The sequence below is a fragment of the Trematomus bernacchii genome, unplaced genomic scaffold, assembly GCF_902827165.1.
Source record: "Trematomus bernacchii unplaced genomic scaffold, fTreBer1.1, whole genome shotgun sequence".
NCBI classification, from domain to species: domain Eukaryota; kingdom Metazoa; phylum Chordata; class Actinopteri; order Perciformes; family Nototheniidae; genus Trematomus; species Trematomus bernacchii.
In genome coordinates, this window is record NW_022988007.1 from 866,486 (window position 1) to 1,154,843 (window position 288,358).

The window sequence follows — 288,358 nt, forward strand, 5'->3', positions numbered from 1 at the left end:
TATTTATAATGCTACTAATGTTAGTGGTAAATGTACTGCAATTAAATAGCATGTTTCCATTCTTTGCAACCTTTCAAAGCCCTTTTACTTTTACATTTACATTTTAGTCAGCATTCACCCGTTAACATACATTCATACAGAGGCCAAACAAGGGGCCACCTCAGGGAGACTGACATTCACAAACATTCCCACACCGTCGGCCATCGGGAGCAGTTTGGGGTCAAGTATTTTGCCTGAGAAGAAATTGACATGTTGACGGCAGGGGATGAGATCAAAACACCGACTTCAGATTGCTAATGTTCTCATTATCATTCTTTTTGTTGTGTTGCGTCTTTTTGACAAATGCAATACTGCTAGAAGTTTCTTATTGTGTTCCTATTGAATGCCTTACAAAACATTTTGCACAGCCCTAAATATTGTTGCAGAGATGTTGCAATTGTTGCACTGAACGTGACTTCAGTGTGGGCAGCTGTGGGTTCAGTTGTGAAAAGTTCAAACTACCAGGTAAGTCCCGAGGCTTCTGACAGGCTGCCAGCTGGCATGGCACAGAAACTCACCCCACCAGGACTGCTGAAGGTGGACAGAAAAATGATGTACAGCTGCTGGCAAATGGCTAAAGAGTAGGTCAAGAGTTATATAGTGGTGCGGGAATGAGTCCTAAAAAACACAACTGAGTTAGCATTTCAGCACTTCTGGTTAACTCAAAATGTTCCGCGACATAAAATATGTCAGTAAATACCCAACCAGTATTTAGCTAACTTTCTGCACAGCGAGAAAGAAAATAGTTCTTTCATGAAACTGCTCATGACAATTGTCATTGATTTAATGAATCAGTGTTTATTTGCTGGATCAACTCATACTGAAATTCGACAAACAGAAGTGATTCTGACTCAAACTGGGGTAGTATCAATTTAACACCACAATACGTTCCCAGGTCGCTGACCTTGCCCGCTATAAGCTTATCAAATTCAATATTAAACCCAGTGTTTACTGAGGAAATATTTGCACTTTATATCAAATAAGGTTCATCCCAAAAAGTTGAACTGATAGCACATGTCCAGTGGGATCAGGCCCAAGAATCTGATTTTGGCTGAAATGATTCATACAGTCCTTGACATGAGATAAAAGTTGAGGAATGAACCATCCATTTGAACTTCTGTTACATAATCATGCATTTACAGTCCTCTAATATCCCTTGTGCTTTATTTTCAGTTCGGTCTGGTTCTAATTGCTATATTGACATTGATTGTTCTTATAAAGTCCATTATGGTCCAGATGTCATGAATCAAAGTGTTCCATTCAAGTCTATTTTAGTTTAGTTTAGTCTAGACACAAACATTATTTTTGTATTATGCAATACCTCAATAATTTCACCTGTTTACCATGTTTTTCAGTGTTCCATGTTGTTATATAATTCCTGCTGTGTATTGCATTCTGTATCTAAAGAAAAGATACCAAATTATCTATACGACTTTATTACCATGCAAGACTCCTTCCTCATATCACGCTACAGTTGTAAATATGGTACATATGGATATTCTCAGGCAGTCAGTGTTTTGTTTTCCTTGAAGAAAAAGCCAAGATAAGATGTGACCCACAGGAACCTATATTGTTTTGTACCTTGAACACTGTCTTCAAAGAAGGTCGATAATGTTGTGAATGTGACCTAACACACTCCACTCCAAGAGGAATCTGAGACCAAACAATGTTCAACTGTGAAGCCGTTTTGTCTGAGAAGACCCCAATGTGACACATGAATACTTTAGTGTCATTACTATTACACAGAGCATGCAGCATTCATCACTGGCCATTTCTCAATGTCGAGTAAACCTGCTGCAGAGCCACTATTTCAAGTATATTACGTAATCGAGTGGCACCGAAGGACTGTTTAAATGCATGTTAAATGCCCAGCATTCGGCGCCACTCGATGATGTAGTATACTTGAAATAGTGGCTCTGCAGCAGGTATACTCGACATTGAGAAACGGCCACTGTGTTGTCTATGTTTTCCTGTCATTATGTCCTCTACTATGATTTGTATGTCACTGTGTTTAACATTGTTTGTTGTGACGTTATGATTACAGCTCTGCAGGATATGAGCTGTTGGGATATATGAAACAAATAGGTCTCTTCTGATAACGATTGTCAATAGAGGATCAGCTTTTGATACAGTTGGTATCAAAGACAGGAATATTACAATAAATTACATTTCATTTAGCTGATGATTTATCCAAAGCTACTTACAATAAGTGCAGTCAACTATGAAGGTACAAAGTCAAAACAGCAATCTGCAGTTACATTAGCTTTTAATTAGCCAGACCATTGAGAGTGCTTCTGAAAATGCTACATACCTAAGTGAGAAGGTTTTTATTTGTATTTTATTGACCAATGTCTAGTGGGAACTGATGGGTTTTATGGTTTAACCAGGTCATGGATGTAGGGAAGGCCTGATCCAATCACAGCACTTTAGGCCGAAACCTGTCTTGAATCAGAAAGTGTGTTTACTCCATTAAAGGTGGGGTAGGTACGTTTGAGAAACCGGCCCGAGATACACTTTTTGTTATATTCCATGGAATGCTCTTAACATCCCGATAGCAATGAATATCTTAAGTGCTTTGACAAAAAATCCATAAAGAAATATCATCTGTGGAAGCTGTAGTACTGTAAAAAGCACGACCAATCATTTTAGCCGGCCCGGCTAAAATAACTGGATGGCCGACCTGCCTGTCAGCCTTCCATCTGTGCACAAACTTATCTCGTGCCCTCATTGGTCATGTGCACGTTCGTGTGTGTTGGAGGCGGGGCTCTATAAGGAAGTGGCAGATTTTCTCCGGTCGTGTATTTTCAAATTCTAGCGATCTCGAGCTGGTTTCTCCAAAATTACCTACCCCACCTTTAAATGTTTTTTTGTTCCATTACACTACAGGTTGGCCAGTCTTGTCCTAACACACCACCACACACTTACTGCATCATCCTTTTACTGCTGTTTTTCCTTCCTAAAAATGCCCCGAAGTTTCCAATTATTCGTCTCTCTTGCATCACAGTAAGTATTTTTCTTTTAGTCAGCATTTTAATCAGCTCAACACACACACACTCACACTAACCTTGTCCAGACTGAGTTGAAAGCATCAGGGCATTGTCCAATCTGTCCTTTCATTTGGAAATATTAGAACCCTGCCATCTGAGATAAAACGTGTCGACCAAATGTCACAGACAGTCTTATCATTTGGGAACATGATCCAAAACCGGGCACTCAACTTTTAATGTGGAATTTAGAACTAATAAAACAATAAATGAGACACGTATTCATGATCTTTGAGCATGTTGGATAACTTCAGTCTAGTTTGTGCACAGCTCAATTTGCATCATGTTTGATAGGAATGCACATCTTAGCCGGTCATAACCATATTTTAATTTAAAAACAGGAAATAAATTAGGTACTAAAATAGGAATAGGAATGGCTCAACATTTTGGAAAATATGCATACAGAAGGTTGAGGCAGAAGATGGGTATACCTAGCTTACCTTTACCTTTTTTTACCAGCTACTACTAACCTTGAGGCGCAGCTCCCTCACATCTTCAGAAACACACACGGCAAGCGTGAAGTCCAAGGTTTGAAGAGATTATTGAAATGTATACTCACACATATACACGCACACACACACAGAGACATCTGTCATTAAAGGCATGATGATAGGTTTAATTTGTATTTGGCCACAAACTGTTATTGAATAAAACAATCAGTGAAATGTCTCTTGATGGAACTGCTTACAACCCAAAGACATGTTTCATGTTTCAAAGGACCACAGCTGTTTTCGGTCCAAAGATATTGGGAATCTCAGGTTTATTTTCAAAAACCTTTCTAATTTTAAATCAAAATCTGAAACGTAACTAGTAACTTTAGCTCAAACATAAATGTAGTGCATTAGAAAGTACAATATTTGGCCAAACATAAGGACACAGAAATAAAAATGCTCAAGTACAAAAATTGGTCTTGTGTAAATGCACTAAATTACTTTACAACACTCTAATGTTAAATGATTTCTTAAATGTTTCAAGGGCATAATGTGTAAAACAAAAATATATAACGAAATTCAGTTTAGTGGTGTTTCCCTGTTTATAGCACTTGGATAGATACAAAATCCCCAAATGATTAATGACTGTTTCTTTAAAAAATGTTGCAACCCAAATTCACATTATGACCCTGTATTAGAAAGTCTTCCACCAAATCTAGAACCCAGACAGAAGCCCCCACTGGGAGGTGGTGAGGAAAACTTGTGTCACCCAACCCTTTCCCACACTGCCCTGAAATCATCTGAATGAACAGCCAGGTCTCAGTTATGAAGACATAAGCATTTCTATTTCACTTTTCCATTTTGATAGGGTTGTTGAGTCCTCCCTCATATTAACGAATACAGCAGTATGTCTTCTTGGAGAACCAACAAAAGCTGATTTATCTTTCATTTACAGGCCAATTGAGAGTAAAGTCATGTCTACCTCATCTTTACAAATACATATACATTTAAATTCACTCCAATATCAGTCCAGTTCAGACAAAATGCAGGTGTGTGTCCTTGTCCACGCCGTAGTTTTCTTTGTGCTCGTCAAACAGCTTGCTGAGTTCGTCCATGTAGAGCTGGTGGAGGGCATCCAGTTCCTCGGTAGCTGGCTTCTCGTTCCTTTGAACCTGAATGGGCCTTCCAACTGGAGACAAAACAGAGTCAGTGTACTTTACAAAAAAGCAGTGTGGTCAGTTTGGTGCTACTGGAGGACTTAGTATTAACCATGTTAGCTCCAAATGTATTTCCCAACCCAGCAACATGAGGATTCTGCCAAAATCAAGTAGCGAATGGATTTCTTCCTGCCAGGTAAAGCCACATTCAATACAGGCTTTAATTACAGGTTAACCTTGACCCTCTTTTCAATGGTCTTGTGTTTAAGTGACTTATTGGGACCATGTTTTGTACAGATTTGGTAAGTATTGAGGCAATTCTGCACCGTCAACGTACGTCCACTAAAATTGTTTGATTTTGGTTATTTTTGATTTGTGACAAATGTGACCTTATCAAGAGAAAGTGGCAAAGTCTGTCAGTGGGAAAGAAAGTGGTTGGAGATTGACAGCGTGCTATTGCCTGTTTTGGGTCTCTCACCTTCAGCATTCATACTCAAAATGTGGCAAAACAAAGTCGATGTTGGAAAAAACACATGACACAGACTCCATAGACTACTGTAGTGCAAAGGGAAGCCAACTGGGTCCTGGATCCTGCTGTGTGTACTGCACCAATCTGCAAAGTATACTCACCCACTGTATGGATGGGTCTCCTGTAGGGCATGAGACCAAAGGAGTACTGGAATATGCCACGTGCATGGAAGAGAGGCAGGGAGATACCCATGATGCTTTGCAGCCGCTCCTGTATCCATCGAAGCCAGGTTCCTCTTTTGTTTTCCACTTGATCAAACAGTTCATTTTCTCCAAAAGAGAAGACTGGCACCAGATGAGCACTGAAAAAAAAGAATGATATACTGGTCAAATAATTTCACTAATTGTATTACTTTTTACTTCTGTTTATCGTTCAATAACTGAATTGATTTCATAACAGTCTATGTGCTTTCCCAGGAAATTCCATGTGAGGAGCTTGAATAAGCCTCTGTTTCAAGAGGCCACGCCCGTTATGCAACAAACCTCAAAGGAGTAGATGGACAAATCCTCTCACAGGCCATACAACCATTCGGAGAATCAGCTCTATTAACAGAAAAGGTTCCTCTTGGCCCAGGGCTCTCTGCTCTTACCCGTGTACCATCGCCATTTTGATGAAGCCTTTCTTTTGAGCCAAGAGTACATTGTAGGTCCCAGGGTGGGCATCGAGGGCCTCTGGGGCCCCACCCACTGCTGTTACCACAGCATTGCCTCCTCCTCGTTTGCGGAGCGGATAGCTGGCACTCTCTTTGTCAGAAGGAATCAGACCTGCAGTGAAGTAAGAGACAACGAGAAGTGATCAAAATAAATCAGATCAAACCAAGAATGTCATAAAAAAACTGTTAGCATGTCAAGTACTAACACTGTTTGAATACAGTAATCAATTACATTTAAAGAGGACATATTATGCTCATTTTAATATAAAGTCAGATACACGTCTGTACTTAGTGTCTCTACTGGGACATGTCTCCATGCTTTAATGTTCAAAAAGCTCTTTATTCTTCTCATACTGTCTGTGCTGCAGCACCTCTTTTCACCCTCTGTCTGAAACCAGAGCCCAGTCTGCTCGGATTGGTTAGCTGGCCGGCTTTGTTATGATTGGTCAACAGCTTAGAGATGTCCCGCCCCTTAGCCTATCACGACGATGTGTCGGAACACTAGCCAATAGAAGTGCAAGTGTTACATAGTGATGTCATTATGTTACAGAAGTAAACAAAGGAGTCCAATGGAGGTGCTTCAGGCAGACGGGGTGGTGGGGGGGGGGGGGGGAGTGTGTGGGAGAGAGAGGGATTCTAGCCTTTGCAGACCATTTACATGCACTGAAACCTCTAGAACACTACAGGGAAGGGAACACCCCTTCGGTTTGATTGAGAACCAACGTCTCTGGCCCTCACCTGCACACATGATGTAGTTCCTGAAGAACGGGGCCCTGAACCAAAGGGGCAACATGAGCAGGTAGCTGGTGAGGCCTGGAAACAGCTCTCTGAAGCCCGTGGCGTAGGTGCAGAAGTTGGTGAAGGCCCCCGCCACCAGCACGCCGTGGGGGTGGAAGCCCAGGACGTAGTTGTGCCTCGGATCCAGATCAGCTGTCTTCACCAACTTGGTGAGGAACAGAGAAAAAATGTTGCAGGTTAGCCATGTAGAATATGTTATTTCCTATGATCTGATTCTTCCTTAAAGAGTTGACTACACTGTCAGCTCTTTGAGGAAGACCATTTCCCCAGTGTCCAGCTTTTCTGTCTGTGTGCAAAGTATTTAGAAACAGCCTGCTGTCAGACACACTTCCCCTCATACACACACTGTACCTTCAGGTGTGGAAAGTAACTTTAATTCAAGTAATGTATTTTATATATAATTTTGAGGAACAGACATTTTCTTGTGTATTTTCTTTTAAACCTACTTTAGTTCCAGACAGAGGAAGATATTAGGAGTATAATCTGCAGCAATGGATCAATACACCATGGGTTCATTCACCTGTCCCGCAGAAACACACATCACTAAAGATTCAGAGGACTGTCTAGCCTGCTGTGAGGTTCTGTTGTTCCTGCTCTGTTTGTGAATACTGGATATACAGTGACATTATTTGCAATAGTAAACAATATTCACATAGCTTAACTCCACTTACACAAACATTCAAAAACAATAAACTACAGTACTGATTTAGCGCTGAAATACTTACTATGGTGAGATCACTATCTACAATTGTTTTTTTGTGTCAAAATCAGGGCATTAGAATCAAAGATATCATCTTTCTTGTTGTATGCATTCATCTTACTTGTCAACACATGGTGCCTGCTTTACCCACAATGCAACTGCAGCAGCCAACAGATCAATGTTTGCACTCAACACAGAAGATGTTTTGAATGCTTTACTGACGTTATCAGTCCTTGAAATGATGTCATATTTCCATGATTTGTCAGAAATATTGTTCTATATCTTCAACTGTAAAAGATAAGATATCTATGTGTAAGATATATCTGTAGAGGGTGTGTGTGCCTACAGGTCCAGAGAGCGGATGGGGGGGATAGTGGGGGTCACTGTCAGAGTCAAGAGGCGTGTGCTGTCGTTTGTTTTGAAGCAAGTATTATGCACACAAAAAAACAACAACAATGTGCTCTCTCCACTGTTTGTATCTGAATGTGACGCCTCACTGTTCACTGAAGAAAATAAACAATGACTTTCATTAAATGTATTATGTACATATGCCAGGCCTGTAGGTGGTGCTGTTCTCACAGAATCTGCCCTTGCAAAAACAGAGCTACAAAAGTGCAAATTGAGCGAAATGAGGCATGGCTAAAATGCATGATCTGTTTGGTATTTTGAAAAAAAAAAAGTATAAATATGCCTTATATAGGTATGGTCCTACACTATATTATTATAATATAGCATGATAGGTCCACTTTAAGTTTAAATACAAAATATTTGGTTCAACTTAATATTATTGCTTTCATACAGTTATGTTAAATCCGTTGACGTAATACATTTCATGAATTACTTACTTACTATTATTACTATTTTCTTTCTTATGCTTCAATTGAATTATTAAAAGAAAGAATCAAAATGGACTCCAGTGGTCTTGTATCACTCAAACAAGTTGTTGTAGATCTGAATCAGACTATAGGCTGCTGTTGTTGTGGCTCTGTTTGTATTGTGGCCCCTGCTCCCGGGGGGCCCTGGATCACAGAGTCACTTGTTAGCTGAGTTCCTAATGATGAGGACCCTCAGTGCTGATAAACAGAAAACTGTCCATTCCAATCACAGAGCAGCAACAAGGAGATTTTAATACACCACAGGATTTTAGTAATATACATATATTTATTGTTGTTACATATGGTACAATGTGCACATTTTAATATTTGTATTGTACATTATTTTAACTTCTTATGACTGAATACATATTTGTATTCTATTTTATTTAACCTTTTATCTGCACCATTTTACTTCAACTTTTTCTGTTTTTAGAAATATTATTATTCTATTTTTATTCTATTTCATTGCACATTTTTACTTAATGTATTATGTGTATTTAGATATTTATATTCAATTTGATTGTATAACATTTTTGTACACATTTTGACTTTGACTTGAAACAGAAAAGCCTCATTGGCCTCTTGCAGAGCGTCAGATGTGAACCCTGATAGCTCTCCCTGCATGCAGACATGTTTGTCCTTTAGTTGTGAAGTGAGCGCACGTCAGCTGGTGATCTGCCTGAGCTGATGATGCTGCTATTAGAAACGGTGGGCGAAGACACACCATCGAAACGAATGAAAGGACACTGCCTCCCTTCACCCTGACATTGAGTCCTTGTTTCAGCCCTAATGCTGCATACAGTCAGATGATACATCGTTTAGGTCTGGGTTAGTCAGAATGAGGGCAAACCCTGGAACTTCTCATTCTTGGTAATAACTTTATTTTTGTTTATTTTTACAGAGAGAACAAATTCAAAGTGATATTTCGACTGATAAACATTCACACGAGATCTTTAATACCTCTCACCATGTTATTGGCTTTATTTACGGCGTGGTAAATCATGTGAAAAGATGTCATGATGTCTTCCCCATTCTATCTCTTCTGGAACTGTTACATATTCTGTTCTCCTGTGTATTAGCTCCTTATAGTTGTTATAAAACACCTTCAAATACTCATACTGTATTTTCATGTTGCACCGGTCAATTTAGAGATAGCTATTTTGCCTCCTATAACATGTCTTCTTTCAGATGATTTACTATTGACATCTGTATATTTCTTCTAAATGTACCGAAAGAAAACCAACATTTGCATAATAAAGCCTTTTTGAAAACATGTAATCTAAAAAAAATAATTCTAAATGATAATTTGGGGAAAGTTTCTTAATGATATACAAGGTAAGAATGTACGTGATGTAAAGAGATGTCCAGAATTCCCTTTGTACAAATCGTTTGTACAAAACGAAAATGTTGTACCTGGCTTCATCCAACGTTCAGATTAATACCAAATGTATTTACACATTTCATAATAAAATGCCTTTTTTCTTTATACTTGCCTTAGTTTGACTTATTTCCATTGGAATTTCCATCATTATATATGTTTATATAATTACTATTTTCCACCTATTATCTTGTATCCTTTTAAGACTGAATGATAATATTCATTTCACTAAATGTATGTCCCTGTGATTGTAGTATCACTTCTGTATCGGTGTTCTCCTGACTGGTATTCTTATATGGAGCAGTGTTTATGGTGCTCACGGTGTGACTGCCTTATCAAACCTCGTCCTGGCTCTTATTATTTTGCTGTTTTTGTTGTTTAATTGTTTTACAATTGTTCCTGATCTAGAAATTGCCTATATTATTATATGTTTTAAATGTATATAAGATAAAGCAGCCTTTAAAAAAAAACATATGCTGTATGCAGGATCTGATTAGCTCAGTGTGTCCAACCAAACAATATGGATTACTGTGTTATCATTTATGGCTGTAAAGATTCATTTGCAAAAACAAGGAAATTACCCACTTTATTTTAGAGACACAAACAACTCGGAAATCTTGTGAAAAATGTTCCTTTTAAAATTCTTAAATAAGTTTATTTTCAAAAGCAAATTATGGACTTTGTCCCTTTCTGATTCCAAAAAATAAATAGTGTTAAACTAATGTAGTTGTTGTTGCACTCTTATCAGCACGGTCCAAAGTGTAAGGCCTGCTAGAGGCACGCTGCGCTAGATGTTCTTACCTTCAGTTCTGTCTGATTCTACAGTTATTATTCATCATTCAAAATGCACACACCCAACATCACACTACTGTCGATTTTTAGATAAAATCCTGTGATGAAATGTGCTTCAAATCATCATCATTCAAACATTTCCCAAATTGGGATCAATAAAGTACATCTTATATGTATGCACTTCTCATCAATGACCACTAGAGGGCACAGTCAGTCAGGTGTGTTGGTCAGAGCTATATGAGGGTGTTCGTAATGTCCCATTGAAAGCACTGTTCTGAAAGCATGCCAACTTAACTCTCCTTGTATAGAAAATGCATTTGTTTTGTACGGAAGAGAGTTCGCAGTTTATAGACACAAATGTATGAAACTGATCATCCATTTGCAGCCTTCAGTATTGTAACTATTCTACTACCTAATACCTCTGTACTCTAGTTTTCAGCAGCATCTGGCAAGCAGCCAGAGTACATCTGTAAAAATAACTGCTGGAAGTACACTGTTCTGCAACTAGATGTAAGGAAAGGTTTGACATTTTAGAAAATGCACTGCTTTCTACTGAACAATGTATGACATTACTCCTATGTCTGTCTGTCAAATATGAAGCAGGAGCAATGTCATGTTTACCATAGTTTAGCATAAAGTCCAGAGACAGGTGGAAACAGCTAACCTGGCTCTGTCCAAAGGTGACAAAAGTACCGACAAGTGCTTTCAACCTTCCAAATTATTTTTTGTTAAAAAACTGAAGTGACAAAACACAACACGTTGTGGTATATAGAGTGGCGAAGTCCCTCCCACTTACTTCCGGGGTATGGGACCTTATTTCGGAAAAATTATGCATTGAAGTCAATGGGGAGAGAAAACTTATCTTTCGATCCCGTTTGAATTGTGCCATGAATTACACATATGATGTTTGTCAATCTTAAAAAATCATTTCCATGTCAAAAAAGTCACAGTTTGTCTTAAAACTGTTGAAATATAAGACTTTGAAAAATACGAAACTAGAAAGACTACAAATCCCAGAGTCGCGTAAGTGATGTCACAATTGAGACACTACGATACACGTATAATACCGTATATATACGATCAGCGCCATATAGATAGAATCTATCTATATGGCGCTGGCTAAGATAAGATAACTTTGTGCCTGTGTGCTTAGTACCAGGTTGTTATTATACCAGCAATGGGTCTTGCTCGTTCTTTCGCTTCCCGTCTGATGAAAGAGGAGTGTGTGGATCAAGTTAGCTACCTAGCTAGTAGCTAGCACGTTAGTTAGCATTACAGCCTTGTCATTTTTATTAGCCTTAAAATGAAGTAACATTAAGTAACCCAAAATGTTAAACAGTAAGAGTAGTAGTCATATTTCGTGAACCCTTTGAATAGTACTGTCACCGGTGTGATCATTCTATAATACACAATTTAAGCCCGGGGGAGAAATGCTAACGCTAACGCTAGCGATCTTCTCTACTTCATGCTATCTGCACAAATGGTTGACATTAAACATTAAAACGACCAGGCAGTTCAGAGAGAATCAAAGGAAGGAAGGCAGGCAGCTTTGCATGACATTCTTCAGGACGTGTTTCATTGTAGTGATAGTGAGGGTAGTCTCTTGTGTTGACAAGACAGTAGTGACGGCCATCTTGGTGACGTGTGTTGTTGACCAGAGATCAGATGTAGTTCTTTGAGCGTTTCACACAAACAAATGTGTTACTTCACAGTTTTACGACACATTTTTTTTTTTTTGACTTGCAAAATTATCTTTTAAATTGACAAACAACATATGTGTAATTCATGGCACAATTCAAACGGGATCGAAAGATAATCTTTCTCTCTCCATTGACTTCAATACATAATTTTTCCGAAATAAGGTCCCATGGAGGTCCACCGGAAGGGGAGGGACTTCGCCACTCTATTACAGTATTTCTTTCACCCTTAAGTTAAAAGGCAATTCTTGATTATTGCATGTCAAAAACCCAGTCCTGCACACAACCCCATAAAACTGTAATAACCGAAACACAATAGCTGCTAACACCTGCTTCCAGACATCATGCTAAGCTAAGCTAAACCAGATATTGGAGTGGTGTCAATCTGCTACTGACAGCAAGACAGTGAATAAAGTCTCATACTATTCTTTCAAATGATCAGCAGAGTATATAACTGTTTAATACAGTATATGATAATAATCCCAATGAACATCATCTGGCTGTGCATCTCGTGCAGTATGCAGCACAGTCCTGTCCTGCAGTAGCCTACAGTATCTCAGAGTCCATTAGTCTATTGACAGAGTCTCTGACAAACACTAGTCAAATACACGTAGACAGCACTGTGTTTAATCTGACAACTATAATGTGTACCTGTTCTGGGGGGGCTATGTGGAGCTGGGGCCTCCTACATGTGCTGCCAAGGACAGAGATAAGGGGCTGCTGCTCACATGTAGGTGGAGATCAAAGATAAGATAAACTGGCAGAGTGAGAGGTCCTTATTCTCTGACCTGCAGAGGTGAAGCCCTCACAATTAACAGAACTAAAGGGCTGCTTAAAGGCAGGTATGTGCATACACAGCATAAGCAGTGATTGACATGTAGGCCTTGTGAAAGGGATTTCTTCAGGTTGTCTCTCACCTTGACGGGGAAATAATCTCGCATGTAGTCCCACATTTTGAGGCCACACAAGAAGGGCACCCTCTGGCCCCCACGTGCTGGGGTGTCATAGTCATAGAACCACCAGACGGCGTACAGCACGCTGATCAGCCAGAAGCGAGTGAACAGCAGGTAGAGGAAGATGAAGATGCAGAGGGGAGCTGAGGAGAGAGGAGGGGCGTGAGCAGCATTATCTCACAGTGAGTGCAAAACACTCTGTATAGATTGTTGAGATCATATTAGCTGGAATAAGCATGTTATGAATAGCTGGTGTCAATAGTGTTCAGTTCTGCTTGAGAGGACATCAGTGGTTTTTGTGGTTACTGTCCTGTGGTATTAGGTTCTTATATTTTTTGATGATGTAAAGTTTTTCATTGATAGCTGTGGTTTATCTGGATGCACACAGTCTATGTAGAGTTGCCAAACCCCCTTGTATCTATCTATACCTTTAAATGATCATGATCAGGTAATTTTCTGGATGCCAGTGATGAGATTATCTGCATGTATTAAAATAGAAAAGTGTTGGGTGGAGCTGTGCATCCCCTTATTTTGCCCATAAAAGTCACCGTAACACCAGAAAAACACCTGCTGTATCACCATGGCTTGTGAAAAAATATTGTATGTACAATCAATTCCAAATAAAAACATCTGGAACATGGTAGATATACAACATAATGCTCTGGAGAAGAAGACAAAAAGAGACCACTGCAAATGTTTCTAAAATCTCAATCTCTACATGTCTACAGCCATTCCATTCCAGTGTCTGGTGAATTCCAACACAGAGAAATGTTGTCAGTAGTTTGTAGAACAGTGCATATACTCAAACACATACCTATCCATATTAAAACCAGAGAAACTGATAATACTGCAGTGGACTCTTAACTTTTTCCAGAACTGTATATCTTTCAGATCTGTGTGGAGATATTAGATGCGTACACATGAAATAGAGTTCTGCAGGAATGATTCCTAAAACCGGAAATTAGTTAGCATTTTAGCAATTCTGGGTTCCCTTGACTTGCAGTCAATGGTTATTTGAATCAGTTTTTCGTTAAATTCATTAAATAAGGTCTGTGTTTAAAGGTGGGGTAGGTAATTTTGGAGAAACCAGCTCGAGTGAGCTAGAATTTGAAAATACACAACCGGAAAAAATCTGCCACTTCCTTACAGAGCCCCTCCTCCAACACACATGAACGTGCACATGACCAATGAGGGCACGAGATAAGTTTGTGCACAGATGGAAGGCTGACAGGCAGGTAGGCCATCCAGTTATTTTAGCCGGGCGGGCTAAAATGATTGGTCGTGCTTTTTACAGTACTACAGCTTCCACAGATGACATTTTTTTATGGATTTTTTGTCAAAGCACTTAAGATATTCATTGTTATCGGGATTTGAAGAGCATTCCATGGAATATAACAAAAAGTGTATCTCGAGCCGGATTCTCAAACTTACCTACCCCACCTTTAACACAAGCTTATAGAATGTTTTTGTTTTTGTTCTACGAGAAACAATACGTCAGTAAATACCCCACTGGTGTTTTTAAAATGGCTGTTGCTAACAAGTATCTAGAGGAGACCCTAAAAATCATTACGCCCAACATTATCCACCTTTAGCTTAGCGGTTGTGATGTCATGTCATGCAACTGTGATTAGTTTGTACGATTGAGCTAGCCTACTTCTTGCGATTTGCATTTACGCTTTAATTCAAAAAGGTGGTGTAGGTTAGGGTTAGTAAAATGAACGTTGCCACAGATATTTTTTCCGGCAATATCCTAAAATCCTATTAAAAAATCCCAATGCTTTTTGTTGAGGTAACCCTTGTGATGCTAACTTCCGTGTCAGCCTACAGATACAGATGATCACAGCACCACTATAGCAACTGGTTTTAGAACGAACTCAAACTAGCTCCCTCTTCTGGCCATCCAGCAGTTCATGCAAATGTGACAACAGTTCTCTAACGCTCACATTAACTAACACTGTACAAGAAACAACATGTTTTAACACTTACTGTAAAGAAACAAAATGGAGTTGTTTATTAGATTAGCAGTCCGTTACTATCAGTATCATATCCATATGTTAGGCACACATTTAAACATGCACACTCACCCAGGCCAATGAAGGAGAAGACCCACTGCGCCACGGCAGCCGTCTGCAGTCTCCTCTGCAGGGGGATTTCCAGGGGGGCAAAATCAACCTTCATGTTGTTCATGAGAGAAGAGAAATAAAAACCGAGGCTGCAGCCGGTGGAGAAGAAGCCGAAGAAGTGAAGTGGGTCCAAAGTCTGTCCTCCTCACCTCTCCACCATCACCTCATATTGACTGCCTTATCTCACACTCAAAATAGGGTTTGATTTGTCAATCCATATCTGTATCTGACTTTTGAGCTGCTGGAAACATGACCTTAAGAATAACTCAGAGGAAGAGGACTGCCACAGCTCAGTGGAAGAGAGAAGAGTTAAAGGACTTTTTTATCTTGCTCTTACTGATTTTTTTTAACTCCCTGTATTTCACGTATGCAGTCAGCTGCTAGCATGACAGTGTTGTATTGATCTATGTAAATTTCTGAAGGCAGCCCCAGCATGGTTGAGCAATAATGTCCCTGCACCTCATGCTAACAGATAGCCAGAAAGATACGACAGTACCGCTCACATAACCTCATTGTGAATTATTTCAAATGTGTTTTAGTTAGTGTTCTTGTAGATTTGGAAAGCTCCTAAACCAGGCCTGTACGTGGTGTGTGCATGACACTGTGGGTGAAAGGTTATGCTTGACCTTTGACCCCGAATCCATACTTAGAAATACCCAGATGCAGCTGTTGGAATCTGGTCACTGCGACTATTCCTACTCCATGATGATGAAAAGGAAAAAGCTCAGGAGATGTGGAGGTGTTTATTGGGGCAATGAGCGTAAAGAAGATTCATCATAATCCATTGCTTTGCCTTTTGGTGGCATCTTTATGAATTTAGATATATTCAGGGATTATGTGCCTGTACCTGTTATTCTTGTCCTTTGACTCGAGACCATACTGAGAAATACCCAGATGCAACTGTTGCAATCTGTCCAGTGCTATACTATTCCTATTCTGTGATGAACAGGAATAAGGAAAAAGCTCACAGGAGATGTGGAGGTGTTTATTGGGGCAATAAACAGATTTATGTTAATCCTTTACGAGTTGCCCTTTGATTGCATCCTAATACATGTATATGTATTTGCAGATTATCTACCTTAATAACCCCCCAAACACTTGATCTCTGCAGTGTGTGATTCAAACAGTCCAGAACATCATTGGTTCTCATCTACTGAGACGACATGCACCCCAGCAGCAGCAGCCTGCTCCCCCTGCTGCCCTCTGACCAGACACAGACGTGTTCACTGTCACAGCACCGCAGGCTGATAATGAGACAATGGGTCCTTGGAGCAGACATGCAAAAGGCCCCAGCATCTATAAGAACCGGACACACACACTTGAGCTGTGTGAATTATTTTATTTTTTATCTTCTCAGAACTACTTTGTGTTTGGTCTCTTTGTTCTCACGCAGTCATATCATGGTCATTTTGTGTCTCTTTGTAGCCATTATATGTCTCTGCTGAATTTATTTTACCCGATTTGTATTTATTATTTTGGGTGTCTTAGTGTTATATTTGTCCCTTTTGTTGCTTTGTGTCTGTTTGTGGTCATTTTGTTTTATTTGATGTCTTTGTGGGCGTGTCTGTCTTGTTGAATTCTTATTGTTTTTCTTTGCTTATTTTTCTACTTCTTTTTACTAATTTGATGTATTTATCCTTTTGGCCATTTGGTGTTATGTCTCTTTACTATCATGTTTTTTCTTTTAGTATTCATTTCATTTTTTGTAAATAATTTTGTGTTTCTTTGTGTTCTTTTTCTCGTATTTTTGTGTCTTATTTTGTTAATTTGTGGTAATTTAGTTTCATTTTGGAGTCTTTTTGTGTGTCTCTTCAGTCATGTTGTGTGTCTCTTTTTGTGTTAATTATGGTCTCCTTCTGCTCACTTTTTCTCTTTGTTGTCATTTTGTATCTCTTTGCGGCTGTTTTCCCCCTTTCAAGCTATTGTGTCTAGCAGTTGCTTTGCATCTCTTTGTAGTTGCGCTGTGATTTTTGGTGCTATTTTTGTGTTTCTTCCTGGTTTGGTACATCATATATGTCCTAGTAGGCCTGTTCAGTAATCCATCTGTACGTCCCACCAGACAGCAGAGCAGCTTCTCTCAGGCTGTAAGTCTGTTCAGATCATCCTCCATGTTGTTCTTCTTGTGTAGCGTAAAGAGGATGCACCTCACATATTTTGTGCACAGCTGTGTTGCAGAATGATAATAAATGAACCTTATAACCTTATCAGTCAGTGAGTTAATGTTTCACCCGCACTAATGGAACACATTAAACTTTAATAAAACATGTGTAAGATCATTATTGTTTCAAAAGAATCAGCTATCAGACTTCATTATGAAGCCCTCTATAGATGATGTGCTTGTCTGTCAGATGTCGTAGAAATACAGTCCCCGTCAGGGTGTGTAATGAGTCGGCATTATTCATGTGTTCTACTTGCTGCCCCAGTCTGCAAGCAATGTCTTTGTCACAAAGGCAATTTTGCATGAGTAAGTAGATAACATTTAACAGTGTGGCCCTTTTTATGGCTTTTATTATCTTAATACACATGATGGAAATATGAGTACTATACTTTATACTTCCATGTATACTTAAAAACAATTTTGCAAAGTTTTCCTTATTACTACAGATTCATCTAATATGTATTTTTTCTTGGTGTTGTTTTATATTTCCTCCTGAGCTATACATCTATTTATTTTCATGATATTTATTTGATCAGGCAGATATTCTCCTCATTTCTGACCACTGATTTTCTAATTCTAGTTGTATCTAATGTTATACATATCCACACGTTCAGAGAAACAGTAGAAAAGTGATGGCGAAACGATACGCAGTGAGCGAAGAAAAAAACACCTAATTTACGTCAAGCTCACCATGTTCAGCAGCATTATACCAGAAATGAATGGTCCAATTTCAAAATAAAAGCACACGTCTTTGATTGATTGATTGAAAAGTTTATTAACAGCTTGTATATTGGGTACAGTACAGTACAGCTCAAAACATACAATTGTTAAGGGGATGCAGACCAGAGAAAGACTTTCGTCTTGTTTACATCAGGGGTCCCCCATTTCCAATTCATCATATCATTTAAGACATATAAGACATATTTGACATACAGATGGCTTATTTACAATTTACATACAGGTGGTTTTTTACATACAGATGGCTTATTTACAATTTTCATTTTAGATTTCGTTCTAATACATCCTAACCGGACATTTAAGACATACCAAGTCTACAGATATACAGTTAGTAACAGAGTCTAAAATGCGAGTATATACATAGATGGGGGGGGGAAGCTGTCCATTGTACGACAGGTTGAGATTTGTACCATTACCGGGGCCAGTTTTGCAATGCTTTCCCCCGAAGGTGCTCTTTAAGAGAGGTTTTGAAGGTAAGTATAGTTTTACTTTCCTTTACAGTTGTGGGAAGAGCGTTCCACCTTGATGTGGCATAATTGCGAAACGTGTATTCCCCTTTTTTTGTGCCAAATCTGGGTTTTACATGATTTGTGGAGCTCCCTCTGGTGTTATGATCATGGTATTCCTTGACCTTTGGGAAGAATTTTGACATGTACATGGGTACCATAGAGGTGTAGTGGATCTTGTAGACCAGGCCCATTGCAAGTAGCTGTACTCTGTCGTCTACTCTAAGCCATCCTAGGTTGTCAAAGTGGGCAGAGGTGAGGTGGGTTCTAGATGAAAGGTCAAGCAGTAGTCTGACCAGTTTATTTTGCGATGTTTGAAGTTTTATTTTTAGCGCCTTGGAGGTGCTATGGTACCATGACGTGCAAGCATAGTCATAGTACCCTTGAATGAGTGCTCCTGCCAGAGTTTTCAGGGTGTTTTTGTTTACCAGAGAGGAGATCCGGTATAGGAATCTAGTTCTTTGATTGACTTTTTTTATTACATTGGATGCCATTTTGTCACAGGAGAGGTTTGCCTCAAGAATAGATCCTAGGTATGTAATTTCCTTCTTACTTGTGACAATAATGTCACCCACTGCAACTGAGAAGTCGTCGGATTTGCTGAGATTATGTTTCGAACCGAAGAGAATGGACTCTGTTTTACCCAGGTGTAATGATAATTTATTATCGGCGAGCCAGGTGCAGATTCTGCCGAGCTCGGAGCTGAGGGTTTTTTCAACCTGCAATCTGCTCCTGTCAGAGACCAGCAGGGCTGAGTCGTCCGCGAACAGGAACAAGTTGCAGTCACATGCTGATGACATGTCATTTGCATAAATTAGGAACAGTAACGGACCTAATATGCTTCCTTGTGGAACACCACAGCTCACTGGGAGGGGGGGGGACAGAGTACCGTTTACCTCCACCATCTGTTCTCTCCCCTCCAGGTAGGATTGCATCCAGCTCACCGATAGTTTATCAAAACCAATTGCTTTTAGCTTGTCAATCAGAATGGGGTGATTGACAGTGTCGAAAGCCTTTTGTAGGTCCAGCATCACCATGCCGCAGTATTTACCCTCGTCCACCTCTTGTTTGTCAATGCCTTCAGATATGCGACGTGAAGAGAATGTGCATAGAATATAATAACATATAGCCAATATATATTATAATGCTATCTTGTTGTGTGCTATTTATAATAAGACCATTTAAAAAGAGCGTTATTAAAGCGTTTACAATGGGGGTTAAACCGGAAGTTCTTTGTTATTCTCGCTGATGGACTAATTTTCCTCCTCGGCGGATCCTCCTGTGTCTGTGGATGCTGAGCAGGAGGGCGGGGCTGTTTTCCGTTGCAGTCCTGCCAGGGAGTGATGTAGCAGACAGAGAGGGACCGACAGCAGCGGAGAACACGGCAGCAGGCAACGGTTGTTTTTGTAGTAAAATAAATCTGTCTAGTTTAGATGCAAAATGGATTTACTGATTAACCTCATCTAACGTCAAAAGGTGTCGGTGGCCTCCTTGCAGCTTGACGCAGGGACATCTCGTTTCTCTCAGCTCAGGAGACATATTTTCTTCTGTTTGGCCCCTGCACAGTGCATTGTAGTGGAGCTCCGTACAGCCCACCATGGCGTGGCCCTGTATCAGCAGGGCGTGCTGCATGGCCCGCTTCTGGAACCAGCTGGATAAGGCTGACATTGCGGTGCCTCTGGTGTTCACCAAGTACACGGACGCATCGGAACTGCAGCACATCCAGCTGCAGCCGCCGCTGCACGCGCACCAGGCCCGGGTCACCATAGATACGCAGCCGTCTCGCACAACACCTCGCACCAAGCCAGCCGCGCGCGCCCCGCGGAGGTGCGTGTCCGAGGAGCGCGTGTGCAGCTCGGTGATGCGCGAGGACTTTAAGCACTGGAACGTGCGACCCGAACCGAGCTGTAAACCCAAGAACGAGTACCACGAGCCGGAAACACCGTTCAACAGCGTGACCCAGTACCAGAAGGACTACAAAGCCTGGCCTATCCCCAAAAAGTCCGACCACCCCTGGATACCTAAGCCCGCCGCCGGGGAGCGCGCTCCGGATAGGCCCCGGCACTCCAAACACCAGGTGGAGGCGGACAGCGGGGTGGAGAAGAGCGCTATCGCCGACCAGGTGCAGGAGAAGGACTCTTGGTCTCTGCTGGAGACCAAGAAGAAGGCCAGCAAACCGGAGGGGCAGAAGAAAACGGAGGGGCAGAAGAAACCGGAGGGGCAGAAGAAACCGGAGGGGCAGAAGAAACCCGAGGGGCAGAAGACTGTGGTCCTGAAGGGGGATGGGGAGGGCCGGGGGAGGCCGGCGGATGCTGTGAACAGGCAGATCCGAGAGGAGATCACCGGGGACAGCTCCTACACGTGAGTCACCCTGTCAGTCTGTCCATGGAGGGTCACAGGGTCAACATGTGTTATACTGTATACATCCAGAGGTGGAAGAGATACTTAGCAAAACTAAATAGTAAAAAAACTCCAAGTAAAAGTCCTGCAATCAAAATCTTACTTATGCTGCGTTCACACCGGAGCAAATTCGCGTCTGTCCGCATGTAATCGCGCCGCCCCCAAACATCGCATCGCGTCCGGTGTGAACGCAGCATTAGGTGAAAGTACAAAAGTATTGGCATCTAAATATCAGTACCTAAAAGTAAAAGTACTATACGAATGACACCATTTCGGAATCATATATAATAACTGGATTGTGATTATTGATGCATTGTTGTGTCTAACACAGCCTGTAAAGTTGTGGATAATTTAAATGACTTAGTATGTTGCTGCTTGATGCCTTATATTATAATATATAATTCATATTGTATTCATATTTTGTAGTAGCTAAATAATCTGTAAAGTAACTATAAAGCTGTCAGATAATGTAGTGGAGTAAAAAGTACAAGATTGGCTTCCAACATGTGGAGTAGAAGTATAAAGTAGGGAAAAATAGAAATACTGTAAATAATTACAAATAATACACACTCGAATGCCATTACTCTCCACCGGTGTATAAATACTTTTCACTTGTTCTCCTAATCATCCGAACAGGTCGTTATCATTTTGCATGATATAAATGCCTCTCTACATCAATCCTTCTGCTGTCAGGTGAGAATGTTCACAACACATTATTTCAAACCCTCTTTAGTGCTAGTAATATTTGATGTGGACCCACTCCATGAGTAAGAGAAAAACTGCAACACCCTCCACAATTTTTTAATTCATTAACACCTTGAAATGTATAATTAATAATTGTAATGTACTGCTGCAACACCTTTCTATGACGCCCTTATATATGATGCATTTGAAACACACTTGCAGTGCATTCAAAAAGTAAAGCACTCTTTAATTATGGTTACACGTCTCTCAGAAAAAGTTATTTAGCAATAATTATTAATCGTAAAGTATTTTATCATTACTTAAAGTGGACCTATCATGCTATATTTAAATGATATATTGTAGGGCCATACCTATATAAGGTATATTTATAAGTTTCTGTTTTCAAAATACCAAACAGATCATGCATTTTAGCCATGCCTCATTTCGCTCTATTTGCTGTTCTCTAGCACTGTTTTTGCAGGGGGCTGATTCTGTGAGCTGCAGCTGACCACGCCCCCCTGCAGGAGAGGGGAGCGTGCTCTCTGATCAAGTCAGAAGAGGGGGAGAAAAATAGATCTCCGTCCTCCGTGTTTTATTATATTATTATATAGAGTCGTTATTCATTTGTTTTAAAGCTCAATAAATAACAAAGAAGACCTTTGACCGGCACTTTGTCCGGAAGATTTAAACTTTAACGGACACCTTGACCGGCGAAAGACTCTGCCGCACGGTCCCCTCGTTCCTTGGAAGAGGCGGAGAGGTGGGTGTTTGTCATCTGCTGGTGGACTAACCGGAGAGAATTACAGATCAAATCTGGATCAGTTTTTATCAGATCCGTTGCAGCCCCTTTTTTAGAGATTTGGGTATGGAGGAAAATAGAGAGGGTTGTGTTTTTTGACACTTGGTGAGTTCCCTGGAACACCGGGGACACATATTCATGTATAAAAGACGTACAAAAGTGCATTTTGCATGATAGGTCCCCTTTAAGGTAATGCATGAATCATACTATAATTCCCATAGTTACATTATAATATATTCTGATTATAAGTAACTGAACTTGAAATTGAACTTGAAAATTGGCAGATATAATGCACTACAAACTGGTTATACAGTAAATCCCTCAAAGTGCAGATTGTTTGCCTGAAACAAAGCAAAAACTGCCCAAAGATCTAAGATTTTAGTGCATGACCCAATTTACCTGAATCATTTTCAGACTGTCCCTTCATTTGGGTGTTCTCATTTATCACTTAATCTTAGGAAAACAGTTGTTACAAACAAATTGAATGCTTCCTCTTGAAACCTGCACACAGGAAGTGACAGATCATTACCATAGACTGTATGATCATTACAGAAGGTAATTCAATTAAATGGAGAGGTCAGGGTGGATTAATGTTCAGGTCCTCGAGGTTAATCTCTGTGCTGTTATGCAATGTTCAGAGGATGATGGCGACTGGTGGATGGATGAAGATCCAGTCATGCATGTCACTGTCACTGAACACATGTTTCCTGAGGCTGTGATTGGTTGCATTATTGTTCAGGGAAGCCTGTTGGTTTGTGTGAGATGATGATACTGTATGTGATCCATGTCACACTTAAAGGTGGGGTAGGTAATTTTGGAGAAACCAGCTCGAGTGCGCTAGAATTTGAAAATTCGCAACCGGAAAAAATCTGCCACTTCCTTACAGAGCCCCTCCTCCAACACACACGAACACGCACATGACCAATGAGGGGCTGGCTAAAATGATTGGTCGTGCTTTTTACAGTACCACGGCTTCCACGGAGGAAGTTTTTTTATGGATTTATTGTCAAAGCACTTAAGATATTCATTGCTATCGGGATGTTAAGAGCATTCCACGGAATATAACAAAAAGTGTATCTCGAGCCGGTTTCTCAAACTTACCTACCCCACCTTTAACACTGTTTTTTTTTTTTTATATTTTAGCTGTGATCTAGATTCAGTGCATTGCAAGGGGTTTCAGAGCACTGAATGTTAATTTGTCTTTCCACAACTTAGTCCTAATCTCACTATTTACATTTCTCTCTACATACATAAACACACAATACTACTATTGTGTCACAGAGAGCCGATTTAGGTTGAGACAGAAACCTTAGCGAGCCTGGGGAGTCTTACAGCTGTTTGGTGCTGATGCTGTCGTGCCTGTATTGTTGAGCAGACAGCAGGGTATAGCCAAAGGCAACCCCCCCCCCCCACACACACACACACATGGCATGAAATAGCTGCACCATGACAAGCAGAAGCCAGTCAGCTCGCCGGCTTACTGCCAGCGGACACTGAAAACAGGTCAGCTGTGGGTTAATATTGTGTATATATATATATATATATATATATATATATATATAGTATGCACCCACACACACACACCTTGTCTGCCTTTTTTTTATATCATTTTTATTATTATTTAGTCATTATTACGCATAATCACACAAGACCATCACTGCAGTTTAAAAAAACAAAGGCAGAGACCTTCTTTTGATCTGGTCGATTTTGTTTGAATCAATAATTATATATAATATCTAATTATATGAATAAAATATTTAGGGAGTTGATGCATATTTGAAGTCTACTGTGTTCCACTGTCACACAAAACATCTGACAAAAGTGTTTATTGTTGTTAGTTTTTAACTACAATTTGCTTTAAATCTCTCAACACAATACAAAAAAACACAGTACAACACAATATAGATGAGAAAAATTACAATTGGTTTAATTTGTTCTCAGTGTATAATGGTTCATGCATAAACACAACACGTTGAATGAAGTTTAAAAAAAAGAAATATTTAAAAAAAAATTTAATAAAAGTTCTTAACAACTTTGAAGAAAAACCTTTATATAATTAAGTATCATAAAAAGAAATCTAATTTTACCAAAAAATAAGTACTATATAAATATGACAAAAAACTCTGAGAATCAAAAAATGTGCTTTCTAATTATAGGTAGCTATTTAATACATTTCTTATATATATGTACTAAATACGTGTCATATCTTGTCTGATTTGGGCTGTTTGTACAGTAGTTATGTGTAGGTTTTATTTAGCCAGTGTATACTGTATACAGACTCTGTAGCAGGAAGTGACTTTCATCAGGGAGCCATGTTCTCTGTCTATTCAAAGCCAGCTTCATTGTGCTGGTTTGCAGCGGGCCAGTTACTGAGTCCTGTTCCCTCAGCCCTTTTCCTTTGCTTTATCCACAGAGAGCACAAAGACTCTTCCTCTCACTGAAGGAAACGCTAAAGGCAACTATAGTTCTTTTCTGCCAACCGCTGTTAACGGTTTCTTTTCTAGCCTGAATTGGTGCAGCATTCTAATCACAAGTCCTGGCCTTCATCTTGCCACCAACTCACTGCAGTATGCTTAAAGGCCACTTTTTGCATTAGAGAAAGTCACGAGCTTCAGACTGCAGCTGAGGTCTTTGTTTATGTTTCCTTTCTGCTACCAGCACTGCTGTAAAGACAAAGGCTATTCTTCATCTTGTCAGCAGTATTTCTTTACCATTATGTGACGCCTCTAATAAAACACAAACAAAGAACAGATTACGTAAAGAATTATCAAGAGAATTACAGAGGATGATGAATAACAGTGAAGTTATACAGGTGCATTGGGTTCAGGAAGGTAGTAAGAGAAATTGAGGCATGTTTTTTTTTCACAGCTCGACATTATCCACAGCAGCGGATTCTCAGGAGCTTCTTATTTTGAGTTTATTCTCTCATGTTCTATACCCTTGGCACAAGGAATCTTCCAGAAAAGGCTGCGTCTTCAACTCAAATGAGTTTATCTGTTTCGCTAATTTAAAGAACCTATATAGAACTCTTGGTAGCAGACAGTCCACTGTAAAGAGGCCAATGGATTTTGATGGATTAAAAAAATGATCCTCTTATAGAGCCAGTAAAGCCTCATGTTTCCACTGACAAGCAGAGAATGCAGAAACCCGTTCTGAAAAACACAGCGGGTTGCTGTCTCACATGATCCAAACCAACTCTCTGGCAGAGAAACTGTGCTGGGATTTTCTGCTCCCTGAAAATAAACCAGTTCATTTTAGTTGTGTGACATGAAATGCTGTAAGAGTGAAGGGTCAGCTGGCGTCCAGTATTCATGTGTTGCATCAATTGAGAGCTCTGCCAGGTCCAGCTATTCCTCTTATGTAACCAATGTAATCTGATTTATCATATCTGGTTACAGTTAATTTACAGGAAATGTCTTCAGATTTGATTCTGGATATTAATGAATTATATAAAATACTTTAACCCAGTTAAAACTGCAGTTCTTACTAAACTCTGACCAGCATAGACACAATTTATGCTGAGGACAAATCACCAATAGCCAATGTTGTCCCTGGTATAATTTGTTAAAAATGTTCCGAAAAACTGTGTGCACAAAGAAATTCAATAAATAAGAACACCTTGAGAATTATTTGCAAAGGAACAAGAGAAAATAAACAATCTCTGAACAGTTCATCCGCTCACACTTGGTATGTGGGACCCTAGAGGTGCAACATGTGACACAATTATTATCAGTAAACTTATAGAAAATAGAAAAGCAAACCATCTCCCTCTGTGCAGCAGCGGGGCGGGGTGAACAGCCCTGTGCTATAGACGGACACAGGAAGTGCACTAGTAGTCAGAAAAAGTATTGTGAGCTTAAAAGCATAATGGTTCTAAAATGACCCTGACCTTGCAAGCCGCAAAACTAAATTGTTGTTGTTAACGATGCTTAAAGTGGACCTATCATGCTATATTTGAATAATATATTGTAGGGCCATACCTAGATAAAACATGTCTGTGAAGTTCTTTTTTCAAAATACCAAACAGATCATGCATTTTAGCCATGCCTCATTTCGCTCTATTTGCTCTTTTCCAGCCCTGTTTTTGCAAGGGCTGATTCTGTGAGAAGTCTTCTTCGCTGCTTTTGTGGCAGACTACAGCGCCACTTACAGGCCTGGCATATGTACTACAGCGTCTCCAGCGCTTTCAAGCGGCAATGGCTGTGGCCGTGGCCCAACCCCCCATTCCCCTGATAGGTGGAGAGTTGCCCATATAGGCGGAGCTCCCTGTTTCTGGTCAGAACAATTTCAAATCTGTATCAGCTCCGTTGCAGCCCCGTTTTTAGAGATTTGGGTATGAAGGAAAAGAGAGAGGGTTGTGTTTTCTGACACTTGGTGAGTTCCCTGACACACCGGGGACACATATTCATGTATAAAAGACGTACAAAAGTGCATTTTGCATGATAGGTCCCCTTTAAATAGAAACTAAAATGACAGTAATAACTGACAATAGAATCCTTGGAACCCTGGGAGCCGCCCTTTGTGACCCAATGAGAATGCTGTAATACTATAATGTGCTGTTCCAACTCTCTGAGAAGCTGCGGAGAGGCTGTGAGTTAGAGATGAGGCCAGCTGGTCCCGGAGGAAGGAGGGAGTGTTGACCAGCAGCCAGGCCGACACACTGAGAGAATCTGCTTGGAGGAGAAGCTGCAGCACTGAGCGGGGGCATTGATTCTCTGGAATAATGAGAGAGAGGCCAGCCCGTTGTCAGCTCTGTGAGGGATCAGAGCCACTGGCACCATAACTGCATTTTGTCTCAGCAGCTATTGCACACATTTATGTATGACTAACACAATTTGAAAGCCAAATTCGACCTTTCTCTGTAAAAATTGTTTAAAGATACATATTTATCTTACTCAGTGGCGAGCTGTGACTTTTATACCTAAGCCCTCTGACCCCTTCGATTCTATTGGCTCTAACGGTCAGAAAGAGGTGTCAACCATCAAAATCGAGCAAGGGGGGCCAGAGATATGGAAAATCCACCCAAATGACCCCAGAAGTGGTTTCTTTTTGCTAAATCTCTCTAAAAAGGTCAAATGTCACTTGTTTTGCATCAATCTTGATACAGGGTACTTATTATATGTTGTACTTTGGATTCCTAAAGCTTTTAGTCTACTAACCCATCATCCAAGGGTGGTTTTCACTATAAGTAAAAAAGAATTTTTGGACGGACACTATAATTTACAGTTTTTTACTATGTAAAATCTGAATTTTCTTTAAAATAAAAAACATCTATATTGATTCTGACTTTTCTACATCCAACTCACAGGTTTATCATTACTTTGAGAAAAAAGATTATTAATTTAACCCTTTTAGAAGGGAAAATATGGTCATTTGTTCTGGGGATGTCATTTTCGAGCCTGAGACCTGAAAAACAGGCTCAGGGCTTAACATGCTTTTATTTTGAAGGCGAGTTTACGCTGTTGACAGGAAGTTGTTGTTGCTATGGAAACAAGAAAAGTTTCACAGTGGGCGGAACTTGTCATAAAGTCCGCGATATTAAAAACCCACCCATTTAGAGGGAAGATATGATTGGTCAATTGTACTGTCATTTGACATTACTCTCTCGTTCAGTTACTATAGCGGGTCCTCTGTGAATTCATAGCTGGACAACCAATCAGCTCCTGTCTTCACAGCAGAGTCCTGCACGGGTCTGATTTTCAAGACCCGCACCCGCGACGTGCAATACCGAACCCGCCCCGCTACCGGCACATATTGCCAATTAGTTCCGCAACCCGACCCGTCGGCACAAGATCCGCAACCCGACCCGAACCCGCATATATATGAGCAGTGAAAACGTGCAATTATTAACACACGCATATTTGTCTCAAAAAGCGTGGGATGTTGGTTATTTTCTCCATCTAGGATGACACCAAAAGCCTCCCAGACGTTAGATTTCGCTCTTGAGGAAGTGTTATTGATAATGCTGTATTCTCCGAGCTTCGCCTTCCATTTCGAATGTGGCGCGCTCAGCAGCAGATTGATGCGCTGCAGAGGTTATGATTATGCGCGGCCCCGCGGGGGAGAGGTCTGAGGAGTTAAACATTACACTACATTTTTTTGCGGGTACCCGACCCGATGCAGGACTCTGCTTCACAGTAACTCGCAGAGACGGCTCAGAGAGGGCCTATAGGGCCCTGACGGCTCGCCACTGATCTTACTGATTATAATTAGTTTTTTTAAACTGTCCAAATTACAAACATTACGTACAGAGCATAGACTGTATAAATGGACGTAGTGTCCGTGACGTCACCCATAGGATTCTGCAGAGTTGCAGAGAAGCCTAAAGTAGGCGGTGTCGGCCACTAACGGCTCGACAGTGACGTCAGAGTCTAACTCCCGCCTGCTCCAGCCTGATCCAAATAAGGGTAAAGAGGCGGAGGCGGGACCTGCTGCCACCGAGCTGGAAGCTCCAGAGCTAGCTGAGGCTAACAAGCTAAGCTAACATGCTCAGCAGTGCTGCTCTGTGATGCTAGACGGCTAACCTACGTCTGTTGCTCCCGCTCTGCACATTTTACGTTGCTTAAGGTAAGTGAACATGAAACTATTCAGCAAAACTTTCAATAATAATCTAAGGTATTGAGTTTTGGGATAATACTTGTATACAAATCTTAAAATGCCTTCAGGTTTCTAAAATATATAATATGTGGTAAATTCAACAGTGGACCCAGCAAAGATTCACATTATTGCATGATTCTTTTGTTATTGATTTTTTGCTGTTACTTAAAGTGGACCTATCATGCTATATTTGAATAATATATTGTAGGGCCATACCTATATAAAACATGTCTGTGAAGTTTTTTTTTCAAAATACCAAACAGATCATGCATTTTAGCCATGCCTCATTTCGCTCTATTTGCTCTTTTCCAGCCCTGTTTTTGCAAGGGCTGATTCTGTGGCAAATGAGCTGCAGTTGACCACGCCCCCCTGCAAAGGAGGGGGGTGAGGCACGAGCGTCATGTTACCATGCTGTTACCATGCTGTTACCATGCCACGGCAACCTCTCAAAGAGAGAGGGTTGTGTTTTCTGACACTTGGTGAGTTCCCTGGCACACCGGGGACACATATTCATGTATAAAAGACGTACAAAAGTGCATTTTGCATGATAGGTCCCCTTTAATTATACTTTTAATGAAATGACGGAAAAATCTGAAAGCAGTCCGTCATTTTGACAGATTAGAACAAACTCGGAAATGATACCGTTTCCAAACCTAACTTTGCCTTACAAATCATTGAAATGTCCGTCAGTTTTGGCTTTACGCTGTGCGCGCTCCCGCGAGGTGCAGTGGGCATGCATAACACGGCGCTAGCAGAGGGACAGAAAGCTAGAAGCACCGGTCACTGCAGAGACCTGCCACTCAAGGTGACCACGCCCTAATGTATGCAAAAGCTTTAAAACTTAATATAACTAAAAGGGGTGTGTTATAAAAAAATTCATGTCATGAAGGTGGAATCTAACTATATCCATAATAAGTTTTATTGCATCCAGGGGTAGAAACATGTTTATTTCTGCTGTAATGTTGGGCATTTTAACATGGGGGTCTATGGAAATGGCTCCTTTCTGCAGCCATCCCCTATCGGCCAATAGATGAACTGCAGTTTGTGGCACTTCCTTATGGGCTCTGCCCCAGAGTTTGCCGCTTGGTACAGAGTTAGGATCTGTGTTGTTTGTGGTTTGTGTGGATAGATATATGTGTCTGGTGCAGTTTATTTACTGTAAAGAGCAAATACCTCAATACTACTGCAGTCAACTTAGTGAAGATGTTCATATTTTCCAGAGGATGAACCATACTAATTTGTTGTTCCTCTTACTTTTCTAGCACCTCCAGCAGGTTGACTGTTTTAACCTTTTAGTGACTAGTAGTGACTAACAAATATTAGACTAATTAACTACTAGTTAGATTGCCATGAAATGTGGGACATATATTCATGTCCGCATTAGTTCAACGACTGTGGTGATCTCTTTTCTTTTCATATAGTAAAATCATTTGGTCAGAATTATAATTTGTCTACGACTTTGTTTATGTTAAACTCCTTGAATAGGTCATTGCTGTGTACATTTGGATGCCCTCCTTAGTTCACTTCCATGCACTGTGAACTCTTGCGACGGGTAGCATTCTCTCAAATCACACACAGCTGCTGTGCAATCAAATGGAGTGACAATCGCCACTGTTAGCAGTAGCAAATCATTACTTTCCACTCAATTCAATCCAATAAAGTTGAAAGTGGCATCTTTTACTAAAACTAGTAAAGGGGTATGTGCAGCGGCGCCGGATTCATTTCAGAAGTGGGGGGGCCAAAAAGTTCGTGTGTATGTTACATACTTGCCAACCCTCCCGATTTTCGCGGGACACTCCCGATTTCATTGCCCTCCCAGTTTCCTCACGGGGTCATATTTATCCCGCATTTCTCCCGATTTCTGACTAAATCTGATTTGTGAGTCACGACCTGGCTGTTTCATTCTAACATAACGCTCCAAATGTTACTGTTTCCACTCGGACTTCAATACAGTTACACCATTGTTTGGTTTCCATGGTAACGCGTCTCTTTAGTAGCGCGCAACTGAAAGTCTGAGAGGGTGTTCAGCATGGGGAGGAAGATAGTCACAGAAAACAGAACAAGAATGGACAACTCTACCTTCTGCTCACTCCTTTCCTGTAAATTAAACTATACAGGTCCAGCCCCCACATATGACAGCGCAGTTGCTCCATCATTCCATCTCTTCTTTTTTCCTGCTCAATACGCTCTTGTTTGACAAGCTGAATGTTGACTGGTGTATGACTGAAATAAGCGCACTTTTTTGAACACACTCTATGTGAAAAGTTCCAGTTATTAACTCCGGTATTTACAAAGCTGAGAAAAAGGCCTTCAAAGTTTCCTCTTCTCTGGAATCCATCGATCTGATTGATTATCACCGGCTGTTGTTATGCCTGCTGTGATGTTAAGTTACTCCGTTCTCTGCTTGTAATTATGCCGTTACAAGCTTCAAAGTTGTATTTATCATCTGAATTTTTCGAAACAAGTTTAATATTCTGAAAGCCAAGACTTTGTTTATTTGAAATCAGATTAAAACAAACTGTAACGGACCCTGCCGTGTTATCTATGATTACTATACGCCTTACATTCATAATTTCAGCGGAGGGAGGGGAAGCGGCGCTGTGGAACAGCAGAGTGGCGAGTGAGAGCTGTCATCTTCCCTTTACAAGCTTAAAAAATGCCTGTAGCTAATGAGATTTAATATAACAATCAAAAATAACAAAATATACACAGCTAGATCAGATTTGTAGATGCGACTTTAGAGTAGAGGGGAATTATTGAAACGGGATGTCTACAGTGTTCCGCGGCATCCGCCGCAGCGAACATTTGGGTCAGGGCTGTAAAGTGGGGGGGGCAATGGCCCCCTGGCCCCCCTGCTTCTGGCGCCCTTGGGTATGTGTGTTAAATATAGAAATAAAATCGTGTACAACTTTAATTTGTATAGTGCTGTGATGGCCGGAATGTGGCTAGTCCTGCCATTTCTGTTTAGTTCAATGTTTAGTGGGGAAAACGTACAGTGCTCCACATTCAAGTTTTTGAACATTATAAGTGCACCATCTGGGTATTATAAAAAAGAATGCACTACGCCATGTTTTGGAGCTTTGGGACGCTATTAAGTACTCAAACATAGCACCTCTATATAAGTTAAGAAGTATGCAAATTGAAACACAGCACAAGACATTCTCTCTGCATGGTGTTCGGTGCTAATTAACAAATGTTAGGATCTTAATGGAGTAAATTATATGTGACTGTTGTACTCTGGCTGGCCGGTGTTCTGTAGTTCACAGTTTGACCCCACAGGGCAGTGATTTGGTGCCAGTGGTTTGTATTCTCCCTTGGTAAGTGGTCCAGCTTGTGCCATGTTAGCAGCTCAGGGGGGCTGTACCCTGGCGTGGACCCTCATTGTTAAATCTGATCAGTTAATTGGTTACTGTTTTACAAATCAATTGAATAATTTAACTTTTTTTAAACAAACTATGGCAGCTTTTCAAACCTTTTTTTTTAAGTGTAAATGTAATATTACTGAACATCATTGAAACAATCTAATAAATTGTCTACAGTAAAACACGACTTATTCACCAAATGTTTCCAGCTGCTTTGCAGGGTGATCTCTGAGGTTGTTCCTCTTTTTATTCTGTTAAATTGAGTGATTCATGTGTGATGGTTAACCAAGGACTTGTTAAATGTTGAACCGGCTAGGAGCAAAATATATTTTGTAAAAAAATATTTAAAAGCTTACTATATTATGTATCCATGGTGATGAAGGATTAATGGACAGTACTGTAAGGAAACCTGCAGACACCCTGATGAGGTTTTATAATAACTAAGATAACCTATCTACAACATTGTTTTACAATGTGAGACAAACATTTTTTTTAAATGTTTGCATACAGAGAGATCGCAAAATCCCGGCCAATGGAAAGGAACGCTCTTTACCTCTCTGTGTGTGTGTGCTTAAGTGAACTTTCACTGTTGCACAGTAATGTGACTGTATGTGTGTTACAGTAGCTGTGACATGATATCCATTCAGAACACTCACTTTTAAATGCTGTAAGTACCAAGTACACACTGGCCTCGGAGACACAGGCGTTATTGTTTCAGTCGTACTGTATGTCCATGAATAACAGCAATGTTACAGTACAGGCCGGTGTGTCACACTGTGAACCTGACTGCCTCACAATCTGCCTCTTTCTCTCTCTCTCTCACACACACACACACACACACACACACACACACACACACACACACACACACCCCCGTTGTGTCATGTGAGTTCTTTAGACACTTGGCCTTGGACATTGTTGTGTAACCTGTCTTCACATTGTGCCTCTTGGCCCAGCAGAGCATTAAATGGACTTCAGTCCAGTTATGTCATCACTCTGTGTGATTTCCACCTCCGCTCTGTCCCCAGCAGACATGTCACTGTCACCAGCAGCTTGCTTTATATATTATGGTAAAATTACATTTTACGCCTCAGTTTCATTTAATAAATGAACAGCTTAAATGTTAACGCCTGAAAGTGCAGAAAGTTTCGATTGATGGGAACCAATTATATAGTTAAATGAAAATAAATCTTGATTGAACGTCTTTTATAGTTTGTAAATGTCAGCTGTCTTTATTGATATACTGTTGAAACTTTAGATGAAAAAATGTGAAATGTATACAACATGAAATTCATATGTTTCAGGTTGGCATTTTCATTTGTGCAATGCTTTGGTTTATGACCAAACACCTGCCAAAGTAATGTCATTTGCATCAACGCTGTAGTTCTGTGTTAAGTGCTAATCAGCATCATGTTATCATGCTAGTTAACAGGTTGTCTGAAAGGCAGAATCAATATAGCCTTTCAGAGACGCTAGCATGCTACAGACTCAATTAGTTTGGATACTATAGATAGTTAGTATTTTAAAAGTGATATTACCAGTGGCTCAACAGTGAATGAAAAGGTATGACTAAGGACCAGAACCACACAAAAAACCTCTTGTCCAACAATAAAAAGGACAACCCTAAATCCTAAAGCATAAATGTGCATGAATCCTGTTGTTTATCATTTCACTCCCACATTAGGTGAGAGCCCAGCTTTCACACTGTGAGGCATACATCAGATGCTAGCCCCTCTTCTCACACATAGATACACCTGTCCCTGAACATGCATTACACAGGAACACACATGTTCTCCAAGGCTGTTATTGATGCCATCCCTTCATTGTTGTTGTTGTTGTGAGGCTCTCGTAGGTTGTTGTGAGGCCTGTGCTCTGCTGATGTTGCTGCAGGGACACTTCTCGTTGAACCTTGGCTACGGCGGCTTGGCGCTGGATTGTGCAACGTTAGGGGAATTGATGTGTGTGTGTTGCACCCTGAGTCACAGGGGAGACCTGAGAGGTGTCACCTGACCCAGCTGAGACACAGAGCGCTCTGTTTCCCTGTATAACAGCACCACTCATCACACTGCAGGAGAAGATGTTTGATTTAGGGCACTAGAGCCAAAGTTGACTTGTGTACAGATTGTGAACATTTGCTATGCTTTAACATTAATTCAAATGTAACCAATTACCATTACACTAAGCAAAGTTATGGCGCGTTTCCACTACACGGCCTCGCTCGGCCTTGCTCGGTATGGCTAGGCCTCGTTAGGACTGGCTCACTTTATGGCGCATTTCCATTACAGTTTAGGAACTGGGGTAGTATCTATAGTAACGCAGTGTAGGCGGAGCCGTGACGTCATCTTCAATGAGAACCCCAGAAAAACAACACAGCCGTTAGCTGTTAGCACTCAGAGCTCACAGCTCCTCATATATGTTCAGAAACTAGACAAAAGTGAAACAAGTACAAACCACAGACTGCCTGTGTCATGGTGAATACAGTCGCTGCTTTATTTATGTCTGTATAGGCCGTTGTTGTGAGTGTGGACGGTCGGAGCATATACTGCGTTAGCTTAGCCAATCTCCATTTAGAAAACACGCATTTTAAAAGGTTTTTCGCCTGCCGTCTGTCTGCAGACTTGTCAAAGCATTAATTCATGGTTTTTACTAACCGGTATCAGTATGTTGTTACTTCGGCATCATTTTGAAACGTGTATTACAATTAAATCACGGTCAAATATGTCCATCTTGTTGTAGTTGTAGCCCCCTTGCTAGCGATGCTCTCTCTAGTTTAGCATACTCAGCCCGACTCAGCCTCGTTGTCTCTGGCCCTAGACCCACGATTTTATGAGGCCAGAAAAACTGTGAATTAGGACCCGCCGGCCGGTATTAGGCCAAGTGGAAACGCAACCAAAGACGGGCCGCTGACGTCACAGCCCTCTTAAACCGTGCTCCGCGCTGTAGTGGAAACGCGCCATTATTGGTAATACACATGTTCCATTTCTTTCATGTAAAACATGACATTGGGGCAAAAACAAATCCACCATGAGAGCATATGTATTTGATATGTTAGGTTCATACAAGTGTTAGTTACAGTTAGATCAGAACTTCTCTCTTTAATATTAGGGTGTGTAGATTTTTGTTTTCAGAAGCATCACCTGATTACCTTTTTATAAAGTTCAACAAGCCTTACAAGCAGTAACATTTAAAGAAAAACAGCTTGGTCTGTTCTCCACAACTGTAATGAATGTTCTTCACAAAAGCTTTCTATTGTGAAAGGCATTTTTACTTTCTTTTACATTTCTGTGTAAAAAACAATCAAGAAAATAATCAGAGTTATTAATGAAAGTAATTGTGAGTTGCAGCCCTCACACAATGGAAACTCTGCAGATGAATGTCGTTTCTGCAGCTGTTCAAACATTTGGCCTGAATGGAAGATGTAGGAATACCGTACACTGAAAAATGTAATGTAATAAATAAAAATGTAGGTAAGGAAGAGAGAATGATGCAAATGTAAATAGCTTTAATACACCTGGCACTAAGCTGCTGGTGTCCTCTGTGCTGCAGTTGTCCATATGTCCCTGCTTGTCTCCACACTGATACAGAGCTTTATATGTTCAGTCTATTTATAGAAGACGTGCTGCAGGCAGCGCTCTGTGTTGGCATTCTGCTGACCTTCCTCAGAAGTGCTGTGTGAGGTTTACAGAATATCACCGCATCAGACGGTGGTGCACTCCCCCCCCCCCCCTACTGCTACAGTAGGAATGCACCAGTTCACATCTTCTCTACAGTCAGGGATTACAAAATGAGTGAATTTCTGTCTGCAATCAAATCTATTATTAGAACATTTCTTTAGTCACCAACAAAAATACAGCAACATACACACCAGAGGAAGTGACGAGACCCCAAATAATCACTCATTTGCATAGGGATAATTGTACCAGGGATATCAGTCACAAAACGAGTACAAAATACAATATGTTTAAAATATATGATGAGCCAGCAAATCTTAATAATGTTATATATATTGTAAATATTGGTTTTAAAATAAACATAATCATATTTATTGGTGTTAATAATTAGACACTTGAGAAATGTTGGTCTGAAACTATTTAAATGAACGGTCTTAAACATGTTTTCTGGAGCATTTACAGAAATGTTTGAAGCAGTCTAATCTGAGCCTTCTTTACAATTCTGAATGACACCTGACTTCCTTCTGCACACAGGTCTGAGTACAAGGCTTACAGAGATGTGAAGCCGACAAAGATGATCCGGGCCCGGTCCCAGTACCTCCCCCCCGACGAGAAGTCCAGCCTGGAGACGAGCTACAGCGCCACCTACAAGGGCCAGGCCCCGCTGCGGCTGGACAACAAGGACCACAAGGCCCTGGACCGGAGGAGGATACGCAGCCTGTACAGCGAGCCCTACATGGACCCCATCACACAGGTGAGGACACAGCTTTAATTTAAACACAACTTTAATCAAAGTAATTCAGGAGAGGACATCTTTACATGCTGCTATGTGGACTACATGTGGAAGAACAACTCAACTTCAGGCATCATCTAAGTCACATGCACACTAAACTCTAAAAAACAACAGGTATTCTGTATGGAACCTCTTATCTTAACCGCTTCTCTGAAAGATGGGGAAACAAGTGCATACTAAATCTACAGTATAAACATTCTGTGGATTGGTAAATAAGACCATGCAACAATTCATATACTAACATGTGTTGACATAGTTGAGCTGAAGACAGAGCTGGTGATGCACAAACCCTGTCCTCCTAAAACACTCAGACAAGTCAGCGAGGACCCAACGAGGAAACAAATACTTTGTGTAGATGCCTTACAGGACAAGTGTCAAGTCTCACAGTTGATCAATAACTGTTGGTGATAAAACGTAGATAAACCTTCATAACTCAAGTATTACTTCTCATCAACAACTCAAATTAAAGTTTAGGAATATTTTACGAGCAGATTACCCACACTTATGTTAATGTAAGTTAACAATATATATATAAAATAAAAAAAGTAGGCTTTTAAAGCTTTGGTTTTATCTTTAAAAATGATTTTAAATGATGTTATGTTGGATATTAGTGTAATTGTTTTCTTTCCTTAAAATGTAGCACTGCGTTGTTTTGGCCCCTGTGGGTGACTGTAGGATTCCTAAAGACTTGTTATTGTTTTTGTATGTTTTGGAGCCTGTTATCATGAAATGTAGTTCTTTCAGCGTGATATTTGAGGTCCTTGACCAGGCGCCATGTGATTTGATAACTCAAAGGAGGGCTTTCTGCCCTCCCGCTTCAACTAACCTTGTGTCCTTGTACCTCGTCAGTATTAATTGTCCATATTATCATTGATTAGTTGAACAAAACCATAAAAAATGTATTTAAAATGTTCACCACTCTCATCTCATTGCACCACATTCTCAGAAATGACCAGCCATAACTTACAGCTCAGGAATCTCATTTCGCCCATCCTCAGGTTGACAGGTACAGTGCTCTCCGCACTAAACCCAAAAGGCCTGGAGGCGCCCTGGGCAAGCCAGGGAAGAAAGCCAAAGATAAGCAGAGCGCCGCGCTGAGGGGCTCCAAGAAGACCACCTCGGAGAGCCTGCCCGAGAGCCGGCCCGCCGCGGGGGACAAGGAGAAAAGTAAAGAGATGAACAACAAACTGGCTGAGGCAAAAGAGTAAAAATCCTTTAGCATACTTCTCCTTTTATCTCTTATTTTTTGGGGAAACAAACACAGAGGCTGCAAAAAATGTCATTTATTCTCCACTTTCCCTCTGTTTCCCTCCCTTTCTTTCCTCTCTTCTTTGATCGATCTGTCACTCATTCTTCTTCTCTGTCCTCTTTCACGACCTCTTGGCTAATTTCTATAAGAATAATAAGATGTCGGGGTTCAGACATGACATGCCATCTCTCCTCCCACCTCATGCTATGTCACATCGCTATAGTAACGAGTGGGCGGGAGCATCCTCTTCCTCCTCCATTTGATGCCACCCCCACTCTGCTCGCCTCCATCTCCAGGTTGCCATGGCTACTGGCTGCCAGGCAAGGCAATGGATGGCTGTAGTTGCATGGGCTGGCTTTGATCGGCTCAGCAGATGCTCTGTCGAGTTTATCAAGGATTTTTGAGAAAAGATAATTGGCACTTTGGATTCAGTCTGCTCAATGAACAACACATCTGAAAAATCTTTGATAAATGTCCCGCTTGGTTAGTCATGAGTGTGTGATTCAGGCTCGGTGTGTACCTGCTCTATCATCTCTGCTTCTGTTCTCTGTTCATGGTACAGCTCAAATATCACAACGCTCTGTTCAATGTGATCAATGTCTCATTTTGACCTGTTGTATGAACACTAAATTGTTTTTAGTTTATCTAAAAATGCTGTGCTATCCTATTCAGCTTTTGCTCTTTCATGTGCAGTCCATCAACACAGTTATATTTCACTCAAGGCTATTTTGTAATAACCACTGTGCTGCCAACAACCATCTGGGTCATACTATACTGATTATGCATTAAACACCAGTAATTTGCCTAGATCTTATTAAACTAAATACTGTGGTGCAGTCATAGTGACATTTAGCATTCGTTAAAGTGTGACAACATGTCTCAGCAGCATTAGAGAGGGATGAGTTCAGGGGAATTGGAAGAGGTTGAGGGTTTCAGGTTGTATCCTATCAGCCTAGCACATAGAGCTGTCAGTCAAAAGCCATAACATTGTTCTGTTAATTAACAAGACTGATCCCTCTGCAGAGCTTTGCAGCAGTTATGCAATCGCATAACAAACACACGCCTGCTTTTGGCTTCTTCATGGGACGACAGCAGACAGATTATACTAATGGTTCATTTCCATAACCTTTAAAGACGGAGATGTATGGATGAAGCACAGATTGACGTTTTTAATAAATCATGAACAAATCACTGCCATTTGTTACAATTTTTGTACAAGTATAAGACGTTTTATCGCATTTCTTTTATAGTAATTTGTTATAATAAGGGCGAAGTGATGATGATAAGTGTAACTGATTTATTTTTGGCCTCCAATGTGCATCACTCTTTGTTTCTGAATCAATGTTAATCCACTTGTTTTGTCCAAAGAATGAGTGTATGCTGGTTTGGTTTATTTAAAAGGAATATTGATTCTGGATTTACTTTTGCTTTGTCGGGTAACATTAAGGTGCTGTCTTTGTGCGAAGACGTATTTAGTCAAACATACCAAAATAAACTGTAAAGCCTCCATTTATAAATTCTGGTTTATTCCTAATGACCTTTTTAGGATGCGTTAAACACAATGGGAACAGGAAGTAACTTGTACCCTCACTAAAATGAGTTGAAACTAACTATAACCTCTCTTGTGTTTAAATATATTTATATATAGACGATATAGGGCTAGGTGTTGGAGTCTACACAAAGCATTGTTTGCTTTCACTAAGTCGTAGCACTGAGAGAAAGATTGTTTTCTTTGTTTTGGATTCGAAGAGCACTGTTAGTCCTATCATTATGCCCCCCATCACACCTCACTGTTCTCATTAGCTCTGCTTCTCAGCATCCTTCCCTTCATTCTGAGCGGACGAATGCACCATCTCATCTCCTGTGGCGTTGGAGACCACCACCTCCATCAGAGCCTGGGCCCCATCAGGGAGGATGGCCGGACTCATTAGCATTTTGCAGCCTTTGGTTGGGGGACGTTTGTCATGTAACACAAGGGAAGGGGCTCGTAGGGGCAGTACATGTAAAGAGTTGTTAGCACAACACACACCCTGTGCTAGCTTTGTGATTATTAGGAAAATAAGGATAGAAAGTATGGTGAAGAAAGTTATGTCTTGGGCAAAAAAAAAATTGACTGTGACGTGCTTGTGTTTCTATCTGCTTGCTCGTATTTAATGAAACATTACAAATAAATGCAAAAAGCAGAAATAGCAGTGTCTTCTCGCTTCTTTTTTTGTGTTAATGGTGAAGGTTAGTGGTTGCAGGTTTCTGTCTTCCTCCTGTCTTTGTCTTTGTGACAGACAACATTGAATAAATCCACATGGAAGAGAATTTTTGCTCTCACAACTTCTTTCTATGCTTATCCAAAAGTTGCGTCACATTCTGGCATGAGCTCTGACATCCTCCCCTGCCCTGCATGGTGCCTCATGTGAGAACTAACGAATATATTATTCCTGCATCACCTCTCTGATATATTCTCATCCTATTTATAGAGCAACATGCATGTCAAAGGATGTTCAGAACCTTATTCCAGAATCAAATGTCATGTGTCTTATCCTCAATGTACAAATGATGCTCTTTTATGCAAACCGCCCCACAAATGTGTGTTATTACATGACTGAGATCATTTTGTTCTTTCTCATACTTACGCTGTTTGTGGTGTGCTAATGAGTGACATTCTGATTCATTTGAAGGGTTGTGCTAAAACAGTACCACTACGTACAACTCTGCCAGCCAATCCGAGACATTGGCTGGGTGCAGACCCTAAAGCAACACCTGTGGGGCTGTGCCCTCCCCGACCCAAGGTAATCAATCGAGACAACAGCCAAAGGAAATAGACCCCGAGCCACAAATGCCACTCATTCCCATTCATACATGCTCATGGAGTTGTGATTTACTTTTGTTTTCTATTGCAGTGGCACAGTTTTTTTTCATCTCTGGTCTGAATAGCACTGTATATTTCTCTTCCATATGGACCCCAGAATAGGGGCGGGGGGGGCTGTCTGCCGTCACATCGTACATGTAAGGTCCCTTAGGCTGGTGCCCCACGAGGACGAAAACGAGTTGTATCCACATATTTCTCTTGCGTATAGCCCTTTAAGCCACACGAGGCCGTAACTAAACGATAGAAACGGACCCCGCAAACGACAACGGGTCCAAAGGTGGATAGATCTGGGAACGGAGCGCTCTGGGGGGTCCAACGGCTCCGTGTGATCGCCTCTATACGATCATTTTGTGATAATGACGCAATAGCCCCGCCTCCCCCCACCTCTGCTGCTCACCCCCGCAAAAGTAAACTGCACACTGAATTCAGATTATTTATCTTTATCTCGATATGGACATAAACGCGAGTGAAGTCTAATCTGACAGGACGGAGACACGCAGCTCCTCCCGCTGTGATGCAGCGGGAGCAAAACACACACTTCAAGTCAGACCGTCACCCTTAGCTATTTTAATTAGCCTACCTCTCAAACTACCTAAACTAGTTATAAATATGTTTATTTTTTACTGTCGGCCGGGTCACTCATTACTGGATCAGCTGCTGCATGAGACAGACACTGACGCTGTCAGAAGAGAGGAAAAAGAGAGGACAGGCGTTATTCATTTGTTTTAAAGCTTAATAAATAACAAAGAAGACCTTTGACCGGCACTTTTATAATTTTGTCCGGAAGATTTAAACTTTTACACACGTTGACCGGCAAAAAACTCTGCCCGGTTCCCTCGGCCCCCACCACGGTGAATAAACAGAAGGGCAACCATGCTTCTTCGCTGCTTTTTCTGGAGGAAGTTACAGCCCCACGTACAGGCTCGGCATATGTACTGCAGCTTTTTCCAGTGGTTGGAGCTAAACGGAGCTGTCTCGTGTGAACAGACAGAGGGTGTTTCTCAATCGCGAGTACGCTTGCTTGGTAGCACATGTCTGCCGAGCATCTTGCTTCAGAAGCGAGGCAAGAATACTTCCTGGCATTCGGAAAACAAAGAGTGGAACAGGCTAGCAAGTGTGCAGGTGTGCGTCATATGAGAGGCCCCGCCTTACATTTTCCGTCACAGATTTGGGGAAATTGGTCCGTGCGCAAAGCATTGTGGGGATTTTAAGACCGCGGAGTCTACTCATGTGCAGCCTCGAAATTTCTCCAAACGGAGTACGCCGGGCTCGGTAGATTTCCAAGTATGCTGGAGATTGGAACAGTACTTCGGCGGCACTCGATGACGTAGTATGCTTGAAATAGTGGCTCTGCAGCAGCTTTACTCGCGATTGAGAAACACCCACGATCCGGTGTATATTGCGTGTGGACGGAAGCTTTTTTGCCATTGCGATTGCGTTAATCCTATGCGTTTTGCCGTATGCGTTCCGTGGGGCACCAGCCTTAAGCTGCCTATTCTTAAGGAGGCCCCAGGTTTTTAGTCCAGACATCTCCAACCATTTTTAAACCTGTCAGCTGCTGTAATGCATTCACTCTTCACAGTTCAACTAAATGCATGGCTGTTGCACTCAGGAACACTGAAACAACTGAACCGCTGACTTTAATTACATGTATTATTTCAACAAGTTTCACATACCAGTATTATAATATAAGTTGAACCTAATAATTTGATTTAAATGGTATATTCTTGCTTTCAACTAACCTAATACAGTTATGTGAAATCTGTTGTCATAAGACATTTAATTAAAGTTACATTTTCAGATTTTTTAGTGAAGGAGGTCAATATTCCATTCAATTATAAGTAGGGCTGTACTGTAGTGACCAGCTTGGACATTTCAACTCCAAAATTGACTTTCAAATGTATGACTAGCTTCTTTTTCTAGTGCAATTCTTTTATATTTAAAAGATTTGGCTTCCTTGATATTGTAGCATAATACCATTTGCAGAATTCAAAATGCTCAGCTGATATTATGAAATATGAAGACAGAAATGTGAAGCTTATTTCATAGACCTTATTAGAAGCTTCAAATGTAAAAAAAAAAAAACATTTGTACAGCCCTGTTTATGAGGCAGGTCCCCTGCAGTTACATGCACTGAGATGTAGCACTTTGCATTCTGCTTGTTGTCACTGGGTCAAAGTTTCATACTATGTTTTGTAGTATAATGATTTTAATTTCTTTAATCTGAAGCATGCTGCCACTGTTTTCTGTTGGACCTGCAATCTAATGTTGTCTTTAATAATTGGAGGTGTTAGCTTGAATGTTAGATGCAGGGTAAGTATGAATGGAATGAGGGAAGCGGCTCTGCTTTGGAAACAAAGGAACTTGTAAGTGCATGTTAAAGATTTTCACTCTGACTTGTACCGATAATCTATACTATTGAAATGTGGTTTGTTACTTTGCATAGTGTACTATCTCTTGTAGCTACTATTTCACAGAACACCCCGAGACCCTCATTGCTCTAATGGCATCCTGTAGTTCATAAATATAGATTAAAACCAATGGCTTGTATTGATCTAAAGATGCATCATTTGAAATAGAACAAACATAATTTCCACGTGAACTTTCCACTTTTATAGTCAAGTTTTCCAAGTTATATAACTTGAAAGTCACTCTGTATCAAGATTGCCTTGGAGCATTTGTATGTAATGTTAGTGATAAGTAAACCCAGAGTGATGCTGAAGCTGATCTCCTCTGGAATGAGCGGTCACAGGGTGCTCAGCACACTGACTTGTGTTATTCCGCCTGAGAGAAATGCTTCATCCCGTGTCTCTTTCTGTCTCCTTCTTCCCTGGTGTCTAAACCATGTGCTGCCTCCTAGAGATGCTAAGGACGAGGTACTCGGACCCAGTCATCATCATTCCCAGGGTGCTGCTGGAGGAGAACCACCCCCTCCGCTGGAGAGACCCGAGCCCCGCAGGAGCAGTGGAGTGGTACGCTTCGACCTAGATGTGAAGCAGCCGGAGTAGATCTGCCCGTCAGGGTGGAGGCAGACACCATACAGACTGAAGCTCTGTACTGTACATATATAGTATATGAAGTTGGATTAGGAAGAGTTAAAACCACCAAAACTATCCATACTTTTAAAACACGCATGTTTGAGTCGCTATTGCCTCTAAGATCACCGCTGTTTGACACATGGCATTATTGCAAAGGTGCTACATCATGTTCATGCAATTTATTTTCAATGATTATGTCAATATCATTAGAAAATACCCCACCATAAAGTGCTTATACAACAACTACACATTCAACTGTGCTGTAAATGGATCAGTTTTAGTGTAAATAAATAATCACGAGAGATTACCAAACTGTTCTGTAGTTTTTATTGGATGGTTGGTCTTTTTCAAATGGGTGTGAGGTGATGTTAAAAGTCCCATGTCATGGCGATTTCCACTGATCATAATTCCATTGTTGAGGTATACTAAAATAGATTTATACTGTGCAATTTTCCAAACTCACATTGGTTTCGCATACAGCATCTCTGTAAAGTATGTGTATTCACCGGTATTCACTCTCTGTCCTAAACGGCTCGTTGGAGCTCTTGCCCCCCCCTCCCTGTGAGCCCAGTGTGCTCCGATTGGTCAGCTCGGCCACTCTGTTCTGATTAGTCACCCACCAGAGAGGCTCCGCCCATGTCTAACTGCTTTTTTCGTCTCGCTCTGAGCGGAACATCAGTACAATGGCGTCGGTACAGCCGTATATTTTATACGCTAACTAACCGAACTGTACCTACAACTGTTGTTATAGAAGAGTAAGTTATTTTTACCTGTAATAAACTACTACTGTTTGATGAAAAATCAAATCATGGTTTGCTATATATATGAATGATATGTTATAGGAGCAAATAATTCAGGGAAGAAAGGCTACTAAGTATTTCCATCAAACTTTATTTTTAGAAATGTACAAAATGAACATGTGTAAATATACATATATACACTGTATATCATCCATTCCTCCCCTTATAGGCGTTTTCGGCATCTTGCCTATCGCAGCTTTGTAAGCGGCTGCCGGGGCTTTTTAGGACGAGGCATCAGAGTGGTCATCCCGTGTGTGTGTTGTCCGCCAGATACGCCAGGAGTTTCCTGATCTGGCTGGACGAAATCAAATGCAAATCACAAAATATTAGAGAAACTTTGTTGTTTTAGATTCGTTAGTAGTAGTTGTGGTAGAAGTGTGTATCTATCTAATCTATCTATCTAATCAACACAGTTAGCTTGCCAGCTAATATGCTAACCTACGTTTGCTAGTTGTTCAGTGTAATATGCCAATCTACTATGAACAACAGCTAGTCTAGGCTAGCAAGAACATGTTTACAATTGCAATCTTATACGGGTAGTCTGCTACGTTCGGTCATTCATTGTAGCTGGCATGAAAACAATGTTTTCCCTAGCATGTCTAGCTCTAGGTAGCCTTCTTGTTTAGCTATGTAGCATACACGCTATGAACGGTAGCTCGGTAGCATACACGCCAGGAACGCCAACTATAATGTACTGACCGTACGGTAAATCACCCGGAGTGATTTCGTGTGTGATTGCAGACATTCTCCAGCTATGAGATACATGTAATCTGCTAACATTGGAGTTCATATATGGAAACGCTAGCAACTTAGTTAGCCCAGTTAGCACTGCTCGCACACACACACACACTGCTGGAGGAGCAGACAGGCTTGGCGATACAGCTAGAACAAGCTAAACTCATCCTGAGCACACACAAACACTCACAGCCGAAGTAAAAACAATAAGTGTGGCTTGATATTGAGTAAGAAAAATGTTTATAACGCTGTGAGCATGGGTCTGTGGAGAGCATTTCAACGTAGTAGTCCGAAAAACGTTTACCCATTTAAACAGTCGTGGTAGATACCTTGTTTGTTTTAAACATCATAAATACACAAACAACAATGAATACTTACAGGTTGTGTACCCGAACTCCCGCTGGTCCAAACAAAGTAGGAACAGCATCGTTCTTCAGTGCCCTACGCTGTACATATCCGGCATGAATCCTGAAAGGTTTTGGGAAGCTTTGTTATGTGAAAGGCTGGCAGAGGGTGCGGCCATATAATAGCTCTGGGCGTGGCTACTGGGTATCACTACGTAGCGATACCCAGGAAGTAAACAATGGAAAATGAGAAATCTCCAATGAGGCGTTTTGGGGAGGTATTTTCTGTGTTAGAGTTTTACTCGCTACAGGGTGTATTTTGAGGGTTTTTGACTCTGCAGACCGTTTACATGCATAAAACCTTCATAACACACAAGGGGACGGGTAATAACCGGAAAAGCATGACATGGGACCTTTAAGTTATTAAACAGTTATTGTCGTGGCTTCCTTCCTTGTCTTTCTATCAAGCCATTAGACGCCTTAAACAGACACTTATAACTCGTTTTCTTTCCTTTAAATGACTTTGAAGAGTTGCTTGGCCTCCGATGGTTTAGATCAGGGGTCGGCAACCCCTGGCACGCGTGCCAGCATTGGCACGCGGCACCGTAACCAGTGGCACACTAGGATTAAGTGGAATAAGTGTGCAAAATATTTAAATTGTATTTTCGGATCCTGAACGAGACCGCCGCCAGAGCGCGTCTCCCCGTTACCTGCAGAAGGAAGCCATGCACGCAGCGCAGCCCCGCTGTTTAACTCCAGGTGACTTTCTGCCGCTTTCCTCCGTGGTGCAGGGCTGTACCAATTGCAGTACCCATAAGGAGCTTTACAAATGCCGCAGTTTTTGCGTGGCTGTGTCTTTAGTTGAAAGCCCAGTGGCGATCTGCTCATCTCTCATTGAAATAATATGCTACAAAGGGGCGGACTGGCCATCTGTGTGTTGAACTTTCCTGTCGGCTCCCAGACCGTAGTCGAGGAGGGCAGAAGCAACAAGCTTCAGGTTCAATAACCCACTTTAGCTTAAATGACTGGAGAGAGGCGAGCTCTTCTGGGGAGGCCGTTGCATTTATTTAGCTGTTCTTCTGTTTCACAAAATACATCACAGACCTCTGTTTTTCTGCTGCCTCGTTTCACTTCCAGAAACATACACACACACGCTCCCTCACTGTCGCTCTACCATCCACACACACACATGCACACGCCACACCCCTCTCTCTCTCTCTCTCTTAAAGGGACAGCGATCTCATCTCACTCTGCCTGACCCTAATATCATAACATGTGTGTTCTGGAGAATCACAGAACGGACGATCGTCCTTATTATTATGCCGTTTAAACCAATTTAATTAAATGTGTTTGTTAAATTCGGCATCATGTAAGTTGTGCTGACAGGTACACACACACACTGCTTCCCCGCAGCGAGGCTCCCCCCGCCCTCCTGTTGATAGTTCACCAGCGTCAAGCTCCTCAAACCCACCCCCCCCCCCCCCCCCCCCCCCCCCCTCCGTTGATAATTCTCGATCGTTGGCACGCTGATAACAATTTTTTTTTTTAATGGCACTTCATATCAAAAAGGTTGCCGACCCCTGGTTTAGATGATGTTGCGATGTGTTTGCTCAAAATAAAATAACAAACTTTTGCACATTCAACAAAGAAAAGAGGCCTTTACAATTTTCAAAAGAAATAAGCATAACTCAAATGAAATAATAAACAACTTAGGTATTCTTTCTTTCTTAATAATGCTTATATAACTTCATAATGGGTAATTGTACGATTTGTAGGTGTACGTGTACGGTAAAAAACTGTTCCTCTGCGGCGTCTCTCAAACAGGTTGCCCATCACTGTGGCTTTAGCGCAGGCGCTGTGGGAATTGTAGTCCTTTATAGTGTGTTGACTACAGACGTCACAATTTGGTGGCCTTTCTTATAAATCAAAAATACTGGCTCTAACAGTTATGTTAAAGTGCAGAGGTGAAACCTTCGGGATAAATGCATCAAAAAGGGATGGTTAAATAATGATGAAATGTGGAATTGGCCTTAATACCACTATTACCCACTATTGTGGTATATTTCCATCATACTTAATGTATTTATTTAACATGATTTTCTACATGAAAAAATTAATAAATGTGCTTACTATTAATACACTTCAGTCCGCCATTTGCATTGCCTATACACTCAGAGGCCGTTTCTCAATGTCGAGTATACCTGCTGCAGAGCCACTATTTCAAGTATACTACGTCATCGAGTGGCGCCGAATGCTGGGCATTTAACATGCATTTAAACAGTCCTTCGGCGCCACTCGATTACGTAGTATACTTGAAATAGTGGCTCTGCAGCAGGTTTACTCGACATTGAGAAACGGCCACAATCTACCTTTTGTAGGCTTCCTATAGCTACAGATCTGAAACTAGCATAAGAGACAAATGTCTCTGTATGAAATGTCAGTATCGTGTAGCATTGTGGGTAATAGGTTTCAGCAAGGAAGAAGAACGCATAGAGTAAAAAAGAGAATACTTGTGGTTCTGTATGATGATTTAGATCCTTCTGGTCCCAACTGACCATCACGACAGTGTAGTATCTTTAACTTTTCCGGGGCTCTTTAAATGTTGTTTAAACACAAGCAGCCGCACACAAACTGGAATAAAAGGTCAATAACTCAAAATATCTGATCAATGAATACGCAAAAGATTCAGTGCCATCTTTCAGGACTTGACACTTTTGGATACTGTGTTTTTCCGCACCAAAACCTTATGCGGTTATATACTTAACCCTAAAGTAATCCATTAACAACACTGAGGCAAGAATGGAACTCCAGAGCTCCTCCATTGTAAAACCAATCTGCTTGTTCCTCCATATGTATCCCTGCTGCAGAAAAACCAGGACAGAACTGTTGAAACAACTTCAAACATTCAACTGCTACTCAGTAGTATGTATCTAATACCTAAAATATATATATCATTCCAATAACTTGTATATAGACTCATACTGCACTATTCCACATCATAACTTTATTTCATTTTTATAACTATTATTATTTTTGTATTGCTCATGCTCTTATTGTTATTATGTTATGTTATTATGTTGCATTGTTGGAGAAGCCTGTGACATAAGATTTTCAACTGCATAATTACTCTGTAGCTATGTCAGATTGACAATAAAGAACCTTGAACCTTGAACCATGCACTCCTCTCTGCACTCCAAGTCAACAACAAAAAGGACAGAGTGATGGATTACCTACTTCCCTTAAAAAAGCACATGCAGTATTTTTGGAAGTGATTTTGGCAAGCTTTTTGGGTGCGTCATTAAAACAAGCGGGACTCATATTTCATTTATGGCTTGCAGTCCAGCACATAAGGGGAAATGGAGATTAAGACACAATACAGGAAACAAGGCCAGGGAGCTGGTTTCACATTCAGCTTCCTTGTCACTTTTAATGTAACTCCTCATTAGCCTATGGCTTTCATTCATTACTGCTGTTAGCCTCAGAGGAAATGTAAATGACAAATGATATGATTGCACTAACATCTCCTCACAAGCACAGTCAGCACCCACTGTGCACAAACAGCGTTGAGCTCACTGTTTCAGCTTGCATTGGTGCTGAAGCATTTCTGGGATTAGTTCAATTGTTCATGGAGAGACTGTCATCTTTATAAAAGCACTGCAGGAGAGGAAGTCAGCAAGTCAGCCAATTTGATGGTATAAATGGAAATTGGTGAGCAAAATATGACTGCCCTGAGAGAGAGAACTGTTGTGTAACACTGTTTGCACTTGTTGGTGGAAAGAGAAAGCCCAGAGAAAGGTCTATTCTAACATTTGTAACATTAATGTGCTTTTACTGCAGCTTTAACATGCAGAAGACCACTCATCCTAAATTGTAAGCAATCCTCAGATCTACGTCTAAAGCCCTGGACACACCAAGCCGATTTTGGCCGTCGATGGATGTCAGGCCGACGATGAGCGTCCTGTCGCCCTACTCAGATTGGTGTGTCCCGCACCGTCGAGTCTTTTCAGCCGTGCCGACACCTTTTTGGCCGAAAACCTACCGATTCTACATGTCGAATCGGTAGGCAATCGGCCAAAGACTGTCGGTCAAATAAATCACTCTGATTGGCTGTTCAGCTAGCGAATCAATGCATGAGAAGCAAAACGGAAGTGAGGGACCCAAACAAACTATTAAGAAGGCAAATCTGAGATTTCATTTAACTCCAGCTCTCGACACAGGTTCGGGAAAGCCCCATGAGGTTTTCGTTGCAGAGTGAAAATGGAACGCACACGCTATTTGTTGTTTGTTTATATCACGCAGTCTGTTCTTCTTCTCTCTGTGTATCACGCAGTCTGTCTTCCGGTTGTTGCCTCTTTTGAATGACGAATACACACTATCGACGCCTGCTGGTAAGGAGAGTTATTGCCACTCACGCATGCGCAGTTCGTACGTGCTACTTGGCCGTCGGCTGAAGTCTTTGCGGTGTGTTCCAGTGCGACACATGGCCAAGACGCAGGAGACGCGAGGCGACACAACAGCTTGGTGTGTCCCTACCGTTAAGGTCCTTACACTCCAAACTGACACCAAAGAACACCAAAGAGCACCAAAGAACATGTCCGGACAGAACGTCGCCTCACGTCGCCTTGCGTCGCCTCACGTCGCCTCGCGTCGCTTCACGTCGCCTCACGTCTCCTGCATCTTGGCCATGTGTCGCACTGGAACACACCGCAAAGACTTCAGCCGACGGCCAAGTTGCACGTACGAACTGCACATGCGTGAGTGGCAATAACTCTCCTTACCAGCAGGCGGCGATAGTGTGTATTCGTCATTCAAAAGAGGCAACAACCGGAAGACAGACTGCGTGATACACCGAGAGAAGAAGAACAGACTGCGTGATATAAACAAACAACAAATAGCGTGTGCGTTCCATTTTCACTCTACAGCGAGAAGCTCATGGGGCTTTCCCGAACCTGTGTCGAGAGCTGGAGTTAAATGAAATCTCAGATTTGCCTTCTTAATAGTTTGTTTGGGTCCCTCACTTCCGTTTCGCTTCTCATGCACTGATTTGCTAAGCTGAACAGCCAATCCGAGTGATTTCTTTCCGACGGCCTTTGGCCGACAGCCTACCGATTCAACATGTCGAATCGGCGGCGGAAGGTGTCGGCACGGCCGAAAAGACACGACGGTACAGTACACACCAAGACACACCAATCTGAGTAGGGCGACACGACGCTCATCGACGGCCCGACATCTATCAACATCTATCGACGCCGAAAATCGGCTTGGTGTGTAAGGACCTTAAGGGGTAAATTGATCCGACTCAAGGGGTAAATTGAGCCATCTGGGAGTAACCACTACCTGTTTCGGTGTCTGCACACTGTATTGACACCTCGGCAACAATATAAATCACGTTTGGAGGGAATTAATGCCTGTAAAACCAACATGAAAGAGCCAGATCAGAATCCCCCCAAATAGATATCCTTGTAAATGTAGCTGGTAGGTAAACACATGTACCAGTCTGTTGTAAATGTACTGTACAGATTGTTATAGTCTAGTCATTGATAGTTATTCATGTTATCAAATGTGGTTAGTCTCTTATCTGTCTATCACTTTATTGTCAAAAAAACTCCTCCCCATAGTTTTATTATAGGCTGTAGCCCTTCCTAAAGATGTTACTTCAGGCGTACGGCAGGAAAGATGCTGGCGTTCCTTAAAATGATTGAACCGATCTAGACCTAAAATAATAGAATTCCTTCTATCAAGATTCTGTATTTAGCTACACAAGACCAGTCACCCTTAGCTGACCTTCTGGATCATGTGACCTCTCACACCTTACCTGCTGAACCCTTCTCTCTCCGGCTGTTTGGGACAGGAATGTTGTTCTTTCTACAATGTTTGAAACATAAAATACAAATCAGTTGTGTAAAATACTCGGAAATCCCATTTTATACTACTGAGATTTAAAGTGGACTTATCATGCTATATTTAAATGATATATTGTAGGGCCATACCTATATAAGATATATTTATACGTTTCTGTTTTCAAAATACCAAACAGATCATGCATTTTAGCCATGCCTCATTTCGCTCTATTTGCTGTTCTCCAGCCCTGTTTTTGCAGGGGGCTGATTCTGTGAGCTGCAGCTGACCACGCCCCCCTGCAGGAGAGGGGAGCGTGCTCTCTGATCAAGTCAGAAGAGGGGGAGAAAAATAGATCTCCGTCCTCCGTGTTTTATTATAGCCTATTATTATATAGAGTCGTTATTCATTTGTTTTAAAGCTCAATAAATAACAAAGAAGACCTTTGACCGGCACTTTTCTAATTTTGTCCGGAATATTTCAACTTTAACGGACATCTTGACCGGAGAAAGAAAACCTAACTGAAACTCTGCCGCACGGTCCCCTCGTTCCTTGGAAGAGGCGGAGAGGTGGGTGTTTGTCATCTGCTGGTGGACTAACCGGAGAGAATTACAGTGGCTGCATCTCAGGTCGATTAAATGGAATCCTTGCGTCCCTCACTTGCGTCGTTTCCCTGCGACTAGTCCCTCCCACCAGGGAAGCATGGAGAGACGCAAGGAAACCACGAGAAGCAGGGAAATTAGTTTTAAGAGCAATGGGACGTCCTTTCCTCCGGAGCGTCACATGAAGCGACGTCCGTTTGTGATGACGCCGCACAGCTGTTCGTCTGACAGCAGCCAGCTCTGTCCCCGTTATTTTCACAAACACCCCCGCCTCTGTTAGTACACATTTACTGACACAAACATTTGTATCATCTGTTGTAGACCCAAATACATAAAATAAAATAAGAACTCATTCTCAAAAAAGATAAACGCCATTCTTAAAATGTATAAACGAACAATAGTTGGATTAATATTGATTAGAGTGCACAATAGAAATAAAATAATTGAGAGAAGAAAAAGAGATATATTATCTATCAAAACCCAGTTAGATTAACATTCATTGGATTGCACACTTTGTTTGTGTGGATATGTAGCAAATTAACATGTTAAATAGCACTTAATGACTGACTGAATGGAAATGACAATAAATGAAAATGTAAAACGAAAAAGCGATCATGAAAATGTTTTTTGAATAAAATAATTTTTGACCACTTTGTTGTTCAGATATATCACATATTTGTAACTGAATGATGCCTTAATTGAAACAAAACACAGTATACACTGAGGAGTGACTCCCGTGAGTTTCATGTGTTTTCTTCACTCCGCTGGGAAACTGCTCTCATGTCAAGAAGCATCAAATCAGTGCATGCGCTGCATCGTCCAATCAGTGAGCGATACACAGTAAGGGGGCGGAGCGAGTATCTGAGGATTTCACCGGAGGATGGTCTGGTGGTTCCTCGGTTATCGCTCCTCCATTATCGCTCCTCGCTCCTCGATCCTCGCTCCTCCGGCAGAAATAAGAGCCATGGGACGCTACTCAAGATGGCGCAGACAAATCAACTTCCAGTGATACCGAGGACCGAGGACCGAGGAAATGAAAATAGTCGACCTGAGACGCAGCCAGTGCTTGCCTCGATGGGGAGGGATTGCATTGAATTAAAGCAGGAGGAGCAAACGCTTGCCTCGGGGAGGGAGAAAAAAAGCCACAGCGGAGAATAAACAGAAGGGTAACCATGGTAACCATGCGCGGGAAGACTTCTTCGCTGCTTTTGTGGCAGACTACAGCGCCACTTACAGGCCTGGCATATGTACTACAGCGTCTCCAGCGCTTTTGTGCGGCAATGGCCGGCCGTGGCCCAACCCCACATTCCCCTGATAGGTGGAGAGTTGGCCCAATAGCCGTAGCGCCACCGTCCTGACGTCAGTAACGTGTTCAAATCTGGATCAGTTTTTATCAGATCCGTTGCAGCCCCTTTTTTAGAGATTTGGGTATGGAGGAAAATAGAGAGGGTTGTGTTTTCTGACACTTGGTGAGTTCCCTGGAACACCGGGGACACATATTCATGTATAAAAGACGTACAAAAGTGCATTTTGCATGATAGGTCCCCTTTAACTTAACTTCAGTGCCTCTTGGGGGGTTAAGTTGAACCATTGACTCAGTTTACCCCCAGCATGTGGCTCACTTTGCCCGACAGCCACTTATATGTGTTTGGAAATAATCTGTCTAGCTGAGTCATTCATGCTAATCTTTAGCTAAATGATTCACATGGTTTTACTCCTTGCTAAATAATCAAAATGTATGATACATATTTTCAGACCTGGATAATTTAGCTTTGACATAACAGTAATTATGTACTTTGACAAGCCAAACATGGTTTATTGTGAAAAAAACACATTTACCAGTTGACCATGTGCTTCTCTCCATCACAGCCAAATAGAAATGATGGGTGCTTCCTGAATTTATGGTTACATGTGCACAGTTCCCTAGATAAAGGGGGTGGGTCAACTTCCACACTGGCACAACTTACCCCACTCTCTCCTATCTTATTTGGTAACTCTTTGTTTAAAGCTCTGGTAACTTCTTGTAAAAATAAAATGGATCCGATCATAAGGAAAATGAACACAATAATTACATGAACTGCTTGTGTAACCTCGATAGTCTTGTAGTCATTTATCCAGATTTTAGAAAAACTTCTGCAAATTAACATGTCTCTATATTAACAACACAACATAAACACCATTTTTACTACACAATCACCATTGCCAAAATAAATCTAGATAACTGTATAATCATAAAAAATATAGAGAATCTGAAAAAAACAATTAATGATGAGTCAGTAACCAATGAATCTAAGAAATCTAGATTATTTACACACTGCTATCATAGGTTTATTATTTGCATTACATCAATATTATAATTTTTTTAAATCACAGTTATCATATAAACAATATATCACAAAAGCATTATTTGAATATATAACAATTAATTACATTCTCATCAAATATTTTGTTTGCTAAATCTTTGTTGAGTAACTATAACAATCAAATACATTGTGTGTAGTAAAACGTATAACTGAAGTAGAGAGGAAGGACAAAGTGCCTATAAATAGAAATACTAAAGTACCTCAGATTTGTTAAGTACTTATTTTAGCGCTGAAATGCATTAATTATTTGATTCAAAAACAGAAGGGGGGTGCAGGTGACTGAGATTTCACTACAATCCACTACAAAGGTGGTGGAGGAAGGGCCTGGACCGCTATTTAAAACACAATAAGGGTGTTTAATTAGTAATGACCTGAGTAAGAGAAGCCACACAGACACACACACACACACACACACACACACACACACACACACACACACACACACACACACACACACACACACCACACACACACACACACACACACACACACACACACACACACACACACACACACACACACACACACACACACACACACACACACACACACGATGAATGAGAGTCTCAGAGCGCTCTGACCTGGATGAGACGGATGTGAGGAGAGGGAGGACAGAGGAGACGGTGGAGACACAGATCAGGTTGCAGTCATTACCGAGGATGTGGCTCTGCTGCTTTCCGGAATAAAGACGGACAGAGTGGAAAAACATTTCTCCTCAAGAGCAACCCCCCCCGCCCCCAGTCCCCAACGGCTCATCTATGAATATGGAATCTCTCTTTGTGTCGTGTATTTAACAATTGTTTCCAGTAAGGATCGAATGGGGAAATATATGTATATGTTTTGCAGCATGTGTAGACATTTTAAATTCACTCTGAAATAGACATCTCCACATGGCCCTTGAAGAGAACCTTACAGTTTCATTCCTAATCTGTATTCTTAATGTTTTTAGAGGGGCGTGTGCACATATATCATTCAAAGCTTTGTTTATTCTGTTCGTTAAATAATTAGGGGAAATATTTGTTATGCAGACAGAGTGATATTAAGATATATTTATTAAAGTCCCTCAGTATCTTTGACTTTATCATGTCAACAAAACAAGAATTGGGAACTTGGCAAATGTTCAGATTGGTGTTCTGTTGCCAATTAGAATACATTTACTAAGTTACTGCCTAAGTTGCATATTTAAACTGAACATTTAAGGAAACGTGTAAAACATTAATGTGGAAATTGTGTAAAAGGGAGAGCATTTAGGGGTGATTTATATTAGTTAAAATATGTCCTCTTTCACCTGTAGTGTCTTCTCTACAGAACGATGCATCATCATCTGAATCCAGTCACTGAATTAGAGGTACGCATCTCATTCCATGCTTTTAAACTGAAATGATTCCCACTCTTTGATCGCTTGTCCCCGCTCGCTCCATCCCTGCACTGGTCTGTTGCCATGGAGACGTGTTGCCAGGTCTCAGACAGTGAGGCTGAATGGGTTAATGAGGAGGCGGGGCTTCTGCACCCTCCAGATGGTTCAGGCCTCCTTCAGCAGGTCTCCAGGGACTCCTCTCAGAGAGAAAGCCTCTCCTGTTTAACATTCAGACCCTCACTGCTGATCCAGGAGCTGTCACTGACCCTGCAGTCAACAATGTGGGATTATGGGATATGTGGGGGAAAGCTGGATCCTCCTCTTCAGATCTGTTCAACTGCGAAAGGCTTACTTAAGATCTTTTTTCTAAAGCCCTGATCTGATTAAGAGAGGAAAAGGACACATTCCGTCCCGCCGTCCTGTCAGAAAAGATGATAAATGTTGGCTATGACAGCAACTTTTTAATGTCATTTCATATCAACACTGTAAACAGTGTGTACATGTTATCTTTGTGCATGCAGGAAGCCATCTTAGCCTGTTTTTCTCGAGCTGAAGAACTGTGACACAGCACCCCCAAGAGCTCACATTCATACAGGACATGTTTATTGTTGCACCACAAGAGGAGAGTTTTTATAAGTGAGATAAAATAAATATTTCATTCACAAAACTTACAAATACAAAAACTGTAAGTGTAGAATAATAAATATTCTCTAAATAAATAAAATAAAGTGATAACTGTGCTTCACAATTATTGCAGATGATATATTTTAAGTACATTTGAATACACTTAAACAAAGATTTGTGATACCATCTACAAAGTTCTCACATTACAAATGTGCATGTCAACCATACAGTGAAATGTGTATTCCCAGAATTATAAATATCTTCTGGGAACATATTTGTCTCAGCTGAAGGCGAAATGCAGCTTAAATCTTTCAAGACTTCACTTTTACCATTCAAGATGTGCAACCTATTTATTCTATAATGTTAAATATACATACAATATTTATAGTCTCTATATTTGACATTCAATCCCATGCAACTAGTATCACTTAAATATTTAAAATATATATAGACTGGGGTGGAAATATATATAAAACTCATTTGTGCTTAATTTATTGTTTAATGTGCAAAGATTTGCAATGTTTGGTGAGAACTAATGTGGTGCAACAGTGCCCCCCGGTGGCCGCTGCGCTCTAAAGCCTTACCAAATGTGTCTGCTGCTGCAAGAGTTTATGTTTTCTAATGCAGGGGTGTTCAGCTGTTGGTGCTGATGCACATCTAGGTGTTAAAGACAAGGTAGGTGAAGTTCTCCTGCTTGGGTTTGGCGCTGAAGTTGTAGTGTCCGATGCGGTTCCTCTGGTAGTAGAACAGGCAGACGAAACCCATGATGAAGAAGAGCGACACGCCGATCCCCAGGCAGGAGAGCCCAACTAGATGAAGAGTGTCAGATTCCTCCTCCAAGGACTCTGGAAGAAAATGTGTTGGAGCATTAGAAATCATTAAACATACAGTGGAATGGAGAAACAAGTTGGAAAAAAAACGTTACTCTAAACATCAAATTGGTAAAGAGATGATTAGAAATAATGGGACTTTCATACGGCTCTTATAACAGCACAATCCCAAATAGCGGATAATAATGAAGAAATGTGTGTTTTCCATCCCGCTACCTTCGCCTGCCACTGCCATAACTGAACAGCTAGATTTTCACATTTGAAAAATGAGAAGAGAGACCGTTTATAATGGATTTTGCAGACAGACTAGAAGCTGTAGTGTTTTACTTGCTGGATGGAATTAAATCCCATTTGATCTAAAATGTATCAACAAAAATGTGTATTTTCTAACAGAACCACAATTGGTTTTTCTGTGTTAGAATACTGACCTTCATCTGACCTCAGCAGAGGCCCGAAGGAACCGAATGCTGTTCCAATTGTGTTTGAAGACTGAGCGGTTCTTTGTTGACAGTCCTGCAAGAAAACAGGAGCAGCAAGGGCACTGTGTTATTCTAGAATCATCCACTCTGTAGAAGCTGCAAGGCCGTATCTGAGTTTGAATAGCATGAACCCACAGGCACACAGGAACCAGACCCAGTCTCCACACAGATCTGGACCTGGCAGTGCAAGTAGATCACGTCCAGGTCGATGAAGGAGAATATCTGCACGGACACTCGGGATGTGCTGGAGTTCCCATTCATCAACACCGTGGTGTATGTGTTCAGGGAGCAGCTGTGGAGACAGGGACAAGGAACTCAAGCAATTATTTTTCTGCTTTTTTTTGTCTGCGTCTGAATTGCAATACAAGATTATTAAATGACAATCCCAAACAATATACAGCTCAACTAAAACTGAATTATCTTTTAAAGCTAAAAATACAGGAGACTTTCTCACTAAGCTGCTGTGACGTGTCATTGTCATTGTCATTGTCATTGTCATTGTCATTGTTGTCACTATAAAATATAGTTTTTACTTCAGGGTCTTTCAGAAAGATAGTGGCACCGCTTCAGTGTCATTTTCTTATTGTAAAGATTTGTCTGAAACCTGCAGGTTTGACTGCTGTTGTTCGTTTGCTTTAGTTGTTTTGTGTTGTTTTCTTTTAAACTGCACCGACCAGAAGTAGCACAAATTAATTCACTGTGTTCTTTACAATGACCATAACGTATTTATATTCTTTTTTTTCTTTTTCTTGAAATGTTGCAATTGAATTAAGTTTAATTAGAATTTGGGGGGAACAGAAATGTGTCTCCTTATCATCACATCATCACATGCTGAGTTTCTGTGAGCACAAATGTATCTGTTGGTTCAAACTGATTGGGTATAACTACACGTAACCATAGTGAACATGAAGAGAAGATCTCATGTATGTTATGGAACATGGAGCTGCAGCCAGAAGGGGTTAGCTTAGCTTAGTTTAGCTTAGCTTAGCTTAGCTTAGCTTAGCTTAAAGGGTGGAAACAGTCTCTCTCTGCTGAACATTTTGTATCTTGTTTAAGGAGAAAAGCCGATGTATAATAACGGCATGATGGTTTGACAGGGGTTACATGTTGGACTATTTCACTCCTGGAAACCTCACACTAATCACAAGACTGATTCAAATGTAAATTGAGATGTAATATTAAGATGTAGATTCAAGATTTAAATGTGTTGCTTAGATTCAGTGTTTAGATTTAAAATTTCAATTTCATGTTTAGATTTCACTTTAGATTTAGTTTTAAGATTATATTTACCAATTAGATTTCATATTTAAATGTAACTGTTACACTAAAGACAATATTGTTTAACATTAATATTTAGAACATTAGATTGAACTTGAACCCAAAACATTTACGTATTTTAAAACAAAAATCTATAAATACAGTAAATGTTAGAAATCTGTCAGCTCCCCTTATGCTCATAATCTAACCTCATGTGAGACCTGACCCTAAGAGTCTCTGAAGTAGTGGTGATACCAATGATGAGCAGTTACAATATTAGTAATAAAATGTATTAGATTCAATAAAAGGGAGAGAATAGCTATCTGAAATACTGATAGAAACAGAATAGGATAGTGCAGTGGGAGGAGCAGACCTGTTCTCCAGGAAGATGTGGCTGGAGATGTCCACAGGGTGTAGGGTGGGGGTGGCCCAGCATTTGTTGATGACTACTTTAATCTGCTGTGAGGAGGTGTTGAGGCTGACCTCCACCACCACCGCCTCCTCAGAGGACAGGCTGTAGTTGTGGGGCAGAGGCATGGTGCCGTTCATCAGCTGCACCGTCACCTGGAACTCCCCCGAGCCCGTGATGGTGATATCTTTGATCATGTCATACCTGGAAAAGGGTAAGAAATAAAATATAGGTCTACAGCCATAAATAAACAGGGCACAATTCAAAATCGTTTTAAAGAAGAGCTTTTTCTTAAATACATAAATGAAACTGCACTTAAAAAACCGAAACGTTGAATTAAATCTATTAAGTCAACGAATTTCACACTGTATTAGGTTAGTTGAAAGCAATGCTTTTAAGTTTAAATAACTAAACTAATAGTTATGTGAAATTTGTTGACATAATATATTGAATTAAAAGTCATGGTTTCAGTTTTTTCAGTTTTACCAAAACCTCTAAAGCTCACTAATTAACATGCAATTTTGTTTTTTTAAATTCACAAAACGTGTAGACATTTGCATTTGCTGTTAGGGCTCCAGGATGTCACTAATGAGCACTGGTTACTTTAAGAGCTTTAGAGGTGCTGAGAGGCTACATTTGTTTGATGGTTTATCAAGAGTCAGGCGAGCTACAGTATTATCCCCTGTTCCCAGTCTGTATGCTAAGCTAAGCTAACCATCTGCTGGCTCCAATTACATAATACTGTCAGTTCCTTCATCAAGACTGGTATTCATCTTCTCATCCAACTCTCAGGTGGTAACAAAAGGGCCAACTGCTTCAGCTGCTTTGGTACAATAAGTAATAAAGAATGACAGCAAGTGAAGCGTACCCCATAGAGCCGAAGTCAGCAGAGATGAGCATGCTCTTCATGTAGGAGCACACGATGGGAACCTCCAGCCGTATCTTGGGATTCTCCACTGTCCCACTGTCTGATGTGTACATGTCCATGGTGTTGAACAGGGTTACAGATGCCGTGTAGTACGTTTCATTCTGAAGAACCAGATGTTGCAAGCAGTGTGGGTTATTTTCAGAGTCAATCTCTTCAGTTTTACAAAATAAGGAGCATAGGAAAATGCAAAAGCTTCTTAAATTCAGAGGTGAAGGAAGTACTCAGGTCTTGTACTTAAGTAAAAGTAGAAATACCACAGTGTAGTCATTTACAAGTAAAAGTCCTGCATTCAAAATGTTACTCAAGTAAAAGTACAAAAGTATTAGCATCAAAATGTAATTGAAGTACCAAAAGTAAAAGTGCTCATTCTGCAGATTGGCCATTTTCAGAATTAATATATATGATATGTTTTGATTATAATTATTGATTCATTAATGTGTTATCAAATATGGTAAATGTTAATGTACTTTTAATTACTTATATACTGCAGGTGAATTTACTCCAGGTGTAACTACTCCTTTTTTAAGTGTTGTTTATAATTGACATTATTAATCAAAATCTGCAAAGTAACTAAAGGTTTTAAATAAATGTAGTGGAGCAAAAGTACATGATTTACCCCTGAATTGTAGTGGGGTAGAAGTACAAAGTAGCAACAAATTGAAATACTCAAGTAAAATACAAGTATCTCAAAGTTGTACTTAAGTACAGTACTTGAGTAGATCTACTTTGTTACTTTACACCACTGATTACATGCAACACTTAAAAAAACTCACATGCACAAGCCTGGTGCCACACTCATTCCAAGCCACGGTCAGCTGGGCGTGCAGGGCATTGCCTCCGTTGACGCCACATTCAGGCAGGCCCAGGTACAGGCTGCTCTCCCTGATCTTGTTGCTCAGGAGAAAAGCCCTGGAAACTGTCACCGTTATTGCAGCAACCCTGCACTGGACTGAGATTTCCCCCAGAGGAGAGGCACTGGGGGCAGTTCTCAGGGTCGTAGTAGTGGATGGAGGAGCTGTAATGGTGGAAGTGGGGTTGGTAACACCGGTTGAAGGGGTAGATGTCATGGATATCTTTGCAGAAGTGGTGATTACAGGGGCAGTCATGATGGTTGTTAGGGCATTAGGGGTGGTTGTAGCAGCAGTAAGTGTTGTTGTACGGGCAGTTGTTGGGGCAGTAGTGGGGATTGCAGTAGCACTAGGGGTGATTACAGGGGCAGTAGTAGGGGTTGTTATGGTAATGGTTGTTGGTGCTGTAGTGGTGGTTGCAGAAGAAGACATGGTGGATATTGGGGCAGTATTGGTGATTGCAGCGGCAGTAATGGTGGTTGTATGAGCAGCAGTGGTGGTTATATTAGCAGTAGTAGTGGTTGTAGGAGCAGTAATGGTTGTTGCAGGGGCAAAAGTTGTGATTGTGGGAGTAGTAATGGTGGGCGTTGGAGCAGCAGTGGTGTATATATTAGCAGTAGTAGTGGTTGTTAGGGCAGTGATGGCGGGTGTTGGAGCAGTAATGGTTGTTGGAGCAGTGGTAGTTGGAATGGTGGTTGTGGGAGTAGTAATGGTGGCCGTTGGAGGATTAATGGTTGTTGGAGGGGCGGTAGCAGTGGTTGTTGTTGAAGTAGGGGTGGTAGTAGGGGCAGTAGTGGTTGTGATTGCTGCACAAAAAAAAAAAACCTGGTTACACAAAGGTTACAAATTGCAAAGATATTCTGTCGGTACTAAATATATATTATAATCGTTGCAAAATGAATCTTTCCCACTACCACACTATGGGAGCGTACCGTGACAGGCTCGGCCAGGCCTCTCTGGGTTGTTGTCTAATCCATCCAAGCAGACACATGTGTAGGAGGCCCAGGTGTTTGTACATGTAGCCAACAGGGAACAGTCATTTTCTCCCATGGTACACTCATTAAAATCTATAAAAAAGACATGCATTACAATTAGTTTGTACTTGTACTTTACTTGAGTATTTCCATGTAATGCGACTTTAAACTTCTACTCCATTACATTTAAAAGGGAAATAATGTAACTTTATTTCACTACATTTATTTATTTATCAGTACATTTATTAAACAGTTTTAGCTCATTTTGACAAAATGCATTTCTAAAAATGTAACTAGTGGACTAACTCTTTAAGTCACAAAAGAGTCAAATTATTTAAATATTTTAAAAATAGACAATGAGAAATGTGCTTGTCTCCAACAGTAAAATTCTACTTGATGCAGAAAGATTATGTAGTAACAATAATAATATAATAATAATAATAATAATAATAATAATAATAATAATAATAATAATAATAATAATAATAATAATAATAATAATAATAATAATAATAATAATATTTAATAATGATAATAATATTAATCATAATAATACTTTTGTACTTTTACTTGGGTGCAATTTTGAAATCAGGACTTTTACTTGTTTTTTTACAATATTGTATGGTTACTCTTAATCAAGTAAAGCATCTGAATACTTCTTCCACCTCTGTTGTTTTTTGATACGACATAGGTTGTCTATAAGGCCCTGGTATGGGGTAGGATCCAAAAGTGTTGAATCCTACAATTTCCACAAAAGAACTCCATTTTGGTATTCCGTCAATTTTCAAGTCAATGCCTTTGTCTTTCAGAAAGAGTTAATAAGAGATTATAAAGATGACATACCATTTGTGCTTGTGTTGTTTTTATCCACTGTATATTTGGTGCTATTCATCAGGGAGTGCTGCAGAGCTGTGGACACATTAGCGATGTCTTGGCTTTCACTGGGGGCGAGGGTGATTGTAAAGTGGACGACCACACTCCCCTGGGAAAAGCTTGTGATCTCGATTCTCATCTGGCCTGAATCCACCATGGCCTTCATCTCTGGAGACAGAGACTGGTAGATCTGTAGGAGATAAAGTCATCAGCCCCACAGGAAGAGAGGATGAAACAATACAAATTGTTAATTGAACTATGGAAATTCATGGTAATGTTCATGTTTCCAGTGTATTCAAAGATTACAAGCTGTCCCTGGATAATACTCGTAACACACCTACCTCCTGTGTGATACTCTCAGTGAGGTTTTGGTAGGCCTGGCTGCTGCCGTTCTGCAGGTCAGCAGAGAACTCGATGTTGGTAAGTCGTGTTGTGGCTTCGAGTTTCTGAGCATCTACAAAGAAAGAAAGGACTTACTTGGTACACACATTACTGTCAGCACTTTCACCAGCCCTAGGCCTAATGCTTCAAAACTTATTTTCTTTTGTTATCCACACATTAGTCATTACAGGGAAATGTTATCGCATTAGTACTGCATTGGACCTGATTTTGGTTGTTGTATTATCTGTTTGCTGTTTTATTATGACACTCTCCTAGTGTCTTGTCTAGTTTCACTTCCTCTCTTTCTGTTTCCCGCCTTTTTGTGATTGTTTCCCCCTGATTCTATTCACCTGTGTCTAATCATTCTGCTGCCCTTGTGTTTTGCCTGCCCCCCAGCCGTATTGTATCGTTATGATTAGTTTCTGTGTGTATATCCCCAAGTCTTATGGTTCGTTGTCGATGTTTTGCGTCGTGTTGTTTTGCCTGTGTTCCAACTGCCGTCCGATTTGTTCCCTGTATTGTTTTGCTGCTTTTCATATTGCGTTGCCTGCCCCCTTAGTTTTGTGTTTATCTGTTGTCAGCTTTACTTCTTCATTGCAGATTGTCTTTGGTTATTTACACCCTTCAGTTTCTACATTTAAGTCCACCTGCTTGCCGTTCCCTGTGACAGTATTACGGCCCCTACACACGGCTGCGTGCGTTGAAGCTTCAACGCTTCTGCCCATTCACTTTGAATGGGGTGACGTCACGCTTTGCCGAACTGCATTGTGGGAGCAAAGCTTTGCTTTGCTCGCGTTGCTCGCTTCAAAAGTAGAGCAATGTTCTACTTTTGAAGCTTCGACGGAAGCGTCAGCCAATCAAATCATATGCCAGTAGCTCTAGCCAATCAAACCGCATGCTTGTGTGTCCGGGGCGGGAGATTCATGTGATTGGTTGTTGGTCGAGCTTCAGACACGCCCGCCGGCAAGCTTCAACGCACGCCGCCGTGTGTAGGGGCCGTTATGCCCAGTTAGTAACCAGTGGTTGCGTCTAAGTTGTGAACTCCCACCACACAGCTATTTTATGCCCTAACTGCAGCTTTATGACATTACTGTAAATGATTAAAAAAAAAGATCCAAAAGTCAAAGCTACTGGAACAGTCTATTTCTTTTTGGTGCACAGTTCTTACCAGTCTTGACTGATATATCTAAGGTGATTCCTTGTTGGCAGGAGCTGGGTGTGACAGCCACTGTGTAGAGAACCCCAGGCTGCAGATCCCTCACCTCCATCATGGTCTGACTGGTGACTCCTGAATGAATGACCTCTGACCTTTTGCTTAGGACCACCTGGTACGTCTGGTTTGTCTGAAACTGGCTGGACCAGTGGACACGAAAGGAGGTTCCAGTGACATCAGCTGCCCATACGCTGGTGATATTGGCAGGATCTGGAAGGTGGAGGTGGAGAGGGGGGGGGGGGGGATATGTATCGTTACATTCAGTCATTGTGGTTAAAGGAATAATTTGACATTTATTGTGAAATACAATTATTTCCTCTTGGCCGAGAGTTACATTGTGTTACTTCTTATTTTACTCTGAGAAGAAAGCGAATAAGCCTATTCTCCAAAATATCAAACAAAATGTTTCCTACAGCTAAAGGATCAATTTGAACAACAGATGTAATTAATGACATGCAACACATAAAACTGGATGTCTTATCAATGCATTTGAAGTTAAATGTTTTTGACTTAATCAAGTAAATCGAGTTTTGATGTTAACACAACTCGAGATAAAAAACCTTTCTTACAGCATGTGGTTGTTGGCAGCGGGGACTCTACAGTTGATCTCAGGCTGCTATAAGGTGCAGAACTTGTCCACTGCGGGGCGTTTGATGAATTAAAAGCGACGGTGCTTGTATTACTCGGAGCTGTAGGCATGCTGGTCCCTGTGGAGCTGAAGGAACCCTCAGTGATGTTCCTCACACGCTCCTGGGTGCTGTTGGAAGCTGAGATTGTGGTTGTGTTCATGGGTGGAACAGAGGTAAGACAGGGCTCTGGAGTGGTCTCCACCCTGACAGCTGGGGAGAAAAGAGACAAGTTGATCTAAGCTTCTGATGGTGGACTTGAATGCATCAGTGGTGATGACAGAATGTTCCCACATTAAATGTAACATGAATTCCCTTGTTCAGCAGTTTCCAGTGGCTTGAGGAAGTACTTTGGCACATGTTGTGTCCTCCTATTGTGTATCTACCACATTTGAAAAATGACCTGCGTATTATGATTCTACCCTAGCACAGGATTTCTGTATTTGATGACACATTTCTTGATAGTGTTTTTTTCCTGGATGTGCCTTCTTTCCTGTGTCACACCTTTCAGCAAGAGAATCTAAGGACCTTTCCACATGATGTGACCCTGATCAGAATATAAAGCTAGAGCCTAGAAAACATAAGCCCACAAAAATACAAGAATCGTACTCAAAATCACCAACGAAAAAACTTAGCTCTAGCTAATCATTAATTATCAAATCGTTAACAAACATCCTTAGCCATTGCACAGGCACAGAATAAATATCTTACTCAATTAGCTATATGAATACATTAGCAAAGAATATGGAAAATAATCACACTGTAAATCTCCACTGGGGATGGGGGGGTGTATCTGAGGCAGGGGTGCCACCAGGGATTTTGGGCCCCATGAAAAGATATCACATTGGTTACTTTTTTTCTTAATGTTCTAAAATTGTTTGGGCCCCTGTCAGTCACGGGCCCTTAGAATCGTCCTAACTTTTCACCCCCTTACGGCGCCCCTGATCTGAGGCTGAAGTTGTGTGTGCTTCACAGGCAGATTTCGCCTCAGGCCACAGAAGCTCACCCACCCTCTTGGTGGAGGTTGTTGGATTTTTCTCTAACTCCTTTGAATTTGAGGTAAAACATAATAATTAAGCTGATTTATTTACTGATTATCCCTAACACATTAAAACTGGCCAACAATCAAAGATAACTGAGTAAAATAAAATGCTTGTTGTAGTAAAGACAGAAATAAACTACTTTTCTTTTTACTTTATTTTGGAAATGTCTGAATGATTTAAGTACCATAACAACATTTATATCAGGATTTGCGCATTATAATGCAGCAGTTTATGTGGCTTTTTGTAACATTATATGGAATGCTTGATACTCAATTTAAGCATAATTATTTAATTATTTAACATCATAATGTATTACTTTTTTGATTCAATATTTTTGGGGATTTATCTCTATATATTATCTGTACAATTTGTAGGTTATATTAGGAGTTTTTCTCTCAAAAGTATTATTATACATTTGAAATACAACAAAGAATAAACCAACAAATAATAATGTACCAACATCTGTATTTGCAATACTAAGGATGTAACCATAATGTCTGGCTTTGGAGTTAAAATCACTTTACAAAACATAGTAACTGGTATCAAAGTAATGGGACATGTATGATATAAGGGGAGGGTTTTGTGGGATAAAAAAGTAACAAGTGAATGCTGTTGGGGTGTTATGAATCTTATCAATGGATTGCTGTAGATAAGTAGATATATATGTGTATTGTATGCAACACACACACAGTCTAACCTGTGCAATGGGCTCCAGGGTTACTGGGGTCCACATCTACATATCCTTGGTGGCAGGAACAGAGGTAGGAGCCCACTGTGTTGTTACAGTCGGAGTGGGGGGAGCACCCACGCAGAGCAGACAGTGCACACTCATCCACATCTGCATTACAAACACACACAAACATGTTACACTGCATTTTAAATAAGAGTCTTAAGAGGAACTACATTTAAACTGTGCAATATGAACACATACAGTATATTGTTTTAGAAAATCTATTGTAAAGGTTTCATTTAAGAATACTGCTTCACAACGTTGACTTTAATTACATGTATTATGTCAACAAATTTCACATAACTGATTTAGGTTAGTTGAAAGAAATAATATTAAGTTGTACCTAATATTTTGTATTTAAACTTATACAGTTATGTGAAATCTTGGCATAATACATTTTATTCAAGTCAACATTTCAGTTTTGTCAATGTACTTGAATTGATTCCCTTGTCCTCTCATATGTTTGATGTTATGACAAGCTTGCTGTTGTGTCTTTTGTGCAAATGTATCAAGCATGAAAAGTGTGCGTGGGGTTGTGTGTGTGTGTGTGTGTGTGTGTGTGTGTGTGTGTGTGTGTGTGTGTGCGTGTGTGTGTGTGTGTGTGTGTGTGTGTGTGTGTGTGTGTGTGTGTGTGTGTGTGTGTGTGTGTGTGTGTGTGCACTCGCTCTAGTGTTATTTTCCGCTGTAGCAGGAAAGATGACTGTCACTCAAATGGAAGTGGTGGGAGAAGCAAACTGTGGTGCGACTGAGTCATTCTTTCCTGAACACCGTGTTCTCTGCAACATGAATCACTCTCACAACTCAACAAGAATGTAATTTCTCTGAAGCAAAGGAAAAAAAGCCTGGAGTATCGTCACTGAGATTTGCTGCTGCTGCGCCCTCACCTTCCACAGTTACAGATGACACTTCCTGTATGTGTTTGAGGAGAAGATGCAGCTCCGACGTGACAGTGTGCAGTGAAAGAGTCAAGTTGCAGGCAATCAGTATAGAGGTGGCCGTTCTGAAGGGATGCACAGGCTGTGAGCTGAGGTAATAAACTGTAACGTCAGACTGCAGTGCTCCAGTCACCTGTTAGTGGTAGAGATACAAAATATAATCTGGGTAACATTATTTATTTTGTAAAGAAAAATGACTCAAAACTAAGGGGTACACTGAAAGAACTGAAACGTTGACTTTAATTAAATGTATTATTTCAAAAGATTTCACACAACTCTATTAGGTTTGTTGAAAGCAATAATATTAAGTTGAACCTTATATTTTTCATTTAAACTTAATATTATTGCTTTCAACTTCAAATCAGTTGACATAATACATTTAATTAAAGTCAACGTTTCAGTTTTTCAGTGTAGACGCCTTTATATATATTTGAGTCTTTGTCGTGTTCTAATAATCAGAATTGGTAGAACAAGTATTAGTATCTGGCTGGCGTTCTTGGCAGCAGATAAGCAGCAGCAGAACCAACAGCTGCAGTTAAAGCAGTGTTATTAGCAGCGGTATTACCATCGCCTGGAGCAATCGTGTGTGATCCAGAAGTCCTCTGTCAGTGGACATCAGAGGCTGGTAATCTGTCTTCACTGTCACTGTTGCATTAAACCGATAGCCTCCATTATCAGAATAATATGTTGAGTCTGTAAGTTAAGTTCAAAAGGTCAGTTCACTCAAATCATTAAGAAAACATATGTTCTCAATTAGGATCTACAATAGTGGAATGTAAGAAAATTATTAATTACTGTAGGAATTTTGTATGTATCACTTTAAAAAAAAAAAAAAGACTTCCACAACTTTGTAATAAACCTCAATTTACTGACACCATGTAGGCCAAACAAAGAAGAGTGCACAACAGTTTGTTCATATGTCAGTGCCTAAAGGATCCAAGTGCAGTCAAAAGCTGGATAAGACATTTCAAAAAGACTCTGCTCTGTAAATAATATCAGACTTCCTTTTCTCCAGCAAAAAGAAAATGAACAAAACCCTTTATCATGTTTGTAACGTCCCTATATGAAGTAATGTTTGCATTCTGCCCTGGTTTTAAGATAGAAGTTTGGGGGGAAATACAAACAAATGTTGGGTCACAGAGAAGTTTCTTTTCAATTATTAATCATACACCCTACAGGGCTATTTCTTTGGTATAGGGGGGTCAGGGGTTTATCCCCTGATAATTGGGACATATACCTAAAAATACTTGTTTTATAAAGTGCAACAGTTTTTTTCTAATTTATCATTCAAACTCAAATCTGTGAAAAAAAAAAAAAACCCTAAAGCATTCTTGAAAAACGAATAATGAAAAATATCAACTAACTTGCAGGATCACTGCAGACGTAACGACTCTGACAGCATTTTTGCCAGCCCGGGCAGTCAATGTCCCACTCACAGCCCTCAGATCTGTTATACACTCCATCTGCAGTTGGACAGGATCCTGGCTTGGCAGTGAACTCATCACTCCTGTTTACAGCTTCATTCAGAGGAAATAACATGTTACAGGCCATATATTAGCAGCCCGATATTTGGAGCACTGCAATTTCTGTGCCTCCATCTGGCGTCTTGCACACAGCACCACGCGCTGAAAGGTCATCACTTGTCTATCTAGAGAGTGTGATGCTATATTATCACATTTTATTAAATGAAGATACTTGGAATTTAACAACGTTTTTTGCTCTTTTGTAATCTGATGACAGTACTCACACAGGGCACAGTATCGACCCACTTGTACGTGGCCGGGGCAGCATCGGGTCACCTGCTGCTTCACTGTCCTGGTCTCAGTCTCATGGGTCATCCTGTAAAGTGTGACTGTACATGTCTTCCAGTGGAGCCAGCCCCCACAAGGCTTCGTCACAGTATAGGGGACCGCGTGCATCACCAGTAAACTCACATTCCTTGTCTCATTATAAGTACAAAGACGATAGCCAGATGCAGACAGGCTATTTCCTAGAATAAAAAAAACATGTAAATCTTACTGCTGAGTTTCCTTGTAAGTCTGCATAATAACGTCAGATTTTGCGTTTTTAATTGCAAGGATTTAGAGTTGCTCTTTAAGAATAACACAAGCCTAAATCTGTGACATTAAACATCTTAAAAACAAATGAAAGCAGGCAAAACAATTAGCGTTAATTTCCCATAGATGCTATGTTCTGTACAACAAATGCATGTTAATCTGCGTATAGAGGCCTACCTTCATGCTCAGTGTGTTGTCCCCTACAGAGAGCCAGCAGGGCCGTCGCCACGCAGATGGAGAGCATCCAACTCATTTTTCACAGATCAAAATCTCGACCATGTATTTAAGGACCACATTGTACGTGCATGTTTTTCTTTGAGATGATGCTAACTCACTGTTCAGGGCGTTCTCAAACACTCAATCCTCTGTAGCTGTGTTTCTCCTCCCCTCGGTGCACCATCAGTCCCTAATGGACTACAGAATCATGACAGCCAGCAGGTTAGTATTACATGTATGAGAATATCTGGAGTATCATTAGTCAGTGCAGTTAAATGACATTAAGCTTTGCAAGAAAATCTAAATGGTTAGATAATTTGACACCTTTCATTGCTTCGACATATGCCGTGAATGAGCCAGTGTATTACAAAATGAAAAGCCTTTGGTTTACACGATTTTCACAAAGGAAACTCAGGCTTCAGTTTTAGTTTTGTAGAATAAATAAGTCGTTTTTTTATGGGGGTGTCAGTAAACATGTTTATGATGGCAGGGACAGAGACATGTGATGGGAGGAGACAAAGTCCCTAATGACTTGGTTTCCACACAGGTAGCCATGGCAGTGCTCTCTACTGCTGCTAACGGCCAGTACCAGCCATTAATGTCAGGAGAGGAGGAGTGACAACTTCCTTCCATTTCCTCTCATGTGTTCTCTCTCATTATATGATGGAGCAGCAGCATGCTTTGGCTGTCAAATGTTCTTAAAAAAGACTATGTCAGGATTAGGATTCTGTCATGACTTTCATTTTATATGAATATACATTTGCATCTGATGAAATACTACAGTCCTCAGTATTATTTTTAATATTTTCATGTATAATTTTGCAAATGAAGTCCTTAATTTAATGCTGATCCTTTTATAGAAATGAGGTGTGAAAATGTGCTTGATTAAACCTCCTTCAGTCATTAGGTGATAATGAATGGGTACATGTTGATGCGATGGAGCATGTAGGGAGGTTCAGGGCTACAAGCTGAGTCAACAAATGTGTCCACAAATTAAATACAGTTACACCACAAAATAATCTTCAGCTCATTAGAACATGGTTTTATGTCGATTTCCTGCTTTTCTTCAGCAATGTCCCACCTGGTTGGGTGTAGCTGTCAATGCTTTTCAGGAACCAACGTGTTGGACATAAACATAGCAACAGGTCCCTCCTGGATGCCAGTAATGACACACACTTACTGCTACGCTAAGATGACTTCCATTTAATCACAGGCCTAATTGGTTTCATTGGGGTTTAGAGAAAGTGCAGTTGCACATATTATATCTGCACGTTGTTGGATACAGAAAAATAGGTAACCCAAAAAAAAGACTGTGACCTAAGATTTTCATCGTCATAACTGTAGCTATGTAGTAGTAGTATGACTAATAAAAAAGACTTCAAATGTATATTTAGATTTGCTAAAAATCTAAAGATGGACTTTGGTTATTTGAAATGCATAAAAATATGTGCTTTAACTGTACATTACTTTTTTTGATCAAGTCCCCACTTGCTCCTCCCTTGCACTGTTTACTGTAAGACATGTGACTTCAAACTTCCTATACTTAGTTTCAACAATGCTTATAATTAATAATTACAACGCAGTGCTCTAGTAAAACAGTGTCAATTACAATTTTCAGTGTAGCTTAAGTTTGCAAACCTTTGCTCATGATAAAACAAAACATAGAAAGGAACACAGACGATGACAGCTAATGTGAAAAATACCACCTATCTCTTTAAATTAGCTTCAGTGACAAGTCTTCAGTTGGTCCCGCCTCCTGGTCATTTTACCACCCAATCAGAGCGCAGTGCACGTGACGAGCGTTCATTGCGATGACCTCATCCATGGTGTGGGATGACGTCAAATTCAAGATGGATGGAATCACGACCAGCGCGCAGAAATCTACACAACAACACTGAATAAAGTCCCGGCTGTGCGGAGGAAAGACCTAATTGACGACGGGCAGGGTAAGTGTAGATAGACTACATAACTTACCTTTAAACAGAATTAGTAGGCATGTTATAGCATAGTTGGTAGAGTGCTGTTAAGGAGAAGCATTTTCCTTTTCCTCCCTGACGTAACTCGAAAGGGGGCTTGTGCTGCTGAGACCTGAACACATATTCTGCAGCCAACAACTACGCCATGTCACGCAGGGTTGAAGCGTTAACAATAAAAAACACCACTTCCACCGGGGCTTGAATACACTCCCCTTAAACTCAACAGCTTTTCTGTCTGCACCGACTGTATTTTCATTCCGGGATTACCGCGGAGGAGTCCATTGAAACGTGTTCAACTTCCCCCCCCACCTGATGAGATAGGAGATAGAGCGGCGGAACCGTTTTATGGTCATTCACCCACACACAATGAGAAACTCGTGACTGTTTTCTGAACTGAAAGTGGGATTTCGGTTGAAGAAGTTATGTGTCATGAGAAATAGAGCCACGTCTCATGTATGATATAATTATGAAAGCCTCACTCCAAGACTTCCTCATAGAATACTGACAGAAGTGAAATTAGCTGTTCTTTTAACGTTTAAATTGTGCTGAATAGACAGTCGAACGTGTGCTAGTTTTGATGAATGAATGAAGCTTCTGCCCACAGCCTATTTTTAGTAAGTGTCAACATAAGTAGCGCGCCTTCCGGTCAGCACTTTCAAAATAAACTTCTTAAGAAGTGTCGTATCTTTAGATAATTAGCACCAGATGCTCCTGCTAGAGGCGTTGCACACAATGCCTTGAGGTATTTGGTGTTGCACAATCATTGCAATTGATGTCTTATTACTGGATAATGAATCACTTTAATTTGCCAGATTATAAGTGTTGGTCACCTACCTATTTCAAACTGCTCTCTAACAACAGCCCTCTTCCAGTGGGAAAGACATTTCTCCATGGTTTACTTGAGTGGAAGTACGAATACACAGTGGTTTAAAGTAACCAGTAGCACAATTACTCAACTACTGTACTTAACTACAATTTTTGAGGGACTTGTACTTTAATTGAGTATTTTAATGTTTTGCTACTTTGTACTTAACTATCCCACTACAATTCAGAGGTAAATAGGGATGGGTATCGTTAAGATGTTAACGGTACTACTACTCTACTATACTGCTGATCGATCTGGTACAATAAAGATATTTTTTAAGGGAAAAACTAAACAATTGGAAACACAATTAACATTGCTTTTTTTTATGTATAGTGTGAGATTCTAGAATGCTAGCACACATAACATACTGTACCTGCAGTGGTGGTATGTAACTACGTAGATTACTGTACTTAAGTACAATTGTGAGATACTTGTCCCGTCCGTTACTTAAGTATTTCAAGTTTTGCTACATTGTACTTCTACTCCACTACAATTCAGAGGTAAATTATGTCCTTTAACTCCACTACATGTATTTAATACCTTTAGTTACTTTACAGATCTGGATGAATGATGTGAAATATAATCAAGTCTTAAATCCGACTTTAGTTCTACCTGGAGTAAATTCACAAGCTACCCTGCAGTATACAAAGCAGGGGTAGAAGCAGGGGTAGAAGCAGGGGTAGAAGTGGTAAAAGTGGTAAAAGTACCAGGTGTGAAAGCGCCTATAAGGGTAAAATTCCACATTTTCAATATCACTGGCCCAACCATTGTAACCACTGGCCCAGGAGCATTCGTCAAAAGAAATCGACTCTAATAATGAAGAACATTTACACATTTGTTGCAATAGTAATTTATTCACAAAGTACATTACTACTCGTCACATTACTCCCTGTCACTCTCCTTTAACTCCTCCGGTGACTTTCTTCTATTTGAAGATATATTTCTTCCCCGACGTTTGGCCTGTTACCGGTGGTTTTAGGCAAGGCAAGTTTATTTATATAGCACCTTTCAACACAAGGCAATTCAAAGTGCTTTACAAAAATGAAAGACATTAAGAAAATGGCATTTAAAAACAGTCATTAAAAAGCAAAGATAATAAAATAAACATTAAAGGAAAAAATACATGAATAAAAGTTACAGTGCAGTTTAAGATATGAATAGTTCAATTAAAAGCAGCGGCAAAAAGAAAAGTCTTGAGTCTGGATTTAAAAGTAGTAAGAGTTGCAGCGGACCTGCAACATTTTAGAAACATTTTGGCGAATGGTTAGGTCCCGCGAAAAGTCAGCAGCAAACAGCTCTCTGCCTTTCATCCAATTACGACATCCGCCTCACCAATCGCTATGTTGTAGCTCTAATTAAAGAAACAATTTTACAAAACTGCTTTTCAAAATACCAATACCACAGGACAATGTGAATTTATGTCTTACTGTTTTGTTTTCTTTAAGCAATATTTGTAGTGGCCCGACAAGTGGTCAGCCGGCCCGAAGTGTTTCATTTCATTTAACATTTATAATGTTGAGCCCTGCAAAGTCATTCAAACTAGCTTTACCAGCTTTGAGAACACTTTAATGCATCAATAATTATAATCAAAACATATCATATATATTATTCTGAAATGGACCAAATCTGCGGAGTGAGTACTTTTACATTTGGTACTTTTAGTACAATTGTGATGCTAATACTTTTGAACGCATTACTTTTACTTGTTACAGAGTGTTGTTCCTACACTCTGGTACTTCTACTTTTACTTGAGTACAAGATCTGAGTACTTCTCCCACCTCTGCAACTGCATGAATGTCAATATTCTCGATTAAGTACAAATTAGTATAGCATTATCAGAAACATGTACTGTAACAATGTCTCATTTCTCAGCCGATGCAGATGTTTAGAGTCACAATTTTGTGACGATGCTGATGTTTTTATGAACAGTTTTTTAGCCCTTTTAAACACTTTCTTTGAATGTGCACACAATCCTAAAAATAGTTTTTACAAAGACACAAGTTTTACAAGTTTACTCATTGAGGAAACTTGAAGTTCCAACAGTCAGTGGTTGCTTCCTCACAGAGAGGAGAGGAGACTCCCTCTGAAGGATTTTAAAGTTATGGCAGACCCTCAGTGTTCTAATCCTTCAAAAATGATGCACAATGTTTATCTGAGAAGTAAACGACTTCAAAATAAGCAGAGCAGCATTTTCATACTGCTACAGTATCATGATATGCCTATAAACTAGCTGTGTACAGTATAGCCCAGGTGACCATCAACAAGTCAAAACAAACATTTCCAAAGCCTTCAACTTACAGAAAAACAATATACAATCGCTTGTTAGACTACAAACAGACCAAACAAAGTTATCGCAAAGTGTCAAATTACACATTGCAAAAATGTAATAATAATAATAATCTAAAATAAAAGGCTAAATCATACACTTGGAGAATATGATGTAAATAAAGATAGACAGCAATGGTGTTTTGCCAGGACAAAATACAAGACCAATAGACACAGGCGTACATCATGTGCCTGTCTCATGCTAAATGATGCCCTTTTGTGTGGACATTCCTGTGTTTAAAGCTAATCCTCTTGTCTTGTCTTTCAGCCATGGAGAGCCTCGTGCATTACAGCAATCCCTCCCATGCCCTCTCAGTGTTAGGGGTCCTGAATGAGCAGCGTCTGCGGGGCCAGATGTGTGACATAGTCCTGGTTGTGGCAGACCAGAGGTACCAGGCCCATAAGAGTGTTCTGGCTGCCACCAGTGAGTATTTCCAGTCCCTGTTCACACGGATGGACGCAGTGTCGCTGAAAGTTGTAAACCTGGACTTCTGTGAGCCTGACGCCTTCGAGATAGTTCTGAATTACATTTACTCCTCCTCACTTTTTGTGGACAAAGGCAGCTTGGCAGCCATTCAAGAGCTAGGCTACAGTCTTGGAATCCCTTTCCTCACCAACATTGTGTCAACAAGGCCACATGCATCCTACTGTGTGTCTAGAAAAAGGCTTTCCTTCACAGAAGGGGATGAGAATGATGTCCAGACAAGGAGTGTCATTGTGCGTCGGGTCCGGAATGACACAATCGATCCCTCTCGCTCAAATAATGAGAGAAATACAGCCGAGAGATCATCTTCTGCAAATTCTACTCGAGACTCAGCCCATCCTCCATCAGTACACAACCTGTATGAATCAGTCAGAAAATCTGAATCCATCAGCGGGAAATCATGTGAACAGAGTGAAGCTGCTGAAAGGAAGTCAACGTACCCATACACCTCCATTTTAAAAGGGAATCCATCACACGTCACATCTGTTCGTCCCCAGCTGACATCATCAGTGTCCTTCAGTGATGCTGAGCACATCAGGCTGCAGTCGGTCACTGACCCGGACACTAAAGAGGAGAATGAGGAGCTGGAGCCCCACTATCACACCAAAGTGCCCTTTCAGGGTCAGGCTTCTGAGCCAAGCCAGACCATAGACAGGAGTGGGCCGCTGATAAAAAGCCTACTTCGTAGATCATTATCCATGGACAGCCCTGTTCCAGTCTTCTCACCAACACTGGAGCTCAAGGAGCTGCAGAAGCGTGAACAATCAGTTGTTAAAATGGCGTCAAAAGCATCTGGGCTAGAGACATCTGCTTACAATGGTAATTCAAAACGAACATCTCCCCTGGTTCTCAGGTCAAAGTTCCCCAGCAGGTATGAAGAAAAATCTCAGGTAGAACGAGAGGTCAGTGTGAAAGCTGAGCCCAGCAGCCCCCTCCCTGACCTCATGGACATTGTCCGAATCACAGTTGGAGATGCTTTGCAAGGTAATCTCAAAGACTTGCAAACAAATGACGATCAAGGCTCCCGGCCAGACTTCAATCCTTTTGGGAAAAGAAAGGACAGGCCAGATAACAGAAGGTACCCATTTAAGAAGGGCAAAATATTTAAAGAACATACCCTTTCACTGGATGAGAACATGTCAGAAACAGTACCTCAGAGTGCCAGCGGTGACTCTAATGAAAACCTTGGAGAGCCGCCTGAGAACAAGATTTTTAAATGCTGGAATTGTTTAAAGGTTTTCAGGTCGAGTGCTGGACTACATCGTCATGTTAATATGTATCACAACCCCGAAAAGCCGTATGCTTGCGAAATCTGCCACAAACGCTTCCATACAAACTTCAAAGTGTGGACTCACTGCCAAACTCAGCATGGCATAGTTCAAAACCCGGCCTCCTCCTCCAGCTCCTCTGTGCTAGATGAGAAATTTCAAAAGAAGTTAATAGATATTGTGCGAGAAAGGGAAATAAAGAAAGCCTTGCTTTGGAAATTAAAGAGGAATAAGCAGGGTTTGCAATCTTCTGCACTCACCAAAAAGAGATCAAGACCCAACTTCATATGTCCTTACTGCGGGAAAGTATTCATGTTCCAGTCTCAGTACAGACAGCATTTAAGGACACATCCTGCTGAAAAAGCTGACCAGGAAACGGCAAACGAGAGCCTCCTCTACCAGGAACAGGAGGAGAACATCGAGCAGCAGGACACAGATGCTGGTGGTTACTCCTGTAGACTCTGTAATATGAAGCTGTCTTCTCTCTTTGAGCAGGGCGACCATGAGAGGGGCTGCCGACATGCGACTGTATGCCCCTACTGCGGCCTCCGATTCTCAAGTCCAACGGTCAAGAAGGACCACGAGGCACATTGTAAGTACAAGAAACTGACGTGCCTGGAATGCATGCGGACTTTCAAGTCCTCCTTCAGCATATGGCGCCACCAGGTGGAGGTTCACAACCACAACATGATGACAGTCCAAGAGCAGCTTCAGCTGAAGCAGCAAGGGAACAATGAAGGGGCGTCTGAAATGCTCAGAGAGGAGCACTACAGTGACGAGCCTCTAGCACCCGGGAGCTCCAGAGAGATCATCACGTACAGCGACTCCTCAGGTCCACCCATGTACGATTCAGATTCCTCCTCCTATGTGCCTGAGGACCTGAGCATGGGCCATCATGGCAAGCTGGTGGTGAAAGAAGAGCCCTTAGAGGAGGCTGTGAGTGAAATGGAAAACTCAGAATCTGCCAAAGGTGGGCTGGAGGAACCCGGTGTGTGGCCATGCGAGAAATGCGGAAGTCTGTTTAGCTCTCGCAAAGACCTGGAACGCCACCAGGAGCTGCTATGCCACATCAAACCGTTCATCTGTCACATCTGCAACAAAGCCTTCAGGACCAACTTCCGCCTTTGGAGCCACTTCCAGTCCCACATGTCGACTTCTAACGAACCCGAGGCCAAAGAGATGGACAGAGACCCCTCACCTCTGTCTCCATCACCTCCCACCACCCCTCAGAACTCTGAACACCCCTCCCCACTGGCCTCCGTGCTCACATCCAGCCAGACGGCGCCAGTGGCTGCAGTAATGGCCGAGGAGTCCAGCAGCCCGGAGCCCTGTAGCTTGTCAGTAAACAAGACGAAGAGGCCTGAACTCGAGCGGCAAGCCAGCAGCCACAGCCCCGCTCTGTCCAGGTCCAACAGCATGGAGAATCCCAGTGGCCCTCAGGAATCAGACACACTCTTTTACCATGCTCCATCCCTCTCCGCCCTGACGTTTAAAAGGCAGTACATGTGTAAACTCTGTCACAGGACCTTCAAGACAGCCTTCAGTCTCTGGAGCCACGAGCAGAGTCATAGCCACGTGTAAGCCTCACACAGGTTACAGTAGTGCATTTCTCTAGAGACACAATACTTGGAATATTAACACACCTCAGCCTACAAAAGGAAGACTTTGAATGTATAGCGTATTTGCTTGCCTCCTATATCATATATATAACAGTGGCCATGTTCATTAGAGGTGTAAACGTGAATGTGCAATCAAGTGCTAGATTCTTCTTGGAGATGAGATTATTAACTTGTTTATTTTCCTTTTCAAAATAAGCATTTATCTATTTGAAACCTGTTTTAGTTGTCTATTTGTATTTATCTATCTAGGTGTTTTGAGAAAACAAGGTACAGCGTTGCACCCCCACAATCCTTGTACCACTTTTGACTCAAAGGTACAGTGACAACTAAATACATTGTTTTCTCCGAGTGTGGAAAAAGTGCTTTAAAGTTTTGGAGGCTGCAGTGATTTAAATAGTAATGCTTATTGCTTTGTATCAGATATATCTCTTGGTGTGAGTGATACCCCTTAAGATAATATTGGTGGCCTCAATAATGTTTTTAATATGCACTTTGTCAAACAGTTTGATTCTGTAAAAGGGGGATGTAGTCCAAAATGTTTGCTTGGGTCGTTTCACTGACAGAGGTTCAAGTTTGCAAACGTATACACATGATAAATAGACCCAATAACTCTCTTTTTCATACTTAGCATTCCTTTGCATTAGTTCTCTCATATTTCAGTTTCACAATGCCTTTGCGTCATGTTGTGTTCTAGGCAGATTGAATAGGAACTTTGGTATAACAAAAAGGTCTATTACAAACTATATATCAAACACACCTCTGATAGCTGATGTCAGTACGCAGATAAAGTTTCATGCAGTACTCATTTCTCTTCCTAGCCTGATGAATTATATTTGTGTATACAAATAAATGAGAGAGTGCAATCATCCGCCACAAAGATTTTAGAAAGTGTTTTTTAGGTGAATGACTGTAAAGCACTTTAAATTTGAACTCAATCTGAAATATTTATAGCAGGCACACTTTTCAAATAACGGCACACTGCACTATAGTAATGCAAATAATGTTGAACTCAAATAATTAGGTAAACTATTTAAATGAGTTATTTATTAGACATTGTCACAATTAGTGAATCAAGAAGTTCACCACCACCCTGCACCAACAGGGTGATCATTAAGAAGCTTTACAATGCTTTGATGGCCTTATGCAACTTGAACAATATGTGTTCCATATTATTTGACATGAAAGCACAATAGAGTTTCAAATGATGACTTTTCAAAATGAGGGAAGCATGAGAAAGCAAATGTTTTATTCTATGAATGGTGAAAAAGTGTTCCTGCTTCATATAGATTATTATTAAAGGTAGTGTTGATTGTATTATTGTACAAGTATATAGTTCTGCTTTGGCTTGATGGATTAGACCTTTGTCATAAATTATTATGATTGCTACATTTTGGGAGATGTGGCATTCAAAGAGTGCTCGACACACTGGGAATGAGTTTCCCTCTGAATGAGCAACACCAGCTGCATTGTGATGTTACGTTCTTTTGAAGAAGTTCTGTATTGATAATAGTGCTCTTGTTTTCTTGTGATAAAACTTTCTGAAAGTTTCACAGAAATGATTAGAATTGTGTACATGGAAGTGTTTATATTCTCGATTTTGTACCAATTTTGTTAGTAAACAGAAGTGTAATCTTTTTAGTATTCCTGTGCTCTCACTGCAATAATGAATATTTGTATCAACATTGGTTGCATTATTGTTGCTTTTGAAAACTTGCATCTGTTTTGTGTTTAGGTTTTTCTACAGTTTTTGTGCTTTAAATCTGTAATAAAGAGTAACAATGGAGTATATATACAACCATTTGTGGTATTTAAATAATTCAGTCAACTACACTGCGACTCACTCACAACTTATTTAAAGCCCTATCACACATTCACAGGACTTTTTCTATCCATCAATGAGCTTCTTTCATGCCACTTAAAGGTGGGGTATGTAATTTATTTCAGAAACACTTTTTGTCATATTCCATGGAATGCTCTTAACATCCCGATAGCAATGAATATATTAAATGCTTTGACAATAAATACATAAAAAATGTAATCTGTGGAAGCCGTAGTACTGTAAAAAGCACGACCATAGCCGGCCCGGCTAAAATAACTGGATGGCCTACCTGCCTGTCAGCCTTCCATCTGTGCACAAACTTATCTCGTGCCCTCATTGGTCATGTGCGCGTTCGTGTGTGTTGGAGGAGGGGCTCTGTAAGGAAGTGGCAGATTTTTTCCGGTTGTGTATTTTCAAATTCTAGCGCACTCGAGCTGGTTTCTCCAAAATTACATACCCCACCTTTAACTTTGTCCTATTTGAAATGGACACATTGGAGCTTGATGTACCTTTTACCCTGATACACCATTCACTTTCTGGATTGACTGCATGGTCTTAGTACTTCAAAGCAGATACAGGGCCCCATGTGCAGTATTGATATGATCATAAATGTAAAGGGCCTTGGATATAGTGATACACACAAATACATTATTTGTAATATATTCCTACATTTATATAAAAAATACCTTCTATAATTAGGCAATTCGTTTTGCTTTTATTAAATATAATATGTATGATTATTGCATCATTTTATATATTTAACATATAAATATCTATTCATATTTAAGTCAGTTCTCAGTTTCTTCAATGTGACTTTGAGGGGAAAACCCCTTGCTGTATCCACTGTCATTTTAAAAACGGACACACACGGTATCCTGTTGGCAGGAGAGCCTGAGCTCTGGGATGTTTTTAAAGCTGAGGGCCACAGTGACCATTTGTGGGAGTGAACCTAGAAGGTGATTGCTTTTATTTGGAAAAATGGCAAACTGGAAATCCTGTCCTATCCATGTGTCAGGTCACACTCTCAATGAAACTGTGTGCAAACAGGAAGTGTTCACATGGATGAGGAAATCTGCTGAACAAGTCTGCCATACATTCTGCAGAAAGCAAAAAAGTCAGATTTGATCTTATAATTTAATTTTGTGACTTTCTCTTTGCCAGCAGTTGTTTTCATCTCACAGGTTGGGATAGGGTTACATCCTTATTTAGTTTGAATGAGTTATGATTGTTGACCATAATAACCATCAGCTACAATGAACAACATTTATTTTGAAAGATTAACAATAATTTACAGATTGGCATCAACAACACAACTCGAAGAAAATAAGAATTCAATTGATAGTTAGACTCATTTGCTACTGTGTTAAAGTTGCTTTTATAGATGTTGTCAGGTACTTTGGAAAGCTTTCAAAAATCCAAATATGTTTTTCAAATCGACAATACATAATCAAAATGCCTAAAAAGGTATAAGCTATACTGAAACCACAGCAGAGACATCAGAAGGTATAAGATTAGCAGGTTACACTGACACTACTTTATTGTAGCAGCAGTAGAGCTTTTAAATCGTGTTTTTGGTCATAAAAAGAGTTGCAGGCATAACTGTATATACAGTTCTGGATAGAATCATCCAGATGTTTCTTCTCTGTGTCTTGGAGCCTCCTCACAGTGACAGGGTGTCTTTGAGAAGCCTTCTCACTGTAGTGCTGACGGAGGTGCCCAGACAGTCTGTGATCTGGTAGGTGATTTTATAAAGATACGGCTGGACATCTTTGAGACTGGTGTCGAAAACATTGTCCACTTCAGACTGGGTGGGCATCTTTGGCAGGTATTCATGTCGGTTTATGACCTCGACAACATTGATCACCTTCTCGCCAAGCTTCTCTCCCACTTTCTCCCTGCAGATCTGCCTCTCCTGTTCATTGGCCAGGTTGACAACGTTGACCTTGATGCTCCACACTTCCCAGGGAATACATTCGTCAGAAAAAGGCCAGCGAGACTTCTTCTTCTGGTAAAACTCCAGGGAGATTTGCCCCATGCCATCGCTGCCAGTGTTGCTCAAAGCGTCCTGTAACAAAAGCATGTGATACAATCGTCAAAATAACAGGCCTGCCCAAGCATTACAGTCAACAATCAGACATTTGAACCACCAATTACCTTAAACTCAGACACAGCTTTACTGATCACTCTGTCCAGCTCTTCGGAGGACACTCTGACGAAGGTGAAGTCGATGAAGTCGCAGTCGATGTCAAGTGTGCCCACGGTACCTATGGAGTAGGTGCCCTCCTTTTTGTAGTGAAACTTCCCGGAGCTGCGATGCAGTAAAATGGTGTGCAGCAAAGCCAGCATAGCTTCTTCCACCTGCCTCGCCTCCACTGTTACTTCAAGAACCTCTGAGCGGCAATTCATAGCTAATTAATAAGTATTTCCATTTACTGACGACGACAGATGATGGCTGCTGTGTCCGAGCTTGATTATGCTCGGTGAATGACGAAGATACACTTTGTTTACCTCTACAGATGGGCGGCGCCTATCCCTCACGCTGAATTACACTGCATTAAAACACAAAATATTAGTTTTCATAACGGCTCAGCTGACTACAAATGCCACGTGTGCGAACGGTCGACTGGGACATTGTAATAAAAGCTAGCTAACTAGCTAGCTAGTTGTTTGCTAACAAATGGGACAGCAAGATGTGGTAATGATGACAGTGGGACAATCTACGGCAAGTCACGAGGTTCAGAATACTGAAGTAGTAACTGAATCGTTTTTTGATTCTTAACGGCCTCTTTTAAGTGAGATTTATTGTTGGGTTATACAGCTCAAATAGGCGTTTTTAGTTGGAATAAACGTTACCACGAGGTGTCTGCAGTTGGAAAATAGGCTTATTTTCGCACAACGACCGGACAACAACAAACTCTCTCGCAAACTGTCGCATTGCATTCTGGGACTTACAGTTTGTGCCACATATCCGTTTAGAAACGGCAACTTTGTACAGTCACACCGAGCCGCAAAGCGAGTCCAGCGGCAACAACTGCACTGCTCCGCTTTCAGGATGTTTACCCGGGACTCTGGTTCTATATCTGGATATCGTGCGGCGGAGTTTAACTTGAGACTTCGGAAATAGTTCCTGTTTAAAAACTTTGGTGACTCCATAGCTAATGAAGAATAGCTAGTTAAACGAAGCGTAGCGAAGATTAGCTAACTAAGCTAACAACCACATTGAATGGGAGAAGAAGAGTGTGCTGTTCTCTACGTTTATTTTGAACCGAAACTGTGTTCTAGGTATAGGACAATGATATAAGTATTTTAAACACCGTGCACAGACTTGGGACATATATACGGCTTTTTAAAGCTATTATGGGGCACTGCAACATGAATCACAATATGCATAGTTCGCTGTGGGGGCTGAGATCCGTAGTGATATCAGCTGTGGGAGATCTCTTTCACTGATTCCCCGACCGAAACCATACTATGAGGTTGCCAGGATATTTCTCAGAGGAGGTGTGTTAAGCTGCGATCATCGCTTTCATTTGCAAAGAATGTCCGACTCCGAAAGTTCCGGTTCATTTTTCGGTTTGGAGGATCCGCAGTGGTTATGCATGGTCACACTTTTCTTCGCATCCCTCGTTACTTTGATACTGTATTTCGTACAGTATTTCCAGCGTCAGGGTGTAGGGAAAAGGCAGACAGCAGCAGGGGACAATGCGGCGAAGGAGGAAGCCGGGGCTCTGCTGGGATGGGCGCTGTCACAGACGAGCTGGAAGAGTCAGTGGAGAGGAGCGTGGTGCAGGGCATTGAATGACCAATCGAAGAAGAGTGGGGTAAGTCTCATGATCAGCCAGCCACCACTCTCTCTGTGGCAGGCAGGTGAAAGTTAGCTGCGTTAGCATAGGATGTGACTGTGATCTCATGTATCCTCTCACATGGATAGTTGAGGACCCAGCAATATAATCTCCCCCATCCTTTGATTCAAGATTCAAAGGTTTACATATACACATCGACTAGACTGTGGACGATATTTGACATCTGTTTCAAAGTGGACGTCATCAATCTCCCATTATCCTGGCTTCTTTTTAATGACAGCATTGTAACATTTGCACCATCCTGCTTTTTTCCTGTTCCTAGGTATTATCATGTGGGAACATATGCATTGCCAATGTGATGCATCACAGCCCAGATCATTGCTCATTTGATTGCAACAACTTCCCCTGTGCTGTTGTTTGAATGTTTCTGTCCTCTTCCTCATCAGGGTCCTGTTCGGTTAACATTCGAAGATGATGACCTTGAGGCGTCAGAACTAATGGTCAGCCAAGTATCCAGCTTTCAAAAGTCTGCAGGAAAAAAGGTAAACTGACCCTTAAGTGTTTTAGTAATACATAAGGGCTTTTTCTGGGAGATAACTGCATTAATTATTATATTGTTGAGTGTTGCGTCCCCTCCAAACCACCGAACACATTGGATTCTGTTTTTATGGCAACTTCAGCATTCATCTGGGTTAAAGAAGCAGACACTTACGTATTTTTTATTTCCTTGTTTGTATACTTAAATACAAAAATAATTCTTCAAGTCAATATCCCCTTATCAAATTGAGTGGAAAAGCACCACCAGTGCTGCATTTAAACTAACATAGACAAGCACCAACTCAAACACTTCCCTCATTAACTTGCTAATTAATCGGCATAGCCTTTTTTCCTGTGTCCACATGCTCACTAAAAAATCCAGCGAGACTATAAATGAATACCCCTGCTTAAAAAAGATTTGAAGAACTTGTATGATGCTTCAGTCATTCAGATGATGTTCCAACCTGCTACAGACTGTGTGCAAAACAAGCTGCCAGTGGAGGGCTTTTATTTTTTGACGGTTCAGATAGGGACTTGCTGTGTTGCTGGCCTGATTGGCTTTGCAGGAATCCCAATGCAAACTCAGCCATTTCTTTCTTTGTGACCATCATGTTATGGAGCGAAATACCAGGTGCTCTGTTGGGGAATGCAGGGAGTTTAATGAGCAGAGGCTTAGGCGCCGTTTACACGAGGAGAAAACTGCTTGTATCTGCATAGTTTCGCGTGCGTATAGCCCTATTATTTACACGAGGCCGATAGAAACTGACCCCACAAACGATAACGGGTCCCAAGGTGGATAGATTTGCAAACGAAACGCTCTGGGGGGTCAACCGAGTCCGTGTAATCACCTCTATACGAATATTTCCTGAAAAAAATAAATAAATAGCACCTCTCCTGCTCACTGCTGTAGCAACTATCAAAAATAGCTGTGTTAATTAAACGCACAAGGGGTTCTTGAATGAAATAATATTATAAAAGGCAAACCAGAATAGTTAACGCCCAATATACTCCTTAAACAAAATAAACAGAGTCAGATTTCATGCATTGATCCATTATATTGACAAAGGAGGATCTCACCCGGTGTTTGTAGAGAATATCTCTCTTTTCTGAGCGGGTCCTCTCCACGGAGACGTCGGTCGATGCAATATCCACAGATTCGGTTTCTTTCAGTTAACTTCCCCGTAGCATTTATCCATATGCTGAGGAAATTACTATATCCCGCTGAATACCAGCAATCACCACACACACTTCCTCCTGTCAGTAGCTACTGCTAGTGCTACTGCTACTGACCATGCTACAGATATTAGTGCAAAAATATACAGCTCCTCTACCACAACCATCAGCAACAAGTGGACATGGAGAATTACATGAACTACATGTTGCTAAATACACGGCGGGGCATGAACAGAAGGGTAGCCATGGCAACATTGCGGCGGGGGCTGCTGGGGTTGCTCTTCTTCGCTGCTTTTGGTGTATTTTGGCGGAAGTTACAGCGCCACTTACAGTCCCGGCATATGTACTACAGCGTTTCCAGCGGCCTCGTTTGAACAGACACGTTAAATGAAACAAATGCATGTGAACGGAAGACTTTTTTGGTGTGTGTGTGTGTGTGTGTGTGTGTGTGTGTGTGTGTGTGTGTGTGGTGTGTGTGTGTGTGTGTGTGTGTGTGTGTGTGTGTGTGTGTGTGTGTGTGTGGTGTGTGTGTGTGTGTGTGTGTGTGTGTGGTGTGTGTGTGTGTGTGTGTGTGTGTGTGTGTGTGTGTGTGGTGTGTGTGTGTGTGTGTGTGTGTGTGTGTGTGTGTGTGTGTGGTGTGTGTGTGTGTGTGTGTGTGTGTGTGTGTGTGTGTGTGTGTGTGTGTGTGTGTGTGTGTGTGTGTGTGTGTGTGTGTGTGTGTGTGTGTGTGTGTGTGTGTGTGTGTGTGTGTGTGTGTGTGTGTGTGTGCAGGCGCAGCACTGAGGAGGAGCAGCAGACAGGAATGCAGCAGCACCTTTGTTTATGCTTAGGTTTCCCCTCACAATGATGTAATACCCAACTGTTCACAAACACACCCATCTTACACTCAAAGCAGAATGAATGCACTTAGAGGACACTTTAAAGCTGTTTTATTATTAACTCTATTACAGACAAATTCCTTTGCAGTGAAAATGATTTATTGAATGTTCTGATCATGCCGTTGAAAGCAAGTACAGATGTTCTCCCTTTTCCACAGTTCTGTGTGAACTTCATCTAAGGCAGATGCTTTGCTTCTGCACCAGTTTAGCAGAAGTCTGTTTTGTAAGACTGGTTTTGTTGCAGTCTATATGATGCTATGTGTTTCTTGCATAAGACTATATACACACGGAACACCTGTATTACAGGGCTGTACCCAGTGTCCTTCTTAAAACATTTTTGAAGCTTTTATTTTTTTTAATGAAGCCGTTTCCATGTTATAACAGCATCTCGTTAAAGGAGAGGTGTCATGCTTTTCCGGTTATTACCCGTCCCCTTGTGTGTTATGAAGGTTTTTATGCATGTAAACGGTCTGCAGAGTCAAAAACCCTAAAAGTACACCCTGTAGGGAGTAAAACTCTAACACAGAAAATACCTCCCCAAAACGCCTCGTTGGAGATTTCTCATGTTCTTCCTGGGCATCGTGACGTCTGGATACCCAGTAGCCACGCCCAGAGCTATGACGCGATGCGGTACCCGGAACCAAATGGACCAATCCGTGGAGCCGTTACGTTAAGCCCCCGCTGATTGGTCCAAATGGACCAATCAGCTCTTCTCTACTTCATGCTATCTGCACAAATGGTTAACATTAAACATTAAAACGACCAGGCAGTTCAGAGAGAATCAAAGGAAGGCAGGCAGGCAGCTTTGCATGACATTCTTCAGGACGTGTTTCATTGTGGTGATAGTGAGGGTAGTCAATCGTTTTGTTGACAAGACAGTAGTGACGGCCATCTTGGTGACGTGTGTTGTTGACCAGAGATGTAGTTCATTGAGCGTTTCACACAAACAAATGTGTTACTTCACAGTTTTACGACACATTTTTTTTTTTTTGACTTGCAAAATTATCTTTTAAATTGACAAACATCATATGTGTAATTCGTGGCACAATTCAAACGGGATCGAAAGATAATCTTTCTCTCTCCATTGACTTTTCCGAAATAAGGTCCCTTGGAGGTCCACCGGAAGGGGAGGGACTTCACCACTCTATCGGAGCTACAACGAGCCGTTAAAGGCAGAGAGTGAAATTCAGTGAATACACGTAGTTTAGAGAGATGCTGTATGAGAAACCAATGTGAGTTTGGAAAATTGCACAATATAAATCTATTTTAGTATACCTCAACAATGGAATAATGATCAGTGGAAATGGCCATGACACCTCTCCTTTAAATCTATATGGGAAACAATAATTGTTTTTTTGTGGTTGTTTAAATGTCATTTATGGTGCTGTTAGAGTGCTTATAGACTGACCCGTTAATACAGATGCCCCCCCTTTGTGTGCGGTGAGCTGGAGAGAAGGCAGTCTATTTACTGTGGTGAAAATGTTGTTTAAAAAAAACCCTAACATATGGATTGAATCAGAATATTGTGTTGGACCAAAACATATTGTACATTTTGAGAATCTATTACAATACATTTTGAGCTTTGGACATTTTGAAAAGTTATTGAAAATGTTTGGATCAAACGAGCCAGAAACAACCTTAAGCAGCCACCACTGGAATATTATTGCAGTAATATTATAATACTAGTAGCCTTATATTAGTGTAGCCTAATATTGATCGACAAATATTTAGAAATAAATCTGGTTCTGCCTGCCTGCCTCATCGCACTCTGCCCTGCTGCATTACCATGTACAGTATTTACATTCATAATGATCATTTTGTGTTGCAGAGCTTCAGAGGCTTTAAGAGACGAACTGTCAATAATGCCAACTTGGCGACCTACAAACTAGATATAGCAATCTTGGAGCTATTGCGGCTAGCTACTTTCATTGGAAAGAGTCTCTAGTTTTTTGTATGTATATATTTCATATATCCATCCCAAACTTGAATGAATTCACACATTCAAGTAAATAGAAAGACAGCACAGCATTCAAGTGTTTATTGAGAATTTGAACTTCAATGTTAATGGAAAAAGCTCCAAACGTTTCTCTACAGCCCTTATTATCAATAAATCCTTCTAGTTCCTTTTACATGTGGATAGGAAAACAGCACTTTTACAATAGCTTATTACAAATTCTGGTTTACCTCGCCGTTGGATATGTTTTCTTGTTACATGGAATAACTACATGCGAGTCTACAACGCTGTCCCTGCTTTAGCTCCAGCATTCTCTCTGTATTTATTTAACACTCATGCCTCACTTTGTCTTCCCAACAGGCCGCTTGCTGCAGTGTGATCGGGGAGAAGCTTCAGTTCTCTGTCAGTGCAGCCTCCACAGCCATGCCTTCAGCAGAGCCCTGTAAATACACAGTGTGTATCGCTCCACTGGAGCTGCAGGTAAATACTCTTTAGTTCCTTCTGAGGCATGTGTTTAAGTTTCATGAAAGTAAACAATACTTAGTTGTATCTACTCGTAAATATCCACTTAGCTCTGAGGCATTTGAAAGCAGACACTCTTTGGATGTCAATATGGTTTAGTTTATTGGGAGGTTTTATTGAACATCAAGTGCTGCCCTGTGCTGGCTCACTGCGGGCCTGGCAGGAGTCTTGGATTAAATGGTGGGGTGTCTTTCTGTGCTTGGCAAATGTCAAGAAGACCTAAAATAAAAATCACTGTCAGACCCACCTCCAAAGTTAGCCCTCTTTGTCTACATTGACATTCATCAAGGGCCTGTAGAGAACCATTGATACACTGAAGTTATGACACAAATGACTAAAGATGACCTTGTCTTCATCTGAACATTGCAGCAATTCATTTTATTTATCATCCCAAAAGGTGAATCATGGTCTTTCCAAACCCTCTTTATGCGTCCGACTCGGATGCGGTATTTAAGTGAAGTGAGTGAAAGGTTGTGTGATGGGATATGTAACAGCTTGTGTGCATTAAGCTGTGGTAAGCTTTCCTCCTGTTCTTACTTTCAGTGTTAAATCTGCACCAAAGTATGTATTCAAGCAGCTATACAAGCTAACCCAATTGTGTTAAGGCTATTTTTAAAGAGATAAGTTGCTTGTCGTCACCCACCCTGATCTCATTGTGCCATAAATACAACTTGAGTGAGAGACTCAGGAGCTAAAGTCAGGATTAGAGCCAGGGTGCTTTTGTTTTGGTTGGGATCAGTTGTTGCGGCGGGAACATAAAGGAAGCCTCTTTTCACTATAATTGTTTCAGCTTAGTCAGAGAGGCCTTTCAAATGTCTCCAACCATCCACTGGAACATTTGTTAGCTTTTCACTCTGATCCATGCTAGAATAGTCCTGGCCCGTCATGTTAGGGGTGCTGGGATATGCGGACCAGAGGCCTCTGGTATTTACAGTGCAGGGACACAGCAACGCACCCGGTGAACTGTGGTGGGCCGCTCAGTGTACTTTGTCTTTAACACACGGCTGCATCACATGGTCTGCTGCATGTGCTGAAGGACACACATGTGACATGCATCATCCCAAAGGAGTAGCACCACTTTAAAGGTCCCATGTCATGCTTTTCCCGTTATTACCCGTCCCCTTGTGTGTTATGTAGCTTTTTCTGCATGTAAACGGTCTGCAAAGTCACAAACCCTCAACGTACACCCTGTAGCGAGTAAAACTCTAAAGGCCCTGACACACCAGGCAGTCACCAGAGAACTCGCCGACACCGACAGTTGCATCGGCGAGTTCTCCTGCGTCTTGGCCATGTGTCGCACTGGAACACACCGCAAAGACTTCAGCCGAGCACGTACGAACTGCGCATGCGTGAGTGGCAATAACTCTCCTTACCAGCAGGCGGCGGTAGTGTGTATTTGTCATTCAAAATAGGCAACAACCGGAAGACAGAGAAGAAGAACAGACTGATATAAACAAACAAATAGCGTGTGCGTTCCATTTTCACTCTCGTCCATCGAAAACATGTTTTAGAATATAAAAATACATGAATGATGAAATGAGCACATAAAGTGCAGACATACTATAAAATCACAGTTAATAGACCTGCATCTGATGATCGCAGTGTTCTGGCGGGTGTGTAGTTTATTGAGTCAGCAATGTAGTAATGTATGTAATGTAATAATGGCCACTTCTTGTTAAATTTACATTTCCATGTGATGCTTTTATCCGAGGCGACTCACAATAGGTAAATGAACAGCAGTAGACAGTATCTCATGTACTTAGACACTGTACTTAAGGACAATGTTGAGGTACTTGAGACTAATCCTGCAACTTTATACTGACAAATAAACCGATGAGATGAAAAACCGGACTTGACCAAACAAATCACGGAGCTCTCAGCAGAGGACAGCCGGGGACGCTCCCGCCGATATCAGAGATGTCCCTGCTATGTGTGGGAGGTAAGAGAGGACATTTAAGGGCTATGTTTGATGTCTTTAAGTATCACCTGCTGGGGTTTAGCTGCTGTCCTGTGCCTTCTTAAATCGTTTGTTTACGTCCCTCACTTCCGTTTCGCTTCTCATTTGCTAGCTGAACAGCTGATCAGAGTGGTTTCTTGGCCCGATAGCTTGTGTTTGACACACGTCGACCGTGAAAGGCCAAATAAGGCGTGTCACGGCCGAGGGTTCGGGACACACCAAATTGACTTTGGGCGACAGGGCACGCTTCGTCGCCAGACAACGGAAGACGGCCGATGTCGGCCTGGTGTGTCTGGGCCTTTACACAGAAAAGACCTGTCTATGCTGCCCCAGAACGCCTCGTTGGAGATTTCTCTTTTTCCATTTTTTCTTCCTGAGTATGGTGACGTGACCATACCCAGGTCCAAATGGACCAATCTGTGGAGCTCCTCACACACACACACACTCACTCAGCCTTATCTGTTCTCAGCCGCGCTACTCCGCGGAGTTTCGCCGGCACACACCTTATCTTTTCTCAGCCTCGGCTCCGTGGATCTCCACTCACAGTTCGCCACACACTCACGTGTGTGTGCTCAGGCTGAGTCTCGCTGTCTCGCAGACCCCACGCAGCAGCCAGGAAACGACACCAGTAATCCAGCTCACACTGTCCGCTCCTCGCAGCAGCGAGCCCCGCAACGTCCCGCCAACACGGCCCCCAGACCCCACGCAGCATTCTCATCTGTTTGTCATTGCTGGTGTCCTTTTCTGGTTGCTAACAAACGCCATTGTAACACATAATCACACATCAGAGCACAGTGGGCTCATAGGGGGGGGGGGGGGAGCTCCAACAAGGCGTTTAGGACAGAGAGTGAATACACATACTATACAGAGATGCTGTATGAGAAACCAATGTGATTTTGGAAAATTGCACAATATAAATCTATTCTAGTAGACCTCAACAATGGAATTATGATCAGTAGAAATGGCCATGACATGGGACCTTTAAAGGAATACTACACCCTTAAATGACATTACATTACATGCTACTTGTTAGACGCTTTTATCCAAAGTGACTTACATACTCAATACTGTGGGCAATCCCCACAGGAGCAATTCAATTACCATTTATATATAAATGACTCACCACTCTTGAACTCCTGAGGAAAAGGTTTCAGTCACATGCCTCCACAGTGAGAGAAGAGCCAAAACACAGAGGAAAGTCTTGATGATTTTAAATAAATTAGGATTTAATAACTGCAAACTATAGAAAAAACAAGTCAACTCTTTCCTTTAAAGGAGACACTTAACGAGGAAGCCGCGTTTCTGTTGAAACTGCAAAATGTCCATGTCTTGGGCAAATTGGAGACATTCAATGTACATGGGGGTTAATGCATCTTCCCTCGCTCGTCTGCTGATGGTGCAGAATGCACGGCTGTTAACTGGCATATGCAAACATGAGCACATTAACCCAATTTTAGCTTCACTGGAGGTTTTAAAGTGCTTTATATAAGTTGGATTGGATTTGATTCCGGTTAAATATTATGTGTTTATTATCATCATCAAGGCATTTATATTTATATTTCATTGAAAAGTAGGCTTTTTCATTAAAACAGTTCCCCTCAATAGATTTGTGCACAAAAGAAAATTGGTATAAAGAAACGTGAACACATGTAGGCCTTTCTGGCTCATAGCATTTGATTTAAGGTGTGCTTAGATACAGTGCAGATTAAAGGAGAAGGAGTAGACTTACGTATGAAATAGAAGGCAGTGAGTGAGACACATAGAAAAAAGACACAAATAGGTACAAGATGGTAGAAAAAACGAGTTGCAGTATTTTAAAAATGGAAGTGAATATAAAGTATTGAAGGAGCTGGTAATGTTAACTAATTGTATATAAATTGGAAAATGCTTAAGTATATGAAAGTGGGTAAGATTTAACATTGCCCTCATCTCCTTTAATTCACTCAAACTTTGTTTTGATTGTTCGTCCACTGTGGAGTTAGCGAGAATAATACACGCATTCAAAGGTACTTGATATATGAATGTTGATTTTATGGTTGAAGTTATCTTTTTAACATGTATTCTGTATGATTTCACAACAGGAATTTATCATGGTTAGTTAGATCAGGGGTTCCCAACCTTTATTGTGCCAAGGACCGGCAGATACATTAAAAAAAAATCGCGGACCGGTTGTCAATTTTAACTGATTTTAATATTTACTCACCACCAGCAGGTAGCAACAGAGGCTAATTGTATGTAACAGCCTGAACAAATACTAGAACAATATGCATCCAAAACATATTAACGTTTAAAAAAAGAACCGGTGTCGTTTTTTGGTTTTTCGGAAAACCAAAAAACCGACGTTATTCCGTTTTAAACCAAAACGTGTGTGTGTGTGTGTGTGTTGTTTTCAGAAGATATTATGATAGTGTCGTTCGTTCCGGTGCACTCCGACAGCATTTAGCACTACATCTAGATTAAAATGCCGGTGTCGGACAGACACAAGCACACCGAACACACAGAGCTGAGCAGAGCACATACACACACACACACACACACACACACATCATGCGCCTTGGTGACTGACTGGACATCTCCTTCATAAAACTAATAAAAGGGGGAGTAATCGGGCAGTTCGATGTGTGTAGATGTGTGTGTGGTTAACACGTAGCAGCCTGCAGTCACTCTTAAGCTGTTCTGATGAAGTTAAACACAGCGAAGGCGGTGCGTAAAAAGGCACAGCTCTTTACCCGCTTGTGCTGCACTTCTCAGAGGCGGAGTATACGTGCCGCTGCCTCCTGATGCTGCAGCCATTTCATTTCATGAAGGAGGTTTCCCTTCTATAAAACAGCCGCGGGCAGCAGATCGTGAGAGTCCCGGACATTAATTCATAGATCAAGGCAGACTGGTTTACTCTCCTGTTTTGCCAATCCGGTGCTTAAACAAATAGCTCTACACCCCTGGCCGACATGTCCTTAAAATGAAGTCCGAGTTTGAAATATATCTCAAATAATGTATGCACTGCCATTTCCCCACATAAACATAACAGTCTGCAATCAAACGGTTGTCTCCTGTGCGCTCCTCTTCCTACTTGGCGCACCGGTAACATGCTCGTGCGCACAAGAGGCTGAGACCTTATAGGCTGAGCCGCCGAATCCCTCGGAACATCATAAAAGCCATTTTCAACGGTTTTCTGGTGAAAGATTAACTGGCTACTGGATGAAATAATATGACTGGTGGCATAGGTGCGAAAATTAAACACTTTTTGAAAAAGATATTATGATAAAATATTTTTATATATTTATAATTCTGCAAATATTACGATAAACTCACAGCTATTTCGCGGCCCGGCAGTAACACCTCTGCGGCCCGGTACCGGTCCGCGGACCGGGGGTTGGGAACCCCTGAGTTAGATGATCGGAGCTATTTGGATGGTTACAGCTTTTCAATAAGCATCATTGTTTCTCTTTTCACTCCATGTGGATTGAGTTTTATAATGATGGTAGCCTCCCACATAACACTGTTTGTATGAAGTGATCCGGGTGGGATCAAAGCAGCCTGTGATATTGTTCTTCTGGATCCATCTAAGCATTCTCCTGCTCTCTGATGAAGCTTTGTTTGGCAGCACAGAGGCCGTTGTTCAGCCTCACGCTGGAATCCAGGCATGCTGGGACATGAAGGCCCAGGCAGGTTTCTGTCTATTTCCATTATTCTTCATTCCATTGCTCTCTCAGATAGATGATGTACACCTTGCTGACCTTTTCTAATGAGCGTTTCTTGTTTGTCAGTCTGGAGTTTGCATACGATAAGTAGAGTTTACAGAGTTGACCAGAGCGTTAGTGTTTTATTTGAGATGAAAACTGGAGATATGTCATCTTCAGGGTTTTAATAAACTGATTTAGAATGCAGCGCATGCTTTTAGGAGAAACACCATTTCGAAAATGTTCCTGTAACTAATGGTATGCAAGATTCAATTCAAACAATCACACAAAATGTAATCTAAAGAATAATTACACTTTGTCACATCAAAGCGCACACATGAATCCCAGTGGAGAAGAGGTTGAGAGAGTCATGTGCTGAGAATAGGTTTGATTCAGTCAGATTGAGTGTTGCCGTTTAGGTTAGTCATCAAATGAATGCATGATATTTACTGTTATGAAAACTGTTGCTGTGGTGACAATTTAAGGCTTGCTTATATTTGAACATTTGAGTCATTAAACAATACAACTAGACTGATGTATTTTCAAATGAGAGGCCAAAAGCCCACAGGAACATATTTATTAAAGAAGTAGGTCATTATGTTCCACATCATATTTAGATAACCAATATAGACATTATAAATGGCAGTTTTATTACTAAATATGTGATAGATGTTAGAATAAGTCAAGCTGATGAGCACTGAAGGCTTTCTGAGAACCCTGGCATCATAAGGCATTTTGGTTTTCTCCTCTGTGTCCCTCAGCTGGACCTTCAGATGCAGGAGGCTAAAGACGAGGTGAAGGTGATCTGGGGGGTGACGCACCTGGATACGGGGGTGCTACAGGTCACCCCCACCCTGACCCAGGTAAATGGAAGTCCTCTGAACATGTACAATTGTTGAAAGTGTACCCTATTTTTGGTAGTTTTTGACCTGTTTAGAGAAAGTTATCTTTCGGTGAAAGACAGTCAATATTATGGCTGAACAACAATAAGAACTAATTGCAATCATTTCAATGACAATGCAGTTGCAATATGACTCCCAATACTAGACGGAATGATCCATACAAAAACAAATATCATTGAAATGTTAAATGAAAATGATGATGTGATTGTTATTTTTGATGGTCCGTACCAACAACATGTTAATGCAGTTCCGCAATACTTCATTCAGATTGATATTTAAAATATTAAGCCTTTAATTCATATTGAGCTTACTGTGATTTGGATATTGCACTAGTCCGTATTACAATTTCAATAAGATTTCCATGAATTGTGCAGTCCTAGTCAATCTGCTCCAGTCCTGTGGGACATGTCTGACTCTCTGACCTCTCTCTGTCAGGACCATGCCTCCTCCTGCCGTGCAGCGGCCCTGCAGCAGCAGCTGAGGGGGCTGCTGTGTGCGGTGCGCCCCTCTGTGCTGCTCAGCTGCAGGCCTGCTCAGGCCTCACAGCTCACGGTGAGTTCAGGATGCTGATGCATGACATCTGAACAGCTGCCAACGCACAACAAAGCAATGCAGACAAGTGTGTGCACGTCTGTCATCCCAGGTCTTTGATTGCTGTATCGTGTAATTTGACAGAAAGACTTAGGATCTGCAATCAATATTTTTGTCATAGTAATGTTGTAAAATGACAATGTGAAGGTATTGTTGAACCTAATCCTAATTGATCAGCTGAAACGGCAACACCCCCTGGGTTTACAGAAGATTTTATAATGAGTTTACCTATATAAAGTTTCACTTTAAGGTGCGTTTTAATACCCATAACTTCACTGTTTTGGTCTCACTGTTCTCATTGTGTTGCAACAAACAAAGTTTAGTTTAGAATAAAACAAAACTCAAAAAGCTGCTATACACTTCCTGTGCTGCAGCAGATAGCAGTTAGAGACCAGCTGGTAAACATAGTGTTATCGTTAGAAGCTAAAGAGACAGATATTTTGTGTGTTTGCGACTTGTTTCCACACCGGAGTAAGTTATTAAAATGTTCTAATATTTACTTTTATATCCGAGTGTCATGAGGAAACTAATTAGAACTGGTATCACATTCCTTTTGATGGCAATACAGATACTGGAGTTATGTCAAATCTCCGAAGCTACTGTGTATCTACTAAAGCATAAACGTTTGTGATCTCGTTCTGCACATGCCCTATTAAAGCAGCCACTAATGTTTAGATTTTATTATGCTTACATTCATTTACAAAAAGGTGTAATTGATGTGCCCGACCATGACATTACCTAATGTCACGTGATGCTGATTTGATCAAGCCTCGAAATTAACACTGTTCAAATGTTTAGAATTTTCACTGAAAAACAGCCAAATTGTCTTTTTGAGAATAATGAACCAGGACACGTTGGAAAATATATCAGATACACTCATGTTCTTTGGCTTTTTAAGTGTGTGTGTAGAAAACACCTGAATGAATATTTGGCTAAACGGTTAAAACCCTGGCTACTACTGATGCAAATTCTCCATGGTCATAAAGAAAATCCTATGCAAATCCTTGGTAAGATTTCAGTGTGTCAGCACAGGTGATTTACATACAGTACTCCCGTCTATATTGTCTTTCTCAAACAGCATGGTACAAATACACAGCACATTACAATGCTTGGGAGGCTTAAACAAGCTAGTTGAAGTTGTATTCCCCTAAAAAGTTGTATTTTTATAATATAATAATCTTTGATTTATGTATTTTTTTTATAGAACTTTGTTGCTTATATTTCAAAAAGCTGGGAAATTCTACTTTACTTACATTGTTGCCAATAATATTTCGCACTGTAGATTTTGAGTTATTTACTTTATTATAATTTCTCCAATAGGGTGCACGCAACAATGTGGTTTCACCCCCAAAACCCCCCCGCGCCCACGACTGGAAGCTGCTGGTGAAGAACATCCGGGTGACCCTGAATCAGGAGGAGGATGCTGCAGGTGGGTCTCACAGCTCCTGTCTTCATTTTGTCCACTCATGAACTGACCTCGGTCCCTTCTGTAACGCACATCTGCATCTTAACTCTGGTTTATTGTCAACTACTAGAAATCCAAACATTTGATATGTGTTTCATATCCGTCAAAAGTTCACTGCTACACTGAAACCAAAATACATTTAGTCTGTGAAGCAGAAATAAACGGGCCTCTGATTTGATGGTGGTGTCGTTCAGCATAGAGTGGTGCATGAATTAGTCCTTAAACCCAGAAATGAGTAAGCAATTTACCACGTTTGGTTAGTTTTTTCTTTAGAGTTTAGTTTTACAAAATAAAATATGTCAGTAAACACCCCACTCATGAATGTCTGTAGCCTCTGTGTCAAAAAGTCAGCGGTCGATAACGAGTGACTTAATGAGACAACTAAACATCACTGCACCGAACATTAGCCACCTTTAGCTTAGCGGTGGTGATACAGCCATGTGACTGTGATGTTGTTCCTTTATTGCCATTAGCTTTTTACTTCTTGCGATTGCATTTACGCTTAAGAAATCCTAAAAGTGGTGTTAATATGGGAGGATTATCCTGCTGAACAAATCGTGTAAATATCTTAAAGGTTTGTTTGATACAAAGCTTATCTCTGCTATATTCTAAAATCCAAAGAACAAATCCTATTGCTCTTTTTTGAGGGAGCCCTTGCGATGCTAACGTCCGGGGCGTCCTTCAAAAACACGTCATCACTGTATATTGACAAGCCTCCACAATAGTACTGGCTGGTGTACAATGGTTTTGCTGATAATATGGAGCTGATGAATAATAATCTGCATTAGTTATCTGTTTACCGACCATATTAACTCCATCCATCAGCCTTCTTTAACAAATCATATTTACCTTACACATGGTCCAGTGTACTTTACAAATAAACACACTCCTACATTGTAAACATAGCATTTTTTAAATCATTCATTTAACCACTTCCATTTCCTTGTGCTCACGAAACAAATATATATTATGAGACTTACCACGACACTATAAGCAGCCAGGATAGACTTTGAGAACTTTAAGCCTTTTACTCAACATGTCAAACTTTTTCTTTCATATTATTGTCAGCTCAGTTTATAAAGAAGGGTTTGACAGAACTGAACAAAAGAGGCTGGTTGGTAAATCAGCTTCACAACCTAAAGGTTCGGTTTGAGTTTGAAACTGTTGTGCTGCAGAGGAGTTTCATTCATTCTGTAGTTGTATTACTGGACTTCCTTCAAAATATCAAGTTAAGTTTATCCTATTTTTCTTATGTTATAAGTATTACTACTTTAGAGGCTGTCACTGCCTGACCTTGGTTTAGTTTTTTTGCCAACATTCTGTAGTCTAGAGGCTCTTTAGATAACGAGGCAGAGATTTGTTTCCCAGTTGGCTGTCGTAAGTGGTAATCTCCTGGTTAATGCTGAACAATGTTGCCGCTATATAAATAAGAACATGTAGGTCACTGCACAAAAGTTCTGAGAGTGAAAACCAAGCTGATGATGGCCATGGAACTAGACTAGGACAGGATGTTCTGAGAGGCTGTGAAACCATGGTCCGGTGTTACAACTGAACATCATCCACAACACATTTGTTTTTCAAGTGTCTGTGTTGAGTCATTCACCAATTGTGAGTCAGCGCTTTTCAGTTCTCTAGACATCCTATTAGATATTCAGGCCAACACTTGATGTTGTACAGCAGAGACATGACACAGCTTTTGACACTTCATTATCTGTGTTCTGCCCTTTCAGTGAACGTGGTTATACTTAGCTTAGCTCCACTCATGAGGCTTCCTGTGGAAGAAGCCAAAAGCAGGGCTGCTGCAGTGGGTGTCTTTAAGGATCTTGCTGATGCTGTGTTCATTAAGAAACAGCTTTCACAGTATGTGAGCCTTTGGCTTTTGGCTAATAAAGTTAAGTTGAAGTGATCCATGTAATATAATTCACCATATGTGCTGAGGAAGAGCTCAGTACTTGAGTCTCCTCTAACCTTCGCATAATTAATCTTTACAATATACGCTGACCTCCCTTCTGTGAAATAGAGGAAGTGACTAAGGCAAAATGATATATTGCATTGTATGTGATAAGCTGTCAAAAGATCCCCTGAAACATTTAGTGTTAGATCTTGGAACCCACATTGTGGTTTTATGCCGCCGTGCTGAGGCAGCATTATGTTTATGTTTTGTCCTTCTGATTCTCCTGAAACACGATATCTGCAGAAAGCCTGAAGGGAAATTCATCAAATGTTACGTCCATTTGGATTCAAATATCAGCTTTTGGCCCCTGAAGGTCAAGTTAAAAAAACAAACATGTTTTTGGTCATAACTCAAGAATTGATATGCTAGGGTTAGGGTTATAATTGTTGAGGTGATAACATTTTGAACATGTGGATATAAACTACATCTTGACTGGTTGGCAGGGGCATACAATGGGGTACATGTGGTGTTCCTGTGATGCTGACTGTTTCCTGCTGTGTCTGCAGGCAGCATGAATCCCCTGTGTGTGATGCAGTTAGACGATCCTCCACAGAGGTTTAACACCTCCGTGCTGAAGAACACAGCCAGTCCATCCTGGGACCAGCCCTTTATCTTGTAAGTTTTACCAAGCACTGCAAACTATCACTGTTTACAAATATTATTATCGATATTATCTTGAACTTGTCTTTTATTTTGTTTCTTTCCAGTGAATTGAATGGACGATCAAAAGAGCTCATCATTCAGTTAAGGAATGATGGACAACCTCAAGAGAGTAATGACCCAACTGCCTTTCATGTTTGTGTTGTATTCGTTGTGATTAAGAGTTATTTGATTCATGTGTGTTTTCATTTTGTTAGATTCATTACTTGGTCAGGTGTCGGTGCCGTTTGATCTCGTAAAGAAGCAGCCCAAAGGACAGCAAACATTTGCACTCATGACCAAAGACGTAGTGACTGGATCACTTACTACTGATGTAAGAGCATCATCCCCGTTATAATAGATTCATTTGAATGATCTTCTTCTTTCTGAGGGTTTCATCTGCACAATAGAACATTAACTGGTGATTTACCCCTTCAGTTTACCTACCTGGAGCCCAGTGAGGTGAGGTCCTGGCTGCCTCCCACCCCCGCCTCCAATAAGAGGGTGGAGATGGACCGTACTGTAATGCCCTGTGGCACGGTGGTCACCACCATCACTGCGGTGAAGAGCAAGCCAGGGCGACCCCTCCCACTTGGACTCAACACAGGTACAGCAACACAAACTGTTCAACAGCAAAGATCTGATAAGGATAACCTAATTCAGAGAAGACATGTCTCATCATTATGGAAGCCTTGAGGGCAAGTGAAAAACATCTGGTGATCTGTTATAAGTCTGATGTTTTTGTTTTCTCTCCTGTGTTTTAAAAGTAAATATGTAAATACATTTTTCCAAGATAATTCTATAGAAAAAGGGCCCTGTGAAACCAATCCGTACTTCAGGAAGCTTTCCATGCACTCTAAACACAAGGTGCATATTTTGATCATTCCTAGCTAGAAGAAACGACATGGCAGTAATGTTAACTTGCTAACACACATTATTTAGCTTGTGTTTAGAGTGCATGGAGAAATCTAAGCTTACCTTTTAAGAAAACCTCAATTCTTAAATGACTATTTAGAAGATGTGTTAGTGGTGCACTTCAGCCTTTTGTGGCTGGAATACGTTTCCCTACAACAGCAACAAACTATTTCAATACAATTCTGACAACAAAGAAATCACCTGCCAAAAGTGTTTCCTACCTGTTTAAGGTACACACGGAATCCCCCAAAATGGAAACAGTAATAAAAGGTTTATGTTTGATATATCTAAAACTTGATTATACTTTATAAATAATGTAATGAAGAGGTATAGATGAAAACATTTAGATTCAAACATGCAATGCAAAGATTGTCCCCAACTATATGTTTTGTGTGTCGATAATCTCAATTAGAATCAGACCATTTCATGAACATGACCCGACATCTACACAACAATAGGTGCAGCAATTAGTAAGTGTGATGAAAAAAGTTTCATTTTGAAAAGTATAAACAATAGTGATGGCCTGTTGGTTAGCAGACATGGTTATGCCTCAGTAGGAGATGTTTGGGAGGTGAAGCTAACCTTGTGCTCCCTCAGATGCTGCTCAGAGGTCAGCGACCATCAGGCCCAAGCTGTCGGAGCGGCGTGTGTCCGAGCACGCCACCATGCTGGGGGGCCCCGTCAGCAAGGCCCTGTCCTCCTCTGACACGGAGCTGCTCATGCTGAACGGCACGGACCCCGTGGCCGAGGCCGCCATCAGACAGCTGCACCAGTCCGCCAAGCAGAAGCTCAAGTCCCCGGTGAAGAAGAGCACCATCATCATCTCTGGCATCGCCAAAGTAAGGAACAGTTCCAGCAGAGGAACTCACTGGTTATTTTTACACTTCACATCAGTAGAACAGTTCCACTAACTAAACATATATCATAATCAGAATACTTTTATTTATATACGGGAAAATTGGATTTGAGTTTTGGGTGATATTGGGAAAATCGGGTGACAGTAATTTGTGAATTATATAAAGTAAACATAAAAAATATGAATACATAATATAAATCTATATATTTGTTTACATTTATGAAATAAGAAGTCAAAGTAAGAATGTGCAGTAACACAAATAAAATAGAATAAAGATCTTTATATAAACATAAGAGGTTAAAGTAAGACGTCCAATAAACGATCAAATAAAAAAATGGAATAAGAAAAATGATACGAACATAATATGTGACCTGCTCTATCGAAATCAGTCGCATTGACCCGAAGACACATTTTGAGTTGTATACCCTGTTGGAAAGAGGAGATTCCTAGCTTTCTAATGATATCAGGATTGTTTTTGTACTCCAAATATTAAGCAAAATATGTCACATTATATAATGACTGTCACCGAGTCATCATTTTGAGAAAAAGGCCTTTAAAGTTTCCTCTTCTCTGGAATCCATCGATCTGATTGATTATTAGCGGAGCAAATGATCAAAATAGTCTGGAGGGAAAATATTTCCGTTTGGATTACTGGTCTGGGGGAAGCTCGCGAGTTTGTGTGTGTGTGTGTATACGTGTGTGTGTGTGTGTGTGTGTGTGTTTGTGTATTTTTGCGTTTGTGTGTATTGTGTTTGTTTCCCGGGGAAAACACTCACGAGAAACACCGGCTGTTGTTATAACTGCTGTGACGTTAAGTTACTCCGTTCTCCGCTTGTAAATATGCCGTTACAAGCTTCATAGTTGTATTTATCATCTAAATTTGCCGAAACAAGTTTAATATTCTGAAAGCCAAGACTTTGTTTAATTGAAAACAGATGAAAACAAACTGTAACGGACCCTGCCGTGTTATCTATGATTACTTATGCCTTACATTCATAATTTCAGCCGGAGGGAGGGGGGGCTGCGCTACGGAAGAGCAGATTGCGAGCGAGAGGTGCCTGTCATCTTCCCTTCACAAGCTTCACAAATGTATTTATCGTGTGATTTTGGAAATAAAAGTTTCATATTCTGAAAGCCAAGACTTTGTTTATTTAAAATCAAACAAAACACCCGAACCCCGAAAAAATAGTTTTTTACGCAAATCCACGTTTATTTTGAAATGAGCCGTTGCGACTTCCGACTGATTTCGATAGAGCGGGTCACATATATGGTAGTATACAGCCAGGGCTGGCCAGTCTCTAGTGTTTAGGTCAGGGGTGGGGAACCTCCGGCCTCCGGGCCCGCGAGACCATTTGGTACGGCCCTCGAGGTCATTTATAAACACACGCAAAAAAGAAAAAAATTAAAGAAATCTAGACCGCAAAAAAATTAAACAAGCGAGTGCCTGTTTTTCCTGGCCACGGTCAGGGTCCTTGAACACAACACGAGCCTAACGTGTCATCACGTGGTATATGTCTCGTCTGACAGGGGTGCAGTTCTGCAGGAGAGCACCAGAACGCCGCTCCGGCACTTCAGAAACTGCAGTACCCATAAGGAGGCGTACACATGCCGCAGTTTTTGCGTGGCTGTGTCTTTAGTTGTAAGCCCAGTGGCGATCTGCTCATCTGTCATACCAGGGTTGCCAACTTTGGGTACCTGGCTGGAGTGAGATTTTGATATCATGGGTTTAATTCGGTTTAATTACACATATGCGCACGAAATGACTGCTATCGTGTCAGCAGCGGGACCTTAGCATATAGGATATATATACAATATATACAAATACACAATAATGGACACAGACTATAATGGGCACACAGTTTCATTCACTAATGAAAGTCAAACATGTTTGTTTCCACTGTTTTATTGTGTGCCTGTCGCGATAAGCAATTAATTGACTTATCGCACGATAAATAAAAAATGAACTCGATAACTTTTCTGACCTCGATAAATTGCCATTTACATGAGGATGTGACTAGCAGTTTGAAAGGATGTACTTGAATTATTATTATATATTATCATTATGTCAGTGGTCTAAAATGGTCATATGATACAACGGTGCCGACAATATTATCGTTTAACGCAATAATTTCCGGGAAAATGTATCCAACAAAATGAATTATCGTGAGAGGCCTATACATGAAACACACACACACAAACAAATCTACAGACTTCCTCCAAACTGCCAAATATATGAATTAACACACTCTCACTCTCATATACTCTTTGACTCTATTTTGGCCTAGTAGAACAATAAGCAGCAGACTTTTACTTTTTTATCATTTCTACTGGATCTTAGATCTGCGCATGCGCAATACGGGTCGGCAGTTGCGGCTCCAGAGTATTTTTGTTGGGTAATCTATGGTAGGGCTAACCCATACAGTGGTGGGGCTCAAGTCAGTATTTGCAATGTAATTACATACACGCTCCCCCCGACAGTGAAACGCCACGCGTGAGGTTTAGATTATTTCCCTGTCTCAATCCAAATTGAACTGTATGAAATAAAAAGGCACATTTGTCTTGTAGTAAATAAAAAGGGCGACCTGGAGCCAATCCTGCAATTTCCCCACAGGTGAAAGAGTTGACATGCTGAAAACCCAACCCCTGCAGGGGGGTCTGGGGGGATTCTCCCCCAGGAGATTTTTTGAAATACTAACATCAAATACACATTCTGGTACTCTCTTGAGAAGAAAAATAAATAAATCTATTACTACACATTTAAAAAAATTAATGCCATATTTTAGTTTTTTGTTACTTTGTTCTGAAAGCTGAACCTGCTGCTCCTCACAGAGAGAAGAGGGAAGAGGCTGTGTGAATTACTTTACATTGTGGATAAGGGTGGATAGCCCCCATTGTTCTGTGTGTCAAAATGAAAGACAGCCCACACACCTATCAATCATCAAACCGTGGGGTCTTATTTCATTACGTGTTGATTTCTATCAACACGTAATGTTGTATCGATGTATAGAGATGTACTACCGCAAAAGTATTCTCCGTCGGGACTTCCTGCAACAACACCACTCCGTTATCGTGATTCTGATTGGCCAGAAGACATTAGCAAAGATGTTCTATTGAGAAGACGATCACTACGTGACAAAAGTTTTCAAAACCGTTTCTAGTCTTCGTATTCTTGTTTTTGGCGTGAAAATAGTTTGGGCAGCGTGAGATTGAGAGTGAAAGCGTGTGTCACACGCCAGATGCGTGAGAGTTGGCAACCCTGGTCATACTGATCATACAGTCAATAACTTTGTTGTTATTAGCATCTGGTTAGCTAGCTATGCTAACGAATATAAGAAGCTTTTTCTACAACCAGTGAGGTAAAGGCACATCTTTATATGATCATTATAGTTATCAAAAAATAAGAGAATAAAGTAAACAGGTATAAAATGCTATATGACAGTAAACAAAAGTTGTTATTAATAAACAAGAATACAGTTTAAAAGGGGAGTGATTTGTAAAATATCCATAAAGAAAAAGAAAATCTGTTTACAGTTCTGTTTCATATGGGTGTTGAGAGATGTATCCATAGATCTCTTCATGTTGCTCTCAAAGTGCACCAGATTAATGCTTTTAACTTCAACATTTTAAAGAAAAATCTTCCCGGGGGAGCATGTCCCCCGGACCCCCCTAGAGGAGGTTAGGCCCCCCCCCCCCCCTCTTAAATCATGTTCACATGGATAGGAAACTAAATACATTTGCACACATCTTGTGTCCATATCTTTCTGTGTTGGTGGTCATGCCACACCGTGCACGTGAATGCATGCACGAGTCATGGTGAGATATCTGGATTAAGACGTTGCTTTTTCTTTGCACACATGAAAGAAAGGCAAAATGAATGGGCTGTGATTTTAGTATTTTTAAGCAGAGGTCAATCATTTGTACGACCCTCGGAGGATGTTGAAAAAATGGAAATGGCCCTTGAGAGGAAAAAGGTTCCCCACCCCTGGTTTAGGTCAACTCTTTTGTAGCGGTTGTGTTCCCTAACCTGTTGATCATGACAGAGGAAAGAAACAAGAGTCTCTTCATGTTCCCATGATGGAATGATGATTGAAAATAGGCTTTTAAGTGGAAAACAGTTTGGCTCCTGCCAGTCATAATGACATTAAAGGACAGGTGGACACAGGTCATTATATCTGCTAATGCAAATAGTTGGGTCATTCATGATTCCAGAGGAAGTATTTGCATCATAGGCAAATGTTAAACAAAGGAAATCCTGCTAAACTAGCAACTGATTTTGATAATGGGGTTGTGCTTTATTACCCAGACGCCCTTGTCTCAGGATGATGAGCTGGCTCTGATGGCGGGCTACGCTGCAGCGATGGACGCCTCCATGTCCGAAGCCAGCTCCACTCAGGATGTGACGGCTGCCATGGCCTCAGGACCCAGCAGCCCTCCAGACAGCTCCGAGCCCCAGGGGGGCCCCAGTGGGATGGGCAGGCCCCCGGAGGACTGGGAGAGCCAAACAGGAGAGGAGCTGGAACACACCTCGCTGTCCATGTGTGTGTCTGAGGCCAGCTGCAAGAAGAGACGAGGTGAGAGCTCTCAGAGCACACTGTCAGGATAGTAGTAAGAGGACAGTTATCATAAATATAATGCATACAACTTTTAAAATGCTGCTTAAATATCCTGGAATCACTTAACACACATCTCTTTCTAGCGTATGTCTATTTTATTTTGTTTTTAAGATGATCCCGTTTCATTTACTCGTAAGGATTCTATTATATTCTCATTATATAATAATGAGAATTCACCATGATCAACTTATTGCGTGTGCTTTTGATCAAAATGGATAAATCCCAATGTATCCCTACCACTGACTACCTGAGGCCACTTGTAAATGTGGACATGGTGACATATCTTTATAGCCGATTATTTTATAAATGATTATAATTTAAATCTCCAAAATCATATTTCTTGCTCCTCGATGATGCAGTTTGTTTTTGTGTTCTTTTCTCTCTTCCCTTCTTACGGTTTGATCCTTTCCTTTTAAACTGCCGTCTCAGAGGAGAGCAGTGCTAAGCTCACATTATGTCCTGATGAGTAAGTTCCTTCACCAGTTACTTGTAGTATCCTTGGTACTCTAGTATGTGTAGTAGTATCCTTGGTACTCTAGTATGTGGAGTAGATTAAGTAGTTATTCTAGAATGTCAAGATTATTTTAAGTTTATGTCAAGTAATTTAGATAATACTAAATCATGTAGTTGATAGATTTTAGAACTTTAGAATACCTGTTGTGGGGTTGCACAGTATTAACATGTATTTTGAGATATTCACTAACAATATGATTTATTGTATCAAAGGTAAGGTATTGTAGCCTCGGACTTCCAGAAGATCACTCTCACGATTTTAGTCTCTAATATCAGATTAAGTGGTTGGATTACAAATCTAATGGCGCATTTCCACTGCAGGGCCTAGCACGGCTTAGAACGGTATAAAAACACAAAAAACACAAAACCAACATCAGCCGTTAGCACTCAGAGCTCACAGCTCAGAAACTGGACAAAAGTTAAACAAGTACACACCACAGACTGTCTGTGTCATGGTGAATACAGTCGCTGGTTTATTTATGTCTGTATAGGCCGTTGTTGTGAGTGTGGACGGTCGGAACATATACTGCGTTAGCTTAGCCGATCTCCATTCAGAAAACACGCAGGTTTTTTGCCTGCCGTCTGTCTGCAGACTTGTCAAAGCATTAATTCATGGTTTTTACTAACCGGTATCAGTATGTTGTTACTTCGGCATCATTTTGAAACGTGTATTACAATTAAATCACGGTCAAATATGTTCATTTTGTTGTAGTTGTAGCCCCCTTGCCAGCGATTCTCTCTCTAGTTTAGCAAACTCAGCCCTGTTGTTGGCCCGGAAAGAACCTCGATTTTGGAGAGCCAGAAAACTGTGAAAAAGTACCCGCTAGCCGGAACTACGCCTAGTGGAAACGCAACAAAAAACGGGCCGGGCACGGCACAGCACGCTTAAACCGCGCTCCGCGCTGTAGTGGAAATGCACCATTACACTAGATCAAACATTTCCTCATAACCTTACTAATAAACATGTTTGTTGTTTAGTATATTGTTCAGCCTTCTCCTATATGGAGAATAATGATGTAACCAATGTGTCATTAATTTGTTCTCAATTTAATTATTAGAGCTGTACCAAATAGTTGTAAGCTTCAAAGCTTTATTTTTTATTAAAGAGATCAGTGATCTCAATGGGATACACCTGGATAAATAAAGGTTTGAAATGAAATGAAATGATTTATAATCTTGCCAGCTTTTATATCTTTTCATTCTGTGAAAACGTAGTATATAAGTATTTGTGTGCAGTTTCAGATTATTAGCATTATAATATTTGTACTGTTAGGTTCTTGTGGTGGCTGCGTAAGATTGTTTCTGATAGTTTGTTTTAAAGGTCACCTTTTATGCAAAATCCACTTGTTCATGTCTCTTCTACATCAACATGTGTCCCCTCTGTGGAAAGAGACTCTGAAAGTGTCAGGAAAAAAAGATTCTCTCTTTTTGTCCTGATCCATTTATATAAAACCTGTCTGAAAATTAGCTGATCAGATTTTGGCCACTTTATGATGTCATAATGATTTTTTGGCTTGTGTAACCATTAGCCAATCACCAACCAAGGTAAACCTTGGCAGCACTAAGTACGGCAAAGTACTTGGTGTGAACGCGCCTATTGTGTTCTTTTTAACCAAATCTCTCTCAGAGGGGCGTGGGGAGGGGCTCCTTATTTTCATCTAAAGTAACTGACAGAGAATCAGCACTTTTGAAACGGGGCTGAAACAGAGGGGATTATGGGATGCTGCAATGATCTGTTTGGTGTTTCAGACAAACACTTCAGAGACATGTTTTTTATATATCTGAGAACTATAATATATTGATGAAAAACAGTATAATAGGGGACCTTTAAAAAAAACAAATGTAATGACTCTACAGCACTTATGAAATGTATTTCTTTAGACAACAGCCATTTAAAGCTCTATTCAAACACGTAAATATAAATGTTGAATGTAAAACTAAAATGACATACGGTACAACCGTTTTTAGTGTTTTTTTTTTTATCAACCTCATCGTGTCCACAGATGGGAGCAAAGCCCAGAAACTCCTTATGTGCTGAAAAGAAGGAGTAATGCTCGCTGTAAGGTTGGACACTGTGGCTGCTCTGTTGGTTCGTTGTGTGTTAGCTGGTGAAGACAGTGATAAAGGTTTTTCCAAGTTTGATTTTCACTATCCAAATCTGGACGGACCTTTTACAGACGAAAGACTTGTAGTCAAAGAGAAATAGAATACATTTTCTCCAACCCGTCCCACACACGCAAGATTTTATCACCATCAATAATCCACAATCTCCAACTAACATAAAGTCATTGCTGCTTTAGCTGTCTTCAAATCTCTGCTTCCTCCGATGCTGACTATTGTTCATGCCCAAAGCTTGATTCAGCCTTGAGTGGTGTCGTCTTGACACAGTCCTTGTCTCATGATATCACATTGTATGTTTCCTGTCCTTTATCCCCCTCTACAGGCAGCTTCCTCCAGAAGAGTGCCAAGCTGTTCTTCCGCCGCCGTCACCAGCGCAAGGACCCGGGGATGAGCCAGTCTCACAATGACCTGGTGTACCTGGAGTCTCCGGCCGCCGTGGAGCGGGCCAGCCGCACCGCCACGCTCAGCCGCATGCTCACCCGCAAGAGCAGGAAGAGCAAAGCCAACGGCTCTACCTCTACGGGGGAGCCACTTGTGTGACCCTGCTCTCCTCAGTCCCTCCTACAACAACTACCATCACCTCCACCTCAAACTTGCACTGGCTAACTCCCTGGCTAATTTACCCCCCCAATGTATACTGGGACTCCTGCATTGTAAATGGGAAAGCTGTGCAAATGGAAAACTCTTTTTACTGTCGTTTCCTGCTTCCTGTGAGAGACAGATATTCCACCAAAAGCAAGTGTGTGCATGTGTGAATGAAGGTCTCCTGTCTGGGATTAATGGTATTTCAGAGGATTTTGCATGTTTCCTTTATCTGATTTTATGCAACATTTTGAAGTCTTTTAAGTGCTTTTGTGGCCTTGTTACTGACAGAAGGGACTGGCTGTCACTCTTTACCTCACAGACACTGAGGGGGAAGAGTAAACTCTCCCTGCTGCAATCCGTACATTTCCTACGGAGGACCAACGGGACCAAAGATGAACTATAGAGTGGTATTTGTATGATTTGCACAGTTTTGGAATCTTTATTTAAAGTGCAATGACAGGATCTGCTCTGGTGACAGAGATTCATTTTGAAAACATTAACAAAGGGAGACCATCTTTTAAATGTGGGAGATAGTAATACGACTACTTTTTGACACTAAAACTATGAAATATGGTATTTAAATCAGTTAATTTGAAATCCTTGTAATGGTATTCCACTTATAACAAGATCAGAACTACAGCTATATCTACCGTGCATATAAAAGCTGTACAACGAAGCTATCCGCATAATGTCAGCCTTATGTCTAACATAGAAGTATAAGTCATGGATGATTGGCATGCACAGGGAACATGTTATCATGCATCATAAGTTATTACCCTTCCAATAGGAAAAAAAAGAACATGAAACTCGGCTAAATGTGTTTTTTTAAATGATATGCAACTTTCTCCTTTGTCTTCCTAAAAGATTCTTCCTGTTCACTGCTGTTATCATCAGGGTTGTTAATGTGTCAAAAGGGAATGAATGAACCTCTATGCAGGGACTGTGCAGACACTCAGCCATAACCATCGCATTGGAACGCAGTCTACGCTCATTTTATCTGAAAATGAAATCCTTTATTGGATATCTTATTGTTTTTATAAGATGTAGCTATGAACGAACACATGAGTGTGAACAGACTTTTTTTTTTTTTTTAATCCAGCTAATGATTGTATTTTCTTTTTGTGAGCAGCTTCTTGAAGACATTTCTGTCCAACATGTTAACTACTGTTTCTTTAATAAGCGAGTGTACTCAGAGAATGATGCAGCACTAACGGATTGCCTGACAGTTTTTTCTGAGGATGATGTCACAGGTGGACTTTTGATTCTTGAGGCTGCATCTAACACCACATCAGAGGACTGAAGGACTGTAGGAAAATGTTAAAATGAGACACGGGTACACCCATGTTCCTGCAACATCAGCAGCATCTATAATCAAGAAGCCTATGCACATAACATATCTGTTAACTGAGTGTTTACATTGTTAGACTATCTGAGAATTAAAAAGCCTCACTCGCTGTTCATGATACTGTCCTGCAGATACACTGTGGGTTGTCATTTGTCTTTTACCATTGTTGACTAATGTCTGTTTTAAAGCATTTTAAGGCCCAGATTGGGGATGAAGAAAATGTGATTACCTTTGCACTCTGAGTTAGAGATGAGGAAAAGAGTTGTTTTAATCATGTTCAGCTTCAGAGCCTTTGCTAATGGCAGCCTGCAGGCATTATCTACTGGTGTACATTCAGTAAGCAGTCGTGCTGTGTGTTTAAGAAACTACTTCCTGATGTTTTTTTATTGGCATATGCTCTGTGCACAGAAACGGACCGACTTAGCTGTTGTTGCAGTCATTTCCCTGCAGGGATTGTAACTAATATAAACATTGAGGTAATTCCTTTTCAGCAATAAATATTGATTAAATTACTGAGTATGTGGTAGTGAGTTCTCCCCATTGATCCTGTGTCTTTAAAACTACATTTTGATTTGCTGTTCCACTTCTGGTACTTAAATTAGGTTCTCTTTCAATATCTATTAAATGTTTTTTTATCAGGCTATAGCAAATGATGTGCTTTTGAGTGAAATCATATCTCACACTTAAAAATGCATAAAGTGAAATTAATTTTGAAGAGGTATATCTTCTAAAAACGAAAGTTTCAACAATTGCAAGTGTACTAAGATTTGCTAATTTAGAAAATCGAGAATTGTTTTTATGTGTTTTTTTTTTGTTATTCTAGTGCTGCAAAATGCATGTTTTCTTGTCATGATAAAAACATTTATTTGGTACTTTATTTGAAGAGCAAAATTATAAATATATTTAAATGAAAAATGGCAGACATTTCCACTTTAACAAAATTATGTATTTTAGGACTATGACAGAGCAAAATGGCTGTCCTAGAGTACCATTTTATTATTATCAGCTGTGCCAGCTACAACAAAAATATAGGAAATAATAATCCCTTAAAATATATAATTATATATATATATATATATTATTGTAAGGGTTCATTCAGCATAAGGACTATTTTAAAATATGTTACTTTGAGCACATTTGACTGAAAAGACTTCTGTAATTGTACTTGTAATGCAGTACTTTTATAGCAAACAAGTACAAGTGGTATTTTTTTCTAAATTATTTTACAAGGTTTTGTGGAACTTAATACATGACACAATTAAGAGGTATGTTCTTTTAAATATAGTTTTTGCTTAGTAAACTTCAATACAACCTCTAATTTCCTAGTCAAAGCTTAATTGAGTTGAGCGCCTACATTGCCCACAATGCACTCTGCTCTGTTCATTTCCGGTCCTGCGCCGTTTCTGGAGCGGATTGGAACCCGGAGTCAGGATTCGCTAAATGAAGGGTCTTCTGCAGGAAAGGTAACGTGTTTCTCTCTAAATGTACATCAGTATTTTACAAAATGGCGCCGCAGTGTTATAGTCCAGGTGCAGCCGCGGTGTCCGGGTCGCTCCGAGCTCTTTCCCGCCTCTCCATCTGCTCTCTGCCGGCCTCTGAACAGCAGCGACTCCGGTTTGCTGGTTTGCGTCTCCGGTCCATCCGCCATGCCGACTGTTCTTTGTTACATTTCAGTGAAAAGGAGCCGCTCAGATCGGAGTTAAAACCCGGCTACAGTTTGGGAGCGACTCAAATCCTGGATCCATGTCCTGCCCTGGACTGCAAACGTTAACATGCATCTTCCAGCTGTAGCTATACTGAAAAACAGCTCATGTTTTTCAGGATGCCTTCAGCCTGGAGGTCTGAGGCACTGCAGCTCCGTGTCTCGGGTTATGTGTATGCACTCCACACATAACCCGGGTTATGTGTATGCACTCCATACACATAACCCGGGTTATGTGTATGCAGGGGGGGGGGGGGGGGGGGGTTCTACTACTACTACTACTACTACTACTACTACTACTACATTCTGACACTCTTAAAGTAGTTCCTTGATATAAAGACACATATTTCAGAGACGATCTGGAGGAAATACATGCTAGTTGTCAGACCCTAATAATGACATGACATTTCATTATGTTTTTCTTCCTTTTGTAGTTTGGCATAATGGCTGAGCAGACGCCAGATGAGTTCATCTGTGAGTATGAGTCCAGCTGCTGCATTCACTGACAGTGACAGTGGTGTGTGTGTGGGGTACAATTTACAAACGTATTCACAAAGACAGGTACCAGGAGTATCAAATATAAATTCCTCAAGCTGTGCTTTAAAATGATGCAGGGGAACCAACATGCTCATTTTTTGTGTGTGTGTGTGTGTGTGTGTGTGTGTGTGTGTGTGTGTGTGTGTGTGTGTGTGTGTGTGTGTGTGTGTGTGTGTGTGTGTGTGTGTGTGTGTGTGTGTGTGTGTGTGTGTGTGTGTGTGTGTGTGTGTGTGTGTGTGTGTGTGTGTGTGTGTGTGTGTGTGTGTGTGTGTGTGTGTGTGTGTGTGTGTGTGTGGTGTGTGTGTGTGTGTGTGTGTGTGTGTGTGTGTGTGTGTGTGTGTGTGTGTGTGTGTGTGTGTGTGTGTGTGTGTGTGTGTGTGTGTGTGTGTGTGTGTGTGTGTGTGTGTGTGTGTGTGTGTGTGTGTGTGTGTGTGTGTGTGTTGCAGGGTGTGAGGACTGTGGCCAGTACCATGACTCTGAGTGTCCCGAGCTGGGGCCCCTGGTCACTGTCCAGGACTCCTACGTCCTCAGCAGGGCCCGGTGAGTGACAGCTCTGACTGCCGTGGTTCCATCCATTTCACTTCACAGTGTTCAATTCACAGTGTGATTCCTGCAAGCTGCAGACATGTAATCTGCTCATAAAGCCCCCCTTTATGAGCAGCCTGTGTATGTGTTATGATGTTTCAGACCTTGAGAAGAGATAGTGTGTGTACAGAGCGCAGTGCAGATTCTTTACTTTCTGGCAAACAGGCAAATCCACATTTTATTTTGCATAAATGCCTTAAAATATAATCGACTAACTGTATATTTAAAAACATTAGATTAAATACTAAGGAAATATAATGGATCTTACTTGAGTATATTTAGGTTTCTACGGAGCCCCTAAAGGTTCATGGAGAAGAAAAAAAAGTATCTCGTGCGCACGATATACTTTCTCGTTCGCACAAAATACTATCGTGTGCACGAGATAGTATTTTGTGCGAACGAGAAAGTATTTAGTTCGTTTCTCGTTCGCACGAGAAAGTTACCGGTGCGCCAAGTAGGAAGTGGAGCACAGAGGAGACGACCGTTTCATTGCAGACTGTTATGTTTATGTGGAGAAATGGCAGTGCATACATTATTTGAGATATATTTCAAACTCGGACTTCATTTAGGGACATTTTGGCCAGGGGTTTAGAGCTATTTGTTTAAGCACCGGATTCGTAAAACGGAAGAGTCTGTAAACCAGTCTGCTTTGATCTATGAATTCCTGTCCGGGACTCTCACAGTATCTGCTGCCCACAGCTGTTTTATAGAAGGAAAACCTCCTTCACTTCATGAAATCTCTGCGGCACCAGTGGCCTGTACTACGAAGCAGGATTTGCTATTTACTATTCATTCATGAAGTATGACGCACGCTTCTCCATGTTTGTGATTGGTCAAATGTTGCTAACCCCGTCCCTTTCACATGAACGCGCTCTCAGCCGGACAGAGAAACCCTGGTTGATTTACTGAGTTGATAACCAGCTTCGTTGGACCGCTTAGCGAGATCGCGTTTGTTAGGGTTAGTTAAGCCGGGTAACTCAAACATATCCAGGGTCTGTTGAACTGGCTTCGTCGTACAGGGCACTGGAGGCAGTAACGTGTAACTCAGCAGAATCTGAGAAGAGCAGCACCAGCTGCAAAGAGCTGTGCCTTTTACTGTTTACTTCACTGTGTTTCCCTTCATTAGAACAGCTGAATAGAGATCGAGGCTGCTACGTTTAACCACACACACTTCTACACACATCGAACTACCAGAGTATTCCCCCTATTACTCAGGAGCCAGAGCCCTGCCCTTTTGTTTTAAACAGGGCAGATGTGTGTAAATCCTTTAAAAGGGTTAACCCACACAAGGCTCCTGGACCTGATGGCATCCCTGGCCGTGTTCTCAGGGTGTGTGCAGTTCAGCTGGCAGAGGTGTTCACAGACATCTTCAACAGGTCCCTGCTGCAGTCTGTAGTCCCCACATGTCTTAAACACTCCACTATCGTTCCTGTCCCGAAAAAGACAATCATCACCTGCCCCAACGACTACCGCCCAGTAGCACTCACCTCCATCATCATGAAGTGCTTTGAGCGGTTAGTGAAATCATTCATCACCTCCTCCCTCCCTGACTCTCTGGACCCCCTGCAGTTTGCCTACAGAGCAAACAGGTCCACAGATGACGCCATAGCCCTCACCTTCCACACTGCCCTCTCACACCTGGACCCGAAGAACAGGAACACATATGTGAGAATGCTGTTCATTGACTACAGTTCAGCATTCAATACCATTGTGCCCTCCAAGCTGGCCATCAAGCTCAGAGACCTCGGTCTCAACAGCTCCCTCTGTGACTGGATCCTGAACTTCCTGACGGGCAGACCCCAGGCAGTGTGGGTGGGAAACATCACATCCTCCACCCTGATTCTCAACACCGGTGCCCCTCAAGGCTGCGTGCTCAGCCCTCTCCTCTACTCCCTGTTCACCCACGACTGCGTGGCCACACACAGCTCCAACACCATCGTGAAGTTTGCTGATGACACGACCGTCATCGGCCAGATCACAGACGACGACGAGACGGCGTACAGAGAGGAGGTCGAAAACCTGACATCTTGGTGCCAGGATAACAACCTCCATCTCAACATCAGCAAAACAAAGGAGCTGATTGTGGACTACAGGAAGCAGCAGGGAGAGGGACACGCCCCCATCGCCATCAATGGGACTACGGTGGAGAGAGTCAGCAGCTTCAGGTTCCTTGGGGTCCACATCACTGAGGACCTGACATGGTCTCTTCACACCACCACCATCACCAAGAAAGCTCGACAGCGGCTCTTCTTCCTCCGCAGGCTGAGGAGGTTCAAAATGGACTCCAGGATACTCTGCAACTTCTACAGGTGCACCATAGAGAGTATCCTGACTGGCTGCATCACGGCCTGGTACGGCAGCTGCACCGCCCTCAATCGTAAGGCTTTACAGAGGGTGGTGAAAACTGCACAGAACATCACCAGGACGGAGCTGCCATCCATGGAGGACCTTTACTCCCAGCGGCTCAGGAAGAAATCCCTACGGATTATCAAAGACCCCCATCACCCCAGCCACAAACTGTTCTTTCTGTTGCCGTCTGGCAGACGTTACCGCAGCATCTGGACAAAAACAAAAAGATTCTGAGACAGTTTCTTCCCGCGGGCAGTGAGACTGTTAAACAATTGAACTGCTGAAACAATTTCAAAACATTAATCTTCTACTTAGTAATATATATCTACTATCTAATATATATCATTCCAATAACTTGTATATAGACTCGTACTGCACTATTCCACATACTCACTTTATTTTAGAACTATTTTTCTTTTTGTATTACTTTTAATATCTGTATTATTATGTTGCATTGTTGGAGAAGCCTGTGACATAAGATTTTCAACGACATAATTACTCTGTAGCTATGTTTGACAATAAAGAACCTTGAACCTTGAACCTTGAACCTTGAGATGTCCGGTCATCATGTGTGTGTGTTTGTGCTCAGCTCCGCTCTGTGTGTGTTTGTGTGTGTCCGACACCGGCATTTGTTTTCAAATTACCATGAACAGTAATTTACACACATCTGGTTCTCCATAGTTATATGTGTATTCCCAAGTGAAAGAAATTAGTTTAATCTTAATCTCAATGTAGTGCTATAGTCCTGCCGGAGTGCACCGGAACGAACGACACTATCATAAACAAATGCCCACACACACACACACACGCCCTGGCAACCGGACATATTCTTCATAAAACTAATATGGCGTAATAATCGGGCAGTTAAATGTGTTTTACCATAAAAAAAGTATCTTGTGCGAACTAAAAAGTATCTTGTGCGCACAAATTAATAAAACGTGGCCTCGTTTTATTTATTTTTCTCTCTATGAACCCTCCAGGGCTCCGTAGGTTTCTTTCTTCTCTCTTTTTTTTTAATTTAAAATAGTTTTCATAGTTTGCTCCTTTTTTCAAAAACAATGAAATGTACTGTGTATTCATCGCTTTACACCAAAGCTAATTCCTTTAACCTGATTCAGATTTTGTGTTTTTGCCGTTTTAACAAGAATACTCTTCTTGTCCTGGATCAGGTCGTCTTTACCGAGCAGCCTGGAGATCAGACCGGGGTCCGACGGACAGGAGGGGGTGTTTGTGCTGCGCCGCCTTGTCAAGAGGACCCGCTTTGGGCCCTTTGAGGCTAAGAGGGTCCCCCATCCGGAGCAGGAAGGAGCATTCCCTCTGAAGGTGCAGCCTGAGAAGCCCTGAACAGTTTGTGTATCTACTGGTTTTAATTGAATTTATTAGAAATCTCTTTACCCGGGTCAGTCTTGTCCTGTAAAGAAATGTCGGTTAGTTGTAGGATTCATCTACAGCCTTTTTCCTGGTCAAAACCAATTATTTTTCCCAATGTCCTGATTTTTTTTCTGCCTCAAATATATAAATATTTAAAAAATATGACAGTTTCCATGATATGGTTTAGATCAGGGGTGTCCAAACTTTTTTCACTGAGGGCCTCATGCAGAACATTTACAAAGGGCTGGCCCCTCACTAGATGTGAGGTATACTGCCTTAGGTTAAAATATAGGTTAGCAAAATCAATCGAATGTAGGTAAATTATGCTTGATACTAGAACATGCTTTAAGAAAATAATCAGAACAGCTCTCCATAGGGTTTCATTTATTTAGTTACAAAAAAAACTGGCAGCTTCAAGGATTTATTAGAATAAGGGGAAATAGGAAGGGCATATTTCAAGCTTACTATGTAAATAAGTTATTGTTTTTTTTTATCATCTAAGATTTGTTAGAAAATGATTTCAACTTGAATTGACTGAATTTATTTGAAAAGTAGGCTTATTAACACATGAATACTGTGTAATATATTTTACATATATATTAAGAAGTATAATCAAAGTGCATTCTAAATTAAATTTCCTGATTGAATTATAACCATTTTTAAGTTGCACAGTCATCCAACTTAGTAAGAAACACTTGCTGCTCTGAAATGAAATGAATGTGTGCTAACCGGCCGTCCTCCAATGCTCAGATCTTCCAGAAGGACTCCGTGGTGGTGTGTTTGGACTCCAGCAGTGAAGAAGACTGCAACTGGATGATGCTGGTGCGCCCGGCCTCTGAGCACACACACCAGAACCTGACGGCCTACCAGCTGGATGGGGACGTGTACTTCAACACCTCGCAGGTGTGTGTCCATCCTGAACTTGAGCCTTTCAGAATCGTGCTGTGGGTCCAGATTTAGGGATTCATCGGCTCATTTATTTTCTCACACAGGATTGGTGTGAAGTAACTTTTGCTGTTTGATTCCCAGGATGTGCTGCCAGGAGCAGAGCTGAGGGTGTGGTACGGAGCTTTCTACGCCAAGAAGATGGAGAAGCATATGCTTAAGCCTCCACTCCAACCAGCACCTCCACCAGGTAGGTGACATCACAACACAGCAGAGCAGAGGTGGGAGAAGTACTCAGATCTTGTACTTGAGTACAAGTAGAAGTACCAGAGTGTAGGAATACTCTGTTACAAGTAAAAGTCCTGCAATCAAAATTAAACTCAGGTAAAAGTACACTAGTATAAGCATCCAAATATACTTAAAGGGGACCTATCATGCAAAATGCACTTTTGTACGTCTTTTCTACATGAATATGTGTCCCCGGTGTTCCAGGGAACTCACCAAGTGTCAGAAAACACAACCCTCTCTATTTTCCTCCATACCCAAATCTCTAAAAAAGGGGCTGCAACGGATCTGATAAAAACTGATCCAGATTTGAACACTGTCCTGACGTCAGGACGGTGGCGCTACGGCTATTGGGCCAACTCTCCACCTATCAGGGGAATGTTGGGTTGGGCCACGGCCGGCCATTGCCGCTCGAAAGCGCTGGAGACACTGTAGTACATATGCCAGGCCTGTAAGTGGCGCTGTAGTCTGCCACAAAAGCAGCGAAGAAGACTTCCCGCCCATAGTTACCATGGTTACCCTTCTGTTTATTCTCCGCTCTGGCTTTTTTTCTCCCTCCCCGAGGCAAGCGGTTGCTCCCGCTGCTTTAATTCAATGCAATCCCTCCCCGTCGAGGCAAGCACTGTAATTCTCTCCGGTTAGTCCACCAGCAGATGACAAACACCCACCTCTCCGCCTCTTCCAAGGAACGAGGGGACCGTGCGGCAGAGTTTCAGTTTCAGTTACTTTCGCCGGTCAAGATGTCCGTTAAAGTTTAAATCTTCCGGACAAAATTAGAAAAGTGCTGGTCAAAGGTCTTCTTTGTTATTTATTGAGCTTTAAAACAAATGAATAACGACTCTATATAATATAACACGGAGGACGGAGATCTCTTTTTCTCCCCCTCTTCTGACAGCCCAGCAGCTGATCAGAGCACGGCTCACCTCTCCTGCAGGGGTCAGCAGAATCAGACCCGTAGACAGCAAACAGCACATAGAGCGAAATGAGGCATGGCTAAAATGCATGATCTGTTTGGTATTTTGAAAACAGAAACGTATAAATATACCTTATATAGGTATGGCCCTACAATATATCATTTAAATATAGCATGATAGGTCCACTTTAAAGTAGCGACAGTAAAAGTAGTCATTGTGCAGATTGATCCATTTCAGAATAATATATATGATATGTTTTATAATGATTGATCATGAAAGTGTTCTCAAAGCTGGTAAAGGTGCAGCTAGTTTGAATGACTTTGTATACTGCAGGGTAGCTTGTGAATTTACTCCAGGTGGAACTAAAGTCTGATTTAACACTTGATTATATTTCACATCATTCATCCACATCTGTAAAGTAACTAAAGGTATCAAATAAGTGGAGTAAAAGTACACCATTTACCTCTGAATTGTAGTGGAGTAGAAGTACAAAGTAGCAAACAATTGAAATACTCAAGTATTGTACTTAAGTACAGTACTCTAGTAAATGTACTTAGTTACTTCACACCACTGCAGCACTGATGCGTTTCATGGCCACAGTGTGAGTTGCGTCTTATGGATTTTCTCTTTTTTAATTCAGAAGTGACAGAGACCTCTGAGGAAACTGCAGCCTATGTGCCCCCAGTGGCGGAAAATAATCTTGCAGGTGAGTTCATTAAAAACATCGAGCACCTCCATCAGTCCATATTAGAAATGTCCTTTTCTGTGAGTCACAGAGAAGCTAAGTTAAGGGTTGTTAGCTTTACATTGCAGTACATGGAAGTTTCCATCGTTTTCTATCCACATGGTGTCCAGCATGGTGATTTCTGACTGTTAACCCCCCTCTGGCCGGCAGAGAACTCACTGCTCCAAAGTTGTAGTTTCTCCCTCTCCATCACCATGAACATTTTGCACGGCAGCTACTTTACACGACTGTAATCTATATACAATCATATGTATATATGTTTCTGCTACTGTAATATATATATTAGGTATTCTTTCTGGTTCAGGTCCTTTCTGCTGTAGATATGTATATAAACTTGCTGTTTATTGTTTTTATTTTATTTTATTATGTTTATAATTCCAGCTTTTAATTATTTTAATGTCTGCTGTAACAGCATCATTTCCCAGTTTGCGATGAATAAATTATCTATCTATCTTAAAAACATCTTTAAGCTGAGGAAGTGCTGCGTCATGGTAACATGCTCTGATTCCCCTACAGGCAATCTGCTGAGTCATCTTGATGAGGTGAGGACAGCAGCGGTGCTTCCTGTCGACCCGCTCCTGCCCCAAGAGGAGATCCTGGTGGACCCCGAGGAGCAGGAGGGCGGCCCCCCCGCAGCCCAGCCGGCCCCAAAGAGAGCGCAGGGCCGGGGCAGGAGAGCTAAGGGACGCCGGCCTGGAGCCGCTGCTACTGCAAGCAGACACAGAGGTGAGGGTAACAGTCAGACACAGAGGTGAGGGTAACAGTCAGACACAGAGGTGAGGGTAACAGTCAGACACAGAGGTGAGGGTAACAGTCAGACACAGAGGTGAGGGTAACAGTCAGACACAGAGGTGAGGGTAACAGTCAGACACAGAGGTGAGGGTAACAGTCAGACACAGAGGTGAGGGTAACAGTCAGACACAGAGGTGAGGGTAACAGTCAGACACAGAGGTGAGGGTAACAGTCAGACACAAAGGATGAGTGGGTAACCAGGTGCAGACACCGAGGTGAGGGTAACAGTCAGACACAGAGGTGAGGGTAACAGTCAGACACAGAGGTGAGGGTAACAGGCAGACACAGAGGTGAGGGTAACAGTCAGACACAGAGGTGAGGGTAACAGGCAGACACAGAGGTGAGGGTAACAGTCAGACACAGAGGTGAGGGTAACAGTCAGACACAGAGGTGAGGGTAACAGTCAGACACAGAGGTGAGGGTAACAGTCAGACACAGAGGTGAGAGTAACAGTCAGACACAGAGGTGAGAGTAACAGTCAGACACAGAGGTGAGGGTAACAGACAGACACAGAGGTGAGGGTAACAGTCAGACACAGAGGTGAGGGTAACAGTCAGACACAGAGGTGAGAGTAACAGTCAGACACAGAGGTGAGAGTAACAGTCAGACACAGAGGTGAGGGTAACAGGCAGACACAGAGGTGAGGGTAACAGTCAGACACAGAGGTGAGAGTAACAGTCAGACACAGAGGTGAGGGTAACAGTCAGACACAGAGGTGAGGAGAACAGTCAGACACAGAGGTGAGGGTAACAGTCAGACACAGAGGTGAGGGTAACAGTCAGACACAGAGGTGAGGAGTACACAGTAGACACAGAGGTGAGGGTAACAGGCAGACACAGAGGTGAGGGTAACAGTCAGACACAGAGGTGAGGAGAACAGTCAGACACAGAGGTGAGGGTAACAGTCAGACACAGAGGTGAGGAGAACAGTCAGACACAGAGGTGAGGGTAACAGTCAGACACAGAGGTGAGGGTAACAGTCAGACACAGAGGTGAGAGTAACAGTCAGACACAGAGGTGAGGGTAACAGTCAGACACAGAGGTGAGAGTAACAGTCAGACACAGAGGTGAGAGTAACAGTCAGACACAGAGGTGAGGGTAACAGTCAGACACAGAGGTGAGGGTAACAGTCAGACACAAGGTGAGGGTTACCCAGAGGTGAAGTACAGTCAGACACAGAGGTGAGGGTAACAGTCAGACACAGAGGTGAGGGTAACAGTCAGACACAGAGGTGAGGGTAACAGTCAGACACAGAGGTGAGGGTAACAGTCAAGACACAGAGGTGGAGAAACAGTCAGACACAGAGGTGAGGGTAACAGTCAGACACAGAGGGTGAGGAGAACAGTCAGACACAGAGGTGAGGGTAACAGTCAGACACAGAGGTGAGAGTAACAGTCAGACACAGAGGTGAGGGTAACAGTCAGACACAGAGGTGAGAGTAACAGTCAGACACAGAGGTGAGAGTAACAGTCAGACACAGAGGTGAGGGTAACAGTCAGACACAGAGGTGAGAGTAACAGTCAGACACAGAGGTGAGGGTAACAGTCAGACACAGAGGTGAGGGTAACAGTCAGACACAGAGGTGAGAGTAACAGTCAGACACAGAGGTGAGGGTAACAGTCAGACACAGAGGTGAGGGTAACAGTCAGACACAGAGGTGAGAGAACAGTCAGACACAGAGGTGAGGGTAACAGTCAGACACAGAGGTGAGGGTAACAGTCAGACACAGAGGTGAGGGTAACAGTCAGACACAGAGGTGAGAGTAACAGTCAGACACAGAGGTGAGGGTAACAGTCAGACACAGAGGTGAGAGTAACAGTCAGACACAGAGGTAAGGGTAACAGTCAGACACAGAGGTGAGAGTAACAGTCAGACACAGAGGTGAGGGTAACAGTCAGACACAGAGGTGAGGGTAACAGTCAGACACAGAGGTGAGGGTAACAGTCAGACACAGAGGTGAGAGGTAACAGTCAGACACAGAGGTGAGGGTAACAGTCAGACACAGAGGTGAGGGGTAACAATCAGACACAGAGGTGAGGGTAACAGTCAGACACAGAGGTGAGGGTAACAGTCAGACACAGAGGTGAGAGTAACAGTCAGACACAGAGGTGAGGGTAACAGTCAGACACAGAGGTGAGAGTAACAGTCAGACACAGAGGTGAGGGTAACAGTCAGACACAGAGGTGAGGGTAACAGTCAGACACAGAGGTGAGGGTAACAGTCAGACACAGAGGTGAGGGTAACAGTCAGACACAGAGGTGAGAGTAACAGTCAGACACAGAGGTAAGGGTAACAGTCAGACACAGAGGTGAGAGTAACAGTCAGACACAGAGGTGAGGGTAACAGTCAGACACAGAGGTGAGAGTAACAGTCAGACACAGAGGTGAGGGTAACAGTCAGACACAGAGGTGAGAGTAACAGTCAGACACAGAGGTGAGGGTAACAGTCAGACACAGAGGTGAGAGTAACAGTCAGACACAGAGGTAAGGGTAACAGTCAGACACAGAGGTGAGAGTAACAGTCAGACACAGAGGTGAGGGTAACAGGCAGACACAGAGGTGAGGGTAACATAGAGTCAGGCAGGCAGGAGCAGGGACATGTGACAGCACCACGTTTTATTACAGTAGTATTCTGGTTAAATAATCAAGATTCACTTTATTATCTATAATCATGTAAATATGCCTTAAACTCTAAGCAATTCAAAGTCTTTGAATCACTAAACACTTTGTTGAGGAACAATATTTTCAAACCTTTTTAAAAAACAGGTCATCTTATATCAGAAGGTAGAAAGAAAGAAAATAAATAAGTCTGTAACGCTGAGTCCAACAGCTTTTCATATATACTCATGAAGATATCCACGATAATCCTAATAAAGTCAATTCACCACAATTTAATAAATAGTTTTTGAATGTGATCCACAATCAAATCTATATTGTTTCATCCCTCCCTTATTTTTACATTACAAGTGACGGGAAGCGGTTCTTTGAGATGTACTTTTGAACATTTGTTGAACAAAACTTTAATTAAAAATTTGAAATTTTACCAATTTTACCACGGACCACTAGGGGGCACTCGCGGACCACCAGTGGTGCTGAGGAGCACTGTTCTAATATATCAATTTCATCTAAAACATTTTTTTTCTTTTGGTCAGGATCTGTAGTAAAGAAAGATGTGTCTTCATAAGTCTGCAGATATGTACAATAGTGTGTATATACAGTATATATTACTGATTAGAAACCAACCAGAACTATCATGTGTATATGTTCAACATCTATCAATTATTTGAATTATTTCCTTTTTATGTAATTTCAATCAAATCTAGTGAGTTATATTTTCCATATTTTTCCCATGAATAATTGTTTATGTTTATTCTATCTTTATTTATCTAATAATAAATAACTGTGCGCTGCATTTCTTTTCTAAAAAGTGCTGCATAACCAACGTTTATTTTTCTGATACTGCTATTATTATTGATGACTTTGTATTATTATTTGACATTGTGATCCTGATGTGTGCAGATGTGAAGCTGCAGCGCTCGGGGCCCTCAGAGGCAGACGGCAGCCTGCTGAGCTCTGCAGGCAGCGGGGGGGGTCCTGAAGAGACACAAAGCGCGAGAGCACAAGAGGGTGTACCGCTGCTCCCTCTGCAGCAAGGTCTTCCAGAACAGCAGCAACCTCAACAGACACGTGCGCTCTCATGGTGCGTGCATGGAGTTCTGAGTAAGGGGATATATCAATGATTCATGTGTGGAGATCACCTTTTGAGGATTCCCTTCCTGTATGTTCTCACAGGGGATAAGCTGTTCAAATGTGATGAATGTGACAAATTGTTCAGCCGCAAGGAGAGTCTGAAGCAGCACATCTCCTACAAGCACAGCAAGAACATGGTGAGTTCACTGCTCAAGAGGCCCTGACCTGCTTTATGGGCTTTCCTCTCCTGTTGTGGTCTATAGGTGTTAGTGCATGTAAACGGTCTGCAAAGACTAAATCCATGTGTTCCCTCCAGAGGGACTTTCTCTCCCACCGGTCCCTCCCCGTGGAGTGACATCACTAATTAACACTTGCGCTCCTATTTGCTAACACTCCAAACCCATTGTTTATGATAAACTGAGCGGTGGGATATCTCTAAGCGGTTGACCAATCACAACAGAGCCGGTCAGCTAACCAATCAGAGCAGACTGGGCTCTGGTTTCAGACAGAGGGTGAAAAGAGGTGCTGCAGACACAACATACTGATATACACCTGAACATCAGCAGGAGAGGACTCTTTAAAGTAGAGACACTACATACTGATATACACCTGAACATCAGCAGGAGAGGACTCTTTAAAGTAGAGACACTAATACTGATATACACCTGAACATCAGCAGGAGAGGACTCTTTAAAGTAGAGACAATACATACTGATATACACCTGAACATCAGCAGGAGAGGACTCTTTAAAGTAGAGACACTACATACTGATATACACCTGAACATCAGCAGGAGAGGACTCTTTAAAGTAGAGACAATACATACTGATATACACCTGAACATCAGCAGGAGAGGACTCTTTAAAGTAGAGACACTACATACTGATATACAAATACACCCTGAACATCAGGCAGGAGAGGACTCTTTAAAGTACTATACCTGATATCACCTGAACATCAGCAGGAGAGGACTCTTTAAATGCTAAACATCAGCAGGAGAGGACTCTTTAAAGTAGAGACACTACATACTGATATACTCCTGAACATCAGCAGGAGAGGACTCTTTAAAGTAGAGACACTACATACTGATATACACCTGACATCAGCAGGAAGGACTCTTTAAAGTAGAGACACTACCTACTGATATACACCTGAACATCAGCAGGAGAGGACCTTTAAAGTAGAGACACTACATACTGATATACACCTGAACATCAGCAGGAGAGGACTCTTTAAAGTAGAGACACTACATACTGATATACACCTGAACATCAGCAGGAGAGGACTCTTTAAAGTAGAGACACTACATACTGATATACACCTGAACATCAGCAGGAGAGGACTCTTTAAAGTAGAGACACTACATACTGATATACACCTGAACATCAGCAGGAGAGGACTCTTTAAAGTAGAGACACTACATACTGATATACACCTGAACATCAGCAGGAGAGGACTCTTTAAAGTAGAGACACTACATACTGATATACACCTGAACATCAGCAGGAGAGGACTCTTTAAAAGTAGAGACACTACATACTGATATACACCTGAACATCAGCAGGAGAGGACTCTTTAAAGTAGAGACACTACATACTGATATACACCTGAACATCAGCAGGAGAGGACTCTTTAAAGTAGAGACACTACATACTGATATACACCTGAACATCAGCAGGAGAGGACTCTTTAAAGTAGAGACACTACATACTGATATACACCTGAACATCAGCAGGAGAGGACTCTTTAAAGTAGAGACACTACATACTGATATACACCTGAACATCAGCAGGAGAGGACTCTTTAAAGTAGAGACACTACATACTGATATACACCTGAACATCAGCAGGAGAGGACTCTTTAAAGTAGAGACACTACATACTGATATACACCTGAACATCAGCAGGAGAGGACTCTTTAAAGTAGAGACACTACATACTGATATACACCTGAACATCAGCAGGAGAGGACTCTTTAAAGTAGAGACACTACATACTGATATACACCTGAACATCAGCAGGAGAGGACTCTTTAAAGTAGAGACACTACATACTGATATACACCTGAACATCAGCAGGAGAGGACTCTTTAAAGTAGAGACACTACATACTGATATACACCTGAACATCAGCAGGAGAGGACTCTTTAAAGTAGAGACACTACATACTGATATACACCTGAACATCAGCAGGAGAGGACTCTTTAAAGTAGAGACACTACATACTGATATACACCTGAACATCAGCAGGAGAGGACTCTTTAAAGTAGAGACACTACATACTGATATACACCTGAACATCAGCAGGAGAGGACTCTTTAAAGTAGAGACACTACATACTGATATACACCTGAACATCAGCAGGAGAGGACTCTTTAAAGTAGAGACACTACATACTGATATACACCTGAACATCAGCAGGAGAGGACTCTTTAAAGGTCGAGACACTACATACTGATATACACCTTGGACATCAGCAGGAGAGGACCTTTAAAGTAGAGACACTACATACTGATATACACCTGAACATCAGCAGGAGAGGACTCTTTAAAGTAGAGACACTACATACTGATATACACCTGAACATCAGCAGGAGAGGACTCTTTAAAGTAGAGACACTACATACTGATATACACCGAAAAAGATAGACTCTTAAAAGACATACACTGATCACCTGCATCCAGAGAGGACTCTTTAAAGTAAGACACTACATACTGATATACACCTGAACATCAGCAGGAGAGGACTCTTTAAAGTAGAGACACTACATACTGATATACACCTGAACATCAGCAGGAGAGGACTCTTTAAAGTAGAGACACTACATACTGATATACACCTGAACATCAGCAGAGAGGACTCTTTAAAGTAGAGACACTACATACTGATATACACCTGAACATCAGCAGGAGAGGACTCTTTAAAGTAGAGACACTACATCTGATATACACCTGAACATCAGCAGGAGAGGACTCTTTAAAGTAGAGACACTACATACTGATATACACCTGAACATCAGCAGGAGAGGACTCTTTAAAGTATAGACACTACATACTGATATACACCTGAATCACAGCAGGAGAGGACTCTTTAAAGTAGAGACACTACATACTGATATACACCTGAACATCAGCAGAGAGGACTCTTTAAAGTAGAGACACTACATACTGATATACACCTGAACATCAGCAGGAGAGGACTCTTTAAAGTAGAGACACTACATACTGATATACACCTGAACATCAGCAGGAGAGGACTCTTTAAAGTAGAGACACTACATACTGATATACACCTGAACATCAGCAGGAGAGGACTCTTTAAAATAGAGACACTACATACTGATATACACCTGAACATCAGCAGGAGAGGACTCTTTAAAGTAGAGACACTACATACTGATATACACCTGAACATCAGCAGGAGAGGACTCTTTAAAGTAGAGACACTACATACTGATATACACCTGAACATCAGCAGGAGAGGACTCTTTAAAGTAGAGACACTACATACTGATATACACCTGATCATCAGCAGGAGAGGACTCTTTAAAGTAGAGACACTACATACTGATATACACCTGAACATCAGCAGGAGAGGACTCTTTAAGTAGAAACACTACATACTGATATACACCTGAACATCAGCAGGAGAGGACTCTTTAAAGTAGAGACACTACATACTGATATACACCTGAACATCAGCAGGAGAGGACTCTTTAAAGTAGAGACACTACATACTGATATACACCTGAACATCAGCAGGAGAGGACTCTTTAAAGTAGAGACACTACATACTGATATACACCTGAACATCAGCAGGAGAGGACTCTTTAAAGTAGAGACACTACATACTGTTCTACACCTGAACATCAGCCTAATAGAGCCCCTTTAAAAAGTCTCCTGCTAGGTTACGTGTTTATGTGACTTATTTTCATGTTTTCCTGACAGCCTGACCACGATTACAAATATAAATGCAACACGTGTGAGAAATCCTTTCGCCTGGAAAATGCCTTAAAGTTCCACAACTGTCGCACAGGTCAGACAAGCTTCTTTTTTTTGTGGTTTAATTTAAGGTTATCTTGTCTGGTTTCTTTTTGCAAATTGTGATTGCATCCCTGCCAGGCCTTATCTTCTCCTCCTCTCTCCAGACGACAAGACGTTCCAGTGCGATATCTGCTCGCGGTTCTTCTCCACCAACAGTAACCTTTCCAAGCACAAGAAGAAGCACGGAGAGAAGCTCTACTCCTGTGAAATCTGCAACAAGATGTTCTACCGCAAAGACGTGATGCAGGAGCACCACAGGAGGCACGGTGTGGGTGAGAGAGAGAGAGAGAGAGGATCCATTCAGTTCTGTTCATGTTGGTCATGCTCTGTTTTCAGAATGGGAAATGTAGGAGAAATACATAACCGAATGTGGAATACTAAGTTTGTGTTAAGACAAAAGCTAGACAGGTTTTTCTGAGCGCTGCACGTTTTTTTGTGTGTCCACTCCGAGCGATGCTAGATGTCACCCTATTCTTCCTGTGGGATTTGAAGCTCTTTGCTTAACTAATACCATAATGCATCTGGACAGGACCAAAGCACATGAAGAGAGAGGAGCTGGAGGCTAACGGAGAGGAGGGGACCAGGTACAGGAAGGAGCCGTCCCCCTGTCCCATCTGCGGCAAGGTGAGCACTGCACACTGCACAGGAACCCTGAGGGAATAACAAAGTACTTCCTCTGTGACGTGTGTGTGTGTGTGCACAGGTGTTCTCCTGCAGGAGCAACATGAACAAGCATCTGTTGACTCACGGCGATAAGAAGTACACCTGTGAGATCTGCGCACGCAAGTTCTTCCGCGTGGACGTGCTCCGAGATCACATCCACGTTCACTTCAAGGTGAGGCAGAGGGCAACAAACTCCACACACACATTTGTGTATGTACGTTACACAGCTGTAGATTATCTTCTTGCTGACGTAGCTTAGCTATCATCCAGATATAAGGCACAGGCATGAGACCACAGAGAACTCTACTTATATTCCAGGGGTTGTGAATCCATGCCTCTTCTCCAAAACATGTACAAAACCTGAGCCCTTTTTATTATAAAATAGAGCCGGAGCAGCTTTAAGCACATACAGTATTTGTGCTCTATTATTGTGCTAAGATTATATTTCACTTCACTCCACTACCATTTTTAGAGGGAAATAATCTTCTTTCAATGCACTATTTATATTTAATACAGTTTAATTTCTTTCTTGATTCAGATTAATAATACAAAATAAAATCAACAAATGAACAGATATGTATTATTATTGAAGCAAGCCACGTATATTAGAGTATATACAGTTATTCAAATGAACTCCTTCTTTACCAGCTGCAACATTAACGTAATGCATCAATATTTATAATACACACACACACACACACACACACACACACACACACACACACACACACACACACACACACACACACCACAAAAACCCAAACAAACAAAAAAACTCCTCAGAATAGCAATCAAGAATGGAAGAGAACCCAAAATGATCTCTTGCACCCTCATTAAGTGAACCAAGAATTTCAGAATCCAATAATTCCTCAATACGTAGTAACACACTTCTACTATAATAAAATGAATACCAATGCATGACAACACAAGTACTTGTCTGTAAAGCCCTAAGATGGTGTATTTATCTGTATGTTGACATGTTGAGTCTGTCAGTAGCCGATCCTTCAGGTTGTAACCATCAGCCAAATATATCTTGTGGACTCTTATGACTATATTCTCCAGGATCTCTTGTTCCAATTTTTGAAAAGACCTTTTATTGACCGTTTTCTACCGTCACTATGGATTTGAAATAGTTCTTTGGATCCTACATTTGTAGTAAACTTGGTTTGGCCCCCTCTCTGGATGTTATGTGTGAGCTGAATGATTTCATAGAGTGGTGTTTGTTGCAGGATATAGCTTTGATGGACGAGCAGGAGAGGGAATGCTTCATCAAGAAGATCGGCATCTCAGCGTGCGACAGCGACGACACGGACGATGAAGAGGAGGAGGATGATCCCGAGCACCACAAGTACAACTGCAAGAAATGCCAGGTGAGTCTGCACACTTCCAAACACACTTCTTTATCTTATCATATCCAGCTGATTCAGAGGGTAGAAGCATGTTCTTGAATATAAATGTTTTGTCTTTCCCCAGTTATCTAGAGCAGAGTTTTCATCAACATGCCCAAGGCTGTCTGATTAAACAGTGAGGAGCAGAGATTAACAAAGACAATTGTTCTACTGTGTCTCTAGCTGTCATTTGCAAAGGGCAGAGAGTACCTGAAGCACATCCTGGATCAGCACAAGGAGCGAGGCTACGGCTGCGGGATCTGTAACCGCCGCTTCGCCCTGAAGGCCACCTACAACGCTCACCTGGTGATCCACAGAGAGCAGCTGCCGGACCCTGCCGTGCAGAAGTAAACACAAACATCTTCCAACTCTCACTTTTAGTTGTTGTCTATATGTTTGTTTAGCCTTGTCCAGGCAAGCTGAGTGTTTGGATAAGCATGGAGACAGGAGGTCTGCTGTCTGCTGATGATATAGAACAATATTACTTACACTACTTTCAAGTTGCTGATGAAGAGTCCATGTGAAAACTATTTTCATGTCCTCAAATATACTTATCACAAACTGGGAGAGGAAGATCAAGAGAAGCAGACGGGTTAGAGAATGGATTTGAATGGAACTATATATTTAACAAATATGTTGCTAATCAATGTAAACCTAGTGTTATCACTGTTTAGAAGGTACAGGACGGACTATTGTTGAACTATAAAATGAACAATCTGCAGTATAGTTTTTGTAATAATTAGTAATCTGCTCATGTGTCCTAAAGGTACATCCATCCGTGTGAAATTTGTGGCAGAATCTTCAACAGCATCGGTAACCTGGAAAGGCACAAGATCATCCACACTGGTGAGCAGCACAGACCCGGGACAATATGTTCCAATGCATGTGAACTTTCCTCAACTCATGCTCCTATTGGCTAGCGCTACAGCACATTGCACGTGATAAGCTAAGGGGCGGGACATCTCTAAGCGGTTGACCAATCACAACAGAGCCGGCCAGCTAACCAATCAGAGCAGACTGGGCTCTGGTTTCAGACAGAGGGTGAAAAGAGATGCTGAAGCACAGGCAGTATGAGAGAGATAAAGAGCTTTTTGAACATTAAAGCATGAAGACATGTCCCAGTAGAGGAACAAACTGCAGAGGGGCTGTGATCATGAACCATGAATATTGATTTAACCATCTGATGGGGGGTCTCTTTAAGTCTTGGGATGATAGTTGCATGTTTTAATCAAGAGTGTACTTCACAAAGTTCCAACGATCTAAACAAATATATATATATGTGCTTGGATTGACCCATTCTGATAATGCTCTGCGGGATGTAAGCATAAAGTATAATGTTGCCATGGGGATTGTGAGTAAGCTGTGAGCTACACCTTAGCTTGTCTCTTTTTTTATTTTTAGTGCATTTAAATGGACGTTAATGAAATAGTTAATTGGGTTGCCTCTCACATCTATGGGTTGTTTTTGATGGAAATAGAAGCAGTGATTATACACATGTGCCATGTTATTCTTCCAGGGGTGAAGAGCCACGGCTGTGATAAGTGTGACAAGTCATTCGCAAGGAAGGACATGCTGAAGGAGCACCTTAGGGTGCACGACGACATCCGGGACTTCCTGTGTGCAGAGTGTGGGAAAGGTGAGCTCCATCCCCGTGTTACCTTCTCTCCCTGTGCAGAAACACAGCACTGTTGGGATCATCATAAAGAGGGTCTTTTCTGCTGCAGGCATGAAGACTAAGCACGCTTTGAGGCACCACATGAAGCTCCACAAGGGCATCAAGGAGTACGAGTGCAAGGAGTGCAGCCGCAAGTTCGCCCAGAAGGTCAACATGCTGAAACACTACAAGAGACACACAGGTCAGTCCGATGTGTGGTACTGGTTCACAAAGAAAGTATAAACAAGGGCATTTGATACACGTAGAACCTACACTAGAACTGCCACAAATGTTTACCTCATAATGCAATTCACAACTGTAATCGCACACAGGTCATTTCTAGAAGTATTGTGAACAAGTAGGTTTGATTTGACACATTTTTAAAGCTCTACCTATTTTACAATTGTTATTTTTCAAATTACAGACAGAATCATTCATTATACGAACTAGTGCAGTGCCCGTTTAAAACATGTCTGAAGGCTCGGCCTGTGCTCCGCTGGCAGCTTTCTCTTTGAGACAATTTCACACCTGGAACGGTAGGCTACTGCCGGGGCCCCAAACAGCTATATTTATTAGAAAGTGTAGATACGGAAAATATTGAATTATGTTTCTATTCCAACTAAATGTTCCCCGAAGTAACTAACATGAAGCTCCCAAAGCACTTCAACTATGAAACTCATCTGTAGACTAACTAGCAGTGTACTTCTACTACAGTAACTTGACAGAGGGATGTTACTGGTTACATCACAGATTCAGATTTCTCACAAAATAAAACCATTCAAATATAATCCATTATTATTCTGAACAATTGAAATATCAATTCTCCCCACCTTTTCCAAAGAGTGAGATGTTGAAGAAGGACATAAGCTTTTGAGCTTTTGCCTGGAGTTTGAATCCCATTGTGCCCGTGGCTGTGCTGGTGTCATAGACCGAGAGACGGGTTGCTTTATGTGACTGTTTGACATTCTGCCTGCAGGTATAAAGGACTTCATGTGTGAGCTGTGTGGAAAGACGTTCAGTGAGAGGACGACTCTGGAGACGCACAAACTCATCCACACAGGCAAGTCCTCACACCCTGCTGCTCCACTCTACACTGTTCTCTACATGGGACCACATGGAGGGGTTAGGGTTGGACAAGAACTAGTGAATGCAGCCAGAAAAAAAACGTTTTAATGTGAGACAGTTGAAGGCTGGAATAAGGATTGGTTGGGAACAGACGGTATGACCTACATGCTATGTTATTATCTCCATGCTATATTATTATCTCCATGCTATATTATTATCTCCATGCTTGTGAAGTTTGAGGCCCAGAAACTATATAGGATAGTACATTAATTATTCTGATCAAAATTATTTGTATTACGTTTCGACAATGCATAAGTAATGTTTGTCATTTAGAAGTGGAAAGCAAAATATATGCATACAAATGAGACAATGGTTCTGATTGCATTTACAAAGATAACAAATAATTACAAAGAACACCATCAAACAATAACAACTAAAGTCATCTCCTACATTCACTGCCAGTGAGCCTCATACACACGATTATTCACCAGTCATATATCTGTATGTAATGCATATACATACATAATCATACATACACACATACACACATATGCTGCAGATAAGCTATACCAATAGCAGATCGTCTTACAGAGTGTGGAATGCATTTCAAACAAAAGGTTCCCAGGCTTCCTGAAATGTCCTGTTTGAGTATAGAAGTGAATATCTGATCTTTTCAAGTTTCATGCAGGACATAACGTCTGCCAGCCACTGTGAGTGAGTGGGCGGGACACTGTCCCTCCACTTAAGCAGGATGGCTCAACGAGCTAGGAGGAGAGCAAAGGACAGATCGCCGGCGTTCTGCAGTTAAATGCATCTCCTTTCCAAATACATAGTACATGAATTATTAACAATATCATTCAAGTATAGTACAGAAGTCAAAACACAGGTATAGAAATATTGAGCCGCTTTCTATTTCAGTTAAATTAATGAACTATCTAAACAGTATTGTTTTATCTATTCATAAATAATTCATATTTTGCAAGTTTGGGGAATAGGTCTTAAGGTTATTATTATGATTTGATGTTATATTTGTATTTATAAATGACAAAGGAATAGATAAATTGTGTGTGTGTGTGTGTGTGTGTGTGTGTGTGTGTGTGTGTGTGTGTGTGTGTGTGTGTGTGTGTGTGTGTGTGTGTGTGTGTGTGTGTGTGTGTGTGTGTGTGTGTGTGTGTGTGTGTGTGTGTGTGTGTGTGTGTGTGTGTGTGTGTGTGTGTGTGTGTGTGTGTGTGTGTGTGTGTGTGTGTGTGTTCAATACAACTGGTGCTCTTTGACCTGCAACCATTCTCTCTGGGTAGATAACCCTCCCCAACATGTATTAGATATGTCTTTAGTCACAAAGCAAATGTTCATCTCTCCATTACAAAATGAAATGCATCACATTAAGTGTAAAGGTCATTTTAGGGTCAGAACAGTAAATGAGATGAACAGCAGACTGACCCCCCCCCCCTCTCTGCAGTGGGGAAGACGTGGACGTGTGCGACCTGTGATAAGAAGTACCTGACGGAGTACATGCTGCAGAAGCACGTCCACCTGACCCACGAGAAGGTGGAGGCCCAGTCGTGTCACCTCTGTGGGACCAAGGTCTCCACCCGCGCCTCCATGAACCGACACCTGCGGCGCAAACACCCCGAGGTGAGTCACAGCGGGAGGTGAGTCACCCCCCCCCCCCCCAGGCCATCTGCTGGTATTCCCTCCTGAATGTGCTTGTTCTCCTGGTGCTGCAGGTGGTGTCTGTGAGGATGGATGAGTTCGATGATCTCCAGGAGCCCTCCACCATCAGCGACTCCATCAGCCTCGTGCAGGTCAGATCTCATCAGCTTGATAATACTCAAGTGACAATGTGTTTGATTTCAAATTCTTTGTTTTCTAACTTGTTTTTGATCTAAACATCTCAAAAACAAACATACAAAGTTTCCATATGTTCATACTTTTGGGTCTTCTGCTGCACCGATAATGAAACACTTCTAGTGCGTGTGCACATCTTAAATACCAATACAGAAACAATTGACAACATAGAGTATAAATGCAGCAGACAAAGTCAAAAGAAAACCCTGCATAGTCTTGTATATTAACGACTAAGGGGAGAGGACACCATATCAATACATGAATCAATATAACAAGGTACGATGGTATAGGACCTGGCCTTGATTATATTTAGTTAAGTATATACTAAACACTACATTACCGTAGAAGCAGAGGCCTTACAGGCAGGCATCTCTTTAGAATTGTGTAGGGTTCTAAAATATATTTGTATAACTTTCCAGTTCTAAACTCCCTCCAGATATTAAGATTGATTTAAAGCTACTTTTGCATAGTTTACAGATCTGAATCTGAAGCTAAAAGGATGTTGAGGTCTTGTACATCGCTGGCTTCCAACCGAGGGGTCGAGCAGGCTCTGGAGCAGCTACAGTATGTGTGAGGGGAAGTGAATAGAACAGTGCTGTTGTTTGAAATGAAAGCCTCTCATGATAAGGGCGCTGTAAGCACCTGAACATAAACGTCTATAGTCACAGAAGTTAAGCAATGAAAATAATATCAAAGATGTCACTTAGTCAGGGGTCGTCACTTTAAGCAATGATAGAAAAAGGCCCTCTTGTTTCTTTTAGCTTAGCATCCTTGCAGGGTAGTACCAAACAGTTTGGGCGATGTACACTTTTCCAATAACTCCAGACCATCCAAGAAGTCCAAATCCATTTAGAAATATAGATGTAATTAATACAGACTTTCAAAATCAACCAATGAACCTCACTCAAACAAACGGTCTGCTCTCCCTCTGGCCGCACACTGAAGAATGTTCTTCAAAGAAAGCTGATTTAATACTCACTTTCCAAATCCCATGAATACATTCAAATAAAGGATTCTGTTCAAGGGATGATGTCATCCTTAGCTTCATTAAAGGTCAATACAAGTTTTGAATAAAACAAATGTATATACTGTATACCTGCACAGCCTTAACTCCTGGTGGTGCAAGGAAGTATGCTTATTGGTCACTAAATATGTAACCATCAGAGTATGAGCAGTGAGTCAGCGTTACCATGACTACCTCTGCGCTTGGTGTTACTCTCCTCCTGTGTGACATGTCTGCAGTAAGATCTAGAATCTGTTCTCATGATGTTTCCTTCCTCCTCAGGCCTCAGACGGGCTGCCTCAGGAGAGGACCGGCCGGGCCCCCCGGAGGAGGCACAGAGTCCCCGCTGAGCCGGAGCTCTCCGAGTCTGACGAGTACGTGGACTACAATGAGACAAGGCACGAGCCGATCGAGTTCAGCGCCGTCATCGTGGGAGACGAGACGGAGACCAGCTCTGCTGTGCAGAGCATCCAGCAGGTACAGGACATGATCACTAACGTTTGTTCTATTGTCACAATAACATGTTGGATATCTATTTATCAAAAGCCACAACAAATGAGCTTGTGCCAGGATACAGCAGCTGCTCACTTCCTGTTTACAGCAGCCATGATTTATGCTCTGTGTTACTGCGAGCTTCACTTTATATTTGTTGATTGTGGTCAAAGAAAAGATGCACATTTGATTTCACAAGTAACTAACTTGTAATAAAATGTCCCTCTAAAAGGTTATTAATGAAATAAAACCTGTGAGGGTTCAATGTAAAAGAAACAGGACATTTGACATATAATGTCCAAACATCACACTAACATATTAACCATATTAACCATAGGAAATAAGTCCTAAAATGCATGTTGTAATATCTACATAGAGTAATGTCATTTTAATTTTTTCAAATAAATGAAAGACCGATGTAGCATCCAGTAACAAGTCATAATGGACAGTTGGATGTAATGTTGCTATTGCTTACCGTATATTTCTCTGATTCCTGGAGGTTGTTGATCCATCACATCATCCAAAATATATAATAACTGTAACAAATGTGGTACAATGCTCTTAGTAGTCTTTAGAAAAACTGCAGAATTGTTTAAATATAAGATAAATATCATAAGTATATACATATATTTACGTCTTTTGGATGAATTGTGTAAAGTTCCTCTCGCGTTGGGACTGAGCAGAATGTCTGACCTCTCTGAACCTGTCTCTGACGTGCTGCTGTTCCAGGTGGTGGTCCTGGCGGACCCCGGTGCTCCGTCAGCCTCCCCCAGCAGCTCGGGGGGGCTGACCAACATCACGGTGACCCCCATCAGCAGCCACCCCCCCACCCAGTTCACCAGCCTGCAGCCGGTTGCCGTGGGTCACCTGACGGCCGGCGAGCGGCCCCTCAGCCTGGACAGCTCCATCCTCACCGTCACCTTCGACACGGTCAGCGGCTCCGCCCTGCTCCACAACCGCCCCCCCGAGCTGGTCCCGGAGACGGTGGGGCCCGGGGGGGGCTCGCAGTCCGTGGCCCACTTCATCAACGTGACCACGCTGGTCAACCCCCTGGGCCAGCTGGAGGCCTGGAGGCCGGTGCCTGAAGGACAGGTCACCCACATGGGGGAGGGGGCTCAGGGGGGGAGTCAGGAGGCCCAGGGTCAGGGAGAGGGGGGCCGCCCCGTGCAGAGCCACCCCCCCCCCCATCAGAGCGGCTCCACACAGATGTTCAGCTACTAACAGTGAGGTGCTGGCCGCCTCACTGGGAGCAGCAGATTTGATCAGACTGTACAGAGACCCTCACCCAATGCCTCTCCGCCTGAATGACACATGGTTTCCCTTTTTATACTGACAGTGGCTGATAATAATGAACATTATAATAAAAAAGAGAAATGGTACATTCAGCCAAAATCACTGACACGCTGATTTACGTTTCAAACCAAAGCAACATGTGGAACATTGAAATGCCTTACCAGCTTTCTTAAAACGTGCATGTTTTCAAGATACATTTGCTGCTGGAAAAATGAAATATGAAAATATACTAACACTTATTCCTAAAGTGTCCCATCTAAATGTTATTTTTGAATGCTGTCAACTGTAATTATTGTGGAACCGCTGGAAAGAATACTGGAGTTTTTGAACTGTTATTTTTTAAACAAAATTCCTCTTTAAATGTTTATTTGATTTGTCTTCATTTCATTTGAGATTGTGTGGAGCAGTTCTAACTGCTGCTTACAAGCGGCATGGCACAAGGCACCTGAATCCTGAGCAGGTGTTAATGGAACGAATGCATCAGAAACGAAGAATGAACAAACAGCTGAATCTCTAAAAAGTGATTTCTGAAGACGTACCCTCCAGAGAGATGAATCAGAACAGATCACAGCATCCACAGCAGAATGACAAAGCATTCCAATCCATAGTAGGAAAAGAAACCGGGCCTAATGGAAGAAATGATTAGATTTTCACACTAAGACTAATGTTTACTAAATAAAAATTCTCTTGTTTTTTATGTGGTACACATTTTTATACTTTATTCTCAAATTTATTTTCTTCACCATTTTCTATTTTAAGAGGAAATGCACAAAACTCTGAAGTTGTCTTTATTTTGTAAACTCTGTATTGGGGTGTCATATTTAGGTATGGACTCTATTGGTTTTCTTTTCTATCAGATTCTTGTCACGTGCATCATGATGATCAGAAACCGTTTGATTTCTAAATCAACGCGGCTGACCTGGGTGTTGTCCTCCTGTAAGCAGAGGTTGCTGAAGCATGAAGGAATGTTCAACAGACAGATATAAAAGCCTTTCTGTGCCAGTCTCATCATGAGATCAGATAATGGCACAGGAAGCTTTCCAAATAAAAGCAGTGGAAGTGAAGAGATGGTGTGGAAGTGAGATCCAGAGACAAACTGTATGCTGACTGGAGTCAAATATCTAATATAAAACAAAACTGGTATACTTTTGGTATGTTCACATTTAGAAATGTCAAAAACTGGCAACAACACGATGGATAACCTTTAACAGTTTAATATTTAGTACTCCACATTCAGTCCCTACATACTTTTCATATGTAATGTTTAAACAGCTGGTTTTAGAGCAGGGAGAAATGTTTCATCTAGCATGTACCTCCACTGAAAAAAAGGATAAAGTAACAATAGTAATATTGTGGCTTTGTTTTTATGAATATATTTTCATAAATATATGTAGTTGCAGGTTCAGCACTCTCATCATTCTTATCACAGAACTGAATGCTCTACTATGAAATGTCCAGTAGATGGTGCTAAAGACATTGTAACAGTAATAATAGTTTAAAGGGGACCTATCATGCAAAATGCACTTTTGTACGTCTTTTAAACATGAATATGTGTCCCCGGTGTTCCAGGGAACTCACCAAGTGTCAGAAAACACAACCCTCTCTCTTTTCCTCCATACCCAAATCTCTAAAAAAGGGGCTGCAACGGATCTGATAAAAACTGATCCAGATTTGAACACTGTCCTGACGTCAGGACGGTGGCACTACGGCTATTGGGCCAACTCCACCAATCAGGAGGAGACAACCACGGCCATTGCCGTTCGAAAGCGCTGGAGACGCTGTAGTACATATGCCAGGCCTCTAGATGGTGCTGTTGCTCACAGAATCAACCCTTGCAAAAACAGAGCTAACATTTTTCAAATTGAGCAAAATGAGGCATGGCTAAAATGCATGATCTGTTTGGTATTTTGAAAAGAAAAAAGTATAAATATGCCTTATATAGGTATGGTCCTACACTATATTATTCAAATATAGCATGATAGGTCCACATATTCACCATTACTTGAGTAAAATACTTCCAATAGAACTCTTAAACAGTGAAGAAAAACCCAAAATAAAATGTTTTTTATATTTTCCAGCACATCGGTGAATCAGCAGCTCAGTATGAAATGTAATGGAGATTATTAAAGAGCCATTTCCCGAACATCAGCAGCTGATTTCTTGAGGTCCTTTGTTTGGCCACACACACGCTCAAAGAAGAAACTCAATAAATGGTGCGATAAAGCAAACACTTTTGGAAATGCTGCACAACAAATAAGACGCCAGCACATACCTGAGCTGCATGCTGCCACACGCTCAGATTCACTGTGTGGCGTTCAAATCAACTCTGAGGTTTGTTTATCTGACGATCATTGACAGAAAGAGAAAGTATTCAAAACATTTAAGTACAAGTATCTCAAAATGATACTTAAGTAAAAGTACCAAAAAGATACTTATTACAAGGAAATGTTAGGCATGAGAAAAAGTGCAGAAGTATCAGCAACAACCTTGAAACAACATCTTAAAGTATATATTCAAAGTGAAAGTACTCATGATGCAGAATGGCTACTATTACTACTATATAACCATATATAAGGGCCATTATAATGAAGGATGTGAGCAGTCATTTTGTCATTGGTCAACGTGGAGCTGAATTTAACAGCTTCATATACTTTTAATCTCTAATAATATATCATATATTTTGTGTGTAAATACTTAATTTAAAAAGTGAATGGTAACAGAAGCTATCAAATAGATAAAGCAAAATAAAAAGTTCGATTTTTTCTCTGAAATGGAAATACTCAAGTTAAATACAAGTACTCACAATTGTAATAATGAGGATCCAAAAAAAGGTAACTGTATTCACTTACAGTTACATAAGAGATGTAATCAGATTACTGTTACATTAAAAAAAAAAAAAAAGGATTACTATCCAGATTACAGTGTTAGTAAAACCTAAAAAGAGCATATAGTGTTTGTTGTAAAGGATCAGATGTTCTCTCTTCTCTGTAAACTGTACTGTTCTGTAGGATAATACTTTACGTGTGAATCTATACGATACTGCCTGAATCTGCTTTATGGTTTTCACTTTCTTTGCTTCATTTGTTCTGCTTTTAATTCAGCAGGTGAACCTATATGTTCATTAAATAGTGTGTGTGAGCTTAACTGTGTGTGTTAAACTAAAATGGAGCATTTCCTGTCAGCTCAGATTTTATTTCTGCTTTTTCAAACCGTAGTATGTGCTCATGTGTTTCATGTGCTCATAGGCTGCTGCCTGAATTAATGAAAGGCAGCTTTTCCTATAAATGAAATCATTTCTGATCCTAAATATCTTGGTTTCTTCTTTTCTAAGGTCACAATGTTCTGTTGTCTTACATAATACACTTAATTAAAAAACATCTTGTTTTTATTTATTTTTCTCTTGTATTTATTTGCATTGCATTTTATATTTAAGTAATCCAAAAGTAACTGCAAGTAATCAGGTTACATTACTTTTATATTTTCATATTTAGATTAGGTTACTGATTTCTTCCTGAATTTTGACAGGTAACTAGAAATTGTAGCAAAATGCAGGTACAGTACCAGAGTAAATGTACTTAGTTACTTTCCACTATGGCTGTTTTTATAATCCATCATTGAGTTTATAAAATGATTTATCATGAATGAATCCCTGAATCTGTCCCTCATGCCGACTGATGCTTCAGACCTGTAGAGCTCCAACAGAAGGAGTGAGGTGAGGAGTGGACGCTCCTGATTTATTCTAAAACGTGCTCTGATCAAAGCTCCATTCTCATGGATCAGCAGGTGTGATGCTGCCCCTCAGAACATTTACACTTCACATGAGGGGGGGGGGTCTCGTTCACACCGCCCGGCACTTTCACCTGCTATCTGCTGTTCATGGTAATGTCTGTGTGTCTGCAGAGTGTGTGTGTGTGTGTGTGTGTGTGTGTGTGTGTGTGTGTGTGTGTGTGTGTGTGTGTGTGTGTGTGTGTGTGTGTGTGTGTGTGTGTCTGCAGAGTGTGTGTGTGTAGTGTACAGAGTGTGTGTCTGCAGAGCCTCAGGGGACACTGATCTGAGTGCAGTGACAAGATCCAGCAGCCTGTTCCTTATCGACCAATCAGATCTGCTTATTCTCTCAACTGATGACATATTTACTTGAATAGCTCGTCCTTCCAGTTTGCTATTTAAATCTGCGGGGGGGCTATGATGAGATAATGTGTTATGCCGGAGGTGAATAGAGAGGAAGGCTTTTAGTGGCTGATCACCACAAAGCCAACATTACAGAATAAATACCTGTGTTTGTGAAGAGGCAGTAACGTGTGTGTATCCTCTTGTATGGTTCACACCAGAGATGGAATGTAACAAAGTACATTTACTCAATAATTATACACATTTAAGGTCCTTGTAGTTTACTTGAGTATTTTCTTTTCATGACAATTTATACTTCAGCTCCACTTGGAACATATATAATAACGTTTTACCGTACTTCATTCATTTTACAGCTTTAGTTACTAGTTACTTTCTGGATACAAATTCTTGCAAGAGTTTATAAAAATATAATATTTGATTATAAACTAAACTAGACAGCAGTCTGTACAAGAACAGATTGGTCGTATAATCAACTATCCAAATGAAAGATAATGAATAAGCCTCCATGAACAGGACTATGATGTCATTTTCTATTTTAATTGAAATTGTTTTGATTTCATTTAGATGTTTCTGTCTTTGGAAGTTTTACATTAAATACTTTTACTACATTTCGGATTTTACTTACTGACTTTTATTAAAGAAATAATTTCCAATGCAGGACTTTGACTTCTAACAGAGTCTTTTTACAGTGTGGTGTTAGTACGTTTACCTTAAGAGCTTTACAGTCATTTACATGTAGATCATCTCGTCAATCAAAAACATTTGACATGCACATTGAAGAAAATGCAAACAGACACCCAGGCCGAGAAACAAGCAGTGGAAACATCTGGAAAGGTCATCACATAACTTTAAAGAGATGCTCGAGAAAATAAGGAGGGTGGGGTCAGAGAGGGTCTGAATATTTCAGAAGAGCAAAGTGTATCTATTCACTTTTTCTGATCACGAGTCTCTACACCGAGCCAGGTGATTGGATGGACAGTCAAACCTCTGATCCTACATCATCATCAAAGTCATATCTGATGAAGGGGCCAGGGTGCTCTGGTCCCTCAGAGGGTCCTCGTCAATCATTATGTATCTTTAATAACTGCCTAGAATATTTACCATTGTGTACCACTTTCCTTTTTTATTTAAACATTATATTTTCTAACATTTGGACTGTCGATTTTGTAAATGTATTATCTTTTCTAATAATACAACCTCCCCCCGAGGTCTATTCAGTTTTTCCCCATTAACTGTTGGGTGACTTTATTCTTTGAGATGGTAGGGTTTTGCACTCTGGGGGGGGGGTTCAAAAAAGAAATGCAGTCAGGCGTTAGTTTTAATTAAAGAAATGATCGATACCCCCCTCCCTGCCAAAACAACTGTTCCATACGTTTAACCATCATGTCTTTGGAGCCCCATGCTGCCTCAGTGATAATGAAGCAGGTGTTCCATACACTTTGTAAGACATTAGGGCCTAAAGACATCTGATGTCTCACTATCAGGGAAGATTTGTTTGTGTACGCTGTGATTCCTTATATTTATGTAATCTTATCAAACAGAACAATCTGAGATACGGCTGCTTTAACCTCCATTACATTCTTGTTTAAAGAGAAGTGAAAAATTAATAATTGACAGTCTCACCAGAGGACGCAGCTCCATGGCTGCTCTCCTTCCTTTGACACTCCTCTGAAATGATATGCTGTGAGAGAGGCTCTGCTGAGAAGAGTCCACACAATCCCAAAAGCATGAGGTCAATATCACATAATAACCCACCTATTGCTCAGATGTACTCCCTGCTCCTACCTCAGGGGGCTTTAGGAGGGTAATGGTGTGCAGCGAGACAAATGGAATGATACATTCCTGGGTTCATGGACTCCGGCTTAATGCAGAGACTGTTATCTTCTTTTCATGGCAGAGATCTGAGATATCTGGGGACTGTAGGGCATCTGAAAACAACCCCTTTGGCAGCCAGCATGGTGCCTTGTCTTGTTCAAGTTTTCAAACTCTTCTGTTTGAGAACCAGGAAGTGGTGTCAGGAAACAGCTCCATGCAGGCCCAACCCCTTTTTTCACCTGAGAAGAGGGAGGGGCCCCACTGAGGGGAAAACAAGGAAGAGCTCACAAGCAGGCAGCAGTTCAGTGTTCAGTGTTCACTTGCCCAGATTGTGTCTTGGAGACGGATAAAAGAGGAGTTTGCCCTGCTGGTGGGTCTCTCGACACGGATATGGACGCCCAGGATTCTCCACATGGGAATATGGGGCTGTTAAGGACCTTTGACTCCTCCATGTTTGACAGCTGGGAGAAAATAGGCTCAGGTGGATTTGGACAAGTATACAAAGTCAGGCACGTACAGTGGAAAACATGGCTGGCTATCAAGTGCCCTCCCTGCCTTCATATGGATGACAAGTGAGTTATGGCTGTTGTGCCACATGGATTCTCTTTAAACTGATAAACTGATGAACCACATGTTCAAACTGTCTTCTCCCGGCTCTGTTCTGTTCCCTTCATGAGGGGCCACACAGGAGGCAGACAGAGGCTTATATTGTGACTGTGTTGTTGGTGAGAAGTCATTCAGTGAGTGCCTGTGAGTCCTTGAGAGGTGAATACCAGGGAATGTGTGACTCACCTGCTGCTAGTCCGGGCACACAGTGCGGCTGTACAGGGGCCAAAGCAGAAAGCAGGGGCCATGTTTAGCTTTCTAGACACTGTGAGGTTGTGTTTGAGGGACCACTGACATGTTGATTTCTCCCCCGGGCCAAAGTAAGCCACATTGCTCCGGGCCATAGCTGTTTACTTATTCTAACAAGACCCAGACATGAAAGGTTCACTGCTGGTTTCCCCAATCAACAGACAGGGTTTCTCTATGGAATACTGCGAGGTGATTTAAATTCATGTAAATGTCAGAAAGGTGGTCTTTTCCCCCAGGCAATGTTCGGGTTGCTCAACCCTCTTGGATTTTGCATAACCATGACTCATGATTTTGCTCTGCACAGATCCCTAAAAAAAAGGTGATTTTATGATTCTATATTTTGGAAGTGTTTGTGTGAGATGACAATCTATGGAACTTTCCATTCTTTTTGGCTTTGTGTGCACACATTGTTCATCTGTGGGCTTCACATCTATTATCAATATTATATCACTAAAACCTTCCGTGTTTAATCCTCTCGGAACCTGTGGTGCAACTTAAAGCCTCGCTGAACCTGAACCACAGATGTTATCATCCCCAAACATCTGCAAAGTACATAAGCAGTGGTTTGACTGCAGCCTTCATTGACCCGCGCATATCACCAGCAGCAGGGACTCAAAGCCACCTTTGTCTCCTGCTGCTGTGTGGCACACACAATTCAAGAAGCCGTAAAACAGGTCTTACCGGGCCTGTCTGTTAAAACAGGGACATTGTTTGGTTCTGAGGGTGCTGCTGAGGAGCACTTTGGATTAGATGAAGAATTTAGCAAACAAGTGCTTGCCCATTCTCCCATGTCATGTTTGATTATTCCTGCCTGGCAGACCTGGGGGATTTGCCTCCTTCACTTGTACTGCGTATAAAGGACAATTATAGGCAGGCTCCCTTCTATAGACCATGTTAGTAACCTGATGCATGTCGCCACTAATAGACCCCTAGGCATCTAATTTCATTTTATTCATGGTGGACACATAGAGTTCTCACCTGGGTGACCTGGCTCACCTAATTCTGCCTGTGAAGAACATTCCTTTAGTACAACCATGAGTGATATATCTTCCTCTCATCTACTTCATTAAGGGTTTGCATTTTTAAAGCAACCTTTGCTGGAGGTTTGTTTGCTGAGGTCATGAATGACCTGCACGGTTGTGTGTGAGGTATGCCGGCAGGGCCAGTGCACTGATAAAGAGAGCTGTGCAAAGGTTGAGCAACAGAAAAAGAGCTCTGTTAGGCCGGCCGGCTGCCTGATGCATTCCAGGCCGGCCACAATGTCCTGGAGGCCTCAGAAGAGCCAAGAGCACAATCCACAATCTTGATCTGAGCAGTGGTAAATCAATAACAGACGTCTGGGGGGTCACACTCTGACACAGCTCTGAGGGGAATGCCAGTAAACATTCTGCTGTGAATTCAGCAAGCATTACATGGTGTGCTGGAATTTGTGTTAGGACAAAGGTATTGCCAAATATTACAGCTCGATGACCTCACACTATACCAGATTACCGTTTTACGAGAAGGTTGATAAGTACCTGTGTGAAAATGTATGTGGTTAAAAACAAGCTAACCTACATACCATAAAACAATGTTTCAGTTTTGTTTTTAAAATGACCAAGTCCCTCCAGCAGAAGAGCATGATTCAATGGTGCCACTCACATTTAACTTTGTGTATTCTTTTTTAAAACCCAGGGACCGTTCAGAGCTACTGGAGGAGGCTAAGAAGATGGAGGCAGCCAAGTTCCGCTACATCCTGCCTGTGTACGGGATCTGTGCGGACCCCCAGGGCCTGGTCATGGAGTACATGGAGACGGGCTCCCTGGAGACCCTGCTGGCCACCGAGCCGCTGCCCTGGGAGCTGCGCTTCCGCATCATCCACGAGACGGCGGTGGGTATGAACTTCCTGCACTGCATGAACCCCCCCCTGCTCCACCTGGACCTGAAGCCGGCCAACATCCTGCTGGACGCTCACTATCACGTCAAGGTACGGAGATTATCACTGAGTGGTGCCTCTGAAGTGCTTTTCTGTTGCCTGCATTGAGTTCATTATGAAATTAGTGACAGAAAAGGTTATTATCATATTCTGCTGGTACTGTGAACATATCTGAAATATGTATATTATGACAATGTTAAGTTTTTTGTTTTGTTTTGCACACAGAAGATTGCATAAAATGGAGTTAATGAAAACATTATAAATGTTAACTACCCTCAACTTAAAAGAAAAAAAACTAAAAGAATAACCAAAAAAGGAAAGAAAAGAAAGCTAACTCACCAATCTGTTAACATTACTAATTTAATCAAAATCATGAATTATTATAATTGTTTTCATGTTTTGAATCATAGTTTAAGGATGTAATGTTTGGTGGTTGAGGATTGCCATGAAGTTATATCACAGTCTTCTTTGTTATAAAGCTGGTTGGATGTCAGTTTAAAGGAATTTCAGCCATGAGGAGGTTTGTGTCTATCAGCCTCTGTCCAACCTCAGAGCAGCTCAACTGTACTGAGAGCGATGGGTGGGAACTGTCATTTCTGGAGTTTAATATGTGGATGTAAACACCTCACCGGGCTTGTCCCAACAGGATTAATTCAGCTCCTATTAAAGCTCCCTCTGTCAGTGTGTGCCTGAAAGAGTGTGGGCGTGCACTCTGAAACGTGAAGGGCCTCTCCTCTCTGCAGGCTGGGACACGGCTGCCCTCATCATACACTGAGTGCTCATAATGGAGCTCAGTGGGCAGACTTAGTCATCAGTGTCACACTGCTTCCTGAGAAAAAGCTGCTGGGTGCTCTGTTTGAGGGTCTTATCTGATCTCTCTCTGTCTCAGATATCTGATTTTGGCCTGGCCCGCTGGAACGGCCTGTCTCGGGCTGATGACATCAGCAGAGACGGCTTCTGCGGCACCATTGCCTATCTGCCGCCTGAGAGCATCATTGAGAAGGACAGAGCGTCGGACACCAAGCATGATGTATACAGGTTTGTTTTTCAGCACTCTTTCTGTGTCAATGCAGGTTTTTCCTGACTGTCGGCCTTTTCCCTTTAATGAATCACTGTTATTAATCACATCAAGGAGATGGAGTAGCCAATTAGTTATACCATGTTTAACATTACTGAAGACAGATGCATTTTATTTTATTACAAAGTTTCAGTTAAAGGGGATCATATATTTATAACCACATTTACATTAAATTATGTTGACAAACTGACAGCACTGGTTTAAACAGGGAGCATAAGCTACAGTATTTCAGCTTCATATTGAAAATGTGTTTGGCAGCATTATGTCTGAGCTTTTCTTTGTACTGACATCTCTTCATTTTTTTTTGCCTCTATTCCAGTTTCTCCATAGTCATCTGGGGGATTCTCACACAGAAGAAACCCTACCAAGGTGAGACTTGCATGAAAACAATAAGGATTTCCTTAGAGGCCAACAGAAACAAAACAAAAAGTATAAATAATGATAGTAACTGAACATATTGATAGACTTCTTGATAAGCTCTGGTTCATTTTTTATTTTGTAATGAATGATTTATGGCAACACATCAACAAGACAAAAGTCTACAGTGATGCTAGCCGCTATGGAGCTGAACTCAGGCACAGTGGTGCTTCAAAGATTAATGCTAACACTAGCATGCTAACATGCTCACAATGACAATGTTGACATGCTGAAAAGAGGTATGATATTAACCATGGTCGCAATCTTAGATTAATATGTTAGTATGCTAACATTTGGAACTTAACAATTACACAAAGTGCAGGTAAGGATGATGGGAATGTTATTAGTTTTGTTTGATACATATTTCACACCATAAATATCCATCTCATGGTTACGCTAGAGCTTGACCACACCAAGTCAGAGGATCACCAAAGTCAGCAGAATCGTCTTCTGGGGGAAATGAATGTCTGTACACAATATCGCACAACCCAGAGACATTTCAGTATACATCGACAGAGTTATACTGCTGCCACAGCTAAAATTGCTATTGTCACATTGTAGGGACTACAGGTGGCTGTAAATCATTACAATGACCTTTTTAAGGTAAACAATTGTGTACGGGTGCTTATTTGTTTACTCTTTGAATTCCAAAGCAGGCAGTTGGGCAGGGTATATTTTCTCCCAGGCGTATCAGGTAGCAGTTCTCTACAAGGTATTTGGCTCCTTTAAAGCCCAGCAAAGGATCCCAGGTTGGCACTGGCACCGCCTATGTTGATCCAGACATAATTAAAAAGTAAAAAAGTGGCCTGGTTACCATCCTATTCCTTCTTCCTCCTCCACCTGCAAAGGGTACTATGGTTACAAAAGGAGGTGAAGTACCAGTGATTAAGGCCTCTACCTGTTTGTTCTGAATCATTGACATGGCTTATCCCACAGTCAGATAGAAAAAGGCCAGGGCAGGAACTCTTGAGAGCTTTTAACGTGGGAAACAACAGTGGTCACACACTGCCTTATCTGAGCATGTGGGAAGGTGGGGATAAAGGTTACCATCTATATCTGCACCGGCTCCTACCAGCGCCTTATTATGTCATCATATATTACATTTTTCTTTAAATATAACCTGAAATATAAGTGACGAAACTGAAGTATCTTATTTTCTTTTGCTAGGTGAGAACAATATCCTTCAGATCATGGTGAAGGTGGTGAAGGGGGTGCGTCCGGACCTGGCTGCTGTGCCGCGCTGCCGGCCCTCGGCCTGCACTGGGTTCCTGAGCCTCATGCAGCGCTGCTGGACCACAAACCCGGACGCCAGACCCAGCTTCCAGGGTGAGTTGTGCCTCTTTATTCACAATAAACTGTGGGTGTTATTGTCTTTATTTTTTATTTGTTACAATAGTCTTTACATTTGTTTTTGTAATAGTAATATTTTTTGCTCTTTATATTTAAAATAAATGGTGTATTTTTCTTTCTGTGTCTTTTGTATGCACCATTGACACCAGAGCAAATTCCTCATGTGTGTAAACGCACTGTTCTGATTAAAAATGGTTCCAGTTGCAATATATTAGTATTGGTTTTAACCATTATATTAAAAAGAAAAGGAAATATTTATATCACGTTAATGATGCACAGTTGATTAAATGGTGTATATCTTAAATAATTAGGTTATAGTTTCTATAAGGCTCTTTTCACATGACTTCACAAGACATTAATTTGCACAATAAACAAAGTAAAAGAGGAAGTGACTGATAGTATTATTTTTTTCTTTCTGTGTTGCTCAATAGATACAGCAATAATATAGGTGTGTGAATTATTTTGGCAACACTAATTAGGTATTAAAAATCACATATTGTATCAGCCTCTAGCAAATGAAGAACATCAATCTCAAACACAGTGATCCTGTTCCTTTAGCTAAACACAAAATTAGCATATATAATTACACAGGCCAGTTTAATATATGATATTCTTTCTCCTAACTTAAGCTTTCCATTCCTCTTGTATACCCTAATCTATCCCTGCTATCACTGAAACATGACACAGAGCTGTTGTCCTTCCAGAAATCACATCTGAAGCTGAGGATCTCTGCTCTAAACCTCAAGAGGAGACCAGGACACCAACCCCGTCAACGTCAGAGCCGGAGCCCAAGACCCCCAACGCTCTCACCAGTGACCAGGTAACACATGACCAAAGCCCCCAAGGATGGAAGACGTAGTGTGTGTTATTGTCCGCTTTGTTCAAGCATAGTAGATCATGTAAAGCTCCGTTTCCAATGGGGATAAACAACTGAAGTGATTATCCACTTCATATTTTGTTGTTTTACTTCTCCCTTGTTCTTCTTAAAGCTTTTAAACAGACTGATTGCTTTCTCATTTAATGTGTTACTAAACACTCAGACACTGAGCGGCTTATCTCTTTATTGCTCCAGACATGACTATGACTTTTTGTTGTGTAAATGTTTGATCCTAAACAGTAGTTGCCTCACAAATCAGGAATGTTGACTGATGGGATTGTTTGGCCTCCTTGCTGTTTTTCCATTTCCTTTGAACTTGCTGTGTACGTGACTAGAGGTGAACTGCCTGTCAGGGACAGGCGACAGCTGTTCATCAATAATATCCGGACAGAAAACAGGCTGTTGTGAACTTCCGTATGTGTTGACTTTAAAGGACTTTATGAAACTCAAGTTCAACAAAAAAAATCACAATGTCAACATTCAACAGCTACTGTACTGAGAGCAGCTGTGTACTGAGAGCAGCTGTGTACTGAGAGCAGCTGTGTACTGAGAGCAGCTGTGTACTGAGAGCAGCTGTGTACTGAGAGCAGCTGTGTACAAGAGCGGCAGCTTCAGAACTGGGAGTAAACGTAATGGTACAACCCAATATGCTCATCTGGCTTTTTGTTTTACAGGTTAAAGACAACAAGATGGTGCGTCCACAGTCAGCCATGTTGCCGGAAAAAGATTACAGCCTGTCGGAGCTGCTGAGCCAGGTGGATTCTGGGATCTCGAGGAGCTTTGATCGACTAAAGGAGGAAGGTTGCCACAGCAAGGAGAACACATGCAAGAGGCTGTCTGGCATCTCGTCAGCTGATTCAGCCTTCTCCTCCCAAGACTCCATCACGCTGTCTTTTGAGAAAGAAAGCACATGTGGTAAGAGCTAATTATAAACTATGAAGTGGAACTTTTAGGGAGAGTCATTCATGCAGAAATGCAAGAGAGCCTGCTGATGCGATATTATTGCTAAATGTGGGCATGGCCAAATTTGGTCAGACGCACATCTTTGCTATTTGTTTGTCGCCAATCAAACATCCTTACACTTGCATAGAATTGAAGTGATGTGATAAATAATCGCTTAAGTTCATTTTACGCATGTGTGACCGTGCCATTATTCGTGTAAACTTAAAGTACTACAGAAACCTTATTACTAGATTTTTTTTGTCTCAATCCTTTTCCTTCATACCACTTAGATTCTGCTGAGGTCCAGAGGCGTAAGCTGTGTGAGGCCATCAGGACCAAAGACACTGCCAAGCTGATGAAGATCCTCCAGCCTCAGGATGTGGATCTTACCCTAGAGGGAGGAGGCAGTCTGCTCCACCACGCCGTCACTCTGGGCAATGAGGAGGCCGTCAAGTTCCTCCTCCTGAACAATGCCAATCCCAACTTTGCAAATGCTCGTGGCTCCACCCCCCTGCACCTGGCCACAGAGAAGCACCTGAAGTCCCTGGCAGAACTTCTGCTTGGTCGGCGCAGTACCAACATTAATGCCAAGGATGAGGACCAGTACACAGCGCTGCACTGGGCTGCCCAGATTGGGGACGAGGCCATCACACGGCTGCTGCTGGACCGGGGGGGCGGCCATCAACGAGACCGATGGCCAGGGACGCACGCCGGCTCATGTGGCATGCCAGCACGGCCAGGAGAACGTCATCCGGGTGCTGCTGAGCAGGGGGGTTGATGTACGGATCAGGGGTAAGGACAACTGGACGGCACTCCACTTTGCTTCCTGGCAAGGACATCTTGGCATCGTCAAGCTGCTGGTCAAGCAGGCCGGCAGCGACGTGAACGGGCAGACCACAGACGGCCGCACTCCGCTGCATCTGGCTTCCTACAGGGGGCATTACCGGGTAGCACGGATCCTTATTGAACTAGAAGCGGACATCCATATGACGTCCGCTGGGTTAAATGCTCCCCTGCACGTGGCGGCAGAGACAGGTCACACCAGCACCTCCCGCCTCCTGATCAAACACAAGGCAGATATTCTCGCACACAACGCCCACGGACTCACTCCTCTCCACCTCGCCTCACAGCGAGGACATCTGGCCACAGTCAAGATGTTGATAGAAGAGGGGGCGGACCCCGAGAGTTCCAACCAGGCCCTACGCACCCCCTGTCACCTGGCAGCCGAGAACGGACACTGTGAAGTCCTGAAAGAGCTGCTCCTCCACTGTCCAGATGGTGGCGCTGTGCTGGACGAGCAGGGCCTCAGTCCGTTACACCTGGCAGTGCAGGGGGGGTACTCAAACATCATCACAATGCTGCTGCCCCAGGACAGCCAGGACCTGGTTGCTACGAGCTCAGTGCAGGCAGCAGCTGATCCGCCCGCTCCTCTGGAGGTGAAGCTGCCTCAGAGGAAGGTCGTCATCCTCAAACTGACGGAGCACAAAGACTGCCCACAGCCCAGCAGCTCACAGTGTGCCTCTGCTCCCTGCTAACAAGAGCAGAGGCCCTGCCTGTACAGAACTCTCTTCCATATCATTTTTATACTTTTTAAGAAAGTTTTTGGGACTTTAAAGCCTTTTCAGCACTGTAGGTTATTCTTATGGCCAGAAAAGCTTGAATGTAAATATGTACACTGTGAATAGAAAGCATAAAAAACATTGTGTGTTTGGATTTTAACTTTTTTACTTAACAAGCTAATTTTTTTTACTTTACCAGCATCAGCATCAGAGTTATGATTAGGAAGCCCATGAGCTTGATAGAGGGTTTCACTGAACCGCACTGCAGCTGGTATGCCTGTAAGTTTTATTTAAGAGATCACAAACATGGCTCACAAGCTTTACTAGGGGTATGCTGTAGATCATCAGAGCCATTGCATTAATGAAAAACATCATTTCAGTGTTCTTAACCTGTTACATATCAGTGCCGGATCATCCATTAAAACATTGGAAACCTTCATTTTGTTTGACCTTTTTTCATATTGGTAACTTTCAAAAATGTTTCTGTTTTCAAGGCGCAGGTGTGTCAGTTTTAAAACCACAATAATGAAATGCTATTCAAGGCGCAAATATGCAAGATACTGTATGTGCAATAATACGTAAAAACAGATGTCGAACACCTAAGAGGGCAAAACAAAAACTAATTATATTTAGTTGGTGTCTGAAAATGGGGACAAACATTTTGATATAACCAAGATTTACCAATGTTAAAGGGGCCTATTCTGCAAAGGTTCAGCTTCATATCAGTATGTAGTGTCTCAACTGGTACGTGTCTCCATGATTTAATGTTCAAAAAGCTCTTTATTTTTCTCATACTGCCTGTGCTGCAGCACCTCTTTTCACCCTCTGTCTGAAACCAGAGCCCAGTCTGCTCTGATTGGTTAGCTGGTAGTGTGTTGGAGAGAAACACCCTCTGGAGGGAACACAGGGATTTTAGCCTTTGCAGACCATTTACATGCACTAAAACCTATAGTATACACTGCAGGAAAGGGAAAACTATAAAAAGCACAATAGGGCCCCTTTAATGTCACGCTGAGAATGAAAAGACTCTCCCACTCCACAAAATACTCTATTTTCTTGTCACTATTTAAAGTCATACTGGTTCTCCAAATAAGTAAAAGTATATATCGAGAACTTTCTCTCAACATGTCCTGTCCGTGCAGGCTTGGTGGAGACAGATCTGGTTTCAGAGTCTGTCAGTGAGTCTCAGAGTTTGTTCTGCCCCTGCTCCACCTGCATGAGAGTTGGAATTATCCGCCTTGATGTCAGGCGGAGTTGGCATGTCTGCATCTGCAGCCTTACCTGTAGTATTATTATTATTATGTCTCCAGACCCCACAGAGCACGCTCAGGTTGGCACAGAGCATGGGAACTGCCCCCGAGGGGGATCACAGGCTGCAAGATGATGGATGAGTGATAAGGGGCGCTGCTGTTCTACCTGCAACTCCAGCCTGTTGGCTAATTCTTTAGACCACTTCAGCTTTTCATCACTCACTCAAACCAACATGCCATGCCGTCTCTGACGCCTCAAGGGCTCGTTTTTTTGTATTCTGAGAAATTGAGTACGGGTGCTTTAATTGTCTTGTTTTTATAGCTCGTGTTTGTGGAGTGCCAGAAAAGAGCTGGTGAGATGTGTATAATCTGAGGGTGCCTGTGTTGTGTGCACAGCAGTTTGTCCTGCCTGTTGCCTGGTGACCTGCCTCAGACAATAGCCATGCTGTTGACTAATCTCAGCTTCCATCTCCTGTCAAGACTGCTGTTGTCTTTAATGGACTGGTAGGTTAGGTTTGTGTCATACAGTAAATTACAGTGGTGTTTTTTTCCTTCTGGGCTACAGAATGACTGACTGCAATAAACTAAGTGAAAGGTCATTTAAACCACCAGTTTTCAACTACCATAACATGTCAAATGTAACACCAACAGATCATTGGAAACTCTGATATTACAAAGAAATAAACTGAATTACAGCACAAATAAAAAATAAGATAAGTATTTTTTGTTGATTCCATGTTTTGCAATTATGTAGTTTTAAAAGAGACAGAAATTGAAATCTATTTAGATATTTTTTAAATGACGTAACAATTACGCCAAACAAAAACCTTCAGTAATGCAATTTAGCAGAAGCAACAGACTATTTTCCCATAATTCGGGAGAGTATATTTAGAATCAGAACCAGACTAAGGTTTATTGTCAAATAGGTATTCATTTACAATGAATTTGCCTTGATGCTTGGTGATATATAAAATGTAATAAACCATTACGATTCAAACAAAGGACAACAAAAACAGTGCTGACATATTTACTTCAAACAAGCAATATAACTATAAGTGCAGCTGCATCAATACAACTTTTAAGTGCATTTTTTTTTTGTATTCACTAAGCTAGAAGGGAAACAGGTGGGTCTTCAGTTTACGACGGAAGATGTGTAGACTCTTCACTGTCCTGATATCATTGAGAAGCTTAATCCACCATTTGGGAGCTAGGATAGCAACAAGGCGTGTCTTTGTTGGGGTGTACCAGTGGTTCCACTTCGCTGTGAGGGAGTAGCAAGCTGATTGGCAGATGCAGAGCGAAGAACACATGCTGGAGTGTATGGTTTGACCATTTCTTGGATATAGAATGAACCAGAGTCTCTTGAAGCGTATTCTAGCAGCCACTGGCAGCCAGTGGAGGAAGTGAAGGAGAGGTGTATCGTGGGAGAACTTGGGGAGGCTGAAGACCAGTCTGACTGCAGCATTCTGAATTAGCTGTAGTGGTCGGATGGTGTTTGCAGGTAGACCAGCCAGGAGGGAGGTGCAGTAGTCCAGACGAGAGATGACCAGAGCCTGGACCAGGACCTACGCTGCCTCCTGGGACAGTAGGGGGTGTATCCTACGAGAACGTATCTGCAGGAGCGGGTTATAGCAGCGATGTTAGCAGTGAAGGACAGGTGGTCCGGTATCATACCCAGGTTCCTCGCAGTCTGAGTAACAGCAGTGGTGTCTATGTTAATAGAAAGGTCATGGATAGGAGGAGAGTCCTTAGCAGTCCAGTCTTGTTTAGATTGAGTTTCAGGTGGGGTGCAGACATCCACTGAGAGATGTCAGCCATATTAAAAGAACAGAAAAATAGAGGACATGTACAAAGTCGGGATCATTGATATAGAATTGAAAGTATTTAAAGTTAAGAAAATTGCTAAGTGCAGAAGTTCACAGTAGAGAACATGTGCAATAGAGTTGACCTTATACATACATGAGTCATTTCCTTTTCTTTCTGTTAATTTCTCTTCAGTTCAGAGTTCAGTCTGCTCATCACACCCCGCTGAATGATGGATGAAGTCAGTCCCTACCATCTCATTACTCATGAAGGATGAAGGAAGCGGCCAGGGGCCCAATCTCCGTTATGCTGAGGAGTCCAACAGGTGCCTCCTTCAGCCTCAGAAATAAAGCTCTGGGCTTTCTGTCTTTTAACTCGTAGGATGTGACGTAATCCAAACAGTTTGTCAGGTGTGCGGACAGTCTGCTGCCCAAGGGTTTGTGGCTACAACAGTTTGTGGAAACGTTGTGGTATAAGAGTTGAGCAAGAGGAGTTTTTTTTTTAACAGTAACAGAAATCATAAGCTGGAAGGCAGACAAATTCAGAGGTACCCAGTTCTGTCTGAGAAAATATGACAGGTGACAGAGTGCTGCATCATTAGATATTAATAGTTTCCCTGGGAAATCAAATGCACTACAGAAATTCTGGTGTGTTCGTTTTTTGTTTTTTTTAAGTTAATTTGTCTCTGGGATAAAACGTTTTTTTTTTTTTATTTGATTTATTTTGATTCATGATGGGTGAATGAATGAGATTATCTTTATCTGAAAAGAGTCAGCAGTGAATTCATGTTGCACAGTTTACATTTATTGTTATGGGTGCAGTTATCTTGACAAGCAAGGTTTTTGTGATCAGTCTGCCTCTCTGAAGATTGCAAGACTTCCTTCTTGTAAGGTTGCTCCCTCTTTTGTTTGACTATGATGGAGACTGAGTCATGCCTTATGGCTCAGTCAGACCAATAACAAACCCCATGAACATGCAGAGGTGATGCAAGGCCCTTATCAAGATATAGGAAATAACAAGGTGGTTTAATGGCTGTTTCTGTAAAGGAAATCAAAGTAAAACCTTTAGAAAAGTATTGATTTATTATATTTTCCCCACCACTCACACCTCTTTCCTTACATTTCGGTTAAAGTTAATCTGAAAATAAAAGCAGGAGCCAATGAAATCAACATATCTTCTGCACACGGGCAGAATAGCGCTCAGAGTGCTTTGGGCTGTTTTTCTCCACACTCTTTCTTTCTGGCCTCTCCCCTTACTTTAACCTCACAGAACTGGCTGAACCAGATCTGAGGCTGAGTCTCTTAGACTGCGAGGCAAGCTGCAACATGTGGATGCAGCGTCAGGGTGAAAACATGGATGTGGGCGCACTCAGCATGATGAATTATAGGATTTATGGCTAACTAAGGAAAAGGTGAATACACCATTCAAATGTCAAGGACAGTCAATCATTAAAAACACATCACTCATTTAAGTTGATTAAGAAGAGGAAACATATTGATATATAATAATAACTGTTGCTGAACAATCACTCAAATGTGTAATTTGGCTTCTGACGTTGTGCACTTAACTCATTGTCTAATGACATTGCATCAGAAGGGGAGAGTAGATTCCTGTAAAGTCTGAGAACATAATATGGTGAGGTCCAAGTCCACACTGAGGGGGGGGGGGATTGGGGGTGGGTATAGGTTGTACTGCTACTGTGTCAACATGTGTCCCTCCTGTGAGTTAATGTGCAGCTCTGGGACATGTCCCGATCTGTCCACATGACATCAGTCTTGGCACACTTGATCCTGGCTTTGCAACAAATTGCGTGATCATAAATGGAAATACATCTGTAATGTAGAAGTAGTATTATGTCATATGATCTTATCTGCCTATTTGGATGGCAGTTGCACGTTAACTTTATAAGGACTGATTGCAAATGATTTGATATCAGTTTAATTTGGCAGCCTGCATACACAAAGCCTGTGTGTGATTGTGTGATTTGGATACACAATGAAGGTGTCTGCACAGCAGAGGCTGCCATATGGGCCACACAAACTTAAGCCTGACCTAACTGACACAGCACATAGTGAACATGCAGCCTGCCTATTGGCTGTTTCTGCGCTGTACTCCAGGACATAGGGGGCAGATGTGGTGTAGAACATTGACATTACTAGTGTGTAACTTGTGTGATACAGCTATATTGTGCAACCATTTATCTTCATAGTATTACAATACGAAACACTTTATTGTCCTCGTAAGGAAATTCGTTTTGGACTCAGTCCTGCAGTTCTAAAGAAGATAAACAATCCTAAATACTCCATAGTACAAGATAAAATAAAACAGCATATTCACACATGACTTACATGTACACGGTTTGCACATACAACTTTACGCAGACAACATACTGACAGTGACGCCCTATTGCACAAATCCCATGGCCGACATTTAAACTACACATTACTTTTGTTGTATTAGATGGTATCATGTACCAAGATCATGAGAGACAGGGAGCATAACATTTTGGGCAAGCTTTTTTTTTTAACAACCTTGTTTCTTGTAGGTCTAGGATAATTGTAAGGTGTTACCTGTCATGCATCTTTGACAAAGGGAAGAGGGAAGCTATGGCAGTGGCAGTTGTACTGCTGCTGTTTGGCCAGGAGATGGCACATACTCTTTGAAAGAGTGATGCTAATCACTGAGTCACATTCCAGAACACTCCAGAGCATTATAATGACCTCCTTCAACGCACTTTTGTTTAGCTGTTCCCTATGATAACTTGCTACTTTTTTTTTGCTTTTGTTAATCAACAACAACAGTTTACCAAGAGCAGTTTTCATGGTGAAAATATTTATTTAATGAGGTAAAAATTATTCAGAGAAGCTCTTTTATGCCAAAGGAGCGGTGATGATTGCATAATGCATGCAATCATACATTGAGATGAAGATTGGCCTTATTTGACACTGCCATCTGCTAGATCCTGCTACAATACGACAACTCATAACAAACAGGATCAACTGAACCGACAATCTGCAATCTGAATGAAATTCACATGCATAATGTAGCCATTAGTAGCATGCCACCACAGAGGCCATAGCTGAACAATGCAGATGACAGTTCCCCCTGGGCACTGCAGAACTTGCACAGTTTTTTAAATAAATGCAGGGCCTTTCCATAAGATACTGACTGATGACCTGAATGGAGTATATCTGATATTAGCGCACTCCATGACAATTTCACAGGCCATTCCTTTCTAATTGTATTCACAACCTAACAAGATTGCTCCCTCACTCAATATAAGAAAAAAGGGAATTTTGTCAAAAATGAACAGTGAGTTTAAAACAATTGGATAATACAAATTCAGATAATTGTTTCTCAAGTGGTGTCATGCAGGCCTAGCAGCAAAGTCAGAACAAATGATAAGTGGATGGATGACAACCTCTGAAAAGGTTGAATATACTGCAAATTGAAGTCTTACTGACATTTACTCATCTTAAAATCACATTGGAATTTGGATGGCCAGTATTAGACATCCAAGAAAAGTGTTGGGCTGCTATACAGTCAGACCTACATCCTTACAAGGGATGGTAGTGTTGTTAAATTCACATTTTCAACAATACCAAGGGATAATCCAAATATGCATATACATACTTGTATACCATGTAAAGTGATATCAGTAAATGGGTCTTTAGTTTTTGGGATATGACTTTACACTACCCAAATAAATGTAAAAATATAATTGTTTCTGGTGAGTGAAATATTTAAGGATTTGTGGTTTGCAATTATTAAAGTACTATAAAAACCTACGCAGATGCAGCATTTCAAGGCCTTTAATATTCACGGTTGGTTATACTAATATAATTTGCATGCTACCCAGTAGTAAATAAAATAGTTCAGATTAGTACCACCTTTACCAGCTTTGATAAGCACATGAATGCATCAATAATTATAATACAAAATGTGGCCAATCTGCATAACGAGTACTTTTACTTTTGGTACTTTAAAACCTCTTAAGCCCCACGGACCCGCCGAAGGGGCCGAAATCACAACATCTGCAAGCAAAAGTGTCTGAGGGCTTCTTAAGATTTAATAAACTATGAATGTTTCATATCTATGTAACGGGAAGAAACTCAGCTAACTGATCTTTTATTTTTTTTAAAAACCTCAAAGCTAACCCTAAGCCTCTGAATTAGCCACGGGCAAAAAAATATTAAGGCCGTTAGCACAGAACTCTAGCTATACTGATCGATATACTTATTGGATCTGCACAAACAAGCTTAGATAACATCCTGAGATTCCACAGATTATAGAAATATAAGGATCATCACTGAGCGATCTGAACTCGTGACAGGGGAAGCAAATACAGACAACACACGAGTAGCTTTAGGTAGCAAAACACGGAGATATGCTCATTTAGCTGTTATTCTGATCAAAAGTCGTGTTCAATGGCATTAAAACGAGAAAAAACGCGGCTGAAGGTTAATCCATAGGTTATAGCGATGTGTCTGTCACTTTGAAACAATTATTGATAGTCCATAATTCCATTTTATGCAAAAATCGGAGAAGAAAAATTAGCTGCTAATGGTAGCCACCAGAGGCTAGCGCAGCTTCCGTTTTTTCTACGCGTCACTATCACTCCTTATTTGGTAACCTGTGTGTGTATGGGGAACTTTCCCTCGATTTCATTGGCTCTGACGGTTAGAAAGAGATGTCAATCATCAAAATCGACCGAGGGGGGCCAGATATATGGAAAATCCACCCAAATGACCCCAGAAGTGTTTTTTTTTTGCTAAATCTCTCTATAAAAGGTCAAATGTCACTTGTTTTGCATCAATCTTGATACAGGGTACTTACTATATGTTGTACTTTGGATTCCTAAAGCTTTTAGTCTACTAGCCCATCATCCAAGGGTAGTTTTCACTATAAGTAAAAAAGAATTTTTGGACGGACACTATCATTTACAGTTTTTTACTATGTTCAATCTGAATTTTCTTTAAAATAAAAAACATCTATATTGATTCTGACTCTTCTACATCCAACGCACAGGTCTATCATTACTTTGAGAAAAAAGATTATTAATTTTCCCCTTTTAGAAGTGTAGTTAAGGTCATTTGTTCTGGAAATGTCATTTTCGAGCCTGAGACCTGAAAAACAGGCTTGGGGCCTAGATGCCAATACTGTTTTACTTTTACTTGAGTAACATTTTTAATACAGTACTTTTACTTTTACAGAATATTCGTACACTTTGGTATTTCTACTTTTACTTTCTCTAAGTACAAGATCCGAGTAATTCTTTCCTCACTGCCCCCCACCTCAACAAATAGCACTCACTTCTGGTAAAAGTAAGAGGAACATAAACCTACAGTTAGCCAATCAACTGTCTGCTGCGAGGAATAACGTTTTGATTGCAGTGGATTGATGAGAAAACCAACTGTTAAAGGCTGACAGAGAATGCTGTCGGAACTAGATCCTGAGGCCTGTACTATGAAGCAGGATTTTCGCTGAGCGGGCTAACTTCAGGGAAAACTCTGGGTTTCCGGTCCTACGACGCTGGTTCTCTTTTTAGCGGGCTAGATCTCCATGGTAACTTATGCTGAGCGGCTAACCTGGGGCCTGTACTACGAAGCCGGATTTTCACTTAGCGAGCTAACTTCCTGGATTTCCGGTCCTACGACGCTGGTTCACTTCTTAGTGGGCTAGATAACTTATGCTGAACGGCTAGCCTGCTCCGGAGCAGGATAGGTTCCAGGATAAGAGATCAACTGTGCAGAGTTTTTCTTCTTCTTTGCTTTAATGGTGAATCGCTTCCACTTGGAGCATATATCGCCACCTACTGTTGATTTATTTAATGTCCATGTTAAATCCTTGTCCTCAGACCGTTTCAATAAGGATACATCTATTACAGGTTGAGGTAGCAACCATGGTGGAACAGCTGATAACAACAGTGTGTAGAGTTTAAAGCGATCAAGTCATATTACAGGATAAAGGAAATACAGTTTACACTGCCGTTGCAGGAAAGACGGCCGGCCAAAATCACCGACTGTGTGAACGTGAAAATGAATAGAATATCACCTCCCATCTTCAGAGCAATCTGACAATTATAACATTAGCGTTAAGAAAGCTTACTTAAATATCTGCCACAACATAAGTAACCGGATCAAAGTAACATTACGTAGCCTACAGTCCGCGGCACTGTGAGTGCAGACGTCGATGTGTCCCATTATCATTCATATCATATCACATCATAATGTATCATATATTTCCTTATCTGAGTCAGCTTCTTGAGCCGTATCTGGCCGTGCAACACTTACAGTGTCACATACTATATGCAGAAGTATTATTTTAAGCAACACATTAAGTTGACGAAACACTCGAGTCAAATGTAATTAAAGTCAGATCCACTCGTGTCTTAGATGGGGCAGTGATATTGTAAGCATTGGGTTGAGAGGTCATGTGTTGTGAGCATGCGCAGTCTGTCCTGGAGTGGTAAAGGGGAGTGTGGTGTGACTCGACAAGAATAAACGGAGGCGCTATCTGTGACGCTCCAAAAAGTACTAAGTTCCTGAGTTCTTGACACAGAAGTATCTTTGAAGCCTTAACACCTCGGACGTTACATTGGTGGCAGCGGTATCGGAGTGTGTTTTATCTGCTCTTGGATTATTATTTTCTGTGGACAATTACTGGACTTTCTGGTCGGCTCTGCTGGCTAGCTGTGCTAACGGTGCTAACGGTGCTAGCGTCGAAGCGTCATGTTCGGAGGAATGAAGAGTGACGGCGATATGGAAGACGATTATAACGGATGTACTGCTTCTTGGACTGGTTCTGTGAGTTCTGTGATATTAAAGTGGAGCTGCCGCCGATGTTTAGGGGCGACGGCCAGAGGCAGTTTGCTACGTGGATAAGACAGTTTGAAGCCGCTGTTCGTGCTCAGACGAGGGGTGCTAGGGGCACGAGCTACGCAGCTACCTTGCTGAACATTCTACCTACCAGACTGGACGGTGCAGCTTTCCTGCTGTGGGACAGCTTGCCGGCAGATGTGCAGTGTGATTACGAACGTGTGAAGGAGAAGCTGGCGGAGGCTTTTGGCCAGAGAACGAGTGTTTGGAGGTGTATGCGGCGGACATTTCCAGACTCGTGGCTGAGGCTTTTCCCGATTATGACCCCGCTGCAGTAAATGGTGAGAAATTCAGACGTTTTTTGGCTGGCCTTGATCCTGCACTTCAAGCAAAATGCCATGAACAGGGGGCGACTGATATGGAGGAGGTGTTGATAATTGCTGGGCGTTGTGAGCGGGCCAGGCAGGCAATGAGGTTGAACACGCCTGGTTTGCCCTACTGTCCTCTGCATCCTGCTGTTGTTGCAGCGCTAAATTCACCATCGGCTGGTGTTTTCGACTGTAATGCTAATACCACGGATAAGCTCATAAATGTGGTTGAACGCCTCACCTTGAAGGTGGACAACTTACAGACTGAGGTGAAAGACTTGAGAGCACATAGCCGTGGAGCTGAGAATGGCAGAGGGAGCTCCGCCTTGACCTGGGATCGTCAGCAGGACCAAGTGGGGCAGAGGGTGCACCGGCGTGCCTGCCACTGTGACTGTGCCGGGGATTCCCACAGGGACGACCGCAGCAGGGGCCGTTCTCCTCAGCGCAGACCGCAGGATGGTTTTGGTGCCAGGGAATGGTCTCCACGTGAGACACCTCTGCGGACTTCTCACCGCGACGACCAGGCAGCGATGTCCCGCAAGGACCACACAGTGCTGGGGAACGTCAGTCAAGGCGTGGAGTGAGGTTTTTGTCTCCCTCTCGGCGGTCACCATCTCCATCCTCGCACGGACGGCTGCAGGGAAACTTCCAGTGACTGGCGTCAAGACCCAGATGCCGGTTTCACCACTATAGGGTCAAATGGACTATTCTGCTGGGAAAGCTCCTGCTCGTGCATTGGACTCTTGTTCTGTGGGTGAGTCTAAGCCCACAGCCTATGTTAGAGGACTTGTTGAGGGTGTTGATGTTACTGTTTTGATTGACTCTGGGTCCAATGTTTCACTTATTTCTGAGGACTTCAGAATGTCCATGTCTGCCTTACGTAAACGTGTGCTAAATATCCAGTACACTTTTTCACGCACAGTAAATGGTCAATTGTTGGACACTCTGGGTACTGTGACTCTTCCCATACAGTTGGGGGGCAAACATTGGGAGCAGGCTGTACATGTAGTGCGAGGGGCAACACAAGCTATTCTGCTGGGGTTTGATTTCATGTTACAGGCTCGAGCTGTTATGGATGTTGGTCGTGGTCTGCTTCACCTGGGGGATGTTGATATTCCTCTCATGCATGCCACAGATTTCATACCAGAATGTTGTAACATCTCTATGTCTATTGATGCTATTATTCCCCCTTTCAGTGAAATGATTGTCCCAGTTAATGTGGATATTCCCCGTACTGCTGGTCTGCCCATTGACTCTTTCTTAGGCTACCTGGAGCCTGAGGTGCGTGATAACGTGGGACTTGTGATTGCACGTACAGTTGCACCTGTGAAGAATGGATGCACTGTGGCAAGGCTGCTCAACCCGACAGAGAAGGAGTTGAAGCTGCACCCCGGCTCCCATTTAGGTGTGTTCCACCATGTTAAGGACTGTGAGCTACTCACCCCCTCTGAGGTTTTCCCCTCTCAGCAGGGGGCTACCCCTCTGCCGGATGTGGCTGGCTTCCCGTTGTCTGCTGAACAGAGACTGCAGCTGCAGGCCTTGATGGGGAAACACCAAGGGGTGTTCGGCTCTGGGAAGGGCAGAACAGGAAACACCGGTCTGATCAAACACCGCATACAGACAGGTGATCATTCCCCGGTCAAGCGTCGGGCCTACCGTACTTCGCCAGAGAAACGGAAGGAGATAGGCAGACAGGTTCAGCGCCTGTTGGAGGATGACAAAATTGAAGAGAGTTGTAGCCCGTGGTCCGCCCCAGTGGTCCTCGTCAGGAAATAGAACAACACATGACGATTCTGCGTGGATTACAGGGGACTCAACTCTGTGACAATAAAGGATTCTCATCCACTGCCACGGGTGGATGACACATTGGACGCATTGGCGGGGGCCTCCTGGTTCAGCACCTTGGATTTTTCTGACGGTTACTGGCAGGTGGAAGTGGCTGAGGAGGACCGTGAAAAGACAGCATTCACCACTGGCCAGGGCCTATACCAGTTCAAATCCATGCCTATGGGTCTAACCAGCGCCATATAGAGAGAGAGTTACGACAGCGGAAGTCCAAAATGCTTGATCGTCACGTGGTTCAGGGAGAGTCAATAGTTCCCCGGAAGTTTGTGGCGGGACATATGAATGCATGATTACCGGAGATAGAACTACGATTTTTGGTAATAAGTAGTGAATAAAGGTCTTGATTTGCAATATTTATACAACATACCGATATGTGCATGTATTTACATCAATATGTTTTAAAAATAAAATAGAATCTGCTAATATTTATGGATAATATTAGGAATAGTGTGAACAGCTAGTTTACTTGTTAACATATACATGTTAGGCTGTTGCCTTGGTTAAAGAGCCTGTTGCTGTTGTGTATTGCTTTGAATTATTTAAAACAAATATTATCTTCTTAAACAGGTATGGTAGTCAGGAGCATCACTTCCTAATGTGTATTGATATATTTAGAGGGAGGGGATGGTAAGGAATGCTTCAACATTTAGATTAGATTCATTTCTACCATTTTTTTAATTCATGGTGGTTTCAGTAATCCCATGGTACTTGAGGACATAAGTAATCTAAATGACTAATGTACTCTTTATGACTTTCAGAAAGGACAGGAGACCAACAGGTGACTATCAATGGACTAGCAGCAACATGATTATGACGTTAAAAGTGTTGTTTTAGGAACATCCATTGTAAATACATGGAATTCAATAAACATTGAATAGCATGTCATGCAGTTTGTCTGTGCCTTTTCCTCCGTGTTGTCCTGGCATATCGTCTCCACCATGGTTTGCTGTGCTGCCTGGGGATGCTCCAATCGCTCAGGGAAAGGAGTAAGAATCAGAATGTACGGCTTCCCCACTGACACAGAGAGGAGGAAAGAATGGCTAGCTCAAGTCAGCAGGAGCAATTTAACAATCAAAACAGACAACCGCAACAAAATATGTGAGGTAATCATATTCAAACACTGCATTTGCACTTTTTCACAAAACGAAGACCACACCATTGGGAAGCTTAATGTTTGGTTTAATACAAATAACAGGGAAAGGCTTGAAGAACTCTGAGAGTTGAGACTCAGGGTGCAGGGTGAGGGTCTCAGTGCAGGTATTCAGGCTCTATTGAATCCCCCTCTGGTTCGTGTGCTGAAAGAGGGAGAAACAGACAGGAGAAAGGGTTATACACACCTATATAGCACATCTATTGGATGGGAAATTGCCTTGGGGAGATAAGGTGTGGTCTTTGTTTCCAACTGAAGTTATGGAACTTTATTATTTGTGAGTTTAACAAAGTATGACAAATGGCATCAGTAATGGATGTGATATGAATTTGTATAAAGTTGTCTCACATTCTTGGTCGTATTTTACGTACAGTATGTAATGAGTGTATACATGTCCAGTAAGTCCTCCACCTGTAACATCACTGCCCCTTACTAATATACACTAACAAGATTACTTATATAATACAGTGATAGAATACATGTTTAGTATGCTTACTTATATACAACAGTAGTATTAAATGTACCTTGTGTTTTCACTCTCACTTTGCCATCATTTCAAAATCAGCTGAGCTGCAACATAATACAGACAGGTAATAATCAACAGAATACACTAAAAACACTCACCCATAAATTACGTTTTTGTTTACTGTTTGGAAGTCTCAAATATGCACTCTAAATTAATATCAAATAGCTCTCTTCCTTATTATTGTGTAACGTTAACTTTATTATACTAGCTTGTAGGCCTACTCCAAAATGGAGATCGTAATTTCTCCACTTCCACTCATTACAATCACACGTGCCCCAATGTTATATTTAACTAATATTATATTCCTCCACCCCACAATAAAAATAACGTTTAGAAGCCCTTTTTCTCTAATTCCACAACGTTGGATGAAATAACATTAGGAGAACGGATTAATAGCTGTTCATGGTTAACGTGTGTTGCTAACTTTATCCGGTATCCTAGCCTAATCTGTTATCTGTAAACGTTCCCTAAATCTACTGATTTAGGGATAATCCACTAACATCCTTTAATACACATGTTCATTTGACTCAGATGTGCTGATAATATCCGCAATATAAATCTTTAAACGTCTTCTTACCTTTAAAAGTCCATCACGAACGCTGCAACTCTACTGCGCTGCCAGCCACAGATCGTGGAGCCTCTCGAGTCAATAGTCCCCCGGAAGTCAGCGGCAAGCTAACTTCCGGGGAACTATTGACGGCTCCACGATCCGCCATTGCTGTAAAAAAACTGGTCCATTGGAGTGAACGGAGATGTCGTAACTCTTCTATTATACGGCTCTGGGTCTAACCAATGCACCCGCTACCTTCCAGAGGGTTATGGAGCTGGTGTTAAGGGGGCTGCCATGGCACATCTGCATGGTGTATCTTGACGATATACTAATTTTCAGTAGTTCGTTTGAGGCCCACATGTCTGCTTTGGAGGAGGTCTTCATTCGGATTGGGGCAGCTGGGCTTAGATTGAACGCCAGGAAGTGCCATCTTGCCCGTGATCACATGGTATTCCTTGGTCACGTCATCTCCGCCGGGGGGCTTCGTCCTGACCCCCGTAACACAGATAAGGTGAAGACTTGGCCAATTCCACGGTCCGCTACAGAGGTGCGTGCTTTTCTGGGTCTCTGCTCTTATTATAGGAGGTTTGTGAGGAGTTTTGCCCAGCGTGCTGCCCCCCTCAACCATCTGACGGGAAAGGATGTCCCTTTTCAGTGGACGGCGGATTGCCAGGGGGCATTTGAGTTTTTGCGGGATGGTCTTTGTGCCGAACCTATCATGTGTCACCCGGACTTCACCAAGAGTTTCGTGCTGTGTGCAGATGCTTCGCAGATTGCTGTGGGGGCTGTGCTGTCACAAGAAGTGGATGGCCTGGAGAGAGTGGTGGCCTACACTAGTCGCTCCCTCACAGCAGCTGAACGGCGTTGGTCTACCTACGACAGGGAGCTGTGGGCGATAGTGTGGGCAGTGCGTCATTTCAGGCATTACTTGGGTCTTCTCCCCTTCACAATTATCACAGATCACCAACCTTTGTTGGGTCTGCGACGACTTCAGGTTGACAATGACAGGACGGGGCGTCGTAGCCGTTGGGCTCTGGAGCTGGACCCATACGACTGGGTGATTGTGCACAAGAGTGGGGCCAAACACACAAATGCAGATGCCCTTTCACGCAGGCCTGACACCCCTGAAGCTTTGGAGAACTCAGGCAGTCTCGATGCCACATCCGCTCCCTTGAGTACAATTCTCCCTGGCGCTGGGGACAGTGGTCCTAGTGATGTGTGTGCTGTGGGGACTCCTGCCACGGCCCAAGCCCAGGGACCGATTTCAGGCCCTCCTTCTCCTGACTCAGGGTCTTCAGTGGACCAGACCCTAATCTTCACTCTTCACCCTTATTTTCTGTATTAGGGAGCTCCAGCAAAAGGATGCAGACATCGGACAAGTTTTGGCCTGGCTGGAGCATGGCCAACGGCCCCCTAGATGGAGGTTAAAAGATGTTAGTCGGGGTGTGAAGAGACTTTGGCATGAGTTTCCCCGGCTGACTTTTGTGGAGGGACTTTTATGTAGAGTTGTTTGGCTGTCTGAGGCAGGGCAGTCTACTCAGGTTGTTGTTCCTGCTGTCTTAGTTCCAGAGGTCCTGGGACACTTGCATGGTGCTCCACTGACTGCTCACCTGGCATATGAACTCGTTTTGGCACGCGCAAGAAGTGTGTGCTATTGGCCCTCCATGCACAGTAACATTCGATCATGGTGTGACCAATGTTATGCCTGTCAGAGAAGGAAGTCCCCGGTGCCTAAACACCATGCCCCCATGAGAACTTCGAATGCAGTTAGACCTTTCCAGCGTGTGACGGCTGACATACTGGAGTTGCCGGTCACATCAAAAGGCAACCGGTATGTGTTGGTTGTTGAGGACTATTTCACAAAATTTGTAAATCTGTATGCCATCCCCGATCAAAAAGCCCCCACGGTCGCGGAGTGTCTCTTCCAGAACTACATCTTGGAGCATGGGGTAATGGAAACTCTGCACACTGATATGGGCAGACAGTTCGAATCAGATGTTGTGAGGCATTTGTGCGGCGTGTTACAATCCGAAGTCTGATGGCATGGTAGAGAGGTTTAATAGGACACTTATCGATCAGTTGGCGAAATCTCTTCTATCATGTGAGGGGGAGTGGGACTCTTTTCTGTCACAGGTCGCGTTTGCGTACAATACCAGTGTACATTCCAGCACAGGCTTCACGCCGTATTTTCTCACGCATGGCAGGGAGGCCAGGACTCCTGTGGATGTTTTACTGGGTCCAAAGCGGGATGATCTGGTGCAGTGTCCCCGGGAAGACTTTGCTGGTTCCCTTCTCAGACGCTTGGACGCGGCGTTTGATCAGACAAGGGATAACAATTTTGCTGCAAGCAGCAAACATAAGTCGTACTATGACGCCAGAGTGAGGCACGACCCGTATGAAGTCGGGGATTTGGTGTGGTTAAATGATCCCACTGAGAGCCGCCGTAAGCTGGCTCCCCACTGGAAGGGGCCTTATCTGGTGCAGAGGCAAATGGATAGGGGTGATGAAGTGGGGGTCACGTACCAACTAAGTAGCCCGTTTGGGGATGAAGCCTCTCTCCAAACTGTCCATTATGACAGGCTACGGCGATACAAGCTGCCGGTAACCTTTCCCTTGGAGGGACCATCAAGGTCTCTCTTAAACCTTTCTCAGCCTCTTCCGTTGCAAGATGCAGTCTCCCCACAGAGCTCTGGACGCTTGAGGTTTTCCGATGGGGAAAGTGACTGTGATCTTGGGCCGGGTTCTGGGGCTGGTGATTCCCCTGAGCTCGAACAAGCCGCACCGACGGTGTCCCGGGCTGGGAGGTTAGCGCGGCCTCCTGTCCGCTTTATGGACTTTGTTATGGGCTGATTGACTGGTGTTTACATGCTTGTGTGCTTCTTTTCTCCTGTGTATTCTATGCTGCATAATGTTTTTTTGTTCATGTTTCAAGTGTGCAGGACAGGGGAATAGGTTATGTCATACCAAGTTTGATATTTTATTTGGGCTGTGGATGTGTTTTGTTTGTCATTGTTTTTATTCAAAGAATTTTTTTCTTCAAATGTACGTCATGCGTACATGTATTGTTCTGCAGGGTATTGTGTAGTTTTGTTAAGTTTAGGTTGCAGGCTAAGAGATCAACTTAGTGAAAGCACTGCCTGCTGACCAATCAGAGCTCAGTGTGCAGAGTTTAAAGCGATCAAGTCATATGACAGGAGTAAGGAAATACAGTTTAAACTGCCGTTGCAGGAAAGATGGCCGGCAAAAATCACCTGACTGTGTGAACGTGAAAATGAATAGAATATCACCTCCCATCTTCAGAGCAATCTCACTATTATAACATTAGCGTTAAGAAAGCTTAATTAAATATCTGCCACAACATAAGTAACCGGGTCAAAGTAACATTACGTACTGTGAGTGCAGACATCGATGTGTCCCATTATCATTCATATCATATCACATCATAATGTATCATATATTTCCTTATCTGAGTCAGCTTCTTGAGCCGTATCTGGCCGTGCAACACTCACAGTGTCACATACTGTATGCAGAAGTATTATTTTAAGCAACACATTAAGTTGACGAAACACTCGAGTCAAATGTAATTAAAGTCAGATCGTGCCTTAGACGGGGCAGTGATATCATAAACCTGTTAATGTACGCATTCAAACACTTTTTCTTTTACCAGCTGTATTCACCTTGCAGGTGCAGCTATGTGACTTTTATCCTGGATAAAGTGTTTAAGTCATGGATGTTTAAAGTTTAACTTCTTCATATGTCTAATATTATAGTTGACTTTTCATTCAGGAAGTATGACGCGCTGCGCTGTCAGTACGCTTGTCCATGTTTGTGATTGGTCGAATGCTCCAAATACCACCCCTTTCATGTGAACGCGCACCTAACTAGATAGGACACGGCTGGCTTGAGCGATCCACTTGATAACCCGCGTCGTAGGATCGCTTAGCGAGAGCGCGTATGTTTTGGATTAGGCCAACCGGCTAAAGCTGGCTACACACCAACCCGATTTTGGGAGTCAGAGGCCGTCAAAGGCAGTCGGGCATTCGCGGCGCCCTACTCAGGTTGGTGTGTCCCGCACCGTCGTCTCTTTACGGCACCTTTTCACACCTCCCGCGGCCGATTCAACATGTTGAATCGGCCGTGGGAGGTCAGAGAAAGTCGGCCCAAGCAATCACTCTGATTGGCTGTTCACACTACCGCTGCCTGCTGGTAAGGACAGTTATTGCCACTCGTCGACTGAAGTATTTGCGGTGTGTTCGTAGGCGGGCGGCGTAGCGGGCGGCGTAGCCGACGCAGGCGACGTAGCTGACGTAAAAGTCGGGACGCCTTCGGTACGCGTTCTTTGGTCTCAGGTGGGTGTGTAGCGGCCTTTACTCAAACATATCCAGGTTATGTTGAACCGGCTTCGTAGTACAGGCCTCTGGTGACATCATATTGCAGGGATTTTCTCGATTGTTGTTATTTCTCATCATCATTTAACCTCTGGGGTTGCGTTAATGACAGAGCTGCTGTTCTGTGCGTTTTGTTTGATGTTTCTATTTATTAGCCTGTTTCTCACCTGTGGAATCAATAATGTATCCATATTGTAAATCCTTTAAAAAACATTAAAGATATCATATCTTTAATGTTTTTTAAAGGATTTACAATAATTTTTTTTTCTTTTTTTAGAAAAAGAAAAAAAAGTTTGCTAAAGCAGTTATTCCCAGGGGCACAAAACCTAAAGCGTTTCAGGGGTGTCAAACTCAAGGCCCGGGGGCCAAATCCGGCCCGCGACTTCATTTAATGTGGCCCGCATGCAAAGAATATAATAAGTGTATTTTATGGTTACATGCCACTTTACAGGAGCACGTTGCCCATAAACTACATGTCCCACAATGCATCTTGTTTTATGACATGCTCACTGAAGAGACTTGCAATTATTTGCCCTAGACTTCTGCTTTCAGACGGAGTTAATTATGAAGTTATTACCCTATCCGATAATAATCCAATGCACAGGAAATTATGTATTATAATACATTATTTTATATATATTATATATTTATATAGTCCTAAAGTCACAACCGGCCCTTTGAGTGCAACCATAATTCTGATGTGGCCCGCGATGAAATTGAGTTTGACACCCCTGGGTAGGTGTTCCTTTCGCGGGAATCACCAACGTGTGACTTCAAATGAAGGAGAATAGAAAGCGAAAGATGGAATAGTCGCCTGAAGTACAGACCTGTAGCCTCATACACTGTATTTAACAAGGGGGAAATACTTTACTTATATCATTTCGGATTTATTACATTATGTTAGTAACACCTTAAACTCGGAATTGTTTCCTTTATGATAAGGAAATGTTTTGATGACGCTTGGAAGATTAACCTTGATTCAACCGTAGGGGAGTTTTTAAGGCTACTGCTTTTAAAGGGGGCTATTCGAAATAGACGTACCTTTTACAATGAAGCAATTATATATATGCCATGAATTAAGACTTCATATGTGTTGTTTGGGTTTTGACTGTAGCTAGCGTCTTCAATAACAAAAGTAAGCATGAATTAGTTCACCCCTAAATAAACTAGTGGTTCGTTCCGCTGAGAGGGGAGAGAGGTTCCTGTATCTTCTTCTCTGGATTTGCCGTGACGCTTCGATGTTTGTGTGCTCTCTGTGGCAAAGAACAGAGGGGTCCACACAAAAGGAATAGCTACCCGCAACTACACCTAAATAAAGGTGAGTTTCACAAAAGTTCTGCCCTAAATACTGCTGGCACCTTCATTTTGTTAGATAACTCGCTGTTTAACAATGCAAAAATAACGGTCACGAATCAGCCAGAGCAGAGTAACGTTACTCCAGTGTGCTGCTAGCTTCACTTGTTGTTAGCAAGCATTTGTTTTTAACGGTATAAACAGACACTCGGGTCACTGCACACTGCTTTCAGCCGAACTATCATTCAATAGATATTAAGACATTTATAATGCCGAAAGATGAACTAATACATTATGGCGAAGGTTAACTTCTATGTAAATCCAACACTGTCAAAAGTTCAAAAGAGCCCTTTATAACTGAGACTGGCTGTTCTACAACACGGTTCAGTTTGCTAGCTTGGTCTGGGCAGAATTATGGCGTATTAACTTAGATTTCTATGATTTGGTGTACTGAAAGGCTGTATACAGTCGCTGATAATATCACTCCCAGTACAATTAAAAACTAAAATGCTGTTGTTTTGCTTAGCTGGCTCACACTTAAGGGGTTTGGTGTTATTAAAACAGCATGCAGCAGAGCTGTCGATATGCCTCAGAACTGTTAGAACCTGCAACCTGTAGCATCTGTCATTGTGTTATCTGTGGTATGCTGCTTTTCATTTTGTGCCAAAGCTTTGTCCTCGTAGTTGTCACGGTGAAATTCATTTTTCCCAAAACGGATCAGCAACCTTGAAGAACCTTGTCTTTTAACATTTATTTTTATATAATTGGCAAAGTAAGACCAGTAGCATTTTCAAGGGAAACATTAGAATGGCTAGAGTCCCTAGCTTCTCAAATTCAATTTACAACGGCACAGATGCCACTTTAGAGATTATTTTTGATGTGATATTGCCACACTCATATGATTTAATGTGTTGTGGGTAAATCTACACAGAAGCTGATACTTATCCATATCCATCTTTATTTCCTTCTGCATTCTGACGGTTCACACTTTTTTGCCTTGATATTACACAACTAACCAAATGGGGTTTCCCACAGGTAGTTTTGAATACTGTCTTTGGTTTTAAGTATTTTATTCTGAAAACTCAGAGATGGACACAGCAGTATTTATTTTACTACTGTTAATTGAAGTTAATAATACCTCTTTATTTGTACTGTGTGGCTGCCAGTAAACCAAAGTCATCAGAAATACAAGTCTTGAAATGTAACCTCTTTTCCCTAAAGATTACTGTAGTTTAAATGTATGACTGCAATTGATTGGTCTCTGAGCGGAGAGGACATCAGTTTGTGTTTCACAGCATGAGATCAAACAGCATGTTGGCACAGTGACAAGGGAGAGACTGTCCTGTTCAATCTGCTGTGTCAGCAATGAGCTTTAACATTTTATCAGCGTGTTTGCTAATTTATCAATAACATCACTGACTTCAAACATAGTTAAAAGAGATTGCCTCTTTAACTCACTCTATCCTGCACCAAACATAATGTGAACCAAACATCTTCATCCCACCAACACTACCCAAATGCATTTTTCATGGGTTTATTTATGCGACCTAATTAGAAAAAAACACTTGGTGGTTGTGCTCTAATTCACTGCTTGTTTTTTTTCTTTCTAGAAGCACAATGGATGAAGAGGAGCAGTTTGTGAACATCGATTTAAATGACGACAATATCTGCAGTGTTTGCAAGCTAGAGACGGATACAGGGACCACGTCTTTCTGCCATGTGTGCTTTGAACTCAGCATTGAAGGTAAGAAAAAGAGGGCGACTATTGCTTATTTTCTCACTGACTTAAAGGGCAAACAAAGTGATATGGAGGGCCTCTTCAAATACAGCTGATATATTTGTGCTAGTACACATTTCAAAGCAACCTCCAGGTAACGGTATGCAGCATAGCTCCTACATGCTTTTTTAACCCACAGCTTGACCTCTTTTTGTTTTTAACTCCTTAACATACACACACAAACATTCAGGCCCCGGCCCCACGGGAACGAAAACGGGTTGTATCCGCATATTTCTCTTGCGTATAGCCCTTTTTGCCACACGACGCCGTAACGAAACGATAGAAACGGACCCTGCAAACGACAACGGGTCCAAAGGTGGATAGATCTGGGAACGGAGCGCTCTGGGGGGTCCAACGGCTCCGTGTATAGCCCCGCCTCTCCCCACCTCTGCTGCTCACCCCCGCAAAAGTACACTGCACACTGAATTCAGATTATTTATCTTTATCTCGATATGGACATAAACGCGAGTGAAGTCTAATCTGACAGGACGGAGACACGCAGCTCCTCCCGCTGTGATGCAGCGGGAGCAAAACACACACTTCAAGTCAGATCATCACCCTTAGCTATTTTAATTACCTCTCAAACTACCTAAACTAGTTATAAATATGTTTATTTTTACTGTCGGGTCACTCATTACAGGATCAGCTGCTGCATGAGACAGACACTGACGCTGTCAGAAGAGAGGAAAAAGAGAGGAAAAAGAGAGGACAGGCTCCGTGTATTTTATTATTATATATCATTATATATAGTCGTTATTCATTTGTTTTAAAGCTCAATAAATAACAAAGAAGACCTTTGACCGGCACTTTTATAATTTTGTCCGGAAGATTTAAACTTTAACACACGTTGACCGGCGAAAAACTCTGCCCGGTTCCGTCGGCCCCCACCGCGGAGAATAAACAGAAGTGCAGCCATGACGACCATTCTTCTTCGCTGCTTTTGTGGAGGAAGTTGCTGCTTTTGTGGAGGAAGTTACAGCGCCACGTACAGGCTCGGCATATGTACTGCAGCTTTTCCAGCGGTTGGATCTAAACGGAGCTGTCTCGTGTGGGCAGACACTATCCGGTGTATATTGCGTGTGGACTGAAGCTTTTTGGCGATTGCGTTTGCGTTAATCCTATGCGTTTTGCCGTATGCGTTCCCGTGGGGCCGGGGCCTCAGAGAGGTCTGCCTGATGGGATTCAGCTTTAATATTCATCTTCATCTCCAGCAGTTAGATCATCCCCGGTCTTAGCTGCGAGGAGTTTCAAAAATGTGGATCACAAAATAAATCACTTTTGCAGAAAAAAATATTTTTGATCACAAGTTCCCATCATACCAAATATACCACGAGCTGTAATACAGCCTCAGAACATTTCCTATTTGTTGATGATATGATTTCCCTTCACCAACACTTATTTTATCCTCTCCAGGAACAACAGGTAATATATCTGTGCAGGGAAAAAGGCCTGTAGGACCATAGCCCCCTCCAAAGCAGGCCACTGTGATTCTCCTGTTTGATGTGCCACTCTAACTCAAAAGCATGCGTTTGAAGTGTTTTCATCTCTTAATTAATGGGCTACTTGAAGAAGAATGAGAATTCTGAGAGGATTAGATATGCCTCTCATTTGGCACTCGTTTCATAGATCCACAAAGGCTCTTTTTTCCTGCAAGAAGTGTGTGTGTGCTTATATCTACACAGCATAATTGTGTACACCTCTTAAAAACAGCACAATAAAGCTGACTAAGACCTCCCAGAATGGTATATCATTCTGTTGACAGCGGGATAAAATGCATTTGCATGAAAACTGTTTTGTTATTGTATAAGGAAGCTGAGTGTGTATTGATGAATCACTCTGCTCTTTGTGTGCTGTAAAATATTCATCAGCCACAGTCTCTTTCATGCATTGTCATAGAAAAATGTAAGTTGTTTTAGTAAGTGCTTGCAACAGAGCTCCCAGAGAGCCGGGTATAATAGCAGGGGAGGGTGTTCAGATATGTGTACAGCACCGACACACACGTTTTACTCTTTGTGGTTCCTGTGGCATGAGAAATACTTTGAAACAATAATATTTAAAAATACAGAGACAACTACAATCCACAGAGCTCCTATAGCTCAGAAGTCAAGAGAATAAGTACTCAGTTGAGTAGTCTTTCATTATGGCCCAACTGCGTACACACTGCTTAAAGAATGTGGCCCAGACCCCCTCGGAATGTTGTCTGAGGTTTCAGATCTTGTTTAATGTTTGAGCATTCACACCTGTACTTAGAGCTGTCCACTTGTGATCGGATTACCCAGTACACATGTTAATACCAGGTCTCACCAGAGCCTAACACTTTCTATTTCTTGAAAACAAACCGCCATATTAGATTATGATCTGTGTTATATACAGTGTTGGGGTAGTTACCCATAACAAGTTACACACTACTAGTTACTAGGAAAAAAATGCCTTACTTTACTAAATTACTCAGTGCTGAAAGTAATTAGTTACACTACTTGTTACATTTCTTTTGCCTTTACCTTAAACCTCATGTATGCCCAGGGGCCTCATTTATAAAGGGATATACGCTCAAAAAATGGCGTACGCCAGTTTCTACGCAATGTTTGCGATTTATAAAATACTAACTTGACGGGAAAATGTGCGGTCCTCCACGCAAACTCTAACCCATGCGTACGCACTAAGCACATCAACGGGAGAGACGAGAAACTGCGACACCGTTGGCAGAAGGAAGAATGGAGAGAAATATGTGGACATAATACCATAAATAAAATGTTACCTCTCATTTATCATATATGAAGAATTCATTTTCAAACATTGATTAAAGCCAATCTTAAAATGATTAAACAAACGCCTGTTTGAGACTCCTCAGTGCACACAAAAACATAACTTGGAGAAATAAATAAATACGGATATGCTATTTAAAACCACCTCGAATATGTTGTGTTAATGTTATGAAATGTTTTCTCATAAATGATGCGGTAAGCAGGAGGACAGAATTACGTCTAAACTGACGCCGTTTTGCATTTCTATAGGTTGTAGATACGAGCATGGTTTTATATACTATCACGTTTAATCGTGTGTTATGCCGTTTGCCAAGACTTGATAAGTCGCTCGTAAAACACAGGAGGTATGGAAACTAAGAACACCATATGTGGTAAATTGTACAGCTTATATAACACAACACATTAGTTGTATTTCCTTTACCTGGTGGATTATGGATATATAGTTGCTGATCGACAGCTGGAACACAAACCACCAAATACAACAAAATAATTCAGATCCAGTCGTCATGACTCCACTCCGGAGGGATTCCCCGATCATTTCTTACAGTTTCTCATCAAGGGGGTGTCTCCTGTCCCCGGGACAAACACACTGCCTGAGGAAGGTTATGTGTATTTTTTTTGTCATTAACTTTTTTCTGACCACTTATTTATTTATTTTGGTGACGATCCGACCTCCATGCTGCTACTCTGGTTCAAACTGCATCCACCAAACAACATGATTTATCTCGACCTCCCCAAAATAACCAAAATCTGACACGGTGTGAGATGTCTTTTTTAGCTGTTCGGTCGTCATTTCCTGCGATCTTCTTCATGCAGTCAGTCAAAATGAATGAATGAATGGGTGTTTCTTTGACTATTTATAGGCAAATATGGGCGTTACGTGAAGCCTGCAAAAGCTGCGCCGCATTTCGAGTCGATTGTGATTTATAAAGGGAAACAGGCTATGAAGTGCCGGTACGCACTTCCCTCGCCGGTACGCAATGTTTTGTGAATCGGAAAATGTCTGTACCTATTTTTTTGCTTTGTACTACGTAAGCAACCTTCTCACGTCAATCCTACGCAAGGCGTTATAAATGAGGCCCCAGATCAGCACAAAATCACATGGACAATACTGAACAAATACCTCTGTTTTCTGCTCTTTTCTTTAGCTCAGTTTCTATCATAACACTGGTCCAGGTAGCTTGCAAAAGTCTTTCTGTCTGATGGTGCCCGTGCTCATCCATGAACTTGCGGGTGAAGCTCAAGTGAAAAGGGACGTTTGATTTATTTGTCTGTCCTCCAGTTATGCAGATAGTTGAAAACGTGAAAGTAACGCGGGTAACAAGATAATTTGGTGCTTAGTAAATGTTATACAATTACTGCTGGTATCAACAGTAATCTGATTACCCCCAACACTGGTTATATATATAGTATTTAGTAGCTGGACACTGTAAAAACATTTCATGTTTAAAAGTAAACAAAGCTTTCAGAGATATTTTACAAATATGGTTATTATTATGACATAATAAAAGGCGGGGGTTGCTTGTCTGGCTCAGTCGGGCCTCCTTGTTTGCTTTATTTATTGTTTCCTCGGAAAGTTTTTCAAAGTTGCTCTGTTCAGGTATACAAATTCAGCTGGTGGGGCTTTTAAATAAGTATGTTTGTCCCCTAAGCTTTTTGTTGTTATGGAAACACTGAGGCCCCCTAGATATTCCTAGTTCTGTCAGTCAAGACTTTCACACTGCATCAATAGCATTGTGTGCTTTTAGGGGTTCAGGTTTAAATGTAGCCTGTGACGCGTGTGGCTATGAGGTGGTCGTTATGTAACCACTGGGTCTGGGGGAGAAGAATCTGCGACAGCACGTGTTTCTGATGCAGCTGAGCGTTTCATTGTTGGGAGGGGAGCTTGCAGGCTGCATGTGGCTCCTTCAGGCAGAGCTGATTGTGAACAAAGGCCGTGTGCCCGCTGGCTGCTCATGCAGACTTAATAGCTACAGTAATCACTCATCCTGTGCCATCTTTCGTTAAAGGAGAACAGTGTTATAACAATTCTAAGGGGAGAGATTGGTCTTCCACTCTCGTTGCACACACAATCACACCCTCCCAGTGCCTTTTCGGTTCTAAACCCTATCATCATCAAGGGTGATTTGCTACTGCTGAATATTCATTGGATTCTGGATATATGCTGGTTTTTAATATTGTGTAGAAGCAATAGAAGCAGATTTAATTTTTATTTTATTTAAACGATATACCAGGAGTATATTGTGATTTTCACATCATGACTGTGTCTAATATTAATATCGCCCTCTGTATTTACTGGTTTTGAACAGAACGATCAGATAAATGTATTATTATTGTTTTGGAAATATCTCCCTAAAGACCATCTACAACGCCATATTTCCTCACTGCTTCAAGTACAAAAGACAGCGCCTTCTTGAGCAGTAGTTTCCAACCTGTGGATTTGGAACTGTGAAGGAAATTTCGTTTTTGACCTAAAGTAGAGAAACATTTGTTCGAGGTAAATGTATACAATTGGATATCTTGAAGAGAACAGCGTAGATATTTGTTTTTATTATGAGGAAACCCTACCTACAAATTATGCATTATTGTTATGGCCAATTCAATTACATATGTTCATGTTTGACATTAAAGGTCACCTATCATGCTATTTTTAGGCAATAGCATAGGTCTCAGATATATACAAATCAGAGTTTCCGTTAGAATCTTTTTTTGCCGGTCAACATGTCCGTTAAAGTTTAAATCTTCTGGACAAAATGAGAAAAATGCCGGTCAAAGGTCTTGTTATTATTGAGCTTTAAAACAAATTGATATTATTCGATATTAAACAAACTAATTATAGTAGATTAACTATTCAAAAGTGTACAGTAACTTATAATAACACGGGAATAATAAATGGAGCGCTCTCTCCTCCTGACAGCCCGTCAGTATCATGCAGCTCGCGGATCCAGTAATGAGTGACCCGACAGTAAAAATAAACATATCTAACTAGTTTACGTAGTTTGAGAGGTAATTAAAATAGGTAAGTGTGATTTTCTAATCTGAAGTGTGTGTTTTGCTCCGCTCACCGCTGCAGGTGATCATGCAGAGCTGCATGTCGACTCGTCAGCAGCAGCTGATCTCTCTCTCCTGTCAGATTAGACATCACTCGCGTTTATGTCCATATCGATCAGATTTAGCTAGTTCTAGCTAATGATATGACTACTGTACCTGCTTATCAAGACACCTAAACAATAAGCGTCGCTATGCAACCAGGTGAGGCCGCAAAGCATTATGCATTTGTTTACATGCCCACCGGAACCCCGAGGCATTACCAACAGATCAACGCACAATCAACCCATAAAGGGCATCTCTTTCTCCACATTAAATGTTAGACATTAGAATTGACTATTCTTGTCTGTCACATACGATTCTTGTCTGTCACATAAGTGGCGCAACTGATGCGGTATTGTGCTAGGGGGAAATTATTTTGACCGGACATTTTGACCGGAGAGATTTAGATTTGCCGGTCTTCAGCATATTTTACCGGTCAAAGTCCGGTAATTGTGTTTTGGTCAACGGTGCCAAATCCCCCTACCTTGTCAACCCTGTTGGGGTTCCACAAGGTTCCATTCTTGGACCGTTACTTTTTTCACTGTACATAAATGACTTGCCTAATGTATGTCCTGAGTTGAATGTGCAAATGTATGCCGATGATGCGGTCATCTTTATACACGGGAAAAACACTGAAATGATCGCATCTTGTCTCTCTAATGCTTTGAAAAAGGTTCAACACCGGCTGAACAACATTTGCTTACAGTTAAACGTAAAAAAAACAGTATGCATGATGTTCAGTAAACGACCAGTCAAAATCGAAGGATCGAACGTGTTTTTAAACTGAGTAGAAATAGAACCGTTTTGGAAACTGTTTTGGAAATATCTCCCTAAAGACCATCTACAACGCTATATTTCCTCACTGCTTCAAGTACAAAAGACAGCGCCTTCTTGAGCAGTAGTTTCCAACCTGTGGATTTGGAACTGTGAAGGAAATTTCGTTTTTGACCTAAAGTAGAGAAACATTTGTTCGAGGTAAATGTATACAATTGGATATCTTGAAGTGAACAGCGTAGATATTTGTTTTTATTATGAGGAAACCCTACCTACAAATTATGCATTATTGTTATGGCCAATTCAATTACATATGTTCATGTTTGACATTAAAGGTCACCTGTCATGCTATTTTTAGGCAATAGTATAGGTCTCAGATATATACAAATCAGAGTTTCCGTTAGAACTTTTTTTTGCCGGTCAACATGTCCGTTAAAGTTGAAATCTTCCGGACAAAATTTGAAAAATGCTGTCACTAAAAACGAAATACTAAAAACTGTCAATGCTGCAAAGTCATACCTCCTCATTCTATCCCACATTGAATACTGTTTTACAAACTGGTCGTTTGCTTGTGCCACAAACCTGAAACCCATAGAACAGCTGTACAAGAGAGCTATCAAGGTGTTTGACAGAAAGCCTTATTCATACTACCACATCCTTGAAAAACACAATTTCTTGAGCTTTGACAATTTTAAGTCTTTTAAAAGTATGTGCTTTTTTTATAAATGTTTACATTAGGGCTGAACGATATATCGTGTCATGGCGATAACCGCGATATGCGCATGCGCGATATTCACATCGCAGGGACGTGCGATTTTTCAGGGGGTACTTGAGTGAGTGACATGCAGGCTCTGCATGCACAGCAAACCACCAATCACAATCATTCTTGATCAGATCATAGCAGGCCCCGCCCTGCTAGTTTGCAGACCATCAAAACACCGGTAAAAAATGAGCGAGGCACAGGAGGACAATACCGGCGAGAATGAAGATTTACTTCCAAAAAGAAAAGCAACATCTGCCATCTGGAATTATTTTGGATACAAAAAGGTTCTTCTCTTCTTCATTCACAGATGAACCCCCTTATTTGAGGGTAAGCAACATGCATTATCATGACATGTTAGATCATGACTTAAGGTATGATGAGTCACAAGGGTGTAACTTTGGTTTGAGAAGTGGGGGGGACACAAAACGGGGTCCTCCGCAATTAAACATTTTCCCGATTTAATTTAAGAGATTTATGGATACAGCTCTCAACACTCATGAAACAGAACTGTATAGCTATTTCAATAATCAAAAAACCATTAGAATATGCTCACAACCAATAACACATATTTGATAAACTCCTCTCCATATCTTTATCTTACCTAGTCTGCATTCTTTCTTTTTAGTAATGCATATTTTACTAATCACTCCCCTTTTAAACTGTTTTTGATTTTTTTACTGACCTATAGTACACATTGGAATGATTTCTTAACTTATTTTTTACAACTAGGCCTATATTAAATAGATGGAGATATTTGTTTACATGTATGAACATTCCCTTTGAGACCCACTGAGATCACTTAGACTAAAGTTTACAATCTAATCACTCAGAGAGTCCTTTACCTCACCTAAGCTGACGTTATCTCAGCCTCTCAGTCCGACAGGAGAGAGCTCTCCCTCTCCTTATTGTTGAAACAGCTTCTAATCTCCATTAGCTCCGAGCTAGCACCAGATGCTAACAACGTAATGCTGCGTTCACACCGGACGCGATGCGCTGTTTGGGGGCGGCGCGATTACATGTAAAGTCAATGCAGAGACGTGGACAGACGCGAATTCGCTCCGACGGCGCGCATGAAGCGGTGGACGCGGCGCGAATCACACGATTGAGGCGATTGAACAGTGCCGCATTAAACGCGAGAGTTCAATTTTTTCAACTCGAGCGTCAAATTCACGTGACGCGTTCTCGCGGAAGCCAATCAGCGGTGAGAATCTCAGCCGCCGTCACTGACGTTCAACCACACAACATCAGCCGTTAGCTGTTAGCAGTTAGCACACAGAGCTCACAGCTCCTCATATCTGTTCAGAAACTGGACAAAAGTTAAACAAGTACAAACCAGACTGTCTGTGTCATGGTGAATACAGTCGCTGCTTTATTTATGTCTGTAGGCCGTTGTTATGAGTGTGGAATGAGCATAGACAACGTTAGCTTAGCCTGGTCGATCCGATCTTCATTCAGAAAACAAGCATTTTAAAAGGTGTTTTGCCTGCCGTCTTGTCTGCAGACTTGTCAAAGCCTTAATTCATGGTTGTTACTAACCGGTATCAGTATGTTGTTACTTCGGCATCATTTAGAAACGTGTATTACAATTTAATCACGGTAAAATATGTTCATTTGTTGTAGTTGTAGCTCCCGAGCCAGCGCGTCTTGTTTGAATGATGCGAGTAAACACAGCTGGCAGCCGCGGTGAACCTCCAGCGTTTAGAGCGAAGCGATAGGAGCGATTAGAGCGAAGCGAATAGTCGCATCGCGTCCGGTGTGAACGCAGCATAACTCTCTCTGTCTGTCTATCTCTCTCTCTGTCACTGTCTCTCTATCTATCTCTCTCTCTCACAAAATGCGCTCGTGCCACACACACACAGACGCTCCTCCGTGACGCTGACCGCTTGCGTAAAAAAAAAAAAAAAACACATTTGAAAAGTGGGGGGGACACAAATGGGATTTTGAAAAGTGGGGGGGACATGTCCCCCCTGTCCCCAGTGGAAATTACGCCCATGATGAGTCAACCAGTTAAGATCCAGACGTCCGTGACTAAAATCCTTCATCCGGTTAAATATAGTTAAAAAAAACGCAATATATATCGCAGGGGAAAAAAATATCGCAATGTCAGTTTTTTTCAATATCGTGCAGCCCTAGTTTTACATGGACTGGCCCCCCCTCCCTTAGGGGAATTCATCCACAGAAAACACACTGGACGCTGCTCTAGGACAGAAACCAGAGGAGACTGTGAGGTCCACCGCAGACGGACCACTTTTGGACAAAATGTCCTCTCCATTAAAGGCAGCTCTTTGTGGAATAGCCTCCCAACTGAGATACGGGATTGTCCCACTCTCAATAGTTATAAAGGTCAACTCAAAGAATGGTTGAGAAACAAACAGACGTGCAATCACCGCTAAATGTACTTTAACACAGGGGCATCTCCTCTTGCCCTTTATGCATCTCTTGTATCATCTCTTGCACTTTATATGTCGTTGCTGCTATATTGTATGACCATGTGATAAATACTTGTGTGTGCTGCTCTTGCTCTTTTGCACTTTTTGCATATCATGTATTTAGTTTTTGCTATGTTTGTAAAATGTAAACTTCTTAAATGTTTTATGGATGGAAATGAGCTCAAAGCTAAATCTGGCACTGTTACGCTTGACACATTTAAATGTTTTAAGTGTTCATTACTGTGCACTGTCCCTGCCAAATAAACGATTAATTATAATTACCGGCTAACGGAAACTCTGATACAAATTTATAAAAAATATGTCTATGAAGTGTTTTGCTCAAAATACCAAACAGATCACCCATCATAGCCATGCCTCATATCCCTCTATTTCAGCCCTGTTACTAAAGTGCTGATTCTAAAAAACAAAAATATGTATATCCTGCTTCTTTACACACTCTCTCCAGTACAGGTTAGCTCTGGGTGTTAGCGATGCTTGCTAATGTAAACACAGACCATATTACGTCCAAAACAGTCGGGCATTGTTTCTGATACAGCGACGTTTCTGATAGGGCCGTGGGTGTAAAGCCAGCCCACATTTCCGATATTACGTCATATCGGACGCAAATCTGGATCAGCTCCGTTGTAGCCCCGTTTTCAGAGATTTGCACACGGAGGAAAAGAGAGGGTTTTATTTTCTGACACTTGTGTCCCCGGTGTGTTCCCCGACACACCGGGGACACATATTTATGTATAAAAGACATCACAAAGTGCATTTTGCATGATAGGTCCCCTTTAAAGCGATACATCCTTGTTTTAGGTATTGTACTTCCGCTGTGGGACTCACAAAGGAACAGTGAAACCAAAGCAGCAGTAGCTGAAATATCCTGTGTTTAAAGCTCCAGTATGGGATGACGATGACGATGACATACACTTTTTTCACAGGTTAAGCAGTTCTCATGATGCATTAAACCAGTTTGGAGCGCCCCTTTTAACTGTAAAATTGTATTTTAAACACATTGCTGTTAATACTGTTATGATGCTTTGATATTCACCAACAACTGGTTACTGCAACAGTGTGTGATGGAATTTCTTGGAGCAATGATCTGAAATACACAAAGACGATGCTGGAGACTTAGGATCCTGAAGGTTTAACTGAAGCTTGATCAAGGCAGACTGACAATGACGAAACAACCAGAACACGGATATGGGTCCATGCTTTCGCCACCATCTTTTTCTAAAGATGAGTCTTTTTGATGGGATTTGTTTTTTCAAGACAGGCTTAGCAAGACGTGATATTATCACTGTCTATGACTTTCTATCTCGGGGGCCTTGCATGGAAAAGCGCACTGGGTCTTGTCAGCTATGGGCTGACAGTCCTTCATGTCTGTGCTATGTGACTATATTTTAAAGAGATAAGTGTAAAGTTTAAGGTTTTAAATACACATGGAGGAAATAGTTACAAAAATACTTAAAGGTCCCATGTCATGGCCATTTCTACTGATCATAATTCCATTGTTGAGGTCTACTAGAATAGATTTATATTGTTCAATGTTCCAAACTCACATTGGTTTCTCATACAGCATCTCTGTATAGTATGTGTATTCACTCTCTGTCCTAAACGGTTTGTTGGAGCTCCTGCCCCCCCCTCCCTGTGAGCCCAGTGGCCGTCTGCGAGACAGCGAGACACAGCGAAACCCAGCCCGAAACATACACACACCCGCAGGCTGGGAGTTTGTGTGTGTGTTCTCAGGCTGAGTTCCGCGGTGTCTCGCTGTCTTGCCGACCCCACACCAGTGAGCCAGCTCACACTGTCCGCTCCTCGCAGCAGCGAGCCTCGCAACGTCCCGCCGAGTGTGTGTGTGTGAGGAAGTCCGCGGATTGGTCCAAACGTAACGGCTCCGCGGAAGTAACGTCACTATACCCAAATACGTCACTATACCCAGGAAGAAAAAGATGGAATAAGAGAAATGTCCAACGAGGCGTTCTGGGGCAGCATAGACAGGTCTTTTCTGTGTTAGAGTTTTACTCGCTACAGGGTGTACTTTGAGGGTTTGTGACTCTGCAGACCGTTTACATGCATACAAAGCACATAACACACAAGGGGACGGGTAATAACCAGAAAAGCATGACATGGGACCTTTAAGACAGTGTAGCTTTGTCCCAGCAGTGAGCAGGCCCATTTTGAGCAAAACTGCTTTATACTCAAAAATGTATTTTCACCAACAACATCCCTAAGATATGCTTGAGGCTTGCATGACACGGGGGTGTCCAGACTTGTCTGTTTAAACTCTAGCTGTGTACACGCAAAGTGAAAGTTAGGCAGCACTGTACATCAACTTGAACAAAAACAAGATCCACTAATAATATAAAAATGTGTCATCTTCAGATTCAAATTCATGTACTGTATATCTAATACATGGCGCAAAGAGCTTCTGTTGACAGCATGGCACGTAGTTGTTTATCCCACCATATCTCCAGGTGCAGAAGTTTATGTGAAGCTATTTGGGGCGAAAGCGTTGAGCACAGTGCACCACAGGATGAATGTTCAGGAAGTGCAGCTTTTGTTGTAGCTTCAAGTGGTTCCTCAGGAAACGGCTTTAGCCTCTGTGTGCCAGTTCAATCCAAAATACAGAATGTAAATTGGGTGTATTTATAATTGGGGAAACCTCTGCCTAACTGGGCATTTCTTACTTTCAGACCGTTCTTTTCCCTTTGCTTGTGTTCTGTGTACTACACATGGTTACACAGCCTTAAGCGTCAACACTGTACAGCAGAGAATCAGAGAGCTGCTGCAGTTGGCACAACAAGAGCCAGTTCAGCCAGTCTGCAGTCACTGGTGCACTTGTGTGGAAGTCACTGTTTTAAGCTGAAGCTATTTGGGTATTTTGAAGGAATATTCCTGGTTCCTTGATGATTGCTTAGAGTAAACAGACGTCAACCCCAATCCCTGTAATGCCTGATATACCAAAGATTGTGAGATAGTGATTATGTAAGGTAGCCAAAAAGCCCCCCCATATCAGGGCTGCACAATCTTGAACAAATAATTCATTGCAGATTTTTTTTTATGGTATTGCATTTGCGATATGATTTGTGATTAAGAGCGAATTATGATTTTTAAGCATTATTAATATAATAATAAATATGATTATTAACCATTGTGTGGCCTTTACCACATATTTTGCTTATACCTAATAAACTACGATTTGGATATTTTACTAGTCCATGTTGCGATTTCCATAAAATATTTTATGCGGCCCTACCCTGAATTCAATAGGCCAATTATGTTCAGTCCAAACACCTACAAAGCTTGTATGTTCCCAAAACATAGCTGGTACACAGTTAACTCTTTCTTAGGAGATTTCAATCCCCCAAAAATAGCCATATATGGGAGCAACGGTATTACATATTAATCAGACCTTATTGTTTTGATCTGATTGCGCATTGCAGCATATTTCAAACCGAACAGGGCATTATGAACTGGCCTTATTGGATGAGACAAGCTGTGCTATGTAAACAACTGAGAGATCTCACGCCAGTGTAAGTAAGTACACCGTCCTTTGGTCTTCTCTGGCTCCTCGTCAGACAAGATGTCTGCTGATCTGCCAGGTTCAGCTAAAGCCCATCACCTTTAATCCATTCCCCCGAGTATCTGCTTACATAATGCAGACAGATGTTTTGCTGAGGCGTGGTAGCATTTCCAGCTGGGTTTGGAGTGAGAAAAAACTGAAAATTCCAACAGCGAGAGGCTAGAATAATACCGTTGGTAAAGATTCTGGTTGCTGCTCTACAGGGACTGTTGTAGCTCCTATAAACAGCCCATGCATTGAGCGTGTGGGTGAACTCTTCACCCTGGGATGTACAGAGAGGTCTAATCATGTGGCAGCCTGTGGTAACTGTATGTTTGAACACAGTCGGGGTCCAGAGCCTCGCTGAACCTACTGCGTGGCCCCTCTATCTAAGCCCTATGATTTAGTACTATAATGCTTTATGTATAATGGCCTGGTTTACATTTAAATCTCTCTTTGGTTTGAATAAAAAGCCCCCCTTTTAAAAGAAAAAAGTGTATTCTCTTCATTAGCCCAGATTGTATGAATAAATGGTCTCATGGGGTTTACTTTTTATTGTGTATAACACTGAAATAATTAGCTATTTCAACTCAGGTTTGTGCAGCTCTAAGCTTCACATACTGTTAACCACTGAAAGTAAAACACATGCGAGCAGCTCCAACAGTTATCTTCTGCTACCTTTGTAATAGTACATTGAGAATGTAAATGTCAGACAGCAGCTACAGCAGAGATAGCCATGAGTCTCTGTTACACTATCACTTTACCAAATGTCTCATGGGTTCTGCCTGCAGGAGGACCTTAAGGTCTTTAAGGTCTGATGCGTATCTGACTGAAATCTCTTTCAACTGGCTTGAAAACAAACGGACACAGCTTTTGCAGTAGATTGTAACTTCCGATATTTGTAGACTTTTCATCATTTTACTTCCTAGAATTCTTATACAAGGCCTACTCCAGGCCTACTGATAGCCATTTTAAAAGAAAGCTATTATCTATGTTATTATAGGGGGCACAGGATTAGTTATTTTAATTACATTTATTATATTTATCCGATGTCATTATGCTTAGTTCTTTAATAATATAATGCTTGACTATGAATATGGATAATCTTCTTGGTGCATCAAATAAGACAGTGGGAAATCTCTATCCCTGCAGGGTTTTTATGAAATATAAAAAAATGATCTAATGAACACCTTTGTTGTTAAAAGCTGGGTGTTTGAGGATTCACTGTGGTTACTGTGGCTGATTTTTACGAAACTTGGTTTCCACCTTGGTAGAAACAAGTCAATTAGTGCACAGTGGGTCTAGTACTTGTAGGTTTCAGTAAAAAGTCTGGAGGCTGAAGCAGGTGGACTAGTGATTATTGGGTTGCAGTTTGATAAGTGTGGTTTCTCACAACTGTGAAGCGGCAGTCAGTCTGTTGTGGGGGGATCATGTGAGCTCTGCGTTGCTGTCCAACGCGTTCTTCCTAGCTGTGCCATGCAGCTGTTTTTGACACCTTACCACAGGTGACCTCTGTCCCACTTGTCCCAATACCAACTCTAAGCTATTCAACTATTATTATGAGTTAAGTATTGACTGTCCTTGTTTGGCACATATACATACTGATCACAAGAAAACTTCTGTGAAATCTGCAAAAGGTTGCTCTGGGGGACAAAACGTGCGACTCTGTTGATTGCATTTATGAAACAGAACAGTTTGCAAAGTCAGTTCTATACATTCAAAGATTAGGCCATGGCCACACTACCACATGTCTGCAAAGTGGAAGTCTGAGATATCTTAAGATAAGCAGTGATAGATTAAATAAAAGATAATCTCTACAGCCTGAGGGTTTTTATGCTGAGTATGGAGAATGATCTAATGTAACAGGAATCAGTCTTCCTCTGAGTTTTGTTTCCTCTGCACCAGTTTCTAAACTTCTCCTCCAAATGACTGTTTTTGATCTTACTATAACATAAATCTAACCCTTAATACTTGATATCAAATAAAAATTGTCCAAGACATCCCATTTTAAATCTCAGACTTTTAACATTATTTTAACATCAAGAATAATATTTCTTTATATAACCTGGACCAAATGATTTCCGATTTGATCAATGCTCTCCTGATTCTAGTAGTGCATGCAGATTTATATTTGCTTTCTTGAACTAGAGAGTAAACTATTTAAAAAACCATATGTTGATATTTGACATCAGATCTAAGCACGCGTTTGAGCTTTGTCTTTGTCAGTTGATTCCCTGAGTGACGGACTAACCTTGACTCATTCCTTACAAAGGAGCAGGAAAAACAGACCTATTGATTGTCAGTGTTGTCATGCTTAATGTCTCTCGCTGTCACAGCTGAACAATGTGGATTCACCTCCAGTGAATAGTCTGTGTGTGCCTGAGCTCGTGTGTGTGCAGCCATGAAAGACAGTAGTGCTAAGCTGCTTAGCTGCAGTGAGGTCTTTGGCTGGTGGTGCACTGGCCTGGTTGTGGGCCAATGAATCTTCTGCTAGGCAAGTGGTCGTCAGTGTGTTTTTGTTGTAGTCCACAGACTGATCCGGATCCGATTATAACATGGCTGTTTGATAGGCAGAACGATCCTGCAGCTATTAGTAACGCATCTAGAGATTCATTGGCCATTCAGGAGGCAATATTGTCACACACGGCTCACATACTGTACATATACTGTATACTCCACTCCCTTCACAAAACTAATCTACTGTGAAGACTCAGGTCAGAGCACACAGATCTGCAGAAGCTTACAGTAGTCTTCTGCGTACTGAGTTGGGAAATGGTGTAAGAGCTTCCTATGTTCTGTGGTATATATATATATATATCATATAAAATGGCTGTCCTACATAAGGTGTTTTATTTTGTAATAATCCTGCAGGCATACACCAATCCTTCAAAAGACATGTAAAGAGATTGCACTTGACAGAAACAAGACCAGACAATTTCCCTACAAATAAATGGTGCTTAACCCTCTGGAGTCTAAGGGTATTTTCTCGATTTTTAGATGTTTCCTTAAATCACCTTTTAAATGTACTTTTTATAACATGGCACCTCATGTGTTACATATCAGAATGTTCAGGACAATCTCTGGTCTTGCTATAAATGCAAATTACTCACCTTAGAGCACTGTGTGATGAGATAAGTAGCTCTAAAGCTTAACATTGGATTTTCGGAAAATCTTCAAAACTCTTGTGAAAACACAAATTTACTAATTTCATCCAATTGTTTTGGTGTTTTAGATTTGGTTACCAAAGTCTTAGGGTCACAAAAGTAGTGAAATATTTGAATTACACTGTATATAAATGTGTAATTCATGTCTAAAATGAAAAACATTAAATTTGAATTTTGAGTAAAATAGGTGTTTATCACTCTACTTTCCCCACAGCAGGGACTGAGATACATCAGGACTGAATAATGACTTCATATGACTTCATATGACATACCAAGGTTCATGTGATGTGTACAAATACAAATTGAGCATTCAAACCTTTTTTTTCAACCAACAATTTATTATAAATGTTTTTTTCGTCAACTATTTATATAAATATAAGAAACTGGAAAATCTCACTATTTACAATATTGAACATCACAACTTTCAACCAACTATTCATTATAAATGTCAAGACAGTGTCACGGTCTTTGTCTGTCTTCCAAGACAGTGGGTCTGGCTGCTGTGTAGGTGGGGGTGATGGTGCATGGGCTGCTGTGTAGGTGGGGGGTACAAGTGCTATACGAGACCTCCACGAGACCTCCTTGCTGGCTGGGTTGATGGTGATGGCTGTGGTGGAGCCTTTGTGCTGAGGTGTATCTTGACCTGGTGGCAGCCGCAGATGGAGGTGGAGGCAGCTGTAGTGATGCTGGTCCTCTGGTCCTTTGTGGTGATGGCTCTGGTGAAGGCCCTTGAGCCACAGTAGATCTTGACCTGGGGGCAGGCACAGATGGATGTTCTGGCTGCTGGATAAACGCCGCAGTTTGGGAGATTGGACAGGAGTCTCTCACACACACACACACACACACACACACACACACACCCATATATATATATATATATATATATATATATATATATATATATATATATATATATATATACATACGATTACAAAGTCTCATCTGTACAGAACAGTAAAATAATCACAGGCACACATAAATAAATCTATGACAGCCTCATCTGTACAGAACAGTATGAGTCCGTTGTGGGACGAAGTGGCAATAAGTACACGATCCGATCACCAATTGGCACAAGCCTTTATAGGTTTGTGTGTTACATTAAAATACAAGGGCCGCGTGTGTATGTTTGTACCAATTGCACTGTTGTCCTGAGGTGGTATTGCAATTTCCTGTGGTTTCCTGTGCATCTGTATCATGTGTGTGCTGGTGAGTTGCTGAGAGAAGCCTGTAAGCTGAACCTATCCGAGGGAGCTCTAGAATCTCTATGGACGACAGTGACTTATCTCCTCACCTCAGGCTCCAACACGACGTCTGTCTGCCGAGAAATGCGGGCTGTGAAAGGAAGGCCAACACTCAGACGCATGTGGAGCACTCGCTCACTTTAGCCCCTTGTGCTTTCCCCCCCCACACACACACACACACACACACACACACTTTCAGATTTCCCTTTGTTTATTTCGACCTGGCCAACCTTACTGAGACGTTATTTAAACTTTGGTCCCCTTGCTTTGTGCTAATGTGTTCTTTGCGTGCTAAAATTGTGTGCGCTGTTTTGACTGGATCCAGGAAGCATTACCTTTTTCCCAGAGGAACTTCCAAAGAATGTAGTTTAATTATAGAATATCAGCCCCCGAGCCGAAGTTGTTTTTTCTCTTCTTCCTATTCCATTGTTTTGTTTCTTGCACAAAGCTGATCTTCTGTTAAAAGTGTCTCATATACGGATACTAATCGATTATGTGGATCAACAGAAAAAAAATGGGCAACTATTTTAATAATTCATTTGTCCTTCAAGTATGCTTGTATGCTTTTCTCTGTTATATAGTGTACAGTGAATGTCTTTGCTGTCTTTTTTACATTCAAACGCATCGCCTTGGACTTTAAGAAACTGGAAACATTCTATTTTCTCACATTTTATTCCAAATACTTTCTCGATTTATATTGAAAACTATATTTGCATCTTGGTTTTTAATAACGTAAATACAGGAAGTACAGTTGATAAAAAAAACGGACAATTATAAAATAATAATACATTTAAATATTTGTAATACATTGGGAAAGACACCTTCCTCCCTTCTGTTTCCCAGTAGATCTCAATGTGCTCTTTGTGTCTGCACTGAGCCTGGACTCTATGATCCCTGCTATCTCAACGCTCTCGTGGCTAATCCACTGCACACTAAGCAGCTTTCACTGAGAGAAGAGTCTGCCACTTTTAGCATACTATCATACTGGTTTACTTCTATGTGCTGTGTCGAAATTCAATAGGTCAGTCACCAACTGCTTTATCTATATTCAACTATTTAAACTTTTTTTTTTTATGTTGAAGGAGCCCTGTTTTTTGACAGTTTTTTTGTGGTTTATGTGTTTTTGGGTGAAGACATTAGTAGTTTTGTACCTACTGACTCATTGCTTTATGTCTGTTTGAATGCAGGTGTCTCCTCTGCTATCTTGTTGCACTCGAAGTCCCTGCGCGGCCACAGAGACTGCTTTGAGAAATGCCACCTCATCGCCAACCAGAAGCTGTCACGTTCCAAGGTCTCCAAAAGTGCTTACGAGGGCATGAAGCTGGCCTTCAGCCAGAAACTGAACCGCATCATCCAGTATGCCCAGAACAAAGACTCTGTCTCCTCTAACGGGCCGGGCAGACGAGGGTCCAAGCTCCTCTGTTACAGCCAGCAGAGCGACCGCAAGCTGTTGCCCCAGTCGGACGCCCAGGTGCCGCGCTACACGCCCTGCTGGGACACAGGCAGGGCTACAGACAGGCCGGACTACACCATGGGGGTGTTGGAGCGCCACACAGTGGAGAAGCTGGGGCTGCTGCAGGAGGCTCACTCTGACGTCTGGTCCAGTGACGGCAGGAAAGGTCTACACAGCCGGAACCAGTTATCAGGAGGAGGACAGGCACAGCGCAGGCACCAGGGCCACAGCACAGATGAATGTGAGCTCATTTCACTCCACTAACTTTACCTTTCTAAGTTTGAGATTGTAGCAGCAGGGGAAGGTTTGATTATGTTTCTTTGAAATGTCAACAGAAATGCATTGCTGCCTCTGTGTTTTAACTTCAGCAAGTGTCATCTCTTCAATTTCCAAAACTTCCAAGCACTTGTTAGTTCAAGGGCAGCTGACAAAACAGTAACACGGCAACAGAAAAGACACTCTCACTTGGTCCATCCTTCATCTCCCCATAGAAACGTTATTTCCCTCTAACCTTGAAGCGGTGTGTCCTTGGCTGTCTCGTGTCTCGTCACTGCAAAAGCTGCTTATGACTACAGACTGCAGGAATGTGAGGGAGCCTTCTATAGGTCCCTGATTACAATTCTGTGCCCGTAAATGAAAGATGACAGGGGCTTCTCACTGTTTGCATAAGGACACACTCCACACCAACATTGACCCATTAACACAGTGATGGCAGGGCTGGAATGCAATGTGAAAAACTGCTCATCATGTATTCTATTGCTCGTTCACACACTAACACACAGATGGCACTTCAACATCCGGACTGGATACCTTAAAACACATTTATTTTGGGGTGTGAACACTACAGTTTTTCTGTAGATGTGTTAATAGCTGGTTAAATGTACGAGTTGCACTTATGGCACTATGTTCCAGCCATAAACAGCTCAGTGCTGCAGAACCTCAAAAGAAGTAACAAATCCCTTGTGATATTGCTACAGTATTCCTGTATACAGTTTTAAAAAGAGAGCATATAGCACGTATACTATGGCACATCACCCAGTTTATGACCCCAACATCTTTTATTTTCAGCTTGATTCAATATGTTGCAGGTTTTTTCCCCCACACCCATTTGTTCCAATGTAGTTTGTGTCTCTGAAGTGTCAATTTCACTTGTGAGTGTTTCATAAATGCCTGTAGATTGTTCAAAATGATGCTATTTAGTTATTCCAGACTTTCCTATTTGCGTAAACAGCAACACATTTTATTTGTAGTTACAGAAATGGAGATAAAACTAAGGAAAAGGGGAAGGAGGCCACCTGTCTGTTCAGTCTCCTCCTGCCCTCACGATCACCTATACTGTGTTTAAATGCAGACTAATATATTGACATTTAAACTATTTAATAAATGTATCTGCTGAAGAACAGCCGGTTCAGGGTCTGAGTCAGAGCTCAGTCACATGCTGTGACATTCTGTGCCTCTCCCTCTCTAATGCAAACCCTTTTTCTTTCAGTGACTAACATGAGTGTGGACCAACTCCATCAGCTGAACAGCCAGCTGCTGATGCAGATTCAAAGTAAGTGTTGTTAACTGACCTTCTGTGTTAACTTGTTCTATTCCGCTTATTGATCCCAACCTTTGACATCAAGTTCAACCTTTTGCATAATCAATACTTTAAACTGAACATTTTGATGTCTTTAATGTGTAATGCTCAAATGCCCTCCTCAGCTAAACACTCTTTTGAAGTGACAGATTACTCAAACCTCAGTCAGTTAGACGTAGTGTTGGCACAATCAGTACAAGCTAAGCTACGCACTTCTTCTAAGTTTGAATCATGTTATCCCGGTGTAAATGACTAGACCCTGCAGAATGCAGATGTAGGTGGGTCATCATAGAACACAATTGTGAGAGTTGTTGCACACTACCTTTTTAATTGACACCCCAACCATCATTAAACTTTTATAAAAACATTTCAAGGCTTCTGTTATGACCGATTAAATGAACCTAATATAGTCACGCAGGAATGAGTCTTAAAACTCAGAAATGCGTTAGCATTTGACCTCATCCAGTTCCAGATCTTCCGTCTGTGTATTTTTTTCCTTTTTTTCTGGTTAGATCCCCAAAATAAGGTCTGTCGTGTGAAGTTTTGCGACCATGTGGTTTTTCAAGTATATAGTATTACAGTCGCTTTTGACCAATGAACGCTTCAGAAATCATGAAGTGGTGTTCATATGTGGAGATGATCCCCTGAACTAAACATGTTACTATCATATACGTTTGCCACAGAGATTGTCTCTGTAATACACCACAATCCAATGGAAAATCCCATTTGCCTTTAGCCCTTACGAGGTGAACTTCCGGGTCGGCATCCCTGCAACACTCCATAGCACATCGTTTGGAGAGTTTTGGCTCAGTCCTTTTTTAGTTAACACCCTCATTATCATTTGGTATTTCTATCTTCAATCTTTAGCTGAAAGTGATTGAAGGAGCCACTCTGAGGAAGGGAAGTCCAGTTCCACAGATTTGAATGACTGTTCTCAGAAACGATTGACCATGATTTGTATAATCCACTGTGAGTTTTCATGTCCATAAACGTGTTTGTACTGGTGTTCCTCCGCTGCATAACACCCTATACTGAAGTTATTAATTGGATGTGTTTTTGTGTTGTGGTTATTTATCTGAAGTCGAAACATTGTCTATCCCGTTGTCTTTGCTCTCTGCTCCTTCAGTATTCAATATTATCTTCTTTATCTCACTTGTTTGGAGTATAAGTTGACTTTGTCTGATTTGTCTGCAATGTCACATGGTGCAATACCTTCCCTAGTTACCTGAATGAACTGAATGTGTTACAAAAGAAAGTCATATGCTCCATATCTTGGTCCATGAACACTGACCCTCTGTTTCACAGCCCCAGTTCTGTGTGTGTGTGTGTGTGTGTGTGTGTGTGTGTGTGTGTGTGTGTGTGTGTGTGTGTGTGTGTGTGTGTGTGTGTGTGTGTGTGTGTGTGTGTGTGTGTGTGTGTGTGTGTGTGTGTGTGTGTGTGTGTGTGTGTGTGTGTGTGTGGGTGTGTGTGTGTGTGTGTGTGTGTGTGTGTGGTGTGTGTGGTGTGTGTGTGTGTGTGTGTGTGTGTGTGTGTGTGTGTGTGTGTGTGTGTGTGTGTGTGTGTGTGTGTGTGTTCACATGCCTGTTTATTGTTTACCATAGTAAATATGCTAAACAACAGACTGTGTGAGCTTATCCCAATTCATTTATCCTCGCAAACATTTGATAAATGGAATAAAGCTGAAAGTGAAATGTCCCAGCTTCACTTTGGTCTGCAGAGGAAGTGTGGAATGAGATAACCCTTTCAATAAGTCTTTATCTTTTTCTGTCTTTTAAAAGCACTTAAAGCAACAATGGCTGTAGACTTCTACACCTCTGAAATGCATTTATATGCACCATACATTTCCCATCAAAACGTGTCTTTGTTAATCATCTTACTTATTTTTAATATATAGTTGGACTGATGAATTCAATACTTTAGACCATGAATTAGTTAGGGTTAAAGTAGTTTAGTTGAAAGGGTTTTTGGCTTGTAATGTTTCTGAATAATGAACTCTCTCAATTCTATATTTATTCATGATATATAATATAAAACGTTATGTTTTATTGTCTGGGCTCCTGTTCTCAAACTTCCTATAGCTTATTGGGATTTCACATGTCTCCATTATGTCTTGATTGATTGTATAAAAAAGATCTTGTGAATAAATGATGATTTGAGCCTCTCCCTTCCCACAGAGGTGTTTGAGGAGCTGACGGAGGCCGTGCAGGAGAAAGACTCGTTGGCGTCAGAGCTGCATGTGCGTCACATCGCCATCGAGCAGCTCTTTAAGAACTGTGCCAAGCTGCCCTGGCTGCACATCAGCAGGGCGGGGGTCAAGGCCAGCAGCAGCAGCAGCGACCCTGTGGAGTGAGGGGGGGGGGGTCTGACAAACACTGAAACGCCTTTATGTATAGTGAGTGACTTTAACGACACAGCGTTGTGGCCGTGACACGGCCTCTGTTCTGGTGGTTGCGGTGATGAGCGAGGTTAAGGTGTGCAGTTCAAACAAATACATGGTCTGGTCTGTGAATTGAATTGCACATGTCATGTAGCAAGGATGCATGTAAATCCAGGGGGGGGGGCGCTGATAGACGATGAGGTGGACATCCTCCTTAAAAAACGATCTTTTCAGATTGAATTTTATCTTGCTAAGCTTGCTGTTAACATTTTGGTATGGTTCTCATCTCTGTGGATACATTTGAAAGTTGTTTCTCATTATATCAGATATGGATATTTAAATATGGGTCTTAGCTTTGCCTAATACTCTTACATATGATCAGATGGATCTGTGGGGAAAGTGATGAGTTACAGTATTTGATAACATGGTGCAGAATACATAAAGCAGATTAGCTGGATGATATGTATCATATTCACAGATGCTGCCAGCAGTATTGCTTGATAACGGTTCTGAAGTGAAGCATGGACCACGTTTCAGCCTTTTCTTCCAGCGGCACACTGACAATATAACACATGTTCATCTTGCCTTCGAGCTGCCCTCATTTGACTTGATCAGTTATGAAAACTGTGGTAATCAGATATATTTTATAGTAAATAAAAAAGTAAAATATTGAAATAATATCAAGTCCAATGTGGTAAAAGGCATGGGCAATTGCAATAAGGCACCGTAAAGCACCTCTGCAGCAAAGCCAAATCAAAAAGTGTGAAAGGTGAAAGGCTGTGCTGGCTCTGCAGGCTGTGATTTGAGGGAGATGACTACTTTGGGAGTGTCCGTGAATAATACTGAATACATTAAACAGCTGATAGCTCAGTTATTATACCTGTGGCTTAAAGTGAAAGGTATTTTGATTTTAATTCAGCTTTCGCTTTTATAGTATTTTAATTGCTGTTGAGATTTACTTGATATTTAGCTGTGAAGCACAAGCAGCATGTATGGCTATACACTGAACGAGGGCTATTGCAACAAGAGAGGTTAAACTTATAAAAAGAAATCTAGCTGCCAAACCAAAGTGTGTATTTGTTCTGTTTCCCATTAGCAGAGGAAGATGCAATACCAAACTGATTTAAATGTGTTTGATTGACTTCTTGCTTCAGTGTTTGTAATAATGAAAGTACACACAGCGTATGTTTTATGATTTATTTCTTTCATTTTTTTATTTGTCTTTCATGTGCAGTGGTAACGTTGGTTGCTTTCTCAGCTCTATGTGTGAGGGCTGCCTTGGTGTCACAGCAATACAAACACAATACTTTGGTCTACTGTGTCTTTGAACAAAAGGGGACTTTATTAACAATGTGGTTTGTTTATGATTCAGGCACCTATGCAAGAAAAGTCCAATAAATCAGAAGCCTTATTGAATATAAATATCTAAAAGAATATGAGTCATCTGAGTTTCCGTCAGAAGAGGTCTCAGAGCTACCTGAGTTAAAAAATCTGGGGAAATAAACGGTTCTCTTCTGCTCTCTCTTTGTAAGAGATTCAATGTATTTGACCCCTTTTTAGGGTTTAAGATTTTAGCACTATTTTTAATTAAATGATTCAGTGTGCTTGAGCTTTTTTCAGATTAATGGTCCTTAATGCAAAACCTTCAATCTTCAGTTTTGATGTGTTTTTAAATATGAATGCTGTGTCTTTTTGTATACCGTGTGAACATGCCTATGCTTCTGCTCATCATAAAGCCCAGGCTGGAGATGTGAGCTGTTACACCTCCTGATGTTAGGCCTGACTAGGTTTCTTTTCTAAAGTTGAACGAAGCTACATTTGTGTTGTGTGATGAATATTTATTGTGTGTGTTCACATGCTGTGTTTTTGTGCTTAAGTGACTGTTTGTATTTTTTGTAAAATATTTAAATAAAACTATTTTTACTACTTACTGTGATATGGTGAAATGTTCCATGGTGGTGGCTGCTGCTGCTGCATGAGATATATATTTTATAAAAGAGTGTGCCACTTAATCGCTACGTCTACACATGCGCGATTGACAGAAATTGGAAACAGAAAAATCCAACTAAAAGTGAACAGCAGCAACAAAACACCTCATATCCTGCAGAATGACTAACTGCACTCAAAACTACAGAAACACTTATCAAAACCAAACGAAATGGCCCACACTACATTCATATTATCAGATTGTGTTGTCCACCCAACTACACACTGTTGTGCTCAATCAGACGCACCCTCGTCTGTTATGGGCTTAGTGCTATGTAGAATGTAGAATGCTGCACTCCAGAAATATGTGCAGAAAGTCAAATATTCTGTTGAAACAGAACTAATCATTTTAATTGTCCAGAATTTGTTATATTGTGTATATTTTATATACTATTTTTCTATTTCATGTATGAGGTGTTTTGCACTTTGGGTGTGTGAGCTTGTGAATTGTGATAAGTGTTTTGAGAAAATGAGCCCTGTTTTCAAAAATTGTGTGTAAGCAATTGGAAAAGAAATTAACGCTCAATTTACAAACGTTCCACCACTGCCCCCTGCTGGCCTGACGGATGAACTCTGATCCACTTAAAATGGAAAACGTAAACAAGTTAGTAAGTAAAAGTGCTCGTTATGCAGAATGGCACATTTAAACATCAAAGGAGATTTATTTATTTTATTTAACCTTTATTTAACCAGATAAAAACATTGAGACAACATCTCATTTACAATGCTGACCTGGCCAAGAAGGCAGCAACGTTACACGTTCTTGCGTTCTTACACATAACACAGACATATCAAATACAGAAAACACAACTAAGTAAACAAAAAGACGAACACAGTCACTACATTGTGCACATTTGGGACAGTAAATGCACATCTGGTGGTAAGGACCTCAGACAACTTCAATTTAAAACAGGCTATTGGGACAAGTGCCATCAGTTTGAGGCTTGATTGAAGGTCATTCCAAGACCAAGGACCATAATAAAAAAGACTCCTTTTTCCAGCCTTAGTCCGCACGGCAGGTACCTGGAACCGTATCCAGGTACTGGTTCTGAGGTTGTAAGAGTCACAAACTGGGGCAAATCTGGCACATGTGTACAGTGGAAGCTTACCTAAAATGGCTAAATACATGAATAAAAACCAATGCTGCATCCTACGCATACTAAGTGAGGACCATCCAGTTAGGCTGTACAGTTTGCAATGATGAGTCCTATAGGGTGCATTTGATACATCACAGTGCAGCATGGTAGAGTGGGTCAAGTTTGGCCAAAACAGTGGGACAGGCAAATCTATAGATTGTATCACCGTAGTCAAGCTGGGACAGGAATAAGCCAGAGACCAACCTTTTACGGGAAGAAGTTGAAAAACAACGTTTAAGTCTGTAAAGGAAGCAAAGAGTGAATTTCAATTTCTTAGTTAGAACTTCAATGTGGTGTTTAAAGTTTAGATTTCTGTCCAACCAAAAGCCCAGATATTTGTATGTATCGACAAACTCAACAGAGACGCCATCAAGGGTGTTAATGGAGAGGCAAGAGGACGCTGACTTGGGAGCACAAAGCATTGCTTTGGTTTTCTTACTGTTCAATAGCAGTTTAGAATCAATAAGCGCATGCTGCAGCGTGATAAAATCAGATTTTAAATTGGAACAGTTTGAAACACACTTAACACTTGCTAAATGAATCGGAAAAAGTTAAAGAGTCACTTACCTTTACCAACAAGTTAGATGCAGATTCTGAAGAAATTTGGAAATATTGAAAATAGGGCTAAACACTTATTTATAGCAGTGTATACCCCTGCTGTTATGGCCGAGAGAACGGAAACCCTGTCTCGAGTATTCAGTAATGAACAAAACATCATACATTGTTTAGATACAAACCCTTTAACAACAGTGGTACACATGCTACATAGAAAAGTAGAACGAAGAAAAATAAAAACAACTGTGTTATTTCAAATATATTTTTTTATATTTACAGTTAGTTTGTATTGCCTCCTTATTAATGATGTTTTTAAAGGATAAGTTAATTTGAGTAGTGTGGCTAATATGTTAGCTACAATATCTAACCTTAGACCACTGATATTATGTGGGCTAATGAGAGAATGAGCTGATCGCACGAGCCTTGAGGGAGGCAATTAATTGACAGGATAGTCGATTAATCAAAACCAGACAAACAAACTGAAATTGTGTTGAACGCGCATAAAATGAACTGATATGTTTCTAATGTAGGCTATTTGTATTTAGTTAGAACTTTGGCAGATATTTCTTTTATTACGGTAACATTTTGTGAACTTTAACCTATTACTTACTAGTGTAAGTGGGTCTTGTGTCACTCTTTCTCCGTGGCGTGTCCTCGGTAGAAATACTTTTTTGAAACTGAGTTCCATTCCGTTAAAGCCCACCGCTCGCGCAGTGCATGTTGTGGTGTCACAAAGTCCCGCAGACCAGCGGCTCCTCCTGTCGCGAGACCTACGGTCGCTTAGCAACCGTCAACACTTCTCGTGATAACGCCACTCTGTATGGATTCACATATATTTTTGACTTTTCATTTGATGTAATGGAGGTAAGAACTCTTCTACAGGGTTGCATTTACGAATGTTTAGAGGACAACTTAATATTGACGCAAAAATACATTTAGCACAAGGTTAAGAGTAGAAAGTTAGCCTAACCTGACGTCATACACGGCTTGGAAAGTGAACTTAGCATGGTTGCTAACATTAATTGCACTAATGCTGTCTGTATTACATTCTGCTTCTTAGTTACACGGTCAAATAAAAATACAAACTGTATTAGCAGCACTATTTAAGATAAAGTAACTTTAGCCCTGGAAGATGTATCAGATTTCTCTACTTAAGTAAAAGTACCAATATATTCATGTCAAAATACTCTCTCACTCTATTACAAGTCTTACATTAAAGTATCAAACGTAAACTGAAAGTACTCTGCATTCTACATTGAATGTTTCTGTTCTGATTCACATTATTCATGTTAAGGTCTTTCTTTCCTAATGGTTTTGTAATAATGGATCATTACATTTGTTGTACCTAAACAGTTATTACAATAGTTTAATCTTGAGAGATGCAATGTGTTAAAAGTGTATCACATTGTTTTTAATGCTAAATCTCAATCTGACTAAAGCTGTGAAATAAGTAGAATAAAATTAATTATTTCCCTTTTAAATGCAGTTGAGAAGAAATACTATATAAGTAGAGTAGAAATAGTTAAACAAAAAGTACATTACTTGATGTACTTAGTTACATTTACTCAATTACTGTTAGTTACGTTCTAGCTTGTTAAACTCCCTGTCTGTGGCTTTTCTGCATTTCCAGGAGTCAGGAGCAGCAGAGGACATGTTTGAGTCCTTGGAGGAGTTCCACATAGTCCTCAGTGAGCTGGTGGGCGACGAGAGCATGGACAAGGTCCGGGGGGAGTACGAGAAGCTCATCCATGCTCTGAAGAAGTCCCGTGAGAATGAGAAGAGGCTGATGTCCAAATGCAGGGAGCTGAATGCAGAAGTTGTGTCCACATCCACTAAAGTGGCAGCCGCTCTGAAACTGTCCCAGGACGATGAGACCACCATCACCTCCCTGAAGAGGGTAAAGGGCTGCCAGAGCATCAGATGCTACAGGGGGGGAGACAAAGACAGTGTTCAACATTTTAACATTTTTAGTTTTGTATAGAGTCGTAACGCATCAAAAAAACATTACATATCTTTTTCAAAAACAGAATTAGTTTCAGTAGTTACCATTTTATTAAATGGCATTATGTAAACCAAAATGAATTCCAGTTCACTTCTGCTAGTTACAGCAAAACACTACCTAAAATGGACTTATCATTATAAACTCTTATTTGGAGCAGGGCCACAGGGGGGGTCGAAGCTCATTGTTACAGGGGCACTGGCCACCGTTGCCCCCCCATGGAACTGCCTGTATATAGACGTTGTTATTGTTTTTATCATGTGGGTGAACTTTTATCATTTGTTACCTCTGTTCTCCTCAAATTAAATCAATCATTTAATCATCAGTTGTCCTTCTTACACTGAAGGAGCTGGACAAAGCTTGGAAAATGGTCGATGCTGCTCATGCTAAAGAGAGTAAGGACAAAGAGACCATCAGGACTTTAAAAGAAGAAGTTTCCAACCTAATGCAAACGGCTGAACAACAAACTAACATCTCTCTGGACCAAGAGCAGAGGTGAGCCATTTCCCCGGTCTAAACTGATTACTGTTGACATACTGTAGGTCAAATGCATGGAGCCAACTGTAATGTGTGTTTTCCAGTGATCTTCTAAAGATAAACGAGGTGTTGATTGTGGAGAGGGATGAACTTCGGACAACTGTGGAGGCTCTGAGAGGAAAACTAAACAAAGCCATCACAGTGGAGCAGGAGATGGAGGCGCGACGAGAACAAGCCTCAGAGAATATCTCTCAGGTAAGTAAGATGCAAACTGCTCTCTACGGCAGACCTCTAATGTACTTCATGTTAGATTTAATAGAGACCAATGAAGAGACAACCAAAGGTGTAAATGATCTTATTAAAGAGTAAACAGATTTTGCATAGAAGAAGAGACGTTAATGAGAAATGAGATTATCTGCTAAATTTGACATTTTACATCAATGAGTCTGTAGATGACCTTATGTACTGTAAGAGCAAAACACAGGGGTACTTACAAATTAAATAACTTTAATATAGCTGTAACTTGTTGTTTGTGTTTAATCCAGCTTCAGCAGGAGCTCCAGGTACAGCAGAATGAGATTTCCCGGGAGATGAGGCTGAAGGAAAAGCTGGATAAGGAGGTGAAACAGCTGCAGGTGGATATGGAGGCCAAGCTGGGGGAGATTAAAGCTCTGAACGTTCAGGGCCAGAGAGCCAAAGAGGAGCAGCAGAGACTGGAGCAGCAACTCAGAGAGCTGAAGGTGAGCAGGAGAGGGACCATGATTAACATTAGATCACCTTAGCAGCAACTCAGAGAGCTGAAGGTGAGCAGGAGAGGGACCATGATTAACATTAGATCACCTTAGCAGCAACTCAGAGAGCTGAAGGTGAGCAGGAGAGGGACCATGATTAACATTAGATCACCTTAGCAGCAACTCACCTTTTTTAATCCCCGAGGGGAAATTCAGTTCTTCACTCCGGTATTTTTTTCTATTACAGACATAGGCCCGAAATACACTCACACGTATATTAATTTAGCTCTGGTTAAAAAAACAAAAACAAATATCTCGTTAATTTGAGATATAAGCAAGTATAATAAATAAATGGTATCATCATCATCATCAGCTTTATTTGAAGAGACTCTTGGTCCATTATTAAAAGACATACAACACTCAAATATAAATTAAAAAAGGCAGTTATACCAATATTTCCACAGAGGTATCGTACAGCACTGAGACACGGATTTGAAAGCAGCATAATGACAGAGTTATGAGAAACATTCAATCCACAAATGAATTTGTACATCAGATTTCTCAAGAGAGCATGAAATGTGTTGACTCGTGCATTACAAAACATTTCACTTGCACTGCACCACCTGGGTTTTCTAAGCAGTATACGCAAACAATCATTATAAGCAACCTGGAGCTTCTTGAGGCTCGCCTTCTTAAACTTGACCCACAAGGGGGCAGTATAGAGAGGAGTACAATAAGCTCTAAAGAGGTTCACCTTAACCTTATCTGAACACCAAGAGAATTTTCTAGCCAACATGTTAGCTTGTGTATATAAGACACGCCGCTGTCTATACATGTCATCATCATCAGCCATTTCATCTGTGATGATTTGTCCCAGATACTGAGTGTTACAGCAAACAGACAGCACCTGTCCTGACAGATAGAATGTTGGAAAACCAAGGTTCTTATCCCCTTTTGCTCTGCAGATCATTACAGCGCTCTTCTTAGCATTGTATTTAACATCAAATTTGACACCATAATCAGAACACACATTTAGCAACTGTTGAAATCCAGCACTGCTAGGAGAAACAATAGCCAAATCCTCGGCATACATAAGATGGTTTACAATCACATGACCAATCACATCCTGTTTTACAGACACGTAAATCATCTGATAGATCATTCATATAGATATTAAAAAGGCATGGTGAGAGGAGCCCCCCCTGGCGTACTCCATTACCAACACCAAATGGCGCCGAGACTGCATTCCCCCATTTGATCCGCATGCTCTGGTTGGCATACCAATAAGCCAGGATCCTAATTATACTGTTGGGCACACCCCTTTGTCTCAATTTTAAAAACAGTTTATGATGGTTAACTCGGTCAAAAGCCTTAGAGGCATCAATAAAACCAATCAGAACAGTGGAATTCTGTCTTCTATATGTTTCTACCATTTCCTTCAAAGCATAGATGCATAGCTCTAGGCTACCATGCTTAGCCTTGAAGCCAAACTGGTTATCTGAGGTACATAAATAAGAACATAATCTATCCAACAAAATTATTTCCAGGACTTTGGATAACACACTGGCTAGAGCAATTGGTCTATAATTATCCAAGCTCCCTACCTTGCCCGCTTTGTCCTTAATGACAGGCACCAAGGTAACAGTCAACATGGAGTCTGGCAACACACCATGAATCATGAGGCCGGTAAAATAAACATGATAAGCTTAAGGTCTAGCTCACGTTTCTTCCCCAAACTTTTGTCCACATTGCCCCTCAGGGCTTCTGTAGCAACCCAGTCTCACGGCATTTCATGTTATAGTCACAAAATAAATGTAATCTATTGATTCGTGTTCACCAACAGGATTTTCCCACTTTTTTCGTGTCGCACAGAACGATTTTCAAAGCAATGTATTTATATTGGTAGTAGGCTATGTTTCGTGCCTGCACCACGTCTTTTTGGGTCTTGGAAGACCAGAAGCTGTGTGGTTCATAAAAACATATTCTTACTCAATATCAAGCTACGATTATTGTTTTTATTTTAAATCGTATAATGTCTGACTTTTTTTGCCGTCCGTGAGGAAAAGAAATGGGGCTCAGAGCCTCAGAATACTGAAATCTGTATTTTTAAAATCTTTTTTTCCTTCTAATTTGTTATTATTTATCGTTCTGTGTGACCCGAAAAAAAGGGGAAAATCTTGTTGGTGAACACAAGTCAATAGATCAATTTTGTGACTTTAACACGAAATGCCGTTGTATGTAGATGAATTCATAATATTGATTAAAAAAAAACCTCTGGTCTCTTTCCTGGAGTTCTAGCTTAATTTGTCTACAAGTGTATACATAAAGAGTTTACAGTATGGTAACTAACTTTTTTTTTGCAAAATTATCTTTTAAATTGACAAACATCATATGTGTAATTCGTGGCACAATTCAAACGGGGATCGAAAGATAATCTTTTTCTCTCCATTGACTTCAATACACAATTTTTCCGAAATAAAGTCTGCCCATGGATGTATAGATACTGCCACCCGAAGTCCCCGGCCGGAAGTCCCCGGAGTTGGGGACTGGCTTCAGTAGAAGCTGCTGGGACTCCCAGCAGCTTCTACTGAAGCCTTCCGAGTAAATCGCCAGAACGCCGACACCTCCTCATCTCCACCGCTCCCATGTTTTATTTTGTGTTGCCATAAATTAGTCTCTCTGCGTTTGTGCGCTGGGCGAATGCTAATGCTAATAATGCTAATGCGAGGATAATAAAATGGCGGCTCTACAAAACATTTCAGAGTTTTACGGGGCGTGGTTTGCAATTCGCCCAGCCAATCAGAACTGGGGCACTTTTTTTCCCCCAGGAAAGTACCATCTCTCAGCAGGCACTAAAAATGGGGGTAAAAGTTCCCGGCACTAAGTGCTCTTTTTGGTGTGAACGCGACATAAGGGGTACTAACGGAACTAAACGCGAAAAGTACGGGGAAAAGTACTCCGGTGTGAACGCGCCTAAGGACTTATTGGCAGTGCCCAGGAGGAGCTGACACCTCTCAAAGAACCAGTCCACTCTCCATACTTGGTCCATTATAAGGATTAAAACAGGGGACCCTCTACCCAAGTCCCTACAGACTGAGCTACTGCCGCCCCCAAAACCATGTAAAACCAAAGTGCACGTAATTGTGTGGTATATAAAATAATGTTATACATACAAATATATGTACCCACACAGACCCTCACACACACATCTTTTCACATATACACACACAGTGGTACCTCACCTCCCTCCCTCCCTGACTGTGACAGATGTTGAATGAGCGCTCCTCTAAGGATCTGGAGCAGATGCAGCTGAAGAACAACAAGCTGCTGCAGGACAGTGAGCAGCTCTCTGCAGCCAAACAGCATCTCTCCTTGGAGAATCAGCAGAACGCCAACGAGCTCAAGGTACATGTTGGTCCACGGACACACACAGACACACACAAAGCATTTAGTGACAGAATCAGAGTAGATGTGGGGCTATACTGTGTAGGCCTAAAATAAAAATAAATATCTCAGATCTGCAGTAGTGGAGAATATATTCATGAATACCTATGCATGTCAATCAGGTAACACCCAACCTCTGTGTAATGCTTCATATGACTCCGCCCCCACCTGTCAGATAAGAGAAGACGAGGTAAATCAGATGCGTCAGGAGATGGCCAAACAAACAAAGATGAGAGAAACCATCCAGAAGAAGTTCCACCAGATGGAGGATCAGAAGTCTGATGTGGAGGTGCAGAGGGAGACGCTGAGGGCTCAGATTGCTGCTCTGGAGAAAGGTACAGTATGGATCGGGACATTCTTTTATTGTTTCTCCTTTACAATTCCTGTTCTGTACAATAAACTGGACATCAATCAATTTCATTCGGACATTAAAGTCTTCTTTTTGCCCTGCCATATTTTATTCAGACTTCTCAAAGACGTGAGACATGCTAATTTACATACAATGTTTCAAGATAGCGCCACGCTCATGAAAGAGAATTAGTTATGATGAAAATGTCCTACACTGTTGACTTGGGGCATCAAGTCTTTCTTTCTCCTTTCACAGATCTTGAATCCTCCAAGAAGCAGGTTGAAAGTGACAGAAAAGCCATAGATGAGCTTGTTCGAGAGAGAGACATCTTAAATAAGGTATGAAGAGAACCTCACAGGAAGAGGATGCTGTATATGCTGGCCTGTTATGTCATTTTAAATATTGATCTTGGTCAGTAGAGAACAGCAGCAACTAGTGTAAAAGTAACTCACGGGCTATTTATTAATCTACATTTTTCCTCATAATTTCCTCATGGTCCTGTATTCCTCTGTGATCGCATTCAATAGAACATGATCAAAGCTGCACTCTCCACTGAGAAGCAGCAGAGCCTGGTGAAGCTGCTGGAGCAGGACAAGAAGACGCTGGAACACGAGATCAGTGGATTCCGCCAGGAGGCCCAGAAGCAGCGCAAGATCATCCAACAGCTGGAGAAGGAGCGCGACCGCAACATCAACGAGACCAGCAGCCTCATGCAGAAGGTTGCATTCACTCTTTGGATTCATTTTTTATATTAAACAATGATTTCAAGATATTTATTGTTCTGAGGCCTGACATCAACTGTTCTACATTTCACAGGTGCAACAAAAAGTGGATGACGTGGAAGTGAGAGAGATGGAGATATTTGATTGGAGGAAGAAGGTCACAGAGGCAGAGTGCAAGCTGAAACAGCAAGAGAACCTGCTGGAGTCTGTGGTGTCTGAACGGAACCTCTACAGCAAAAACCTCATCGAGGCTCAGGTACTAACACACTGCTGATTGGATGTAGAGCAGGGGGTCACTGATCACAAGATGTAGAGAAGGGGCTCTGCTGATCACTATGTGGGGCTTTCATCGCTGGCTCCTACTGTCCAAATCACAAAGTGTCCAAGACATTGACCCCAAGGTTCTCGGGATGGTCTGGCCAAACTCTTGCATCTCTGCCTGAGTGTGTGTGTGAATGAGAGGCCAATACTAACGCTTAAAAAGCAGTTCATTCACTATCCTTCAAGTGTTTCTTTTTATTATTCATATAAAGTGTGAGGTAGCCAGTGCATCAGCTAGTTACTAGGATTCTAACCTTGAGATTCTTTCATGAGTTAAAAGTACATATTGCTCCAAAGACTTGGATTAAACGTACAGTTTTTACTCATATCTGTAGTTCCTCGTGTTTATATTCTGTATTTTCTAGTATGCAAAGATGGCGAAACCTCCTCACAACTAGTTTTACACCACAGTAAATGTTTTTATAATATATTATCACCCTTTGTTTCCTTCCTTCAAAATGCACTGTGTCTGGGCCTCAGGAGGAGATAGCAGAGATGAAGAGGAAGATGAAGACCATGGATAACCAGGTCACCCGATTGAGAGATGAGATTACTGGGAAGGAGCTCGCCCTCACAAAGGATCAGCAGGAACACAAGCGCTTAGAGAAGGATAACGAGACCCTGAAGGTACTGCATCCTGCCTCGTTGGTTCATAGTGAGGGGGGCTTTTGAGTTCCTCACCATCATTTCAAATGTGATCGACAAAAGCCTACATGTTAATGTTACATTTCCCCGCATGTAAGTTATGAGAGTTGCCTTGTCCAGTAGCACTAGGAACTATTGAATCACTCATTAACTCAAGTCATAGTTTTCTCTTTTGTAGGGCTACCTTCACTCTACATTGCCAGGAAAATGTGTGCTTCATTTATATTCACCAATGCAGAGCCAGTCCAGGATGTGCTTGTGTTCAAATATGCAGGCGTTTTCATTGAAAGTGCGGCTTCTTATTCACTGCTCTGAGCCGCTGTACCATAACATTCAAAGAGTTTAACACACAAACACACACATCCTCTTTTTTATAACAAGTGATATAATGGCACAGACAGGTGCGCTGTGTAAACAAAAACAGACAGAGACGTCCCACAGCTAGCTTGTCCACGCTGCTGTGAGCATTTTGATGTGTGCCTACAGAGCAGTCCCTAACCAGAGTCCGGCAGGGCTAAACAGCTTTCAAAAGACCGCTAAACAATAGGAAAATCAATGCTGAGACACACACAAACACTCACATTGTCATTATTTGTATTTATGTGTGCATATCTCTGTGTCCTGCTGCAGGGGGAACTGCAGCTCATGAAGCTCCAGCTCGAAGAAACAAAGCAGCGTGTGGACAGTCAGAAAGCAGAGCAGCTCAAACTCCAGAAGATGATAGCCGACGCTGATGCTGAGCAGATCCAGCAGAAGAAACAACTGGAACAGGTATAGAGAGATGAAGTTGAACAAGAGGAAGTACAGAATGATAAAAGAGATACATATATCTGATTATTTGTTGACCAAACTTCACTCAAGGTGATCCGAGAGCGAGACAACCTGGTCAAACAGCTGCTGCACCGCAACGATGAGCGTGCACTGCTGTATGAGAAGATCAGGATCCAGCAATCCATCCTGAGCAAGGGAGACTTCTACTACAACCAGCGGATGGATGACATACACCTGCTGAGGGTGGAGATTAAAAGGCTCCGGCGCAAGAAGAGTATCCTGGACCAGACTTTACCCAACAGAGAGGACCTGAGGTAACACAGAGAGGACCTGAGGTAACACTGAGAGGACCTGAGGTAACACAGAGAGGACCTGAGGTAACACAGAGAGGACCTGAGGTAACACAGAGAGGACCTGAGGTAACACAGAGAGGACCTGAGGTAACACAGAGATGGACCTTGAGGTAACACAGAGAGGACCTGAGGTAACACAGAAGAGGACCTGAGGTAACACAGAGAGGACCTGAGGTAACACAGAGAGGACCTGAGGTAACACAGAGAGGACCTGAAGGTAACACAGAGAGGACCTGAGGTAACCGAGAGAGGAACCTGAGGTAACACAGAGAGGACCTGAAGGTAACACAGAGAGGACTGAGGGGTAACACGAGAGGACCTGAGGTAACACTAGAGAGGACCTGAGGTAACACAGAGAGACCTGAGGTAAACCTGAGAGACCTGATGGTAACACAGAGAGGACCTGAGGTAACACAGAGAGGACCTGAGGTAACACAGAGAGGACCTGAGGTAACACAGAGAGGACATGAGGTAACACAGAGAGGACCTGAGGTAACACAGAGAGGACCTGAGGTAACACAGAGAGGACCTGAGGTAACACAGAGAGGACCTGAGGTAACACAGAGAGGACCTGAGGTAACACAGAGAGGACCTGAGGTAACACGAGAGGACCTGAGGTAACACAGAGAGGACCTGAGGTAACACAGAGAGGACCTGAGGTAACACAGAGAGGGACCTGAGGGTAACACTGAGAGGACCTGAGGGTAACAGAGAGAGGACCTGAGGTAACACTGAGAGGACCTGAGGTAACACAGAGAGGACCTGAGGTAACACAGAGAGGACCTGAGGTAACACAGAGAGGACCTGAGGTAACACAGAGAGGACCTGAGGTAACACAGAGAGGACCTGAGGTAACACTGAGAGGACCTGAGGTAACACAGAGAGGACCTGAGGTAACACAGAGAGGACCTGAGGTAACACTGAGAGGACCTGAGGTAACACAGAGAGGACCTGAGGTAACACAGAGAGGACCTGAGGTAACACAGAGAGGACCTGAGGTAACACAGAGAGGACCTGAGGTAACACAGAGAGGACCTGAGGTAACACAGAGAGGACCTGAGGTAACACAGAGAGGACCTGAGGTAACACAGAGAGGACCTGAGGTAACACAGAGAGGAAGGCAGGAGCAGTGGAGAAGATTAAAGGATGACAGTCAGCAGTGCTCTGAGAGAATCATTTGTTATAGGAGGACAGGATGAAGAAAGATGAGGTGACCAACAAAGCGTAGTGTTTAGAGCAGAAGCATCAGAAAGATAAAACGAGAAAGATCCAGAGTCAGAGGTAGGAAGACTTCTTTTTTACTTCTAGCTTCCAAAACCATAGTATGCTCTTTTCAAATTATTCAAATCAATGCTTAGCAAAAGTTCAGCTTTTCCTGTCAATCAACCTGCAGGTACTTCAAAATCACCCTTTCCAGTTAACTATTTCTGTATTTCTTGTATGTGGAGAACTGTGTGAAGTAGCAGTGGGTGGTTGTGTTGCAGGCGAGAGCTGTTCCACCTGCAGAGGGAGCTGCTGAGAGAGAGGACGAGGAACAGCGTCCTGGAGGACCAGCTCAAACCCATAAACATTCACCGATGGAGGCGGCTGGAGGTGAACTTTCCTTATCCAACCTCAACCTAGATCCCTTTAGCTCTGACTCTACGTGACAGGAACATTTACGCTATTAGTTTATCTGACAGAGCATGTACAAACTTTAGGCAGACTGAATATCAATGATCGAAGAGCCAATCGTCAGGCCGTTAACATCCTGCAAATATCTCCCCCTGCAGGGCAGCGACCCCGGCAGATATGAACTCATCCAGAAGATTCAGTCTTTACAGAAACGCCTGATCGCCAAGACCCAAGAGCTGGAGGAACATGAACTCCTCCTACAGGTAAACAGTCTTCTCAGTGTGTACAGTGTATAGCTGTCAAGGACTTTTAACATAATCATCAGCCAGTGCAACAGTGTGCTTTCGCTGATTTGACTTTAATCGTTTTAAGACAACAACAAAGTTCTGTGCCACGGTGGAAGAAGATACATCCAGCTTCGATAAACACACTTTTTGTGTACATCCATTGTTTATTTTGGTCTTCACATGATATGTGTTTACAATAACAAAAATGCATCACTCAAGTTATTGTTTAATTCTGTCAAGAAAGTGAGATATATTAAATCAAAAATGTGCTGCTTGGATCTTATAATGAAAAACTTTGGACACTGATTGCTTCTCTGTATTATGTTCTGTCTTTTAAAGGTCACCTATTGTGAAATGCACTTTTTGATGTCTTTTATACATAAATATGTGTCCCTGGTGTGTAAGGAGACTAAGTGTTCGAAAATAAAACCCTCTCTCTTTTCCTCCGTACCCACATCTCTAAAAACGGGGGGAAAACGGAGCTGATCTAGATTTGCTGCGGTCATGACGACATTACTGAAATGTGGGAAACGTTGCTATATCAGAAACAATGCGCAACGTGTTTTGGAAGTAATATGGTCTGTGTTTACATTAGCAAGCATCGCTAACACTCAGAGCTAACGCTGTACTGGAGAGAGTATGTGTAAAAAAGCAGGAAATAAAAAGGTACTCACCTTGTGGTAAACCGGCAAGAGAAAAAGCATTTGAGCTCCATGCTGTTTCAGAAATAATCCTTGATGTGGTTTGGAACATGATATGGCATTTCATCAGCTGATGAAAAAACAGAGAGGACCTGAGGTAACACAGGTCCTCTGTTTTACCTTAGCTGAGAATCTGGGTTCACAGAGGAGAGCTCATGCATGCTCCAAAGGGGCTTGGCCAGCAGCAGCTCCAAAGGGGCGTGGCCAGCAGCAGCTCCAAAGGGGCGTGGCCAGCAGCAGCTCCAAAGGGGCGTGGCCAGCAGCAGCTCGGTTACATTTAAAGCTACAGACCAGCACTTTAGTAACAGGGCTGAAATAGAGGGACCCATTGCATGGCTGCAATGGGTGATCTGCTTGGTATTTTGAGCAAAACACTTCAGAGACATGTTTTTTATATATTTTTATATATCTGAGACCTATAATATATGCCTAAAAATAGTATAATAGGAGACCTTTAAAGTGACCATGTGTAGGACATCAACATATCTGACTTGGTCATGATTTGGGGGTCGTATCAAGAAAGAGTCACTTACTCATGAACTGTCCCTCTCTCTAATCACTCTGATGTCCTCCTTGTGTCTCCCTGTGAAGGAGAAGGAGAAGCTGTATGTGGAGCTGAAGCACATCCTGGCCCGGCAGCCCGGCCCGGAGGCAGCAGAGCAGCTGCAGCAGTGCCAGTGGATCCTCAGAGAGAGAACCAAGAAGCTAAAGGTCACCTCAAACCTCCTTTTCTTGCAAGTCAAACATATAGCACTTCTCATTTCATTTTTTATTTCATGTTTTTTGTTGTTGTAATCCACTACTTTTCTTATTTTTGAATATGATTTCATCAGAATGTGGTTTTGCAAGTCAACAATCTCTTCCTTTGTTCCTCATAATTATATTTCAAATTCAGTGGCGAGCCGTCAGGGCCCTCTAGGCCCTCTGTGAGGGCCTAAGATATTCCAAAAAATAATATTTAAAAACATTAAAAAAAAATATATTTTTTTTAAATATATATTTTTTTAATATTATTTTTGTTATATTTTTCATTAGTTTTACCGAAAAACTTTCGATAAACTTGATTTAATTGTATTTAAAATAACATTTCCAAAGAAATAAATCCTTCGAATCTGCCTGTTCATTCTCTGTTTGAATGTAGGAGTTACATGAAAGAAGCTCGCCTGGCCCTCTCTGCGATTCACAGAGGGCCCGCTATAGGAACTGAACGAGAGAGTAATGTCAAATGACAGTACAATTGACCAATCATATCTTCCCTCTAAATGGGTGGGTTTTATTATCGCGGACATTATGACAAGTTCCGCCCGCTGTGAAACTTTTCTTGTTTCCATAGCAACAACAACTTCCTGTCAACAGCGTGAACTCGCCTTCAAAATAAAAGCATGCCAAATTACACTTAAGACATACAACGGCAATGAAAGTAACAAACACAATGCAATATCATTTTCAATGTCAAAGAACACAAATTGGGTTCACAGGTGTTGTTTTGTGTGGTAGAGGGTCGCTGTCATTGATGCGTTTTGCACCCTGGGCCGTTGTTTTGATATTCCGCTGAAGTATACGCTGTGACGTAATAACTCTTTTTTTTTCTTTTTTCGAGGGAAGGGGTGGGGGTCAGAGGGCCTAGGTATAAAGCTCACGGCTCGCCACTGTTCAAATTCATATGTTCAGTATCAAACAAAAATCATTCCAACAGTTTCTTTAACAAAGGCCTTCTTAAAGGTGGGGTAGGTACGTTTGAGAATCCGGCTCGAGATACACTTTTTGTTATATTCCATGGAATGCTCTTAACATCCCGATAGCAATGAATATCTTAAGTGCTTTGACAATAAATCCATAAAAAATATCATCTGTGGAAGCCGTAATACTGTAAAAAGCACGACCAATCATTTTAGCCGGCCCTGCTAAAATAACTGGATGGCCTACCTGCCTGTCAGCCTTCCATCTGTGCACAAACTTATCTCGTACCCTCATTGGTCATGTGCGCGTTCGTGTGTGTTGGAGGAGGGGCTCTGTAAGGAAGTAACAGATTTCTTCCGGCTGTGTATTTTCAAATTCTAGTGCACTCGAGCTGGTTTCTCCAAAATTACCTACCCTACCTTTAAGAATGTAAGCCTCAATATGATCATGTTGTTGTCCCACGTCAAACAATATTTCTTTATAAACTCACTCCACTGCTCCTAGTGCTAGACTCCTAGTACTGAGATGGGTTAAAAGCAGAGGCCACATTTCATTGTGTGTGCTGTGTGCTCTGCATGTGTGACCATTAAAGAGGGTTTCATCCCTCCCAATTCAATTCAATTAACTGTCCATGTTAATGTAAAAATGTGTATTTGTAAATAACATTCGTATACAGTATATTAGAAAAGATACAGCGCCTTATTTCAGGTGAAACATGGTTCTTGTTTGCTTTTCTATAACTGTGACAATAATATTCTGTGATTCCACAGGCGTTGATAGCAGAGCTGAGGATGGTCGACTCGAAGATGAATGAGTACAAAAGTGAGAATCAAAGATTAGCTAATGAGATGGCAAACATCAAGAAGAAGTACCTCAGTCAGAAAATGCTCCACAGGTGAGGTTTCTTTTTTTCTTTTACATTTTAGCAATCTAAGCCAGACATACTATAGTTTCCTGATTTTTTTAAATGCACAATTTATTTTATGCAATGAACATGTACGGTTTGTGACTCTGATGTGCTGGAGCTGTGTGTGTCCTCAGTGAGCAGAGGGGCCGCTCTAAGGTGGAGCAGCCGGAGCCCCTCCCCCAGCTCAGCACCAAGGCTCACTTCACAGGAGGAGGCTTCAGGATCGACGTCCCTGTGAGAAGATAAGGACCTTAAAGAGCCATCTGACATATTTTACTTCATTTTAAGAAAGACATCTATACAGTGGTGCAGTGATGATAATTTCGTAGGCCAACACGTTAGTTAGCATCACAACAGGTCTCTTAACAAAAGCCAATTGCATTTCACTGGATTTGGAGAAATACACAAAATAAGATCTGTGGCTAACACACATTGTGATAAATGTTTTAAAAAAAAACATTGATTTGAGACAAGAGAACTCAAAGGGCTAAAATGCTAACTAATTTCCGGGTTTAGGACTCATTCCTGTACCACTGTATTACCTCATAATCAAGCATTGTCAAGTCAAAACCAACCCGTATTTTCCCATTATTTGTCCGCTTTGAATAATCATTTCAACAATGCAGATAGACAGTATTTAATCATGCTGTTATACTGATCATTTATAAGAAACAATTCATTTCAGCCTTGATTTTTATCAGGGTTCGAGTTATAATCTGAGCTTTATGGGGGTCTTTAAAACTAACGCGTGCGCGTGCATGCAAGCACGCGCACACACAGCAGCAGCCCTCTACTTGCTACAAACTTAAATATGAAAAGGTTCAACTACGCACACCACATAACACATCATCTCGGCTTGCGCAGCAAGCTCATAGGCATAGATTGCGCAATAATTTATTGCGCACCTTGGAGGTGCAGTGCAGGCATATTGTCATTCAAGAGAGAATACGATGCGTAGTTCTTTGGAAAACATGTTTTTCTTTTAGCCGATTTACCTCGTTAACGTAAATAATACTCATTACATTGACACATGCATTATTTGTGATTAAGATAATGGTTGTTGGTAATGTATTAGCGACCCCCACAGATGTATGATTTCACTGCTTTCATAGGAGCTCAGACCCTCCTTATGGGAGCTCAGCTCCCATTGGCTCCCACATAACTCGAACCCTGATTTTTTATACAAAATCATGTTCTAGGAGATATTTGTGGTCATATATTGTATATAACTAAGCTCATCAATTCCCTGTTATGTTCTTGTTATTTTCTGCATAAAAATAATCTAAATTGGAGTTCAATGTTTTTGACTAATATTTTTCTGTGATTAGTTATGCATGTCTTTCTCTCATCCTCAGTATTTATAAGGAACACTTCATGAGAGTGACACAAATAAGGACGCTGTAAACCATGTTTTCTCTCTGAGGAGTTGTTCCGACCAAGGATGGCCCCGGTTCATTTGGAATATACAGCGGTAAAAAAGTTACATACTGTAGGCTAATGCAACAGCTATCAATGTGTCTTTTAAACTCTCTGAACAAATAAAAGAAAAAAGGGGGGAAAAGGTACCATCTATGTTGTTTCCACATTGACCTACCTCTCAAAAGTGAATGAAAATTATAGTCGGAACAACTCCTCAATGCGTAATACACAAATATTGGATTTTTCCGAGAAACACTTGAACGTGTCATTAGTCACATTATGTCGTACTACCGTTGTCAGATATGGATCTATGCCCATTGCCAGCATACAGCGCAAAGTTTGCACTGAATCACAACAACAGACGCATCGTAGTTTTTTAAAACAACACTGATGAGTCAATTATTTATGTATTATAAATATTTCATCTAAAATTAAATGGTTGGGCCATTTTGAATAGTGCGCCCGTCGAAGCCTCATTACGAATGTTCTACTGTGAATCAGGACACTGTCCCTCACCGATGTTGTTAGTTTGTCATCAACAATAATCTTTTAAATCAATGTTCAGTTGTGAGTGACCATTATAGACCTATAGTCTGCTCAACTCCATTTTACTAGACCATCAACAGTTGATGAGTTGTTATTTGGGGATGTCATTGTGTATTATGATGTTGAAAAAACTGTTTGTGTTTGTAAATTTGATTTCAGTCAGACAACTCACGTATTTCTCTTTGATATGTTTATAAGAGGCAGCATAGAGTTCAGTTTGGCGTCTAGGCTCGGGCCTCATCACTCCACAGATTTACAAAGGACATTGAGTGATGATTAGATAACTATCCCCCGAGCCTACAGGTGGAAGCTGGGGTGGTGGTGGGGCAGGCGAGCAGCAGCAACATGAACACAGCAGTATTTGACGCTTCCCTAAGCGTCAAATACCGCCGCCGATGGGAATACATTGCAATCAGTTGAAAGCTCTTTGCGTCCGTTTATGAAGCTGAATGAGCCTCGGCGCGTCACAACTGGACGCCACGGGACCCTGACCAAGCGTCGCTCCTGGACGCTTAGGGAGTGAGAGTGTGTTGGTTTCCAGATGTCAGAGCTAGAGATAGGTTCGCTCTGATGCAAAACTGCATGCGCGAAGCCGCACCTTTTCTTTTCACAATGAGTGTGTGTGGGGGACTCCCCCTTCGATTCTATTGGCTCTAACGGCCTGTCCACACAGCAGCGTTAAAAAATCTTCCAACGCTTCTGCACTTTGAATGGGGTGACGTCACTTTGCCTCACTTTTCGCCGAACTGCATTGTGGGCAGCAGAGCGGAGATTTTCAGGATTTTCAGGATTCAAAAGTTGAGCAATGTTCAACCTTTGAAGCTGAGGTGGAAGCGTCAGCCAATCAAATCCCGTTTATGCAAATCTGACAGTTCAAGCGCTAGCCAATCAAACCGCGTGTATGCTGGGAGAGACATACCGCAGGTCATTTCCTCATATTCCAAAAAATGGAGGAGAAATTAATTATAGCGGTAGGGAATCACCCGGTGCTTTATGACCAGTCCCTATTTACCTACCGGGATACAAACCGGAGGAGCCAGGCATGGAGGGAGGTGGCAGAGACAGTGGTAGGTTTTCGCCTGTTTGGGGAGTTTATATCCAGTTTACTTCGGGCTTTTTTGCTTTGTATGTCGGGGGCGGGAGATTCATGTGATTGGTTGTTGGTCGCGTTGCTCGCAAAAAATCCCCAAGCTTCAGATACGCCCACCTCCAAGATTTTTTTAACGCTGCTGTGTGGACGCTCCGTAACGGTCAGAAAGAGGTGTCAACCATCAAAATCGAGCAAGGGGGGCCAGAGATATGGAAAATCCACCCAAATGACCCCAGAAGTGGTTTCTTTTTGCTAAATCTCTCTAAAAAGGTCAAATGTCACTTGTTTTGCATCAATCTTGATACAGGGTACTTATTATATGTTGTACTTTGGATTCCTAAAGCTTTTAGTCTACCTTACCATCATCCAAGGGTAGTTTTCACTATAAGTAAAAAATAATTTTTGGACGGACACTATAATTTAATGTAAAATCTGAATTTTCTTTAAAATAAAAAACATCTATATTGATTCTGACTTTTCTACATCCAACTCACAGGTTTATCATTACTTTGAGAAAAAAGATTATTAATTTAATCCTTTTAGAAGGGAAGATATGGTCATTTGTTCTGGGAATGTCATTTTCGAGTCTGAGACCTGAAAAACAGGCTCAGGGCTTAACAGGTTAAACTAGAGAATGCAATTCCTGAAGAAATTGCTAGTGGGAATGCTTTATGCTGAAAAGCTGACGCTAAACTGCTATGCTGAAATGTAATGTGTAAGAAGAAAGTGAAGAATTTAGATTGAAATGATACATGAACACTGGGGGCTTGAATGTGTGATGAGAGAAGAAAAGAAAGTAAAAAGGCTTGGAAAAGCAGCAGAATATTTGAAATGCAAACTTTTGAACTAACTTGATGGCGAATGATCTGTCGCCTGCCAACGGCATTTGATGACATCCCATAATACGCTTAGATGCGTTGATGGCTGTGTTACCAAACCTGTGAAGTTTTGGGCCATTTGGAGCATTTTTACTGAAGTTATGAGAAAACCGTGTTTCATGGCGGGCATTGTGTTGCCATGGCAACGGCATGTCCCGTAGATGTCTTCACGGCTGGACTGTTAGCACACATGTGAAGTTTGAGCACTTTTTGAACATTTTCATAGGAGTTAATGTATAGCGACATCCTCTTTTATGGCGAGGGATATGCCGTTTTTCCATGGAAACGGCATATGATGACACCCCATAATTGACGTAGAGCTGTTGAGGGCAGGACCATTAACCATTATCTGAAGTCTGCTGCTCTGAGCATGTCAGTTGGAGTTATGACATCATCGTGTTCCATGACACAGGTGTTTATATTTGAGCTAACGACGTGTCCAGAGATCAAAGGTTTCCATTGTTCTGAATGAGAGATAAACCTCTTACATGTGAACGTTTTGTTGAAGAACCGTAACAGATATCGGTGAAATTTCAAAGCGTGAAGCATCTCAAGGACCTTGAGTATCTGAAGTGTGCTTTTTGTGTACTTTCGGGTCAATAATGTGGCCTTTTTTGGCAGATTAACTAAAGGTGTGCGGCTGCTGCTGTGAGGAAATATCAGCCTGAAATTAAAATGGGCTTTAATGGAGACATGTTGAAAGTTTTTGTCACTTCATGCCCTCAAGAGGCATTTTCTTGATTTTTTTTTTTGCTTAATTATTTGTCATTTTTCAAGCTACGAGATGTTTTCCTACGCTTGTCATGAAAAATTATCTCTCAGGAATGTAGGGTTTGGGAATTATGGCAGTTTTAAAAAAGAATATGAAGGCAAATGTAAAGATTTCCTACCCTCTAGCTGTGACATCAGAGATTTTAACATTAACATTAGTTAATGTTAAAATCTGAAGAAGGTCTCTGTACAATCTGAACAATGTTTAATATCTCTGAATAATGTCAGAAAGATGTGTAACATTTTAAAGTTGGAATGAGGTTTCTGAGTGAAAGTATGAATGAACAGTTAGCAGTTGAAGTTGCATGAAGATTTGTTGAAGTCTGAAGAATGTCTCCATTGACTTCCATGTTAAAAATGTGATGAATTATGGGATGTATCTCTGGAATTATGAAAGTTATGAATGATAAAAGTAATAGCCTGTGATTCCCGACCGAGCTGAACGTTTTGATGTTTGAACAGAGTTTCTGCGATGTTGAAAGTGGGAGGAGAAGAGGGCCAAAATAAGTCGGCGGAATAATAATAAAAATGTTGTCCGTAGCATAACATATAGTTGGAATGCTGGAATGCTGCGATCATCCCCCAAACTTCACTTGTATATCACCGGTCCATGCCTCAACAGCTCTACGCCAAATCTGAGATCTCACCATAGGCTGTTGCCATAGAAAAGCATCCCTCGCCATAAAACACGATGTTGTCGTGATACCTATGCAAATGGTCTAAAACAGCACCAGACTTCAGATAATGGTTAATGGTCGTGCCCTCAACAGCTCTACGTCAAATCTGACATCTCACCATATGCCGTTTCCATCGCCATAAAAGACGATGTCGCTATAACTCCTATGAAAATATTCAAAAAGTGCTCTAACTTCACATGTGTGCTAACAGTCCAGCCCTGAAGACATCTACGGGACAGTTTTGAGATTTCTTCAAATGTCGTTGCCATGGCAACACAATGCTCACCATGAAACACGGTTTTCTCATAACTTCAGTGAAAATGCTCCAAACGGCCCAAAACTTCACAGGTTTGGTAACGATGCAGCCATCAACGCATCTAAGCGTATTATGGGATGTCATCAAATGCCGTTGTCATGGCGACAGATCATTCGCCATCAAGTTAGTTCAAAAGTTTGCACTTCAAATATTCTGCTGCTTTTCCAAGCCTTTTTACTTTCTTTTCTTCTCTCATCACACATTCAAGCCCCCAGTGTTCATGTATCATTTCAATCTAAATTCTTCACTTTCTTCTTACACATTACATTTCAGCATAGCAATTCAGCATCAGCGATTTTAATTTAATAATAAAGGCCGGACCTGTAATATCAACATGTCAACATAACTATCCACTGTCCAGAAATAGTTAAATACAATTAATAACTAATAACATTTCCTTAATCCTATTTAATCTGTAGCTTTGACTTGCATAAAGAGTCACTTAAAGAAGTAGGGTCATTTGCTCAATAGGGGAACTAAAAGGACTATCAGAAGGAATTAATAATCATTAAAAAAAAAAGTGTATTCACATATTTAATATCATTATTAATCATATACATAAGTATAAGTAATTCAACCAAGTTGCCTCTCTCGGGGAACCAAAAATCCACCACATGACTTTTATATTCAGATGACCCACACCATGTTTTATTACATTTTCCATATCACATACAAGTTTAAACAAACAATTTGGAATTGTCCCATTTCGTCCATGAAAGATGGATATCATAAGAAACTCTTCACTAACTGTTTTTTTTATACATACAGATATGTTACACAGCATATAGTGAATATGGCAAAACAAAATTCCCTCTACAAATATTTATTTTTTCATTATTACCATAAGTAATAAGGCACAGTTTATTTAAATCTTACAATTGTAATGCAAAATAATATTTTTCCAGGAGCTATTTATTTTGTTAAGATACCCTGTGTATTGATTAATGGGCTAATAAGAAGAAATAACATATCGATTATGATTTAAAACTGTACGTTTTCCGTTTTATCAATCAGGCTGTTCAAAAAATTCCCAGATCATCACTCAATGATCAAACGCAGTATCGTTTCCTTCCACCACAACATTATTTAACAACATGCTGTTTTTCCCTTTCCTACTTTGAAGGTGAATTTGCCCAGCACCTCAGGAACATATTCCTTCTGATATTCAAATAGCCACGCTATTTTCTAGCTCCGCTGGATCCAGGTATGTGTATGGGACCTCCAGGCTCAAGTTTCTAAGACGGATGTGTGCACTCAATGTTTGAAGCTCTCCTTGATAGGCCCTTATCAGCTCGCAGGGGATCGTCTCGTCAAATTTCGCATCAGGGTAGTGGCCAAGATGTACCTGATGGCATCAATTATACATCAAAAATAAATGTTCGTGCTCAAATTTAAATGTATATCAAACATAAAACAACATTTGGCTATATAATATAATGCTAATAATATTAATTGATTTGATACAGCATCTGAACATCTTGAGGTGATATGTAATTTATTTCACAGGACTTTTTTTGGCACTTACGGTGTCAGAGACCGAGTTGCTGAGTAGCCACAAGGTGGCCATTGCGTGAGCTGTCTCACCCTTGTTAGGCAATGTCTGCAGCAGTGTTTCCTCACTTGTTGTCCCCTTTGTGGTTGGTGGAGGAAGTTGCATTGTGGAGGGACTGTTGGGCATCCAGCCACCATAGTCATACTGCAACAAATTAATATTTGTGTGCCATTACATTTAGAACAAAACATGTGCAGACATTAATGGTCCAGAGAGGATGAGGAGAGGAGAGGACCAAGTTTTCTGTAGTGCCTCCTTGAAGTTCAATGTTTTTCTTAAGATACATATTCACTATTAAGAAAGAGAAAAAGAAGAAGACAGAGCCACATGCAGGATAGGAGAGGTGGCAGAGTGAAGAAGCCAGGGAGCAGTTACCCAGGAGGTGAGGTGAACTGGCTCCAGCTACCAGTCCACACTCCTTATTTTCTTTTGGCCTGATCGGGACGTGAACCTGGGACCCTTCGGTTCCCAGGCCAAGTCCCTAGGGACTGAGCCAATGCTGCTCTTATTATATGGTATATAATAGTATATTATATAGTATATTACATAGTATATTATATAGTATATTACATAGTATATTATATATCCCTCAGCCCCGTGTCCTGGATTTTTAGTGTCAGCTCTTTCTGCTACTACATCCACAAACTCACAGTACCTGCCGTTTTGCAATAAAAACTTTTTCAAGTAATACAACTCCTTTCTGTTCTCGTTGTTTTGCATTGTGGGTTCAATCCAGTTTGCTCTTGTGAGTTTAACAACAATTTTACAGTTTGTTGATTTTGGCTTAAAGCCTCACTGTGCCTATGTAAAGCCTTGCTGACTTACTAACATAGCTTTCAAATATTATTTATTTTAAAGATTTGCTTACAATCCTCTGAGTCTAATGTAATTTGTTTTAACAGAATTCATCCATCGTTCTCCAGGACAGAACAATATGAATAAAACCTTATTTACCCATTCCACACACATACATAATAATTGTGGTATATTAGGAGGCTTCACCTGTCCAGTGTTCACGGCTGAGTGCTGTCCTGAGCAGGTGAAGATCACCATGGTGACAAACTTCACCAACTCTTCCACGGTGGTGAAGCTCTGTGGGATCCCTGAGAACCAGAGAGAATTAAATGCTTTACTAATCATATTAATGTGCACAGTTATTATCTAAAACATTTAGCTTTTCTTTAGCCCACCTGTTGATGATTGGGAAAGAAATCCATATTTAAAGATTTCGGAAATCCAATCCTGCAGTTGTTCGTCCTTCCAAACCTGGGCATCACTCTCGTAGTTGAAGCTGAGCATTCCCTGCACAAACCTGAAATGTAAAACACATTTCTAGCTGGTGTATTATACACACTGCACTAGTATGACACTCTGGAGAGACATCTTTCAATGGCCCATTCCTTTAGAAGAGTCAGGTCTGTGCTTTTGAACATTTTGGTGAAAAAGAGGATCCTAACTTTGAGGAACATGCCAATTTAGCTTTTTTGCTGAGTTAGCCCAGCTTAACCTGGCTTCCATGATGCATACCACCAATGGGTGTCACTTTGTTATGAAAATAGTAGGACTAGTGCTCTTTAATGGGGCAATAACTGCATTAAAACAGATCTATAGCCTTTGTGCGTGCCAGCAGATTGATCCTTTCTTCATTGACATAATTGGTTTTATGTGATTCAGTTGTTTGCTTGGTTCCAACAAACCTAACCCTAAGCATCATCTGACTGTTTCTCGCATGGCAACCACATTTGCCTACAATATACATTATTTGCATTCCTAGAACATGATTATTATTACAGAATAGAAACTGCCTACACTATTATACCTTTGGATGATATCCCAGAGCTTGAGTCCATCATCCCTGTAGTAGAAGTTGGGCACAGCCTCCAGGCCACGCTCAGTGATGTCCTCTGGTATGCAGAGGGAGTTGTAGGTCAATGAGGACAGTGATCGCTTCAGGACGGTCTTCAAAGCCTTTCCACCAGAAGATACAAACTAGGGAACAGTCAATATTTCGGGATATAGTTAGAGACAAATACTGTACATGATATTAAAAAAGTTGGTCTTTCCGTACCTGTGAGAAAGTTCCTTTCTCAGATATGAGTGTTTTTCGAGCTAGGAAGTTGATATGCAGAGTGTAACGAGTGTGAGGTTCGAGCAGCTGGAAAGAGAGAACTCTGTTAGTGACACTATTACATTCTAACAAAGTAAGCAAGTTGAAACAATACAGCTACAGTGAATCAAGTATTCTTCTTCCAGGTACCTTATGCAGTAGATGTGTCCTTGACAGATTGCGCATCAGTGACACTGTGAAGACTTCAGCCAGCAGATGTGTGCGCAGCAGGTGAAAATTCAGTTGATGCAAGTTGAAATCTGCACTTCTCACAAAAACCTTGGCCATCAACCAGTCATACTCAGAATCAGTAGGCAGGAAGATGGGGTTGTCTCCTGCTGGAGTCTGCTTCAGCTGCAGGAGAAGGAAGGGTGATGTGGTTCGTTCAATCCATTGATACATTTTCTGTAATGTTTGTTTCTTTGGCTATTTACTATAACTTTTCTCTACTTTTCAGTCAATCTGTTAAACGCTTAAATATGGAAGTTAGAGCAGAGGGACTGCCTTCTCAGACTGTGACTTCATTCACTGCTTAGGTAATCAATACTCCTATATCTTTAGCAAGTAGTTTCATAGCAACTATTTGCTATGTTGCTCAGGAGGAAGAGCGCCGTCCACCAATTGTCGGGTCAATGGTTTCAATAGTGTCCTCGGAAAAGAAGCTGATCCCTGAATTGTTCCCGATAGAATGGCCAATTGGGGTGTATATTAGTCTCCCCTAATTAGTGTGTGAATTGATCAATGCTGACATGAGAGTAAAGCACTTTGATTGGTCCCAGAGACTGGAAAAGTGCTATATATATATATAGATGTACTGCATTTATATAGAACCTTTAAGGGGACATTTTTCATTTTCATTGAAGCCCATGTCAGACCAAAGGGTTACATTTAGAGCAGCAGCCCCACGTTCCTTTGTCTTTTATACATCAATGCTTTTGTGTCTTGTAAAAAAAAAGTTGATCCAACTCAACTATTCCTGCCTGGCTCTGGCTCAGGCAGGAATAAATAAACGTATAGGCCGACTTCTTCTGCAGTTTGAATGATAGTTGAATCAATGATAGTTAATCAATGCATACATATTTTATGTTACCTACTTGAGTGCAAATCTCACCTGAATAGCAAGTGGCATCAGCTTGTCATCAGGTGTTTTGTGGAGCAGGACGAGGGGAGCCGCAATATACTGCTGCTTCCTACGGATGATGTTTGCTTTCAGTCCATCCAGAAGCTTGTAGTCACACAGGAATATGTTGCCTTTCTGTTTTAGAGAGGATGAGAAACTAATGTATTAGATTAATTAGAATCACATCAACACAGTATAGATATTACACATATTAAATGAACATGTTATTGTGACAGACAATTCTTAATTCACCATGTCATTAGGCAAAACAAGTTTCTACTACTGAGAGTATCAAGACAATCACCTTCATTTCCTCTGCTAAGCTACACGGACCACTGGGGAAGACCATCTCATCAGTGACAGGAAAGTTGTTGGGCAGAGCTGAACAACGTCGGATCAACATGGGGTTGACACCATTTAGGTACTGGTAGCCAAAGAAAGCATCCTCTTTCCAATGTTTCTGGACACAGTCTAGACAAAAAAGTGGCAGTTTGACTTTATTGAGTTTCAAACTAGAAATGTTAACTCTTCTTCTGTTAACACCTTTACTGTACCCTGCATGGGAAACTTTAAAATAGGAAACCATGTGTCACACAGAATGCAGACACACACATATTATTGGACACTGTTTGTATTTGTCTGGGTCTTGATTGTGTGATTAATCACAGTTTCTAGTTCTTCCTACACAAATGTAAAAATATATGATCAGTGTTCAATGTAAGAAAATAATCCTCTCAACTGATCGCAAAACAAGGCCATTATACCAGAGGCCATTTTGAAAGAGAGAGCTTGAGGTTGACTCCTGCCCACCTTTCCATTTACTTTAGTAAAATAGCTACATGTTATGCATGATTGTGCCTTGTCCTCCATGCTACTCTCTTTTGTGGGGTCGCTCAGGGGTCTATTCTCGGTCCCACCTGATTTACCATTTTAGGCTACAACATCAATTAATAATAATAGTAGCGGCAAACACTCCCTATGACTTATGCCACTGAGAGGCTAAAACTTGCTTTTTGCTGTGACACGTTCCATACATAGTCCGTGATGTGGTTAGAGTTCATGGTGTTTTATCAGTGGCGAACCGTCAGGGCCTTCAAGGTATTCAGAGAATACCCTGATAACTCAGATAAAAAAAATACATTTATCGATTTAATTATATAAATACAATTTAATAAAATGTAAATACATTTTATAAATGAGAATCGTATCTGTGTTGTTGATCTGTAATAAACAGTGTTACGTTGATTTGTTTGTCCTTCTCGGACCTTGCACTACGCATTTTAGAAAAGAACTGCAACCAATCAGATCTGTTTCTGCGTCTGTGGGTATTCTGTATCCTTGATAGAAGGCCCTGGTCGTTGCACTGAATGAGAGCGAACACTCTGATTGACAGTTTGATCAACCAATCATATATTGATTTGTAGCCAATGGGCGTATTCTTTCGGAGTTTCCCACGGTGCAGGGTATGCTAAAAGGCCCGTTAGTTCTGACAGGTGCGAGACACAGGATATAGATGGGCAACACATCCTCACTGTCTACAGAAGGTCCAGTTGTGATATACACGCTTCGACCCTGTGTTTTATAAAAACACAAAACAAACAATATCCAAGTCTGGACCACACGCTCAACAGAAAGTGTCGGCGCAATTTACCCTCTACTCTTTGTCACACACAAAACCAGGATCCCACAGGTGTGGTTGATTACCAATTAACTACACCAATGTGACAAATTACGCAAGTGTTAACCAATAAGAATTAAACGTCATGTAAAAGGAAATGAAGATAATAATATAAATAATAAGCAATGGCAAAACAAGCATTTTGGCTCCTACAATAATAAAATGTTATATATTAGTTAGTACTATTATTAATATTATTATTGTTATCATGCATACAGGGTCAAGTATACCATTGAACTTCTATGATAGTACACCTGATAAGTGGTTCTTGGTGTGTAATATTCCCCTGATATCATCAATATCAGTCCAGTTCTCTTCGGAACAAGCAATTCCCTTCAGGAGCAGCTCAGCCAGCCTAGAACAAAGAAAAGCATACAATATTATTATAGGTAGGTAAAACAGGGAGACTGTAAATCCACACAGTATTGGTGAAAGGAAACACAACTGAATCATCTAGTTTTCCCCTGCTCTACAAAGCAAAAAAGGCAACATCATCACAAGAATGTCTGTAATGTTTTACTCTGACAATAAGCAATGCTTATTTGACATGAATCTAGAGTACACATATGTGTTTTGAAGACGTCACCCAGTGATGAGATTGAAGTAAAACTCAAAGGACTTGGTCCAGGAAAAGTGGACCTCCAAGGGCAGAGAATGAAGCGTTCCTGCCTTCATGCAATGGGGCATTCCTTCTCCATATGAATGCCAGCTGTGAAAAATAGGAAATAGCAAAGTGGTGAGGCCATTCTCAGCTTGTAAAACTATTACTTTAATGCTTAACCAGGGGGGAACTGCACCTACAAGTAGGCCATTTTATTTGTAATCATAAACCCTGGTGCAACAATGTCACATTGTGATTCATATGTCATGACATATAATGAATATATTTCCCCAAAAGTGGAGGAGATTCTGATACATGTTATCTTAGGATTTAATACAATTAAAATGTGAATATGCTCTGAGCTCTTACTGATAGTGTTTCTCTCGCCAAGCCGGGTCTACCTGATGGCTTGTTGCCATAACAGACATTTTTATAGGCGGCGTAACCGGAGCTTAAAAAAAGAATCAAAAAAAGTTTTAACATACAGAATTTTGTCTGGACTCCTTATAGACCAGCTTGAAGAATTTGTTATAACTTCATATCTTCTGGAAAGTGCACATTGTACTGGAGGTCAAACAAACATTTCACAAACCTTTTTCCTCATCGAAGTAGTGTACATCACTGGTAGTGATGGAGCGGAAAATGGGAAACTTGTAGGTGCCTCCCTCAGGGGATCTGACTACCACCTTGACAGGGAACCAATCATCTTGTATTTCTGTTGGCTTTTTGTCTAGCTCTATCTGATGCAGCTCTCCAATGGAGACAGGGCAGGAAACAGTGAAAGAAGACACCTGGTATAATGACAGAAATTGTTTGGAAACATTGATACAAGAGATAAAGTGTATTTGATAACCAATAAGCTTTGACATCCAAATGATTATCACCAAATGACTGAATGTAAAAGGGTTAAGAAAATAATAAAATGTGCGCAATACAGAAGATATGTTCACTGTCTTTGCTTCTTCTTCCCAGAGAGCAACTAGATGTCATATATATATATATTGGGAGGGATGAAAGCCTCTTTAATGGTCACACATGCAGAGCACACAGCACACACAGTGAAATGTGTTCTCTGCTTTTAACCCATCCTAGTACCAGGAGTCTAGTACTAGGAGCAGTGGGCAGCTATTGTACAGCGCCCGGGGAGCAATGGGAGTGAGGGGGGAAGGGGGGTGTCCGGTGCCTTGCTCAAGGGCACCACGGCAGGGCAGGAGGTGAACTGGGACCTCTGCAAGTAGCAGTCCACACTCCATTTTTAGGTCTGGTCGGGGACTTGAACCGGTGACCTTACTGCTCACAGTCCAATCCCCTACTGACTCAGCCACTGTCAAGGCTGCAGAGTGTTCCTTGTATGAACACTTACCTGTGCTATCTTGTATTTCAATCTTATTCATGTTGCTTAATAAACACCTTATTATTTGAGTGTCTGTAAATTAGTACTAGTGTGTGTGTTATCTCTTGTTCAGTTTGAGGAAGCATGTTAAAGCCTTCGTTTGAATATAGAAAGGCGTATTGAAGACTTACAGCTCCTGGGATGAAGGAGGAATCTACTTCAAGCCAGGTGCGTTTGCTCTCCCCATCTTTCCCCACCAGCTTAATGTAGACCTTGTGTGAAGTGCCGGAATCATCACGGCAGGCAGTGGATACTGTCACTTTATAGTCCACCATTTTCGCTCTGGAAAGCAGAAGAATCCTGGTTGTGAGAGAACTATAATAACCATTCAGTACTAATACGAGTAACTGTGATCAACCTCAAATCATAAAGCATCTCTCTTACCTTTTAATGAGAGCGGGAAGTTTCTCTAAAGAAAGGCTCTTTCGATAAAAGTCATCCCCACTGATTCTGCTATTTATACAAACAGTTTTGTGGGAGTGTCCAGCAAGAAGTAGTAGAATAAAGTTATGGTGACGTAAAGTCAGACATGTAGGGCATTCACCCGAAGGTTGTTCAAATGAGTTCCTGATAATCATTGAGAAATATGTTTGCATATTAAAACAGGTAAAACAATATGAACTATGAAACCATTAGTTAGTCCTGAAGGCCTTTTCTATTCTTCTATCTATCTTCAACCCCTTATCCTGGGTCAGGTTGCGGAGGAAGCGGTTCCAGCAGAGGGCCCCAAACTTCCCATCCCCTGGCCACATTAATCTGTCTGCCCCTCTATACCTGCCTGGAACACCTCCCGAGGGTGGCGGCCAGGTGACATCTTTACCAGGTGCTCGAACAACCTCAACTGGCTTCTCTTTTAATAGAAAAATATTATACTCACTTATGTTAGGGAATAATTCTTCTAGATATCTAACCTTTTGCTCTGTGACGTTTTATGATCTACTCTGACGTCTGTTATCTCCTTTAAGGAAAGGCATTGGTGCCATATGTGTTGTTGTCACCAGTTTGTGACCGGTCAACTTGTCTGGCACGAATGGTAATTGTTGTGAGAACGCTGAGGCACTTCTTTATCGGTGTTTGTGGACTCTAAGATGTGAAATCTTTGAGGCCATGAGTGTCGGACGCAGGTGGTTCAGTGTTCCCAGCTGTTTAGTCTACTCCTTCAGAGATGTTGATTTCTCTCTGTGAACCTGTTAAAAGGTCTAGCATAGAGAGAGGCTCTTCAGAATTGACGTGGCAACTCTACCGTGTAGTCAGAACCTCTGACTCTTTGATTTGTGATGTGAATCCTCCGGCCGAATACTCTGAATAAACCCATCAGTGTTTGACATCAAAACTCCAACTCTCACCGTGTCTCCTTCCTGAGTCGGTGACTCCATGCATTACTACACAGAAGTTTCCTCCACAACTTACTTATTATAATAATATCATTGTGTGATTCTTATTTGCTAATGTTTATCTATATCAACTGTCTTTCACTTCTTTGCTATGCTTGGGAAATGCTCTTATTAAGAATATGTGTTGCAATGTTGTTAGTTACACTCTATGTGCACCAGCAGTATGAACTTCAACTCAGGTGAACTGAGAACATCCTGATACTCCCTAACTCCCTAAACTTCCAGAATGCTCCTTTCATTATCATCAAGAGTCACCCCTCCCTTTCTCCTCTCTCTGTGTTTAAATATGCAACCCAAACTCTATTCTTGGTCTTTTACTCTGCAGACTGTAAGCTGAACAACTTTCGATAGTGTACATTGAAAGTAAGGGTAGATTACGGGAAGGTATTCCACAACACTGATATCATGCGAGGCTGCATTACACAATGACGTATCCTACTCTTACTCCATGGAGCTGCCTGTCATCCCATCCTATGTTGTCTAATACCAGTAATATACCAGTAAGCGACACACAAATGTTGCGTCTCCCCATCAAGAGAGAGCGATAGATAATCATGACCCACTCACTAACATCACCCTTACTGATGTGACTGATAACCTCTGGTAACGAACTATGATCCGTGGTGTTTTTTGACAATCCAGACACACCTATTCTGATTCCAAAATATCCTGATCCACTCAACTGATTCCTGACTATGACTATGGAGCTGACTGGTGTGCTCTGAATGAACATTAAATGTTGCATGTTTCTGACATTATTTTAATTTAATTTTTTGTGACTCAGATAATTGTGCTGTCGACGTAATGCTTGATAAAAAGATGCCAACAATTTTTGATTTAGATAATTCAGTTACTTACATTTCTTTGGCAAAAACTGACATTTGTCAGTGGTAAAACGAGGCTTGTATGTTGTGTGCTGTCAGTGTTCTCTTTATGCAACCTGGCATGATATCAGTTTGGTTGAAGTGGAATACCATACCGTAATCTACCATTACTTTCATTGGACACAAGGTCCCAACCCAACGTTGTTCAAAGAGTTCCTGAGAATCATTGACCAATTCATTATTAATGAAAACCATAGGGATAGGTGTTACCAGTTGAGTGCCGGACAGGTAAATATCCTAGCTACACAGATATGTTAATAATATGTCTCTACACTGTGGATGTGGATAGCAACCTTTTTGAGCTTTCCAACTCTGGAAATGTGAAAATAATATGAGAATGCTGACACTTTTTCCCCGCAAAAAAACAACAAATGAATTGTCATAGTGTGCAGACATTAGGCAGTATTGTACTTATATTTATTGACATGGAAGTCAATGAGGAAAAATACTTACATGATTGTGTATAAAATGCAGCACGCCAGATCAACACAAGCTTCCTCGCTCATTCAAAATATCGGTACCACTTTACAAAAAGACTACCCTTATAAAGGGTTTACGAATAGTTTGTAATTCATTTATTAATTAGGTTGTGAACACTTTATAAATCCTTAATAAGCTTTTATAAGACATGAGATAAACAGGGCAACTGTGACCGGTTGCTTGCCAAATAGTGAGCCCACATTTTTCTGTACTGCTAAGTCTTATTATAAATGGTAGTAACTCATTAATAAATGGGAATGTGTTTTAAACTTTACAATAAGGCTCTCTTTTGGCAACTATAAATGTTAGTAACTCATAAATAAATGGTCATAATGAGATGCCAAAAAACATCAAGATGGAAGGGGGGAATCAACTCAGTGAACAACAGATACCAAGGATGCTGGCTGATGAAGAAGACGAAGTAAGCTAGGTAGCCAATATAAGGCTTAGTCATCTTGCCAAATAGTGAGCCTGTGTTGATGTATATATATATATATGTAACCATGTTAAAACTGGTTTATAAATGGTTCTTAATGATTAATAAAGTGTTTACAACCTAATTCATAACCTAATTTTAAACCCTTTATGAATCCTTCATAAGGGTAGTCTTATTGTAAAGTGGTACCAAAATATCAGTGTAGGTCACTGCAAATTAGATAGATAGAGATTTATTGTCTCCCTTGGGAGAGATTTGCCTTGGGCAGTCGAGAGAATACACATAAACACAGGTATACAACAACCAGAGTCACAGATACACTACAAAGATCACATGGCATACATAAGATATACAAACATACAGGTGTACCCGTTACACTCCATCATTAATTAGGCCGAACTGTCAATTTATTGACAATTGAGTTAAACAAGAAATCTGAATTTACCATGCAGGGCAGGGCAGCCAATGGACCAACACTTCTTTACAGCCCTTTGAAACAGAAGAGAGGACAACAACTAAATATTAATTATTTTAATTTATAATTCAATACTTCATTGCATTCCATCCCCCAGCATTTTAAAATGGTAAATGCTTGGATTAATGTAAGACCTCCCAGAGAACAGCTCAACATTTTATTTCAGAATTTCTGACAAAATTCAACAATTTCAAAACTATTATGTTTGTTGTGTTGAAGGTCCATACCTGTTGTGTACTTCATGCAAACAATATAGCTACTAACCTTTCTTTCACGTGTCTTTGACACAGATTGTCACAGATATTTCTTCCTGTATGTTCCTGCCTGTGTACATGACATAAGCTGCTGCTCATAACCAATTGCCCCTTGCGGGATTAATAAAGTTGTTGATTGATTGATTGCACTGGAAACGCGTCCAGTTTGCTGTGATATTCACGCGCTGTAAAGAAACATGATCACATAATGTTAATAAAAACCATCATATGCAAATGTCACAGAAGTAAAGACCACAGAAGAGAAGAGTTGGAGGCACTACAGAGATCACCAAATTCGGGCAGCTATCAGTTTTGTCTTACTGTGTTTATTTTGATTTATTTCAATAAACGTTTGACCATTGTAAAGAACCAAGTAATATGTGTTATGATAATAAGGATGCAGTTAAATATAATTTAAAATAAAATCCATAAATCCAAAACTTGATATCATGTATGGTCTTGCAAACTTTTAAGTTGGGTTTTCAAATTGAAAAACACAATTTGTAAGGCCTCAAACAAATGCATGTCATTTCATTTAATTTCAAACCTTTATTTAACCAGATGGTCCCATTGAGATCATAGATCTCTTTTTCAAGGGAGACCTGCAGCAAATAGGTTCCACATGAAACATAAAACAATAAAGGACATCATACATTATATTTACAGGTTACATTTACATAGTTATCGACATTTACAAGTGCCCATAGTATCAACGAGCATTTAATTTAGCCTAGCTTTAAAAACATGCAGAGGAATGAGATTGCTCAGTTTCAATTCTTGCTGAAGATTGTTCCAAGCAAGTGGAGCTGCGCACATAAAAGCTGTCTTACCTAAGACAGTCCTTGCTCTTGGCACATCTAACAAGACTACATCATGCGATCTCAGACAATAGCTGCTTGCAACTCTCTGTGTTATCAGAGAGCAGATATAATACGGGAGTTTACCCAACATGGCTTTATAAATAAACGTGTACCAATGACTGAGCCTCCGTACAGTAAGTGATGGCAAACCTGCCTTGGCATACAGGGTACAGTGATGTGTAAGTGCTTTACAATTTGTGACAAATCTCAGTGTGCTGTGATAGGCGGCATCTAACTTGTTCAGGCAATGGGCAGGTGCATTCATATACAACAAATCACCATAGTCCAGCACAGGTAAAAAGGTCACAGTGACTAGCCTCTTCCTGGCCTCAAGTGAGAAACAGGACTTGTTTCTGAAAAAGAAACCTAGCCTAACCCTCAGCTTTTTAAGCAGGTTATTGACATGAAGTTTAAAAGTAAGACAATCATCAAGCCAGATACCTAGGTATTTATAACAGGCAACCACTTCTAGTACTTGTCCTTGCATAGTAACAATATCTAAAACAGGCTCTGGTGTCTTTTTAGCTTTTGAAAAGAGCATTACCTTGGTTTTATTAACATTTAAAAGAAGCTTAAGTTCAGAGAGCTGAGTCTGAATAATGTTAAAAACAGCCTGTAATTTAACAACCGCCTCCTTAATGGAGGGACCTGCACAGTACATCACGGTATCATCCGCATAAAAATGTAAGGTTGTTCCATCAACATTTTCACCTAAACTGTTGATATATATGGAGAATAAAAGTGGACCTAAAACAGAACCTTGAGGAACACCATTAGCAATGTTCAACCACTCAGAAGTGAGCCCATCAAAGTGAACACATTGGGACCTTTCAGATGCCCCTTTCACACCGGCGCTTTTCCAGCTCCAGCTCCGGCTCGGAGCTGGAGCTGGAAAAGCGCCGGTTTTTCCTGTTCACACCGCAGCGGCGCCGCGTCATAGCTCCGGAATGCGGTTCACTTCCAGCTCCAAAAAATTGTCGGTCTAGAGGTAAGAGCTTCGGAGCTATGACGCGGCGTCGCTTACGTCTCTCTTACGTCGAGGCGTGCAGGAAACTAAACCCACCTCCCTGAACATGGGTTGACTGAAGAGTCTCGTCATGCCTGCCTACAAGAAGTAGCGCTGAGCAAAGTGACTAGAACGTGACCACACACTTATAAAAAAAAAACACACACTTTATAAAGTCAGGCAACACTAACCAGGCTTCGTGTGATTCTGTTTATTTGTACCTTACTTTGACCATCCGTTCGCTGTTATTGATCATTGTGGAGAGCAGGCAGACGTTTTGTTTGTTATTATAGCAGCTATCGGATGGAATCAATACATGGGCTGCACAGGTTGTCATGTCCGACTATCACAAGTAGAATCATAATGAAAAATACGCCGGTAAAATGTGCCTGTAGAAAACGGCTTAGCAAGTAGTCAGTTTAGCTTCGGTTGCTATGCTAACATCACCCATGTTATACCAGAGAAACTTTCATAACAGCGTTGTGATGCCAAACAGCGTCAATTCAGACTGACACACATTCACTTAAGGGGAACTGGGGATATGTATCAGCTGCTTGTGTGACAGTCAGACAGTGAATACTTTAGAGCCGTGTGAGCTAACCCGGAGCTAACGGGAGAAAAAACTCCCGTGGAAGAGCAGCCAGCACTGCAGCGGTCGGTAAATGCCGCTGAAACACATTAATAAACAATGAACCACGGCACTCTGGAGAAAAGTATAAGGTTGGAGAAGTCGTTATTTAATTTAATCTGGCTTCGTATGATTAAAAGCAACACGATCATCGACCCGACGCAGTCCCCCGTTGTTGTTGTTGTTGAGAGCTCCGTTGGGAAGAAAATCAGCGATGTAAACGGTGACGTCATGACGCAGCAGCGGCAGCTGGGCGGTGTGAACAGAGCGGGAGCTGAAAAGGGAAACCGGAGCTGAACCAGAAAAGCTCTAGCTAGGAGCTAGAAAGGGAAAAGCGCTGGTGTGAAAGCCGCATAAAATAGCTGAGAAATGGGTGTCAAAACTAATCACCAAACATTTAGATAAAGGTTTCGCTCCACTCCACCCAATGCAGTTTGGTTTTCGTGCTCACCACTCCACTGAGACAGCTAACTGTGTGTGGAAAAGGTTAAATGTATGTTGGACACGAGCCCATATGTAGGTGCTGTCTTCCTTGATCTCAGGAAGGCTTTTGACACAGTTGACCACCAAGTGCTCCTTACAAAGCTGACGTATTTCAATTTAAAAAAAAAAGAAAGTTCAATACAGTGGGTTGAATCCTACTTATCAAACAGAAAACAGTATGTTTTGGTCAACGGTACCAAATCCCCCTACCTTCTCAACCCTGTTGGGGTTCCACAAGGTTCCATTCTTGGACCATTACTGTTTTCTCTGTACATTAATGACTTGCCTAATGTATGTCCTGATTTGAATGTACAAATGTTTGCCGATGATGCGGTCATCTTTGTACACGGGAAAAATACTGAAATAATCACATCCTGTCTCTCAAATAATTTGGACAAGGTTCAACACCGGCTGAACAACAATTGCTTACAGTTAAATGCAAAAAAAACAGTATGCATGATGTTCAGTAAACGACCAGTCAAAATTGAAGGATCCAATGTGTTTTTAAACGGAGCAGAAATAGAACTAGTCTCCCACTTCAAGTATCTTGGAGTCATACTGGACTCGAACTTGACTTTTAAGAAACATATCAAGAAAGTATCCAATACCGTTAAATTCAACTTGCAAAATGTTAAACAAATGAGACCTTTCTTAACTGCTGCAAAGTCATACCTCCACTGTATGATTCTATCCCACATTGAATACTGTTTACAAACTGGTTGTTTGCTTGTGCCACAAACCTGAAACCCATAGAACAGCTGTACAAGAGAGCTATCAAGGTGTTTGACAGAAAGCCTTATTCATACCACCACTGTACCACCCTTGAGAAACACCATTTCTTGAGTTTTGACAATTTTAAGTCTTTTAAAAGTATGTGTTTTTTTTATAAATGTTTACATGGACTGGCCCCCCCCCCCTCCCTTAGGGGAATTCATCCACAGAAAACACACTGGACGCTACACTAGGACAGAAACCAGAGGAGACTGTGAGGTCCACCGCAGACGGACCACTTTTGGACAAAATGTCCTCTCCATTAAAGGCAGCTCTTTGTGGAATAGCCTCCCAACTGAGATACGGGATTGTCCCAGTCTCGAGTTTTAAAGGTCAACTCAAAGAATGGTTGAGAAACAAACAAACGTGCAATCACCGCTAAATGCACTTAAACACAGGGGCATCTCCTCTTGCCCTTTATGTAGCCCTTTTATCTTCTCCTGCACTTTATATTTGGTAGCTGCTACATTGTACTGCCATGTGGTAAATGCTTATATGCTGCTCATGCTCTTTCTGCATATCATGTATTTATTTTGCTATGTATATAAATGTCATGTTCTTAAATGTTGTATGTGAGGGACTACGGATGGAAACTAGCTCAAAGCTAAAATCCGGCATGTTTACGTTTTTAAAGCATTATTTGTTTTAAATGTTCATCAATGAAGAACATTTCAACATTTTATATATTTTTGTATCATTACATTTTGCTCCAAAAGTCATACTTTTACTCTTTTTCTCAGTTAACTTTTCCTTAAAGAAATACAGATACACCGGACAGTACCTTTTGCCAGAACTGTGGTTGCCAGAGTGATGAGCATCATGCAGATGGAAATCATTGTTGCCCTGTTTTAGGACATACATTAAAAAAAAATGAATTGAGTGCCACATTGTATTTATATTTTAATTAATTTCTAAATTATCTTTCAGGTTTTAACTAAATATGTTTTTAATAAAATAAGGTCTAAACAATATGAATAGGGCATAAAAGAAGAATGCAAAATAATGTATACCCTCTCAAATATACCTTCTACAAAAAACAGTAATACAATGATTCTACTCACTTTAGATTATTTCAGAACAAGATATGACAGTATATTCTAAATTGTCACTCACCGCCTTGACAATGCTTTGTTTGCTTCCTTGCTGTTTGACCTTTGTGCTGCTGACAGAGGGCTGGCGTATGCTCCTCGTCTTTTTGTCGTCTTGTGTTTCATGAAGTATTAAGGCGGAGGTTTTGGTCCATTCACCAACATCTTGCCAGTAAACAGTGATCGCCTATAACTGACAGTACCCAGATATAGACTGCTGACAAAACCTGTTGTTTCTTACACTTGAAACCATCCCCAAAGAGTACTCTTAATCTAAACATTTCTAAATGATCATATGCTGTGTGAGATGTCACAGTTTGAATTGTTAAAATGTCCAAAAACACTAAATGCTTTTCCTTCTTTTTGTAGAAATAACAATTTTGGAAATAACCTTTGGTTTTGGTGCATTTCTTCAGCGTCCTATCCAGGGGAAACATTAAAAGGAAATCCCACATTATGGCCAATAACCTTTGCTTGTGGTACATTTTTACGCTTTATTTTATGCTGTATGTTCTGACAAGGGCAGAGGAGGACACACTTAACACAATTATGAAATGCAAAGCAAATAAATTGCTAGTTCATCCAATCCTCAATCTTCAAAATAACTTTACAGTAGTTTTCATAAAACTGTTTGCATTAAAACAACTGTATTTCTCTCCGAAATGTATACTGCAGTTTGAAGTGGTATGCAATGAAATGTTAGTTCAGTAAAGTGAAAGTACCTCTGAAGGAGTAAAGTACTTCACTTAATGCAGTACTCCACCTAGTGGTCATATGGCTCTCTGGTATTTACAACATGCTCTCTGCACTGTTGCTCAGGAGTTGAATTGTTGACACGCATCTTTTTGTTTGCTTCTTTATCCCTCTTGTTCATTTCATGTTGTGTCATGACTTATTTGTTTCTACAGACTTTATTTCAAATGTGTTTAAAGTCACAACAATATGGTATTCTAAGAGGGGATTGTAATGCATTGACCAGAACTGTTAGATGACTTGACCGGATAAAAATTCAATTTGACTTTAAAGATATCTCCTCATTTTCTCCGCTTTCTTTCACCAGTTCTGTGGAAACTAGTCGTCTTAGGTTTATCTGCATTTTTGATCTGAGTTACAAAGCATATATTTTATATATATATATGTATGATTACGTTTTTTTTTATAGAGAGTCTCTATAAATAAATTAAAACTATCTCAGACTGTAGTATTATTGGTATAAACAAGTTTAGAATGACTTAAAAATGAATTATTACAGCACTGAGCATTGTGTAATTTCAAATATTTTCAGTGAAGATCTTTATCAAAATAACTGTATTTATCCATCGCTTTTTGACTTTGACAACTATTGCTTCTAAAGGTTGAAACAGTTGTTTACTTTATTGACAAAACTCTGGTAATGCGATATGTATCATAATACAGGGGTTTTAATTCATTATCTCGTGATATATTGCAAAACACTGGACATATTATTGCTTAAATGTAATTTTACAAAAGTGATCGTAGTCACTTGAAATGTTGGTAGAAAAAGTATTTTCTGTATGCATCTGTACAGTGTGACGTGCATTTGTGGTTATCACTGTCTTTCTTAAGGGGGAAGAACGAACAAAATAATCAGGGCGTTCCTAGAAGGAGGAGCATATCACTCAGTGAACCTGCTTTGTATTAATACAGTTTAAAAAAAGAGTGAATAATGCAAACAATGGTTGACAGGAACCTGAGGCTGTGTACTGACAGTTCAGTTGAGGATCAAGTTATTGTGTTGCATGGCTTACTGGTCATGCCGAGACAAGATGGTGGCTGAATAGGATGTCCCATCCGAGTTTAGGTTTTTTTCTAACTCTCTTTTATGCCACAGGTTGGCTCTATCACTACCTATATTACATTTCCAGGAAGACAGATGATGTCACCATCATCCTAGATATTTTTACACTATGAAGGACTTTGCTGACTCCATCTCTATTCTTGGTCAGTGGGGACGTTTCCAGCAGGTTGTCTTCTTCCTGCTTTGTGTGAGCCTCGTGCCGAATGGATTTGGTACTTTCATTCTCGTTTTCCTGACGGATGTGCCAAGACATCACTGTGTTGTTCCTGGTTTCAACCTTACCGAAGACTGGAATACAACCATCATACCAACAAAGGTGAATCTGCTAAAGCTTTTCTGGAAACATGATTTAATTTTTTGTACACAAACTTTTGGATTATATCTTTATGAAATGTAAAGTATCAGAAACCTATATCCAGAATGAAACATATACTGTTTTTCTGTCATTGAATGCATCTTCTTAGAGAAAATGTACCACTGTGTACTACATAACCTATTTGTATTTTCAATGATAGCCTATTTGCACATCATTTGCAACCAGCAAAAGGTTAACCTTAATAGTTTAAGCATGCACGGGATGGTGCATCTACTGGGATGGTTTCTTGTAAAAAGACAAGGGATATAAATATCTATGTATTTATCTATTTATTTATTTTTAAACTAAATGTGGCTACAATCTATGCTTATGTGATAGTACACTGTAGACAATCACGAGTATTGTTAGTGCACAGCTATATTGCCCAAAGTTTGTTTCCCACATGTCCTTAAACGCAGGGCTACCCCTGGCCACGCAAAGTTATGTGATGAGGCCCTCTGTGTCGCCGGGGGGCTTTCACGGTGTAATGTGTTACACACTATAACACATTACACAGTAAAAGCATACTTTCACTGAAAAATAAACCTTTCTGATAACACTAACACATTTTGTATCACTGTGACTGTTAGGTGGTGAATGGGAAACAGGAGCAGAGCAGATGCAGCAGGTACAGGCTGGATGTGGTCAGAAACCTCTCTGCTCAGGGCTTCATTCCTGGCAGGGACATCAACCTCACCGACCTGGAGCAGGAGGGCTGTGTGGACGGGTGGAGCTACAGCAAAGACATCTACCAGTCTACTCTGGTCTCTGAGGTGTGTGTGCGTGCCAAACCTTTTACTCGATCTTCCCAGTCTGTTTGTTTTATGTCTTGCATTTTTGATCCCCTAGTTGATACTATACGTGCTTCAGTGCAATCTTTTTTCATTTTCTCTTAATGTGTACTAAATCAGCTTAGTACTTTTTAAAAGTTATATTTATATCATTTGGATTTGTCTAAAACCTCTGTGCCTTAGCACACCTGGCACAGCTTAGTGAACACAGCTGCTGTCAGTCAGTAGAAATGTTAATGCTTGCTTATTATTGTACCTAATAAAAATTCCAGGCTCAAGACCTTTCTTTTTGCCGCTGCTTTTAATTGAACTATTCACATCTTAAACTGCACTGTAACTTTTATTCATGTATTTTTTCTTTTAATGTTTATTTCATGATCTTTGCTTTTTAAGGACTGTTTTTAAATGCCATTTTCTTAATGTCTTTCATTTTTTGTAAAGTACTTTGAATTGCCTTGTGTTGAAAGGTGCTATATAAATAAACTTAACTTGCCTTGACTTGCCTTGCCTTGACTTGCCTTGCCTTGCCTTGCCTTGCCTTGCCTATACAAATAATCCCTCCACAGAACAATGTAAGCATAGAATATTAACAAGCTTAATGTTTAACAGTTTTCTTCTATTTTTGACTTTAATACAATATTGTTTACCTAACTTGGGCTAGGTACTGAGTATTAAATGTATTATGAATGTACATAAACATCTAAAATTCAATGTGCTAGATAGGGATCTACTCTCTTCACGAGACGTGCCCTTTGTTAAACTGCTGTGCAAATTGTCTTGTTTTTCTGCCTGCTAGTCAAGACTGGCAAGTTCAGCATGTGTGTCTCCAGATTAGAATATTCTCTCTCTTTCAGATAGATGGTTTCATTGTTGTGATTGTAAAGTGTCTTCGTTAAATGTAAAAAAATCGAAACTACATATCTGTCAAGTTTTGTGACTGTATCTCTGCAAGATCACTGCATCATTGTCACATAATTACTAAAAGTGCTAAAAAAGTCCCCTGTGTCACTTGCCGCTACAGTAGTTATTTACAGGGGCACATTTTACCACACAGACTTAGCATAATCGAAATATAATCAGACATCGAATAAGTGTCATAAAGAACCAGCTGCAGAGAGATCATAACATTACCGGGGAAATACCCTGAACAATGCATGTCATTGTTAAACATATATTGTATTGTTTGGATATTCCAGTTCGACCTGGTGTGCAGTGATGAGTGGAAGCAGCCGTTCACCGCCACAGTTTACTTCATTGGAGTTCTTTTTGGATCCTTTTTCTCAGGACAGCTGTCAGACCGGTACTATAAAACACCAGAACCATGTGATGTATACATTACTAGCATTGCTGTGGCCTACTCCAACTGATGCATAAGACACTTGGAGCATGATTTTATACACAGCTACTAAAACCCATTATGTTGGATGTTGTGTTATTGTGCCTCAGATTACATGGTGCTCAATAATGCCGTGATATAGTATATAACGTAACCTTAAGTGGTGTTGTTTTTTCTTTCTTTTATGTCACAAAAACTGTAAACACACATGTTTGTGTGGAGCACATCTACACTCAAATCTTTGACAGAAAAACTATTATGTTCATATATGTGTACATACTAGGTTATGCATTTGTTTTTCTTATTATGTTTACTTGTGTCTCATAGGTTTGGAAGAAAACCTGTGCTCTTTGCAACCATGGCAGTTCAGACGTTATTTTCCTTCATTCAGGTCTTCTCTACTTCGTGGACTATGTTTACTATCCTCCTCTTCTTCAATGGTTTGGGACAGATGTCCAACTTTGTGGCTGCTTTAGTGCTGGGTACATGTCACAGTATATTATAGTGCCTCTGTCGTTTAACACTGTTGACAGATTAAATAAAACACAATGCAGGAATGTGTTAAAACCTCTCTCTCTTATCTCTGCACACAGGCGCTGAGATCTTGACTGGCAATGTGCGAGTCCTTTACTCATCGTTGGGCTCGTGTTTAGGCTTTGCCATTGGTTACATGATTCTACCTCTTGCTGCTTACTTTTTGAGGGATTGGAAATCTCTCATGTTGGCTTCGTCTTTACCCGGCCTGCTTTACCTCCCTCTCTGGACGTATGTTGCATTACATGAAAGTATAAATGCAAATCAATGGCTGTGCCTGTTTTACATACATTACCTATAGAGATATTCCCATAGTCACACTAAAGTATAAGATGAATACATGTCTGTGTAATTCTCCTGTCGCTCTCCCTCTTTCCTGTATATATATATATTGTACTATCAATACAAAATGTTTTATACTTTGTCTTTAAAGTCTCTCTTATCCAGCCTGAGTCTTGCTTTCTGAAACACTGACGCAGGTTCATCCCGGAGTCTCCTCGCTGGCTGCTCTCTCAGGGAAAAGTGGAGGAGGCTGAGGCCATAGTGAGAAAGGCTGCTAAGTGGAACAAAGTTAAGGTTCCGAATATCATCTTTCAAGATTACAGTGTAAGTTTATCTGCTCTTCCTGTTGTTGGTACTCCGTTTTATAATACTTTTCTTATGTGTAGTATCATTGCCCCAGTTTGCGACTCTTACAACCTCAGATCCAGTGCCTGGATACGGTTCCAGGTACCTACTTTACGGACTGAGGCTGGAAAAAGGAGTCTTTTTTATTATGGTCGGTCTTGGAATGACCTTCAATCACGCCTTAAACTGAGGGCACTTGTCTCTATATCATGTTTTAAATTGAAGTTGTCTGAAGTCCTCACCACCAGCTGCTCTTGCAGTAACAAGTAGTGTACTTTTTATTGTCCTAATGTGCACAATGTAGTGACTGCTTTTTCGTCTTTTGTTTTCTTAGTTATGTTCTCTGTATTTTATATGTTTGTGTTATGTGTTATGTGTAACGTTGCTGCCTTCTTGGCCAGGTCAGCATTGAAAATGAGATTTTATCTCAATGTTTTTATCTGGTTAAATAAAGGTTAAAAAAAAAAAAAAAAAAATTGTTAGGAATGTTGTAGGCCAGGGTATTAACACATCTAAAGTGATTTAGTAATTTCACAAGCAACATATAAGTCAGTGTTTCCCCTATATACAGCCGGCTAACTTCAGGGAAAACTCGGGCTTTCTGGTCCTACGACGCTGGTTCTCTTTTTAGCGGGCTAGATCTCCATGGTAACTTATGCTGAGCGGCTAACCTCCTCCGGAGGAGGTTAGGTTGCAGGCTAAGAGATCAACTCAGTGAAAGCACCGCCTGCTGACCAATCAGAGCTCCGTGTGCGGAGTTTAAAGCTATCAAGTCATATTACAGGATAGAGGAAATACAGAAAAACTGCCGTTGCAGGAAAGACGGCCGGGAAAAATCAACTGACTGTGTGAACGTGAAAATGAATAGAATATCCCCTCCCATCTTCAGAGCAATCTGACTATTATAACATTAGAGTTAAGAAAGCTTACTTAAATATCTGCCACAACATAAGTAACCGGATGAGTGTAACATTACGTACAGTCCGCGGCACTGTGAGTGCAGACGTCGATGTGTCTTATTATCATTCATATCATATCACATCATAATGTATCATATATTTCCTTATCTGAGTCAGCTTCTTGAGCCGTATCTGGCCGTGCAACACTCACAGTGTCACATACTGTATGCAGAAGTATTATTTTAAGCAACACATTAAGTTGACGAAACACTCGAGTCAAATGTAATTAAAGTCAGATCCACTCGTGTCTTAGACGGGGCAGTGATATCATAAACCTGTTAATGTACGCATTCAAACACTTTTTCTTTTACCAGCTGTATTCACCTTGCAGGTGCAGCTATGTGGCTTTGATCCTGGATAAAGTGTTTAAGTCATGGATGTTTAAAGTTTAACTTCTTCATAATTTGACTAATATTAAAGTTCACTTTTCATTCAGGAAGTATGACGCTGCGCTGTCAGTACGCTTGTCCATGCTTGTGATTGGTCGAATGCTCCAAATACCACCCCTTTCATGTGAACGCGCACCTAACTAGATAGGACACGGCTGGCTTGAGCAATCCACTTGATAACCAGCGTCGTAGTACAGCTTAGCGAGAGCGCGTATGTTTTGGATTGGGCCAACCGGCTAACTCAAACATATCCAGGTTATGTTGAACCGGCTTCGTAGTACAGGCCTCAGGTCTCTAGTAATTGTGTGCTCAAAGTGCACCAGATTGAAGCGTTTTACTTTAAAATGTTCAAAAAAATCTTCCAGGGGGGGCATACCCCCGGACCCCCCTAGAGGATGTGACGTCCACCCCCCAATTAAAACATGTTCATACAATACTGAATACATTTGAAGCCATTTTGATGTATATTACCTATGTCAATACGTTTCTGTTTTTGTAGTGTATTTGTCTTTTGTAGAGATTTTTCATTTATTCTTTATATATAAAATCTCGCCTAGGGCAGCAAATTGGCTAGAACCGGCCCTGGTACTAGGCCTCAAGAGCCTTTCTTGTGCTGGCAGACACATAGAAACAAATTGGCGGGGCGCACTTCACACGTGCACACACTAAAATATTCCACGCGCTCCGCGCTCACATTATGCTGGGCCCACGTGCCTTAGCACCGCTGCTATGACTCCATCCTAGGGGAAACACTGTAAGTGTTATATGTCTGTAAAAATGAATGGTCAAAAACATCTCGATTAGCCTTGAAATTAGTCCTAATTTTAAATAATACAAATACAGTACACAACCACACACGTTAAAAAGAGAAGGGGTTCTAGCCAAAAACCCAGAGCAGGGAGAGCAGGACCATTCACAAAATGTACCCCAGAGCAAGGGGTTTAAATCATATAACCCACTGGTAGCGCTAGTACATCATCTCATTTTAAACAAACATTACCATGTTTTCTCATCAAAGCGCCATATGATATATCCATTTGTCATTTTCTGATGACGTCAGCATCAGGATGGACACATTTGTATTTAAATTAGAAAAATGCATGATTATTGTTGTTTTCATATAGATATTAGGCCACTGAGGAAAGAAACCACAACACAGGGTTTCATTTTGTTTTCAATCCTGCAGGGTGATGAGGAAAACGCACAGCCTAAAGAAAAAGCCAATGTCCTCGACCTGCTGAGGAAAAGCAGCATCAGAACCACAACACTTATCTTCTGCTTTGTGTTGTAAGTATACAGCTTCTATTTCGTATAAGGCTTCGCCCTCTAAGGCTATCGCTATTGGGTAATCCCACTGCGCATGCGCAGCACTGACAGACTTAATCCACGCCCACCTATGACGTGGGCCTCACCTACGGCCTCACTTCCGTATAAATAGGAAGTAGGCCCGACCAACTGCTCCCATTTTTCTTCAGCACTCCGTTGCAGAAGCACTGGCCCTCTGGCCCACAGACAGCGGAGAGAGGACGCTCTCGCTGCTGCGGCCGAGGATGATTGGCTAGTCCAGGAGTCTTACTCCGTGGACCAAGACCTTGATTTATGGGATCCGAGTGGGGGGCAGCAGTCAGGCGACTCCTTCCCCTCCATTCACGGATCACCATGACCATGACCATGATCACCTGACACCGGGTAACCGGGTCCCTCTATCCGCCATCTCGGATCTGCCGTATAGGCGGTATTCTCCAGGAACTCCCGGAGATCATCGGAAAGGCAGCCGCCTAATGAGATCTCCCCGTTCCCCCGGTTCAGGAGAGCTCTCCTCCGGATGACATAAAAAAGCTGTATAAGCGGCTGCCTCATAGCCTATCGGTTATTAGGCAGCAGGGCTCGCGGCACAAACCGGCTGTCTTTAAAACCTGTCGGTTGATTAGACAGCACGGGCTTGTTTCCTATGTCACAGATATACCTCCACACACCTCCGCTCATTCCTCAAGCGAGTTTGAGCGTGAACGCGCCTCAATGTCCGGTTTACGAGCCTTCTCTTAAACGGAGACATGATGAGAGCCGCTGTGCAATACAACGTGTGGAGGTGCATAAGCCAGCTGGGGTTAACCGGTCGGTTAACAGACAGCGGGGCTCGCCGTTTGAGCCGGCTGTAACCTGTCAGTTAGCAGGCAGCAGGGCTCGCGGCACAAGCCATGCTGTATTTAACCAGGCGGTTATTAGATAGCAGGGCTTGACGTTTAAACCTGATGCTCCTAACCTGTCGGTTAGCAGGCAGCACGGTTTTTTCCTCTGTCTCAGATGTGCCTACTACACACGGTCGTAATGAGCCCAGGGCTGTTATTACGCACTGTGTGAATAGCACTGCACACACCTCGCTCATTCCTCAGCAGGGTTGAGCGGGAACGCGCCTCAATGTCCAGTTTACGAGCCTTAACACTCCTAAACAGAGACAGGGTGAGAGCCGGTGTGAGATGCAGCGTGTGGAGGCCCCCTCCGGCTCTGACGTGGCTCGTCACCATGACAACCACAGCACTTTCCAGAGCATGTCGCGCGCTCTCAGAGTATTACTCAGAGGGCGGCGCGTGTGTTCGGTGGACAGATGGTTAATATTATGCAGCAAGGCCCACCGGGTAAGCCGGCTGCCCCTAACCTTTCGGTTATAGGCAGCAAGGCTCGCTGCATAAATCTGCTGTCTTTAAAACCTATTGGTTTTTAGGCAGCTCGGTTTTTCTCCTCTGTCCCAGACCTACCTCCTACACACGGTTGTAATAAGCCCACGAGTGCCATTATTACAGTGTGGACAGCACTGCACACACTTCCGCTCATCCCTTAGGGGTGTTGAGCGTGAACGCATCTCAAGGTCCGGTTTACGAGCTTTCTCCTAAACGTGACATAAATGAGAGTCTGTGTGAAATGCAGCGTCTGGAGGACTCTGGCGTGGCTCGTCACCATGACAACCACAGCACATCCAGAGCAGGTTCGCGCGCTGAGTGGACGGCGCGTGTGTTCGATGGACAGAGGGAAGTACTGTAATATGCAGCAAGGCTCCCCGGTTAAGCCGGCTGCCAATATCCTATTGGTTACTTGGCAGCATGGCTCGCTGCTTAAGCCGGCTGGGTTTTTTAAACTTATCAGTTAATAAAACAGCAGGGCTTACTATTCAATTCGTCTACCTTAAACCGTACGGTTATTAGGCAGCACAGATTTTTCCTCTGTCTCAGACGTACCTCCTACCCACGGTCGTAATGAGCTCACGCCCCCCAGGTGTCATGCTCACTAGGTACCCATCTCCCTCTGGCCCTCAAACAGCAGAGAGCGGACGCTCTCGCTGCTGCTGCTGCGGTCGAGGATGATTGGGCAGTCCAGGAGGTTTACTCCGTGGACGAAGCCTTGAGTCCTGGGTCCGAGTGGAGGGCACAAGTCGGATGACTACGCCCCCTCCATTAATGGATCAATGGGGCCATTATTACGCCTCGTGGGGACAGCACTGCACACACCTCCGCTCATCTCTTAGTGGTGTTGAGCGTGAACGCGCGGTTTACGAGACTTCTCCTAAAACGGCGACATAATGAGAGCCTGTGTGAAATGCAGTGTGTGGAGGGCTCTGGCGTGGTTTGCCACCAACCACAGCACATCCAGAGAATGTACACCCGGCGCTATCAGAGTATTACTCAGGGTGGCGGCGTGTGTGTCTGATGGACAGATGGATAAGAGGCGGATGGGCAGAGGGTAGTCTCTGCAGTTCGCCTCTCCCCCCCGCAGTTCTACGGGATAACAGGGAACCCTGTCATCCCAGGAACAGTGTCTCGCGCTCCGTGCAGAGCGGCAGGAACTCTGTTAAAGGAAGCCTTTTTCCAGGGTTCCTCAAGGGGAAGAAAATCAGGGGTTTTTACTCCCGCTATTATCTGGTCCCGAAGGAGACGGGGCGGGGGAATGAGACCCATCCTCGATCTGTCAGTGTTCAACAAGGGAATGGCCTTTTCCCATGCTGACGATCAAACAGGTGCTGGAGCATCTGTCAAGCCTGGGTTTTCATTATCAAATGGAAGAAGAGCTGTCCTCTTCCCTCCCAGGTTATCATTTAACTGGGAGTGGAATTGAACTCAGCCCGCATGAGAGCGCGACTCTCACAGCGGAGAGGGGAGAAAGTGACAGCTCTCCTCCGGCGCGTCACACCCCGCGGGGCGGTGACAGCCCTCTCCGTGATACAGTTTTTAGACATGATGTCAGCTGGTCACGTGGTGATCGCCCTGGGTCTCCTTCACTTGAGGAGACTCCAGAGGTGGTTTATTCGCCTGCGCATCGACCCTGTGCGTCAGAGGAGACGCATGGTGTACATTCCTCCTTCCGTGGGTTTGGTTTTAACCTATTGGAAAAATCTCCACGTCTTGTCAGTGGGGGTGCCCCTGAGCAGAGTGACGTCACACACCGCAGTGTTCACAGACGCATCTCTCGCAGGCTGAGGAACGTGCATGTCACAGGCAGGGGGGGGACAGTGGCCGGTTCATATGTCTCTCCATATAAACGTGCTGGAATTGCTCTCCGTATGGAGAGTAATCCAGCATTTTTTCGCCCCGTTGCGGTACAATCAACATGTGTTGATTCGAACAGACAACAAAGCAGCGGCGGCCTACATAAATCGCCAGGGAGGTGTACGATCAGCGCAGCTGCTTCACACACGAGAGCATCCTACACAGCCAAATGGACAGCGTTCCGTTTGACATGTAGGGAAAAGCTTGGACCCCGTTACGGTCACCCTGCCTCACGTGCTGTCGTTCCTCCAGCTGTTGCTGGACAGGAACTGGCTTATAGCACGGTCAAAACATATGCTGCTGCCATTTCATCTTGCCACGTAGGTTTGGTGTCAGCACGGTGTTAGTCACCCTCTGACAAAACGTTTTCTACGGGGAGTACAGAGACTCAGACCTGTGTCACGCGCTTTGGCGCCTCAATGGGATTTGGCTTTAGTGTTACGCGCACTGAGAGAAGCTCCATTTGAACCTTTAGATCAGGTCCCCCTAAAAGTTCTTGTCAGCCAAAGTAGCTCTGCTCTTGGCTCTGACATCAGCTAAAAGCGGTGAGTGATTTGTCTGCTCTCTCTGTGGCTCCGTCATGTCTCCAGATCCAAGGAGATGGCAGCTTAGCTGTTTTGCGCCCTAGCCTGGTTTTTATGCCAAAAATTATCACAGGTCTCTTTTTTAGATCAAGAGTGATAACTTTGGAGGGTTTTTTTCCTCCTCCTCACACATCAGAGGAGGAAGCCACATCTCATCTCCTCCGTCCCGTGCGCGCGCTGTCATGCTATACGGCATGCGCGGCTGTGTTGCGCAGTTTCCAGCGTCTGTTTGTGCATTACAGAGAGCGCTCAATGGGGCAGCCTCTGTCTGCACAACGCCTGTCACACTGGCTGTGTGAGGCTGTGTCACAGGCGTATGTCTCCTCTGGGGCGGATCCTCCGGAGAACATCAAGCGCACGGCACCAGAGGAATTGTATCAACCTCTATGGTGTTGCACGGAGGACCGACAGTGGAAGACATTTGCACCGCTGCATCTTGGTCTTCCCCCTGTTCTTTTATTCGTTTTTATTTGAGGGATGTCTCCCATTCCTCTCTGACACACTCAGTACTGAATGTCCTGTCAGAGTGAGTAATGTCGGGGACACAACTGTGTGCCCTCTCTCCTGCCTGTCGGCACTCAGAGAGCTGCCCTGTTTCCTCTCTTTTTTCGTTGTAACAAGTGGGACTTTGGTCTCTACTTTTTATAACGACAGGTATTCACCTTCATTCCCTCATGGAGAATATTCATTTTACGCATGGCGCAATGGACATGGGTTATTAAATTGAGTAGGTGTGTTTTTTGTGCTCCTGGTAACGGACGGACCAGTGGGGCGTGGACTACATCCTGCTTCGCCCTTAACCCAATAGCGATAGCCTTAGAGGGCGAAGCCTTATACGAAATAGAACTGGGGTTACGTATTGTAACCCAGCTTCTATGAGTATAGGCGCAGCCCTCTAAGGTTCGGGCCCCACTGGCTCCGTGAATAGCTGAAGAAAAGCTGTTGGCGTGGGAGCAGTTGGTCGGGCCTACTTCCTATTTATACGGAAGTGAGGCCGTAGGTGGGGCCCACGTCATAGGTGGGCGTGGATTAAGTCTGTCAGTGCTGCGCATGCGCAGTGGGATTACCCAATAGCGATAGCCTTAGAGGGCTGCGCCTATACTCATAGAATTCACATTTTTTTTTTAGCCATGGTAATAAATAACCTGACCTTTTGACTTAGTGAACTTTCAGACTGGATATGGCTAAAGTAATTTCTGGCATTTGTCTAGACAGAGACAGGTTTCTGTTATTACTGTTATAAGGGTGACCTGTTAAATGTGAATTCATGTTTTGCCGTGAAAGATTAACCTAACATCAGAGAACAGCACAACATGTTCACTAGACAAAAGTTGCACAGTTCACATGTTTGTTGTAATAGCCATTTGCGTTGTCAGCAAAAAATTGCATCCATAAACTATACCGTTTGACCTTTGACAACCTGACAAGGATAATAAAAAAACAGATTCAAGATTCAAGGCTTTTTTTGTCATTTGTACATAGAAGTAAATACAAATACAATATAATATAAATACTGCAAGGAGAGTCTATATACAAGTTATTGTAATATGTGTAGCAATGTGGCTTATACATGCTTGATTCCTGTCAGCTATGGCTAGGAAAATGATTAGTGTTGCAGCAAAGGAATGTTTCAGATGAAAGGCAAAATAACTTTTACTGTACTAGCCAGTAATAAAAGCAAGTTATAACAACATTAAATAGATATTAAACAGCAGACCTAAGAGGAAATTATTGCTGGGTTACAATACGTAACCCCAGTTTTATTTCATTTACTTACAATGAGATCTTTCTGCATTATTAACAGTTACTATGATGTTTGAGAGGGCTCATCCCACTCAAACTCATGTACATGTAAATGCACATTCACATAAAAAAAACCATTATAATTATTATTATCACTTATTAAACAACACATATTCAACACAGGAAAAATCCTTTTTCTCTAATCACTCAAATATACATTCATTCTATTTTCTTAACAGTTATTTTTTGATAAGAGTGAGGGCCTTTCTATTCAATCATCATCTCCGATCCGTTGGTGTCTTTGTCTTGCCCAGCTCCTGTTCAACAACAGGATACTATGGCCTGTCCCTGAACACAGCGCAGCTTCATGCTAACCCCTACGTCAGCTGCTTCATCTCAGCAGCTGTAGAGGTGCCAGCCTACATTTCTAGCTGGCTGATTCTGCACTACCTTCCCCGCCGACCGTCTGTCATCTCCTCTTTGCTTCTTGGAGCAATGCCGCTTTACGTCATACTACTGGTGCCTCAAAGTAAGCCCAAAACAAATATGGGGGGACTCTCAGAACCAAGGTTTAATATAGAGAACGCTTTATATCTTTAAGAAAATTCACAATTGTTATTTATTCAAGCTATTCACCAAACATACTTTATATTTACCTCTGTTGGGTTAAATAACTGCTACAATTAAATAGGAACTACTCACAAACTCAATTACTGGATTTTGTATTTAATGGTGAGCAAGAGAAAGAACTCTTGCATTGATTTGTGCATTTAATCATCATCAGATTAGATTAGAATCTGTAATGACCACACAGCCAGGCTGGTGGAATTCGTGTTCAGTGCAGAGTATTACAGCTTGTTCCATACAATTCAACAGACAATAAACAGACAATAAATAAAAAGTACAACACACAGCACAGGGCAAAGACATACATCGTGACATATATACATAAAGTTCAAGGTGTGGTGGATTGTGAGTGTTCATTGGAGTTATTTAGAGTCCATTTAGTGTTCGTATTGCAAAGGGGAAGAAGCTGTTTTTGAAGCGGGTGGTTTTGGTGGACCTGTAGCGTCTCCCTGAGGGCAGAAGTTGGAAGACATGGTGAGCTGGGTGGGAGGGGTCAGAAATGATTTTATTTGCCCTTGTGATAGTTCGTTGGTGGTGAAGTGATTCGAGTGATGGAAGGGGACTGCAGGTGATTTTTGATGCTTTATTGATGATACGTTGAAGTTTATTCGGGGAGTGGGTGTCTGAACTGCTGTACCAGACTGTGACGGATGATGTGAGGATGCTTTGGATGATGTCTGTGTAGAACTGGATTAAGAGATGTTTCCTCACTCTGTATTTGTTGAGCTGCCGCAGAAAGAATAGCCTTTGGTTGGCTTTTTTGTAGATGTGGTCTGTGTTGGTCTTCCATTTGAGGTTATTGCTTATGTGAGTGCCAAGAAATTTGAGTGAGTCTGTGATGGAAATGAGTCAGGAATTACTTATGCTTTACTTTAAATGATGAGGTTTGTAACCTGTGTTATTGTATTGTAGGAGAAAATGGCTTCATGGTACAAACATGGGTAAAATCAAGTGCTACAGTTGTGTATCTTATTAACGAAAAACAACAGTTGACACACAATTTCTTTATTCTGTAGGTCTACCCAATCTCTGTATTGCACTGGAGATGTTCGGTAAATATGCTTTTACCACTACTTCCTCCCTGATGTTTACATACATGACAGAGCTTTACCCAACAGTGCTAAGGAACACAGCAACAGGGACGTGCACGACTGTCTCCAGAGTGGGATCAAGCTTCGCACCTTTTGTAATAAAGCTGAGTGAGTACATTTGCATTTGCTGCATTAATGCATGTCCAGTTTGTTATATCTTCAGCAAGTTTGAGAGCCTTACACACACTCTGACATAACTTCATCTAAAGCCCCCGGACCTTTCTCCAATCTAAACCTTACCTTTTCAATTTTTAGATACATACATATTATATCTTCCTTATATTATACTGTCGACTCTGGCTGTTGTGGCTGCCATCGCTGCTTATTTCCTGCCGGAGAGTTTTGGAAAACCTCTACCTGAAACTATGACACAGATGCCTGAGAGAGAAAGGTGGGTACCTTAGGAAATAGTTATGAAGCTTCTTTAATGCCAACCTCATTTTTAGATATAAAGTAATAAATGCTGGTTAATGTGGGGGAAACTTCTGTGTAGCAATGCAGTGGGAGTCACCAACTCAAATGAGACACGGGGAGAGCTGGAGCTTTGATGTCAAACACTGATGGGTTTATTTAGGAGCTTCGGCCGGAGGATTCACAAAACAAGTCAAAGAGTCAGAGGTTCTGACTTCACGGTAGAGTTGCCACGTCAATTCTGAAGAACTCTACCCCAGACCCGTGTATTTAGCTAGTCTAGAGAGAATAGAGACTTGAAATCACAGTCCTTACCGTGCAGCCAGTAATGTTTTTCTTTCTTTTTATCGCTTTATAACAGGTTTAAGTGTCCATGCACTGGAAAAGAAACAATACGATTGGAACATCTTGAAAGTCCACTTTGACAATCTAGCACTTCATTAATGAAAGTTATATGTGAATATCGCTTTTGAATTGTGTTAGTCCTGTTAACATTTCTCATTGTTTAACACATTTTTAGCCATTTGAAAACATCACTCTTTCATTTTCCCAAACATCTATTTTGTAACTGAAATGGTTGAATGAAAACTTGGAGTTTAAATCTACCTGTGGAAATGTATGTTACCTTAAAAGGGAACCAGAAAAGATCCTTACAATAATATTTAATAACATAAGTTTTGTCAAATGTCAAATAACTGTAGCAACCTTTTTTTCATTACATACATTAATTTCATGATAGAATGCAACAGGTCTGTTACCTTTTTTAATGCAAAAACCCCCACACATTTAATAAACACTGTGTATTGTGGAAATGCAAGTGACCAGTCAACAAACTTTTGCATTCACAATTTCTTTTTAGCCATGGTAATAAATAACCTGACCTTTTGTCTTAGTGAACTTTCAGACTGGATATGGCTAAAGTCATTTCTGGCATTTGTCTAGACAGAGACAGGTTTCCGTTATTACTGTTATAAGGGTGACCTGTTAAATGTGAATTCATGTTTTGCTGTGAAAGATTAACCTAACATCAGAGAACAGCACAACATGTTCACTAGACAAAAGTTGCACAGTTCACATGTTTGTTGTAATAGCCATTTGCGTTGTCAGCAAAAAATTGCATCCATAAACTATACCGTTTGACCTTTGTAATATATAACCTGACAAGGATAATAAAAAAACAGATTCAAGGCTTTTTTTGTCATTTGTACATAGAAGTAAATACAAATACAATATAATATAAATACTGCAAGGAGAGTCTATATACAAGTAATTGTAATATGTGTAGCAATGTGGCTTATACATGCTTGATTCCTGTCAGCTATGGCTAGGAAAATGATTAGTGTTGCAGCAAAGGAATGTTTCAGATGAAAGGCAAAATAACTTTTACTGTACTAGCCAGTAATAAAAGCAAGTTATAACAACATTAAATAGATATTAAACAGCAGACCTAAGAGGAAATTATTGCTTGAGAAATGCTGTAAAATTCTTATTTTTGTATTTCTTTGTTGGCATGCATGGTTATCTATTAAAGGGCGTGGCTATCTCACAGTTTAAGAGACTGCAAACTGTATGTCTTCATTCTGTTGAGTTGGAAAAGGAATTTTTCTGCAAGCTTGGGAGAAAACAGTTAATACTCAGGCTATGGAGGATTACGATGAGTCCACTGCTTTTCTGGGTCAGTGGGGACGTTTCCAGCAGGTTGTCTTCTTCCTGCTCTGTGCCAGCATCGTGCCCAATGGATTAGGCGCTTTCTCCGTTGTCTTTCTGACAGACATTCCCAGACACCACTGCCTGATTCCTGAGGAAAACCTGACTCAAGATTGGCGCGATGCAATAATCCCGATAGAGGTAATACAAACAATTAAGAATGTAGCAGTTTTATTCCCTCATTATGAATTATTACACTAGCCAAACCAGAAACAAAATGTTAATTTGTTTTCACAATACTTTTGTTCAGATGTGCAGCATGTTTTTAGTTTTTTTTACGAGTCTGCTGTAAAAAGTTAAAGGAGGCTCATAAAGTGATCAGTTAGTCTATACTTTGGACTGTGGTGGAAAAGATAATGTAAGGACACGGTTGTCAATGCCATAATGTTGTATCCAGGGGTGGAAAAATAAATCGGATGATTTACTGAAGTAAACAAATACAAATACTCTGCAGGGCTGCATTCAGTGAAGCTACAGAAGTATTAGCATCAAAATATACTCTTAGTACCAAAAGTAAAAGTACTCCTCCATACAGAATAATCCGTGTATCTACCGTCCAATTGTTTTTCTTCATTAAACACGTAAACGGAAGAGCGTCTGAGAGGCGTTTTTGCTTCTTCTTCTTCTCTTCGTTTTTGGCGGATTGCAAACAACTTAAAAGGTGCATACCGCCACCTACTGTACATGAGTATGAATCATCATATCATACCAACTCTTTAACCTATGATCTAATAAAAATAAATAAAAATAAATAAATAAATCAACAAAAAACATGAAATAAATAAAACAAAAATAAAAATCTATATTCTTTCCTGACCTAATGTTAAATTATTTTCCCTACCCCAGTTTCACTCAAGAATGTAAACAGTGCCTTTCTGGTAGCTCTTACTCCCTCTCCTTTTGTTCCCAAAACACCAACCACACTCCATTCCCTCTCTGCCTCTAAAACTTTAGCCTTTAGTTTTTCTCTTTCCGCTTTAAAGATGTCACAATGTAACAAGATATGTTCTACATCTTCTTTTACTCCACAGTTCCCACACTTGTCACTGTCACTTTTCCCCATGATATACAGCGTACCATTCAAAGCCGTGTGATTTATTCTGAGTCTAGAGATCGTGATTTCCTCCGTTCTGTTTCTTTCTTTATAAATATGAATTGTAATTGTCTTTTGCACTTTGTGATAGTCTTTGCCTTTCTGGTCTTTCTCCCACCTTTTCTGCCAGATCTCCATCCCTTTCTTCTTAATTACTGCTTTTCCTTCTCCTTTACCAAGTTGAACTGGTAATGTGATTTCCTTTTGTAGTGCACTTTTTGCTCATTTATCAGCACACTCGTTCCCTTTCACCCCCTCATGTGCAGGCACCCAGCAGAACTGCAGATCTATGCCGCCTCTGTGCAATCTTAACAGGCTATGATTCAGTTCTATGAGAATGTCTTCTCTGGCAGTTGTTGTTGATTGTATGCTTTGTAAAATGGACAATGAATGTGTGCACATCACCACCCTATCTGGTCTGACCTCTTCAACCCACTGTAATCCTATGATTACAGCAAGCGTTTCTGCTGTGTACACTGATAATTGATCAGACGCTCTTTTTGAAATAGATATTTTAAAGTCTGGGATGTATATAACTACTCCAACACACTCTTCCTTGTTCTTAGAACCATCTGTGTACATTTGTAGGTAATTGTAGTACTTTTCATTCAGATACATACTTGTTTTAATTCCCACTTCATTTATTTGCCACTCTTTTTTCCTTTCTATGATACTCATATCTATTTTAGCTTCTGGGAAAAGCCATGGGGGAACACTACTAAATGGGGTTGCTTTGGCAAACGTGATATTCTCCACTCCATATGCCCTCGTTCTCTCCTTACTCGTCCAGCCAAACCCACGTCCCTGGAATTTTGCATGTTCCCAGCAATCCTGTAATATTCTGTTTGAAATATTTTCTTCTCCACTTCCTTGTAGCCTGACCCAGTATGACAGAGCAAGTTTCTCTCTTCTGATCTCCAGAGGTGTCTCTCCTGCTTCTATCAGAACTGCATTGATAGGGGATGACTTTATCGCTCCAATACACAACCGCAATGCTTTATATTGTATTCTATCCATTTTTAAAAGCGATGTTTTTGCTGCTGCTCCATACACTACAACCATAGTCTATTGTGGACCTCATAATTGATCTGTACATGTCTATTAATGCTTGTTTGTCTGTGCCCCAGTTGCATCCAGCTACAGCTCACAATAAATGTAATACTTTTTGGCATTTTGTTTCCACTTGATTAATATGCATTTTCCATGTATATTTGCTATCAAACCACAGTCCTAGGTATTTGAACTCATTCACCTTTGTCATTGGACGATCATATAGTGTTAGCTGTTGGCCATCAATCTTGCGTTTGTTTGTAAATACCATGTAGCATGACTTGCTTTCTGACATTTTGAATCCCCAGTTATATGACCACCTCTCCACTTTTTTAATCGCTCTAGCTATATTCTCCATTACGTATGGGGCATTTCTTCCCCTCATCCAAATAGCCCCATCATCTGCGTATAGAGCCGATTGAATGCATGTGTCTAAACATGTAAATATATCATTAATCATGATGTTAAATAATATTGGACTGACTGCACTCCCTTGGGGGATACCATTTTCTATTTCAAAATAATTGGAAATATCTGCTCCAACCTTTACTCTAAATGTCCTGTCTGTTAAAAAGGCCCTTACCCAATTGTACATTCTCCCTCCAATACCCATTCTACTCAATTTGATCAGTAACCCATCCCTCCATATACAGTCATACTCCTTTTCACTGTCAAAGTACACTATTGCCATTATCTCTTTCATTTTCAATGTTTTTTCCACATCATTACTCACTCTTACTAAAGCATCTATTGTGGACCGCCCTTTACGAAATCCGCTCTGAAAACTACTCAGCAGCCCTTTCTGCTCCAGTACATGTGAGAGCCTACGGACAATGATCTTTCCCATCCATTTACATAGGTGTGATGTAAGAGCTATTGGTCTGTAGTTACTAGGGTTAGCTGTATCTTTCCCTGGCTTATTGAATGGTAGCACGACTGCTGTTTTCCACAAACTTGGCATATCTCCTTCTCTCCAGATTTTATTGAAAAGACTCAGCACCATTGTCATAGTTTCCATAGGTAACTGTCTAAACATAGCATAACATAGCTGGTCTTGTCCTGGGGCTGTATATCCTGTACCTTGTAAGGCTATTTTGAGTTCTGACATTGTAAATTCCACATCCAGAGCTGGCCTATTATCCTGTCTCTTCTCCTTCACGTTTTCATTCTCTGCTAGTAACTGCTGTTGTTGCTGCCTATGAATATCACTGAGATGCTCCCCGCTATGTACTGCTGCAAGTGTCCTTCCTAACATATCTGCCTTCTCTTTATCTGTCACTGCCAGCCTCTCCCCATCAACCAAAGCTGGAATTTTAATGGATTTCCTTTTCCCACTCATCCGCTTAAACATGGACCAGACATCACCTAATTTTACTCCTCTGCCAATGGTAGAACAAAATTCTCTCCATGTTCTTTTTTGTGTGTATTTGATTGTCCTTCGAGCAGCTGCCCTTTTCCTTTGAAACTCTATAACATTATTTTGTGTCATGTTTTTCTTTAATTCTCTAAATGCATTATTTCGCTCTTTAATAGCCCTGCTGCATTCCTCATTCCACCATGGCACCACTTTCTTCCTACCCTTGGTTGTTGTTTTGGGTATACTGTTCTCTGCTGCATTTAGAATATGTTGCGTTATTTGGCTTGTAATGACCTCTATGCTTCCCTCTGATGTTAGCAGGTGTACCGACTCCTCACACCATATCCTACATTTCCCCCAATCAGCTTTAGCAAAGCACCACCTGGTTATTACACCTCCTTCCTGCATATATACATTAGTATTCATTTTAGTAAGCACTGGATAATGGTCACTTCCTACTGTGGAGTTATTCAAAACAAACCACTCACATATGAACCAAACAGTTTGACACTAATGTCAGATCCAGGCATGAAACCTTCCCCCTGTGTACATCTACTCTTGTGCCATGTCCATCATTAAGGCATACTAGTGTTCTTTCCTCCAGCATTTCTTCCACTATATTTCCGTTACTGTCTGTATGGTTGCTGCCCCATAGACTGTTGTGTGCATTGAAATCACCACACCAAACTTCCTTCCTATGTTTATTGCCTGCTATTTCTTTAAATATATCAGTGGTTAGATTTTTACATGGGTTGTATAAATTGATTATCCTAATGTTATCTTGTTTCCTAGGGTTGCAAATTTCCACTATAATGCACTCTATATCATCAGGAGATTGCACCTCCCTATATGCCACACCATCTTTGAGAAACGTGGCACACCCTCCACCATTTTGATTATTATCTCTACCATGCCTTATACAGCTAAATCCTGGAATGACAAAGTCTAATTGAGGTCGTAAACCAGGTTTCTTGCACACATATTACCTCAGGGACTACCTCTAGATCATATATATATTTCTTGAATTCTTGACCATTAGCTATGAGGCTTCTTGCGTTCCACTGTAGTATGTGCAGCACCATGATTAAGGATCTAACCCTCATCCTGATTTTCATTTTCCCCAGCTCCATTTATAGTTAGCATTGCATGTATCTGATCTGCTTTCATATCTTTCATGTCAAGGAATGTTCCAGCTGCCTCCACAATGGCTTTGATTCTATCACTTTTCTTTTTTAACTGTAATGCAACATTTACAGTATGGCATATAAATACCACAAAATGCACCTTTTTCACTCCTAAAACATCATCATCCTCTTTACTCTTGGTGGCGCTGTGGGGTTGGATTTGAAGATTACTTTTTGGTGTGTTCCTGACATTTTGAATTGTAATGCTCTGCTCCATTCCACTGATCTATTTGTACAGAGAGTGTTGGTTTACTGCTATTGTAACGCCTCCTTTCAGCCGGTCACCCACCTTAAACTCACAGGACTCCTCTATGACGACCTCAAGCCGGCTGTGCTCCCCTAAAATAGGTTTGCCCATCTCAGATATTCTCCGGGCCTCCTCCTCCTCAGGGCTGGGGTTGCCTTTCAGGGAGCACAGAGATGTAAGTATCATGTATATTTATTGTATTTATTGTGTAATTTACAAAACACACACATATCCTTAACCTCAGCCAATGGCACAGGTCAAAACCTCAAGCATTAAGAGATAAATACATTCCACACTTCACACATACTTTCAAACATTTGTAAAGGTGCTGCATGTGGCATTTACGTCTTGCTTCACTGATATTGTGAACTTCCTGTTGAACTGGAGTGGCCAAGAGGAATTTTAGCCCTGAATTTAGGCAATTTTCTTCACCGCCTCACACCTCAGTCATTGACTTAACTCTAAAATGTCCAATCTATGACTCAAAGCATATGAATTGCTAAGCTTGTTAGGTGAAATAGACAGCTAGCTATGCCTGTGAGTCTCTGCTCAGGGGATCATTTAAAAGTGTAAACCAGTATTATACTGTTTTTCCTCAATTTATAATAGGTCTCAGATATATACAAAACATGTCTCTGAAGTGTTTGGATCATTGCAGCATCCCATAATCCCCTCTGTTTCAGCCCTGTTTCCAAAGTGCTGATTCTCTGTCTGTTACTTTAGATGAAAATAAGGAGCCCCTCCCCACGCCCCTCTGAGAGAGATTTGGTTAAAAAGAACACAATGTGCTCTAGGAGGAGATTCAGGTGAAAAGGTGGGGGGTGTTACCTTGGTTGGTGATTGGCTAATGGTTACACAAGCCAAAAAAACCTTGTGACATCACAAAGTGGCCAAAATCTGATCAGCTCATTTTCAGAGAGGTTTTTATATAAATGGATCAGGACAAAAAGAGAGAGAATCTTTTTTCCTGAAACATTCAGAATCTCTTTACACAGAGGGGACACCTGCTGATGTATAAAAGACAGGAAAAAGTGGATTTTGCATAATAGGTCCCCTTTAAGACAAAATAAGAGATTTTTGGTTATTGACTAATTTGAATATGCTGGTTTTTATAAATGCTGCACATTGCACCTTTAACACCCAAGCTATCTTACCCTGGTTAAGCAGCAGGGCTGTGAAGAAAGACAGACAATGATTTATTACAATATAAGAACACTAATATCAGGGCAGGGTACATTAGCGTGCTCTGAGAACATCTAAAATGCAGTCAGTTACTCTGATGCAGGTGCCAAACATTCAGCCGCATGTGTTGCTGTTGTATAATTAGACACTAGATATGATATATTACTGCCATCTATTGTGTGTGAGAATACACTTTTATGTGGAGATGAACAATTCCTCTTTGACATAATCAGCATTACCTTATCATGATTAAAACTAGTCCCTTATAAATGAATAATGAGATTTTAGTTTTAGTAACATTTACCAGAGAGGCCCCGCTTCAACCATTTTGGGTCCTCCAGCACGATGAAGAAGTTCTCCTGCTTCTCGTACTCCGCCACATTTATAATGCGCACCTGTAAGACCTGACTGGAGATATGAAAGCATGCATACATGTTTTTTATTCAAAGAAAGAAGCCATAACTACTACGAAGCATAAAGTGCATACAGTTGATACACAATACCTCCACATCTTTAACATTTGCTCTACCATCTAAATCACATCACAAATTGAAGTGAACTCAATAATTCATCACAATGGGCCTTTAAATAATTCATGCTTAGACATAGTGTGCTATTACTCCTCAGTGTGCCAATGAAATGGCGCTGAACATAATGACTTGTAGCACAACAACAGCCTGGTTAACCAATGTCTATTAAGTTCATTTGAGGAAAATGAAAAAGGAATTCCTGACAAAATGAAAGGAGAGTATCAATACACACATAGCTTAATGGTCCCCGCAGAAGTCTAATGAACTTGACTGTAACGCATCCATTCATTGGCCATGTTACATAACAGAGTCTTTCACTAAGTGTACAATTAGACTATGTGCAAACACAGCTTATATAACCTGAACGTTTAATGGGAAAAGGATATGTCAGTTAACATAGGGTGACTGGAGGTTCCCCACACCTGATCAGGGACGGGATTATCTTTAGGTGTCAAGTGTTCCAATAGGACCTCCTCCTCCTAGTAATCCTCCGCTGAGGGTCAGGTGCCCCTTCCTTAGAAGCACTAATCGTTTAAAGTAGTATCAATATAAAAGCTTGTCTTTCCTCCTATCAAGTTGTGTGTATTCTTTTTATCTAAGTTCCGAAAAATGAACCTTCCATAAATGTGCAGGTGGCATACATATATAATTCCCTGCAATTTGAATCAGTGTGATGTTTACTTGCCTATGGAATGTTGTTAGGACTGATTGATGATTTGGTGCAGTCCGTTTAACACTCCTGGTCTATTGTAGCTAATAGAACACTGATTAAAACATAGATTAGTCTACTGGAATTTATCACAGATGAAACTGAATCAATACATTTGATTTATTTTTATTTCATTTAGCTAATAACAAAATCGATTTCCCCGTGTGCAGTTTTCTTGGCATTGCCTCATGTGTTTGTGTTCATAATGACCAAGTATCAGAGGCTTTCAGACCATATTTCAGTTTCAGAAAATACAGCAAAATGCGTTCTAAACAACCAACTATACCTACATTAAAGCAACCAAAAGACCTCACATCTCTGTCTTTCTTTGAATCTAGTAACAACAGTACAACTTCTAGTAACTACTTAACATTAGATACCTGTACTGCATGCTGTAATGTTGTCAGAACTGGTTTCAGATTTTCACATTTTAAATGGTAGGAACTGCAATCTACTCTCTAACTAGAGCCCTGCAGTCCACTGGGAGATTCAACAGCTCCATTATCTCAGGGTTTTAACTCCATCTAGTTGTGTTGTCTCTGTTTTGCTGTTTGGGTTCTTGTGAATGTTTAAGATAACCTAATCTCAACGAGAGTGTCTGATAAAACAAAGATAAAAACAAACAAGTTACAGTTTCATTCAAAGTTGGAAAGGGTTTCTTCTTCTTTACATCCTATAGTTCATTTTGAGTCGATCTCACAAACACTGTCATACTTCCTGAAACACTCACCAGGGCACCAGATCTTCAACACATTTGCTTCTGTCTAAAAACTACCAGAACTAAATGTTTAGGAAATCATTTTGCTTTTAAAAATGTAACTATGTATTTGTGGCACAGAGAAGCCAATGGGCTTTGATGTGAGTGAACACTTCTGACTGGGCCTTACCTGGTCTGCTCATTGGTGAACTCCACCTCTCCTCTGGCCTCCTCGTAGTCCACCCCCGCCTTGGCACTGCCGTCCTCCGTACGGTACGGCACACTGACGGTCCCCCTGGAGCCAGAGTTCCTCACCACCGTCACTTTCAGCGTGCCGGTGCTCTCACTGACCCGCAGCACGCGCTGGCCGAATGTGAAGATGCCAGCATGGTCATCATCCAAGATAGTGATGGTGGCCTGCAGGGGCTCCACCAGCCTGGCCTGTGGTGGAGTTCCTGTCCCTTCACCTCCACCTTCCTCTAACCTCAGGTTCTGAAGACGCACAAAGAAATGCTCGTCCTCCTCAAAGACGTCATCGTCCAAGATGCCCACCTGGAGAGAACAGAGTATAGTCACTGTACTGTACGTAAGTACAATTTTGAGATACTTATACTTTACTTGAGTATTTCCATATTATGCTACTTTGTACTTCTACTCCACCACAATTCAGAGGTAAATCGTGTACTTTTACCACACTACATTTATTTTATACATTTGCAAGCTACCATGCAGTATACAAAGTCATTCAAACTAGCTGCATCTTTACTAGCTTTGAGAACACTTTAATGCATCAATAATTATAATCAGAACATATCATATATATTATTCTTAAAATTACCAATTTGCATGACAAGTACTTTTACTTTTGGTACTTTAAGTATATTTAGATGCTAATACTTTTGTACTTTTACATAAGTAACATTTTGAAATCAGGACATTTACTTGTACTGTACATGTAACAGAGTATTCTACACTCTATAATTTCTACTTTTACTTAAGTACAAGATCTGAGTTCTTCTCCCACCTCTGGTCACTCTTCATGGGTGCAAAAGGCAAGACAAAAAGAACACAACGTTTAAAAACAGTCCCCTTTTCCCCTGCTCACCTTGATCTCCTTGCGGCCCTCCCCTGGCTTAAACATCAGTGTTCCCTTAGTGAAGTCATAGTCTGCCCCAGCATTAGCGGAGCCGTTTTCTGTACAGTAGTCCACATAGAAAGTGTTCTGGCCCGTCCCCCCCTCAAGGATCACCCCGATGCTCAGAGAGCCGCAGTTTTCTGTGCACTGGAACTGTGCACTTTCAAAACAAATGTGCGAGCATGTGGCCTTGTCAGCATCCTGGCCTGCGCTGCGCCGTGAGTGCTCGGCAGCGTGTTTCCTTAATACGTTGCCGGCACCAGTGGCGACTGGTCATTAGGGGCAGAGCCCCACCTAGTGTCAGCAGAAAGTATTACAAATAATGATTACAAAAAATGCAAAAAATAAATTAAAAAATATATAAAATATATTTTAAGATCATGTTTAATCATCTGATTCGTCTGTACATTGCTCTTGTTCTTCTAATTAGTGTCTACAGTGTGTGCCTATTGAGCTTTATATATACAGTCTATGCTATTGAGCTGTTTAGAGCCATGTGGGACAAAACCTGATCATGCCCCCTCCCTCTCACTGTGAGTGAACGGTGACTGTAAAAACTACACTGCGCATGCTCAGAGTATTTTCCTATTTAATGTGTGTGACAAAAAATAATGACCATAGGGGCACTGAGCTGCCATCCCCACCATACGTCATCTCACATAATTCAGAGCTGATTGGCTGTAAGTACGTGTGCCGCGAAAAGTGTGGTGTGTGAAGAGGAGGAGAGAGCTGCAGTGACGCGTCCTAAAACCAGGAACTAAGCTGCGCTTGGCTTCCCTCGACAAAAAAGCAATGAGATTTCTCCATAGGATTTTAGAAAATAGCTCGAAATAAGATCTGTGGGAAACGTACCTGTTAGATAAATGCACGTTTTGTTCAGCCGGATAATATCCACATGTCTACCCTACTTTTATAATTTTTGAATCATAAATCTATCGATTAGATTTATGATAGACTTTTGAAACTACAAGAAGATAAGGAGGACTTTTACAAAAAAGTAATAGAAATGTTTGTCCAGAAGGATAGGCAAATGGACTTCATCTTCAAGTCAAGGTAAGACCGCCATTTTATTGAAAATGGGATCTTACTAAGAGAGAACAATTCAATATTTAAATGATCAAATTACATTTTTTGGGTATCCTTTTGTTGAACTGTCTGTTTAAAATTAATCGAAGCATCAGACAAAAAAAGCTTTTGAAAATAATATTATATTTTGGTTTAGGTCAAAATATAATATTTGTAAACCTGAAGAGTCAGTGCCAGTGCCTCAGCAGCCATGAACCTCACTGCACGTCACTGCAGAAGCTTATATATAGACATCTAAGTTTTTTGTGCCCCACCACTTTTGTACATATAAAAACGCCACTGGCCGGCACCAATCATCAGGCGCGTGGCCTGGACTCGGTAGAAGGCGCGGCTCTTCTTCTGGTGGACCAGGGCCAAGTAGTTGGCCATCTCAATCAGCTGGTCCAGGTCTTTGTCTGGGTGCTTCTCCTTCAGGTCCTTCAGGATGCGGACCACCTATCAAAGAGAGGGAAATAATGCACAATTATTTTAAAGGGGTACGTTTGGCAAAATATAATAATAAGTATTTTATTCAGCTTTTTTCTTATTTATATTGAACATCTGTCACAAAACCAAATGTTTCCAGGGAAAAATGTAGAATTCTGATTGTGATGGCTTATTGACAAAAGTATTGGTGTTTCTTGAGGTAATATTTTATTATGAAAAGACCTGCCGTTCCTTCTTGCAGACGAAGGAACGGCAGGTCTTTTTATTAAGATAAACTTTGGAAGCACCTAATTGTCTGCAGTCCTGACATTCAGACCCCTGCTGGTATTAGCTCAAAGGAAACCTGAAATTCCCCTTAAAATCAAATTAAGTATCTTAAAAGTTAGAAAACATGATACACTAGTGGGCCTGACAGTGTCTTCCTTCTTTTAAAAGCCTTTAAAAATACTTCAGGATAATTCCTGCCACTTAAAAGAAAATATGTTCCCAAGCTAAAATGAAGAAAACAATCATTTTGTATATTAAGGTGCTATTATTACTTTTTTATGAATTACTTTTTGTACCTATTACCGATACAAAAACAAATCCTGAAATTAAAGGGGACGAAATCTATGATTTTACACCTTTTACTCTCCAGTCTAGCAATGTGTGTCTCCAGCAGCGTTTCTCCCACGTGTCTCACCTCGTCTTTGTTCTGGTCCAGCTCATTGCCTGTCTGCACAGAGACACTGGAAGAGTTTCCGGCACACGAAGCACCGTCCGACAACTTTCCATCCATGATCATGTCAATGCCCTTGGGCTCAAGGTCACCTTCCATTTCCACAACAATGCCGTGCCTCTTGTCGGCGCGGTAACGCTTGTGCATGTATTTGTAGAAGAGTAGGCGACGGTCAGCGATCCAAGCCAAGACCACACACAACGGAAAATAGAGCAGTGTGACTATGGCCTCCCACACCTGCAATACAGGCACCATGAGCACTACCTGTTTACACACTTGATTTATTAGAAATGTATTTATATATATATATTCATCTGAACCAACCTCCACGATCCCAGGTGAGATGACAGCCAGTATGAGGTAGAGCCAAATGTAGGCAAAAATACTCCAGAAGGCCGTGATAAAAAACACCCGCAGGTGTTTGATCTTGCGAGACTCTCCGTTCGGGATCACCCACACACAGATACCGATGATCACAAACATGTTGAAGGCAGCGCTGCCCACTATGGTGCTCGGCCCAAGCACGCCTGCATCAAAGTTGTGCCCGATCACCTGTCAACATTTAAGGACAGAAAAAGACGAACGTCACATAGATCAATATCAAACATTTCTTATTTTAATTCTAACTGAAACGGAATCCCCAATACCCTTAAAACAACCAAAACAACACAATATCATTATAAAAGAGGGCTACTTTGAAATGTATATTACATTTTTTGAGAATATAACAAACAACTGAAAATTAACTATATTAGAGACAGTATAGAGAATATCTATTTATTAGCTGAAATCAATCAATGTATAAACATTAGATGTGTCAATCGGTTAACATTTTTAATGAAGTTAATCACAATAATAATGTAAACTTGTGATTAATCATTAATAATCACAAGTTTAAAATGCTAGTTCTACTTGTATTTTGTGGATAAAACAAATACACATGTGGTGATGCAATAAAGAAATGCATTAAAAACTGTTAAGATATATAAGAGGGTGTATTACCTTTATTATAACATCTCAGCTTAGTTTATTTCTTAGTCTTATTAATAATTCACATGAATTCCACAAATTACAAAAAAAGTAACATTTGCCTGTAATTAATGAACAGCTTGTTTGTTCTCACAATTTTTCTTTCATCTAAAGTTCCATCTGGAAGCTTTATTTTGTTTTCATCACACCGGGGATATGTCCTCAGTCATTCTTTACCATGTAATCACACAGGTAAAGAATCTGTGCTGGGATTACGGGAGAAAGCTTGCCCCCGTCTTGGTAATCTGATTGAGGTTTTCAAGAATAATTGCAAGCGTTAATGTGTTAACGTTGACAGCCCTAATAAATATGAAATATGTTTTCTTCACATTGGTTGTTGCAATCCCTAATAATGAACATATTACTGTGCCTTGAGTTTACCCTCATTTTTATTCACTAACAGTATTAAATATTGTATTAATTTGTTCATTGATACATGTAAAATACACAACTACAAGTCATTGATTTGTTGTGTTATTCTTAGCAGTGCATTCATGTTAGTAAGAAAGTGACATTTCATATATTTTTAAAGACAAACTCAAAGACAACAGGGATGTGAACGGCGGTGTGTACCTCAATAAGAGAGAGGAGGATCTCAGGGGCCGAGGAGCCCAGGGCCATGAGAGTGAGGTTGGACACGGTCTCGTTCCAGACTCTCACTGTGGTCACCGTGGTTTCCCCGTTAGCTTTGGTGATGGTCACCTCTTTCTCCTGCAATCAAACACGTTTATTAAGATATCAAATATGCCATTCAGACTGAATTCATACTCACCAATTCCTGTTATTAGAATCAACCCTAGTGTCACAATATGATGACATTCATAAAGTAATTCAAACATCTTGTACTGTATTATGCCGTTCAGAGGAGTGTCCATTTAATGATTTTAATTTTAGTACCGGTAGATATAACTTAGAGCATTTGATGTGGAGTTCATTTTAGACGGTTACATCATGAAGTGGTTATAGATCTTTAGCTCCTAAAAGAAAGATCCATTATAACCATCATTATATTATAACTTGTTTTCCATTTTAGTTCCCATGGTAACACCTAATAACAATAGCTTAAGGTTGAATGTACTTTGGAGTCAAAGATTAACTATTTTTTCTTTTACGTAAACACCTCACATGGTCAACACCCCTTCAAATTTGTGCAGGACCATAATATATATGAGAGGTTTCCTTGGTATCCACATCCCCTCCACTATAATCTGAGTGAAAGTCTTGAAATGATCTTAGTGATTATCCACGGATAGTTAACTTATATACGATAGCCAGTTGTCCATCAGTTTCTTAAAGCCAAAATGCCCACTTGCTGGATGAATTCTTGATTTACTGTAGGGCATATTTCACATATGTCTATCTGTCAGGCATATATATACAGTTATGGGCCAGCCCATTGGCGGCCCGCTGCTGAAACACCAGTACACTGCAGGGGGAAAAGTGGGAAATAGACACTAATCTAGTATGTTTTCATTTATGTGAATAACTGTATGCATGTAAATACCCTGTATGCGGTATATACTGTAGAACCTTTAAATGGTGTTGCTGGATTTGTTCCTCTTGCTTACCAGCAACCACTTTGGGCACATTGAGATTCTTATTGGGTCAGTTACAGTCATAGAGAGTAGAATGGGACTAAAGCACTCTTCACTATCGAAAAAGTAGCGGCAAAATGGTTTAATAATACCTGGGAGGTGATGACTTCTATGGATGCCATGAAGCGATCTGTGATGATGGACACGCCCAAGAAGATGTACATGAGACACGCGAAGTAGACAATAGCTCTCCCCGCCTGCTCTCCCAGCGGAGGGTTGAGAGGCAGCCACACCGGCAGCAGGACCCCGGGTCGACACACCACCTCGCCCGGACACACAGTTTTGCCCGTGGTGTTACCAGAGGGCTGAGGCTGCTCGGGGGAAGACGCTCGCTCCACAACCTGAGGCCTGATGGAGGAGCAGGGGTGGGCCAGGAGGAAGGAGAGTATAAGGGTGAGGAGCGGGGAGAAGTGTACAGGGAGGGGTCCCATGATATCCCTGAGTTGGAGGGGCCTGGGGGTCACTGTGTCAGAGGACTCTCCTGGGGGGACAGAGGAAGGCACATTGTTACTGTGGAGAAAGAGATACAGAGGGGAATAACACATTTAAATAACAAACGATGAAGGTATGTTAATATTATATTTTCAATATGTCTTCGATTTAACTCGTTTGAAACGTCAAACGATAGTTTATTTCTAGGTTTATTCGATTTTAAGCCAATTCACCAGGATGTATGTATGTCTGTCTGTCTGTCTGTCTGTCTGTCTGTCTGTCTGTCTGTCTGTCTGTCTGTCTGTCTGTCTGTCTGTCTGTCTGTCTGTCTGTCTGTCTGCCCCCTCAGAATAAATGTCCATCAGTTTGATGATCCTGACTTTTTTCTTCTAGTACCATCTACAGGGTATTTTGTCTAATACATCAGTTTATGACTGAATATCTGAAAATTAATGACTCAGTTGGACTTTGCACTAATTGGCAAATATAAACAAATATGTACATGGTAAACATACTGCACATACACATACTGCACATACACATACAAACATATACATGCTTAAAGGTGCAATTTGTTAAATATGTTAGAATTTTACATTTGAATTTACCATTAACAACTAAATGTGAAGAGGTAACAGTTTTAACATCTACTCAAGGATCATCTATTGTTATTTTTGCACTATAGGGTGAGGGAGATAAAGTATTGCAGCAGCAACTGGCTGGTCAATAACAGCCATGCTCAGTGTCTGTTTAATTATTATGTGTATTGTATTACATTTAAAGGTATTTGGCCTCCCTAATACACCATTGCTACTGTCCAGTTACTGCTCTCCTAATTCCTACCCCCCTATTTGCAGGCAATCTTATTGGAATAGACTCATTTTTAAACTCTGCCTTTATTTTGATCCCAATCACACAACTGTACAAAGTTGTGAGGTTTTAGCAGTGACATAATCTGTCCACAGACATATATACAGTGCATCTGGAAAGTATTCATGCCTCTTCACTTTTTCCACATTTTTGTATGTTACAGCCTTATTTCAATTTGGATTAAATTCATTTGTTTTCTCAACATTCTACACATTATACCCCATAATGACAAAGTGAAAACAGTTTGTAAATAATCTTTGCAAATGAATTAAAAATAAAACACTCAAATATCACATGTACATAAGTATTCACACCCTTTACTCAATACGTTGTTGAAGCACCTTTGGCAGCGATTACAGCCTCAAGTCTTCTTGAGCATGATGCCACACGCTTGGCACACCTATCTTTGGGCAGTTTCTCCCATTCTTCTTTGCAGATCGTCTCAAGCTCCATCAGCTTGGATGGGGAGCGTCGGTGCACAGCCATTTTCAGATCTCTCCAGAGATATTCAATCCGGTTCAAGTCTGGGCTCTGGCTGGGCCACTCAAGGACATTCACAGACTTGTCCCGAAGCCACTCCTTTGTTATCGTGGCTGTGTGCTTAAGGTCATTGTCCTGTTGAAGGGTGAACCTTCGCCCCAGTCTGAGGTCCAGAGCGCTCTGGAGCAGGTTTTCATCAAGGATCTCCCTGTACATTGCTGCATTCATCTTTCCCTTGATCCTGACTAGTCTCCCAGTTCCTGCCGCTGAAAAACATCCCCACAGCATGATGCTGCCACCACCAGGCTTCACTGTAGGGATGATGTTGGCCAGGTGATGAGCGGTGCCTGAGTTCCTCCAGACATGATGCTTGGCATTCAGGCCAAATGTTGTTTCATCAGACCAGACAATTTGGTTTCTCGTGGTCTGAGAGTCCTCTAGGTGCTCCATGGGGGCTTTCATGTGCCTTTTACTGAGGCGTGGCTTCCTTCTGGCCACTCTACCATAAAGGCCTGATTGGTGGAGTGCTGCACAGATGGTTGTCCTTCTAGAAGGTTCTCCCATCTCCACAGAGGAACACTGGAGCTCTGTCAGAGTGACCAGCATTGGTCACCTCTCTGACTAAGGCCCTTCTCCCCCATTGTTCAGTTTGGTTTGGGCGGCCAGCTCTAGGAAGAGCCCTGGTGGTTTCAAACATCTTCCATTTGCAAATGATGGAAACCAATGTGCTCGTTGGGACGTTCAATGCTGCAGACATTTTTCTGTACCCTTCCCCAGATCTGTGCCTTGATACAATCCTGTCTCTGAGGTCTACAGACAATTCCGTGGACCTCATGACTTGGTTTGTGCTCTGATATGCACTGTCAACTGTGGGACCTCATATAGACAGGTGTGTTCCTTTCCAAGTCATGTCCAATCTATTTAATTTACCACAGGTGAACTCCAGTCAAGTTATAGAAACATCTCAAGGATGATCAGTGGAAACGGGATGCGCCTGAGCTCAATTTTCAGTGTCAAAGCAAAGGGTGTGAATACTTACAGTATGTACTTGTGATGTTTCATTTTATAATTTTTAACACATTTGCGAAAAAATCTTTAAAAACGTTTTCTATTTGTCATTATGGGGTATTGTGTGTGGAATGTTGAGAATCTTTTTTTTTTTTATCCATTTTGAAATAAGGCTTTAACATAACAAAATGCGAAAAAAGTTAAGGGTTGGTGTCTCCAGGTGCACATTTTACTGTTGCAACAGACACACAAGGTGAAAAAAACCAACACCAACTTCGCTGCCACGGCTGTTCATTTTTTATATTAATAACCTACCTTCTTTTTTTGTATCTATATCATTGAAAATTAAGATAACCTCACATTGTCATTGTCCTGCTCAACAACCATCACTGGTGAGTTACATAAGCATTCCCATAGCTAATTGAGTCATGATGTTTACTTCTAGCAACGTCTTAATGATATTGTTCCTGTTTAATATACTCTTTAACTGTGATATACTACTTGATATTGCAAAAGCAGTTAAATATTAACCACAGGCAAGGCAATACATGTGTTTATATTATCTGAACACAATAAGTGTTGATGCTAAAATGTATTACTTATTATCTCACTTGAAAAATGAGTTATTTGAGTTGTATGTGAGTATTGGATTGAAGGTAGGCTGCATAATGTCAGAGCAGACATCAACAAAGCAGACACGTGTTCAGCTGCAGCCGGCACCGTGAGGATGTTTGGGTGTGAGTACAGCAGGTCATTGAAAGCTTTTAGTCTATCTGTGCGGATACTGCCCCCCACCCCCACCCCCACCCTCCTCCTGTACAGGTGACACTGCACTATTGTGCAGCGTGAGTTGAAACAGATACTGGGGTGCTGCATCTTTGATGCTGCTCGGGCTCTGCCAGCTCATTATGGAGTTGTGATTCAGAAACTCCGCCGCATCGCATTTCACTTTCCAAGGCCTGCTATGGTTACCACGACCTCAGACAGAGGGCCACCTTACACCAGTGGGTGCTGGGGGGGGGGGGGGGGGGGCTCACCAAAAATAACTTCCTCAATGGTCATATTTGGATAACAATAGTGCACAAGAGTGATATTCGACCAAGCAGGGAGATAATAATAGTTATACATATTCCTGTTAAATCAATTCTTATATGCTGGCCCAAAAGATATCTGATGTTGTTGCTGCGTGTGGCTTGAGCACCGGGTTTTTGTTGTGGTTTCTTTGGTTGTACAACCTGGGCTGCAGGAAATCATCTCTGTGAACATCCTGTACTATTTGCCAGGGTCTAACACGAGTGTGACATGTGAAAGGTCCAGAAGCAGATTTGTCATGTATATTAAGTGCATTTTTTCATGGATAACCTGTAGTAAGAAGCTGAGGCAATACATAAGTGCGAGATAATCAAGGAGCCAGTGCTGGAAGAGCTGGATGCATTATTGATTGATGCATCCACCTAAATATCGCAGGATATCTCTTCCTTTCATGTTACCTACAGGCAGCACAAAATCTTTCTGAAGAGGAACAAATTGGATTTATCAGCCGGAAGGGAGGACTTCTTAAGTCTTTCCCATAAGAGCTGCCAAGTTTCAAGTAAATATTTTTAGATTTTTCTCAAGGAACAATTTTCACTGGACATTTAAAAGTCTAACTATTATGGCTAGAGGTTCCAAATATGTTAAAAGTCAACCATGTTCATGTATAAAGTTGAGGGTGGTAAAGGACATGAAGAACAGCCTTTCTGATGCGTGGTAGAAGGGGGTTGAGGGTTGTTGACATGTCTCCTTGTCCTCTCAGCACACTGGAACAGTGAGCTGCGTGACAGCTTTTCTCCTCTTTCTGCATCTGACACTTCCACATCACTCACCACCACCACTGATAAGTGATTGCCTGGGGTCCTCTAACACTGATAGGACTGCCACAAAAAGGGGAGTTAGCACCTTTTACAGTTTAATATTTCCTGTACCCTGAAAGTCGGTTAGTGTCAGGATGCTGCTTTTCACAAGCCAAAAACTCAGGTGTTAGGGTGACACTGATTATTTGATCAAGCATAAATAAATAGGAAATACATTTGCTTCTGATGTTTAACGTACAAGAATATTTGTGACACACAGTGACTTACAATCATTCCCTTTAAAGTAGTGATGTGAATTACGGCTCATTGAAAGTTATGGGCTCTGTTCTTTTCAGAGAGCAGTTCATTGTTCTGTTTTTTGTTTATTTAAAGGGGCAGGGTTTTCTTGCTACTTTTCGTAGGGGCCAAACCATGGATTAACAACTTCTGTGTCAGTCACATGATGCCATAGGGCAGAAAACAAAATGTTTCCTATTGATTGTCTGACATTGGAAAAGACACGTCTGTAAATCAGTGTATGTTTTTTAGTTTTAGGTAATACAACCTTCCAGAGCGACACTTAAATAGCCATTATTTATATAATGATATCCTAATAGTTGTAAAATGTGCTGGTAGCCAAATTCAGAGTTTTCACTCCTCTATTTTATCTAAGTAGGCCAAGAACTGAAGTGCAAAGCAGATGGGAGGCGGGGCTTAAGAAGGCCTATTGGCCAACTGGGTGCAGAAGATGACCTGAAGGTTCAGAGCATTGATGTAAAAAGAGAACTGGACACAGCATTGGGGGCGGGGCCCCGTTCATTCCTACGTATGTAAGTTGCTTAGTGGTGCATGAAGCCAAAATGGCCTGCCTCTATAACTCGTATCTGGGCCCATAGAGCGCGCACATCGGTGTTTTACTCGGGCCAGAGAATACTGGGGTAATATTAAACCTGAAAGTTGAGTCATTTTGGCCTAGTGCGCATCTTTCATTGAAATGAATAATTCCTACGAAAGTTGCTGGTAATTACTTGGTTATATCTTGAACTGACAGACGTTAATGATGTGCATTGTAAACATTACACAAGGTGATGCAATATCTGTCTGCTTTGTCATTGAATGTACTGAATCTAATTATCTACAAAACGTAAACAAGAATAATTTCCCAAATAGATAGTAAAATAAGAATTCTTAAAAGAACTTCGGATCAATATTATCAAAGTATTTTAAACATAGAAAACAAGTGGCTACTTCTAAATGTTCACGTACAACCCTTGCGATTTAATCCACCTTCTTTCAGCTTTGGTTACATTTCAAATAAGATGTAACCTAAGCATTATTTGTGTAAAAAAAAAAAAAAAAGGTTTAGGAAATAGATCCAAATTGACAGCTCGATCAGAAACACTGACCTGAAATGTGTCACACACTCACACAACTGTTCCATCAGCAACCCATCACCCACAGGAAGAACTGCATTGACCGAGTGGCTTGAACATTAACACTGACAAAGATCACCTTTCCAGGATGTAAGCTCTATGCACAGGTAAACCAATGACATACCATGTATCCAGTGGCGACTGGTCATTAGGGGCAGGTGGGGCACAGCCCCACCTAGTGTCAGCAGAAAGTATTACAAATAATGATTACAAAAATGCAAAAAAAAAAAAAAAAAATATATAAAATATATTTTAAGATCATGTTTAATCATCTGATTCGTCTGTACATTGCTGTTTTAGTCTGTGTTCTTCTAATTAGTGTGTCTACAGTCACAGTGTGTGCCTATTGAGCTGTTTAGAGCCATGTGGGACAAAACCTGATTATGCCCCTTCCTCTCGCTGTGAAGTGAACGGTGACTGTAAAAACTACACTGCGCATGCTCAGAGTATTTTTCTATGTAATGTGTGTGGCAAAAAAATAATGACCAGAGGGGCACGGAGCTACCATCCCCACCATACGTCATCTCAAATCATTCAGAGCTGATTGGCTGTAAGTACGTGTGCCGCGAAAAGTGTGGTGCTTGAAGAGGAGACGAGAGAGCTGCAGTGGCGCGTCCTAAAACCAGGAAGTAAGCACAAAAAAGCAATGAGATTTCTCCAGAGGATTTTAGAAAATAGCTCGAAATAAGATCTGTGGGAAACGTACCTGTTAGATAAATGCACGTTTTGATTAGCCGGATAACATCCACATGTCTACCCTACTTTTATAATTTTTTTAGACTTTTGAAACTACAAGAAGATAAGGAGGACTTTTACAAAAAAGTAATAGAAATGTTTGTCCAGAAGGATAGGCAAATGGACTTCATCTTCAAGTCAAGGTAAGACCGCCATTTTATTGAAAATGGGATCTTACTAAGAGAGAACAATTCAATATTTAAATGATAAAATTACATTTTTTGGGTATCCTTTTGTTGAACTGTCTGTTTAAAATTAATCGAAGCATCAGACAAAAAAAGCTTTTGAAAATGATATTATATTTTGGTTTAGGTCAAAATATAATATTTGTAAACCTGAAGAGTCAGTGCCAGTGCCTCACCAGCCATGAACCTCACTGCACGTCACTGCAGAAGCTTATATATAGACATCTAAGTTTTTTGTGCCCCACCACTTTTGTACATATAAAAACGCCACTGCATGTATCAATTTCAAATTAAGGCCCCATGCAAGAATTCAGAGAGTGTAGCATTACTGAAGCTCTCTACAAACACAAAGGTTCATGTACACAGGACCTGAGTGACTCAATTGCCGTCCACAGCGTTGTCTTAACCTTTTCTCCTTTTACCTTATATATCCTAAAGAGTCAAGGTGTAAGGTGTGTGAATTGGGAAGTGAAGGTGCTTGTCAGGTACAGTGGCGAGCCGTGAGCTTTATACCTAGGCCCTCTGACCCCCACCCCTTCCCTCGAAAAAAAGAAAAAAAAAAGAGTTATTATGTCACAGCGTATACTTCAGCGGAATATCAAAACAACGGCCCAGGGTGCAAAACGCATCAATGACAGCGACCCTCTACCACACAAAACAACACCTGTGAACCCAATTTGTGTTCTTTGACATTGAAAATGATATTGCATTGTGTTTGTTACTTTCGTTGCAGTTGTATGTCTTAAGTGTAATTTGGCATGTTTTTATTTTGAAGGCGAGTTCACGCTGTTGACAGGAAGTTGTTGTTGCTATGGAAACAAGAAAAGTTTCACAGCGGGCGGAACTCGTCATAAAGTCCGCGATAATAAAACCCACCCATTTAGAGGGAAGATATGATTGGTCAATTGTACTGTCATTTGACATTACTCTCTCGTTCAGTTACTATAGCGGGCCCTCTGTGAATCGCAGAGAGGCCCGCTATAGTAACTGACATTCAAACAGAGACTGAACAGGCAGATTCGAAGGATTTATTTCTTTGGAAATGTTATTTTATTAAATCAAGTTTTTTTTCGGTAAAACTAATGAAAAATATAACAAAAATAATATTAAAAAATATATATTTAAAAAAAATATATTTTTTTTTAATGTTTTTAAATATTATTTTTTGGAATATCTTAGGCCCTCACAGAGGGCCTAGAGGGCCCTGACGGCTCGCCACTGGTCAGGTATTTACAGAGGGATCATTTAGGCTATTTCACTGAAAAACCTGCCTGCTACTTGATGAGAACAGCCGTCAAACCAAGGCAATGAGATGATAAATGCTTAACCACATAACTGTCTGTGGTTTATTTTTTTGAAAGACGCAGCAATATCTGTTCCAGGTAGACACAAATCAAGACAGTTAAACAGACGCTTTTTTTGCAGTTAAAGATAAGGAAGGAAAGCGATCCTTCCCTTAAATAAGTAAAGCAGGCTTTGGCTTGCGGATATGGGCCGATCGATGAACCTGATGAATCAGAGTGTAAGATAATCCAGCGGGCCACACAGACACACAGACACAGACTGGGCCAAACCACTAATGTGGCATTAAAGGTATCTTCATTGTAAACATACACTGGTCTGTTTTCCTTCCTCACGTTTTTGTTGGATTGTGTTAACATTACCTTATGTCACATATATTAACTTCAAATCCCCACACTGTGCCACATCTTTTCTTAAATTGTTTTCCCCTTTTTAGTTATGTCTCTTTCAACAAGAAGCCGTAGAGGGCAAGTATTAGCCTTTTCAAATGAATCAATACAACATTTGGAGAGTTGTACACACACATTCCCTAAATCTTGGACACCTTATGCAGTGTGAACCAGCGTTTGTTAAAGAGTCATCAAGTTAACTGCTAAGTGTTTATCCAAAGAGCACCGTCTCTGCAAATGTTTATACAAGTTTAAAACATGTCACACACACAAGTTATGTTAGTCACTGGGTACAGGAGTGAGTGTAACAATTCACTTACATTTTAGCGAGTGTGCACATCAGATTACACATTAAACATCAGATCCACCCAGTTACTGTTGCTTTCCTAAAATCATCCCTAGCTCAGCCAGGTTGGTTTCTCAGTTGGATTTCCCAGGGTGTAATTTACATTACGGCATTAGTTCTTCTCAGACACGGTTTAATAACACTGATATATTAATTATAGCTTCATTCAGACATGACGGCATATTGATGTAAAAGAGCTGCATGCTTGTTGGATACTTGGTCCCAGAAACAGAGAGGATCAAGGACGGAAATTGTTAAAATTGGAGACAAACAAATCAAATTATTCACCAAAAGAACAGGTGTTTGCCAGTGTTGAAATGTTAGTCCAACTTTATTTAACGTATATATAAATAAGATCAATGTGCTTCTCTTGGCCTTAATCTTTCTTAATAGAATGTTGAAGTGTCTGTTTTATGTTAATAATCTTGTTATATTAGGTGCGTTCACACCGGAGTACTTTGGAGTACTTTTCCCACAATAGTTAATCAGAACTACGATATATTTGCGTTCACACCAAAAAGCCCCAGGAACTAAAGTAGCTCAACTTAGTTCGTGAGACTCGCTTTTCAGGCCCTGCTAGAGAGCAGGGACTGTTGTGGGAGAAAGTAGTTTGTACGTCTGATTGGCTGTGCGGAATGCAAACCACGCCCGTTTGACTCCGAATTTGTTGTTGTAAGCGGCCATTGTATTTGCTCGCTTCGGGCAGCGCACCCGAAGAGATTCCTTTTGTGAAAGCAGTTATTATAGCAACACTAAATAAATCAATTGGAGCGGTGGAGTGATGAGGATGTGTCTGCGCTTCTGGCGATTTACTCGGAGGACGCGAAGCGCCACATTCAGAAGCTTCTACTGAATGCAGTTTCTGTGGCTCTGCAAAGTTAGCAGACCTGGCAAAGTCATGTCGGGACGACTACGAAGGTAAAATAAAATACATGCACTGCACTGTTTTAATCTGCACAATACTGGTCTTATATGTACTTTTATTTGCTCAGTAGATCGAGCTAGCCATGCTAGAACTTGCTAACGTTAGGTCCAAGCTGGCTAAACAACATCTAGCTAGCTAGCTATTCTCAGCCGTGCCCGCTATGAACACGTTTTGACTTGTGAATAAGTGTGCAATGTTCTGTAATTTGCTTCACTAACTCATGGCACTAATCGTGTGTTTCAGGCGAGGTGTTTCTCTCAGGATTAGAAACTAGTTTTCCCCTCCGGGATAAAACGATAATATAACGTTAGCAATTAGCATGCTAGCTGGACATAATGCTACCTCTAACAATACATTAGTTGCTATAATTTCAAGTAATTTGCAACATTCATTCTACATGTTAATGGTAAAAGCTTAAACAGTTGATTGCCTGCATGCCACAAAGACTGATGTTCTAATATTTTTGCACATTTAAGTAGAAATGTAATTGAAATTCTATTTATTTTTCCTTTTTTTTATTGATTGTTATAATTGTACTCAGCCATGTTATGTTAGATGTCAATCCACTTACACTGTAACTACTGTTGATGTGTGCTGATTTTCTCGCGTCCAGGAAGAAGTTTAAAGATTAAGAGACAAATGAGTCTCTGAAAGGGTTCAAATTGGTTACTTTAATTTAAGCAGCGTGGTAGTGAAACAAACAAAGGGTAGTTGGAGACAAAGCCGGTGTTGTCTTCAGGGAGCTGCAGCGAAGGAAAGAGAGCGAGCTGTCCTCTGTCTTCTGTTTTTATCCACGTCTCGTTGTCTCCCGCTGTGCAGATAGTGGGACCGCCCTTCTCATCTGTGGGTTCGATATCGCGAGAGAACAGATGATTTCGACATTGGTATTCTCTGCCTACTTCCTTAAACCTTTTCTGCTCCTTATCTCTGTGATGACTTTCTATTTAATATATATAAAACAGCTGTAATCGTTAGTTTAGAAGTCCTAAAAAACGAGAAGCCGTAGAGGGCAAGTATTAGCCTTTTCAAATGAATCAATACAACATTTGGAGAGTTGTACACACACATTCCCTAAATCTTGGACACCTTATGCAGTGTGAACCAGCGTTTGTTAAAGAGTCATCAAGTTAACTGCTAAGTGTTTATCCAAAGAGCACCGTCTCTGCAAATGTTTATACAAGTTTAAAACATGTCACACACACAAGTTATGTTAGTCACTGGGTACAGGAGTGAGTGTAACAATTCACTTACATTTTAGCGAGTGTGCACATCAGATTACACATTAAACATCAGATCCACCCAGTTACTGTTGCTTTCCTAAAATCATCCCTAGCTCAGCCAGGTTGGTTTCTCAGTTGGATTTCCCAGGGTGTAATTTACATTACGGCATTAGTTCTTCTCAGACACGGTTTAATAACACTGATATATTAATTATAGCTTCATTCAGACATGACGGCATATTGATGTAAAAGAGCTGCATGCTTGTTGGATACTTGGCCCCAGAAACAGAGAGGATCAAGGACGGAAATTGTTAAAATTGGAGACAAACAAATCAAATTATTCACCAAAAGAACAGGTGTTTGCCAGTGTTGAAATGTTAGTCCAACTTTATTTAACGTATATATAAATAAGATCAATGCGCTTCTCTTGGCCTTAATCTTTCTTAATAGAATGTTGAAGTGTCTGTTTTATGTTAATAATCTTGTTATATTAGGTGCGTTCACACCGGAGTACTTTGGAGTACTTTTCCCACAATAGTTAATCAGAACTACGATATATTTGCGTTCACACCAAAAAGCCCCAGGAACTAAAGTAGCTCAACTTAGTTCGTGAGACTCGCTTTTCAGGCCCTGCTAGAGAGCAGGGACTGTCGTGGGAGAAAGTAGTTCGTACGTCTGATTGGCTGTGCGGAATGCAAACCACGCCCGTTTGACTCTGAATTTGTTGTTGTAAGCGGCCATTGTATTTGCTCGCTTCGGGCAGCGCACCCGAAGAGATTCCTTTTGTGAAAGCAGTTATTATAGCAACACTAAATAAATCAATTGGAGCGGTGGAGTGATGAGGATGTGTCTGCGCTTCTGGCGATTTACTCGGAGGACGCGAAGCGCCACATTCAGAAGCTTCTACTGAATGCAGTTTCTGTGGCTCTGCAAAGTTAGCAGACCTGGCAAAGTCATGTCGGGACGACTACCAAGGTAAAATAAAATACATGCACTGCACTGTTTTAATCTGCACAATACTGGTCTTATATGTACTTTTATTTGCTCAGTAGATCGAGCTAGCCATGCTAGAACTTGCTAACGTTAGGTCCAAGCTGGCTAAACAACATCTAGCTAGCTAGCTATTCTCAGCCGTCCCCGCTATGAACACGTTTTGACTTGTGAATAAGTGTGCAATGTTCTGTAATTTGCTTCACTAACTCATGTGTAATCGTGTGTTTCAGGCGAGGTGTTTCTCTCAGGATTAGAAACTAGTTTTCCCCTCCGGGATAAAACGATAATATAACGTTAGCAATTAGCATGCTAGCTGGACATAATGCTACCTCTAACAATACATTAGTTGCTATAATTTCAAGTAATTTGCAACATTCATTCTACATGTTAATGGTAAAAGCTTAAACAGTTGATTACCTGCATGCCACAAAGACTGATGTTTTAATATTTTTGCACATTTAAGTAGAAATGTAATTGAAATTCTATTTATTTTTCCTTTTTTTTATTGATTGTTATAATTGTACTCAGCCATGTTATGTTAGATGTCAATCCACTTACACTGTAACTACTGTTGATGTGTGCTGATTTTCTCGCGTCCAGGAAGAAGTTTAAAGATTAAGAGACAAATGAGTCTCTGAAAGGGTTCAAATTGGTTACTTTAATTTAAGCAGCGTGGTAGTGAAACAAACAAAGGGTAGTTGGAGACAAAGCCGGTGTTGTCTTCAGGGAGCTGCAGCGAAGGAAAGAGAGCGAGCTGTCCTCTGTCTTCTGTTTTTATCCACGTCTCGTTGTCTCCCGCTGTGCAGATAGTGGGACCGCCCTTCTCATCTGTGGGTTCGATATCGCGAGAGAACAGATGATTTCGACATTGGTATTCTCTGCCTACTTCCTTAAACCTTTTCTGCTCCTTATCTCTGTGATGACTTTCTATTTAATATATATAAAACAGCTGTAATCGTTAGTTTAGAAGTCCTAAAAAACGCCGCTACGGCACAGTTCTTATTTACGGAAACTCCCTCTGACGTCATAGCTTCTCACGTGTGTAAACACTACGATCAACTGTACCTTCATTTAATATTCAGCAGTAATAATATCTCGACGTCTATAGATGTAGTGTTAAAGTCCGTACGTTTTGGTGTGTAACTCTCCATGTCATTTTCACTTTACATTCAGAAAACGTAATAATTAGTCACATGCTAACCGGATAAAGGATTTTCAGAATAAAAGCTTGGCATTGATTTCCTGAGAACTTCCGGGTTTTTCCACAATAAAACAGCTTTAAACTGACGATATGTTTTAGACTGAATTATGCTGTTTTACATTGATTTTAATTTCTAACACTACTCTGGCCTTGAAAGAAGAAGAAGGTGATATACCTATTAATAAGTAAATCGAAATATGTATTGCATCACCGCTGCTTAGAGTTCATGCACAAGTCATTTGCTTGATAATGAATTGATGCATTGTAGCAATAATTGTAGTCAATATCAAAGAGAGATGTAATTTCGATATTTCAGTCCAAGCTTGATTGGCCCAGCTACCTCAGTATATGTGATGTATAAATAAAAGGATTACATGAAAACGGTTTGATCTTCTATCTCAGAGTAAACTGGACTATTAATCAACATTTTGCCTCGTTGTTGCGATTAAACTGATCTTGTATCTTGCATATTTCACCTTAGGAAAGTGGGCACGCGATGACAGCTTCCTTGACACCATCATGGCGATGGACCGCCGTGCCATGGTCAGCAAGGAGAATGAGGACCTGCGTGCCAAGGAGATGCACGACGAACGGCTGCTGCATTCACACAAGGCCCAGGAATCGAGGTGGAGCAACAAAATACCTTTCAGGCTGGGCTTCTGGCAGTGCTAAGCGAGCTGATTAAATCCAACAGGCCTTCAATACAAAAATTAAGAAAAACTTGTCGTTGATAAACTGTACAATGACTTGTTGGGAGGCGTGTGGTGCAGTGGTCTGGTGCGTTGGTGTTCGGATCAGGGGAGCACAGGTTCAAACCCCACTGCAGTCAGGATGTCGTTGTGTCCCTGGGCAAGACACTTCACCCCAAATTGCCTACACCTGGGACAGTTAATTTTGTATTATTGTGATTATATATATATATATGCCACTGTTATTAATACTGACACCTAACTTTGCACTAAGGTGTGTCTGCTGCTGAGCCTACCTATTGTTATTATATATATATATATATATATATATATATATATATATATATATTGCCACTGTTATTATATTGTTTTGATACTACTGACACTTATTGATCTGCTGCTGATAAATAAAAGAGAACCTACATGCACGGCACTAGCATCATGACTGTCTTTGTTTAAACCAGCAGCAGTGCAGCGGTACACAGACTAACCTGTGTGTGTGTAACGTAGTTCTTCAGGTGTGCATGCTTAACATGTGTGTATACAAACGTTTTTAAAGAGCTTTCAACCTCATCCCATTGTCTTTAACACACATTTAACATAATATACTCATTAATATACAAATATACAGTATGAGTACTGTTTTGATACTGACATTTAATCTTTGCACTAAGGTGTGTCTGCACTATTGTAATTGTGTCTGTTGACTGGTAAATAAAAGAGAGAACCAAATGCATTGTAAAAAATATCAGCTTTATTGTCAATTTACAATTTCCATGCTGTTCAGATGCCTCTCCACAACGTTGCTTCCAGGCGAATACAGAGGAGTTGAAAAGAGCCCTTGGACATTCGGAAATCTTTGATCCACTGCACTTGTTGGCAGCACCTCCCACCAGGCCGACGTTCTATTGTTCACCCAGAGTTCCGTAGTATTCGCATATCTGGAACACATACAAAGACACAAATTAGCCCTACATAACTCCATAAATCCTACATTAGATAGTATTAATGTGATTTAATGAACGTACCATTGCTGTTCTTTGGGCGTGATAACGGCCATCATCCTCGGCAACATAGCGTGTGCTTTCGTCGTCCAATCCTTTTGTTAAGGCTTCTTAACCGCCTTCGCCTCCGACTCAGCATTTCTATTGCATTTGAATGGTCGATCTGTATTTTTATTTGTGGCTGAGTTATTGGCTTAAATAACTCCGTTACGAAGCTGTATAACACGACCACCAAAACGTCAACTCCATACCGTGTCCGAGGTCGGAAGGTAAACAGAAGCATACAGCGGAAGCGGAATTTTTTTTTCTTCTTCTCTCGGTTTTTTGGCGAATTGCTACTTTAAGGTGCATACCGCCACCTACTGTACTCGCCGTGAAGTTGTTTGCGGCCTGCCAGTAAACCCAAAGCAGAAGAAGAAGAAGTGACGTCAGCGGCTCATTTGCCTAATCCACCCCCAGGAACTCATTTTGGTGTGAACGCGATATGCTTTAGTTCATCAGAACTAAAGGAGCTCTCATGAACTAAAGTTCTCATGAACTACTGTGGGAAAAGTACTTGGTGTGAACGCCCCTATTGTCTCCTAATGAACTACTACAACAACAGCTGGACATAGTCGAAGAGTACTGTGACAACTGGGCCCTGGCAGGAAATAGTTTTTCATAAGTAACCATAAAATTGACCAAAGCGTGAGTTATACAATAACGATAACAGCATCAGGAGGTATGAGACTATTTAATCATTTCCATCTCCAATTGTGACATCCGGCCCATGGTGCTGTCTGGGTCGATCATTCATTATAGCTCATTTGCTGGCACGAACATCCAACAGAATGTTTACATGCAGAAAGCTGCAGATATATTTTACGCGTTTACAGAAAAAACAGATGCATGTATAGCAAAATTAGGCAGATCCCTATTTATAATAAATGTCCAAAAGCAAGCCCTCCAATGGGATAATCTTCTCGATGCTCTGAAAAAGATGACGTTGAAACTAGGGCAAAAACAATAGGTTGCTCTTAATCCAACAAAAAAAAAGATCACTTCCTGCCTTGAGTGCCAGTGTTATGGTGTGTGAAATGGTGCTTCGTCTGCTTTCAAGTTGTTCCCACCCTGCACATGAATCATG

General features: G+C 41.3%; 12 protein-coding genes and 1 pseudogene across 16 annotated transcripts; 8 read left to right on the forward strand and 5 right to left on the reverse strand.

Moving 5' to 3' along the window:
- Nucleotides 1–3,675: 3,675 nt before the first annotated feature.
- Nucleotides 3,676–15,476, reverse strand: mogat2 (monoacylglycerol O-acyltransferase 2). The gene is made up of 6 exons (XM_034117264.1): nucleotides 15,130–15,476; nucleotides 13,010–13,188; nucleotides 6,591–6,795; nucleotides 5,790–5,964; nucleotides 5,302–5,501; nucleotides 3,676–4,703 (listed from the first exon to the last, which is right to left on the reverse strand). The coding sequence occupies exons 1-6, from the start codon at nucleotides 15,230–15,232 to the stop codon at nucleotides 4,549–4,551; spliced, it is 1,017 nt and encodes a 338-aa protein (XP_033973155.1). The 5' UTR covers nucleotides 15,233–15,476; the 3' UTR covers nucleotides 3,676–4,548.
- A 4,417-nt stretch (nucleotides 15,477–19,893) lies between these two features.
- map6a (microtubule-associated protein 6a) lies at nucleotides 19,894–44,330 on the forward strand. Of its 4 annotated transcripts, XM_034117245.1 has the most exons (5): nucleotides 19,894–20,931; nucleotides 36,618–36,837; nucleotides 37,875–38,080; nucleotides 40,798–40,908; nucleotides 43,849–44,330. In XM_034117245.1, the coding sequence occupies exons 1-5, from the start codon at nucleotides 20,168–20,170 to the stop codon at nucleotides 43,994–43,996; spliced, it is 1,449 nt and encodes a 482-aa protein (XP_033973136.1). In that variant the 5' UTR covers nucleotides 19,894–20,167; the 3' UTR covers nucleotides 43,997–44,330. The 4 variants fall into 4 exon arrangements, with proteins under 4 accessions (XP_033973136.1, XP_033973137.1, XP_033973138.1 ...); XM_034117246.1 differs by lacking the exon at nucleotides 40,798–40,908; XM_034117247.1 differs by lacking the exon at nucleotides 40,798–40,908 and having other exon boundaries at nucleotides 37,875–38,043.
- A 12,219-nt stretch (nucleotides 44,331–56,549) lies between these two features.
- umodl1 (uromodulin-like 1) lies at nucleotides 56,550–70,689 on the reverse strand. Its single transcript, XM_034117271.1, has 17 exons — nucleotides 70,450–70,689; nucleotides 69,963–70,205; nucleotides 69,580–69,732; nucleotides 68,781–68,908; nucleotides 68,165–68,348; nucleotides 67,248–67,388; nucleotides 65,451–65,720; nucleotides 64,837–65,091; nucleotides 63,629–63,741; nucleotides 63,258–63,477; nucleotides 62,373–62,507; nucleotides 61,366–62,246; nucleotides 60,533–60,693; nucleotides 59,629–59,868; nucleotides 58,134–58,290; nucleotides 57,948–58,032; nucleotides 56,550–57,534 (listed from the first exon to the last, which is right to left on the reverse strand). The coding sequence occupies exons 1-17, from the start codon at nucleotides 70,523–70,525 to the stop codon at nucleotides 57,347–57,349; spliced, it is 3,630 nt and encodes a 1,209-aa protein (XP_033973162.1). The 5' UTR covers nucleotides 70,526–70,689; the 3' UTR covers nucleotides 56,550–57,346.
- Nucleotides 70,690–72,290: 1,601 nt separating this feature from the next.
- zbtb21 (zinc finger and BTB domain containing 21) lies at nucleotides 72,291–80,817 on the forward strand. The gene is made up of 2 exons (XM_034117328.1): nucleotides 72,291–72,434; nucleotides 75,923–80,817. Exon 2 carries the CDS (start codon nucleotides 75,925–75,927, stop codon nucleotides 78,985–78,987), a length of 3,063 nt encoding a protein of 1,020 aa, XP_033973219.1. The 5' UTR covers nucleotides 72,291–72,434; nucleotides 75,923–75,924; the 3' UTR covers nucleotides 78,988–80,817.
- A 1,276-nt stretch (nucleotides 80,818–82,093) lies between these two features.
- Nucleotides 82,094–83,547, reverse strand: atg101 (autophagy related 101). The gene is made up of 2 exons (XM_034117277.1): nucleotides 82,999–83,547; nucleotides 82,094–82,909 (listed from the first exon to the last, which is right to left on the reverse strand). The coding sequence occupies exons 1-2, from the start codon at nucleotides 83,248–83,250 to the stop codon at nucleotides 82,505–82,507; spliced, it is 657 nt and encodes a 218-aa protein (XP_033973168.1). The 5' UTR covers nucleotides 83,251–83,547; the 3' UTR covers nucleotides 82,094–82,504.
- A 294-nt stretch (nucleotides 83,548–83,841) lies between these two features.
- On the forward strand, nucleotides 83,842–112,359 carry LOC117472139 (C2 domain-containing protein 2). The gene is made up of 13 exons (XM_034117275.1): nucleotides 83,842–84,665; nucleotides 85,094–85,189; nucleotides 89,550–89,669; nucleotides 96,110–96,211; nucleotides 96,686–96,802; nucleotides 98,162–98,270; nucleotides 100,767–100,875; nucleotides 100,968–101,032; nucleotides 101,118–101,233; nucleotides 101,338–101,506; nucleotides 102,412–102,653; nucleotides 106,974–107,241; nucleotides 110,240–112,359. Exons 1-13 carry the CDS (start codon nucleotides 84,384–84,386, stop codon nucleotides 110,455–110,457), a joined length of 2,013 nt encoding a protein of 670 aa, XP_033973166.1. The 5' UTR covers nucleotides 83,842–84,383; the 3' UTR covers nucleotides 110,458–112,359.
- An 866-nt stretch (nucleotides 112,360–113,225) lies between these two features.
- Nucleotides 113,226–139,844, forward strand: prdm15 (PR domain containing 15). The gene is given in 25 exon segments (XM_034117357.1): nucleotides 113,226–113,310; nucleotides 113,984–114,023; nucleotides 114,533–114,626; nucleotides 118,190–118,343; nucleotides 119,142–119,294; nucleotides 119,421–119,526; nucleotides 121,116–121,181; nucleotides 121,737–121,946; nucleotides 125,530–125,599; nucleotides 125,601–125,710; nucleotides 125,803–125,897; nucleotides 129,646–129,733; nucleotides 129,846–130,013; nucleotides 130,271–130,365; nucleotides 130,445–130,576; nucleotides 131,634–131,774; nucleotides 131,976–132,139; nucleotides 132,559–132,638; nucleotides 133,309–133,428; nucleotides 133,517–133,648; nucleotides 134,423–134,506; nucleotides 135,971–136,146; nucleotides 136,239–136,316; nucleotides 137,645–137,839; nucleotides 138,584–139,844. Coding segments are annotated over 24 exon segments (3,234 nt in total). The 5' UTR covers nucleotides 113,226–113,310; nucleotides 113,984–113,992; the 3' UTR covers nucleotides 139,076–139,844.
- Nucleotides 139,845–145,381: 5,537 nt separating this feature from the next.
- ripk4 (receptor-interacting serine-threonine kinase 4) lies at nucleotides 145,382–154,522 on the forward strand. Its single transcript, XM_034117324.1, is given in 9 exon segments — nucleotides 145,382–145,662; nucleotides 147,620–147,911; nucleotides 148,750–148,898; nucleotides 149,258–149,307; nucleotides 150,523–150,681; nucleotides 151,410–151,525; nucleotides 152,257–152,497; nucleotides 152,815–153,194; nucleotides 153,196–154,522. Coding segments are annotated over 9 exon segments (2,433 nt in total). The 5' UTR covers nucleotides 145,382–145,480; the 3' UTR covers nucleotides 154,060–154,522.
- A 19,467-nt stretch (nucleotides 154,523–173,989) lies between these two features.
- On the forward strand, nucleotides 173,990–200,922 carry cunh21orf91 (chromosome unknown C21orf91 homolog). The gene is made up of 5 exons (XM_034117353.1): nucleotides 173,990–174,099; nucleotides 175,685–175,818; nucleotides 194,833–195,339; nucleotides 196,588–196,650; nucleotides 198,852–200,922. The coding sequence occupies exons 2-5, from the start codon at nucleotides 175,692–175,694 to the stop codon at nucleotides 199,025–199,027; spliced, it is 873 nt and encodes a 290-aa protein (XP_033973244.1). The 5' UTR covers nucleotides 173,990–174,099; nucleotides 175,685–175,691; the 3' UTR covers nucleotides 199,028–200,922.
- Nucleotides 200,923–203,569: 2,647 nt separating this feature from the next.
- cfap58 (cilia and flagella associated protein 58) lies at nucleotides 203,570–218,486 on the forward strand. Its single transcript, XM_034117268.1, has 18 exons — nucleotides 203,570–203,595; nucleotides 204,362–204,628; nucleotides 205,077–205,225; nucleotides 205,312–205,462; nucleotides 205,753–205,947; nucleotides 209,206–209,343; nucleotides 209,558–209,717; nucleotides 209,987–210,069; nucleotides 210,259–210,450; nucleotides 210,548–210,709; nucleotides 211,255–211,401; nucleotides 212,050–212,190; nucleotides 212,281–212,504; nucleotides 214,028–214,136; nucleotides 214,316–214,420; nucleotides 215,737–215,856; nucleotides 217,596–217,720; nucleotides 217,867–218,486. Exons 1-18 carry the CDS (start codon nucleotides 203,590–203,592, stop codon nucleotides 217,976–217,978), a joined length of 2,586 nt encoding a protein of 861 aa, XP_033973159.1. The 5' UTR covers nucleotides 203,570–203,589; the 3' UTR covers nucleotides 217,979–218,486.
- A 6,108-nt stretch (nucleotides 218,487–224,594) lies between these two features.
- LOC117472176 lies at nucleotides 224,595–232,155 on the reverse strand (annotated as a pseudogene).
- A 10,202-nt stretch (nucleotides 232,156–242,357) lies between these two features.
- LOC117472124 (solute carrier family 22 member 4-like) lies at nucleotides 242,358–257,625 on the forward strand. Of its 2 annotated transcripts, XM_034117253.1 has the most exons (11): nucleotides 242,358–242,774; nucleotides 243,404–243,586; nucleotides 244,801–244,904; nucleotides 245,268–245,422; nucleotides 245,534–245,705; nucleotides 245,954–246,080; nucleotides 248,636–248,736; nucleotides 254,629–254,843; nucleotides 255,958–256,140; nucleotides 256,288–256,423; nucleotides 256,805–257,625. In XM_034117253.1, exons 1-11 carry the CDS (start codon nucleotides 242,568–242,570, stop codon nucleotides 256,866–256,868), a joined length of 1,647 nt encoding a protein of 548 aa, XP_033973144.1. In that variant the 5' UTR covers nucleotides 242,358–242,567; the 3' UTR covers nucleotides 256,869–257,625. The 2 variants fall into 2 exon arrangements, with proteins under 2 accessions (XP_033973144.1, XP_033973145.1); XM_034117254.1 differs by lacking the exons at nucleotides 254,629–254,843; nucleotides 256,288–256,423; nucleotides 256,805–257,625 and having other exon boundaries at nucleotides 255,958–256,078.
- Nucleotides 257,626–263,060: 5,435 nt separating this feature from the next.
- Nucleotides 263,061–272,619, reverse strand: LOC117472141 (sodium/calcium exchanger 2-like). Its single transcript, XM_034117278.1, has 9 exons — nucleotides 272,281–272,619; nucleotides 271,167–271,304; nucleotides 269,889–270,116; nucleotides 269,529–269,801; nucleotides 268,711–268,855; nucleotides 267,305–267,594; nucleotides 266,390–266,751; nucleotides 264,568–264,671; nucleotides 263,061–263,236 (listed from the first exon to the last, which is right to left on the reverse strand). The coding sequence occupies exons 1-9, from the start codon at nucleotides 272,617–272,619 to the stop codon at nucleotides 263,061–263,063; spliced, it is 2,055 nt and encodes a 684-aa protein (XP_033973169.1).
- Nucleotides 272,620–288,358: the final 15,739 nt, after the last annotated feature.

Coding starts and splice junctions, on each gene's coding strand:
- mogat2 (XM_034117264.1), bottom strand. CDS start 15,232: ATGAACAACATGAAGGTTGATTTTGCCCCCCTGGAAATCCCCCTGCAG. Junction 6,796..13,009: donor GAGATTATTTCCCCGTCAAG/GTGAGAGACAAC, acceptor TTCCTCACCAAG/TTGGTGAAGACAGCTGATCT. Junction 5,965..6,590: donor GAACTACATCATGTGTGCAG/GTGAGGGCCAGA, acceptor ACTTCACTGCAG/GTCTGATTCCTTCTGACAAA.
- map6a (XM_034117245.1), top strand. CDS start 20,168: ATGGCGTGGCCCTGTATCAGCAGGGCGTGCTGCATGGCCCGCTTCTGG. Junction 36,838..37,874: donor ACATGGACCCCATCACACAG/GTGAGGACACAG, acceptor GCCCATCCTCAG/GTTGACAGGTACAGTGCTCT. Junction 40,909..43,848: donor TGTGCCCTCCCCGACCCAAG/GTAATCAATCGA, acceptor GCTGCCTCCTAG/AGATGCTAAGGACGAGGTAC.
- umodl1 (XM_034117271.1), bottom strand. CDS start 70,525: ATGAGTTGGATGCTCTCCATCTGCGTGGCGACGGCCCTGCTGGCTCTC. Junction 70,206..70,449: donor ACAACACACTGAGCATGAAG/GTAGGCCTCTAT, acceptor TTTTTATTCTAG/GAAATAGCCTGTCTGCATCT. Junction 59,869..60,532: donor GCTGACTTCGGCTCTATGGG/GTACGCTTCACT, acceptor ACCCTTTTCCAG/GTATGACATGATCAAAGATA.
- zbtb21 (XM_034117328.1), top strand. CDS start 75,925: ATGGAGAGCCTCGTGCATTACAGCAATCCCTCCCATGCCCTCTCAGTG.
- atg101 (XM_034117277.1), bottom strand. CDS start 83,250: ATGAATTGCCGCTCAGAGGTTCTTGAAGTAACAGTGGAGGCGAGGCAG. Junction 82,910..82,998: donor AAGCTGTGTCTGAGTTTAAG/GTAATTGGTGGT, acceptor CTTTTGTTACAG/GACGCTTTGAGCAACACTGG.
- LOC117472139 (XM_034117275.1), top strand. CDS start 84,384: ATGTCCGACTCCGAAAGTTCCGGTTCATTTTTCGGTTTGGAGGATCCG. Junction 96,212..96,685: donor TCACCCCCACCCTGACCCAG/GTAAATGGAAGT, acceptor TCTCTCTGTCAG/GACCATGCCTCCTCCTGCCG. Junction 98,271..100,766: donor TCAGGAGGAGGATGCTGCAG/GTGGGTCTCACA, acceptor CTGTGTCTGCAG/GCAGCATGAATCCCCTGTGT.
- cunh21orf91 (XM_034117353.1), top strand. CDS start 175,692: ATGGATGAAGAGGAGCAGTTTGTGAACATCGATTTAAATGACGACAAT. Junction 175,819..194,832: donor CTTTGAACTCAGCATTGAAG/GTAAGAAAAAGA, acceptor GTTTGAATGCAG/GTGTCTCCTCTGCTATCTTG. Junction 195,340..196,587: donor GGGCCACAGCACAGATGAAT/GTGAGCTCATTT, acceptor TTTTTCTTTCAG/TGACTAACATGAGTGTGGAC.
- cfap58 (XM_034117268.1), top strand. Junction 211,402..212,049: donor AGGATAACGAGACCCTGAAG/GTACTGCATCCT, acceptor GTCCTGCTGCAG/GGGGAACTGCAGCTCATGAA. Junction 214,421..215,736: donor AACATGAACTCCTCCTACAG/GTAAACAGTCTT, acceptor CTCCCTGTGAAG/GAGAAGGAGAAGCTGTATGT.
- LOC117472124 (XM_034117253.1), top strand. CDS start 242,568: ATGAAGGACTTTGCTGACTCCATCTCTATTCTTGGTCAGTGGGGACGT. Junction 254,844..255,957: donor CATACTACTGGTGCCTCAAA/GTAAGCCCAAAA, acceptor TTTATTCTGTAG/GTCTACCCAATCTCTGTATT. Junction 256,141..256,287: donor ACCTTTTGTAATAAAGCTGA/GTGAGTACATTT, acceptor TTCAATTTTTAG/ATACATACATATTATATCTT.
- LOC117472141 (XM_034117278.1), bottom strand. CDS start 272,619: ATGGGACCCCTCCCTGTACACTTCTCCCCGCTCCTCACCCTTATACTC. Junction 267,595..268,710: donor GGCCACGCGCCTGATGATTG/GTGCCGGCCAGT, acceptor CAGTCGCCACTG/GTGCCGGCAACGTATTAAGG. Junction 264,672..266,389: donor TTCACCAATGAGCAGACCAG/GTAAGGCCCAGT, acceptor TCATATCTCCAG/TCAGGTCTTACAGGTGCGCA.